At 41.2% G+C, this 288,358-nt stretch overlaps 17 protein-coding genes and 1 long non-coding RNA gene across 21 annotated transcripts; 7 read left to right on the plus strand and 11 right to left on the minus strand.

The window, feature by feature from the left end:
• Window positions 1-39,097: 39,097 nt before the first annotated feature.
• Window positions 39,098-82,127, plus strand: LOC308074550 (C-type lectin lectoxin-Phi2-like). Its single transcript, XM_080414034.1, has 6 exons — window positions 39,098-39,290; window positions 80,479-80,580; window positions 80,735-80,782; window positions 80,899-81,032; window positions 81,276-81,370; window positions 81,659-82,127. Exons 1-6 carry the CDS (start codon window positions 39,146-39,148, stop codon window positions 81,813-81,815), a joined length of 681 nt encoding a protein of 226 aa, XP_080270160.1. The 5' UTR covers window positions 39,098-39,145; the 3' UTR covers window positions 81,816-82,127.
• LOC308075010 (small ribosomal subunit protein eS28-like) lies at window positions 44,105-44,314 on the minus strand (the record flags this gene model as incomplete). The annotated part of the gene is made up of 1 exon (XM_080414583.1): window positions 44,105-44,314. The coding sequence occupies one exon, from the start codon at window positions 44,312-44,314 to the stop codon at window positions 44,105-44,107; it is 210 nt and encodes a 69-aa protein (XP_080270709.1).
• Window positions 46,785-50,845, plus strand: LOC308074122 (CD209 antigen-like protein C; the record flags this gene model as incomplete). The annotated part of the gene is made up of 6 exons (XM_080413454.1): window positions 46,785-47,007; window positions 48,753-48,854; window positions 49,011-49,112; window positions 49,237-49,370; window positions 50,078-50,181; window positions 50,477-50,845. 6 exons carry the CDS (start codon window positions 46,785-46,787, stop codon window positions 50,622-50,624), a joined length of 813 nt encoding a protein of 270 aa, XP_080269580.1. The 3' UTR covers window positions 50,625-50,845.
• LOC308074623 (small ribosomal subunit protein eS28-like) lies at window positions 54,066-54,277 on the minus strand (the record flags this gene model as incomplete). The annotated part of the gene is made up of 1 exon (XM_080414128.1): window positions 54,066-54,277. The coding sequence occupies exon 1, from the start codon at window positions 54,273-54,275 to the stop codon at window positions 54,066-54,068; it is 210 nt and encodes a 69-aa protein (XP_080270254.1). The 5' UTR covers window positions 54,276-54,277.
• LOC308075012 (small ribosomal subunit protein eS28-like) lies at window positions 64,504-64,713 on the minus strand (the record flags this gene model as incomplete). Its single annotated transcript, XM_080414586.1, has 1 exon — window positions 64,504-64,713. One exon carries the CDS (start codon window positions 64,711-64,713, stop codon window positions 64,504-64,506), a length of 210 nt encoding a protein of 69 aa, XP_080270712.1.
• LOC308074123 (mRNA cap guanine-N(7) methyltransferase-like) lies at window positions 65,596-66,615 on the plus strand (the record flags this gene model as incomplete). The annotated part of the gene is made up of 1 exon (XM_080413455.1): window positions 65,596-66,615. The coding sequence occupies one exon, from the start codon at window positions 65,596-65,598 to the stop codon at window positions 66,613-66,615; it is 1,020 nt and encodes a 339-aa protein (XP_080269581.1).
• Window positions 68,299-118,733, minus strand: LOC308074543 (phospholipid-transporting ATPase IA-like). The gene is made up of 35 exons (XM_080414026.1): window positions 118,469-118,733; window positions 115,146-115,269; window positions 114,041-114,140; window positions 113,356-113,454; window positions 111,377-111,422; window positions 110,226-110,266; window positions 109,472-109,545; window positions 108,862-108,931; window positions 108,499-108,626; window positions 107,644-107,921; window positions 105,985-106,112; window positions 105,146-105,223; window positions 104,712-104,800; window positions 103,791-103,863; window positions 96,356-96,461; window positions 94,489-94,571; window positions 93,781-93,830; window positions 93,489-93,558; window positions 92,410-92,494; window positions 90,943-91,082; window positions 90,005-90,143; window positions 87,627-87,691; window positions 86,978-87,150; window positions 86,303-86,486; window positions 85,920-86,030; window positions 85,112-85,186; window positions 84,122-84,244; window positions 83,504-83,582; window positions 76,616-76,677; window positions 75,946-76,002; window positions 75,467-75,574; window positions 74,824-74,912; window positions 74,265-74,357; window positions 72,908-72,999; window positions 68,299-70,776 (listed from the first exon to the last, which is right to left on the minus strand). Exons 1-35 carry the CDS (start codon window positions 118,512-118,514, stop codon window positions 70,691-70,693), a joined length of 3,444 nt encoding a protein of 1,147 aa, XP_080270152.1. The 5' UTR covers window positions 118,515-118,733; the 3' UTR covers window positions 68,299-70,690.
• Window positions 98,761-100,047, plus strand: LOC308074549 (ATP-dependent RNA helicase DDX19A-like; the record flags this gene model as incomplete). Its single annotated transcript, XM_080414033.1, has 1 exon — window positions 98,761-100,047. Exon 1 carries the CDS (start codon window positions 98,929-98,931, stop codon window positions 100,045-100,047), a length of 1,119 nt encoding a protein of 372 aa, XP_080270159.1. The 5' UTR covers window positions 98,761-98,928.
• A 3,316-nt stretch (window positions 118,734-122,049) lies between the features above and the next one.
• Window positions 122,050-132,063, minus strand: LOC308074546 (kelch-like protein 23). 2 transcript variants are annotated; one of them, XM_080414029.1, is made up of 13 exons: window positions 131,926-132,063; window positions 131,438-131,506; window positions 130,689-130,883; window positions 130,399-130,533; window positions 130,113-130,304; window positions 129,695-129,838; window positions 127,909-128,068; window positions 127,316-127,447; window positions 126,686-126,826; window positions 125,450-125,632; window positions 123,817-123,954; window positions 123,002-123,203; window positions 122,050-122,908 (listed from the first exon to the last, which is right to left on the minus strand). In XM_080414029.1, exons 2-13 carry the CDS (start codon window positions 131,471-131,473, stop codon window positions 122,740-122,742), a joined length of 1,827 nt encoding a protein of 608 aa, XP_080270155.1. In that variant the 5' UTR covers window positions 131,474-131,506; window positions 131,926-132,063; the 3' UTR covers window positions 122,050-122,739. The 2 variants fall into 2 exon arrangements, with proteins under 2 accessions (XP_080270155.1, XP_080270156.1); XM_080414030.1 differs by lacking the exon at window positions 126,686-126,826.
• Window positions 132,064-132,855: 792 nt separating this feature from the next.
• Window positions 132,856-139,834, plus strand: fam177a1 (family with sequence similarity 177 member A1). The gene is made up of 5 exons (XM_080414035.1): window positions 132,856-132,978; window positions 135,234-135,425; window positions 136,307-136,373; window positions 136,869-136,966; window positions 137,925-139,834. Exons 1-5 carry the CDS (start codon window positions 132,907-132,909, stop codon window positions 138,132-138,134), a joined length of 639 nt encoding a protein of 212 aa, XP_080270161.1. The 5' UTR covers window positions 132,856-132,906; the 3' UTR covers window positions 138,135-139,834.
• Window positions 139,835-140,477: 643 nt separating this feature from the next.
• On the minus strand, window positions 140,478-147,653 carry ppp2r3c (protein phosphatase 2, regulatory subunit B'', gamma). Its single transcript, XM_080414031.1, has 13 exons — window positions 147,449-147,653; window positions 146,660-146,784; window positions 146,305-146,409; window positions 145,879-145,991; window positions 145,027-145,124; window positions 144,700-144,770; window positions 144,394-144,526; window positions 144,198-144,253; window positions 143,999-144,074; window positions 143,677-143,813; window positions 142,598-142,735; window positions 142,085-142,144; window positions 140,478-141,658 (listed from the first exon to the last, which is right to left on the minus strand). The coding sequence occupies exons 1-13, from the start codon at window positions 147,510-147,512 to the stop codon at window positions 141,464-141,466; spliced, it is 1,371 nt and encodes a 456-aa protein (XP_080270157.1). The 5' UTR covers window positions 147,513-147,653; the 3' UTR covers window positions 140,478-141,463.
• Window positions 147,654-148,323: 670 nt separating this feature from the next.
• On the plus strand, window positions 148,324-168,477 carry prorp (protein only RNase P catalytic subunit). The gene is made up of 10 exons (XM_080414028.1): window positions 148,324-149,232; window positions 150,338-150,476; window positions 151,262-151,496; window positions 152,424-152,734; window positions 153,396-153,443; window positions 153,778-153,910; window positions 161,454-161,561; window positions 165,121-165,269; window positions 167,790-167,988; window positions 168,251-168,477. The coding sequence occupies exons 1-10, from the start codon at window positions 148,857-148,859 to the stop codon at window positions 168,380-168,382; spliced, it is 1,830 nt and encodes a 609-aa protein (XP_080270154.1). The 5' UTR covers window positions 148,324-148,856; the 3' UTR covers window positions 168,383-168,477.
• Window positions 168,478-169,478: 1,001 nt separating this feature from the next.
• LOC308075102 (proteasome subunit alpha type-6-like) lies at window positions 169,479-179,435 on the plus strand. Its single transcript, XM_080414729.1, has 7 exons — window positions 169,479-169,671; window positions 172,014-172,108; window positions 174,495-174,576; window positions 176,184-176,339; window positions 177,359-177,537; window positions 177,758-177,852; window positions 178,166-179,435. Exons 1-7 carry the CDS (start codon window positions 169,596-169,598, stop codon window positions 178,221-178,223), a joined length of 741 nt encoding a protein of 246 aa, XP_080270855.1. The 5' UTR covers window positions 169,479-169,595; the 3' UTR covers window positions 178,224-179,435.
• Window positions 179,436-181,024: 1,589 nt separating this feature from the next.
• Window positions 181,025-185,188, minus strand: LOC308075331 (NF-kappa-B inhibitor alpha-like). The gene is made up of 6 exons (XM_080415146.1): window positions 184,782-185,188; window positions 183,379-183,484; window positions 182,806-183,016; window positions 182,321-182,409; window positions 181,932-182,195; window positions 181,025-181,656 (listed from the first exon to the last, which is right to left on the minus strand). The coding sequence occupies exons 1-6, from the start codon at window positions 185,093-185,095 to the stop codon at window positions 181,621-181,623; spliced, it is 1,020 nt and encodes a 339-aa protein (XP_080271272.1). The 5' UTR covers window positions 185,096-185,188; the 3' UTR covers window positions 181,025-181,620.
• A 9,351-nt stretch (window positions 185,189-194,539) lies between these two features.
• Window positions 194,540-204,194, minus strand: LOC308074483 (uncharacterized protein). The gene is made up of 6 exons (XM_080413933.1): window positions 204,125-204,194; window positions 203,559-203,897; window positions 203,146-203,355; window positions 196,783-196,869; window positions 196,617-196,660; window positions 194,540-195,065 (listed from the first exon to the last, which is right to left on the minus strand). The coding sequence occupies exons 1-6, from the start codon at window positions 204,156-204,158 to the stop codon at window positions 194,724-194,726; spliced, it is 1,056 nt and encodes a 351-aa protein (XP_080270059.1). The 5' UTR covers window positions 204,159-204,194; the 3' UTR covers window positions 194,540-194,723.
• Window positions 204,195-206,491: 2,297 nt separating this feature from the next.
• LOC308074397 lies at window positions 206,492-210,146 on the minus strand. Of its 3 annotated transcripts, none has more exons than XR_013932100.1 (7): window positions 210,094-210,146; window positions 208,556-208,622; window positions 208,356-208,403; window positions 207,975-208,022; window positions 207,733-207,778; window positions 207,303-207,393; window positions 206,492-207,155 (listed from the first exon to the last, which is right to left on the minus strand). It is a non-coding gene; the product is annotated as an uncharacterized lncRNA (long non-coding RNA). The 3 variants fall into 3 exon arrangements; XR_013932101.1 differs by having other exon boundaries at window positions 206,492-207,166; XR_013932102.1 differs by having other exon boundaries at window positions 206,492-207,166; window positions 207,975-208,025.
• Window positions 210,147-212,924: 2,778 nt separating this feature from the next.
• LOC308074817 (uncharacterized protein) lies at window positions 212,925-220,038 on the minus strand (the record flags this gene model as incomplete). The annotated part of the gene is made up of 5 exons (XM_080414316.1): window positions 220,025-220,038; window positions 218,064-218,150; window positions 217,865-217,908; window positions 216,932-217,102; window positions 212,925-212,948 (listed from the first exon to the last, which is right to left on the minus strand). Exons 2-5 carry the CDS (start codon window positions 218,125-218,127, stop codon window positions 212,925-212,927), a joined length of 303 nt encoding a protein of 100 aa, XP_080270442.1. The 5' UTR covers window positions 218,128-218,150; window positions 220,025-220,038.
• Window positions 220,039-262,135: 42,097 nt separating this feature from the next.
• LOC308074484 (uncharacterized protein) lies at window positions 262,136-265,337 on the minus strand. Its single transcript, XM_080413934.1, has 5 exons — window positions 265,120-265,337; window positions 264,366-264,512; window positions 264,016-264,111; window positions 263,778-263,821; window positions 262,136-262,959 (listed from the first exon to the last, which is right to left on the minus strand). Exons 2-5 carry the CDS (start codon window positions 264,490-264,492, stop codon window positions 262,651-262,653), a joined length of 576 nt encoding a protein of 191 aa, XP_080270060.1. The 5' UTR covers window positions 264,493-264,512; window positions 265,120-265,337; the 3' UTR covers window positions 262,136-262,650.
• Between the last annotated feature and the right edge of the window lie 23,021 nt (window positions 265,338-288,358).

The following is a 288,358-nucleotide window of genomic DNA, read 5'->3' on the forward strand; positions in this document are numbered from 1 at the left end:
TGATAGATGCAGTGGAGAGAGAGTAGGGGAGTGACATGCAGCAAATGGTCCGGCCGGACAGGAATTTAATCCCTGGCTCGCTGTAAGGCATTTAACCACTTAAACCCTATATGGTTAACCGGAGTCCCTCTATGCTTGTGTATTTTCTTTCCCCACAATACAGATCCAGGGGTTTAAGTGGTTAAACCCATGTGGTACGCCTAATCACTCATCTATCCGGTCATCCCAGAATTATTCATCCTAATCAAGCTCTTGACCATAACTGTGTTGATCTGACATCATAATGAGCGGTCAATATTTATCTGCCAATATTTAAAAAGAAAGAAATGGAATTATTTATGTAAGGGACAACCCATTATGATCACATACTGTAACTGAAAGCAATCTTTTGATCTGAAACATTGCAATTATTTGACTGACTTTGGAAAGGTTAAACACTAGGTATACTACTGGCCTACTATTAGGCCAGGCCTACTGTATCTGAGATAGGGTTACAATGTGCATCCAATATATTAGGACTATGGACCACATTAGGTTCCATTTGTAAGCTAGAGTTTCAGAGTTACTGAGTGATCTGAAAACGTGTCAGCACATTTTTCCCATCAAACTATTCCTTGGTGATGCCTCATTCATACAGGCTGATGCTTTTATGTCAGAGATAATGGAGACAATGAAAACCACATTCCCATTCACAATGCTGAGTGTACCGTGCTTGAAGGCCAGCAGGGGGGTCAGAAGAGAATGATGGAGTGGAGCAGGCCGTTCAGACAGTGGGCCCCAAACACCTGCACAGAGGGAACACATGCATGGGTTTATCCACATGAACTCTAGCGTCCCTATTCTGAGGGTGAACATCCAGTGAAAATAGCAGATCTACAAGCTCACAATGTGTCAGGTATAGATATAGGATTTAAGTGTTTAATCAAACTAATAGATTTAAAGGTGGAGTATTCATATTCTTTTGGTTAGAATAAGTGTTCAATTGTTCTATTCTGATAGTGATCATTGCTATAGTGTTTATTCAGTAACTGGGGCTCCCCGTCTCCCCAGTAAAAGAGAAAATGTATTTTCAGGCCTGGAATACCAATTTTATCCAATCAGGAGAGAGACAGGATAAACAACTTAAGTGAAATTGGATGTGAAATTGTAAGTGAAATAAATGAAGCTGATAAATGGGTGCTCTCTCCTGATACGAAAATGTCTTTTGTAAAGAGCTGGAGAGACGGGGAGACCCCTGTTACTGAACAAACACTCTATATACAGTAGCAATGATTACTATCAGGATATAGGGTTTTACTCTTTCACAAAGAGTTAATATTTGTAATATTTATTTAGCACATTTCTTCTGAATTAGCAAATGTTTTCGACCCTTCAAAGCAGAAGACAGATTCTACAGTATGTGCAAATGTACTGTAAGAAATACCCTAACAACAACAAGATGCACTAGGTATTTCTAGTAGGCATGGGGTCTTTATCTGTTTGCAAAGCAATGGCTGGGGCTGGGTTTTTTTTTATCCTCAAAGCCTTGCAACTTGCTAGTTGCATAAAACCCTAGGCTGATTTTGCTTCCCACTTCAGGTTAAAAACTACAGCAGATGGCAGGATAACACAGACGTTATAGTATACACAGTGATGTAAGCAACACAGCTGCAGCTAATCAAATTAATAATGGGTGTGTTAGATTTTAGGTGTGTCAATACTAATACTAATCTATCGAGCTTGCACATTGTTGGACACACCTATGAAAATCTAACACACCCATTATTAATTTGTTTGGCACAGCTGTGTGTTGCTTACTAGTCTGCCATGTTTTTAACCTGAACTGGAAAATAAACTACAAAATCAGCCTAGGGTTTCATGGCCCTTTTGTTCAACTGAGTACATTAAGAATTGGTTTCAAGACGTTTGTTCACAAGGTCCAATCGGACATGTTTATTTCCAGTAGTTTGGATAATGGTTATATCAAAATTAATGGGACATTAGGCATGAAGGTATGATGAAATGGCATAATAATGCTTCTGCAGGTGTTGCTGGCTTCCCACAGGCCAGGAGTGGCATCTGTAAGTGCCGCTGGCATCATACTGGCATCATGCAGGCAAGTGTCTGCTGATGCCACTTCTGGCATAATATGCCGCCAGTGTCACCCACCTGCAGTTGCCACTTCTGGTCTATGGGTGTCGGTGGCACCAAAGATCACAGTCTGTTTGGAGGTAGTCCATTTTTGCTCAAAATCGTTACCAATTTGGGCATGTCATTATATTGTCAAGACACAAACGAAGGGAGAAAAAAACGTTTTGTACTATAAGTATATAGCGTGTGTGTCTGTGTGTCTGTGCACGCACATGTGGCACCGTCTCAACTTTAGTCAGATGTGAGAGGGCTTCCTAACCTGCAAGAAAACATAGTCATCATTCACAGTCAGAGTAGCTGCGAATTCACCGAGCTCATTGCCGAGGAAATGCTCACCACAGCCGAGTGGTGAGCATTTCCTGTGACATTTGCTCACAATGTGAGGTTTGCTGCATTATATCTAACCTCCTTAAAGCAGTTAAGGGTGGGCTGTCATGCAGGCACTATATTAGAAATGCCAATCTGTTCAAAATAATTTCTGGGTATTAATATTTTCCATAATAGCATGTGCACACATATGAGCCAACCAGTGCCCAGGCACCTGCCCGATTGCATTCATAGGAGAAAGTGCCCTTTTTATGCCTACATATTTTATCTCTTGCCGAACCACTATACACCCTGCTCTCATTCAATGCAAACACTGTAGGTTAGGTCATTCTGTTTTCCCCTCCTGATAAGTCTGGTTTAAGCAACAAACAAGGGAAATTACATCCTCAATTCAAAAGTTTGATGGATGTCGACCCAAGGCACAACAATAGCAAAAACCTTTAATAATGCACAGCAGCAGAAGGAAACAGTCCAGACCCCTATCAGCGTTTCTGAAACCTGTAGGTGTGAAGTGTAGTTTCAGAGCGTGTTAGTCTTCCTCTTTTGCGACTTCTGTTCTCCAACAATTAATACAACAAATGTAGTTTGATGATGAACAAGAATGAGTGAAGACGTACACGTATACCATACCATACCAGACCTGACAGAGGTGAGATATGGCCGAGGAGAGAGGGAGCAGGACACGGAGGAGAGAGGAGAGATGGAAGACAGGGGAGAGTGGAAGGAGAGGACAGTAGATATCTATGTCAGTGCAGGCGACCTTGTCCCTGACCCTGGGACACAGCAGGATGCTGTACAGAACACAGCACAACAGCAGCGTGGAGGTAAAATAAATTTTACAATGATTAGGTTAACCCATGAAGACCTGAGGCCGATTCTAAAAATCTATCTATACATTCTAAGTTTTCTGAAAAACGTGTGTTGCTATATCAGTGGTTCTAAATCCTTTTCATGTCAAGGACCCCCAAAATGATATGTATTTTACTGAACGAACGTATCGTTGAATTACCAACCAATCAGAAATTCAGAATAGAATTCAGCCATTGTTCACGTAAACACAAACCTCAACATAAAATGGAGGCTCTGTGTGTTTGTCATCTAAAGTCAAGTGAGGAGAGCTGAAAGCAACACTCTGAGTGAGGCGGGGCTGCTACATGTGGGTAAATTAATGTGTGTGTGGCGCATGGGGATTGGGAGCGCCATGGAGAAAGGCTGCTTCCGTACAAGCTCCAGAGCGTAGCAACGTTTTTTCGTCCTTTTAGTATTTTTTAGCCTTCTCTTTTTTCCCTACACCGTCGGGTGTCTAAGGAGTTATGACAGACAAGCACTTATGGACATCAGCACAGCGATTACACGCAGAATTCCGGACTTTTTTGCCGAAAACCTTCCACTCGGCTGGGTGGCGGGAGGGCTTCCCTTTGTTCCGGCTGGAACGAACCCGAGGCGGCGAAGAAGACGGCCAGGTCGACGAGGGAAAAGAGCGGGTCTCCTCGTAAGAACAACAAAACGTGGATATAAACCTGCACTGCCTTCAATCCTGCTAGCGAACGTTAGATCTCTGTGTGAATCAAGAACAGTGACCACTATGGACGACTTACTGGCGCGCGTTAAATACAACGCCGAGACGAGAAGCACGTCCATTGTTGTGCTAACAGAGACGTGGCTAACGGAGTTAGCATCTGATTCTTCCATCACTCCCCCTGGTTTCACCGTGTATAGAAAAGACAGAGACACTGTACTAAGCGGTAAGCAACGTGGGGGGGGAGTTTGTGCCTTGATCAACAACAACTGGTGCAAAGATGTTAAAATCCTAGATAGTCACTGCTCACCAGACCTTGAACTTTTAATCATAGCCTGCCGTCCTTTCTACCTACCACGCGACTTCAGCATTGTGATTGTAGCCGTTGTTTACATTCATCCTGGAGCTAATAAGGACACAGCTATGAGGGAATTACACCAGGCGATCAGTGCACAAGAAAATCGCCACCCGGACTGCGCAGTCATCTGCCTAGGCGACTTCAACCGGACAGACTTAAAAAAGGTCTTTCCCAAATTCCACCAGCATGTCGCCTGCAGCACCCGTGGTGACAATATTCTTGACCACTGCTACACGCCCTTCAAGGATGGATACAAAGCTCTCCGCCGCCCACCGCTAGGAAGCTCTGACCACTACGCCATCCAGCTGCTACCTGCCTACAAACAGAGGCTAAAAAGGGAGCCGGTCATTGAGAAGGAAATCCGAATCTGGTCTGAGGACACAGACGCTATGCTACAATCCTGCTTCTACCAGACTGACTGGGGGATGTTTAAGAACGCCGCTGGGAATAACATCAACGAACTCTCAGACTCAGTCACTGGCTTTATCAGTAAGTGCATAGATGACATAGTCCCAAAAAAGACAGTTCGGATCTATCCCAATCAGAAACCATGGATGGACAGCGGAGTACGTGCACATCTGCATGAACGGGATGCTGGTTTCAAATCTGGCGACGTGGAAACGCGCAACACGACGCGCGCGGCCCTAAACAGCGCCATCAGGAAGGCGAAAAAGGCCTACACAAAAAAGATGCAAGACAAACTCAGCAATGGCGACATCAGGAGCACATGGCAGGCGGTACACACCTTGACAGACTGCAAAACAAGAACCAGAAGCGAGGTGAACCCGCCTGCCTCCCTCCCCAACGAACTGAACACTTTCTACGGCCGGTTTGAGATCAGCCCCAACCGCGGCAGCCAAGCGGGGCCATCAGCAGCACCAGCAGAGGAGAACCCTCTAACCATCTCGGAGAGAGAAGTGCGTACAGCCTTCGCACGGGTCAACATCCACAAGGCAGCCGGACCTGATGGGATTCCAGGCCGGGTCCTTAAGGCATGTGCAGACCAGCTGGCGGGTGTCTTCGCTGACATCTTTAACCTCTCCCTCTCCCAGGCTGTGGTCCCTGCAGGGTTCAAAATGTCAACCATTGTGCCCATTCCCAAAAAGGCCAAAGTGACATGCCTGAACGACTGGAGACCTGTCGCTCTCACCCCGATCGTCAGCAAGTGCTTCGAGAAACTGGTGAGGGAATACATCAGCTCCACGCTACCTGCCTCGCTGGATCCGTGGCAGTATGCATACCGCAAAAACAGATCCACCGACGACGCTATTGCCATGGCTCTCCACACCGTCCTCTCGCACATGGACAACAAGCTGCTGAAGGACAAATATGTACGTATGCTGTTCGTGGACTACAGCTCAGCATTCAACACCATTGTCCCAGCAATACTTGACAAAAAGCTCAGAGACCTAGGGCTACACCCAAGCATGTGCGACTGGATACAGGACTTCTTGTCCAACCGACATCAGGTGGTGAGAATGGGCAGCATCACATCCGACCCCCTGACCCTCAACACCGGAGCACCCCAGGGATGCGTGCTGAGCCCTCTCCTCTACTCCCTGTACACGTATGACTGCACAGCCACACATGTCTCCAACACCATCATAAAGTACGCGGACGACACGACAGTGATAGGCCGAATCGTCAACAACGACGAGTCTGACTATAGAGAGGAGATCAACTCACTGGCACGCTGGTGCCGGGAGAACAACCTCTCTCTTAACGTCGACAAGACCAAAGAACTGATCGTGGACTTCAGGAGGCCGCGGAGAGACCATGCGCCCATCCTCATCGACGGTGCTGCAGTGGAAAGGGTCAGCGAGTTCAAGTTCCTCGGAGTACACATCGAGGAGGACCTCAAATGGGAGACGCACACCACACACGTGAGGAAAAAGGCTCAGCAGCGACTGTACTGGCTCCGCCGCCTGAAGAAGCTCGGAGTAGGACGTCGCATCCTCAGGCTGTATTACAACAGTTCTGTTGAAGGCATCCTAACAGGCTGTGTCACGGCCTGGTACGGGAACTGCACTGCCCGAGAAAAGATCAGCCTACAGCGAGTAGTGCGATCGGCAGAGCGGATAATGGGAATCGAGCTCCCAGCGCTCCAGGAACTGTACAAAAAGCGGTGCGTGGTCAAAGCCAAGCGCATCATCAAGGACAAGCACCACCCAAGTCACAGACTGTTCAAACTCCTACAACGACCACGACCGGGCAAGGGGCTCTACCGCAGTATCAAGAGTTCCACCACCAGGTTCTGGTGTAGTTTTAATCCGGCTGCTGTCAGGATGCTGAATGAGGCATAAGCCTTGTTCAGCAGCCTGACAGCAGGCGGTGCAAAACCTTTCTGGCTCTTCCTGAACACACCTGTGGATTATACCAGGGACAATGACTTGGACTTAGCTCCCCCTCGGACACACCTGTGGACTACACCAGGTACAAATGACTTTTTTGCTGCACTCCCTCATGGAGCTACTTGCGGATTATACTAGGGTCAGTCCACCCTAGGTGGACACGCACTGACCTTTTGCACCTTAATCCCATGTATAACGCACTGACTTTTTTTGTCTTTTTATTGTGCTCTTTTTTCTCTAAGCACCTTAACGTCCATATGTATATCATGCACAGTATAAGTATAACATGCACAGTATACATACATTGCTGCTATGCTCAGGCACCTTAGTTTTTTATTATCTCAGGTACTTTGTAAATATGTAGATAACTTGTCTGGCCTTCTGTTGCTCTCTTGTTTTGATCTCCTTCCCACTTGCCCCCCACCCCCTCTTCTTCCCCCCCCCCCCCCCCCCCTCTTCTTTCTATGGAAATTAACGTTGCGATGGGAACGATGTACAAAAACGAATTTCACCCACTTCTTTACCTTGTAAACCTGTGATGTGACAATAAAACTGATTCTGATTCTGATTCTGATTTAGCAATGTGTCGATGTGTGTCTCTGAGCAAGATTCTTAACCCCAATAGCTCCACCGAGCGTGCTCACTGCTCCTAGTAGTTATAGGATGGGTAAATACAGAGGACAAATTTCACGTATGTGCAAATATACAGTGATAAGAAAAATCACCCCAAGGAGTGGGGACTGGGGACTATTCTATTCTATTAATGTTATGCTCACTAATAGTTAAAATGTTATCTTCACTATTCATTTTTTATTATTATCATTATTATTAATATTATTATTATTATTACTAGGAAGGTGCCCTCTGGGTGAAAAGCCTTGTTCCCAGGCTTTTGTGATCTCACGAGGAGAAAACCCTGCTAATGAGCTAAGGCCTGTCATTTCAATATGTGGGCAAGGTTCTAACCCATCAAGTCAATGGTGCTGAAAACATACATTACTTGTTATCCGTCATCACGCATCATAACTTAAGGTGTAACCTATTTTAAGCTTTAAACTGTCTGAAGTAACCTCATAGGTCTGTTATATGTTTTTCAGGCTCTGATGGGTCAAAGAACAACCTTTACAAAGCTGCTGCAGTGTGTCTGGGGCTGCTGTGTCTTCTCCTATTGGTTGTCATCATTGTCCTGGTCATACACTGTGAGTATCACTCTATAAAACAGTATCTTTACATGTTACAGTATGTACTGATGGTCCATTGTGGAACCTTGGGCCGTCAACCTTTACTTTATAGAGTGCAGTCAGAAGACAGGCCTTGATAGCCACAGCGTTGATATACTGAATGTAATAGATAAGAACTTCAGAATTCTCCAGGCGCTCAACCGAACGCTTGTTTGCATGCAGACTTAGATGTGGAGCGAATTGCCTTCGTGATATATCAGGTCGTATTGTTTTAATATCATTAATTTGCTGTTCTTTTATTCACATAGTATAGAGGGAATCTCCCTTGTTTGTCAATAAAGATGCCTTGCGCATGTAAAAGGTAATTTCTGTGTATGTCGTCTATAAACTGGACTTTAGGGTTTATTGAACCAAGAGTGACAGGTCCGTCACGGCACGCCAGCTGGTGACCCCGACCGTGACCCTGTCCAGTCCAGACGACCGCTGGATCCATAAGATCCAAATAACAATTCGCCCATACACTATGTGCTACAATTCCTTGGGGCCCCAGGAAGGGTACACACGGTGCTATATGTGAATTGTATTATACCAAATTTAGGTCAATTATTAAAGACAATGTGTAAATATGATTGCATACATGTGAAGTCACCACTGAACAGCAGATTGAATGACCTTTGTGTTTAATACTTAGGCTCTGTACTCCCCATACCCCAGTTTGCCCCGTCAGCGTGGCTGGGTGGACCGAGTTGATTCTCACTACACTGTTTCTCTGTATTCTATGATCCTATAGTTTACTGAGACACCACACTGTTTCTCTGTATTCTATGATCCTATAGTTTACTGAGACACTACACTGTCTCTCTGTATTCTATGATCCTATAGTTTACTGAGACACCACACTGTTTCTCTGTAGTCTATGATCCTATAGTTTACTGAGACACTACACTGTCTCTCTGTATTCTATGATCTTATAGTTTACTGAGACACTACACTGTTTCTCTGTATTCTGTGATCCTATAGTTTACTGAGACACTACACTGTTTCTCTGTATTCTATGATCCTATAGTTTACTGAGACACCACACTGTTTCTCTGTATTCTATGATCCTATAGTTTACTGAGACACTACACTGTCTCTCTGTATTCTATGATCCTATAGTTTACTGAGACACCACACTGTTTCTCTGTATTCTATGATCCTATAGTTTACTGAGACACTACACTGTCTCTCTGTATTCTATGATCTTATAGTTTACTGAGACACTACACTGTTTCTCTGTATTCTATGATCCTATAGTTTACTGAGACACTACACTGTCTCTCTGTATTCTATGACCCTATAGTTTACTGACACACTACACTGGTTGAGTTTGCACGGCTCTCTATTCAGCTAACCACGCCGGGTCCATAAGAGAAGATAGCGTGCAGCCTAAGTTGTCTCGTCATATGTCGTTGTTTGTATTTGTTTGTTTGTTTGTTTTGTCTTGTATGTAACGAACAAGGTTTAGACTTAAAGTGGAGTCTTGAAAAAAAAGTACACTGCGACCGAGTGAAGGTTTAGACTTAACGTGGAGTCTTGAAAAAAATGTACACTGCGACCGAGTGAAGGTTTAGACTTAAAGTGGAGTCTTGAAAAAAATGTACACTGCGACCGAGTGAAGGTTTAGACTTAAAGTGGAGTCTTAAAAAAAAAAATATACACTGCGACCGAGTGAAGGTTTAGACTTAACGTGGAGTCTTGAAAAAAATGTACACTGCGACCGAGTGAAGGTTTAGACTTAAAGTGGAGTCTTGAAAAAAAATGTACACTGCGACCGAGTGAAGGTTTAGACTTAACGTGGAGTCTTGAAAAAAATGTACACTGCGACCGAGTGAAGGTTTAGACTTAACGTGGAGTCTTGAAAAAAATGTACACTGCGACCGAGTGAAGGTTTAGACTTAAAGTGGAGTCTTGAAAAAAATGTACACTGCGACCGAGTGAAGGTTTAGACTTAAAGTGGAGTCTTGAAAAAAAAAATATACACTGCGACCGAGTGAAGGTTTAGACTTACAGTGAAGTCTTGAAAAAAATATACACTGCGACCGTTTGTTTGTTTGTTTTGTCTTGTATGTAACAAAGTTGGGATATTGTGTCATTGTTAAGTGTACATGTTTGTATCTACTGTAAGCAGGAGGTGTGCTGCACACAGACTGCTGGTCCGTTCTGTATATGTTCGTTACGCCACCGGACACATCCCCAACTGGTTTTTACACTGAACGCCTGACAAGTGGTGACTGACCGTGTGACTGCTGCAGCTGTATGTGTGTCCCACTTTGGGGTAAGTGTTGGAGGTGAATGCTTTGGAAATTGTGAGCGTATGAATGACAGGCGCACCCATTTTATACATTAGGGCCGTGGTTCAACATATTTCATATGTGCCCCTCGATCGTTGCCGTTCCTGGGTCCATATATGTAATTGGGTTGGGGTGGCCTTGTAGAGTACTACTGATTCTGGTTACTGTGGTGCATTCACAAGTGCATGGCTGCGTACCATTTTGAGTCTGACTCAGTGGGGCACAGTGATTTACTTCTGAGTGAGCGGCGTGAAGGCCTGAGGACTGAGACACTAGGGGAATATTTTCCAGGGGGAGGAGAAAGAGAAAGAAACTCAGATATACCCCACATTCACGTAAGGTGCATCCAAGACACCTACTACTGTTCTTTTTTGCTGGATTAAAAAATTTGAGTTATATTGAAGCCTATACCCCTGAGAATTTACATACTGCAGTGATGAGGTTAGGGGGTAGGCTCCCCAATCCCTTGTCACTAACAGGCGGCAGCGGGGTCGCAAGGCTCCCAGAGCACGTTAAAGACATGTTATAGTGCTGGGGAGAGACTGAAGGGCCCCCGTGTTCTGTCAAGGATGAATGAACATCCTAGCTGTGGAACCGTCTAGTCGGTGTGCCGACTGCCGCTCTCTCCTAGGGTTGGCAGCACATGGTGCGTGGATGACAGTCCACACCTAACCGGACGGGAGCGCGTGACTCACCGGTTACAGGCAAGGCGGGTGAAAACGGTTAATATTCTGGTTCCCGTAGCCAAGCGGGGCCAGGACAAGACCGTCGGTTTCCTGCCTGGGGCGCCAACCACGCCTACGGGTAAGGGATCGCTATCGACTGGGTCACCCGCCGGTCGGATCGCAAAAAGCATTAATTCCATGGCGTGCTCCCCGACAGGAGGCGGGTGTGGTCGCTGCGTTCGGCTCAATGTACAGTCAGGCCATCACAAGCTGAAAGCGACCGCCGGAGTGCTACAGTTACTAAGCGAGTGATGCTCCTGTGATCGGTGGGCTTTGAAAAGAAGACGCCGGGAAGCAGGAGACTTGAACTCTCTATCCAGGGTGACCTGGGTGTAGACCTCAAGTGGAAAGGGGTCTAGCCTGGGACTGCGCCCCGGTGGGGAGGTTCGAAAGACTTAAGTGCACTACTATGCTATGGTCACGGACACATGACCTCTCGTCTCTTCAGCCAATGGAATATACGCAGCCGGGGTTGACCTCTTGCCCACTCTCTGTTGTTGTAGCCTCGACATGTGCAAATACATACATTTCTATCGATCTGGAGAGGACACAACACGATTTACGTTTATAGATACAATAGCGAGGGAGACACACACACCAGAGCTATTAGTGCTTGGTCGTATCGTTATCTAAAACATAATTCGTTCTGTTATGAACTTACACAACAATATGACTAAAACAATTACAGAGTGAACTTTAATAATGTAATAAGTGAGAAAAACAACCCTGTTGAGGGAGGTCCAATGGACTTAATTGACAAGTGACAAACTCTTGGAATTATTGCTAAATAGAATGCCACATTCAAACTATATTTTTCTCAAAGTAATCTAAGTATGCAAGGCCTGTTGTTTTTCAGTTTTTCTAAAGCTGAAACTATGAAGGCACATGTAACGACTAATTAAGTTATAAGTGTGAACATATTATATTCGTTCAAAACCAAAGACAAGACTTAAGTGAAAAATTAAGGGAGGACATTAAGATGATTTTAGTGGCGAGCGGCTCTAATTTTTTCCATATCGACACTGTGCAGTAGATGTCCTTTCTTATCAAGATGTTTACAGTTCAGCTGTTTCACCCAATTCAGTGGCTGTGTCAACAAGACAGGCACAGATGAACGAGACTGAAGTGCACAAGGGAACCTCAGAATTGTGATAATAATTAAGTATAAGTGATTGAAATGAGAATTATTGCCTAGTGATAGCTAAAATAGGGCTTAAATAGAGTTAAGTGTTTTATGTTTTTATGTTACGTGAATAATAACATTATTTAAGCGAAGAGGTTTGCATTCCAACATTAGAAGTGATGAGGTTAGGGGGTAGGCTCCCCAATCCCTTGTCACTAACAGGCGGTAGCGGGGTCGCAAGGCTCCCAGAGCACGTTAAAGACATGTTATAGTGCTGGGGAGAGACTGAAGGGCCCCCGTGTTCTGTCAAGGATGAATGAACATCCTAGCTGTGGAACCGTCTAGTCGGTGTGCCGACTGCCGCTCTCTCCTAGGGTTGGCAGCACATGGTGCGTGGATGACAGTCCACACCTAACCGGACGGGAGTGCGTGACTCACCGGTTACAGGCAAGGCGGGTGAAAACGGTTAATATTCTGGTTCCCGTAGCCAAGCGGGGCCAGGACAAGACCGTCGGTTTCCTGCCTGGGGCGCCAACCACGCCTACGGGTAAGGGATCGCTATCGACTGGGTCACCCGCCGGTCGGATCGCAAAAAGCATTAAATCCATGGCGTGCTCCCCGACAGGAGGCGGGTGTGGTCGCTGCGTTCGGCTCAATGTACAGTCAGGCCATCACAAGCTGAAAGCGACCGCCGGAGTGCTACAGTTACTAAGCGAGTGATGCTCCTGTGATCGGTGGGCTTTGAAAAGAAGACGCCGGGAAGCAGGAGACTTGAACTCTCTATCCAGGGTGACCTGGGTGTAGACCTCAAGTGGAAAGGGGTCTAGCCTGGGACTGCGCCCCGGTGGGGAGGTTCGAAAGACTTAAGTGAGATTTTTTTGGAGCGATAAATTGATCACACTGTGGCAGGGTGGACAGGGTGAACCATAGCAAGATAAGTTTATAGCAGAAACACTAGATATCATACCTACTGGGGACATTTAGGCCCTTACAAGATACCAAAATATCTTATAAGTGTATCTAAATTTGTTACGTGAATTGAAAGGTAGTTGATTTCTGTTGCAGTTGAGTTAAGTGGTGTTGTCAAGAGACTCACGAGCACGTTGGGTGATGCCTAGCAGAACATTTATGACCACGGGGGTAGCTGCACGGTCCATGGCCTCAGAAGGGTGCACACTTCGGGGCTGTGCGCGTGTTGGCTCCTTTTGTGCTCTGGCTTGATTTGATTCACATACAGCGAAGTGAGGTGTTTGTGTGTGCTGCTCAAAATATCTCCCCCTTATGGTAATGGTCAGTGCGTTTGGTGTACATTATGAGAACATGCCGGGTTTTGGGTGCAGAGTGGATGTCAAGTGATTTCATACATTGCTGACATTTGCTTTACAGTTTATTGCCAGTTGCGGTGGGCTGACTGAAACCTACACTAGTGTCAAAAGAATGCATACTTTACATCATCGATTTTGGTGCTAGATGTATCCAATTACCTTGCTCATCATTGACCTAACGTTTATTTCAATTACCATGTGACCACTGATTGACCAAGGTGTGATTAAGGTTATGTAATTTTGCTGTCATTAACCTTCCATTTCTCTGAAACAGGTCATGGGTTGCAGAAGAGAAGTGTACAATTTTGTACAGCCCGAGGATAATGTCAATTGACCTGTGCATAAAGCACAGGAAAGTTGTTTTGTTGTGTTTCCAATTACATTTTGTGTATGGTATGTGTTGTTGTGTATGTCAAAAAGGGTAAAGGAGGGTGGCACCCTGGCCTCTGCACATTCCTATGCTGTGTGCCCTGCCGGGTGTCAGGTCAAGGAGGGAAATAATATAATAGCAGATTGATATTGAGATACATAGTATAATGTTAAGTGACTTGTAGAAACTTTCATGTCGAAGTGTTGTAATGTTGCCGTTAATTTTTGTTAAATGGATATGCTTAGACTTATGGCAGAGTGACCAATACAGAGACACTTAAGTGTAAGGAAGGAGAGACAGTGACACGCACACACTCTCATACACAAGCACGCCACAAATTAGATAGTATAATAGTACAAATACAGTCGATAGTCCAGATAGTATAATTAAAGTCCAAAGCATAATACGGGCCAAAGACCTAAGTGAAAGACTTGCCACTAGACAATATTTACTACACAATTTTTTTTTTATATCAAGGAGGGTGACTACACAATAAATTTGACTAGTACCCATATCACTCTCAGCCAGACAGGAACATACCATTGTTTCATGGGGTTTAATCAGAGTGATTCTTTAGAGACAGATGTAGTATTGAGAGACCAAACAGAGAGATTTTTACAAGGCCCGACATCTATGCTGCCCAAGGCCACTGAACGACCCCAGAATACATAATAAGTTTGATTTTGATTTTGATAGTAATGTTGGGGGATGTAATCTGATCGTAGCGATCTCCCTGGCAGCTTTAGGCACATTAAATATGGGCTATCCCAATACACACCACAGAAACATTATATTGCCACCTGGGCCCCAATGCTGAACTTGACGAAGAACACCCCTGCACGATATCTACGCCCGACCTTTGACCTCAAGGAGGGTACGGATCTGACTGGCGCTTGGGGGTTGGGGCCCCTGTGTATAATACGGGGGGCTCCGGTCTCAGGCCCCAGGAGGGTACGGACCCGGGGGGCTCGGGAGTGGGACCTCCGCCTCTTAGCTCATTCAGTGCCAAGTACATTCGTTAATGGCACTGGATGGGTTGGGGGGGGGGCCTAGTCTTGGGCTCTGTCGGAACCTCCTCCTCCGGGCTCGGAAAAGTGACCACCTCAACCAGAGGAATTGGAGAAGAAACCAAAAATGCACACAGAGAAATAGATAAATGATTTTTTTTTTTAAATATATATATATTACACATGTTAGAATAGTTGCTTGTAAAGGAAAACTCAGTGGGAATGCCCCACTGAGGGACCCTAAGTTTAGCAATGCAATATGGAATCAAATGATGTAATTGTCCCCAATAAGAGCTCATGTCCAGATGGTAGGTTTGGGACTGCCCCAGCCTAGTTCAGAGTTTCCCCTTCAAAGAAAAGGGTTTTCCTCGGCTCACATGACTCAAAAAGAGAATAATGGGACCTGATTTTTTAAACATGAAATATGTTATGCAAGTGGATAATTTCTATAAAGTACTGTTTAAGTGTTTAATCTTGTGTTGTTGTGGGTACTAAATTCGTACCCAAGGAGGGCTTGATGGTCCATTGTGGAACCTTGGGCCGTCAACCTTTACTTTATAGAGTGCAGTCAGAAGACAGGCCTTGATAGCCACAGCGTTGATATACTGAATGTAATAGATAAGAACTTCAGAATTCTCCAGGCGCTCAACCGAACGCTTGTTTGCATGCAGACTTAGATGTGGAGCGAATTGCCTTCGTGATATATCAGGTCGTATTGTTTTAATATCATTAATTTGCTGTTCTTTTATTCACATAGTATAGAGGGAATCTCCCTTGTTTGTCAATAAAGATGCCTTGCGCATGTAAAAGGTAATTTCTGTGTATGTCGTCTATAAACTGGACTTTAGGGTTTATTGAACCAAGAGTGACAGGTCCGTCACGGCACATCAGTACCTGTTTCTCCCAAACAGGATACTTTGTCAAGCTGTCAATTGAAAATGGACTATCAGAACAGCGTTGTACAGTATGTAAAGCTTGTCAGTTTGTTGATTACATTTTTTCCCCAAAGTTTCTGAAGTGATTAAAGAGAAAAACAACCTGGTCAAAGACCTAGACAAGATACAGGCGAGATAAAACAACATGACTGAACAGAAGAACCAGATGCAGTCGAGCAATAACCAAGAAGGATCAGATACAGTCCATATAACACCCCCCCCTCTCCCTCTCTCTCTCTCTCTCTCTCTCTCTCTCTCTCTCTCTCTCCTGTCTTAATGTCTGTTTAGGTAAACATGACATTACCAGATATAACAAACTAACTGAAGAGCACGATATTGATTGGTTGAAGAGGACTATTTTTGGTCAGTGAGACATCACAGTTTTTCTTCATTACGGGGCCAGAGCTCAGCTCTGGACCTGTTTTAATGTTCCCCTCTTTTTTCTTCTCCCACTTTTGGCAGTTCTGGCTGAACCGTGCATACGCTTTTTACGAAACTTGGCCATATGGTAGATGGTCATGAAAAACTATCAAGAAATAATTCTCACAATCTTTCGTCAAAAGGTGGCGCTATAGCAAAATGCCAACTTTGAACAGGTACAACTCATGCCCTGTTTGACCTACAGCCATGAAACTTCAATATACATATGCGTCTACTCATGATCAACAACTTTCACACTCTGACTTTTGACCTCTGACCTTTAGATCTCCCACCATTTTGAATAATATGAAAAACAGTTAAAACCTATCTCCTCCTGGGATTTTTTAGTAATCTGCACGAAACGTTTTACACATGAACTTTGAACCTATGCCGAAAAACATGTGCAAAAGATTTTCCATAAGTGAAAAAATGAAGCTTTAATGAGCCAATGAATATTGCAGTTTTATGACAATTATTCATCTGCCCCTAACACATACATGCAGACTCACATTTCTTTGAAACTTTGCGGTAATGTTGAGGGTCATTTCAAATATCACTGAAACCAATCTTACTCCAATTGGTCAAAGGGGGGCGCTATAGCGATGTTTTGAAAATGCAAACTTTAAACAGGCAAAAGTCATGTCTCGTTTGGCCGACAGCCATTAAACCTGCTTACACATGTGCCTTGACTCATGAGGAACACATGTATCACGTTGAGCAGTAAGCTCCGCCCTTAGATTGTCCGCAATTTTGAGCAGTTTGAAAAACACTTAAACCCAGGATTTTTCAGCTATTTGCGTGAAACTGTATCATCTGAGCGATCTCCTTTTTCACAGGTTTTTGTCTGTTGGTCCAATGGCTTCTCCCTTAAACGTGTGCCTCACAACCTGAAGGTTGCCAGTTCAAGCCTCACATGATGCAGACTCATTTAAGTTAAATTGCAAAAAACATGACTGTATCAATGAATACATGTGCAAACGGTAAAGATAACATGAAATGCTTATTTGAGAGTATGTTTTTTCAATGTATGACGTACTTCATTGTGAAAATAGCCGATCTACAATCTCACAACTTTTCAGATAGCAACGTTTTGTGAGCTTGTAGATCGGCTGCTTTCACTGGTTTCGGTTTCGAGGAGACATACAATTTCTCTATTGGTAAATGGTTTGTGAACGAGTGATCTTAGTGTTAGTGTTAGTGTGAAAGTGTTAGTGTTAGTGTGAACTCTTTTTTCACTGGTTCTGATCTGTTGGTCCAATGGCGTCTCGCTTCAGCATCAGTCTCTGGATCGCAGGGTCGCCGGTTCAAGCATCACCTCTTGCTGGATACTTTTCAATTGTATCGCACAAAACATGACTGTATCAATTAATGCATGTGCAACTGTTAAAGGTAACATGAAATGCTTCTTGGAGAGAGTATGTTTTTACAATGTATGACAAACTTCATTGTGAAAATAGCCGATCTACAATCTCACAACTTTTCAGATTCGTTTTGTGAGCTTGTAGATCGGCTGCTTTCACTGGTTTCGGTTTCGAGGAGACATACAATTTCTCTATTGGTAAATGGTTTGTGAACGAGTGATCTTAGTGTTAGTGAAACAGGGGCTTGGTTCATGACAGAAGGCAAAAGTTTATGATCTTCAACAGACAACTTCAGCCTGGATGAAGCTATAGCACTACAGGTAGTGTCTCAGCCTGTGAGTCTGAAGGTTGAGAGTTTGATTCCTGTCAATGGCAATAGGTTGAGCTGTCTGTTTCGCTCACTTTGTCTGTCTATCTGGCTCTGGTAGGTGGGTCATTCCACTTTACAATTGCATCGTACAAAACATGACTGCATCAAATAATGCATGTGCAATTTTTTAAGATAACATGAAATGCTTATTTGAGAGTATGTTTTTACAATGTGTGACATACTTCATTGTGAAAATAGCCGATCTACAATCAAACAACATCTTGTAGATTGGCTACTTTCACTAGTTCGTTCTAAGGAGACAAAAAAATCTTTATTGCTAAATGGTTTGTGAACCAGTGATCTAGAGTAGTTCGGGACACAGAGGCTTGGTTCATAATGGACGGAAATAATTATAGATGTCAACAGATACTCTCAGGGAGGCCATATATCTAGCTCAATGAGAAGAGAGGCAGCCTGTGAGTCCGTAGGTCACTAGTTCGATCCCTGTCCCCGACAATGTATTGAAGTGATCATGATTTGGCTTTCACATAGTGTTTCTTGAGGATAGACTTAGGCGTTGTTTTACTGAGGTTAGTGAGGGTTTAAAATGCTCATTTGTTAATTTTATGGTATAAGTAATTATAATACTACAATTCATTTGTGTCGTCTAGATGAAATACAAAAATATTTTCATGTGAAATCAACTGGTTGCATTGCATCCATGTTGATAAAAGGTAGTACTTTAGTCAATTAGAACACTACAATCTAATATTTAATTCAGACAATGTGAAACCACATGTTGCTTTTCACTTGGTAGGCCTACAGTAAGTAGCTCAACAAGTTCATGACCCAGTTCAAGTCCTGGGTAATGTGGAATAGAAATCTCAATGCCTACTCAGGCATTGTGTTGTGTGGATTAGAAACACATGATTGAAGAAATGTTTCCATTCTCTTTATAGTTGCCACAATTCACTCTCTATTGTTTTCTCTTTCTCTCTCTTTCTGCCATGTCCTTTGCTGTGTCTGTCCCATGTATGGATCCACTCCAGTGTTGTCCTGTACTCAGCCAAATGATAGAAACTAGCCCTAAATGTAGAAACAGAGCTAGCCCTAAATGTATGTGGTCCTCAAATTGGGTTGAGGGATCTTCAGAGTTCCTTGAAGGTGGTCCAAATGGACCATTACAAGTCTGTAACTCTAAGAGTGTAGAAATAGAACCAAATGGACCAGTAAACTATGAATAAATGCAGTGTTGATGTATTCTTCATGTACTTGACACTGCATTTTTGTTGAATCTCACCACATTTGCATATTTCACAGAATACATTGTAGGTCAGAGAGAATGTAACATTGTTTCTGTGATTATTTTAAAATGTGAATGTATTAGGTCATTATATTATGATACTTTATATTAAGTGATGGTCTCTGTCATGGGGCAACCCGTGCCCTATACATACAGATACTTGGGTTAAGAGCATTGCACGCGCACACGCCACACAGCTGCGTCTGATTCTTAATCAAGACCACCGGCCGGTTTGGAAGCAACTATTGGTGTGGCAGATAGGTCCTAACCAAATGTCAATACTATAATGTCAATACTGTTGAATGCATTCACAAATTCACAAGTAATACACACAAACTTTACAGGGATAAAACATTCAATTTATTGTGTAACATGTGTTAAAAGGAGTTGCTCATTGTTTGTCACCTGTAACTCCTCTGCAGTACTGACACTGTGGGTTGAACTGCCAAACAGAGCATTGACCAAACCATGTAGATTAAGTAGGGGAGGTCCCAGTGGAAGGTGACATGTACTGTAGAGGAGGAGGGGTGTTTCACAATGTGTATGGCAAAGTATTCTATGGTATTCAGAAATGAATTCAAACACAAAATGGTGTTCAGTCTGAAAGTACAATATCTATTTATGTGTTGGGTTATTCATGATATATTTGTCAGCTGGTAGATAGGCTATTTTTGAAGGTTAATTGCTTCCTCTGCTGTGGTAGGATCCTCTCCTATAAAAAGGAGACTGCAGATTCAGAGCTTCAGTTATGCTCGGGCGGGCAGAGAGCTAAGAGCCCAGTCAGAGTTGCCAAGGCCCCAGTGGTGTGTTCTAGATTGTTTTGGAGGGTATAGTATAACAATTCCCCCCCAGTTCCCTGACACACACGACACGCACACGTGTATAATTAATTAATGTGAAAGGATTGCACACACTCCGTGCGTGTTTCCGCCCCACACAAACTCACCCAGGCCCACTCAGGCCCAGTAACAATGAGTACACTTACAATATGCTTTGTAGTATTATTTTTGTTATTCAAATACGTCTGCACTGTATAAAGCTACACTGACTTTGGTGGAGGAGAAGTGGGAAAAATAAAAACCACAAGAGCATTTCTAACTGTTTTTGGAGTCTCGAGCTCAAGTCAACTTTACAGTCTCAATTTGATTTGATGTTTTTTTCCCCCATTTTCTTTAGTAGCTGTGCTTTCTCATTACTATAGTCAAATAAGGCTTAGAATGCTATGCCATATATTGATTGAATACTTTACAAGCAGTTTGTCAAAACAGGAAAGTACAGTTCAATATAAGGCCTGCTAAGAGGATTTTAAATCCAAGAAAGGTCTTTTGTACTGAATTCATAGAAAATGAGAAATTCCTGACTGGGAATTGAACCTGGGCTGTGGTGACGATCTTTTCTTATGTAGGTGTATTCATTCTGTAGGAAATGTTGATACATTGTACAACTATGTGGTATGTTCTTCTGCCAACATATAAAGTGTAGCATTTTATATTTATATAACATTTTAAAGAATGAAAACATTCAATAATCATTGATTTTATTGATTACAAAAATATTAAAATATAACATAAATGTCATTTCACAAACAATATGTAACTACAAAATAAACAACATTATGAAGAAGACAGATTAAACAAAGCGATGAGGCAGAAGACAATCATTTTGTAATTTGTTGTTCTTTTTGTACTATGTTGCATGAGGGGCATCTGTTGGTCTTGTTGAGTTGGAAGTTGTCATTGTATTTATTGCAAAGACTGCATTGTATTTTCATTGTTATGTCGCAAGTTGTGATTTGGGTGATTATAGTACTGCTCAGTGAGGAGTATGGATAGGTGTGATGTATGATGAACCTTCTTGAATTTCTTGTATTTCTGATCCCCATAGATTTCCATCTTGAACTGGGTTCTCAGCATGGATTCTGCAACAGCCTCTTTCTGCTGCTTGATGCTCTCAATCCTTGTCTGGATAGCAAAGCAAATGGCAATAAAATAATAATAGTCACTATAGTACAGGAGTGGGCAACTTTGATGAACCATCCAAACCATGTAATGGATTACACTACCTACCAATTACAAACATCACTTTGAAAATCAGTAGAACAAACAATTAAAAAGCCCATTATCATGATTACAACAACAGACAATAAATGCTTCATCATTGAGCAAACTCACCCTGGTCATCCAATGCTCTCCTACTGGTGGTATCTGTGGAAGATGGCTTTAAATGTTTGGTGAAGCCATGTGTCAAGGACCCAAATGACCCACAATGCAAAGCAAGTTAGTTGCCCTTAGCAAAGCCTGAACAAATAAGCAATCCATGCTGTATGATAATTTACCATAGGCCTATATGAGGTCCAATTCTGTCTATCCAATAGCTCTAGCTCAGTCAATACACTGTCTACCTGCCAGTCTGAAGGTCTCTGGTTCAAACCCCAAATTAACCATTGCATTGCACACAACATGATCATTTCAATTAATGCATGTGCAATTGTTGAAGATAACATGAAATGCTTATTTGAGAGTATGTTTTTTCAATGTATGACATACTTCATTGTGAAAATAGCCGATCTACAATATACTAATGCAATTTTGAGCAGTTTGAAAAACACTTAAACCCAGGATTTTTCAGCTATTTGCCTGAAATGGTATCATATGTCTGACCTCCGTTTTCACTAGTTCAGGTCTGTTGGTCCAATGGCTTCCTGCGTAAGTGTATGCCTCACAACCTCAAGGTCGCCAGGTCAAGCCTCACTTGGTACAGACTTCATTTAAAGTGCATTGCAAACAACAAGACTGTATCAATGAGTACATGTGCAATTGTTAAAGATAACATGAAATGCTTATTTGAGGGTGTGTTTTTTCAATGTATGACATTCTTCATTGTGAAAATAGCCAATCTACAATCTCACAACTTTTCAGATAGCAACGTGTTTCTGAGCTTGTAGATCAGCTACTTTCACCGTTTCAGCCAGGGGCTTGGTTCATGACAGAAGGCAAAAATGTATGATCTTCAACAGACAACTTCAGCCTGGACGAAGCTGTAGCACTACAGGTCGTGTCTCAGCCTGTGAGTCCGAAGGTCGAGCGTTCGATTCCTGTCAATAGCAATAGGTTGAGGTGTCCATGTGTGAGGCTTTTTGTCTGTCTGTCTGTCTGTCTCTCTGTCTCTCTGTGTCTGTCTCTGTCTCTCACTCTGTGTCTGTCTGTCTCTCTGTGTCTGTCTGTCTCTGTGTCTGTCTGTCTCTGTGTCTGTCTGTGTCTGTCTGTGTCTGTGTCTCTGTCTCTCTGTGTCTGTCTCTCTGTGTCTGTCTCTCTGTCTGTCTGTCTGTCTGTCTGTCTGTCTCTCTGTCTCTCTCTGTCTCTCTGTCTGTGTCTCTGTCTCTCTGTCTCTCTGTCTCTCTGTCTGTGTCTCTCTCTGTCTCTCTGTCTGTGTCTCTGTCTCTCTGTGTCTGTCTCTCTGTCTGTGTCTCTGTCTCTCTCTGTCTCTCTGTCTGTGTCTCTGTCTCTCTCTGTCTCTCTGTGTCTGTCTCTCTGTCTGTCTGTCTGTCTCTGTCTCTCTGTCTGTGTCTCTGTCTGTGTCTCTGTCTCTCTGTCTGTGTCTCTGTCTCTCTGTCTGTCTGTCTGTCTGTCTCTCTGTCTGTGTCTCTGTCTCTCTCTGTCTATCTGTCTGTGTCTCTGTCTCTCTGTGTCTGTCTCTCTGTCTGTGTCTCTGTCTCTCTGTCTCTCTGTCTGTCTGTCTCTGTCTCTCTGTGTCTGTCTGCCTGCCTGCCTGCCTGCCTGCCTTTTTTTCTCTGAAGTTGAGTGTTCTATGCTTCTATGGCTTATTCTGCAAATTACTTATAGTTTCTTCTTTCTTTTTTCTCTCTGCAAAACCTGGCCCCGTGTTATCGCTGCTTGCAGCTATATTTGTTATTACATTTTCATCATTAATCATGATGAAAGAAAAAGAAAAGCTAACTTTATTGTTTTGTTCTTAGAATCATCTGGATGGAATATATTTGGCAGAGGTTTTTATTACATCTCTACTGAAACTAAATCCTGGGATGATAGCAGACGATACTGTAGAGACAACCAATCAGACCTGATGATCATAAACAGCAAAGAAAAACAGGTATGGTGTGTGTGTGTGTGTGTGTGTGTGTGTGTGTGTGTATATGTGTGTGTGTGTGTGTGTGTGTGTGTGTGTGTGTGTGTGTGTGTGTGTGTGTGTGTGTGTGTGTGTGTGTGTGTGTGTGTGTGTGTGTGTGTGTGTGTGTGTGTGTATTCGTAATCTATTTATTGTAGTATGTACTTCAGTAACCAGAAGATTTTATTATGTACAGGACTTTGTTAAGAGTATTAACAAGTTGGTGTGGCTGGGTTTGACTGATGGAGAGGAAGAAGGAAACTGGAAATGGATAGATGGAACCCTACTGACCACACCAACGTAAGACTTTACTTTCATTTCTTTCTTCTTCATTTCAACTAACATTTTAATTACATTTTGCATATTTACAACTTTTTTTCTAAATGGTATTAAATGTTATAATAAAATACAAAATACACCGTCACTAAGACAATTATACCTGTTGTCAGGCCCGTTACAGAAATTATTAACTGGGGGGGGCATTAATAAATGCTGGGGGGGCGGCTTCCTCGGCGCCGCGCGAAGCGCGACGACGATTTTTTTTCGTACGGCTGTTTGTGTAATACTGCTTCCTATTGTTCTTTTGGGCTTGTTTTCCTAGGCTTCTTTCTCTCGCAATATCTGGCAACACTGCCCATGGAAAATCAGGGCAGAGGATTATTTGAATTGTGCAATGATACATGATGGAATATGATTAAGGATTATTTTGATTATGGTAAACTCACATTTCATATCATGACATAAATGTAACTTTCACAAGCAGCCCACCCCCCAAAAAAAATAAAAAATAAAAAGAAATGGGGGGGCAGTCAGGGCATTTGGGGGGGCATTGCCCCCCCCCCTTGCCCATGCCTAGATCCGGCCCTGCCTGTTGTCTATTTCAATATCCAGTGGATTCGTATCTAATATCTAGAATATACTGTAATTTTAGGTCATGATATGACATGAAAAATATATTTTATATTGAAAACCCATCCTTGTAAAGATATTGTAATGAATTAAATGCTCCTACTTCTACAGGTACTGGGGCCCTAGTCAGCCTGATGACTATGGAAACCAAGATTGTCTTGCGTTTGCGGTGACTGATGTTTATAGACCTACTCCATGATGGTACGACAGACATTGTTCTGATAGGTATTATTGGATCTGTGAAAGAGTTCTGTAGTGAAATCATATTTTTTTACAATGTAGGCTATTGGTTAACAGGTGTGTTGGCACAGCTACATGATGGGTGTGTTTAGATGTGGTAGTTTATGTGTTTGCTTTGGTTTGTCTGCCTTGTATTTCTACCCAATATGCACAGGGGACATTACATTACAATTTATATTCATACTTTCATTATTTAGTTAAAGGGGAGTCTATATAAAGTCAATAACATCTGTTCAATTTTAAATAAACCATGTTCATAGAGATCATGGGGCCAGATGTGGCCCACAATGTAATGATGTCCAGTGATGTGATGTGGTTATGGGTTGTGTGTTGGTTGTATGCTACTTTGTTGTGGGTACTACTTAAAAAAATGTTTAGGTTTGTTTATTATATATCGTTTGTCTTGTAGTGCATTGGTTCTCAAAGTAGGGTCCGGGGACCCCCAGGGGTCCTTGGGAGGGTTCCAGGGGGTCCCCAGCAAAAGTAGTTAACATAGCATCACAATCATTTTAACCACTTTTATCCATTTATACGTTGGCTATTCAAAAATTTCGGAAATACTAAATTTTCTTTGGGAAACCTTTGAATAATTTTGATTTTTTTAACACAAATCTTCTCTTCTGTGGGTCCCTGCCCTGGCACACAACATTTTCAGATGGGGGTCCCTGACAGGGGTCCCTGACTTAAAGTTTTAGAATCACTGTTGTAGTGAACTTGTTAGGGCTGTATTTCAGTCCACCTAAAGCGAGTCCAAGTCAAGACCAAGGCTGAGGAAAGGCGAGACCAAGTTAAGACCGAGTGTGAGAGGGCAGAGACCGAGGCGAGGCCGTGTAAAGACCGGGTCTTTGAAGTTATGTATTTTTTTAGCCCTTATTTGATAGGTGCAATGGAGAAAGTAGGCGAGTGACATGCAGCAAATGGTCCGGCAGTACAATAATTTAATCCCTGGCTCGCTGTAAGGCATTTAACCACTTAAACCATTGTATGGTTGACCAGAGTCCCTCAGGGCTCTATACTTGTGTATTTTCTGTTTTCTGTTATTGTGGGGAAAGCTTTTGCAGAAAATTGCCGATTGACAAGCTCTCAATAGGGGGTTTACCAATACTTAAAAAGGAAAAAAATACTTATTTATGTAAGAGACAACCCATATGATCACGTACTCTAACGGAAAGCAATCTTTTGAACTGAAGCATTTTTACTGACTTTGGAAAAGCTTAACACTGATCTACTATTAGGCCAGGCCCAGGCTTACTGAATATATGAGATAGGCCTGGCCTACTATATATAGTAACCATATATAGTGACGTCAGATCATTTGGTGATGCCTCATTCATACAGGCCGATTCTTTTATGTCAGAGATAATGGAGACAATGAAAACCACATTCCCATTCACAATGCTGAGTGTACCGTGCTTGAAGGCCAGCAGGGGGAGTCAGAAGAGAATGATGGAGTGGAGCAGGTGTTCAGACAGTGGGCCCCAAACACCTGCACAGAGGAATACATGCATGGGTTTTAACCACATGAAGCCTAGCGTCCCTATTCTGAGGGTGAACATCCAGTGAAAATAGCTACAAGCTCACAATAAGTCCCAAGTGACACATTGTGAGCTTGTAGATCTGCTATTTTCGGTGAACAGATCTAGGTATAGATATAGGCTTTAAGTGGTTAATCAAACTAATCGATTTAAAGGTGCAGTAACTTAGTAAGTCATAATTTGCTGGTTAAAATAAAATAAGTGTTAAATAATTCTATATTCTGATCAAGATCATTGTTATATAGTGTTTATTCAGTAACTGGGGCTCCCCGTCTCTCCAGCTCTTTAGTAAAAATAAAATGCATTTTCAGGCCTGGAATACCAATTTTATCCAATCAGGAGAGAGAACTCATACAGGATACAGGATAAACAACTTAAGTGAAATTGGAAGTGAAATAAATGAGCATACAAAATAGAAACTGGAACACTATCAAATTGAAGCTGATAAATGGGTGCTCTCTCCTGATAAGAAAATTTTTTTTCTAAAGAGCTGGAGAGACGGGGAGACCCCTGTTACTGAACACTCTATATACAGTAGCAATGATTACTATCAGAATATAAGGGAGCTTTAAGGCAAGGGTTGTGTAGTTAGTAAACACCCTGAAGAAGGCAGCTTCTTTTTATCCATCTCTCTGATTCTCAATAAACCTTAGTTACCTTGACATGATGTAACCCCAAATATTGGTGAGATATCTTCAATAGTTGCTCCGTTGATCAGAAATTGATTGTCCAAAAATAGTCATTGACTTACATTTCAGGGTGAAAGAAGTCACTCTTTTAGCACATAAACAAACCCAGACAAAGCAGATTCTGACAATATGTAACATTACCAAACCCAACACAGCTTTTTAATATTATTATTATTATAATTTTTGTAAATATGTCAACTTATCCTCTAGCGTTGCTACTTGCTAGTTGCATGAAACCGTAAGCTGATTTTGTTTTCCACTTCAAGTTAAAAACTACAGCAGGGTAAAAAAAAAATGGCAGGCTGCATAACACTGACCTTTATAGTACACAGTGATGTAAGCAACACTGCAGCTAATCAAATTAATAATGGGTGTGTTAGATATGAGGTGTGTCAATACTAATACTGTATCAATACTACTGTGTCTATCATGTTTGCACATTGGCATGCCTTTGGCTCTGCACACACCTATGAAAATCTAACACACCCATTATTAATTAGGTTGGCACAGCTGTGAGTTGCATACCAGTCTGCCATGTTTTTAATCTGAACTGGAAACTGCCTACATTAAGAATTGGTTTCAAGAAGTTTGCTTTACAAGGTCCAATCTGAAATGTTTATTTCCAGTAGTTTGGATAATGGTTCTATCAAACTTAATGGGACATTAGGCATGAAGGTATCATAAATGTCATAATAATGCTTCTGCAGGTGCTGCTGGCTTCCCACAGGTCAGGAGTGGCATCTGCAAGTGCCACTGGCATCATACTGGCATCATGCAGCCAAGTGTCTGCTGATGCCACTCCTAGCATAATATATGCCACCAGTGTCACCCACCTGCAGTTGCCACTCCTGGTCTATGGGTGTCAGTGGCATCAAAGATCACAGTCTGGTTTGGAGGTAGTCCATTTTTGCACAAAATCATATTACCTATTTTGGGCGTGTCATTATATTGTCAAAAATATTCAAAACATGTAAAAAATAGAAATAAAAATAAACAAATGGAGAAAAAAAAAATACTTGTACTAGAAGTATATAGCGTGTGTCTGTGTGTCTGTGCACGCCGTCTCAGCTTTTATCAGATGTGAAGGAAATCAGACCACATGATGCCTATTGCCTACCAGAGCTGAGTTGTAGTCATGCCAGCCAGGGAAAAACTGCCTTCGGAGGAGAGTGAGAGTTTTGTTTTTGACGGTCAGATGCTGAGTCTGCAGTTCAGACCTGCAGAAACAGAAAGAGGTGACAGAGAGAAATACAGTGACAAACGTGCGAACAGGCTTAAAAAAAGAGGCTGTTCCTCAAATATTTCAAGGAACCCCAGTTTGAAATGCATTAGGCCACAAACACCCACTTTTTTTCCCAGTGGGACCTCAGTGTTAATTTAACTCTTGAGAGCACACACTGAGTTACAGACCCACAAGAGTCCATTTGGTTCCTAACTATCAGTCATTTAGGCGGATCACACAGAGAACCAGTAGGCTAAACATTAAGTGAATCGGACTTCAACTGTCAGCTTGTAGATCGTGAATTTTCGCTGTTTTAGTACGCCACCATACAGGTTTGAGTGGTGATTTAGCCAGGATTTTCTTTTTTTAACAAACATTTGTTTCGGGATTATTCGATTAACCAACACGAGCAAGATGAAGTCGGTCTATTCTTTCAATGTGCTACCCCCATAGAGTTATAATATATCGGCTGCCCAACCTTCACCTTCCTGCGAGACTACTTGGGGCAGACATACATTAAGAGACAGCCCTAATTGCACTAATAAGGAAATTGCTTTGCCGGCCAACTAATTATGATCAATGATATATTGTAACATGAATGACATTTTACAATAATTATAGTTCTGCAATGTTATTATCACCTATTGTTTTGAATATTTTGTCCACACATCACAAATTTGCCGGTTTTTTTTGCCGGTTTGAGATCAGCTCCAACCGCGGCAGCCAAGCGGGGCCATCAGCAGCACCAGCAGAGGAGAACCCTCTAACCATCTCGGAGAGAGAAGTGCGTACAGCCTTCACACGGGTCAACATCCACAAGGCAGCCGGACCTGATGGGATTCCAGGCCGGGTCCTTAAGACATGTGCAGACCAGCTGGCGGGTGTCTTCGCTGACATCTTTAACCTCTCCCTCTCCCTGGCTGTGGTCCCTGCAGGGTTCAAAATGTCAACCATTGTGCCCATTCCCAAAAAGGCCAAAGTGACATGCCTGAACGACTGGAGACCTGTCGCTCTCACCCCGATCGTCAGCAAGTGTTTCGAGAAACTGGTGAGGGAATACATCAGCTCCACGCTACCTGCCTCGCTGGATCCGTGGCAGTATGCATACCGCAAAAACAGATCCACCGACGACGCTATTGCCATGGCTCTCCACACCGTCCTCTCGCACATGGACAACAAGCTGCTGAAGGACAAATATGTACGTATGCTGTTCGTGGACTACAGCTCAGCATTCAACACCATTGTCCCAGCAATACTTGACAAAAAGCTCAGAGACCTAGGGCTACACCCAAGCATGTGCGACTGGATACAGGACTTCTTGTCCAACCGACATCAGGTGGTGAGAATGGGCAGCATCACATCCGACCCCCTGACCCTCAACACCGGAGCACCCCAGGGATGCGTGCTGAGCCCTCTCCTCTACTCCCTGTACACGTATGACTGCATAGCCACACATGTCTCAAACACCATCATAAAGTACGCGGACGACACGACAGTGATAGGCCGAATCGTCAACAACGACGAGTCTGACTACAGAGAGGAGATCAAATCACTGGCACGCTGGTGCCGGGAGAACAACCTCTCTCTTAACGTCGACAAGACCAAAGAACTGATCGTGGACTTCAGGAGGCCGCGGAGAGACCATGCGCCCATCCTCATCGACGGTGCTGCAGTGGAAAGGGTCAGCGAGTTCAAGTTCCTCGGAGTACACATCGAGGAGGACCTCAAATGGGAGACGCACTCCACACACGTGAGGAAAAAGGCTCAGCAGCGACTGTACTGGCTCCGCCGCCTGAAGAAGCTCGGAGTAGGACATCGCATCCTCAGGCTGTACTACAACAGTTCTGTTGAAGGCATCCTAACAGGCTGTGTCACGGCCTGGTACGGGAACTGCACTGCCCGAGAAAAGATCAGCCTACAACGAGTAGTGCGATCGGCAGAGCGGATAATGGGAATCGAGCTCCCAGAGCTCCAGGAACTGTACAAAAAGCGGTGCGTGGTCAAAGCCAAGCGCATCATCAAGGACAAGCACCACCCAAGTCACAGACTGTTCAACCCCCTACAACGACCGCGACCGGGCAAGGGGCTCTACTGCAGTATCAAGAGTTCCACCACCAGGTTCTGGTGTAGTTTCAATCCGGCTGCTGTCAGAATGCTGAATGGGGCATAAGCCTGAATGAGGCATAGGCCTTGTTCAGCAGCCTGACAACAGGCGGCGCAGACTTTTCTGGCTCTTCCTGAACACACCTGTGGATTATACCAGGGACAATGACTTGGACTTTAGCCCCCCCTCGGACACACCTGTGGACTACACCAGGTACAAATGACTTTTTGTTGCACTCCCTCATGGAGCTACTTGCGGATTATACTAGGGTCAGTCCACTCTAGGTGGACACGCACTGACCTTTTGCACCTTAATCCCTTGTATAACGCACTGACTTTTTTTTTCTGTCTTTTTTTATTGTGCTCCTTTTCCTCTAAGCACCTTAACGTCCATTGTCTATCATGCACAGTATAAGTATAACATGCACAGTATACAATACATTGCTGCTATGCTCAGACACCTTAGTTTAGTTTTTAGTTTTTTATTATCTCAGGTAATTTGTAAATATGTAGATAACTTGTCTGGCCTTCTGTTGCTCTCTTGTTTTGATCTCCTTCTCACTTGCCCCCCACCCCCTCTTCTTCTCCCCCCCCCCCCCCTCTTCTTTCTATGGAAACTAACGTTGCGATGGGAACGATGTACAAAAAAGAATTTCACCCACTTTTTTACCTTGTAAACCTGTGATGTGACAATAAAACTGATTCTGATTCTGATTCTGAAATGTGAATTAAACTTTTCCGTTACTTTATTGACAGTGAAATATGCATGGCCGTGAAAGACACACAATTGGACGGCAAACCATGCAACAAATAATGCAGCATTAGAAATTTACACTTGTAAAACTTGTCATTAAAAACAGAACCCAAGACGCCACTGACAGAGAGTTCTAGTCAGTTGGACGATGGAATGCAAAGGGATTTTTGTATTAAAATGCCATTTATCCTGTAAAGTTAACTTTTTTTAAACGGTTAGTACTGCAATGACACCGTAGTGTAAAGTCAAGACATTCGTAAATGGTAAAATACTAGTCTACTACCCATTTAAACTGTTCAAAAACACATTCTTAATAAGCAGCATCACAGGGTCTCAATTTCAAGTAGGAAGCATAGTGGAGGGAAGTGTGATGTGTTGGTTATGTGATAATGTATTGTATGTGCAGTGGTGGACAGTCGAAGTGCATTTAAATGTATCTGTTCTTTACTTGAGCACATAAAGCGTCAACGTGTTGTGAGCTTGTAATGACTCACTCTTAATCATATATATTTTTTAATTATGAAAAAATAATATTTTGGAAAATGTTTATAAATTAAAATTTATACAGCAATGCATTGATACTGTATTAAAAAGAAAGTGTACTTTATGTACTTTTGAATATTTAAGCAATTACTCCAGTACTTTATCTCACGCACAAATTTGACAGCAATTTTCATTTATCTATGCTTTCAATCAAGTACTGGGGTTGAGTACTTTATCCACCACTGGTCATGTGATCTGTGTGGTCATGGTAAGATCAGCAGAGATATAGTCACAAATAATTGAACTTTTAAAGAACCATACCGCCGTCAATACTTCATTGTCTATTCAAAGCTTTGGCCAAATATTGTACAAATATCCCGTTACAGGCTTTATTCTCAGAGTTCAGGTTTGTAAACGTACATTTTCCTCTCTAGTTCTTAAAACGTTATCGACCTTAGAATTTTCTTTGTTTTATTTGCCATAAATGGCACCTTTCTCCAGGGACCATTTCCAGCTAGACTTTAAGCCAACCCTCAATTTAAAATGCATTCAAATGCAACGATACATACTGTAGCTTTGACCACTTAACCACTTAAACCCCAGCACCGTATTGTGGGGGGCTCACAACGAGCTTGTCTATCGGCCATTTTCAGCTAAAGCTTTCCCCACAATGACAGAAAACAGGAAAGACACTAGTATAGAGCCCTGAGGAACTCCGCTCAACCATATGGGGTTAATAGGGACGGTAGGATTCATGTGGTTAAAATGCATTAAAAGCAATGAATAACATAAAAGTAGATTTTCATACCATACTGACATACAACAGCTTCCTCGAAAGTCAAACAAACTACGGTATGCTTTGTAAAATGGTCGGCAGTATTGTCAAGTATACCGTGAGTCGTATGGCTCTTTTTGACTACGAAGGGTAAAACCCAGAACCTTTCATAACCTGAAACTTTCCAGAACCGGTGAAGTTCTGAGATATTTGTTTTGGTTTTGTTTCCATTGTAACCATACCCGGGGGAGATGCGTCATAAAAACAAACAAAAATAAACCAAAGTAAATAGACGATTTACAAGCTCACAAGCTCTACAAGTTCTCAGTTCTTGGTTCCCAAAACTCAGGGTTAAGTCCTGAGCAGGGCCCAAATAAGGTTCTGGGAACCCTATCTGAAACAGAGAAATAAAAAGGGTTTAAAAACATGGCATAGAAACAGCAAAGGCAACCAAACAGCAAAGGCAACCAAACAATTACATGGGACCCCACTAGGCTAAAGGGTCAAATTAAAACTAGGTAAAATCAGGGCATAGAGAAGAAAACAAAAAGGCCCAAGAAAATTAAGAAAACGCTTTGTTAAAAAGGTATAGGTTTTTAGTCCATTTTTAAAAGCATCGGTGGACTACAAGCTCTGCAAGATCTTCCCCAAAGTGGTTGAAGTGGTTAAGACTTCCGTCTTCTGTGGGTTTGTGTTTGTGTGTTTGTGAGCATGTGTAGGCTATTTGTGCTTTCTATTTGTTTCTCCGTGCAATGTGCATCATTTAGTATAGTTTTGCATACAGATTAAGCCATTAAGACCTGAGGCTTCTTTCTACAAAATGCCTTCTAAATCAGTAGTTCTCAAACTTTTTTGTGCCAAGGAACCCTAAATTGATATATATTTGGCCACGGACCCCCCATCTAAAAATGTCTTGTGCCAGGGATACCCAGATTAAAAAGTTATAAATTAGAAGATTAAAAACAAAAAAAACAAAAAATTTACTAAAATTGACATCTGCTATTTTTGAGAACCACGCTCTAAAACACTGTTCTAAATCCTACGAGTTTACTGAAAAAGCATAGGTTGCTATATACATTATATAGCTAAACTCTAGCTAAAATGACACAGATGCTTTCCCGGTTTTAATGGGCTAATTCAAAGTGAGGGAGTATTTAGAGTATTTAGACAGTATTAAGAGTATTCAGTGAGAGAGTATTTAGCTCACACAGAGAAGAGTACGTCCAGTAGCAGAGATGTGATGGGGATGAGGAGCAGAGTCATCCAGAACACGCCACAAGTGTACATGACCCCGGCCTGGAACACAAACCATAAAATAATAAATTAATCCGATTTGACCATTACATTTTTTGTCATTATTTTTATTAAGTTGAAAGTGAGCACCGCCAAATTGATATTATATTTGGCCTCGCACCCTCCATCTGAAAATGTTTTGTGCCAGGGAACCCCCAGAAGAGAAGATTTGTGTTTTAAAAAATCCCAAATGATTCAAAGATTTTCAAACACTTTGAAGATTTTTCAAAAATGCAAAAAAAAATGGCAGATGTACAAGCTCACCGCGCGGCGCGAAGTGACGCGCTGTGAGCTTTTACATCTGCTATTTTTCTGAATAGCTAACATAGCTAAAATATGGATAAAGCGGTTAAAATGACTGTGATGCTGTACATTTTGCTGGGGAACCCCTGGAACCCCCTCAAGGACCCCTGAGAACCACGAAATACACATTATCCATATTAACCATTCATATGAGATACTTCCAAATACATACACAATATCCATACCCTGCCATTTATGTGCGCCGTGGCCTTTTTAATACCCTGTTTATAAAATCCCTGTTTCTGTGTGGTCACATATGAACAGATTTTCCTCCTTGGCATGAAAACGTTTGAGAACTACAGATAGTATTTGGTAGTATTTCACATAGATGGTTGGTATGGATGCTGTGTATTTGGTAGTATTTCATATGGATGGTTGGTTGGTATGGATGGTGTGTACTGTACCTCTCCAGGCATGTCAGGTGCAATAGGGACGGTTGGCCACAGGTTGGAGTAGAGCCAGAAGAAGAGCAGCCAGAGACCCACGCTGCCCCACAGAGAGATGTGGATGCTACTACTTGATATAAGTAGTAGCATTTCAAGTAACACCGACAATGAATAATGTTAGGATAATGAAGCCTAACTCACCACTGTCCATGATGACATCTCCAGGCCAGCTTTCAGACACACAGTAAGTAAGTAAGTAAGTAAGTACATTTTATTTGTAGAGCGCCTTTCACAGACATCAGAGTCACAAAGTGCTTCACAACAATAAAAGCAGAACATAGGCTATCAGTAAAAAATAAAAAGACAAAATACAACAATCAGCATTTAACCACAGTGACCACCACACACTGCAGGGAGGGAAAGAGTCACACCACATGAATCCTGGAGCCACCATTTTGGGCACGTCATTATAGGTGGAAATGATCACATCTTGGCCTATACTGTATATGACCTGAGGCCGATTCGACAAATGCCTTCTAAATCAGTATAGTTCTCACACTTTCAAGATTTTTCAAAAATGTTCAAAAATAGCAGATGTACGAGCTTGTATATCTGCTATTTTTTAATAGCCAAGTAAGCCAACACAAAAATCTAAAATGACATGGATGCTTTCCCGGTTTTAATGGGTTAATTACGGCAGTGTCACGCAGCGAAAATAGCCCATCTACAAGCTCGACAGTGACACTTTGTGAGCTTGTAGGTGGGGTATTTTCACAGAGCGACACTGCGTTACACTACATTAATCAGGCTCAAGTGATTAATCAATGAAATGTGTCTTATTGATCAAAACGTGCAATGTTTAGGCTGAATGCAGGCATTTAACCGTACCACAATTCCACAAAGCCTGCAACATGTTTACCCCAAAATGTTGTTTTTGTATAACATAGTGTACTTACTGTATAAACCATGTTCCCTAGCAGGAGGTAATCTGATGTCCTTCCATTCCATGACACTGTGTCTGCAAACATAGAAATAATTCTCTCAGTTCAGTTTGAGCCAAACATGGTTTGTGTATCAGGCGCGTTTACAGTACATAGACCATAATGCTACATGTGTAATGTTACATTAACAATACACAGCAAAAATGAGTTCAAAGCCAAGAAAATGTGACAAAACTGTAAGATTATTAGAGGGTGGCTAGTGGCTACCCTGTCTCCCTCTCAGCTGTCCTACTGTCTATCTCCCTCTTAGCTGGCCTCCTGTCTGTCTCTCCTACACTGTCTCCCTCTCAGTAATCTCTCAAGAACAGATTCTAATCTACGTATGAGATAGTACAAACAGCAGAGGGCGCTGTTTTTCATTCTCATCTTGGCTCTGGGTTCCCAGATTGCCCTCTCAGAGGCCTACTGTCTGCCTCTCCTACACTGTCTCCCTCTCAGTGGCCTACTGTCTGCCTCTCCTACACTGTCTGTCTGTCTCTCTCTCCTACAGTCTGTTTAGGTAGAAATGATTATTATTGTTTAAATTAAGGATGTGCTGCTTGTACGTCGACAGCCTACTGACAGCCGACAACGGTTAAGGTAAGTGCCTAAGCGGAATACAGGAATTACAGCCCAAGGAAGTTATGTTGATGGAGTGCAGCATCTGTTTACATTCCCAGAGTGCATGAAAACTGTGTTGTGTGATTGTTAAAAAAGGGGGAAAAAAGACAGTACATACAACAACCACTGGTCTGGCCCTACAGACACATTCTGCCTTAGCTCATTACCAGGCTTCTCCTCGTGCCGTGAGTTGAGAAAAGCCTAGGAACGAGGTTAGCTCTGGGTAGCTATCATTCACAGAAATCTCTCCAGAGTACACCTATACTATCTTTCAGATGTTGACGCATGGAAAACGGCTACAGCCTCAGAGATGCTGGCAACAGACTGCTAAAAAGCTTCTTTCCCCGCACAATCAGGCTGCAGGCACATATACGATCTGACAAGAACAAAAACAAACCAGTACAAAAGGAAACGCTACCCCCCAATCCCTCACACCTCCTCCCTCTCCTGTCCTTTTCTTGCACTTTAATATGCTTGAACTGTTCCCATCTAAACTGCTGTATATACTGTAGAAGATACTGTGAAGTTGTTTACATAAAGTAATGTGGCAGCTACTGAAAAAATGCTGTTGTATGTATATAATATACCAAAATCACATGCAGGATACGCTGATGTTCTCTTTATTGACATTTTTTGCACTCTCTCTTTCTTTAAAAAAAGTGTTCTTATGGTTTTATTATTATTATTGTTATTATTATTATTACTTATGCTGCTGCATGGTCTGAAGGAAGCCGAACAAAACTACGTTTTACTCTTATGTACCTGTACACAAGATGTAACAATAAAGCACAACCTTGAACCTTGATCTTTACAATTAGGCCTAATAATGTCCTCTAACCTGCAAGAAAACATGAACAAAAACATAGTCATCATGCACAGTCACAGTCTACTGCATGTATATGTTACAGGTAGATTGGCATTCCAGGTAGAATGGAAAATAAGCGCTTGTTTTCACCGCCCGTCCGCCCCCCAGGCAATTCTGTAGAACCAACGCCAGAGGGCAATGCAAGCCACACATGAGTCCCACACCACACACGCACGCATGCACACGCACACAAACGAGCACGCACACACGCATACGCGCACATGCACGCGCGCGCGCACACACACCCGCGAACAAGGGGGCGAGACTGAGGAGGCGGGGCTGGCGGGCTATGTTAGTGCAGTGAGTGGCAGTTGGGGCAAACCATAGCGGGGCAAACGCAGTCCCCACAACATCATTTACTATTCTGTGCCTATCGGTACATAACTCGGACGGCGCTTAGTCGACTAGGAGACCATCGGCCGGTCGTCGCGGGCACTCGCGCCTGGAGGCGCGAGGGCGCGACTCCTTGGCCTCAAGGTCTCCTTAGTCGGAGCGCCTCCGTCATGGTCCAAAACTATACTTTATCGGCGAAAAAAAAGAGTCCGCGGTTGTTTGAAAAAGTAATGTCCCGAGCGGGAGTCAAACCTAGCCATGGTTCACATGACGCTTGTATACAAGCGTCATGGTGCCGAGTCCCCCTGGTCTAAAGTTGTGTTCTATTTTTTCACATTGCCATCTCTCACATAAACATAAACGTTCAGATTTCAAATATAAAGTGCTTACCACCGAGCCACGGATGTTACAAGGCGATGCGGACGGCGATGAGTACCCGTATCTCCCGTATTGTTCAATAAAAAGCATTTTAATCCCATCGCCGGCCATTTTCTCCAAATTGTCTCCGATACTTTCAACCATGCGACACTAATGATTGGGAGGTGTATTGCACTCTGATACATTACAAAAGAAAAAAAAAAGAAAAAAGAAAATGGCCGGCGATGGGATTAAAATGCTTTTTATTGAACAATACGGGAGATACGGGTACTCATCGCGGTCCGCATCGCCTTGTAACATCCATGGCTTGGTGGTAAGCACTTTATATTTGAAATCTGAACGTTTATGTTTATGTGAGAGATGGCAATGTGAAAAAATCGAACACAACTTTAGACCAGGGGGACTCGGCACCATGACTGTCATGGTATGACAGTCATGTTTCAGGGCTAGAGTCAAACCCAGACTCCCAGTGATAGTGGATGGGGAGTCCAATGATTATCGAAGTGCGCCACTGAAGCCAGTATGTATGTATATTCATGTTGTGATTGTCCTCGCATCGCAGCCCCGTCCCGAGCCTAAAAACAAGCGCTCCACTTCCAATCTAACCTGACTCTGCCAGATGGGGGCGGTATTGAGTAACTAGTTTCTCAATAAGCTGAGAAACAAATGTGACGAAAGCTTCTTTGGATCTGGAAGCGTCAGGTTACTTCCAATCTACCTGGAATGCCAATCTACCTGTGACATATACAGTAGATGTGAATTCACCAAGCTCATTGCGGAGGAAATGCTCACAACAGCCGAGTAGTGAGCATTTCCTGTGACATTTGCTCACAATGTGATATGTGCTCCATTATGTCTAACCTCATTAAAGCAGATAAGGAAAGGCTGTCATGCAGGCACACACTCACCCACACACACACACACACACACACACACGCGCGCGCGCGCACGCACGCACGCACGCACGCACGCACACACACACACACACACACACACACACACACACACACACACACACACACACACACACACACACACACACACACACACACACACACACACACACACACACACACACACACACACACACACACACACACACACACACACACACACGCACGCCAACCAGTGCCCAGGCACCTGCCCGATTGCAATCATTGGAGAAAGTGCCCTTTTTATGCCTACTTATTTTATCTCTTGCCGAACCACTATGCCAGTGGTTCTCAACCTGTGGCTCGGGACCCCCACATGTTCCCCAGATGACAGTGAAGTGACAATTTAAGGACTTTTAAGACCTATAAAAAAAAAATAAACATTGGCCAAATTGTCAGATAATATAAGACTGAGGCAAAACGTTTGAAAATAGCTGATCTACAAGTTGCATGTACAGTAGCATGTAGATCGGCTAATTCCACAATATTTATCTGTGGAACTGAGTCAAACTAAATTGAATGCCTCAACTCCTACATTCTCCCAAGTGCTTATCAGGGTGGGGGGTCCCCAGTTCAAATATGATTATTTTGGGGGGTCACAGCCTGAAAAGATTGAGAAATGAGAACCACTGCATTATACAACCTGCTCTCATTCAATACAAACACTGTAGGTTAGGTCATTCAGTTTTCCCCTCCTGATAAGTCTGGTTTAAGTAACAAACAAGGGAAATTACATCCTCAATTCAAAAGTCTTCAGAGTATGATGGGTGTCGACACAAAGCACAACAATAGCAAAAACTTGTCAGAACTCTCAAATAAGCTTTTAATAAGGCACAGCAGGAGAAGGAAACAGTCTAGACTCTAGAGTATCAGCGTTTCTGAAACCTGTGGGTGTGAAGTGTAGTTTCAAAACACATGTCTGTATACATCTATCTCATGCACATAACGTAACGGGCAAAACATTTACTTATTTGGTTTCGCTTTTAGCGTGTTAGTCCTCCTCTTTTGCGACTGCTGTTCTCCAACAATTAATACAACGAATGTAGTTTGAAGATGAACAACAATGAGTGAGGACGTACACGTATATGCCACACCAGACCTCACAAAGGTGAGATATGGCCGAGGAGAGAGGGAGCAGGACATGGAGGAGAGAGGAGAGATGGAAGACAGGGGAGAGTGGGAGGAGAGGACAGTAGATATCTATGTCACTGCAGGTGACCTTGACCCAGACCCTGGGACACAGCAGGATACTGTACAGAAGAACCCAGCACGAGAGCAGCGTGGAGGTCAAATAAATGTTATTTATTGAGGCAGAGGTGCTCAAACATTTTCATGTTAAGAACCCCCAAAATTATATGTATTTGGCCGCGGACCCCCATCTCAAAATGTTGTTCCAGTAACCCCCAGAAGCAAAGATTTGAGTTAAAAATGTTTGCTTTCTGAAATATGTACTGTACATTCAAAAGATTTGCACACTTTTTCAAGATTTTTCAAAACTAGCAGATCTACAAGCTCATAGCGTGGCAAGAAGTGACGCGCTATGAGCTTGTATATCTGCTATTTTTGAATAGCCAACCAATGTGCTATAGCTAAAATCTAAAATGACACAGATGCTTTCACGGTTTTAATGGGTTAATACATCTATAGATCTTAGGCAAGAGTGTGTCTGGAGAAGTGTCTATCTATACTCTAATTCTAAAAAAAACTATTTCAAGGTGACATGAACTGTGAATGCTGCCAAAGAATTTCATATTTGCAGACAAAAGTAACGTGAGATTATTAAAACAAATTAAATTGTCAACTAGTACTGTATGTAATTGGATATAGTCATGTTCAAATCACTTGACTTGTGCTATCATAATCATTTATCAATTTAAAACATGTTTTTTTAAAAATTGACTATGAAGACGACGAATAGGATAGGATTTGACTTTGGAGTTATCTTTTTTGAACTTGTATAATTGTTCATTTGTTGCTCGTTTTTGTTTTGTTTTGTTTAATTTGTTTTTGTTTAAATTTGCATTTTGTGCAAGTACTGGTTGTATGCACCGATCAAGTATACTTTTTTAAGTTGAATAGTTGCTCCTTTTAGCCCATTAATTATTATCCTCTGATAGGAATTGTATTGTGATACACTACCATGTGCTAAGCAAAATAAAATGAAACTAAATTAAATTAAATGAAATATGAAATAATGCTTCCACACCAAACGGACAGTGGGATTTATTTTTTACTTAAGTTTAATAAATTCCACTGTCCCTTTGGTGTGGAAGCATTATTTAATTTAATTTAATTTAATTTTGCTTAGCACATGGTATTGTATCACAGTACAATACAATTCCTGTCAGAGGATAATATGTGTGTGTGTGTGGCGCATTTAGCAATGTGTCGATGTGTGTCCCTGAGCAAGACTCTTAAGCCCAATAGCTCCCCGAGTGCCGTAGAATGGCGCTCACTGCTCCTAGAAGCTGTATAGGATGGGTAAATGCAGGGGACAAATTTCACATATCTGCACATATACAGTGACAAAAAAAACACCCCAAGTAGTGGGGACTATTCTATTCTATTCTATTAATGTTATGCTCACTAATAGTTAAAATGTTATCTTCACTATTCATTCTTTATTATTATTATTATTATTATTATTATTGTCTCCGCCGTAGGTGGAGAATATGTTTTCGCTTCGTCCCGCCGTGTGTGAGCAAACATTGTTAGCCAAGCTAACATTGGTCAAGCTCCACGTGACACGTGTCAATATGTTGACACCAATGCCTTTGATTGGCTAGAGGGACGCATGACGAAATAAAATTCTATAAATAGGTGTGTCACTTCAAAAAGCTTCTACTTTTTGAAGTGAGGTAAGACAGGATCAATCAGTCTTGATTGGAACGGTACCTTCCAGTCCAAATCACCCGTCCGTGCGTGTGTGTGTCCCTCTGAGAACACCTAACATTGGTCAAGCAAAGGCGCAGAAGGCCAAAGCTAAGAAAGCATACTCATCTACAACAGGGACATCAGGCAGTCTCCTCCACAGTTTCCCCTGTCAGCCTCACAGCTGAAGAGCTGGAGGAGGAACAGCAGAAGGTTCAAGAGCTGCAGAATCGTATCCAGAAGGCTTCCTGTCGTACGTCGCTCGTTCCTCTGGGCAGAGACAGAATCTACAAACAATACTGGCTTTTCCCTTCCACCTGTGCTCTGTTTGTGGAGGATGATTACTTTGGGCTGACGGAGGACATGCTGGAACCCCACCCTGCATCTCTACAGGATGAACAGATGGACCTAACATTACAATAAATATGAAAATTAGTATTATTGTCTGTTCACCTGCCGGAGGTTGTATCTCATTACTTATTGTATCTCATTACTTATTGTTATGATAATATAATTGCTATAATATAGTAACATGTTCTATTTTACGTAAATTAGAACATTCCTAAAGAACTATGGTTAGAGATAAGGTAGGTGATTTCATTTGATTAAAATAGCACGGGTCCGCTGGCGGAGACTTGTGCTCCGAGGAGCACATTTTCTAGTTATTATTATTATTACTACTAGGAAGGTGCCCTCTGGGCGAAAAGCCTCGTTCCCAGGCTTTTCTCATCTCACAAGGAGAAAAGCCTGCTAATGAGCTAAAGCAGAACGTGTCTGTCATTTCAATATGTGGGCAAGGTTTTAACCCTTCAAGTCAATGGTGCTGAAAACATACATTACTTGTTATCTGTCATCACACACATCATAACTTACTAACCTATTTTAAGCTTGAAATGCTCTGAAGTAACCTCATAGGTCTGTTATATGTTTTTCAGGCTCTGATAAGTCAAAGAACAACCTTTACAAAGCTGCTGCAGTGTGTCTGGGGCTGCAGTGTGTAATTGGTAATTGGTTGTCATCATTGTCCTGGCCATACCCTGTGAGTATCACTGTACAGTATGAACCCTATCTTTACATGTTATATACAGTATATCTGTTTCCCCCCAAACAGGATACTTTGTCTAACTGTCAGTGTCAAATGAAAATGTACTATCAGAACAAAGTTGTATGTAAAGCTCATCAATTTGTTGATTCTCCTTTTTGCAGTTTCTGAATCATCATATTTTTTGGGTTGAGAGTTTTTATTCAGTGACTGGGGCTCCCCGTCTCTCCAGCTCTTTAGTAAAAAGAAAATGCTTTTTCAGGCCTGGAATAGCAATTGTATCCAATCAGGAGAGAGAACTCATACAGGATACAGGATAAACAACTTAAGTGAAATTGGAAGTGAAATAAATGAGCAGACAAAATGAAACTGGAACACTATCAAATTGAAGCTGATAACGGGTAGCTGATACGAAAATGTATTTTCTAAAGAGCTGGAGAGATGGGGAGACCCCTGTTACTGAACAAACACTCTATATACAGTAGCAATGATTACAATCAGAGTATAGAGCTTTAACTCTCAAAGAGTTAATATTTGTAATATTTATTTAGCACATTTCTTCTGAATAAGCAAATGTTTTTGACCCTTCAAAGCGGATGACAGATTCTACAGTATGTGCAATTATACTGTAGCAAATACCCTAACAACAAGATGCCCTAGGTATTTCTAGTAGGAGGGGGTCTTCTGTTTGCAAAGCAATGGCTGGGGCTGGGTTTTTTTTTATCCTCAAAGCGTTGCAACTTGCTAGTTGCATAAAACCCTTGGCTGATTTTTTCCACTTCAGGTTAAAAACTACAGCAGGGTAAAACATGGCAGGCTGCATAACACTGAGCTTATTGTACACACAGTGATGTAAGCAACACAGCTGCATCTAATCAAATTAATAATGGGTGTGCACATTGTTGTGCACATTGTTGGGCACATTGTTGGGCACACCTATGAAAATCTAACACAGCCATAATTAATTTGCTTGGCACAGCTGTGTGTTGCTTTCTAGTCTGCCATGTTTTTAACCTGAACTGGAAAATAAACTACAAAATCAGCCTAGGGTTTATGGCCCTTTCGTTCAACTGCCTACATTAAGAATTGGTTTCAAGAAGTTTGCTTCACAAGGTCCAATCGGACATGTTTATTTCCAGTAGTTTGGATAATGGTTCTATCAAAATTAATGGGACATTATGCATGAAGGTATCATGAAATGGCATAATAATGCTTCTGCAGGTGCTTCTGGCTTCCCACAGGCCAGGAGTGGCATCTGCAAGTGCCACTGGCATCATATTGGCTTCATGCAGCCAAGCGGCTGCTGATGCCACCACTCCTGGCATAATATGCCACCAGTGTCACCCACCTGCAGTTGCCACTTCTGGTCTATGGGTGTCGATGGCACCAAAGATCACAGTCTGTTTGGAGGTAGTCCATTTTTGCACAAAATCATATAACCTATTTTGGGCATGTCATTATATTGTCAAAACATGTAAAACAAAGGGAAGAAAAAAATAGTTTTGTACTAGAAGTATATAGCGTGTGTGTCTGTGTGTCTGTGTGTCTGTGCACGCACATGTGGCGCCGTCACGTCTTTTGTCAGATGTGAGGGGGCTTCCGAGGTCAGACCACATGATGCCTATTTCCTACCAGAGCTAAGCTGTAGCAGTCATGCCAGCCAGGGGAGAACTGCCTTGGGAGGAGTGTGAGAGTTTAGTTTTTGACGGTCAGATGCTGAGAGTCTGCAGTTCAGACCTGCAGAGACACACAGGCAACAGGCTTTAAAAAAAAAGGCTGTTCCTCAAATCTTTTTCATTTCAAGGATCTCCAGTTTGAAATGCATTAGGCCACAAACACCCACTTTTTTCCTGTGGGACCTCAGTGTTAATTTAACTCTTGAGAGTACACACTGAGTTACAGACCCACAAGGGCCCATTTGGTTCCTAACTATCAGTCATTAAGGCGGACCAGAGAACCAGTAGGCTAAACAGTAAGTGAATTGGACTTCAACTGTCAGCTTGTACTGTAGATCGGCAATGTTGGCTGTTTTAGCACGCCACCATTTAGGTTTGAGTGGTTACTCATCAATTAAGCCAAGATTTTTTTTTGAACAAACACCTGTTTCGGTATTATTTGATTAACCAACACGGGCAAGATGAAGTCGGTCTATTCTTTCGATATTTCCGGTTCATTGCCCAGCCCCACTTATCGCAGCTTCCTGGCCTCTCTCTCAGACTCCAGGAGAGACAGAACATCCCCCACTCTAACTGGGCCCTTCACGTTCCTGATGATGGAGCAGTTGCTGTCATCCATGAACTCTACTCGGACCTGTGTACACTGTCCCTGGGAACCAGTTCTTCCAGTTATCTTGGTGACTCTTGCAAGCTTGATGGGTTGCACTCGGCTGGCGTCCATGTTGTCAGCTCGGACCAGAAAAGAGGCTCTGGTCTTAACTAGCCTGTGATGTCATGTCATCATGACGTATCTATGACATATGACTCCAAATTTAAACAAGGTTTCTGCCCCTTGTCCAGCCTCTAGCCCGTCCAACTGATGCCACCAGTTCTGTCCCTGTCCAGATAGGCCTGTCACAATTATTACATAATCATCTCATCGCAATTATTTTTGCCTAATCGTCAAAATCTTCATTTATTTTTTTCCATGATGAAAAATACATTTTCAAATATTAAAAAAGTGGAAATAGGCAATAGCTGATCTACAAGCTTACAACGCGTCACAAAGTGAATGTTATACTTTTGAAAGTATAAAATTATGAAATGCCAGTAATTTCTTTGTATATTCAAATTATTTGTCATATCTGCCATGTGTAATCTTGATTACGAAGCCTAAAAGTCAAAAAATCTATATTCATATGCTCCAGTTTTCAACGACAGAAACACAATGAAATCGTTAACCGTGATTATTTGTGTGACAATTAATCGTCAACTTAAATTTTGTAATCACGATAAACAGCTCTGTTCAGCCTCCAGGCCTGTGTCTGCAGCCCTCTTTACTCTGGTCCCTTGCCCCAGGGACCCTCAGGCCAGTTGAGGGGGTTCCAGGGGGTCCCCAGCTAAATGAGTTAACATATATTAATATATAATCTAAATGACTTTAACCATTTTAACCCAGCTACTTGAAAATAGCCTGATCTACGCGTTGTGAGCTTGTAGATCTGCTATTTTCAAAATATCAAGAATAATTTTGAATATTTTTGCTACATTTTAACAACACTGTCTCTCTGTCAACTGTACTACTGTCTGTCTCTCCTACACTATCTCCCTCTCAACTGTACTACTGTCTGTCTCCCTCTCAACTGTACTACTGTCAGTCTCTCCTACTCTGTCTGTCTCTCAACTGTCTTACTGTCTGTCTCTCCTACTCTATCTCCCTCTCAACTGTACTACTGTCTGTCTCCCTCTCACCTGTAATACTGTCTGTCTCTCCTACTCTGTCTTTCTCTCAGCTGTCTTACTGTCTGTCTCTCCTACACTGTCTGTCTCTCAGCTGTCCTACTGTCTGCCTCTCCTACACTGTCTGTCTGTCTGTCTGTCTGTCTCTCTCTCTCTCTCTCTCTCTCTCTCTCTCTCTCTCTCTCTCTCTCTCTCTCTCTCTCTCTCTCTCTCTCTCTCTCTCTCAACTGTCCTACTGTCTGTTTAGGTAGAAATGACAAATTGTTTAAATTAAGGATGTGCTGCTTGTATGTCGACAGCCTGCTGACAGCCGACAACGGTTAAGGTAAGTGCCAAAAGTGGAAGTACAGGAATTACAGCCTAAGGAAGTTATGTTGATGTCGTGCAGATCTGTTTTCATTCCCAGAGTGCGTGTTGTGATTGTTGGAAAAAGACAGCTTCCAGTTCCGGGTGAGGTACGTACAACAAACGCTAGTCCGGCCTATACAGACACGTTCTGCCTTAGCTCATTACCAGGCTTTTCTCCTCGTAAGGTGAACGAGGTTAGCTCTGGGTAGCTATCATTCACAGAAATCCCTCCAGAGTGGAACACCTACTATCTTTCAGATGTTGCCACATGGAAAACGGCTACGCATGCAGTCTCAGAGACGCTGGCAACAGACTGCTAAAAAAACTAAAACGATTCTTTCCCCGTACAATCAGGCACATGAACGATCTGACAAGAACGCAAACAAACCAGTACAAGAGGAAATGCTACCCCCCCATCCCAATCCCTCACACCTCCTCCCTCTCCTGTCCTTTTCTTGCACTTTAATATGCTTTAAACTGCTGTATATAGAAGATACTGTGAAGTTGTTTACATAAAGTAATGTGGCAGCTATTGAAAAAATGCTGTTGGTGTATATAATATACCAAGCTCATATGCACGAGTACATACGCTGATGTTCTCTTTTTTTGCACTCTTTAAAAAAAATAAAAATAATAGCTGATCTACAATCAGTAGAGTTCACAATGCCTCGCAACGCGAGGCATTGTGAGCATGTAGATCGGCTATTTTCACAATATTTATCTGTGGAACCGAGTCAAACTAAATTTAATGCCTCAGGCCCTCAACTCCAACATTCCAAGTGCTTATCAGGGTGGGGGGTCCCCAGTTCAAATATGATTATTTTGGGGGGTACACGGCCTGAAAAGGTTGAGAAATGAGAACCACTGCATTATATAACCTGCTCTCATTCAATACAAACACTGTACTATAGGTTAGATCATTCAGTTTTCCCCTCCTGATAAGTCTGGTTTTAGCAACACACAAGGGAAATTACATCCTCAATTCAAAAGTCTTCAGAGTATGATGGGTGTCGACACAAAAATGTTACTTATTTTGTTCCGGTTTTAGCGTGTTAGTCTTCCTCTTTTGCGACTTCTGTTCTCCAACAATGAATACAACGAATGTAGTTTGAAGAAGACAAAGAATGAGTGAGGACGTACACGTATATGCCACACCAGACCTGACAAAGGTGAGATATGGCCGATCAGAGAGGGAGCAGGACATGGAGGAGAGAGGAGAGATGGAAGACAGGGGAGAATGGAAGGAGGGGACAGTAGATATCTATGTCACTGCAGGCGACCTTGACCCTGACCCTGGGACACAGCAGGATGCTGTACAGAAGAACACAGCACAAGAGCAGCATGGAGGTAAAATAAATGTTACAATGATTAGTTAACCCATTAAGACCTGAGGCCGATTCAAAAAATGTAAATGTAAATCCTAACAGTTTTCTGGAAAACTTATGTTGCTATATCAGTGGTGCTCAAACTTTTTCATGTCGGCGCTCGGGTGGCGCAGTGGTAAAGTCCCTGCCCACCACCACGGAGGTTGAGGGTTCAAATCCACCATGGTGCATCCGGCTTTATCGAGCGTTCGGGGGAGGGAAGCCGGGTGATATTGATCATTGCACGTACTCCTACGGGCTGGGGCGGCACCTGTCAGCGGGGAGTGTTCGACGGGAGGAGTAGGACGAAGGCTCTACGTCCTGGAATGTGTCAGGAATGAGTCTGGCCTGAGAGCTTGTTTGGGCGTTTCACCCCAAAGAGTCCGGGATATTCTATTCTATTAATGTTATGCTCACTATCAGTGGTGGACAGTAACGGAGTAAATGTACTTGAGTATTAGATTATTTTTGATACTTAGTACTCTTACTACATTTCCAAGACAAATATTTTACTTTTACTCGTAAGGAAGGCTGTAAAGTACTGAGTACTTTTAAGCCCACTCCACATCCACACCAATGATTCGCCATGCAACTCCTTGCAACATGCAACTACTTGCAACCACTTGCAACCATTATCCCCAATGGTGGTTGCAAGGAGTTGCATTGGTGCGGTTGACCTTAAAACGGTTTTGTTCCATGGAGTTGCATTGGTGTGGTTGACCTTAAAACGGTTTTGTTCCAAGGAGTTGCATTGGTGCGGTTGACCTTAAAACGGTTTTGTTCCAAGGAGTTGCATTGGTGCGGTTGACCTTAAAACGGTTTTGTTGCAAGGAGTTGCGACTAGTTACATTGGTGCGGTTTTGCCTTTAGGTTGGCAATTTATTTTTCTTCCCTAAAATGCAATTGGCCTAACTTCTGCTTTCACACTAGCCGTGTTTCTGGCTTCCCCCTCCGCTCGCCTCTTTGTTACAGTACAGTACATCTTGTATAGGTGTATAGGAGTAAAAGTATTTAGTTCTGGTTCCTCAGTCATTACTATGTTTTTATAGGTGTTTCTGCAGGCTTTGTATAACGTAGTGGTTCTACAAGCAAGCACATTAGTGCATGCAATGCAGATGGTTTCAGAGAGTTACAGTACTTCTCTCAAACAAGAGTTACAAGGTCCTATGAATTCATTGTGAAAACATTACAGCAATTCGTTGATATAAAAATTAAGAAATGTACATCTACTTTTACTTTTACTTTAATTGTACTTTAAGTATTTTTCAAAGCATGTACTTTTGAATACTTAAGTATATTTAAAAGCAATGACTTTTTTACTCTTACTTGAGTAACATTTTGACTGAGCTACTTTTACTTGTAGTGGAGTAAATTTGACCAAGAGTATCTGTACTCAAGTACTGGGGTCGAGTACTTTGTCCACCTCTGCTCACTATTAGTTAAAATGTTGTCTTCACTATTCATTCTTTATTATTATTATTATTACTATTAGTATTACCAGGAAGGTGCTCTCTGGGCGAAAGGCCTCGTTCCCAGGCTGCCTGGTAATGAGCTAAGGCAGAACGTGTCTGTCATTCATGTGGGCAAGATTTTAACCTGTCAAGTCAATGGTTCTGAAAACATGCATTACTTGTTATCCGTCATAAAGCATCATAACTTGTAGGTGTAACCTATTTTAAGCTTTAAACACTCTGAAGTAACCTCATAGTTTCATTGTCTGTTTTTCAGGCTCTGATGAGTCAAAGAACAACCTTTACAGAGCTGCTGCAATGTGTCTGGGGCTGCTGTGTCTTCTCCTATTGGTTGTCATCATTGTCCTGGTCATACACTGTGAGTATCACTCTATAAACAGTATCTTTACATACTGTATACTGTATACCTGTTTCCCCCCAAACAGGATACTTTGTCCAAATGTCAAATGAAAATGTACTATCAGAACAAAGTTGTATGTAAAGCTCATCAGTTTGTTGATTCTCCTTTTTGCAGTTTCTGAATTGATTGAAAAGAAAAACAACCTGGTCAAAGACCTAGAGTCCAGATATAACAACCTAACTAAAGATCCAGATGAGTTGAAGAGGATTCTTTGTGGTCAGTGAGACATCACAGTTTTTCTTCATTGTTATAACATGTTCATAATTTATTATTAATCTGAGCAAATAAAAAAACATAGAAATAGAAAAAACAGTTGCTAACTTTCTGCTTTTGTTGTTAGAATTATCTGGATGGAAAATAGTTGGCAGAGGTTGTTATTACATCTCTACTGAAAAGAAAACCTGGGACGATAGCAGACAATACTGTAGAGACAATCAATCAGACCTGATGGTCATTAACAACAAAGAACAACAGGTATGGTGTGTGTGTGTGTGTGTGTGTGTGTGTGTGTGTGTGTGTGTGTGTGTGTGTGTGTGTGTGTGTGTGTGTGTGTGTGTGTGTGTGTGTGTGTGTGTGTGTGTGTGTGTGTGTGTGTGTGTGTGTGTGTGTGTGTGTGTGTGTGTGCAGGGCCGCACCAAGGGTAGTGCGAACGGTGCGGCCGCACAGGGCCCCGCGCTCTTTTTTTTTTTTTTTTTTTTTTTTTTTAATAAACAGAATCACATTTATTAAGAGTTATAAAAAGAAATAACCGCAAATAACCACCAAAAACTCGGAAATATCCGGCCAAAACCGCAAAAACCGCGCGCGCGAGGATGGGGGCGCGCACGCGACTTCGCACAGGGCCCCGCATTTCTCCCGCACGGCTCTGTGTGTGTGTGTGTGTGTGTGTGTGTGTGTGTGTGTGTGTGTGTGTGTGTGTGTGTGTGTGTGTGTGTGTGTGTGTGTGTGTGTGTGTGTGTGTGTGTGTGTGTGTGTGTGTGTGTGTGTGTGTGTGTGTGTGTGTGCGTGCGTGCGTGCGTGCGTGCGTGCGTGCGTGCGTGCGTGCGTGCGTGCGTGCGTGCGTGCGTGCGTGCGTATGTCCCCTTATATGTTTGTGTGGTCAGTGTGTGCTTGTGTTTGTGTGTTGTAACATAGCTAATGTAGTTTGTACTCCAGTAACCAGCAGCTTTTATTATGTCCAGGACTTGGTTATCAGTTTTAACAAGTTGGTGTGGCTGGGTTTGACTGATGGAGAGGAAGAAGGAAACTGGACATGGGTAGATGGAACTCCACTGACCACACCAACGTAAATATTTACCCTAATTTCTTTCTTCTTCATTTCAACTAGCATTTTAATTACATTTTACATATTTCATCTTTGCTACTTCTTTTCTAAATGGTATTAAATGTTATAATAAAACACTAGTACACTGTCACTAAGACAATTATACCTGTTGTCTATTTCAATATCCAGTGGAATTGTATCTAATATCTAGAATATACTGTAATTTTACAGTAGGTCATAATTAAAAATACATTTTATATTGAAAACCCATCCTTGTAAGGCTATTGTAATTAATTAAATGCTCCTACTTATACAGGTACTGGGTTCCTGGTGAGCCTAATGACCATGGGAAAGGACAAGATTGTGTTGTGTTAGTAGCTGATGGTTCTAGACCTACTACAGGAGGATGGTACGACAGATATTGTTCTTCCGAGTATCATTGGATCTGTGAAAGAGTTCTGTAGTGAAATCATCATAATTTCCACAACGTATTAGTTAACAGATGTGTTGATACAGCTACATGATGGCTGTGTTTACATGATAGTGTTTAACGTGATAGTTTATATGTTTGCTTTGCTTTGTCTGCCTTGTATTTTTCTACCCAGTATGCACAATTGATATTCATGTTTTGATTATTTAGTTAAAGGGGAGCCTTTAACTACTCGACTCTTCCATTTTAAAACCATGTTCATATAAATCAGGGGGCCAGATGTAATGATGTCCACAGTGATGTGATGTGGTTGTGGGTTGTGTGTTGGTTGTATGCTACTTTGCTGTGGGTACTTAAAGATCCCATGAAATCAAAATAAATATTTAGGTTTGTTTATTACATACTGTATGTCTTGTAGTGCATTGGCTCTCAAAGTGGGGTCCGGGGACCCCCAGGCGTCCTTGGGAGGGTTCCAGGGGTTCCCCAGCAAAAGTAGTTAACATAGCATCACAATCATTTTAACCACTTTATCCATTTATATGTTGCCTATTCAAAAATAGTTAATATAGTCCAAGTCAAGACCAAGGCAATGGAGAGAGAGTAGGGGAGTGACATGCAGCAAATGGTCTGGCCGGACAGGAATCCCTGGTTCGCTGTAAAGCATTTACCCTATATGGTTGACCGGAGTCCCTCAGGGCTCTATACTAGTGTATTTTCTGTTCTCTGTTAATATGGGGTAAGCTTTCGCTGAAAATAGCAGATCGACAAGCTCACAACGCGTCTGCTATTTTCTGCGAAAGCTCTCCCAATACAGATGCTGGGGTTAAAATGGTTAAACCCATTTGGTAAGCCTAACCACTCATCTATCCGGTCATCCCAGAATATTATTTATCCTAATCGAGTTCATGGCCATAACTGTATTGATCTGACATCATAATGAGGGGTCAATATTTATCTGCCAATATTTAAAAAGAAATAAATTGAACTATTTATGTAAGGGACAATTGGAAAGCAATCTTTTGATCTGAAACATTGCACTTATATTTTACTGACTTTGGAAAAGCTAAACACTAGGTATACTACTGGCCTACTATTAGACCAGGCCTACTGTATGAGATAGGGTTACAATGTGCATCCAATATATTAGGACTATGGTTCCATTTGTAGGCTAGAGTCTCAGAGTTAAATTAGCACTCAGGACTTACTGAGTGATCTGAAAACGTGTCAGCAAATTACCTTTGGTGATGCCTCATTCATACAGGCTGATGCGTTTATGTCAGAGATAAAGATAATGTCAGAGATAATGGCAGAGACAATGAAAACCGCATTCCCATTCACAATGATGAGTGTACCGTGCTTGAAGGCCAGCAGGGGAAGCCAGAAGAGAATGATGGAGTGGAGCAGGCCGTTCAGACAGTGGGCCCCAAACACCTGCCCAGAGGGAACACATGCATGGGTTTTAACCACATGAAGCCTAGCGTCCCTATTCTGAGGGTGAACATCCAGTGAAAATAGCAGATCTACAAGCTCACAATGTGTCAGGTATAGATACAGTATAGGCTTTAAGTGTTTAATCAAACTAATCGATTTAAAGGTGCAGTATTCATTTTACTTGGATGTGAAATTGTAAGTGAAATAAATGAGCAGACAAAATAGAAACTGGAACCCTATCAAATTGAAGCTGATAAATGGGTGCTCTCTCCTGATACGAAAATGTATTTTCTAAAGAGCTGGAGAGATGGGGAGACCCCTGTTACTGAACAAACACTCTATACAGTAGCACTGATTACAATAAGAATATAGAGCTTTAACTCTCAGAGTTAATATTTGTAATATACATTTCTTCTGAATTAGCAAATGTTTTCGACCCTTCAAAGTGGATGACAGATTCTATAGTACTTGCAATTGTACTGTAGCAAATACCCTAACAACAACAAGATGCACTAGGTATTTCTAGTAGGCAGGGGGTCTTTTCTTTATCTGTTGCAAAGCAATGGCTGGGGCTGTTTTTTTTTTTATCCTCAAAGCGTTGCAACTTTATAGTTGCATAAAACCCTCGGCTGATTTTGTTTTCCACTTCAGGTTAAAAACTAAACTAAAAACATAACACTGACCTTATAATACATGATGTAAGCAACACAGCTGAAGCTAATCAAATTAATAATGGGTGTGTTAGATTTGAGGTGTGTCAATACTAATAAATACTGGGTCAAGACTAATACTAATCTATTTTGCTTGCACAAAGATCTAACCATTATTAATTTGTTAAGCAAAGCTATGTGTGTGGCTTACTAGTCTGCCATGTTTTTAACCTGAACTGGAAAAGAAACTACAAAATCAGCCCAGGGTTTCATGGCCCTTTCGTTCAACTGCCTACATTAAGAATTGGTTTCAAGAAGTTTGATTCACAAGGTCCAATCGAACATGTTTATTTCCAGTAGTTTAGATAATGGTTCTATCAAACATTAATTAATGGGACATTAGGCATGAAGGTATCATGAAATGGCATAATAATGCTTCTGCAGGTGCTTCTGGCTTCCCACAGGCCAGGAGTGGCATCTGCAAGTGCCATTGGCATCATACTGGCATCATGCAGCCAAGTGTCTGATGATGCCACTCCTGGCATAATATGCCACCAGTGTCACCCACCTGCAGTTGCCACTCCTGGTCTATGGGTGTCGGTAGCATCAAAGATCACAGTCTGTTTGGAGGTAGTCTATTTTTGCACAAAATCATATAACCTATTTTGGGCATGTCATTATATTGTCAAAACATGTAAAATAAAAAAAAGGAAACGAAGGGAGAAAGAAAATTGTACTAGAAGTATATAGCATGTATGTCTGTGTGTCTGTGCACGCACATGTGGCGCCGTCTCAGCTTTTGTCAGATGTGAGGGGGCTTCCGAGGTCAGACCACATGATGCCTATTTCCTACCAGAGCTAAGCTGTAGCAGTCATGCCAGCCAGGGGAGAACTGCCTGAGTGTGAGAGTTTAGTTTTTGACGGTCAGATGCTGAGAGTCTGCAGTTCAGACCTGCAGAAACAGAAAGAGGTGACAGAGAGAAACACAGGCAACAGGCTTAAAAAAAAGGCTGTTCCTCAAATCTTTTTCATTTCAAGGATCCCCAGTTTGATATCCATTAGGCCACAAACACCCACTTTTTTTCCTGTGGGACCTCAGTGTTAATTTAACTCTTGAGAGTCAATTAGACTATCAGTCATTTAGGCGGACCAGAGAACCAGTAGGCTAAACAGTAAGTGAATTGGACTTCAACTGGCAGCTTGTACTATAGATCGGCAATTTTGGCTGTTTTAGCACGCCACCACACAGGTTTGAGTGGTTACTCATCAATTTAGCCAAGAATTATTTTTTGAACAAACACCTGTTTCGGGATTATTTGATTAACCAACACGGACACGGGCAAGATGAAGTCGGTCTATTCTTTCGATATTTCCGGTTCATTGCCCAGCCCCACTTATCGCAGCTTCCTGGCCTCTCTCTCAGACTCCAGGAGAGACAGAACATCCCCCACTCTAACTGGGCCCTTCACGTTCCTGATGATGGAGCGGTTGCTGTCATCCATGAACTCTACTCGGACCTGTGTACACTGTCCCTGGGAACCAGTTCTTCCAATTATCTTGGTGACTCTTGCGAGCTTGATGGGTTGCACTCGGCTGGCGTCCATGTTGTCAGCTTGGACCGGAAAGGGCTCTGGTCTTAACTAGCCTGTGATGTCATGTCATCATGACGTATCTATGACATATGACTCCAAATTTGGACAAGGTTTCTTCCCCTTGTCCGTTCTCTAGCCCATCCAACTGAGGCCACCAGTTCTGTCCCTGTCCAGATAGGCCTGTCACAATTATTACATAATCATCTCATCGCAATTATTTTTGTCATAATCGTCAACATCTTTTTTGATTAATTTATTTTATTGATGAAAAATACATTTTCAAATATTTAAAAAGTGGAAATATGCAATAGCTGATCTACAAGCTTACAACGCGTCACAAAGTGAATGTTATACTTTTGAAAGTATGAAATTATTAAATGCCTGTCATTTCTTTGTATATTCAAATTATTTATCAAATCTGCCTGGTGTAATTTTTTATTACAAAGCCTAAAAGCCAAACATAAATGCCATTTTTCACCTCGTGAGATGAGAAAAGCTTGGGAAACGAGGTTAGTTCTGGGTAGCTATCATTCATGGAAATCCCTCCAGAGTGGAACACCTTCTATCTTTTACAATTAGGCAGGCAGTGGTGGGAAAAGTATTAAGTATCAAGTATCAAGTTATCAAGTATAAGTATAAGTTTTCCAAATTTACTTGAGTAAAAGTACACAAGTATTGGCATCAAAATGTACTGATTGTACCCTGTATTCCTCAGCTGCTCACGAAGGCGGTCGCATTCTCTCCTCCCTCCTCCCATCCTATCCCCCAACTCTCCAGCCTCACCACACTGCACGAGCGAACAGTCTCGGGTGAAAACATGGATTATATTATTAACTGGTCGTTAAACGCAATTGACAAAATTTTCTCAACCCGGCAATCTGGACCGGACGAGCCAATCTGCCCAGATGGGACTTATCTGGCCGGATACATGGGGGATTCTGACTACAAGTGGAGAGTTCTGTGTTTGGAAGTCCTGTCGATCGAGGACATAGAAGATGTCTATCTTTTCGTTTGTATGATAACAGGTTTCTTGCTGATTGGAGCGGGCATTGCACTTGTGTATCGAAAAATTGGCAAGAGAGCTGGCCTGGACGGAGCGGAGTCGAGCAGAGCGCTGGCTACTCAGACAGGTGTGGCCACTGAGCTGAAACGCGACATGAATAACATCACCGAGTGGATCCCCAAACTGGACGTGAAGCTGGGCAACATCACTGAACTAAGGCACGAGATGGATAACACCAACGAGAGGGTCCGGGGGCTGGACACCAAGCTGGACAACATCATGGCACGTGCGGCGGACGAGGCCAGAGGCAACGCTGAGCGAGCCGCTGCTCTGCGCGGCGAGATGACCGCTCTGCGAGGCGATTTGACCATGATCAGAGCGGGCATAGAGAGACTGGATGGCCCACTACAGTATAAATAGTAGACAAATTGTCTGCTTCGGATTATTAGGATCGAATTGGACCCCCCCACACCAGCGAAATACAGTGTGAAGAGAGCAAATTGTACTTAAGTACAGTACTTACAGTACACGTATACATGCACTGACATTTTGCACCTTAATCCCATGTACAACGCACTGACTTGTCTTTTTTGTGTGTTTTTCTAGCACCTTAACTAACATCCATAAGTATATCATGCACAGTATACATCTGCTGCTATGCTTACGCAACTTTATATCTTATCTCAGGTACCATGTGTAATATGTGTATATGTAGATACTGTAACTTGTTTTTTTTGTTCTCTTGTTTTATCTCCCCCCTCCTTCTTCTTCTTCTTCCCTTTCTTTTCTCTATGGAAATAACGATACAATGGGAATTATGTGAAAACGAATTTCACCCTCTTTTATACTTCTGTAAACCTGTGACAATAAAGCTGATTCTGAGTACTTGAATAAATGTACTTAGTTACTTTCCACCACTGCAAATAGGCAGTCCTCTAACCCTGCAAGAAAACATGAACAAAAGTATAGTCATCATTCACAGTCAGTCCTATAGAGTAGCTGTGAATTCACCGAGCTCATTGCTGAGGAAACGCTTACCACAACCGAGTGGTGAGCATTTCCTGTGACATTTGCTCACAATGTGATGTTTGCTGCATTATATCTAACCTCCTTAAAGCAGTTAAGGATGGGCTGTCATGCAGGCACTATAATAGAAATGTTAGAATGCCAATCTGTTTATTTAATTGTATTTGAACAATAGCTCTTTGACTGCAGCTGTCAATCCAACAGCTGACTCCCCCCATGGACTGGACTCATACACTCTGTCAGTAGAATCTGTTTTAGTATACAGTATATACATACATGGACGTTCTTAACTTAACCAGTCAGCATGACCATTTAGGATAACATCTCTGTGTATAAGAGGTGTCCAATATGACACCTCAGGAGGCTTCTGCCCGATGGGGCTGTTGGCCAGGTCCGGAGGCCTGGCCGTTGTGCCGTTGTCATGCTGTTTTTCTGATCAAATGTTCTTCAATAAATTGTCAACACTTCACCCTGACTGGATATTAATATTTTCCATAATAGCACGTGCACACATAGCACGTGCACACATAGCACGTGCTATTATGGAATTGTTTAGCACGTGCCTCCTGATAAGTCTGGTTTAAGCAACAAACAAGGGAAATGACATCCTCAATTCAAAAGTCTTCAGAGTTTGATGGATGTCGACCCAAGGCACAACAATAGCAAAAACCTTTAATAACGCACAGCAGCAGAAGGAAACAGTCCAGACCCCTATCAGCGTCTCTGAAACCTGTGGGTGTGAAGTTTCGCTTTTAGCGTGTTCGTCCTCCTCTTTTGCAACTTCTGTTCTCCAACAATTAATACAACGAATGTAGTTTGATGATGAACAAGAATGAGTGAGGACGTACACGTATACCATACCATACCAGACCTGACAGAGGTGAGATATGGCCGAGGAGAGAGGGAGCAGGACACGGAGGAGAGAGGAGAGATGGAAGACAGGGGAGAGCGGGAGGAGAGGACAGTAGATATCTATGTCAATGCAGGCGACCTTGACCCTGACCCTGGGACACAGCAGGATGCTGTACAGAACACAGCACGAGAGCAGCGTGGAGGTAAAATAAATGTTAGTTAATACATCTATAGATGTTAAGCAAGAGTGGTGTCTGGATAAGTGTCTATACTCTTATTCTGAAAACAATTTCAAGCTGACATGAATTGTGAATGCTGCCAAATATTTTCATATTGGCAGGCAAACGTGATGTGAGAGTTTACACAAAAATGAAAAAAATGTCAACTAGTACTGTACAGTATGTAATTTATATAGTGATGTTCAAATCACTTGACTTGTGCTGCAATTAATGTTTGCTTCATAATGCTCCCACACCAAAGGGACAGTGGGTTTATTATTTATTTTACTGAAGGAATGTATCGTTAAACGACCAACCAATCAGAATAGAATTCAGCCATTGTTCACGTAAACTGTTTGTCATCTAAAGTCAAGTGAGGAGAGCTGAAAGCAACACTGTGAGTGAGGCGGGGCTGCTTCATGTGGGGGGGGGTGTGTGTGTGTGTGTGTGTGTGTGTGTGTGTGTGTGTGTGTGTGTGTGTGTGTGTGTGTGTGTGTGTGTGTGTGTGGCGCATTTAGAAATGTGTCGATGTGTGTCCCTGAGCAAGACTCTTAACCCCAATAGCTCCCCGAGCCGTAGAATGGCCCTCACTGCTCCTGCTCCTATAAGATGGGTAAATGCAGAGGACAAATTGCACGTATGTGCAAATATACAATGAAAAGAAAAAAACACCCCAAAGAGTCGGCAATATTCTATTCTATTAATGTTATGCTCACTATTAGTTAAAATGTTGTCTTCACTATTCATTCATTCTTATTGTCTCCGCCGTAGTTGTCTCCGCCGTAGGTGGAGAATATGTTTTCGCTTCGTCCCGCCGTGTGTGAGCAAACATTGTTAGCCAAGCTAACATTGGGCAAGCTCCACGTGACACGTGTCAATTTGTTGACACCAATGCCTCTGATTGGCTAGAGGGACGCGTGACGAAATAAAATTCTATAAATAGGTGTGTCACTTCAAAAAGTTATTACTTTTTGAAGTGAGGTAAAACAGGATCAATCAGACTTGATTGGAACAGTACCTTCAGTAAGTCCAAATCACCCGTCTGTGCGTGTGTGTGTCCCTCTGAGAACACCTAACATTGGTCAAGCAAAGGCGCAGAAGGCCAAAGCTAAGAAAGCATACTCATCTACAATTGTAACACAGAAGAGGACTAGAGTTGAAATGATCCCACAACAAAGCCGAAGTCTTAATACGTGTCAATATGTTGACATCAATGTCTCTGATTGGCTAGAGGGACGCATGACGAAATAAAATCCTATAAATAGGTGTGTCACTTCAAAAAGCAGTTTACATATCTCTACATATCTTTACTGTATCTCATTAGTTATTGCTATGATAATATAATTGCTATAGTCTGCTGGCGGAGACTTGTGCTCCGAGGAGCACATTTTCTAGTTATTATTATTATTATTATTAGTAGTAGTAGTAGTAGTAGTGGTAGTAGTAGTAGTAGTGGTAGTAGTAGTAGTAGTAGTAGTAGTAGTAGTAGTAGTAGTAGTAGTAGTAGTAGTATTACTATGAAGGTGCCCTCTGGGTGAAAAGCCTTGTTCCCAGGCTTTTCTCATCTCACGAGGAGAAAAGCCTGGTAATGAGCTAAGGCAGAACGTGTCTGTCATTTCCATAACGTGGGCAAGATTTTCACACGTCAAGTCAATGGTGCTGAAAACATGCATTACTTGTTATCTGACATAAAGCATCATAACTTGTTAAAAGGTGTAACCTATTTTAAGCTTTAAAGGAGCTACACCATGAATTTAAAAAAAAGATTTGATATTTAATATGGTGTATGTCCCTCAAACCTTTTTCAAAAGGTTTGAGCCTAAATCATCACTCAGATATACTCATCCCAAGTCAATTGTCTCTGGCTTATACAGCACTTTCAGCTGCAATACCAGAACGTCCTATTGTGCAGGGGGGGGCTACTGAGCAATTCTGTCTGTTAATACAAAAAAATATTTAAAAAAATTATTTAAAAAAAAAAAAAAAAAGGAAAAATTCTGCATAAAAAGAAGCATCTAAGAAAAATACAAAATCGGAAAAAAAACACTTTGAACATTTTTGAACAATTCCACCAAGTGTTTGAGGTGCCTGTTTCACCCACTTCCGGGGGGCGGAGCCAAAATCCGAGCCCGAAGTATTTGTTCGTAGACCCCCACTTAGGGGGGGTAGAAAAAGTTTCGGAGCGATTCGGGCACTTTTCATTTAACATTGGGTTTGCCATCATTAATGTTTGTGACATCATAAACATTTCCATTCTGAGATCGCCTGTTCAGACACGCCCATTCTGGAAATCCATGAAATGAGAAGGAATGACTGAATTTAAAAAAAAAAACATTTTTTTGGGTACAAGAGACACTGGGGACCCCAAAAAATACAAAAAAACAAGAAAAAAGTGATTTTCATGGTGTAGACCCTTTAAACGCTCTGAAGTAACCTCATAGTTTCATCGTCTGTTTTTCAGGCTCTGATAAGTCAAAGAACAACCTTTACAGAGCTGCTGCAATGTGTCTGGGGCTGCTGTGTCTTCTCCTATCGGTTGCCATCATTGTCCTGGTCATACACTGTGAGTATCACTCTACAGTATGAACCGTATCTTTACATGTCATTTACAGTATATCTGTTTCCCCCAAAACAGGATACTTTGTCTAACTGTCAGTGTCAAAGGAAAATGTACTATCAGAGCAAAGTTGTATGTAAAGCTCATCAATTTGTTGATTCTCCTTTTTGCAGTTTCTGAATTGATTAAAAAGAAAAACAACCTGGTCGAAGACATAGAGTCCAGATATAACAACATAACTAAAGATCAAGATGAGTAGAAGAGGATTATTTGTGGTCAGTGAGACATCAGTTTTTTTTTTTCATTGTTATTACACAATTTATTATTAATCTGAGAAAAATTAAGTAAAGAAAAAACAGTTGCTAACTTTATGCTTTTGTTGTTAGAATTATCTGGATGGAAGACATTTGGCAGAGGTTGTTATTATATCTCTACTGAAAAGAAAACCTGGGATGATAGCAGACAATACTGTAGAGGCAAACAATCAGACCTGATGGTCATTAACAGCAAAGAAAAACAGGTATGGTGTGTGTGCTCGCACGCGTGTATGTGTGCTTATATGTTCGTGTGGTCAGTGTATGTTTGCGTTTGTGTGATAGTATTCATACTCGTGCTAGTATTGTAGTTTGTACTCCAGTAACCAGCAGCTTTTATTATGTCCAGGACTTGGTTATCAGTTTTAACAAGTCAGTGTGGCTGGGTTTGAAGAAGGAAGAAGGAAACCTGAAATGGGTAGATGGCACAACACTGACCACACCAACGTAAGACTTTACCTTAATTTTCTTTTCTTCTTAATTTCAAATAACGTTTTAATTACATTTTACATATTTCATCTTCACTACTTTTTTTGTAAATGGTATTACATATTGTAATAAAATACAAACTACACTGTCACTAAGACAATTTAGCCTGTCGTCTATTTAAATATTCAGTGGATTTGTATCTAATATCTAGAATATACTATAATTTGAGGTCATGGTTAAAGATACATTTTATGTTGAAAACACATCCTTGTAAGGCTATTGTAATGAATTAATTGCTCCTACTTCTACAGGTACTGGGGCCCTGGTGAGCCTAATGACACTGGAAATTGTGTTGTGGCTGATGGTTCTATAACACCTACAGGATAGTACGACAGATATTGTTCTGGAGAATTTAATCATTGGATCTGCATGTGAAAGAGTTCTGTAGTGAAACCATCATTTCCACAACGTACAGTATTAGTTAACAGGTGTGTTGGTACAGCTACACGATGGCTGTGTTTACCTGTGATAGCTTATGTGTTTGCTTTTGTTTGTCTGCCTTGTATTTTTCTACCCAGTAGGCACTGTAGACGTTGCATTACAATTGATATTCTTTCATGTTTTCATTATTTAGTTAAAGGGGAGCCTAGTGTATATAGTGTGACTGTGAATAACATGGATCTGATCTGTTCCATTTTAAAAGCATGTTCATATAGTTCAGGGGTCCAGATGTAATGATGTCCACAGTGATGTGATGTGGTTGTGGGATGTGTGTTGGTTGTATGCTACTTTGTTGTGGGTACTTAAAGATCAAATGAAATAAAAATAAATGTTTAGGTTTTTTTATTACATACTGTATGTCTTGTAATGCACTGGTTCTCAAAGTGGGGTCCGGGGACCCCCAGGGGTCCTTGGGAGGGTTCCAGCGGGTCCCCAGAAAAAGTAGTTAACATAGCATCACAATCATTTTAACCACTTTATCCATTTATAATTTGGCTATTCAAAAATAGCAGATCTACAAGGTCACTTGTACATCTGCTATTTTAGATTATTTATTTTTTTATATCAAAAAATGTTTGGAAAATGTTTCATTTTTCGTTTTTTAACCCTTAATCTTCTCTTCTGGGCGTCCCTGCCACAAAACATTTTCAGATGGGGGTCCGAGGCCAAATACATATTAATTTAGGGGTCCTTGACTTTTGAGAACCTGTATTTGATGTCCTGTATTTGAGTCCACCTAAAGTCCACCTATTTTCTGTGAAAGCTCTCCCAATGCAGAACCCATGTGGTATGCCTAACCACTCATCTATCCGGTCATCCAAGAATATAATTTATCCTAATCAAGCTCATGATCATAACTGTGTTGATCTGACATCATAAAGAGCTGTCAATATTTATCTACCAATATTTAAAAAGAAATAAATATAATTATTTATGTAGGGGACAACCCATTATGATCACATACTGTAACGGAAAGCAATCTTTTGATCTGAAACGTTGCACTTATATTTGACTGACTTTAGAAAAGCTAAACACTAGGTATACTACTGGCCTACTATTAGGCCAGGCCAACAGTATGAGATAGGGTCACAATGTGCATCCAATATATTAGGACTAAACCGCATGAAGCCTAGCGTCGTCCCTATTCTGAGGGTGAACTTCCAGTGAAAATAGCAGATCTACAAGCTCACAATGTGTCAGATATAGATATAGGCTTTAAGTGGTTAATCAAACTAATCGATTTAAAGGTGCAGTATTTATATTTTTGGGGTTATAATAAGTGTTAAATAGTTCTATATTCTGATAGTGATCATTGCAATAGAGTTTTTATTCAGTAACTGGGGATCCCCGTCTCTCCAGCTCTTTAGTAAAAAGAAAATGCATTTTCAGGCCTGGAATACCAATTTTATCCAATCAGGAGAGAAAACTCATACAGGATACACGATAAATAACTTCAGTGAAATTGGAAGTGAAATAAATGAGCAGAAAAAATAGAAACTGGAACACTATCAAATTGAAGCTGATAAATGGGTACTCTCTCCTGATCCGAAAATGTATTTTCTAAAGAGCTGGAGAGACGGGGAGACCCCTGTTACTGAACAAACACTCTATACAGTAGCAATGATTACAATCAGAATATAGAGCTTTAACTCTCAAAGAGTTAATATTTGTAATATTTATTTTGCACATTTCTTCTGAATTAGCAAATGTTTTCGACCCTTCAAAGCGGATGACAGATTCTACAGTATGTGCAAATGTGAGAGACGGCAAATGTACTGTAGCAAATACCCTAACAACAAGATGCCCTAGGTATTTCTAGTAGGCAGGGGGTCTTTATCTGTTTGCAAAGCAATGGCTGGGGCTGTTTTTTTTTTTTATCCTCAAAGCTTTGCAACTTGCTAGTTGCATAAAACCCTCTGTTGATTTCATTTTCCACTTCAGGTTAAAAACTACAGCAGATGGCAGGATAACACTGACCTTATAGTACACAGTGATGTAAACAACACAGCTGCAGCTAATGAAATTAATAATGGGTGTGTTCGATTTTAGGTGTGTTGATACTAATACTGGGTCAATACTAATCTATCGTGCTTGCACGTTGTTGGGCACACCTATGAAAATCTAACACACCCATTATTAATTTGTTTGGCGCTGTGTGTTGCTTTCTAGTCTGCCATGTTTTTAATCTGAAATGGAAAATAAACTACAGAATCAGCCTAGGGTTTCATGGCCCTTTCGTTCAACTGTTTACATTATTTGGTTTCAAGACGTTTGCTTCACAAGGTCCAATTGGACATGTTTATTTCCAGTAGTCTGGATAATGGTTCTATCAACATTAATTAATGGGACATTAGGTATGAAGGTATCATGAAATGGCATAATAATGCCTCTGCAGGTGCTGCTGGCTTCCCACAGGCCAGGAGTGGCATCTGCAAGTGCCATTGGCATCATACTGGTATCATGCAGCCAAGTGTCTGCTGATGCCACTCCTGGCATAATATGGCACCAGTGTCACCCACCTGCAGTTGCCACTCCTGGTCTATGGGTGTCGGTGGCACCAAAGAGCACAGTCTGTTTGGAGGTAGTGCATTTTTGCTCAAAATCATTACCTATTTTGGGCATGTCATTATATTGTCAAAAAGGAAACGAAGGGAGAAAAAAAAGTTTTGTACTGCATATAGCGTGTGTGTCTGTGTGTCTGTGCACGCACATGTGGAGCCGTCTCAGCTTTTGTCAGATGTAAGGGGGCTTCCGAGGTCAGACCACATGATGCCTATTGCCTACCAGAGCTAAGCTGTAGCAGTCATGCCAGGCAGGGGAGAACTGCCTTAAGGGAGGAGTGTGAGAGTTTTGTTTTTGACGGTCAGATGCTGAGAGTCTGCAGTGACCTGCAGAAACAGAAAGAGGTGACAGAGAGAAACACAGACAACAGGCTTAAAAAAAAAGGCTGTTCCTCAAATCTTTTTCATTTCAAGGACCCCCAGTTTGATATGCATTAGGCCCCTGTGGGACCTCACTGTTAATTTAACTCTTGAGAGTACACACTGAGTTACATACCCACAAGGGTCCATTTGGTTCCTAACTATCAGTCATTAAAGCGGACCAGAGAACCAGTAGGCTAAACAGTAAGTGAATTGGACTTCAACTGTCAGCTTGTACTGTAGATCGGCAATTTTGGCTGTTTTAGCACACCACCATATAGGTTTGAGTGGTTACTCATCAATTTAGCCAAGAATTCTTTTTTGAACAAACACCTGTTTCGGGATTATTTGATTAACCAAAACGGGCAGGATGAAGTCGGTCTATTCTTTCGATATTTCCGGTCATTTCCCAGCCCCACTTATCGCAGCTTCCTGGCCTCTCTCTCAGACTCCAGGAGAGACAGAACATCTCCCACTCTAACTGGGCCCTTCACGTTCCTGATGATGGAGCGGTTGCTGTCATCCATGAACTCTACTCGGACCTGTGTACACTGTCCCTGGGAACCAGTTCTTCCAATTATCTTAGTAACTCTTGCAAGCTTGATGGGTTGCACTCGGCTGGCGTCCATGTTGTCAGCTTGGACCGGAAAGGGCTCTGGTCTTAACTAGCCTGTGATGTCATGTCATCATGACGTATCTATGACATATGACTCCAAATTTAAACAAGGTTTCTTCCCCGTGTCCAGCCTCTAGCCCGTCCAACTGATGCCACCAGTTCTGTCCCTGTCCAGATAGGCCTGTCACAATTATTACATATCATCTCATCGCAATAATCTTCGTCATAAGCGTCAAATACATTATATGTCAGATGTTTTGGGAAAACTTGTGAAATGGGACATTCTGCATATTGAGTACTTTCTACTTTTGGTACTTTAAGTACATTTTGATGCCAATACTTTTGTACTTTTACTCAAGTAAATCTTGAATTTCTGACTTTTACTTGTCACAGAGTAGTTACAGTATTGATACTTTTACTTAAGTAAAAACATTTAGTACTTTTTCCACCACAGAGCCTATCTACAGTATACCTGATTATGAGACGCTGATCAGCTGCACTTCAGCTCGTTGGGTGTGTAGGTGGGCGTGTCACAACAACGTGTCTTTCGTCACGTAGAGTGGTGATGTACCGCTGTTGACGTCACTCCGCGGTCATGTGACGTTACCATGGTTCTTTTGTTGGCAAGGCCCTTTTGTTGACAAATTTGGCCGGCCGGCCCCATACAAAAGGCAGTGTCACACAAACAGAGAACACAATTCAAAACTTGAGTTACTATATACTAACTAGTATAGTAGTATCAAATCACACAGAGAGAGACACAGAGACAATTAATTGATAGACAAGAGGGAGAGATTGACAAACTCCCCAACCTTACAATTTACAAAAACAACAAACACACAGCAGCTGTACATCCATAATCCCCCCTCATGTTATGAACAGCAACTTCGCTAGAATGGAGCCAGCAACCACAGGACACAGTCTGAAGGTGGCCAGTCATTATAACAGTATACAGGAGAATGGACTGGCAGTTCGTAGCAACAGTAGGATCTTTCACTTGAGAAACTTTAACAACTGGATCAAGAGCGTCCTAATCAGTGACATACTGACAGAAGTGAGAAAGGCCACCAGCCAGGCCCAGAGCATCTCAGTGTTGGACCTGGGCTGTGGGAAAGGTGGTGATCTGCTCAAATGGCAGAAAGGACACATCGAACATCTGGTGTGTGCAGATATCGCAGAGGTTTCGATACAACAATGTGAGAGTCGTTACAAGGAGATGGAGAGGAGGAACCACAAGATCTTCGAAGCAAAGTTCATCCCTGCCGACTGCACCAAGGACATTTTGTCAGACGATGAAAAGTTGCGTGGCAGGCTGTATGACGTGTGCAGCTGTCAGTTTGCGTGCCATTATTCGTTTGAGTCCCATCGCCAGGCCGACACGATGCTGCGGAACGCCTGTGAGTCTCTCAGACCTGGAGGATTCTTTATGGGAACCACTCCGGACGCCTTCGAGCTGGTGAAGCGCTTGGAGTCGTCTGACGGTCTGGAGTTCGGCAACGAGGTGTACAGCGTTAGCTTCGAGCGCAAGGGGGTGTATCCCCTGTTTGGGTGTCAGTATCACTTCAAACTGGAGGGTGTGGTCGACATCCCCGAGTTCCTCGTCTACTTTCCTCATCTGGTAGAGATGGCCAAGAAGTACGGGATGAGTCTGCTCTACAAAAAGACGTTCTCAGAGTTCTTCGAGGAGAAGATCGCGGAGCGACAACACAGAGACCTATTGGTGAGAATGATGGGTCTGGAGTCCTACCCGTGTGAACGGAGCAGGTCTACAAAGACTGATGGACCAGGAGAATACGACCACGCCAAGCAACACTCACACACTGCTGGAGTCAGACTTCCTCTGGGAACGCTGAGCAAATCAGAGTGGGAGGCAACAAGTTTATACATGGTTTTTGCCTTTCAGAAGATGTCCTGACTTGACAGAGAGAGAAGAAAAGAAAGATAGAGAACTCGAGCTATCAACAAGAGAACAGAACTACTGATGGCAATGATGCAGAAGACAAGTTTCCAGCTGAATCAGACAAGACTTATATCACAGTACTGTACTGTACGATCGATTTGCCAGAAGAGCCTCACTACCTACACAGGTTTTATGACATGGAGGAGGTCGAGGTAAGAGAACATCCAGCCAGAGGACCCAAAGCCAGCCAGACAGCTGCCAACTTACAAGGAAGTACCAGTAACAAACAGATAATTAATTCTAAGCCTCCAGTACATCTCAGCCAGCAGCATGAAGAAACCTGATGGCGTGCTTGCCAGACATCAGTGACGTTGACGTAAATCACGTATTCCTTGACAAGGAAAGGCCCAATAAGTCGCCTCTGAAACAGGTGGGACCACAGTTATCTTACCAGGCTCATATTCCTCCACCTGTATGCCTGTACATAATAAAGGCCCAAGGTCAATGTGAAGAAGGCAAGGCAAAAAGAGGGGAGAGAGACAGGTGCAGGGATTCAGGTACAGACACCCACACCAAAGGTCCTTGTGAGGCATCGTGAGCTTGTAGATCGGCTATTTTCACAATATTTATCTACTGTACATATGTGGAACAGTCGCATTAAATGTAATGCCTCAACTCCTACATTCCAAGTGCGTATCAGGGTGGGGGCGTTCAAATATGATCATTTTATTTTGCGGGGTCCCCAGTTAAATTATGATCATTTTATTTTGGGGGGTCCCCAGTTCAAATATGATCATTTTATTTTGGGGGGTCCCCAGTTCAAATACAATTATTTTGGGGGGTCGCGGCCTGAAAAGGTTGAGAACCACTGGTGTAAGTTCAAAGTTGAAATAAAGCATAATTTAAAAATAAACCATACATTGGTAGTCTTGAATAGGAATATTCTTTAGAAAATGCATTTACAACGCTGTGATTCCTGGGATGTTGCGTCTTAATAATTAATATCTTAAAAGCTATGGAAAAGTGTTTCAGTACACATTTGGAAATGGAAGCATATATAGAATAATATTCTATATATGCTTCCATTTCCAAATGTGTATTATGTTGCCAGAACCTTGATAATTTTTTTTTACAAAAAATAAAGAAAATGCATTCACATGTTATGCTTTTCAAAAACATAACAGACATAATGGGAAGGATACATGTTTCCTTTTTCAGTTATGAATGTGCTACCCCCATAGAGTTATAATATATCGGCTGCCCAACCTTCACCTTCCTGCGAGACTACTTGGGGCAGACATGCATTAAGAGACAGCCCTAATTGCACTAATAAGGAAATTGCTTTGCGGGCCAACTAATTATGATCAATGATATATTGAAACATTAATTACATTTGACAATAATTATAGTTCTGCAATGTTATTATCACCTATTGTTTTGAATATTTTGTCCACACATCACAAATGTGAATTAAACTTTTCTGGTACTTTATTGACAGTGATATGCATGGCCGTGAAAGACACACAATTGGACGGCAAACCATGCAACAAATAATGCAGCATTAGAAATTTACACTTGTAAAACTTGTCATTAAAAACAGAACCCAAGACGCCACTGACAGAGTTCAAGTCAGTTGGACGATGGAATGCAAAGGGATTTTTGTATTAAAATGCCATTTATCCTGTAAAGTTAACTTTGTTAAAACGGTTAGTACTGCAATGACACCGTAGTGTAAAGTCAAGACATTCGTAAATGGTAAAATACTAGTCTACTACCCATTTAAACTGTTAGATGTTCAAAAACACATTCTTAATAAGCAGCATCACAGGGTCTCAATTTCAAGTAGGAAGCATAGTGGAGGGAAGTGTGATGTGTTGGTTATGTGATAATGTATTGTATGTGCAGTGGTGGACAGTAGAAGTGCATTTAAATGTATCTGTACTTTTCTTGAGCACATAAAGTGTCAACGTGTTGTGAGCTTGTAATCACTCACTCTTAATCATATATATTTTTTAATTATGAAAAAAAATGTTTTGGGAAAATGTCTAAATATTTATACAGCAATGCGTTGATACTGTATTAAAAAGAAAGTGTACTTTTGAATACTTAAGCAATTACTCCAGTACTTTAACTCACGCACAAATTTGACAGCAATTTTCATTTATCTATGCTTTCAATCAAGTACTGGGGTTGAGTACTTTGTCCACCACTGGTCATGTGATCTGTGTGGTCATGGTAAGATCAGCAGAGAAATAGTCACAAATAGTTGAACTTTTAAAGAACCATACCGCCGTCAATACTTCATTGTCTATTCAGAGCTTTGGCCAAATATTGTACAAATATCCCGTTACAGGCTTTATTCTCAGAGTTCAGGTTTGTAAACGTACATTTTCCTCTCTAGTTCTTAAAACGTTATCGACCTTAGAATTTTCTTTGTTTTATTTGCCATAAATGGCACCTTTCTCCAGGGACCATTTCCAGCTAGACTTTAAGCCAATCCTCAATTTAAAATGCATTCAAATGCAACGATACATAGCTTTGACCACTTAACCACTTAAACCCCAGCACCGTATTGTGGGGAAGGCAGATGGCAGATCGACAAGCTCACAACGAGCTTGTCGATCGGCCATTTTCAGCTAAAGCTTTCCCCACAATGACAGAAAACAGAAAATACACTAGTATAGAGCCCTGAGGAACTCCGCTCAACCATATGGGGTTAATAGGGACGGTAGGATTCATGTGGTTAAAATGCATTAAAAGCAATGAATAACATAAAAGTTGATTTTCATACCATACTGACATGAATGGAATTACAACAGCTTCCTCGAAAGTCAAACAAACTACGGTATGCTTTGTAAAATGGTCGGCAGTAATGTCAAGTATACCGTGAGTCGTATGGCTCTTTTTGACTACGAAGGGTAAAACCCAGAACCTTCCAGAACCGGTCAAGTTCTGAGATATTCTTTTTGGTTTTGTTTTGTTTCCATTGTAACCAGACCCGGGGGAGATGCGTCATATAAAAAAATAAATAATAATAAAGTAAATAGACGATTTACAAGCTCGCAAGTTCTACAAGTTCTCAGTTCTGGGTTCCCAAAACTCAGGGTTAAGTCCTGAGCAGGGCCCAAATTAGGTTCTGGGAGCCTTATCTGAAACAGAGAAATAAATAAATGGCATGGCACGGTTCTTAGTGCTTGTAGTCAAAAAGAGCCAATAGTCAAGAGGATACACATGCCAGATAGTCGTTATGGTCCTTTAAACACTTCCTCAGACATTAAATACATGTTCAATAGTAAAAATTAGTGCATTAAACAAAGACAAAACACTTGTTGTAAATGTACTTTGTCCCTTGTTGCGTAGCAGTGATAGGCAGAAAACACAGTGGCTTTTTTTTCTTCTTCTTTTTCCCCAGCTCAAAATGAATGCACTTAAACCCATGGGAAGGGGGGTGGGAGAGCGTACCTATGTTCCCTCAGTCCTGTGTCACCTCAACCTTAACCCCTATAACCCTAACCCCATCATAAAACCTAAACTCAACCCATATCCTAAAACAGTGGTTCTCAAACTTTTTAATTTCAAGGACCCTCAGTGAGATATGCATGAGGCCAAGTACCCCCCATTCTATACAATTTTCTATCTCTGGGACCCCAATCAACATTATGTATATGCTATGACATCCTAACTCTGAGAGTGTGCTAATGAACCAAATGGACCCGTGAGGGTCCATTTGGTTCCATTTGTACACTCCCAGAGTTACAGAAGCCATAACTCCTCAATGACCCCTGGGGGTCCCCGGACCCCACTTTGAGAACCACTGCCCTAAACCTATAACGTACGAGTGGGAGAGAATAAGAACACAGTGCAGGATTTTGTCTCTTATGTAAAACGTTTAGTCAGGCTACTCTGCCATCATTCAATAAGAAGAACCACTTAAAGGGGGACATGAAACCCTAGGAAAAAGGGTCTTCACTGGGGTTTGGTGGCGTGGTGTGGGACCATGGATTTTCAGGGGGGTTTGGCGAGTGTGGTGTCGGGGACCATGGATTTTCAGGGGGGGTTTGGCGAGTGTGGTGTCGGGGACCATGGATCTTCACGTAGGTTTGGTCGTGTCGTAGGAGCGGATCACATCAGACTGGGAAACGGCTCCATTTTCATCCTGAGAGAAGGCGTATCCGTCTGCACGACAAACAAAGACAGCGTGTTACAAATCATTCCACAACAACGCATATAGAGGCTGACTCCCATTCCAATGAAACCAGCCAATGACAACTATTGAAACACACTGTGTGACACAACGCAGACACTAGATGGACACTGAATTCTCTTTAAAAAAAAACATTACATTTCATCAAGAAACCTGCATAGATTGCCACAACCGTAGATTGACCCAACGTGCCAACAAGGTGGTAGAAGAGATAACTAGTAGTCTGGAATCCACACAACCAGGACCAGGACCAGTTAACAAGGTGGGAGGACAGAAAACTAGTGGATCCACACAACCATAGTTACAGTATAAGGTGAAAGGACAGAACAGTGGTAGTCTGGATCTGCAAGACCAGAGTTAAGAACCGGTCAACAAGATGGTAGAATAGAAAATACAAATGGGAGAGGAGTTGAGAACCACTACTATGACAAATACCAACAGCAGCTGAATCCATGGACTCCTACAGCACACACCATTATTAAACCTAGACACACAGGGGGTCTGTCTACCTACGTCACCATCTAACTGATCTTCACACACATAGGGGTTAAGGCTGCAACATACCCCGATCGAACAAAAACGTTTTTCGGTTTGGCAAGGGCTCAGCAGACGGAGAAGGTTCGGCAATGACAAAAGTGTTTTATACTGCCTCACAAGTGTGTGCTATCTCTCTCTGTTAATTAAATGCCATCTAGGTTGTGTTTGTTGCAATGACACAGACGAGACGAGTGCTACAGTAGACATTTTGACTGGTGTCCGGCTTTGATATTGTTTTCCATAAGATGGTTGGGTAGGCCATTTGACAGATGGCAGGTACGGAGGCTCAATACAAAAAGTGGAGCAACAAGATATAAAAAAGGTCGTGCAGAGAGAGATTATCCACAGCAAACATTTCATAACAGTACTATACTGCACGTATATGTTGCAGGGGAATAAAACAACATAAATCACGAGCGCATCTGTATGAGTATTCTTGTTTTGTTCTTACTGCCTAGTACCCCAGTGGTTCTCAAAGTGGGGTCCAGGGACCCCCAGGGGTCCTTGAAGGGGTTCCAGGGGGTCCCCAGCGAAATGTGTTAATACAGCATCACAATCATTTTAACCACTTTATCCATATTTTATACGTTGGCTATTCAAAAATAGCAGATATACAAGCTCACAGCGCGTCACTTCGTGCTGCGCTGTGAGCTTGGATATCTGCTATTTTTGAACATTTGAAAAAAAAAAAACTCTTCTGGGGGTCTCACTGGCACAAAACCTTTTCAGATGGGGGTCCGCGGCCAAACACATTTCAATTTTGGGGTCCTTGACATGAAGAAGTTTGAGAACCACTGGCCTACCCTATCGGAACAAAAGTTGGGAAGTCGGTTGGAGTATGCTGCAGCCTTAAGTCTACCTACTGTCACCATCTCCTGTAAAAACTGACCTTCAGACTGGGAATGACAGAGTCATACCTTGCATGCCTGTCAGCGGACGGGGAAAATAATGGCATTGTGGGTAAATGCAGTCACACAGTATTCACTTATTGGGCAAAGCAGCTGGGAATGAAGTGCATGTGATGGTTTGATGGTTCTGATAGATTAAAAGCACCATGAATGACCATCACAGCTATGTGTGTGTGTGTGTGTGTGTGTGTGTGTGTGTGTGTGTGTGTGTGTGTGTGTGTGTGTGTGTGTGTGTGTGTGTGTGTGTGTGTGTGTGTGTGTGTGTGTGTGTGCGCGCGCATGCGTGCGTGCGTGTATTGCTATACTTGTAGTATTCTGGTAGAATTTGAGAAATAGACATGTGAGGACAATTAGGAAAATATTCAGGTTGGGTTAGGATTAGGCCTTTAGAGGTTAGGTTTATGGGTTGGGGTTAGAGTTATGCCTGATTTATACGGTACACAACTAAGTACCGTATATCTCAGGCTTTAGGATTAGGGTTAAAATGGCAACAACAAAAAAAAGAAAGTCAAAATTGTTCTAAAAATTCTAAAATGTTGATGTCCTTACTAGTATTGTAATACAAGTGTGTGTGTGTGTGTGTGTGTGTGTGTGTGTGTGTGTGTGTGTGTGTGTGTGTGTGTGTGTGTGTGTGTGTGTGTGTGTGTGTGTGACTCACGCAGCATGTTTTGTTGGATGTTCTCTGTGTGACAGGAAGTGTCAGACGTTCTTCTAAAAGCATTCTTCAGACGCAGTGCTCGTTCCGTCAGGCTGTCAACACGACACAGACAAGACAAGACCAGACGGAGTTAAACTGTCCTAAATGGGACCGCATGACCACACGAGAAATACAGACATATACGGGTGGAAAGAGGAACACAACATCCTGTTTCTTGCCTTAAACATTACTACAGCCCAACCGATGGCAGATATTTGGGTCTGATACCAATCATCTAGACCACTGGTTATTAGGCTACCCATGTTTTGACTTGGGAATTAGTTTCTATTTCAGAACATTTAACTTATAAGCAAAATAATAAATAAACAAATATCTGTTTTGATAGATAAAGAATAAACTGAACTTTATTTAGTTTAACTTCTTTTAAACCATACAAACTCATAACGTATCGCATTGCGACGCCGACATGTTTTGAGATTGTAGATCTGCTAAAATGTTAGAAAACTTTAGACAATGTTTGGCTATCATGACATGTCCAAAATAGGGACGCCAGGATGAAAGTCCTAAAAAATCCGGACACATCGGTTGCATTATTGCCGAAGCCGATACCGATATATACAGTATATGGGTCGGGCTCTACCTGTGTGTGCGCGATCCATTTAGTTTGTCATCAAATAAAATTTTCTGTCTCAAACAGACAAACATTTTTCTGTGATGTGTTTCCAAAACTATGTTATTGCAGTACTTACTACGTTTAGAATGTCCTCAGGTAAAAAAAAACTCTACTAAATTACAGATAACAAGAGCATTCTAAATGAATTACTTGCAGATATCTCTCCTGTGTTCCATAACTTATTGTACTACTTACTTTGTCATGCTCTTTTAGCTTCAACTGTATTGTTGTTTCTGTTTGCTAACTTTGTACCTTTTTAACATTATTTTATTTGCTGTTTTTATCTGAAGCACTTTGGATACATTTTATGTACGAAAGATTCTATTCAAATAAAGTTATTATTATCATTATTACTATTATGATGATTAAATTATTATTATTATTGTTGTTAATATCGTCTCTGTCGGGTGGAAACTTCATTATGTCCCTAAACAATTGCAAAAGTAGCAGAACTACAAGCCCAAAACACGTCGCTTCGCGCCAAGTTTCGAGCTTGCGGATCAGCTACTTTTGATGCTTTAGTGTGACGCTGTAGTATGATCAAGTAGGGTGTTAATTTACAAAAAATATATATGAAAAAATAGAATATGGAGATAAGAGGTTTCTGCCCGACAGCAACGACATAATAAATTAAATCAAACCACAGCTGTGTATTATATGTGCTGGTTTGAGCCTGTAAGTCACCTTTTGCTGAGCACCACAGTTCCTGGGTCCTGAGAGCTGGCCTCCAGTTCCTGTACCTCATCCAGTAGTGTCTTCCACACGGCCCTCCTCACCCTGGTAGGAAGAGAGACCAAAAAAAAACATTCAGCCACCTCGAGACGATAGCAGATCTAATAATAATAATAATACATTTTATTTATAACGCACTTTACATTTTTGCAAATCTCAAAGTGCTACAGGGTTTAAAAACATGGCATAAAAACAACAAAGGCAACCAAACAATTACATGGGACCCAACTAGGCTAAAGAGCCACACTAGGTAAAATCAGGGCATAGAGGAGAAAAGAAAGGCCCAAGATAATTAAGAAAACAATTGTTAAAAAGTTAGGTTTTTAGTCAATTTTTAAAAGCATCGGTGGAGTACAAGCTCTACAAGATTCACACAAAGATTTGGAGACCCCCTTTAGTAACTGAGGACCGCTAGGGGTCCTGAACCCCCTGTTGAAGACCCCTGATTTAGAGTATTTAGACAGTATTGAGAGTATTCAGTGAGAGAGTATTTAGAGAGTATTTAGCTCACACAGAGAAGAGCACGTCCAGTAGCAGAGATGTGATGGGGATGAGGAGCAGAGTCATCCAGAACACGCCACAAGTGTACATCACCCCGGCCTGGAACACAAACCATACAATAATACATTCATCTGATTTGATCATTACATTTTTGACATCGAAAAACCAGTACAACAAATAGTGAACTTGTACATTACTCTATTTGTTTAGTTTTTTAAGTTAAAAGTGAGCAAAGAAAATTTGTTTATATGTGGCCACACAGAAACAGAGATTTTATAAACAGGATATTAAAAAGACGCACATAAATGGCATTGGTATGGATGTTGTGTATTTCAGTGGTTCTCAAAGTGGGGTCCGGGGACCCCCCAGGGGTCCTTGAAGGGGGTTCCAGGGGGACCCCAGCAAAATCTGTTAATACAGCATCATAATCGTTTTAACTCCTTTATTCATATTTATACTCAAAAGATATACAAGCTTGTACATCTTCTCTTCTGCGTGTCCCTGGCACAAAACATCTTCAGATGGGGGTCAGCGGCCAAATATGTATCAATGTGGGCCTGTGGGGGTTCCTTGGCACGAAAAATAACTACGGATGTATTTGGTAGTATCTCATATGGTTGGTATGGATGTTGTGTACAGTGTGTGTACTGTACCTCTCCAGGCATGTCGGGTGCAATAGGGACGGTCGGCCACAGGTTGGAGTAGAGCCAGAAGAAGAGCAGCCAGAGACCCACGCTGCCCCATAGAGAGATGTGGCTGAACTGTGGACACACACACACACACACACACACACACACACACACACACACACACACACACACACACACACACACACACACACACACACACACACACACACACACACACACACACACACACACACACACACACACACACACACACACACACACACACACGTTATACAGTTTGAAATTGGAGTATTCTTGTTTTTATTTGTTTGTTGTAATGGCCCACTTGAAAAAGAGATTGAATCTCAATGTGCTTTTACCCTGGTTAAATAAAGGATAAATACAAAATAATAATAACACACATACTGTACCCAACACACAAACACAGATTTTTTAAGTAACACCGACAATGACTACTTGACCAGGCGGTCATCCTAACTCACCACGGTCCATGATGACATCTCCAGGCCAGCTTTCAGACACACAGTGACCACCACACACTGCAGGGAGGGAAAGAGTCACACAACATGAACCCTGGTGACACTATTTTGGGCATGTCATCATACTGTAGGCGGAAATGATCACGTCTAGGCCTATACTGTATGCTTAATTACGCCAGTGTCACGCATAGGTCTGTCACAATTATGAAATTCTACTTGACAATTAATTGTTAACCAAATAATTGCGATTAATGATTTAATTGTGTTTTGTGTTTGTCGCTGAACATTGGAACATTATGAATAGTAGATCTGTAGATCTGCTATTTTTGAAAATGTTTGAAAATATATGAACATCTTTAACATGGAAATGATGACGATTATTAAAGAAAATGCGATAATCTCTATAACAATAACAATATAAATAATTGCGATTAGGTCATTATGTAATAACCCACCTACAAGCTCTACTGTGACTTTGTGAGCTTGTAGGTGGGCTATTTACACAGAGCATTATACTACAATGTATAAATCAGGCTCAAGTGATTCATTAATGAAACTAGTGTATAATGTCTAGGCTGAATGCATGCATTTAACCGTACCACAATTCCACAAAGCCTGCAAACATATTTACCCCCAAATGTTTTTTTTGTATAACATACTGTAGTGTACTTACTGTATAAACCATGTTCCCTAGCAGGAGGTAATCTGACGTCCTTCCATTCCATGACACTGTGTCTGCAACACAGAAATAATTCTCTCAGTTCAGTTTGACCCAAACATGGTTTATGGCATTCTGTATCAGGTGCTTTTACATAGACCTTAATGCTACATGTGTAATGTTACATTAAGAATGCACAGCAAAACTGAGTTCAAAGCCAAGAAAAGGTGACAAAACTGTAAGATTATTAGAGGGTGGATACCCCGTCTCCCTCTCAACTGTCCTACTGTCTCCCACTCAGCTGTGCTACTGTCTGTCTCTCCTACACTGTCTCCCTCTCAGCTGTCCTACTGTCTGTCTCTCCTACACTGTCTCCCTCTCAGCTGTCCTACTGTCTGTCTCTCCTACACTGTCTCCCTCTCAGCTGCCCTACTGTCTGTCTCTCCTACCCTGTCTCCCTCTCAGCTGTACTACTGTCTGTCTCTCCTACACTGTCTCCCTCTCAGCTGCCGTACTGTCTGTCTCTCACAGCTGTCCTACTGCATGTCTCTCCTACACTGTCTCTCTCTCAGCTGTCCTTCTGTCTGTCTCTCCTACACCGTCTCCCTCTCAGCTGCCCTACTGTCTGTCTCTCCTACCCTGTCTCCCTCTCAGCTGTCCTACTGTCTGTCTCTCCTACACTGTCTCCCTCTTAGCTGTCCTGCTGTCTGTCTCTCACAGCTGTCCTACTGCATGTCTCTCTCATCTGCCCTACTGTCTGCCTCTCCTACATTGTCTGTCTGTCTGTCTGTCTGTCTGTCTGTCTCTCTCTTAACTGTCCTAGACGGCTACAGTCTCAAAGACACTGGCAACAGACTGCTAAAAATCTTCTTTCTCCGTACAATCAGGCACATGAACAATCTGACAAAACAGAACAAAAACAAACCAGGACAAAAGAAAACGTTAAAGCCCCCATCCCTCACACCTCCTCCCTCTCCTGTCCTTTTCTTGCACTTTAATATGCTTGAACTGTTCCTGCCTAAACTGCTGTATATAGAAGATAGTGTGAAGTTGTTTACATAACGTAATGTGGCAGCTACTGAAAAAATGCTGTTGGTGTATATAATATACCAAGTATGAAAAATAATACGTTTTCATTATTATTGTTATTATTATTACTTATGCTGCTGCATTGTCTGAGGGAAGCCGAACAAAAATACCTTTTACTCTTATGTACCTGTACACAAGATGTAACAATAAAGCACAACATTGAACCTTAATCTTTACAATTAGGCCTAATGTCTTATAACTTATATATAATAAAACAGGAACAAAAACATAGTCATCATGCACAGTCAGTCCTATCCATAGAGTGGCTATGAATTCACCGAGCTCATTGCTGAGGAAATGCTCACCACAGCAGAGTGGTGAGCATTTCCTGTGACATTTGCTCACAATGTGATGTTTGCGCCATTATGTCAAACCTCCTTCAAGCAGTTAAGGAGGGGCTGTCATGCAGGCACAAGCACACACACATTGTGCCAACAAGTGCCCAGGCGCCTGCCCGATTGCAGTCACAGGAGAAAGTGCCCTTTTTATGCTACATATTTGATCCACTATACCAGTGGTTCTCAACCTGTGGCTCGGGACCCCCAGGGGGATCCCCACATGATTTTGGGGGGGCCCCAGATGACCGTGAAGTGACAATTTAAGGACTTTTAAGACCTTTTTAATGCATGAAAAAAAAGGGGGGGGGAGAAAGAAAGAAAAGAAAAAAATAACATAACTGCATCAAAAGTAATCAACAAACTATACAATAAAAACAATTGTCAAACATTGGCCAAATTGTCAGTTAATATAAGACAGAGGCAAAAAAATAGCTGATCTACAAGTTGCAGGTAGGTCCCCAGTTCAAATATGATTATTTTGGGGGGTCGCGGCCTGAAAAGGTTGAGAAATGAGAACCACTGCATTATACCACCTGCTCTCATTCAATACAAACACTGTAGGTTAGGTCATTCAGTTTCCCCCTCCTGATAAGTCTGGTTTAAGCAACAAACAAGGGAAATTACATCAATTCAAAAGTCTTCAGAGTATGATGGGTGTCGACACATGCTATCAGAATGTACATCTATGTCATGCACGTCACTCTTGACGTGCATCTATCTCATGCACGGTTTCCGCTTGTAGAGTGTTTAGCCCTCCTCTTTTGCGACTGCTGTTCTCCGACAATTAATACAATGAATGTAGTTTGAAAATGAACAAGAATGAGTGAGGACGTACACGTATACCATACCATACCAGACCTGACAAAGGTGAGATATGGCCGAGGAAAGAGGGAGCAGGACACGGAGGAGAGAGGAGAGAAGGAAGGCAGGGGAGAGTGGAAGGAGAGGACAGTAGATATCTATGTCAGTGCAAGCAACCTTGACCCTGGGACACAGCAGGATGCTGTACAGAATCAAGCACGAGCGCAGCGTGGAGGTAAAATAAATGTTTCAATGATTAGATCAACCCATTAAGACCTGAGGCCGATTCTAAAAATGTCTTGAATCCTAACAGTTTTCTGAAAAACCTATGTTACTAATGCTATATCAGGGGTGCTCAAACTTTTTCATGTCAAGGTCCCCCAAATTTATATGATTTTTGGCCACAGACCCCCATCTCAAAATATGTTATTCCAGGAATCCCCAGAAGCAAAGATTTGATTTTTTAATTTTTCTTTTAAAAAATATGTATATTAAAAGATTTGCACAAAATGTTCAACATTTTTCAAAAACATCAGATCTACAAGCTCATAGCGCGACACGAAGTGACTCGCTGAGCTTGTATATCTGCTATTTTTGAATAGCTAACCAATGTGCTATATATATATAGCTAAAATCTGAAATGACAGGTGATTTTCCGGTTTTAATGGGTTAATAATACATCTATAGATGTTACACAAGAGTGGTGTCTGGAGAAGTGTCTATACTCTAATTCTGAAAAACTATTTCAAGCTGACATGAATTGTGAATGCTGCCAAAAATGTATGTATGTAATTTATACAGTAATGTTCAAATCACTTGACTTGTGCTACAGTTAATGTTGCTTCATAATGCTTCCACACCAAAGGGACAGTGGGATTTATTTTACTGAAGGAACGTATAGTTGAATGACCAACCAATCAGAAATTCAGATTAGAATTCAGCCTTTGTTCACGTAAACACGAACCTCAACACAAAATGTGTTTGTCATCTAAAGTCAAGTGAGGAGAGCTGAAAGCAACACTGTGAGTGAGGCGGGGCTGCTACATGTGGGTAAATGAGTGTGTGTGTGTGTGTGTGTGTGTGTGTGTGTGTGGCGCATTTAGAAATGTGTTGATGTGTGTCCCTGAGCAAGACTCTTAACCCCAATAGCTCCCCGAGCCGTAGAATGGCCCTCACTGCTCCTAGTAGTTATGGGATGGGTAAATGAGGAAAAATTGCACGTATGTGCAAATAAATATACAATGAAAAGAAAAAACATCGGGAATATTCTATTGTATTAATGTTATGCTCACTATTAGTTAAAATGTTGTCTTCACTATTATTATTATTATTATTATTATTATTATTATTATTATTATTATTATTATTAGTAGTAGTAGTAGTATTACTAGGAAGGTGCCCTCTGGGTAAAAAGCCTCTTTCCCAGGCCTTTCTCATCTCACGAGGAGAAAAGCCTGGTAATGAGCTAAAGCAGAACGTGTCTGTCATTTCAATATGTGGGCAAGACTTTAACCCGTCAAGGCAATGGTGCTGAAAACATACATTACTTGTTATCTGACATAAAGCATCATAACTTGTTAAAAGGTGTTAACCTATTTTAAGCTTTAAATGCTCTGAAGTAACCTCATAGTTTCATTGTCTGTTGTTCAGGCTCTGATAAGTCAAAGAACAGGCTTTACAGAGCTGCTGCAATGTGTCTGGGGCTGCTGTGTCTTCTCCTATCGGTTGCTATCATTGTCCTGGTCATACACTGTGAGTATCACTCTATGCACAGCATCTTTACATGTTATATACCTGTTTCCCCCAAAACAGGATACTTTGTCTAACTGTCAAATGAAAATGTACTATCAGAACAAAGTTGTAAAAAAAGTAAAGCTCAACAATTTGTTGATTCTCCTTTTTGCAGTTTCTGACCTAACTAAAGAGCAAGATGAGTTGAAGAGGACTATTTGTGGTCAGTGAGACATCACAGTTTTTCTTCATTGTTATAACATGTTCATAATTTATTATTAATCTGAGCAAATTTAATGAAAGAAAAAACATTTTCTAACTTTATGCTTTTGTTGTTAGAATTATCTGGATGGAAGACATTTGGCAAAGTTTGTTATTACATCTCTACTGAAGAGAAAACCTGGGATGAAAGCAGACAATACTGTAAAGACAAACAATCAGACCTGATGTTCATAAAACGCAAAGAAAAACAGGTATGGTGTGTGTGTGTGTGTGTGTGTGTGTGTGTGTGTGTGTGTGTGTGTGTGTGTGTGTGTGTGTGTGTGTGTGTGTGTGTGTGTGTGTGTGTGTGTGTGTGTGTGTGCGCTCATGTGCGTGTATGTGTCCTTATATGTTCTTGTTGGTCAGTGTATGTTTGTGTTTGTGTATTGTAACCTAGCTATTGTAGTTTGTACTTCAGTAACCAGCAGCTTTTATTATCTTTTTATTATGTCCAGGACTTGGTTATCAGCTTTAACAAGTTGGTTTGGCTGGGTTTGAAGAAGGAAGGAGCAAACTGGAAATGGTTGGATGGAACTCCGACCACACCAACGTAAGACTTTACCTTAATCTTTTTCTTCTTCATTTCAATTAACGTTTTAATTACATTTTACATATTTCATCTTTACTACTTTTTTTCTAAATGGTATTAAATATTATAATAAAACACAAACTACACTGTCACTAAGACAATTATACCTGTCTATTTCAATATCCAGTGGATTTGTATCTAATATCTAGAATATACTGTAATTTGAGGTCATGATTAAAAATACATTTTATATTGAAAACCCATCCTTTTAAAGTTATTGTAATGAATTAAATGTTTCTACTTCTACAGGTACTGGGGCCCTCGTGAGCCTGATGGTAGGCCTAAGGATGGAGAAGATAGTCCCGAATGTGCCGTGTTAGTGGCTGATAATTCTAAAACTACTAAAGGATGGTACGACAGACCTTGTTCTCATAAGTATCATTGGATCTGTGAAAGAGTTCTGTAGTGAAATCATCCTTTCCACAATGTATTAGTTAACAGGCGTGTTGGTACAGCTACATGATGGCTGTGTTTACATGTGATACTTTATGTGTTTGCTTTGCTTTGTCTGCCTTGTATTTTTCTACCCAGTATGCACTGTAAACATTGTATTGTTTAGTTAAAGGTGAGCCTATATAGTGTGACTGTGAATAACATGGATCTGATCTGTTCCATTTTAAAATGTTCATATAGTTCAGGCCAGATGTAATGATGTCCACAGTGATGTGATCTGATTGTGGGTTGTGTGTTGGTTGTATGCTACTTTGCTGTGGGTACTTAAAGATCCCATGAAATCAAAATAAATGTTTAGGTTTGTTTATTTCATACTGTATGTCTTGTAGTGCATTGGTTCTCAAAGTGGACCAGGGGTCGTAATCATTTTAACCACTTTATCCATTTATACGTTGGCTATTTAAAAATAGCAGATCTACAAGCTCACAGTGCGTCACTTCGTGCCATGCTGCGAGCTTGTACATCTACTATTTTTAAAAAAAAGAAAAAAATCTCAAAAAAAGTTATTCATTTTTTAACACAAATCTTCTCTTTCGGGGCGTCCCTGGCACAAACCATTTTCAGATGGGGGTCCGTGGCCAAGTACAGTACATATTAATTTAGGGGTCCTTGACTTGAAAAAGTTTGAGTTGTAGTGAACTTGTTGAATGGCCTGTATTTGAGTCCACCCAAAAGCAAGTCCACGTCAAGACCAAGACAGTGTGGATAGGTGCAGCGGATACAGAGTATGGGAGTGACATGCAGCAAATTTGTCCGGCCAGACAGGAATTTCATCCCCGGCTCGCTGTAAGGCATTTAACCACTTAAACCCTATATGGTTGACCGGAGTCCCTCAGGGCTCTATACTTATGTATTTTCTGTTTTCTGTTAATGTGGGGAAAGCTTTTGCTGAAAATAGCCGATCGACAAGCTCGTGAGCTTATCGGATGCAGGGGTATGAGTGGTTAAACCCATGTGGTGCGCCTAACCACTCATCTATCCGGTCACAATATAATTTATCCTAATCGAGCTCATGATAATGTGCTGATCTGACATCATAATGAACGGTCAATATTTATCTGCCAATATTTTAAAATATGTTTTTTAAATTATTTATGTAAGATACAACCCATTATGATCACATACTGTAACGGAAAGCAATCTGTTACTGTTAGGCCAGGCCTACTGTATATATGAGATAGGCCTGGCCTACTATATAGTATAGTGACCGCAATATAAAGTTGATTATAAATATGGTTCCTTTCTTTTCCTTATGTAAAACGACTTTGGGTACTTATATTATATTATTATTACAATGTGCATCCAATATGTGTATGTATGTATGTATGTATGTATGTATGTATGTATGTATGTATGTATGTATGTATGTATGTATGTATGTATGTATGTATGTATGTATGTGTATACACACATATATATATATACATATATAGGACTACAGTATGGAACCATTTGGTTCCATTTGTAGGCGAGTTAAACTAGCACTCAGGACTTTACTGAGTGATCTGAAAACGTGTCAGCGAATTATTCCCATCAAACTATTCCTTGGTGATGCCTCATTCATACGGGTTGATGCATTTATGTCAGAGATAATGGCAGAGACAATGAAAAACACATTCCCATTCACAATGCTGAGTGTACCGTGCTTGAAGGCCAGCAGGGGGAGCCAGAAGAGAATGATGGAGTGGAGCAGGCCATTCAGACAGTGGGCCCCAAACACCTGCACAGAGGGAACACATGCATGGGTTTTAACCACATGAAGCCCAGTGTCCCTATTCTGAGGGTGAACATTCAGTGAAAAATAGCAGATCTACAAGCTCAGAATGCGTCCCAACATGACACATTGTGAGCTTGCAGATCTACTATTTTCAGTGAAGTAGAAAGCAGGATCCTGGACAATTTAATAAGTATATAGGGTTTAAGTGGTTAATCAAACAAATTGATTTAAAGGTGCATGAAGTGATATTGTCATTGTTAAAATAAGTGTTAAATAGCTCTATATTCTGATAGTGATGATCATTGCTATAGAGTATTTGTTCAGTAACAGGAGTCTCCCACCGGAGTACCCCAGGGGTCTATACTAGGCCCCCTACTTTTTCAATCTACACCAAATATCAGGCAAATAGACAAACAAGCTCACTGCTTTAAGGTCTGCTATTTTCAACAAATTTTGGATGCTAGGTACTGTATCATGAGGTGAATTATTGAGATCCAGTACGTTTCAGATAGATGAACAATGAACATGGAAGGAGTTTGCACCTTAGCGTTGAATCCCTGGGCGGTCTGAGAGGTCTTGTAGAGCTCAGGGTATTTCAACATGGTCTCTTTTTTGCAGCAGCGCTCAAATATACCCAGCGCCAGAGGAGGCATGGCTGTGAACATCTGTCACACAAAACACACATATCATATTTACTTAAGACTAGATAGATGACACTCTGGTAGAGGTTTGGGTTCTATAGTTACCTTGCCATGATGTAACACCAAATATTGGCAAGATTTCTTCAGTAGTTGCTCCATTTATTCGAAATTGATAGTTGAAAACTGTCTTGTTTCATTTTAGCACACAACAACAAACATGAACGAAGATTCTGACAATATGTAACATTACAAAATCTGACGCGGCTTAAAAAAAAGAAAATAATCATCTTACTTTTTGTTGGCTTGATTTTACTATTTGAATTATGATCTGGATCGGGATCTTCCGAAAGTTGCCATTTTTATAAATAATTATCAGTGCATTTGCCAAATTTGATTTGTTTGCATTCATTTATGTGCTACTTTGAGACCGGTTTCACTGTACAATGCAAGTCAATGAGAAGACAATTTTACATTATCCATTTCTAATCAACGGAGCAACTACTGAAGATACAGTATCTCACCAATGTATGGTTACATCATGGCAAGGTAACTACACAAGTTCAGAAGTTGGTTGCGCACATCCAGTTCGTCACTGGTGCTGGACAAAGAATAACGGTTTAAAATAATAAAAGTCTGCACAACAGCATTGCTCCTAAAAGTGTTTCTTTTACCTAACACACAAGTGTTACAATGTTTCGACCAAGCATTATAGCCTTCATCAAAGTTAACTACACAACACAACCCAAACCTCTAAGTGTCATTTTGCTTTAAGAGAATGAATCCTGAACAGCATTTGAAGATTTTACTCCAGAACATTTTACAATGAGTGCAGTCAGTAGGCTAAGCACCAACAGTTAAGGAGTTAAAACAATTAAATAAAAGACGACTTACCACATTGTACAGTCCAATACACCAGCGTTCAAACAAGATCTGTCCAGAGAAACCGTTTACAATGGCAAACCAGATCTGTAAAACAAACAAAACAATTGTTACCTTTGTCACTTTAAAACCAGACCCCTAAGGGTCAATTCCTATATTTTTATATGCAAACCGTGCTGAGAGAGCAAACACAAAACACTGGCTTCATGTCATTACATAACTTTTGTGATGAATGTATAAATCACCAAGAAAAAGAACGTTGATGTATTGTGTTTTACTTTATTTACTGTAATTACATTCAGGTATGCCACATAACTATGTCTCAGATTTTAATAGCCATGAACAAATGACTTGTATGTATTTTGATGATGGAATGTACCTTGGTACAATGTAAACGGAAAAAAATAAAAAGTAAAACTAACGTAAGGCATAAACTAAGGATCATATTGTCTCTGTCGGGTGGAAACCTCATACGTATGTCCAAAACTCGTACTTTTCAGGATTCAAATTCCAATGTATCAAAAGTAGCAGATCTACAAGCGCAAAATGCGTCGCTTCGTGCCTCATTTCGAGCTTGTGGATCTGCTACTTTTGACGCTGTAGTATGATCAAGCAGGGTATTACTTTACGAAAAAACACAAAAAGTTAGAATATGGAGATAAGAGGTTTCTGCCCGACAGCAGATTTGACTAAATTGCTTGACTATGTTGTGCTCTGACCAGCTGTGATGATCTAACTTGAGCAGCTCTGCTGACCACAGTACTATGTTCTATGTTGAAGCAGCACCTCTATGATGTACAGTACTATGTTCTTATAGTACCTCTATGATGTAGAGCACTATGTTCTTGTAGAAGCAGTACAGGATGCACTTGGAGACGCGGTTGTAGTTCCATGCTCCGTGCACCAGCAGAAGGTTCCGCAAATACTTGAACTGAAAGATCACAATTGATTCAAAACAAACATATAGTAACAATGGTTACAAAAAAATAAAGACAGGACTAATAAAACAAGGGCCTCTGGTTTTAGGGTCGGTAAATGTTTATCAGTAGCCCAACTGATGGGTTTGCAAGTTTGGCACAAAGCAGCAGAGCTGGTACAGTACAAACTGCCGTTAACAGACCACACTAGCATGGATATTTTGTAAAACGCATTTTTTTCTCTACGTATGGGCCTCCCATCCACACCACAATCTAGTCCTGTTACCTGAGCGATGGAGTAGTCAGAGGAGTTGGCGGCCTGCAGGCCCTCTTGACCGGAGATGCCCACGCCCACGTGAGCCGTCTGGATCATGCTCACGTCGTTGGCACCGTCGCCGATGGCCAGCGTGATCACCTTCACCTGCTGCTTCACCAGCGCCACCACCTCAGACTTCTGCAGAGGAGACACCCTGCATGGGACGGGAGGAGAATGTCACAGGGCCCGGTGGCGCGTCTAAGGGTGGCACGGGCCACCCCTGGAATCTGACTGACCACCATCACGATTATTTCAAACTTTTGCCTTGATTACAATTCATTGAAAGAAAATGAAAATAGCAGATCCACAAATGTTGTGAGCTTGTACATCGTCTATTTTCATGCGACTATTGTAAAATGAAGTATAAAACGGGGTTAAGTGGTTAAACAGACTAATTGATTTAGTCGATTAGAAAACAAAATATATTCAAATTTCTTTATGTTGATAAGAAAAATAATGATATAAAAAAAAAAACGGTCATAAGTCGGTAATTGGTTCTAGATATTCGATATATTTTCGGTTAATTGCCCAGCACTAGCTCACCCCCCCACCTACCCACCCACACTGCCCGACATAACGGGCCATGCATGGACCATGGGCTCTTCCGAGCTGTTTGTCCCACAGCGAGGCTGGTGTTGTGTGTACCTGCAGCAGATGACAGCCTTGCAGGAGAGGGCCAGGTCCACAAAGTGCTGTCTGGCCTCAGAGCTGAGGGCGTACTTCAGTGTCTGCCCGTCAATCACCAGGGCCAGCTCATTGTCCCTGTGGAGCCCCGACCCCAACACGCTGCAGTTATGAGTCAGGGCCTCCCGTGTTGCCTGTGACGCACGCACGCACGCACGCACGCACGCACGCACGCACGCACGCACGCACGCACGCACGCACGCACGCACGCACGCACGCACGCACGCACGCACGCACGCACGCACGCACGCACGCACGCACGCACGCACGCACGCACGCACACGCGCACACACACACACACACACACACACACACACATTCAATTTATCTGAAAAGTCATCAACAGAATAATCGCAAAGAAAATAATCAATGCACTTATTTGCACAATTATTTGAGATAATCACAATATTTTTTTGCATAGTCGTCGTAAAAATTTCCATGTTTGGTTTACGAAGCCTAAAAGGCCAAACAGAAATGTAGTTTTAATTCATAATGTTCCAATGTTCAACGACAAACGCAATTAAATTGTTAATTGGAATTATTTGAGTGGCTATCAATTGCCAAGTAAAATGTCATAATAGTGACAGCCCTAGCCCTAATTTCTACTTACATCGACAGTATCTTCATTGATGACCAGCAGTCCCATGCTCTTCTTCAGCAGACTGCAGGAATAACCTGAGAATCAACACAGGAACACAGAATAGTGTCAGTGGTCAGACAGTACATGGACAGGACACTCAAATAAAGGGGCTGGCTGATAAGTCATTATTTAAAACAAACCGTCTTCTGTTAAAAAGTTAAAGCTGAAAATTCTGATAGTAATGCTTGTAATAAGAGTGTTTTGTTTAGTAACAGGGGTCTGCCCGTGTCTACAGCTTTTTAGTAAACAGAAAATACACTTTAAGTTTTGGATACCAATTTAATCCGATCAGGAGATAGAACCCCCACAAAGATAATTTATGAGCTTGTGCTCCAGTTTCAATTTCATCACTTCCAATTGGTTTATTCTGTATTCTCTCCTGACTGGAGGAAATTGGTTCATGAATTCAGACCATTTTCCTGGTCCTCACAAGAGAAATTGATGTTTTATTGTAGAAGTTTTGGGGGGGGGGGGGGGGGGCTAGGTTTACAATAAAGAAAAGATTCAGGTTGTGGTTAGGGTTAGGATTAGACTTTTAGAGCAGGGGTCTTCAACGTTTTTCAGGCCAAGGACCCCTTAGCTGACAGAGCGATGAAGCAGGGACCCCCACTGTATATCTACCTTACAATCCGATTGTTGGCTGAAACGACCAAAAAACCCGCTGTTGCCAGATCGTGCGCGAGCAACAAGCAACCTAAGCGAGCAACAAGCAACCTAAAACACAAAGCTGCCCACTGCGCATGCGTCGACGCACTTTCTCTAACCAATTTACACCCACTTCACGCTTACAAAACCTGGACATGGCAACGTCGCTCATCGTTCTGTGATTGACAGCAAAAGCTGGCCAATCAGGTGGCGAGTTCGAGTGAGCCCGAATGGCTCCGAGTGCAGCCGACAAAAAACGAACGGCAGCCATTGTTTTGTGCGAGTCAGGGTGCGAGTGCCTTCATTTATTCGCTGACGGACAGAGAGAGACAGAGAGACATAGAGGGAGAGGGAGAGGGAGAGAGAGAGAGAGGAAGAGAGAGAGAGAGAGGAAGAGAGGGAGGGAGAGAGAGGAAGAGAGGGAGGGAGGGAGAGGAAGAGAGGGAGGGAGGGAGAGGAAGAGAGGGAACGAGGGAGGGAGAGAGAGGAAGACAGGGAGAGAGAGAGGGCCAGAGGGGAGAGAGAGAGAGAGAGACACGGAGATGGAGAGAGAGAAAGGACGGCAGGAGGCGATGCGCTGTTAAAAATTTAAAAACTTTTTTGGGGGAAATTTTTAGCCCACGATTTTTGAACCCCAAAATAAGCGAGCGAGCGAGCGAGCGAGCGAGGGAGGGAGGGAGGGAAAGAGAGAGAGAGGGAACGAGGGAGGGAGAGAGAGGAAGACAGGGAGAGAGAGAGGGCCAGAGGGGAGAGAGAGAGAGAGAGAGACACGGAGATGGAGAGAGAGAAAGGACGGCAGGAGGCGATGCGCTGTTAAAAATTTAAAAACTTTTTTGGGGGAAATTTTTAGCCCACGATTTTTGAACCCCAAAATAAGCGAGCCCTTGCTCATTTTTGCGCGGACGTAATTTGTTTGTCATTGTGGTGAATGTTTGTGTGTGCTGCTGATGTTTGTTGTGTGAAGCTTAATGTCAGAGTGTTTGTGTTGGAGCGCCTCAGTGCGGCTGCAGAATTCATGTGCAACATCTTGCATGCGTGGCTGTGGCTTCACAGTTTTCCTTCGCAGTGTCTGTAGGTCACGGCCTGGAGACCCCAGGGTCTCCAGGGACCCCTAAGGGGGGGGGGGGGGGGGGGGGAGACCCTCTGGGTTTTTTTTTTTTTTATCCCATGATTTTGTACCCCCAAACGACATTTTCTTTGGTGGGGGGTAGGGGGGGGGGTACTAGAATTCTGCCCGCGTAGCGGGCAGAACTTCTAGTTGTATACAATTGTGTTGCAGATTAAACCTTTTCATAGATTTCATAGACTGACAACAATATCATCAGTGTAAGTTTAATATTTTTTGTTTATTCTACACCAAACCTCTTTGCCGAAAACAGACGATCTGCAAGCTCACAAAGCCTCGCCCCTGTCCCCTCAAAATTGGGGTGTTAAGGTTCAAGTGGTTCATGTAAAAAAAAAAAAAAAAGTTCCTATCTCACAAAGATTTGGCGACCCTCCTTTAGTAACTCTTAGGGGTCCCAGACCCTCTGTTGAAGACCCCTGATTTAGAGGTTAGGTTTAGAGGTTGGTGTTGGAGTTATGCCTGATTAGTTGTACGCCTTATTTTCAGCTTTAAGGATTAGGGCAAAAAATCACAGTCGTAAAATGCTGATGTCCTCACAAGCATCGTAATACAGATGTGTGCGTGTGCGATTACTGACCTATATTTATGGCAGTCTCCTGCTTGTCCCCGGTTAGGATCCATATCTTGATGTGTGCTTTAAGTAAGGTGTCGATGGTCTCTGGGACCTGGTCCTGAAGTTTGTCTTCGATGGCCGTGGCCCCCAGCAGCTGTAAGTTCTGTATGGGAAAGAGAAAAACACTGAGTATCACCTAAAGCCTGAGTTATACTTAGCTGCGTGCAGACATCACACATACATGTATACAAAAAGAGTTTGAGAAACACCGTTTTAAATCACACTGTGACAAATGAAGACAATTCTAATCCTGGTGGCTTTTTAGGAAACTTGTTGTTAATGTAAAGAACCCTTCTGCCACCTAGTGGTTCTTCTTTTAACTGCAGTGTGTTCTCTTCACATCAAATAACAGGTGTCATTCAAGCAGTTGATAGCAATTTGACTTAGGTGATTAACGATCAATAATTATAGTTCAATAACATGATATATATGAAATAGGCTGCATAATGAGTTATTTTACTTTTGTTACTAACTAATACTAAGTATATTTTGATGCCTATACTTCTGTACTTTGACTTAAGTACGATTTTGAATACAGGACTTTGAGTCCAAAATGTGTGTATTTCTTCCACCGCGTGGCTGTGACTAACAGGAGCATGCTGGACTGACAGACAATGTTGCCAGATTTAGAAAGAGAAACAAGCAGCCAGGTCTGCGAAAGTATTTGGAATATATTTTTTTTTGTATGGGGGCCCCTGACACAAAATATTTTCAAATGGGGGGTCCTTGACATGAAAATGTTTGAGAAGCACTGGTTTAAACTATTTTAGCAAGGAAGCCCAAATAATCAACTACACTTTAGAAACAATCCCAAAAAACTACCAATATTGACAAGCAACTTCACAGAAAAACAAGCCCAAAGTTGCTTATGATAAGCGGACGTGGCAACACTGTTGACTGACCTTCTCGATGAGCTCGTAGCTCTCCTCCATCTTCAGAGCCCGGTCGCTGAGCGAGGTGGCTGCTCTCTGGTACACCTCACACCATTCTGAGTAGCTCTCCTCTGAGACGTCGGCCACAGCGTAGCACAAAGTCCTTAGGCCTGGAAGACCGAGACACAGAGAAGGAGAATGTGAAGCCTGCAAAAGTGTAAAACGTTGCTGTCGGGCCGAAACCTCTTATCTCCATATTCTAACTTTTTGCATTTTTTCGTAAATGAATGCCCTGCGTGATCATACTAGAGCGTCACACAAAAGCATTAAAAGTAACAGATCCGCAAGACAGTTGAGCTTGTAGATCTGCTACTTTTGCTGCTTTTGAATTTGAATCCTGAAAAGTAACAGTTTTGGACATGAGGTTTCCAAAAGGAGAAAAAAAAAGCAGACGAAAACCATATTGCTTGTATCATAAATGTACATAACTAACTGAGGTCAAAATATTATCGTCGTTGTGGGGCAGAAACCTTGCATCACTATATTTGATCTTTTTTCCCTCCAAAAATAATGCCCTATTTTATACTTCGTCATAATAGTGTCATGCAAAGTTAGCAAAAATAGCCAATCTACATTTTCGATATTTGTGAACATTTTGAAAACTTTTGAAATATGTTTCCTATACATGATATGCCCAAAATAGGGATGCCAGGTTGAAAGTGGTTAAGTGTGTCTGTGGGTAGTGGTACACATCTTTAACCAATGATACTACAGCTTGTGACTAAATAACTACATTGGATCAATAGAGTACAGAAGTCCTGACGTCACTCGTTCATCCCCAGGTTCGTAAAGTAATTTCTCTATGGAGAATAACATTGGGTCATCATAGAATCGTTGTGGTCCAAAAATAAACAAACTGTCTCGGCGATATTGTCAGGGAGGAGGTTCTGTATCGTTTCTGATAGTCAGTCACTTATATTTGATACAGTCTGTTTCTGGCGAAAGTTTAACTAATTCGGCGGAAGTAACATTAGCGTTTTCTCACCGTCAGTTGATGCTTCATATCCATAAGAGTAAAACCGCCGGGGTCATTTGTTTATTTTTGGAACACAGTTATTATTTGACGCAATATTAAATACGTCTATGGGATTCAGAATGGGGGTGGAAAACCGCGAACCAGGTAGACAAACCAAGGATGTGTAAATTACGTCAGACTTCAGTGCTCTATTGGATCATAGGTTATTTTTTCCCCATTTCCATGTCTGACAGTGACAATATGAAATGCAAAAGGAACTTCTAGGATTTTAAAGGAACAAGTCTTGATGAGTGCTAAATAAAATGTATCTGTAGAAGCTGACAGCTTCCTGTTATACTGGATTATTCTAATAATTGGGGAACTTGTGTGGATGCCAGCGTGGTAACTAACTGAAAAAGGATATGTGTGTGACAGCGTTAAACGTGGTCACTGACTGAAAGCTGTGTGTGTGACATGTTTACCTTCAGTGGCAAACATCTCCAGGTGGACAAGCGTCACGTCACTGTACTTGGAGCTGGCTGCCAGTCTCTCGTAGATCACGGAGTCCTTACACACACACACACACACACACACACACACACACACACACACACACACACACACACACACACACACACACACACACACACACACACACACACACACACACACACACACACACACACACACACACACACACACACACACACACACACACACACACACACACACACACACACACACACAGATTTATAGCTAGATGATCTCGGCGAAATGCCCCTTTAAACACCTAACCCCTAGCGTTCCTATTCTGGGGTGAACATTCCACACACACACACACACACACATTACATGAGATTTATAGCTAGATGATCTCGGCGAAATGCCCCTTTAAACACCTAAACCCTAGCGTTCCTATTCTGGGGTGAACATTCGGCATTGCAACCAACTGTGAGCTTGTAGATCCGGTATTTTCAAAAAAAGTAGGGGGCCTACTATAGACCCCTGGGGGACGCCGGTCCGCTTAAGATACAGGGTTTAAGTGGTTAACCTGAAACTCTATTCTAGACATGTAGGACCTCTATCATTGTCCATCAGGAATTGGTGGCCATTGGAACCGTTTGTCTCGTCTTAGAGTCTTGAGGTGTTTATTGAGTTTATCTTGCTGTTCGTAGCTACAGTGGAGTCAGTAGTCAGTAGACCAAGTACAGAGCCAAAGGTCAAGTTATGTCTGAAATACACATTATATGTAATATATAATATAATATATAATACACATCCAACACTGATGGATGAAGCAAGTCTATGAAGCTATCTATGAAATCTTTGAAAAAGTTTAATATGCAACACCATTGTACACCATATGTAGTAGGGGTCCCTGTTTCATCTCTCTTTCAGCTAAGGGGTCCTTGGTCAGAAAAACGTTGAAAACCCCTGGTCTACAATATGTGATATTAATTCTGCCACGTGAAGCCAAAGACAAATTCCCATGTGTGAACAGTAAAGTGTTTATTCTTCAAGGATCATCAAGACTCCAGAAGAATGAGTTTGTAGTACTTACTGCTCCCTTGCAGTAGAGTCGAATTCTCCCGGATGGAGTTCGCATTATCACTGACATCCTTTTCCTGGCACTATGACAACAGGATAAGAGGGCTCACAAAATTATATTTACAGATATTTATTAAACAGTTAAAACAGGTGCAAGACAGTCAAACAGATAAGTGTAACAGAACATGCAACGAGGTAGAGAAAATACAATAAAAAACTCTAGATTCAAAACAGACACTGAATACATACTTACTACCAGAAATTATTATTATCATTATTCTTATTATTATTAATAAATGTGTTACCTTGTGAACTCAAGAACATTCAGCAACTCAAACCTCTGCTCCACTCCAAACTGTAAAAAAAAAAAAAAGAAGAAAAAAAGGAAAGTCAGCAGATTGATCCATTTTGAAGCTGTGAAGTTCTGAGCGTGTTGAACCAAACCTTTACAAATAATACTGCAAAATCTGCTTCGTGTTGAGTCAATTTAACTCAATCAAACCCGGTGCGGTATTATTTTTCAACTTCCAGTTTATTTTACCAGAACCACGGATAAAGGTCTTCTTCCTAATCCAAATAGTGATGAAAACTGACTAAAACTAAATAAATAAAAACTATGCTATGATGACAAAAACTATGACTAAATATTAACAATTTCATCAACAAAAAAAAACCAGACTAAAATGTCTGGGAGGGACTCCCAGACATTTTAGTCATGCTCCAAAATTTGTCGTGCTCCAAAAATATGCGATCTACAAGCTCACAACGCGCCGCGCTGCGACACGTTGTGAGCTTGTAGATCTGATATTTTTGGCATGTAGAATAAATCAGACATTACGACGCCATCACGGCCTGCCAATTTTTTTTTGATTTAGTCGACTAAATCAACTGTAGACGTAGTCGACTAAAATCTTATGATAATTAGTGAACTAAAACTATAACATTTCAGGTGACAAAAATATGACTAAAACTAAGTCAAAATTTGTAGTCAAAAAATTAACACTGCAACTTACAGCTTGGATGATTACAGAGTCTGGGGTTCGACCAGCGAATACAAAACCCAGGCTGCTTGCAGCTCTCACCAGCGCTCCTTCATCTGGGACAAACACAACACAGTCAGTCTGGCCCTGTTGTTAAATGACATCGCTTTTGGGCAGATCATTTGTACCACCATATTTCATCTGTTTGTGTTTTTTTTTTTCATAAATGAATGCCCTATATTTTATACTTCTACATCACACAGAAGTAGCAGAAATAGCAGATTCAAGTTAATGATTAATTGTCATGCAATTAATTGCGATTAACGATTTAATTGTGTTTTTGGCATTGAAAATTGGATTATATGAAGAAAAAAAAATCAGTTTGCCTTTCAGGCTTCGTAAACAAAAATTGCACAGGGCAGATGTGACAAATCACTTAAATAAACAAAGAAATTACTGACATATTTAATAATTTTATGCTTTTAAAAAAAAAATGCTGATCTACAAGCTTACAACGCGTAACTTTGTGACACGTAAGCTTGTAGATCAGCTATTTCTGCTTTTTTAATATTTGAAAATGTATGAACATTGGAACATGGAAAACGATTATGACGATTATGCATATTAACTGCGATTAGCTCAGACAATTGCGATTAGACGACAATGTAATAATTGTGACAGGCCCACATGAGCATCACTGAGTTGTGTGAATTGCCAGTCAGCGCCGTCGCGTTAACCTTCAACGCGACGGCCACGCAACATTCACGCCTTAGTATGGCATTCTTTACCATGCACACACAATATGAGTGGGATTGTGGGCTGTTGGGGTAAACAAATGCATCGTCGGGCTGCTTAGGAACAGCGTTTCTCAAACAATACCAGGTCCATTTGGTTCCATTTGTACACTCTCAAGAAAGAGTTAAATTAACACTGAGGATTTTACAGTGTTTTCCCCAAACTTTTTCAGTGCGAGACCCAAAAGACAAATCTGGTGTCTCCCCGGGACACCAAACTTACAAAAATACATATGAATTAACTACTTTAGCCCAATTTAATAGTGAAAATAGCAGATCTACTGTACAAGTTGTGCTATTTTCAGTATGTACGTTTTTTGTCTAATTCATGGAACGTTTTAGATTTTTTAAATATATATTTCTGAAATTCATTTGAAAAATGCTTGCTTTTTTAAAACCTGAGAAATGTTGATTTCTGTTTTTCATTTTTGAAAATGTTTAGAAATAATGATAAAACATAGTAGGAAAACAAAATAAAAAGGGATATTTACTTGCAAACCATTTTTTTGGAAACTGGTGTGGATTGGGGTCCCAGAGATTTTTTTTTTTCATCAAATGGGGGTCTGGTGCCTAATGCATTGGTTCTCAAAGTGGGTACCAGGGGGTCCCCAGATAAATTAGTTAAAGGGATACTTCACTTTCGGGCCGGGGACACATTTAAAAAAAATATTAAAAATAAATGAAAAAAGTTATGGAAAATTCATGGCCCCCTCACACATTAGTAGGACACTCTAATGCGTGAGGGGGCCATGAATTTTCCATAACTTTTTTCATTTATTTTTAATATTTTTTTTAAATGTGTCCCCGGCCCTAAAGTGAAGTATCCCTTTAATATAGCGTCACAATCCCTTTCCTTTAACTTATTATTTTATACTTTGGCTATTAAAAAATCGTGAAAATGTGTCCAAATCTTTGAATATATATATATATATTTTTTTTTAAACAAAGAAATAGATGGGGTTCAGCAGCCAAATGCATATCATTTTGGGGGCCCTTGACATGAGAACCACTGGCCCAATGCATAATGAAACTGGGGGTTCTTCTTGATATGTAAAAGGCTGAGAATCAGTGGTGAGGAGGCCTGGTAGATGATGGAACTACAGTACCTGGTGAGGAGGCCTGGTAGATGATGGAATCTTCTGTCTTTTCAGGAACGGCAGTGTGACACACTGCCATCATGGTCAAAAACTCCTGGATGACTGATGCTGTGGCCTGGACACGCATGCACGCACACATGCGCACACACACACACACCACACACGCACACATGCGCACACACACACGCACATTATTTGTCTGCAGTAAGGCTGTACAAATACGGACACAAAGCTATATTGACTAATCAATACATGCACCCGCATGTATCGATTATTTTCTTAGCGATTATTCTATCAATTACCTTTTCGATTAATCGAATAACCGTTATATTATATATTTGTTAAATTTTTTACATATCAATAGATAAACCACTTGAGCCCTATTTTATACTTTGTCAACGATAGTGAAAATAGCCGATCTACGATGCATTATGAGCTTGTACATCGTTATCTATATTCACTATTTTGACTTTTTATTATGTTTTGAATGGTTTTACCCAAAATAGGGATAAATATTTTATATATATTATAAAATGACACCATTTCTGTCTACTCACTCTGTTACTCATTGGTGGGCTGTGGACAGTTCAGAAAGCTGCTTACCAGTGATATCATCGATGGGCAGTTTTGGTCATTTCAAACAAGATTTCAAACGTATTATTATGTTTTATTATGAATGCAAGAACAATGGCTTCTATTTCAGCATGCTAACTTTCCAGGAAGAGAAAGGCTGTAGTTTCCATTAGCTTGGAATTCCCATCAATGATGTCATTGGCAGGCAGGTTTCTGAACTGTCCACAGCCCACCGATGAGACGCAGAGTGAGTAGACAGAAATTGTGCAAACTTATTAGGCTAGGGTCTATTAGGCAGTTGCTAAGGTAAAATAAGTAGTTGCTATGGTTTAACAGATGGTTTCTAGGGTAAAACAATCAGTTATTAGGGTATAATAGGTGGTTGCTATGGTAAAACAGTTAGTTGCTATGGTAAAACCATGGTTGCTAGGGTCTAATAGGCAGTTGCTAAGGTAAAATAGGTGGTTACTATGACAAAACAGTGGTTGATATGGTCTAACAGACGGTTGATAGGGTCTAATAGCCGGTTGCTATGGTAAAACAGGCAGTTGCTATGGTAAAAAAGTGGTTGCTAGGGTCAAACAGGCAGTGGCTACGGTAAAAGAGGTGGTTGTTATGATAAAACAGTGGTTGCTATGGTCTAACAGACAGTTGCTAGGGTAAAACAGGTGGTTGCTAGGGTAAAACAGTCAGTTGCTAGGGTCTAACAGCCGGTTGCTATGGTAAACAGGCGGTTGCTATGGTGAAACCATGGTTGCTAAGGTCTAACAGGCGGTTGCTAAGGTAAAATAGATGGTAGCTATGATAAAACAGTGGTTGCTATGGTCTAAAAGACGGTTGCTAGGGTAAAACAGGTGGTTACTAGGGTAAAACAGTCAGTTGCTAGGGTCTAATTGCCAGTTGCTATGGTAAACAGGTGGTTGCTATGGTGAAACAATGGTTGCTATGGTCTAACAGACGGTTGCTAAGGTAAAATAGATGGTTGCTATGATAGAACAGTGGTCGCTAGGGTCTAAAAGACGGTTGCTAGGGTAAAACAGGTGGTTGCTAGGGTAAACAGCCAGTTGCTATGGTCTAACAGACGGTTGCTAAGGTAAAATAGATGGTTGCTATGATAGAACAGTGGTTGCTAGGGTCTAAAAGACGGTTGCTAGGGTAAAACAGGTGGTTGCTAGGGTAAACAGCCAGTTGCTAGGGTCTAATAGGCGGTTGCTATAGTAAAACGGGTGGTTGCTATGGTAAAACCATGGTTGCTAGGGTCTAAATAATATTAATTATTTCCATGGTATTTTACATGGTTGCCATGGTAAATCATTTGTGTATGTACATAGTTGCCATGGTAACTCGTGTGTACTTACATGGCTGTCATGGTAACTCATTTGTGTACATACATGGTTGTAATGTTAACTCATTTGTATACATACATGGTTATTATGGTTGTCATGGTAACTGTGTACAAACAAGGCCTTGTGTGACATCAGAGCCTCTGTGCCTACATAAGCAGCAGCACGTGCAACAGGACATCATTCTTACAGAGCGTGTTGACCTGCCAACATCATCCACTCTGTGAACCATAGTCTCTTACTGCACAGTGCTAACTCTCTGCTAAGGCTCCTAACGTCAGTTATTTACCGCTTCATTCTAACAGAACAGAGAACCCAACACAACAAACAATGTCTTTGGCACTGACGGTGGAGATGGAGGAAGCTGCTGCTCAATTGCTGGGTGGCATGCTGATCAAGGAGGACACACCAGGAGAAGAAAAGGGCGTTTCCACAACCAGAGTGGCGGCGCCAGTGAAGACGGTGGTACAGGAGGACAACACCGTGTCACAGGACAAAGACGACAAGGCGGCCCAGTCCTACTTGAACAAGACGATCCGCAGTAACCTGGTCAATTGCACCAACCAATTGGAGGTCCTTAAACGGGACCCCACTTCTCCGCTGTACTCAGTCAAGTCTTTCGAGGAGCTCCAGCTCAAGCCCCAGCTTCTTCAGGGTGTGTACGCCATGGGCTTCAACCGACCCTCCAAGATCCAGGAGACCGCTCTGCCCATGATGCTGACGCAACCTCCGCACAATCTGATCGCCCAGTCACAGTCAGGGACGGGGAAAACGGCCGCCTTTGTCCTGGCGATGCTCAGCCGCGTCGACCCTGACCAGAAATACCCTCAGTGCATGTGCCTGTCGCCTACCTACGAGCTGGCACTTCAGACCGGCAAGGTGATCGAGCAGATGGGCAAACACTGCCCAGAAGTGAAGCTGGTCTACGCTGTCAGAGGCAACAAGCTGGACAGGGGCACAGCGCTGCGGGAGCAGGTGGTCATCGGTACCCCTGGCACCATGCTGGACTGGTGCCACAAGTTTAAGTTCTTCGACCCCAAGAAGATCAGGGTGTTTGTCCTGGACGAGGCCGACGTCATGATCGCCACGCAGGGCCACCAGGACCAGAGCATCCGCCTTCAGAGGATGATGCCCAGGGGCTGCCAGATGCTGCTGTTCTCGGCCACGTTCGACGAGGGCGTGTGGGACTTCGCCGAGCGCATCGTGCCCGATGCCAACGTCATCAAGCTGAAGCGAGAGGAGGAGATGCTGAACAGTGTCAAGCAGTACTACGTGCTCTGCAACAGCAAGGAGGACAAGCTGGAGGCCATCTGCAACATCTACGGAGCCATCACCATCGCCCAGGCTATGATCTTCTGCAAAACCAGGCAGACGGGATCCTGGCTGAAGGGGGCGCTGAAGAGGGAGGGCCACCAGGTGGAGCTGCTCAGTGGAGAGATGAATATAGAGGAGAGGGCCCGGGTCATCGAGCGTTTCAGGGACGGCAAGGAGAAAGTCCTGGTCACCACGAACGTCCTGGCACGAGGCATCGACATTGAGCAGGTCTCCGTGGTGATCAACTTTGACTTGCCGGTGGACAGGGACGGCACGCCGGACTACGAGACATACCTGCACAGGATCGGACGCACGGGCCGATTCGGCAAGCGAGGGCTAGCTATCAACATGGTGGACAGCAAGGACAGCAAGGACGGCAACGTCCTGAAGAGGATCCAGGAGCATTTCAATTGTGAAATTGAAAAAATGGGCACAGATGATCTGGATGAAATAGAGAAAATCACCAGCTAAAGAGGGGGGACGAACGGTGATGGCATAACTTACTGTACACTGATTCAAACTCAAACCTCTTCAACACTGGCAGCCATAACTATCAAACAAGCAACACGAAAATAAAACACACACAAAGACACCATACACTTTAAAAAACTAAAAAGAACAAAAGACAACACACAAGCAAGCGAGAGCACACTAAAAGGGTGCCAATAGCAGAGAATAAGTTCTGTGAACAGAAGAAAGGACGAAGAGAGGTTTGCCGTCTTTAAAATGGAAAAGACGCAGAGCACAGGAATGTGCTCAGTGATACCCACCAAGGAAGTAAGCAGCATCATACAAGAACATGGAGAACTCTGCTACCAACTGAACAACTTTACTGCACCAGGACAAACAAACATGTCTGCAAATGAGAGGACCTTTTAGAATATCTTCTGTAAATCAAGACATTTTAATCCTGTAGCAATTTGAGATGAGTGTGATGAATGTAAAGTGGTTTTACAAATAAAATGTATTATTATTATTATTATTGTCTCCGCCGAAGGTGGAGAATATGTTTTCGCTTTGTGTGAGCAAACATTGTTAGCCAAGCTAACATTGGGCAAGCTCCACGTGACACGTGTCAATTTGTTGACACCAATGACTCTGATTGGCTAGAGGGACGCGTGACGAAATAAAATTCTATAAATAGGTGTGTCACTTCAAAAAGCCCCTACTTTTTGAAGTGAGGTAAAACAGGATCAATCAGACTTGATTGGAACAGTACCTTCAGTAAGTCCAAGTCACCCGTCTGTGCGTGTGTGTTTCCCTCTGAGAACACCTAACATTGGTCAAGCAAAGGCGCAGAAGGCCAAAGCTAAGAAAGCATACTCATCTACAATTGTAACGTAGAAGAGGACTAGAGTTGAAATGATCCCACAACAAAGCCGAACTCTTAATACGTGTCAATATGTTGACATCAATGTCTCTGATTGGCTAGAGGGACGCATGACGAAATACAATCCTATAATAAAAAGGTGTGTCACTTCAAAAAGCCGTTTACGTTTTTGAAGCGAGGTAAGACCGGATCAATCAGTCTTGATTGGAACAGTATCTTCTAGTCCAAATCACCCGTCCGTGCGTGTGTGTGTCCCTTTGAGAACACCTGACATTGGTCAAGCAAAGGCGCATTGGTCAAGCAAAGGCGCAATGTTAGCCAAGCTAACATTGGGCAAGCTCCACGTGACACGTGTCAATTTGTTGACACCAATGCCTCTGATTGGCTAGAGGGACGCGTGACGAAATACAATTCTATAAATAGGTGTGTCACTTCAAAAAGCTTTCACTTTTTGAAGTGAGGTAAAACAGGATCAATCAGACTTGATTGGAACAGTACCTTCAGTAAGTCCAAGTCACCCGTCTGTGCGTGTGTGTTTCCCTCTGAGAACACCTAACATTGGTCAAGCAAAGGCGCAGAAGGCCAAAGCTAAGAAAGCATACTCATCTACAATTGTAACGTAGAAGAGGACTAGAGTTGAAATGATCCCACAACAAAGCCGAACTCTTAATACGTGTCAATATGTTGACATCAATGTCTCTGATTGGCTAGAGGGACGCATGACGAAATACAATCCTATAATAAAAAGGTGTGTCACTTCAAAAAGCCGTTTACGTTTTTGAAGCGAGGTAAGACAGGATCAATCAGTCTTGATTGGAACAGTATCTTCTAGTCCAAATCACCCGTCCGTGCGTGTGTGTGTCCCTTTGAGAACACCTGACATTGGTCAAGCAAAGGCGCATTGGTCAAGCAAAGGCGCAATGTTAGCCAAGCTAACATTGGGCAAGCTCCACGTGACACGTGTCAATTTGTTGACACCAATGCCTCTGATTGGCTAGAGGGACGCGTGACGAAATACAATTCTATAAATAGGTGTGTCACTTCAAAAAGCTTTCACTTTTTGAAGTGAGGTAAAACAGGATCAATCAGACTTGATTGGAACAGTACCTTCAGTAAGTCCAAGTCACCCGTCTGTGCGTGTGTGTTTCCCTCTGAGAACACCTAACATTGGTCAAGCAAAGGCGCAGAAGGCCAAAGCTAAGAAAGCATACTCATCTACAATTGTAACGTAGAAGAGGACTAGAGTTGAAATGATCCCACAACAAAGCCGAACTCTTAATACGTGTCAATATGTTGACATCAATGTCTCTGATTGGCTAGAGGGACGCATGACGAAATACAATCCTATAATAAAAAGGTGTGTCACTTCAAAAAGCCGTTTACGTTTTTGAAGCGAGGTAAGACAGGATCAATCAGTCTTGATTGGAACAGTATCTTCTAGTCCAAATCACCCGTCCGTGCGTGTGTGTGTCCCTTTGAGAACACCTGACATTGGTCAAGCAAAGGCGCATTGGTCAAGCAAAGGCGCAATGTTAGCCAAGCTAACATTGGGCAAGCTCCACGTGACACGTGTCAATTTGTTGACACCAATGCCTCTGATTGGCTAGAGGGACGCGTGACGAAATACAATTCTATAAATAGGTGTGTCACTTCAAAAAGCTTTCACTTTTTGAAGTGAGGTAAAACAGGATCAATCAGACTTGATTGGAACAGTACCTTCAGTAAGTCCAAGTCACCCGTCTGTGCGTGTGTGTTTCCCTCTGAGAACACCTAACATTGGTCAAGCAAAGGCGCAGAAGGCCAAAGCTAAGAAAGCATACTCATCTACAATTGTAACGTAGAAGAGGACTAGAGTTGAAATGATCCCACAACAAAGCCGAACTCTTAATACGTGTCAATATGTTGACATCAATGTCTCTGATTGGCTAGAGGGACGCATGACGAAATACAATCCTATAATAAAAAGGTGTGTCACTTCAAAAAGCCGTTTACGTTTTTGAAGCGAGGTAAGACAGGATCAATCAGTCTTGATTGGAACAGTATCTTCTAGTCCAAATCACCCGTCCGTGCGTGTGTGTGTCCCTTTGAGAACACCTGACATTGGTCAAGCAAAGGCGCAGAAGGCCAAAGCTAAGAAAGCATACTCATCTACAACAGTAACACAGAAGAGGACTAGAGTTGAATTGATCCCACAACAAGACCGAAATCTTAATACGTATTAATATGTTGACACCAATGCCTTTGATTGGCTAGAGGAATGCATGACGAAATACAATTCTATAAATAGGTGTGTCACTTCAAAAAACCGTTATTTTTAAACATTAGAAGACAAAATATGATTTTTAAATCATTTTTTTTAAAATAAATATTTCTTTAACATACACCTTTTTATTTAACTACAGTATATATCTTTTACTCTACTGTATCTCATTAGTTATTGCTATGATAATATAATTGCTATAGTCTGCTGGCGGAGACTTGTGCTCCGAGGAGCACATTTTCTAGTTATTATTATTATTATTATTATTATTACAAAGATGTCTGTCCATTTTTTTCTCCACATATTTTTTTTATATATTTTTTAAATATACTGTATGAGCTAAATTGTATAAGTACTTTATAGTAGTTATCTCTAGTTTTAGTATAACGTTCATTTCTACATTCACAGTTAAAACAACTTTCAACTTGGTGTCCCTATTTTGGGCATGCCATTATAGGTGAAGGTTCTAATGATTTCTAACAATTAAAGCTGTAATCCATAACTAATAAAACAATTATTTTAACCAATGGAGTTTATGGTAGAATATGTTAATACAGTGTAACTAGTACTCATGTTGTTATGGTAGATAGTTAGCCATGTTTATATACATGGTTGTATACTTACATGGTTGTCATGGAGATTAGAGAGTAAGGTAGGATCATTGAAATGTCCTTCATCAGCTGACTCCATGTTGTGCCTTTAGAAAACAAATGAATATTTATTAATATGTAGCCTAAATATATATAAATAAAACATACACTAGAGGCTCATATCTAGAGTTTGGGCCTTGTAGTGCGACCTATGTCGCACCGCCGATATGCCCATATATGGAGATCACTGTATCTGTCAGTCCATTTCCCTTTTATGCCCATATATGGAGATCACTGATGTATATGCCCATGTTTGGGCATTCCCCCTTTTGTGCCCATATATGGAGCGGACTGATTTGTTTGAGCCTGATGCATTGACAACACATTGAGGTTAGACAGCTCACTGCATATGTGGGCGTAGCTGCATTGGGAACTCCTTGGGAATGTAGCCTTTTATTTTTATCTCTTGCACTAGATGCGCCCAGACTTCTGCTTTATGCTATGGTGTTTCATGTCTGTTGTTGTCCTGTACTGTCTGTATGTTTTAAACCACTACTCTTGCTGTAAACCTAATTGCCCTTTTGGGACATTAATAAAGACCTTGAACCTTGAACTCCTTATACGTGGTATGTATAGCGTTGCTGTCGGGCAGAAACCTCTTATCTCCTAACTCCATTGGATCCTCAAACTGTTGTTCAAGCCACCTAACTCCAACTACATATTAGTTGTTTTGTCCATCATTGATTAAAATGAAGAAGTCAGACGGAAAAAATACCTATCTCCACATTAATGGTCAAACACCTTCTAACTCCATTGAGCTGTATTTGGGTAAAGTGATGATAAGGTCATAATAGGTGTACATTCGGCAGAAATATCAGATCTACAAGTTCACAATGATGAGCTTGTAAGGGGGAAAAAGCACAGCTCATGTCTGTATGGAGGATGAATGTCTCACCCGTATGTGAGCCCAGCGATGGTGCACTTCTTAAACTGCATCACGTTACACGTCAGGGTGCCCGTCTTGTCAGAGAAGATGTGTTTGACCTGAAAGAAGAGCAGCAAATGTTTCTGGTGGGCTAGCATAGACTTGGAACGGTCTAAATCAGGGGTCTTCAACAAGGGGTCTGGGACCCCTAGGGGGTCCTCAGAGTTAATACAGGAGGGAGGCCACAAAATATTTGTGTGATAGGGGGGAACATTTGCTGAAAATAGCAGCTCACAGCTCTACAAGCTAACAACGTGTACAGAGCCAAGGTCAAGTTTACTAAGCATTGAGAGTATAAGTGGTTAAACAACACTGATGAAAGTGCTGTCAAACAAGTCTATGAAGCTATAATCTATGAAATCTTACGTCGCTGGCAACAAGGCAACTGTTTGTGGTTAAATTACCTGTCCAAGTTCCTCATTGAGGCTGGATGTTCTTGCCACGGCGAACGTGTCAGTGGGCTCGTGGTGCATGTCTACATCCTGAAAACACACAAACATTCATCACAAATAAAATGTCTTGCTCTCTGAGATGAAGCTAAAATATTAACCCATTTTGGGCAGGAACCCCTATTTGCGGTTCTTGTTGCAATGTACAGTATATAGCAACATACATTTGTAGTAATTTTGGAATAAATATTTGAAGTTTCTCCGAAAATTTAGGTCAGGATTTAGAAGGCGTTTTTAGAATCGGCCTCAGGTCTAAATGGGTTAAAATGAAAGGTGTCTATAAGAACAGACTGCAGACTGGTACAAAGAATCATTTTGTATTTTAAATGGTTCTAATCTTGTGCACAAATCTCATCTACTGTGATAGTGGCAGGTGTGTGTGTGTGTGTGTGTGTGTGTGTGTGTGTGTGTGTGTGTGTGTGTGTGTGTGTGTGTGTGTGTGTGTGTGTGTGTGTGTGTGACGAGTTCCTCACGGGACCAAAATGCTGCACCAAAAATGCCGTTCTACCAGTACATGCCGGTTATAGACTACTCCATAATGGAATGTAACAATCTCATCTTACAATAAGAGACAATGAAATAAAATTGCATGTCATCACCTCGATGAAGAAGGAATACATGATCGTGCAGGTGCGAGCACCTTTGACCGTATGGAGGCATAGTTTGATGCGGTCTCTCCCAAGTCACTGAACTCAGCTGGCAAGCCTGGCTGGCATGCATGTGCAGCTTAACATTTTTACCCAACATATTGTGTGTGTGTGTGTGTGTGTGTGTGTGTGAGACTGTGTGTGTACCCAGTTGATGAAGAAGGCCTGGATGAACTTGATGACCTCCAGGGTGACCAGGAGACTGATGGGGATCAGGTTGTTGAACAAAATGATGAAGGTCAGAAAGTTCAGACCGAAGTTGGCAGCGCTCCCATCTGTCACACATCAACACAAACCGGTCACAATAACTAGACATACCCAGTGGAGGAGTAATAGTAGTAGTAGTAGTAGTAGTAGTAGTAGTGGAGTAAAAAATTCAATATTTGCCTTTGAGATGTAGTGGAGTAGAAAGTAGAAAAAGCTTGAAATTGTACTCAAGTAAGTACTGGTGTGTTGGTAAAAAACTATACCAACACATAGGGCTGGGCAATTAACCAACATGTTTTAAACAATTATCAACTTACAACTGAATAATTGTTGTAATTTATTTTTTCTTAGCAAAGAATCGAAAAAAAATAATAATTCCAGTAGAATTTTTATAAATCGACTAAATCGATCGTAAGTGGTCGATAGGCTACCTAAAATAGTCTATCTACAAGCTCACAACGTGTCGCATCGTGACACCTTGGGAGCTTGTAGATCTACTATTTTTGTTCATTAGTCGTAATCGAGGAAAAAGTTTGAAACAATCGTGATAATGATTTGAAGTCATATCCCCTCAGTCCTACCAACACAGTATACAGTAGTTCATAGGTAGTAGAAGTTATGACAATAACAGAATAGAAGACTTCCTGAAGACCAAAAGCCTAATATCTCCCCCAGCCAAGGGGGGAGATTCCCTCTTAGCTAGTGGTTAAGATGTTTGGCTTTAGAGTCCAGGGTTCAAATCCCGGGTGTTATAACAGCATGGAAAAACAGATGCAGCAACTTGACCACCAATTCCCCCTAAATGGATTGGTTGGGAATGTTTATTTTTCTAAAATCAGACTCACTGAAAGGGATTCTATCTAACTATCTATCTATTAAACATGTAACTAACACACACACACACACACACACACACACACACACACACACACACACACACACACACACACACACACACACACACACACACACACACACACACACACACACACACACACACACACACACACACACACACACACACACACAGTTCTTCTTCTCCTCACTAAGACCCGGTGTCAATCTTAGAACTAGTCACGACACGACACGGTTCAGTTAAATTCTTGTAGTGAAAAAGAGCCATTAGCAGTTAGGACTTGGTGCAGTGGTAAAGACTAGTTGGTGAAAACGGATCCAGGATGTCTGGGGAATGAAAACACGTCTAAAGCAAGAGGAGGCTATTTTTGTCTATTTGTTTTTACCTGGAGCTGGTGACACAGCAAAGACAGAGAAAACACAAAAACACACATTATACATCACATTAAAGGCTAACAGATAAATATAAACATGACCTGTGTTGTTTTATGGTTGGAAAAAAATAGTTTTAGAGATACGTTTACAATTCGATTTTTTTTTTGGCAGCGTTATTTTTAGTGTTATTTTAAGGCGTTATTTTATGGCTGCCTTGAAAAGACACCTATTCTCCCAGGCTTATGACAAATAGTTGTTCGTTGTTTTGTTTGTGTGGTTGTTGGTTGTTCAGTGTTTTTGACGTAAAGCGTCCTTGGGTTCATGAATGGCCTTACATAAATTCAAGCTATTGTTCTTATTTGCACTCACAGTTGAGGTCCATGTACCAGGCGTAGTCTCCCACATGGTTCTTCCAGAGGGTCTGTCCGGCGGAGCAGGCCAGAGAGATGGCCAGCAGGCAGCCCACCAGGAACAGGATGAGCCAGTTGGTCAGGCGCTCCACGCTGGAGAGCTTGAGCGGAGGCCGCCGGGAGTTCTGCATCAGCTTGGTGTCGTGGCCCGTGTACACCACCAGGCCGTGCACCCACTGGGTGTTCCTGAGCTGGGCGCCGCGCAGCAGGATCTGCTCCGAGCCCACTGGCACGGGACTGGGGCACACAGAGAAGCTGTGTTCATTTTTTTTAAATATATTTTTTGTGGCTTTTCCGCCTTTGAGAACCACAGCTCTAGACCAACTGATGTGGTTAATTTTTCTGAATTACATTGTTACATTCATGTCATATTACAGTATAATAAATATGTAAATATTTCCCGCCAAGATACAGTATGTCACAAGGAAGACTTGAGAGAATATCAGTTTTCATTAGGACAGATTGAAAATAACATTTAGCATCCCTATTCTGGGGGAAACGTTTGCAAAAAATTGCTGATCTACAAGCTCACAACACGTCGCGTGTTGTGAGCTTGTAGATCGGCTATTTTTGGCAAGACGATTTAGAGTACAGTAAATCGAAAAAGAATGCACAAACTACAGTGCAACTCAGGTCCGTTTTACTAAGTATAGAGGGTCTAAAGTGGTTAAACTGAAGTGATATTGATAAATTCCAAATATTATCAAAAGTATCCTGCGGCACCCCCTGGACCCTAGGGTGCCACCACAGCACCCACTTTAAGAAACCCTGCAGTAGAATGAAAGAAAAAAAAAGAAGAAGAATACTCAGTCACCTGTGTCCGTCCAGCTGGATGCGTCCCACAAAGTCATAGAGGTGACGGTTGGGGCTCTCACACTCCAGCTGACCATTGAGCTGCATCAGGCTGTCAGCGTCCTTCAGCCTGGCGGTCACCTGGAGACCCTGTGGAGGACGTCACTGCTGTTACGTCTGAACTCCTCCCAACACCGCGCCCCCCTCCCGCTCCCTCAGGTCGGGCCGGTGATGCCAACCTCCTGGACACCCCCAGGACAAAGAAACCAACCTGGGGTGACAGGACCTTCTCGGCTGGAACTCACTCCTAGCTACTTAGTTCCTTCCCACCACTGAAAACAGATAAACTAAAAGGAATAATGTCGAACAGTTTGAAGTGTCTTGCCTGTCGTATCTTCAGGTTGGTCTCTCCATCCAGGTTGGAAGTCTCGATGTAGCACATGGCATGTGGCTCGCTGTGGGCGACAACCGGACGGCTCTCGTTAGTGACCATATCAACTGGCTCTGTGTATAACTGTAGTCCCAGGTGTTCAGAAGGTGGCATACCCGTTTCCTGTTCCTGTTCATTTTCCCATAGCTTTGTTTGATTGGCTTTGAACCGGAACCTTCCACCTTCTGAAGTGAAAACCCGGGACTACAGTTATGCACAGCCTATAGAGTACCGAAGTCCTGCCGTCACTCCCATTACCCCCCATGGGTCACAGAGTTATTTTTTTGTATTGGAAATCTCATAAACAAATCAGCCCGGTGATTTAGGTATGATATTGAGTTACGTTACGTTTGTGTTTGGAGAAAGAAAATCACCATCAGCTGATGCTTGAGTAAAACTACCGGGTGATTTATTTATTTTTGGAACACAGTTCTTATATGACACGATCTAAGATTTGCCCATGGGATTTCCAATACAAAAAATAACTGTGCACAGCAGTGACTCATAAGGACTTTGATCTCTAGCTGGACATGAGAACGTATATTTGGGTGGGGGGGTTCCTGACCTGGACGACAGCAGGACGAGGTCGGCAGGAAGTGGGTCCCCATCAGCAGCTCTCACTATGTCCCCCACCGTCACCTGCAGAGCCCACAGCACACCACCAGGGGGAGAGAACACACACACAGAGAGGGTGCATGGCGGATTAATTTCATGGACCCCCATAGCTATGAGCGTACAAATGGAACCAAATGGACATGTTTGGTTCCATTTACAAACATGTAAGGGGGGAATAGAGTTTTAACTAGGGCCCGACCCATGCCATATTTTTGGGTTAGATGCTGATCCAGAATTTTGGAGAGTCCTAGACCGCCAATTGCCAATTATGTTTTTTTTGTCAGATATTTTATTTTGTAAAAAAAGAAAAAAAAGGGGAAAAGCATGCAAGCATGATACTTGATCTGCAATTTTTGTTAAAGGGATATTTCACTTTTTTTTTTTAAATGGTAATTTTATCGCCTACTCAGGCTTTTGTGAGCCCCCCAGACAGTTTTTAATTTGCTTGATTCAGTATTTAGATATTTGATATTCATTTTATCAGATAATTTTATAATAATTGGGACCCACAGGCAGCAAAATTGCAGATACCGGTGTTTTCAAGAAAGTCAAATAATGCACAATACATCGGCCAAACCAATATGGGTTAGACTGTAGTCGATTTAAAAAACATTAAAACGTGTCGCGAAACGTGTTTTTGTGCAAATGAAGTATAACTGGGACTTGTTGCACCCCAATTATGAACAGTATTAGATTTGACCTACCTTGGCCCAGTCAACACTCTCCCATGTCCCACTGCGCAGAACTGGAGGAGGGAAGGACATTTTCACATTTAATCATTTTAATATCAGTACTGACATCCTTTTATCAAAATCGGATTTGCTTCGATTGATTGCTAAAATGATCATGCTATGAGCACTGATTGGCTGCCGTGTTAAGTGGTCAGAAGATGGGTGGATTTTCAACTGGCCCCTGATCCAGAAAAGGTTGGGATTGGGAACCACATTACATATTAGCGTCTAATCTATAATGAACAGACATGCATGAGACTTACAACTTCATCCTTATCAGGTGGAAACCTTGAATGTCCCAAAGCAGTTCCCTTTCAATAAATGTTAAAGACAACCTCTTCATTGGTTCAATATTTATAAAAACCAACAGACTTAACCACTTAATGTACAAGGCAGCTCATTGTATGATGAAGTAGGGCATTCATTTATGGAATAAATAAACGTCCAAAGTGAAATGAGATACAAGGTTTCTGCCCGACAGCAATGATGTAGAGCAGGGATCTTCAACATTTTTCAGGCCAAGGACCCCTTAGCTGAGAGAGAGAAGCAGGGACCCCCGTCCCCCACTATATATATTGTATAAAATTGTGTTCCAGATTTAACTTTTTCATAGATTTCATAGATATCTTCATAGACTTGTTTGACTGTACTATCATCAGTGTTGTGTAAATTAATGTTCTTTGTTTATTGATCTTTTTGTTTGATTCAGGTTAATGGTGTGTTTTCAGACATTTAACCACTTAAAGACCCTCAACAAAATTTGTGTTGTATGTTCCATACAGTAATAAACATATATATTCTTATCTTAATACTTTGTAAACTTGTCCGTTGTCTCTGTACTCGTCTGCACTTTTTTTCCTCTGCACCAAACCTTTTTGCCGAAAATAGCCGATCTGCGAGGCGTTGTGAGCTTGTAGATCTGCTATTTTCGGCTAATGTTCCCCTCAGAATAGGGATGCTAGGGTTCAAGTGGTTAATGTGAAGAAGTAGTAAATCTGAGGACTCCCTAGGGGTCCCGGACCCCCTGTTGAAGACTCCTGAGATACAAGGTTCCTGCCCGACGGCAACGATATGGAGATACAAGTTTTCTGGACATTATAAATGTAAAATAAAGTGTGTCTGACCTCTGGCTTCCTTCTGGTTCACCACTCTGTCGGCTTTGTGCCGCTTCTGTACACAAACAAACACATGACCAATTAGAGCTGTAACTAGCCATTATTTATATACCTTGTGTGTGTGTGTATATATATATATATATATATATATATATATATATATATATATATATATATGTGCTGTCGGGCAGAAACCTCTTATCTCCATATTTAAACTTTTTGTGTTTTTTTGTAGATTAAGGCTCTACTTGATCTTACTACAGCATCACACAAAAGAATAAAGATCTGCTATATTTGCCTTTTGCCGTTTTTATTTGAATCCTGGAGGTTTCCACCCGACAGAGACGATATACTGTACTGTAGATATACTGACGTAGAAACAATGATGGAAATAATATGAGATTTATGTTCATTTCATACAGATATGAATGGAAAACGATTCTAATGATTATGCTAAATCAGGCGATTGCAGAGGCTGAGTGAAACCATATATTCATGTAACCATTACAACATATTTAGTAACGTGTAATCCACCAGAAGAATCTCATCCTCTAAACTTTTACAACGTCAATGTATTTCATTTATCAATTTAATCACATGTTATCTGTTTATTGATTCATAATGTTTTACTTTATAGATCAAAGTTGGCAAATGCCAATCCTTCGGCTATGCATGCACGTAAATGCATTTATTTCTATTCTGCTATTTGCTTACAAGTATAATTGAAAGCAAACTACAATAAAAGACTCTGGGCTTGCCGTTTGTCCAAGGCTCTGTCCCAGGAAGTGTGGGCGAATTTAGCATGGTCTAAAAGGCCTACGTCAGCATAGTTCAATACACTTGTTTCCTGTGGACACGTTGTGAAATGACTGTAAGCATGTGTACAGATGTGTGTACCAGACTCCGGACAGTGTCCGGTCAGGGTGCTTTGAGGACAAAGGAGCACTATATGTGTACAGAGCCATGTACAGTATCTGGCCCACAGTCCAACATTAGAAAGGAAGGGGATTCCCAAGTAACTGTATTATGATACTCAGTGGTGGAAAGTAACTAAGCACATTTACTCAAGTACTGTACTTAATTACAATTTTGGGGTATTTTTTACTTTACTGGAGTATTTCCAATTTTCTCTTTTACTCCACTACATCTCAAAAGGCAAATATTGTACTTTTACTCCACTATAATTATGACATTTGAAAACTTGAGTTACTAGTTACTTTGTAGATTTAGATTATTATTAGGAAACCACTTCAGAGCTATGCATAGACTTTGGCCATTTGAAAATAGCCGATCTACAAACTCACAACGCGTTGCTTTTCAAAGGATTTTTATACATTTTAAACTTTTGAAAACTTGTGAAATGGGACCTTCTGCAATGAGTACTTTTACTTTTGGTACATAAAAAGTATATTTTGATGCCAATACTTTTGTGAATCAAGTGAAAACCGGACTTGTACTTGTAACAGACTATTTCTACAATAGGGTAATGATACTTTTACTTAAGTAAAACATGTGACATGTACTTCTTAAATCACTGATGATACTCAAGAATAATAATCGGCAAACTTTGCGCAACCGTCATATCTCTTCCTAATACGTGATGAGTTGTTTGTAAGTTCATCGCACACGGTTTGGTTAGTTAATAGTTCTGGCTGCCAGGAAATCGGCGGGGGGGGGGGGGTTCGGGGTTTGGGGAGACAGCCAGTGTGCCTAACACTCCTGGAGCTGGAGCACTTCCTGAAGAGTTGGCACATTTTTGCAAAAGAATCATATAGGACAATATATACGGTATATCGCATGCATTTTAGGAATAGCCAGTTGACCGTGTATGCTTGTCAACTCCGTTGCAACGCATCTTGTAATAAACCATTCTCATGTTGAGCTGTTCTGACTGTTGTCTTTAAGGTGTTAAGTTCTTGTGTCTTAAATGTTAGGAAATCACTCCGCCTCTACCCAATGACGTTAATAATTGTGACACGGTCACTGACCAGGTCTTCAATGATCTCTTTGAGAGCCGCCACCAGGAGAATGAGCACCAGAGGAACCAGGGTGGTCCATCGCCCTGTCGGAGACACGTCTGGGATTTGCTACCAAGCAGGAACCATGAAAAACCACAACACACAACATGGGGATATGAACATATCTATTAAAATGAGTCTTTTGACGATCTATATGGCAAGAGGCCACCGCATCTTTTATAGGAGTACAACTGTTTCAGGCAGATGTAGGCGGGCTGGCCCCGAACATACGAAGGTGTCAAGGCAAGGCAATTTTATTTGTATAGCACATTTCAATGCAATTCAATGTGCTTTACACAGAACATCAAGTAAAGGAACACAATTATACAATGACATTAGAATGCATAAAACAAAAGAAGTAAAAGAAAAAAGAAAAAAAAGAAAAAAGAAAAGTAACTCAATCAAACCGCGGCAACCAGAAAGGTCTGTAGTTGTTATTTAAAATAAATAAGAGTGGCAGCAGACCTGCAGGTTCCTGGGAGTTTGTTCCAGATATGTGGTGCATAAAAACTAAATGCCGCTGCCGCACGTTTATTTTAGGTCCCCTCTCCCCAACGGTAATACACAGTATCACATTTATTTGCAGAAACAGTGCAATGTGAATTGTGTGGTTATATTGTTATTATTATATATTGTTATCATACTACAGTCCTACCTGCAACAGAGCGATGAACAGGAAGAAGGAGTTGGCGGCTCTCCGGAACTGAGCGAACAGGAATCGAGGCAGGAAGGTGAGGACGTTGTACTTTGCAGTGCTACGTAGGCGTGGAGGAGGACACCACAGCACCACACACAAATCATGTCACTAGGCGTGCAATAGTTCATCAAAGTAATTGATTTGATCAATTATAAAAAGTAATCCATTTTTATAAAATAATCGATTTGGGATTATTTTTTCTCCTCTCTTTTTAATACAGTAAAATACAACATATATGGATGGTGAAGTGCAATAGATAGATAGATAGATAGATTTTTATTATAGTGTCCTGCACCACATGATGCCCTTAACTGGGCAATAGAACTGCAACAGTTCATTTATTCATTTAGTATAATTGTATAATTGTATCATCGTTTCTATCATTTATAAAGATTCTGGGCTTGCTGTAAGGCTCTGTCCCAGGACGTGTGGGCGAAACCAGTATCCTGATAAGCAGAATTTAGCATGGTCTAAAAGGCCTACATCAGCATAGTTCCATACTACTCGTTTCCTGTGGATACATTGTGAAATGGCTGACAGCATGTGTACAGATGTATGGACCAGACACATACTGTATCTAGTCCACTTTCAAACTAGAAGTCTGAATTTCGTAGCCTGGCGTTGGCCATCCTCATCATTTGGTTTCACAAACGTTCCCCACAAGATCAGTCTGGACCCATATCCCATTAAAACCGGGAAAGCATCCGTGTCATTTTAGATTTTAGCTATACAGTATATATTAGCAACATACGTTTTTCATAAAACGAAAGATTTAGAACAGTGGTTCTCAAAAATAGCAGATGTACAAGCTCACACTGCGAGCTTGTACATCTGCTATTTTTGAACATTTTTTTAAAAATCTTGAAAGTGTGATTTTTTTTTACACAAATCTTCTCTTCTGGGGGGGGGGGGGGGGGCTGGCACAAAACATTTTCAGATGGGGAGTCCGCAGCCAAACACATACGGCCTCAGGTCTCAATGGGATACAGGAGACGAGTATCAGAAATCACAACATGACCAGGCCAATCAGGGACAAGCGTTCTAACTGCTGTTGTTTACTTACCTAACTGTATTAGTGCAGAACTTGGTGCATTGAGGCTGACTGATGAGGATGAGCCGGACGTCGTCTTCGTTCTGTGACGGCGAGTCGTCCGTGGACGCCGCCGCGTCCTGTGTCCTCTCATATCCTACAGACAGGTAGGGGGCGACCAAGCAAGGTTATTAGAGTTAGTTACAAAATAACTCAAACTGGAAAAAATAAAAAATAAAACTAACTGAAACTGTATTGTGTGTTTACAAACTAAAGTCAGACAAAATGTCCTTAATTTTAGTCTTTGACAATTTATTCCATATATAAACCTAGTATTTTGGTTGTCTATTAATTCTATCTAGCATTTGTTTAACTGTGGCAGTTTTAACTGTGAATACTTTATGTGTTAATTGTATGTTTTTTTTTATTATTACACAATACCCTTTTCTGATTTTTTTTTATCTCGCCCCTGACAAATACCCCATATTATCACACAAAATTAAAGGAACACTAAAACTAAAAATGTTCACAAAACTTAAAGGAGAATTCCGGACAAATTAAGTGTTATCTTTGATGTCTCGTTACTCACCTACAGATGTGAAAAGTAGCGTTCTTTTTTTTCATATATTCCCCTGTCGTCATTTTTTAAACACCCTCCGTTGTTATAATGGGAGCGTGAGGGTTAGTGAAGTTCGTCTATTATAACCGACGCAATGTTATTTTTTTCTCTACTACGATTCATTGTAGAGTCTCATGATAGTCAAACATGCGCTGAAAATTCCTGCGAGCCTGCCGTTAATGGCGAACGATTTAACACTGGTTGCTTGTTTCCAGAATCTGGCAACACGAGTTGCCAGGTTCTGGAAGAAACAAGCAACCAGTGTTAAATCGTTCGCCATTGACGGCAGCCTCGCAGATAGTTTCAACGCATGTTTGACTATCATGAGACTCTACTATGAATACTAGTAGTGAAAAAAACAACTTTGCGTCGGTTATAATAGACGAATTTCACTAACCCTCACGCTCCCATTATAACAACGGAGGGTGTTTAAAAAATGACGACAGGGGAATATATGAAAAAAAAGAACGCTACTTTTCACATCGGTAGGTGAGTAACGAGACATCAAAGATAACACTTAATTTGTCCGGAATTCTCCTTTAAGTATCAAAGCCGCTTTAAAAAAAAAAAAAAAATCTAACTAAAATCGATAGACACAAAGTCAAAAGAAATAAAAAAACAATGAAAAAATCTAAACTATAATACAGTAACCTTGTGGCGAAGGCTTGTCCATTCAGACAACATGTGGACACTCTCCTTCATACATGATTCTCTATGATCCTAATGGCCTTTACTTCCTTCTGGGCTACGGTCAACACCCTCTTCACTGTCGTCCAGCGATAATACATATATTGATTAAGTGAGTAGCCCTGTATAGACGACAAGTAGGGGTTCATCGAACTAACAGATCAATTATAAAAAATAACCGATAATCGTAAAATAATACATAAATAAAAATAGTGGAAATAATAGCCGATCTACAAGCTTTACAACGCGCCACAACGCAGGGGAAAGCGTGCTACGCTCTTCGTGTAGATCCTGTCAACCGGTCAAGCTAAGGAATCAGTGTTTGAGAGTGTAACAGCTCCTAATCCACTGGCTTGACTGCTTAACTGATTAGCTCAGGGTGTGGTCTGGTGCTTCAAGATCCTCTGGATTACATGAATGGATGAACGGGACAAGTCTATACCTATAGTACTATAAGAGTACAGAGTCTATAGCCACATCCCAATACTCAAACTACTGCCACCTCGCCTCCTCCGTCCTCTGTCCTCTATCCTGCATGGCGATGTCACAGTGAAATTGGTGACCTGACAGAATATGTGACCATCTTGTGGACACATACCGCACATTGAGGTCTTGCAATATGTGGCTTTAATACCACTAAGTGATCTGTTGATAAACAAACAGTTATGTGAAGTCCATAAGAAGGTCACATATTTCAGCAGGTCACCAGATTTCCATTTCATGCTATACTTTTGACTTCTACTCACACTAACACTTCAGAGGGTAATATTGTAATTTTTACTCAATAACATTTATTTCAAACCTTTAGGTATTTTGCAGATTTTGATTATTACCACAAATTATAAATCAACTAATGAATTAGGATGTTAGGCTATCCAGCCGTACATAAAGTCATCAGGCGAGAGAACCCCACAAAGGTAATTTATCAGCTTATTTGTTTTGTATTTGTTTATCCCATACTCTGTATGAGCTGGAAAGCCCCATGTTACTTAGCAATGATTACTATCAGAATATAGGGATATTAAAAACTTATTTTAACAATAAATAAATAAATATCACTTACACAATTAGCACTACACAGGCTCTAAAAGGACACATACTAGGCCTACACATACTGATTACCCTCTGTTTAATAGTTACTTTCACTTCTGACCACTGTGGTTTTAATGATCGGTTTTCTGTCCGTTATATATTATTATTACTACTATTTTAACATCTGTGTTTCAGACGTGGTCAGCGGTCTTCTGTAAATATAGGCCATTTCAGATATATTTTCACATTGAAAAGCCCCATGCATTTTCTGTTCCTTGTGTCTGAAATGGATCAGTATCATATCCATAAACTTTGCCCATCTGTGCAGTTTGGTTTTGAGAGACTTCTACTTTCACTCTCCTTAATGGGGAAGCAGGGGCTCAGCTCAGGATGTATGTTTGTAGTCACTGCATTTGTATGTTGTAATAACAATGTAATGTAGTCTATTCATTGTTATCCAGGGGCTGAGCATTCAAGCCACATATTTTATTGGTATATTAACGATTCATATAATTAAATTGGCAGTGGTGTAAAGTAACTAAGTACATTTACACAAATACTGTACTTAAGTAAAGGTGAGGTATTTTTTACTTTGCTGGAGTATGTAAAATTTTCAGTACTTTTACTTCTACTCCACGACATCTCAGAGGCAAATATTATGCTTTTACTCCACTACAATTATTTGAAAACTTTAGTTACTACTAGTTACTTTGCAACTTTGCAGATATAAATGATTACATTATAAAACATACATTAACCACTTCGGCCCTATATAGGCTACATTTCAGCCATTTGAAAATAGCAAATACAAGCTCACAATACGTCTTGATGTGACGTTGACGCATTGTGAACTTGTAGATCTGCTATTTTCAAAAGATTTTACTTTATACTTTTGGTACTTGGTTAATTTTGATGCCAATACTTTTGTACTTTTACTCAAGTCAATGTTTTATTCTGAACTTTGACTTGTAACAGAGTATTTCTACATTGCAGAATGTATACATTTACTGATCCATACCTTTGAGTCGTGCGCGGAGGTCAGACAGGCTCCTGTCCAGCGGCATCACGGCCCCGTGGAGCCCGGCGAGGGGCTGCTTGTTGCGGGCTTCGCAGCCTCCAGATGCCGCATGTCTGTCTGTCAGCACGGTTCTCCAGCTGTCTGTGTCACCCCTATAGGAAAGTCACACCAAGTGTTCTATAACAGCGACAGACCGGGGGTCGCATCAGGACACCTTATAGAAGCTCATTTGAAGCACCAGGAGGAGGATCACTGTTTTGTTACTGACTGGTTAGGGAGACACAGGCTGATTGCTGTTTATTTGTGTAGCTGTTCAGTGTTGCCATATGTTGTGAGAGAAATAAGCAACCATGTCTAGGAAAACAAGCCCAATGAGCACGTTTAAACATAATTATATCATATGCATCCGCTATTTATTTATTTTAAATAGCAGATCTACAAGCTCACAACGCGTCGTGAGCTTGTAGATCTGCTATTTATTATTTTTAACTTACACAATAAAATGGTGGAATATTTGGAATGTTTTTGAAACATTCTAACAACACAAATGCTCCCTGGGCAGTGGGCACAAAACATGTATGAAAAATCTAAAAAAGCATAAGCAAGTACACTTTAGATTTTTTTTACAAGCAACTTTACAGAAAAACAAGCCAAAGGTCGCTTATAATAAGCCGACATGGCAACGCTGGCTACGTTTTTCTTCTTCTGCCTTTCTTCCAAAGCTCCTTCTTCCTCTTCTTCTTTGCGTTTGATACTGAGAGCAAAAAAAACAAAAACACTACTGCCTCCGTCTGACATAGAGTGAACTGACACTGTCAACATCAGTGGTGTAAAGTAACTAAGTACATTTACTCAAGTACTGTAGGACTACTTAAGTACAATTTTGAGGTATTTTTTACTTTACTGGAGTATTTCCAATTTTCTGTACTTCTACATCTGGTCCACTACATCTCGGAGGCAAATATTATACTTTATACTCCACTACAATTATATGAAAACTTTAGTTACTAATTACATTATAGACACAGTTACATTATTTTGATTATTATCACAAAACATACTTTTACCCATAGATATATATATCTATGCTTTTACCCATAGATATATATAAAGGCTAGATGGCTCAAGGGGACGGCGCAAGCGTAGCTCAACCGCGGCCATCTTGAAACAGTCATTCATAACATTATGTCTATGGAGCATATACTTTCAAATAACCATAGCGTGCTCAATTTTCATCCGATTTTCAAACGGTTTGGTGTGTTGTAAACACCAAAGATGTAGTTATGATACTGCATACTTATAATTATAATCATGTTTTTTTATTATTTTATAATTTTATAATTTTATAATTTTATTACATCTTTGGTGTTTACAAAACACCAAACCGTTTGAAAATCGGATGAAAATTGAGCACGCTATGGTTATTTTAAAGTATATGCTCCATAGACATAATGTTATGAATGACTGTTTCAAGATGGCCGCCATGTGGCAACGTCGTACTCCATTGGCCAGCAGCGCGGGTGAGTCATCTAGCCTTTATATATATCTATGCTTTTACCCACTTCAGCCCTGTAACCAGTAATTGTGTCCCCCTGGCAAGTGGCAACACCACAAGCAGTTCCGGACAGAACCACTTTTATTTTCCTCCTCTTTGGATGAATTAGTACTTTTTCAGCATCAGATGCTTCGTAACTATATAAGTAAAATGTCCAGACTAATTGTCTTATATTAGGTGAAAAGGGGGGGGGGGGACTATTTAGATCACTATTTACAACTAAGCCTATTTACAATTTAGATGACACCACAATATGTTTTTAAAAATCTTTGTATTTATTTATTTTATTTTTATCAGTGCAGCTTTGCATTTAAACAATCTGCACAGGTAGTCTTAACTTGTATATTAAGAGGAGTGAATAGGTTATTCTATACCTGTAGTGGCTGCAGGTAGGATACTTTCTAAGAAAATACACTAGAGTATATTATGTTCAATGTTCAATGCGTGCTAATGAATATATTTTTTTCTCATTCGCCTTTCTCATTCTTAATCCAGCGGTGCAATCACCCTAAGCTGCCATGAAAGTATTATACAATATATTATATCATTATTTACTTAATGTACTGCTTGGCTATAGCTCAACAAATGACTTTAATGACAGGTGTTTGTCAGTTAAAGGAGTAGTTCACCCTAAAAATGACTCTTTGAGCCTCCTACCGGATACATTAGCATCTTTCCGCCGGTAATCAAATTATTGGCTTAAGAATGCGACAAAAACTAAAAAATCTCCATGAATTCAATGCTTCATAGGGTGTGTAATTGATAACGAATAAGTCATTTTTTGGGTGAACCACTCCTTTAATTGAGAGAAACACAGGCAAGAATCTGATCAACATATTTATTAAGAGACTGACAATCAGCATTTTGGTCAATTGTACAACTGCACTGATTACAGTGATGTATACAGTATGACATGGGTAGTTATGAGCTAAGGCTTTATTTGCCTTATTTCAGCGTTCTACCTCTTCACCTTATAAGCCTGAGCAGTAAAGGTGGTGGGTCAGGAAAGCAAGCTCATTTAGATGTTGCATGGAAATGGAATCATGTCCTAAAAATACTGCTCTGGCTGGCCTGTTTTGTGTCGAAAGCAGCATTTTGATTGTTTATCACTAAGGCTATTTTGGCATTGGTACATTATCTTAAGAATATACCACTCTTTGAATTAGTTTGACTGTGTCATCTCCTAAAGGGTTGCTTCTCGTTTAATACCACATTAAAACAGCTTCAGTGGTTTGCTCTTATTCTTCCTTTAAGTTGTATTGTAAGTTTCAGAAGATTTTGTGTCATGCAAGTCTCTTCAGCATTCAATAACAAATCAACCCATTCTCTATTGCAGTTATCATTCAGCACAGTACAGTGTCACACCAGTTCTGTTGTTAAAAATGTTGCTTTCTCTCCATTCTATGCATAGGTGAAAAACAGCTTTTCTCTCTACATGAACTATATTCATTAAATAAGAATACTATGCATTTTTTAAAGATGTATTTTTTCCCCAGGTGCTCATCTTCTTACTCTTACCCCATAGCAATAATCTGTACAAATAAATGATACATAGCAGGACAGTAACTTTAATGTATGATTGGGCTAGAAATAGAGACAGCTCACCAATTCTCTGTAGTATGAAATGACATAGGCTATAGAGACATTTTCCATTAAAAAAAACAGCTGGTGTGCTGGGAACAAGAGGTAAAAAACGAATTTAAGTCCGTTTTCCTTTGTTAAATGATTTGATAAATAATTACTGCCATTGCATATGAATAGACGTTTAGATTTTAGATTGAGATTCCCCATGCTCTGCTATGGGGGAATCAGGGATGTCAGAGTGAACTGAACATTCCCACCCATTCATTTCAATGAAAGTTGCTCATGGGTAGGGGGAAGATTTCCCAGGATGCCCTGGGGTGCATTAACTTCTGGCCCCTGGGCTGCATGTAGGCAGGGATATCAATCAATAATAAGAAAGGAATACATGAAAAAGGCATTAATTGATATACAGTATAGGTCTTTATTGAGCCCTGTATGGAATTCAGGTGTCATCAGCACCGCAGTATGAAACAGGTTTACAACTAAGATTCAAATAAAAATAAGGGCAGAAAGTAAGAGATCACATATAAAAGTAAAAATAAACGTAGTAGTCTGACCTTAGCAATCAGCACTTGCACTGACTGGGATAACAGTGTATAAACAATTTCAAAATAAAATACAGGCATAGCATAAGGCAAAATGTATCATCAGATTATGAACATACTGTATTAATAGCTTAAATAACAAACAAAAAAATACATGCAACTTGTTCCAGTCCAGTCCTAATCCTTCTAGCCTTGCCCTGAGAAAGACCCACGTGGGTCAAAACCGGCTGCCAGCCTTATTTGTTATCATATAAGAAACATTCAAACGCTTTAATACTGTATATCCTCGACTCATTGTGAGTGTGCTTTAAATTAGCCGAAGAGTTTCTCGGTCTTCAAATAACTATGTACAAACGGTCATGTGAGGCTGATATATGTACTGTACCGTGTAAGCCAGCCTACACAGTAGGTATACGGATCATATATTATGTACCGTATAGTCAACCAACAGTGATAATGAGCAATATCTGTTGACAGTGAAACACAACAGTTAACCCAAGTAGGCAACTGTCAAGATACTTTAGTGCAGTGTTTCTCATCCCACATTCTAGTAGAATCTATTGCCCCAGTAGAGCCAGTAGATAATATTAATCTTCATAATCATCATCATCATCATCATATTCATCAACTAGGGCTGCACAGTCTTTCCTCAGCCTGAAAGACATGCAGATGAAACCGTCACGGGCATTGGGCATCTGCCCAACAGTTTCCCAGGTGTCCGTCTCTTCACAGTAGCACTCGATGTTCGGGGTGCACCTACATGAAGAGAGACCAATAGCCATGTGTTAAATATCTGCTGTGGACAAGAAGCCACCTTTCCCAGGCATTCATGGAGCAGCAGTATCTTACCTCCTGAGGCTCTCATCCAGCCCTCCTAGTACGTAGATTTTTCCAGCCACCTCAACCGCGCCATGCTCGGTGCGTCTCACTTGCATGGGAGCACACGTGGTCCATTGGTTGGTCTTGGGGTTGTAACACTCTGTCGTGTTTTCCGGGATTCTGATTCTGATTCTGTTGTTCTCTTCCATAGAAGGTGAGTAACGCTCACCACCTACAGACAAGAATTAAGAGGATAGTGGCTTTTAGTGGGCTCTATTACAGTATGTGCCCAAACTACAAAAGGCTGAAGGGTGTCCATTATTGAACTAAGATCAGTAGTTTAACTACAGTGGAACTACTGTAAAGATACTTACTTATAACTTATTGTCAGTATCAGCGTGTGGGAGTCTATCCCCGTTTTGCAACTTTGATGTACTTTTACTTTACTTGAGTATTCCAATTTACTTCTACTCCACTACATCTCAGAGGCACATTTTTTACTCTTTACTCCACTACAATTATTTGACAGCTTTATTTACTAGTTAGTTTGCAGATTTAGTTCATCAATACAAAACTTACATTAAATGATGAATGATGAAGTAATTACCCCCCCCCGCCCTTTACAACCTACAACATTAACATGAATGCATTACTAATTACAATCCAATAATATGACTGTGAAATGGGCTATTTTCAATACTACTTTAGTACTTTTGTACTCAAGTAACATTTGGAATGCATGACTTTCACTTTTTAGAGTATTTACATTTTGGTACTTTTACACAAAAAAAAGCTGAGTACTTCTTCCACCACTGACTAAGAGCCTTTAAGGACAGGCATGGTACCTATTACGAAGATCTTTCCGTTGAGAGTACAGACAGCTGGATAAGTACGCGGATTCTGAATAGGTGCGACTTCTGTCCATATAGATGTTTCAGGGTTGTACTTGGCCACCTTGTAGATTGAACACCAAGGATTTACACCTACACACACACACACACACACACACAAATAGCAAAGGCAACAGGCAACCATTACTGTTATCCTGGGATATGAAAAATATAACCCAGCTCATCACACAGATGACATGCTACCACACAACTTTGTTAACTCTTTGACTGCGGACGACGCGATAACGCGTCAAGTGCTACTTTGTCCAGTTGGCCGTCGACGCGCTGGACACGCTGGACGCGCGTTCATTGTTTAATCTCTGATTGCGCTATGCTGCTTAATATTCAATGTTATTCTCGAGTTCCACTTACTTCACGGACATCTGCATCCGGTTTCATGGCCTGGATTCCGTTTCCGGTTTTTGATTTTTTTTCCCCAGTCATTTTCGTCCAAAATAGGTAAATAAACGGGTTTTCACACGGTATAACGGACAAACGGACAGCTTCTCTTCTATAATCTATGGTCTGGGTGACGATCAGTCATCGCCGTCGTGTATCACAACGTAATTTTCGCTGATCAAAACAATCTGGGTGACGTCACATCCGTTTTCATGTTTTTCCTTGTCTAATCTATCAAGTAGGGTGAGAGAGACCCAACGACATGATCAAGCTGTCATGTGCTGCGCTCTAGTGGCGGATTTGTGCTGGGTCTTTACATTATGTGTCCTTAAATTATTTTCATGAGAAAAATTCAAAATATAAAAATAAAAAAACACGAAAATTGCTGGCACTGGGGGAGTACTTTATGAAAATACTCTGGCAGTCAAAGAGTTAAAGGCAAAGCTTTCAATAAACTGAAGGACATTGGAGGACTGAAGGAAAATTATAACATCACTTTGGATTATATTTACATTTTTACATTAATTTATTTGAATTATAACAACTATAATTAAATTTTATTATAAGCACTTAAAAAAAAGAATTTCATACTTTTTTTTTATCAGACCCTGTGTGCTCAATTTTGGCTATTTTCTAAGTGTTGCCTTAATTTCAGACTAGTCACTTAAACGGTTACAAAAACATTAATAGTCAGTGAAATTAGTCTCTGTGCACATCCCTAGCATACCCCCCATCCATTCAAACCCCGATTATGCTTTAAAGTTAACTCCCGGGATTCGAACCCTGGTCTCCCGCGTGGAAAGCTTTTCCACTAGCTTAGCCTAAAGGGGAATTCCCGTTTGAAGGAGATATTAGGCTTTTGGTCATCCGCAGAGGCTCTGAGCACCTATTGCTACATAATCTAATCTATATAGGCATGAGTGCTGCCGATGACCCGAGGGTGTATCATGCCAATTGAGAATTTGGTCGCAACCGGAGGGGAATGCGTTCCCAACGGGCACCGGCTGAGGGCGGGAGAGACCCATTACCACAGTAATGGGTACTGCACTGGGTAATCTGACAACGGGTACAGCGATTACTCTTGACAACAAGTTCAATGGTTATTGTATAATTGCATGCATTCCCGACTTGCATCTTTCCCAAGTAGACACATAACTTGTTACATAAAATAAAAAAACCTGTTATGTACCCATCAAATAGAGATGTCCTTCCAGTGCGACCGTCACTGTGGTATCCTGAAGATAATCGCAATGTGCTGCCAGATTGACAGACTCCATGAGCTGCCAGGTGTTGGTTTTGGGGTCATAACGCTCCATTGAGCCAGGGCGATCACCACCCACGGCATACATATATCCATCCAGCATCGCCATGCCTATAGACCATGTGGAGTTGTGCAGGGGAAAAAGAAAAAAAACACTGATCATTAGAAGGCCTTGGCCATATGCACTTCGCCTGGTAAACCACATCCCTTCCGGAAATCTAATTTCCATTTGATTTCAAGAAGGAGTCTGGCATGAGGGCCTGTTGGTCCTTTGGGCTGGAGCTGGGCGGGAGCAACACCGTTGACTGACACCCCCTTCAGCCAAACAGCAGTTTGTTATACCACCACCAGAGCAACTGGGGACTTTTAAAAGAGAGACGAAAACAGCGGACAGAATTTCAATGGCAGCCGTTCCATTTCGGTCGGCTGCACTCGGCTCCATTCGGGTTCACTCGAGATCCACCTGATTGGCCAACGTAAGCTGTCAATCACAGAACAATGAGCGAGGACGCCGATAGGCGAGTCCATTTTGTGGACGAGCAAGAAACGCCCAGATAGGCCCTCAGGCCAGACCCAATTCCTGAAATCAAATGCAAATGAGATTTCCGGAAGGGGGGGGTGGGGGGGGTTACCAGGCATTATGCACTATGCAGGCTCTCCTTGGCTAACCAAAGCAACAACACTTTTGTTGTTTGGGCCCGCCCCGTGTCAAACATTTCCCATACTCAAGGCTGATATTAGGAGTGGAAGTAGTATTACATTGCTACTGCTTGACCGCAACACTCACACACAAATACAGGGACACTTATGTTATCAACATACTATACTTTATATTTAACAGCAGAAAGGCTTCCAGAGCATTGCAAATATAGCTAGTTTTGAATGCTAGATTTTGTCAGGTCTGTGACATTTATGAGACAGAGTTAAATTTGATAACGTCTGTGTTTGGAGAAAAAATATATATTTTCTTACTTGGACAAATGTTTACCTTTTTGCCGGGGTAATTTGTTTATTTCTGGAACACGGTTCTTATATGACGTGATCTAAGATATGGGAAATCCAATACAAAAGAAATAACGCCGTGACCCAGGGGGATAGCGCCCTCTAACGGCAGTGATGTCAGACTTCGATGCTCGATTAAATACCATAGTTTGATAATCTTACTGAAGTAGGAGCGTGGCTTATTCATGGAAGCCATCTTCAACCATGAGTTACTGGGAACGTCATAGCGCCACATCTCCCTAGACCTAAAATCCAACAAAGACGATCCTCCTCTCTCTCCTCCTGCCAAATACAGAGTACAGCCTATGGTGGGAGAAAAGTAGAATGAAAACACTGATTTATGCCTTGATTGTTAAAAAACTAAAGAAGTTGTTTTTCTGTTATTTAGATTTGTTTTTACTTGACCACAAATGTTAGTATGTTGTTTTGGACAGATGCTAGGTTTGATGTACACCTGGTGGTGTACTAATGTCTTTGAAGCACTACATTGTTCTCTTTGCACAATACTTATGTGACCATTTGTTGACTAGGGTTCATGACATTTACTCCCATTTTGCACTGATTGTGCGATGCGATGCTAGAGTGCGGTCAAGCCAACACCAACTCGGGACTCCGAGTTGACTGATTTTAAGTAGCTCTGAAGTGTCTGCTAAAAGCCTAAATAAAAGCCTAAATTGTACCCTTCAAGAATTTCAATTGCTTTTCCAGCGCAACAAATGAAAGTTTCAGAGGCAAAACAGAGTAGTGTCCATTACAGGTCCCAAGTTGATTATCTCGGAAGGTGCTTCTCACCGGTCTTAACCACAGCATGCCCAGATACTTTCCAGGGAAAACGTCCTAGAGTCTTCCATTGATTGGTCAGGCGATCGAAGATTTCAATTTTGTCAAACTTGCTCCCGCCTTCTCCTCCCACTGTCAAAATCACTTTAAAAAAAACAAGGGAGAAGGAGCACGCGAGTCAGAGTAGTTTTAACCCATTAAGACCTGGAACGCATCTGTGTCACTTTTTCATTTGAGTTAAAAAGCATTATTTTACACTTTGGCTATTCAAAAATAGCAGATCTACAAGCTTGTAACGAGCTTGTAGATCTGCTATAATCTCTGAATATACAGTATATATTTTTAAAGCGAACATTTTTAACTCAAATCTTTGCTTCCGGGGGTCCCTGGAACAACACATTTTGAGATGGAGGTCGGTGGCCAAATACATATAAAAGTTGGAGCACCACTGATATAGAAACATACGTTTTTTCAGAATACTGTTGGGATTTAGAAGACATTTTTTGAATCGGCTTCAGGTCTTAATGGGTTAAGCAGGTTTAACTCGAAACTAGAAAAACACTGATGTATTTTTGCAACATTCATTCATGTGTGAGGAAGGGTACCTGTGGTCCTGCGTGGGCGTGCTGCGTTACAGAAGGGCTGGTCTTTGGCCTCAGAGATGAACCTCTGGCAGCCCTGGTATTCTTTCACCACATCCAGAGACTCAACCACAGTGTGGAGGTAGGAGGGGCTTATGAGAGGCAGACGGATTTGCTCTAGTACCTTAAAGAACACAAAGTGACCAACATTATATAATAATCATGCATCGTACCAGCAAGTACCATATGCCAAGCATGTACAGCAGGTGCTGTTCTATAAACAAAAACTAAGAAAAGAAAAAAACAGCTCCATGTGAAGTTCCTTTAAATGTATTGACGTTTCGGCCTGCTGGCCCTCATCAGAATGAATAAGGGCAGGTACACACTGCAGGACCTTAAAGTGGTCGGGGGGTCATCTGATCGTTAAGCATAACACACTGCAGGAGTATATTTCTTGAAATAGTCTCTCACATATCCTTGTGGTTTTCACACTATACGATTGATCACCGACTAGGGATCACACACTGTAGGATAGTTCACTAGGATGCTATCCAGACCCGATACATACATTTGTTTTTATTCCAATTCATTTTAACCGATGTCTCATGAAAACGTGCACAGCTCCCGTGATATGCGCGAGAGACAGGACACTATTGAAATTAAATCTCAACCAGCTTAAAAGTGCGCAATGAAACTCAGTAACAGCGTTGCCATGTCCGCTTATTATAAGCTACTTTGGGCTTGTTTTTCTGTAGAGTTGCTTGTAAATATTGGTTGTTGCGGGGTGTGTTTTTTGGGCTCATTTGTGTAGTTGCTTATTTGGCCTTGTTTCCTAATGTTGTTTAAACCAGTGGTTTAAACAACACATAATATGTATTTGTCCGCAGACCCCCCTTCTGAAAATATGTTGTGCCATCATAGACCCCCATACAAGATTTGTGTGGATTTGGAAAATATTCCACAATTTTCTCAAGATCTTTCTTTGAAAATAGCTGCGACGCGTTGTGAGCTTGTAGATCGGCTATTTTCAAATATCCAATGTATTTGTAAATAGGTTTAAAGTGCTCAAGTGGCCTTTTCTTGGGCTTGTTTTCATAGACCTGGTTGCTTATTTATCTCGCAACATCTGGCAACGCTGTTCAGACACAGCGTGTGTCAAACGCATGCTGCACTCACAGACACACACACACACACACACACACAGAGCTCGCTCTTGCTCTCGCTCTCTGTCTCTGTCTCTCTCTCTCTGTACAATTCCTCTAAAATGAACAGCCCACCAGGCTCGCTCACTCTCTCATTTTGTTTTATAATTTTAACTTAATACAGGACTGGACGGTAATATTGCGGTAGGGACTGTTTGTTGTGGTCAGATCCAGCGACGCTCCCCTAGCCACGGTGGCTGTAATGTGCTCTCATTGGCTGTAGCGTGGATCTCCTCGCAGACCCTTTCATACTGTATGATACTGTCCGATCTCCTGTCTGCGACAGGGCCGAATAACTAACCAGATAGATTTTTGAAAACGTCGCAAAGCCATCCCAGAGCGGATGATCGCGGCCAGATCGTGTCGCTGTGCCCTTCACACACAGCGAGCATTATCTCGCCGATCAAAGGCCGATCTGCGTCAGATCGGGAGGTTTTGTCGGCGAGCGCCAAAAAAGGTCGCGGACAGCATTATCGCGGACCAAATGTCCTGCAGTGTGTACCTGCCTTTAATGTTGCTGTTCTAGCAACTACCTAGATTTAGAACTATCTAGACAGGCAGAGACCTCTGATCGTCTGACAACGTGACAATAAAAACAAATTACTGACCTTTTCAAAGTTCTGCCTGCGGGTAGGACACTTGCCTAACCACAACATGGCAGCTTCAAACACCATGTCCTCCTTTGGCACATTGAGATGGTCACTGGCAAAAATCACTGTCAGTTCTTCCACGGAGAGAGACAGGAACTCTTCCTGTTGGTAGAAAATAAAATACAGTAGATTAGCTGACAGATAAGACCCTGTTCCCTTACTTCATGCTGAAGTGACCGTTTCACCTCTGAAGTCTCACTGTTGGTAGATGGTTTGTTTAGTGAAATGGACTGTAGCTTATTGATATATTAAACCAGTTCATTGAGCAATGACCTGGTGATGACAGGTTGAGTAACAGTCAGTAATAAAGCAAAGTTATTGGAGCAAAAGCCTACAACAAGCAACTTGGGAAATGTATGATCCCTCAATCACTGACCTGCTGGTAGATGTCACTGAAGTGTTCCAGAATATAATCCACGCTGTGTTGCTCCAACATTTTACAGGATTGAGCCTCAGCAAAGCAGTAAATCCCTACACAGTTACTTATATCCATGTGACGCTCCATGAAGTCACAGCAGGCCTCTCGAATAGCCATGACATCAAACAAGTTTGATGCTACTAGCAGGGCCTAGACCAAATTAAAAAAAAACGTTATTAAGCACCAATGTTGTGTAGGACAAACAAGTAGACAATGAATAAGATTTATGATGATAATAAATTACCTGCACATTTACAGTGGAGATAGACACCTCTGAAGTATAGGCATAGTTCACCAACATACCAATCATCTGAGGTTCCACTGCACTGATGGTCACCCTTTCCTGTGTGGACTCCACCATGCCAGACGTAAACATTGCCTGTGCAGGTTAAAAAGGTGAATGGTTGGCTTGGAGTGTTCATGGTTCAGGCCTTTATTTACAATTAACTGGCTGGATATAGCGGTTCACGAGAAAGCCAAGGCAGAACTGAAATGGCATTCCCTTAACAACAGCAGGTCAATAAATGTGTTTACCTCAAAGTATGGGCTGAAGGAGGCCAGTACATAACGATGGCAGGGGAACTCCTGTCCCCCGCAGCACAGAATCACATCACACAGGGCACGCTTGAGCCGCAGCCTGTTTAGACCCTCTAACACCTTGTTGGGATGGGTGCGCTCCACATACACCTCAGTGTGCGGTGAGGATAGCGATACACTGGTGCCGTCCTCCTGAAGTGCAACAACAGCATCCAGGGGGAGATTTATAATCAGACAGATAAACAACTATTAATCTATGAATAATGTTGCTGATCTGGTAATGTGGCTTGAAAACTGTCCGTGTCATATTTTCCCTTGCATATATTAGTTTAATGTGTCAACATATGTTTTTCATCTTGGTTTTCCAGCATGTTGACCTGGCTAGGTAATCTAGTTTCTCATCCATTCCCCTCTCAATCTTCCCCTTACCTACCAATAAGCACCAATGTTCCCCAAACCCCCTCAGTATGCCCCTTGTCCTTCCAATCTGCGCCAACCTTACCTAACAGCCCCAAACCTCCTAATTGGTCTCCTCCTAAAATGTAGGCAAAGGCGGTGAGTGATCACACTGAAATGCTTCACTTCAGGTGCAAATGCTTCATAGAACGCCTTGAAAAGCAGACAGGCATCCACCCAGTATGTACAGTGTTCTGTCCTCCTGTGCTTGGTGTATCAAGTCAACACACTTGAACACAACAATGCAATCCACCAATAGCTCTTTGAACATCACGTGCACACACTCTCACATGGTAAGTGTCCAGTCTCATTCTCTTGGCAGCCATGATGTTCTCTCTGAAGTGAGGTTTGGGTCAAGTCTGCAGAAAGAACACACCTGTTGTTGATAATAGTGATTTAATACAGTTCAGGCTGAGCATAGTGAAATGAGGTTGCATTGTGGTCCGATTCTGTTTCTGAAATATTTACCCACCATAGTAGTTCTAACCGTAGCTAACAAATTGATTCAAGCAGACATTGAGTGTTGGGACCAAACTTTAGTCTGTCTTTGGCTCTTTGCCCCACCTTTGATTCACTCCCTCCATGCAAAACAACTCATTTGTTCTTCATTTTACTGGGGGATTGAATTGGCTTCTCTTTACAACATTCTTACATCAGCCCCAATCCAACAAACACGTGCTCACAATACGCATATAAATGATAGAAACATAACGTAAGCATTCATGTATATAATATTGTACAAACATAAATGTAAGAAACACAGCTCAATTAAACATACCTGGCTGGCTGCATTCAAATCTAAAGGCAGTGAGTCTAGCCAATCAAGTGGCCACAACAGACAGCCGCACACACACTGCAGTGAAGTCCGTCAACAAATGCGCATACAATAAATAATGTCATTAATATTCACTTTCAGACGTCTCTCAAACTTAGAACAAGCAAACCTTGTTTCTCGCGCTTCTCGAAGAAGTGTAACAACTATGTCCTCCTTACAACACACACACGCTACTACCCAAGACAAAAATAGTCAAGACGCGTCTCACATCTCCGGTTTACTTCACATTATCTGCGTGAAGTGGGCGGACGCCTTTTTAGCAGGCCGGAAGTAGGTTGAAGTAAGTCTCGTCGGCAGCGCCACAGCTGGGTGCCAGACGCCTGGCCCCACCCACTTAGGAGACCATTTGTAGGATTTGTGTACAAATTTGCCTCTAGTGGCTACAATTGGGATAGTGTATCTTCATAAATTAACCATCTTTGCTACTATTGCATACGCAGTTCCGGCCAGAAACGTAAACACAGCTGTGTTCAGCTATGAAATATAAGCCATCAGATATATAACTTCCGGTGGACGATCTCTTCAGAATAAGAGTATACTCTCGAGTAAAAAGAAGCCATTGAAAAACTATTATTTTGCACATTCAAACTATACATTAAGCATTTAAACGAAGCTACTTACACCACTTATGTTTCTGTGTAACACAAACAGTTTTAATAAAATTAAGAATTAATTTAAATGGATAAATGCTGCAAACACAACACAGCCCTACTGAACAACGTCTGGTTTTGCTGTTCTTCCTTCAAAAAAAGAGAAGAAGAGAACAGAAAATAATTTATTTATCAATAACAGTTTGCCTTTTTCCCCCTCCACTTCAGATCAATTGTTTTTGCTGAAGTTTATAATAAGAGAGCTTTTATTTGACAGTACCAACCCGGATATACTCATTGCTGATTGTCTCTACATTCAGTGACAAAGAAAGAGATGGCAGATTTATCCTTGTATCTCACTAATGTCAACGTTTCACTGGGACAACAAGCCATGGAAACTGAAAAGGTTTGTTTGATCCTATGGTCTTAAGTTCTGTATGTTTTTGTTCTTCTAGTTGTCATAACAATCAGTAGTGTAATTAATAGAGTCACTTCCTTAGCTCAGTTAGCTAACAGAAACTGTCGCCCACAATCACACAACAAGCTTGTTTGTGCTGTAGGCGAGAAAGTTTAGCAGGATACATTGTGATATCTAAATGTGTTGTTAGCTTGTAGATCTGTTCTTTTTGGCAATTGACACTGAGTAGGAGTATACACATTATTGGAAGAAGTTCTAGATTGACTAGTTCTAGACTTCTTTAGTAGTAGATGTGTAAGAAGAAAGGGAAAAGTAGCATTAACACTAGCTGTAGTATACAACCCTCGTAGACGTATTTATGATTCTGACGTTTTCAATCTACGAGAGTTGTAGGGTGCACTTCCCATAGTGACTTGGACTTTCTGCACTATGCCCCGTAGACACTCCAAACATTGTACAAAATGAAAATAAAGGCTCTTACCGCCGAGCCCCAAATGTTAACTGGGTCTACGGGGTAGTAGTGTAATGTAATAATCCATATCTTTCAATAAAGAAGTGTTTTAATGCCGTCTGTGGCCGAACGCCATTTTTTCACCCTCGTTTACTTCCTGTTTACATTTAGTGTAATTCCGGGTTTCACCGGATGCGCCCCCTCACTTCCCGTCACTACCGCCCATTGGGAACTTCCGACAGAATCGGCCACAGACTGCATTAAAACACTTCTACAATGTAGAAGTACTCTGTTACAAGTCTTGTATTCAAACTTTTATTTGTAGTAAATCTACACAAGCTTGGCATCAAAAGTACCAAACGTAGAACTCATGCAGAACAATAACATTATTGGATTTTAATTAGTAATGCATCTGTGTTCATCACTTTTATGTTGCAGTGTTAATTACTTTGTGCTGCTAGGTGTAACACATTTATCAGTTATGTATGTTTTGTATTAATAAACTACATCTGTAAAGTAACTAGTAACTAAAGCATTCAAAAATTGTTAAGTAAAAATGATACCATCTCTGAGATGTAGTGGAGTACAGTTATAAAGCACTTCACTACTTCACTCACTGCACTGTACTTTTGAATAAAAGCACTTAGTTGTTGGGAGAATAAGATGCATCATGCATTCAGTTGTGATCAGACACTAATGGCACTCTTGCAGCAGGCCTAATGCAAAGTAAATATTTAATCTTGATGTCTTGGTTAACATTTTCCATGAGCAGTTGTTATAGGCTTTTAAGAAGGAGCATATTGTTTTTAAACTCAAGACAATAACATTAGCTGATGATGTCCATGTATTTTAGGATAGTTTTAGACCCTTATGTAGATTAAGTTTGTCTATGATGTACTGCCATTATTATTAAAGAAGACAGTTTTGCCTAAAGCTGCAATCATGCCCTAACCCAGGGGTCTTCAACGTTTTCAGGCCAAGGACCCCCTAGCCGAGAGAGATGAAGCAGGGACCCCCTCTATAGTGTATAAAATTGTGTTTCAGATCAACTTTTGCTGCTCTTTTTTTCCATGTACACCTATGCCTCTTTGCCAAAAATGCCAACAACGAACTTGTAGATCTGCTATTTTTGGCTAAAGTTCTCCTCAGAAAAGGGATGCTAGGGTTTAAGTGGTTAATGTAAAAAGAATCATATCACACAAAGATTTGGTGGACCCCCTATAGTAACTCTGAGGACCCCCTAGGGGTCCCGGACCCCCTGTTGAAGACCCCTGCCCTAACCGGTATATGAGCTTGAGGCAAGGGTCTAAATTGCTCAATGGTGCACCTGGAAACCACCCTCCAATCGCTGCAGATGTGCTATATTGCAGTGGTTCTCAAACCTTTTCAAGGACCTCCAAATTGATGAATATTTGGCCGCAGACCCCCATCTGAAAATATGTTGTGCCAGGGACCCCCAGAAGCAAAGATTTTTGTTAAAAATGTTCCCTAATGTTCAAGATTTTTGAAAAATAGCCAAAGTATAAAAGGTTAAAATGATTATGATGCTACATTAACTACTTTTGCTGGGGACCCCCTAGAACCCGCCCCCCCCCCACTTTGGAAACCAATGCCATATTGTACTAACTCACTCTACCATACAGATTCATTGGTTAGAAATAAACGTTTTGTTCAGTCAAATAAGTCCTGCGTTGCAGCTTGAAAGACAGTTCTGCTGTAGCTTGATGCAGAATTTCTCGCCGTAGATTTGTGTAGATTGGTGACATATGCTGTCGTACTCTGTTCCTGCCAGAACCCCAGCAGGGTGAAGGACTTTGAGAGTGTGGAGCTGGGCGAGCAGGCCGGCGGGCGAGAGAGCGAGAGGGTGAGGGTGCCCCGGAGGACCATCTACTTCGCCAGCGGAGAGACCATGGAGGAGTACAGCACCGACGAGGAGGAGGAAGAGGAGCAGCCGCTCAAGAAGGACATCCTGCCCGTAGACACGGTAGGTTTGGGATTCTCTCTCTCCCGATTTGTCTATCGTGAGATCCAAAAACGTAGACTGTAATCCTGCGTTCACACCAGCGGCGACAAAAGCTACACAACGACCCGAGTGAGCGTAAATGAAAAGGGGTACGGTTAAACCAGTGGTTCTCAAACCTTTTCATGCCAAGGACCCCCACATTTATATATATTTGGCCGCGGTCCCCCATCTGAAAAGGTTGTGTGCCATGGACCCCCAGAAGAGAAGATTTGTGTCGAAATTATTCAACATTTTTCAAACACTTTCAAGATTGTTAAAAAAAGGTAAAATATAGTTAAAAGTGGTTTAAATGATTGTGACGCTATTAACACATTTTGCTGGGGACCCCCTGGAACCACCCCAATGACCCCTGGGGATCCCCGGCCCGGACCCCACTTTGAGAATCAATGGTTAAAACGGCACAGGGAACTGATTAACGGCAAGAAAGAGTTTTTCCCTTCCATTTATAACAAGACGTGTGAGTTTGTCAGGACGGCAGAGGACACAGAGCTTAATTCCAGCCAGGAGCTTCGACATGACTAGTAATAACACAGTCATTAAATCTATTTGTTTCAGGCACATCATCCCTTAATTTCCAAACAGATAATCCAGCTTTCCCCCACGAATGTATGCCTTTTTTTATTGTTATATACCCTCTAGCATAAGAAAAGCATACGTGACCCTTGTTTGCCACACATTTCCGTGTTCATTTGGTACACATGATCATTAGCATTATAAGGTCTTGAACAGGTCTTTCAGTCCATTAACAAGATGTGAGAGTAGTTGTCTTTATCAGTAGAGTATTTATTTGATTCTCACGGTAGCTCTGTGCTCTGATGTGTTTTTCCTCTTGATGGTTTCAGTCCAAGCTGACCTGGGGTCCATATTTCTGGTTCCACATGTGGAGAGCGGCCACCTCCACCATCTCAGGTAGACTACTAGTACTGTGATAATTGTTATTCATGTTTATATCTGTTAGTAGGCCTGTCAGAATTATTACGCAATCGGATAATCGCAATCATTTGAGATAATCGCAATATTTTTTGCATAATCGTTTCCATGTTGAAAAATGTTCATACATTTTCGAATATAAAAAAGTAGAAATAGCAGATCTACAAGCTTACGTGGTTGTAAGCTCGTAGATCAGCTATTTCCGCTATTTTTACATGTATAAAATTATTAAATATGTCAATAGTTTCTTATTATATTTAATTATTTGTCATATCTGCCCTGTGAAATGTTTTATTACGAAGCCTAAAAGCCAAACAGAAATGCATTTTTTATTCATATGTTCCAATGTTCAATGCCAAAAACACAATTAAATCGTTAATTTGTAATCGTGACAGCCCTATCTGTTTAGATGCCTCTGTTATCCCCCCACAACATGAAACTGTGTGTGTGTGTGTGTGTGTGTCCACTGTGCAGTGTGTGACTACATGGGAGAGAGGATGGCTTCTCTGTTTGGCATCACCACTCCTAAATACCAGTACGCTATCGATGAGTACTACCGCTTAAAGAAAGAGGTAGGAGACTTGCACAGAAACATCCTAAGGCCATTATGTTGAAGAGATTCACTGGAAATCTGCTTAGATGCACTGTATTAACGCCAGGCCTTTGTGTTTGAGTGAAGGTAAGCCTGATTTGTACTTCGTCGTACAATGGGCCAAAAATAGCTGATCTACAAGCTCACAACGTGCTGCGTTGTGAGCTTGTAGATCGACTATTTTCGGCACCGGACACAGACATGCAACAAAGTGTAAATGATGCTTTAATGTCCACACACATCAGCTCATACACTGTAGTTAGACATCATTTGCTGTATTTACTATACATTTTAAAGATATATTTTGTGGCTTTATTAATAGTATACAGTACTTAAATGGGGAGAGAGAGACGTAGAGGGACACGCAGCAAAGGTCGTCGGGATCGCGAGGCCAGCGGTCCGGGCCTTTACAATACATTTTAATGTACACTCAAAATGTTGACCGCCGTGACTTTGTAAATTGTATTAGGGTCATTATAATATTATTAAGGGCGCATTATTAAACTTTTAAAACCAATTAGGTATTTCTTTCTGTAGGAGACTGATATTGATTGCTGTCATTATTTCAGCACAACCACAAGCTCTATATTAGAATTAAATATTGCACTCCATTATTACTGAAGAATTTAGCTGGTGGCTGATGTCTGCTGTCAGCCGCCTTCACCCTGGCTCGCTCTCATTAATATGTAATTATTCTTTGAAGAAATTAAATTGAATTTGAAAGGGAAACGTTTTTAAGATTGGCTCAGGTAATAATTTCTTTCTATATTATGAATATTTGATGAATTCTCTGAACGTCTCGCTGGAGTTCTCCTGCAAGTTGAAAAGTGTCTGGACAGTGCGTTTCTTTTAACTTTGCATGTGTGAACAAAGTTTGCACTCACGGCCTGAAACAGCCCATCTCTGTGCATCCCTGACCGTCCTCCTCCTCTCTGCAGGAGGAAGAGGAGGAAGAGGAGAACCGGCTGGCCGAGGATGCGGAGCTCAGGTTCCAGGTCCAACAGAGACGGGAGGAGGACCTCGATCCCGCCACGGAGCAGCCGGAGCGCACCGGAGCCTCCTTCGTCAACGTGAGCTTTGAACTGGACCCCGAACCCCCTCTCAACACCGGCGACACCAACAGGGTCCCCGCTCCTCTATCGTCCTGAAGTGAACACTGACAGCTGCTTCCCTTAAAGAGACTTCTAACACGCATCCATCCGATTTCTGTATCTTTGTTTTTTTTAAGTATGCAGTACTGATATTGCTATTTTTATATTGTTTAATTTCCTAATAGAACTACAATGTATGCAGCAGGTGGGGGGCTAATGTTAAAAAAAGGGCTTTTCAAAGTTGCTGGATTGCCTCTCTCGCTCTCTCTATGAATGTGGTTTTATATGAATAGTGTTGTTAACGGTATATGCATTAAATAGGGACACAGTGAAGCTGGTTAAAAGGCTACGACAGTAAGCAGAGGACTCTTCTGGGATTGTGGGTCAATTCATTTTAAATTCAGAGTGTATATACTGGAAGTAGTTACAGAAATTGAATTTTGAACGATATGTGGTTCCCACATTGAATGAATTGAAAATAAGTTGACGCCTAACTCACCCAACTGTACAGTAATTCATACCAATCCAGATAATGGAGGTGGAATGCATTGAGAAATCCCATGAATCTCTAGACAATGGTCTTTTATTAACAACATTCTGGGATAAAGTATCACAGCTTAGCAATTCAACCCCAATACCCGAGCCTGTACTTCCTGTCTGACGTAACGTCAAGCCCTCGCTTTATTGTCGTAAGTTCCATACAGGAAATAAGGAGAACCTGAACTGAGAGGGTGAACTTATTGCACTAAGAATGCATCATAACTTCAGGTTGAGCCTTTAAAGACAACTAGGTCCTCTCCTCACATTGGAAACCTATCAGTTCCCTATTGTCAGCAATGCTTGTATATGTCCAGTTTCCCCTCCCCTGTGTGTGAATAGGGAGGTGTGTGCTATGACACTCACTGGTGACAGATCCTGAGACAGCCTCATTACCACTGGAGAGCTAAGCCATGGGCTAAACTTAGCTTCTATGACTTTTGTGTGTTCACAACAAAATTGATCACAACCGTGTGGCATTATTTCCTTTCAAAGTTGGTTTGTCAGCTCGGTTGTGACGACACCCATCTGCAGCCATTTTGCGCTCCTCTTTCTAGTCAACTTTCATCTTAAAGCTACACTATGTAACTTTCCTCTTCTACCCCGGATTTGAACCCGGTTTCCTGCGCAAGTGCTGACATTTTTACAATTGAGCTAATAGCCTGCCTGCTTGCTCAGGAGATTAATTGAATCTTGACCATCAGGTCAAAATATGTGTCAGATCAGATCCTGTGTCTAGGTGAGACATGACCTTTGACACAATCTAAATGTCTCAATAGATGAGCAGGGAGACAACAAAAAGTTACATTGTGCTGCTTTAAATCAATGAAGATGCAAAATGAAGTGATGTGACTCTTGACTGTAACCCTACTTGACTCTCCAGTGGAGAGGTTTCTATACTGTGCCAGTGAATGAGCACACCGCTGGTTGTATTAATAATGTTACTAGTGCCTGTAGACCATTAGATTTGAATATTTTCCTTTATGATTTTTATTTCGGTACGCTACAGTGTCTTGTGCCCAGTGCTGTCATTTATATCACAGCACACTTCTGGTGTCATTTGAGGTCTGACCTGGTTCTGCTAAGAATTGAAAGGAAATCAGTTCTCATCAAGTCACTCTGTTGGCTTTGACAGATGTGGGCCCTAACTACCAATAGAGGATCAGCTTGGCATTGCAATTCTTTCACTTTTTTATGACTTCTATTTTATTGAAATGTTCTTTATCTGACAACAAATGTAATCAAAAGTATAACCGTCTTGATCAACAACCAAAAAACAAAACAAAAGGCCAGTACAATGTCAAAAGATCAGGAGGAACTTACACATTATTTATGTGGCATACAGGAGAGAGCTGTCGATCGGTAACCAGGTACAGTGTCATTGCCTTTTAAGTACAACTTGACAAGTGTCCTTGTAGAAACAATCCATGTGAGATGATAGCTAACAAATGTTTTTATTTGTTATGATTAGCCATGAGGTCATATCCACAGGTACTGCTTTCTAACTTGTCTGGAGGGGGCTATGTGCATAAAGATTGTGGCCTGATATTGTTTAACCACTTTAGCTCTATATAGGCCTACCTATGGTACGATGAATAGGGAAAATAGCAGATCTACAGACAGGCAAACATTGTGCCACAATGTGACACAGGAGCTTGTAGAGCCATTTTCACTATTTTTGAAGTTTTTTGGGAATGTTTGCTTCGACTGCCCAATATATGTAGGTATGCCAAGTTAAAAGTGGTGAAGTCACAAGACCTCAAGGTTTCTGTACCTGGTCCATTCCAACTCACTTCATGTTATATATATTTTTTTCAAATGTATTTCAGTTGGTGTTGACATGTGGATTCATCAGTTCCATGATTTGTTTTAGTCAACAGATTGGTTTAAATTAGTATCAAATCTATACATTAACTGGCTCCATCTGTAACAATACCTAACAGGCTCACTTTTCACTTTCTCCCATCTTCTGTACACTTATTTACAGTGCTCCTTATTTCTCATAGCATTTCAGATATACAGTATGACCAAAGGTCAGTGGACACCATCTAATTAGTGCCCTTTGTTCCATTGAATGGAAATCCCCCAACATCAGTGTCTGACCTCAATAATGGTCTTGTGGCTGAATGGAAGTAAATCACAGGCTGTAATTTGCTTCCATTCATCCACAAGAGCATTACAATTTACAAGGTAGACCTTTAGCAAGACGCTCGTATCCAGGGTGACTTACAAGTGCAAGATCGGAGTAAGCAAAGAAGTCATTGACCTCTAGCCAATAAAATAGGTACAGAGGGATTGTCATTCTGAAACAGGAAACAGCCTTGGTTCTGCAAAATATTGCCACAGAATTGGAAGCAAACAATTGTCTAGAATGTAGCTGTAGCATTAAGAATTCCCTTCACTGGAACAAAGGGCACAAATTAGAGGGTGTCTGTTGAATTTTGGTCACAAAATGTGGTTATAAATGTTTTTTATGTGAAGGAGTATATAATTATATATAACTTGTTTTTTTTCATGGAGATTACGTTTATTTTATACTTTATGTAGATTGATTTAATCTAAGCTAAATAAATTTACTCAAGTTTTATTCTATTTTATGTCTGTTGATTGATTCTTGAAGTTTCTTAAGGCCAACTTTATGTCATAAAGTAAACGTAGGATCAGTAGCCAGTAGCCATATTGGATCATTTTTATATTTACTGTACAGCAATAATATTAACAGTGTAGAAACTTTTTTAAATGACAAACACTGGACAGAAATTTGGAGAAGCCTATCTACAAGAAAATAGCCTATCTACAAGGCCACAATGTGGCTATTTTCAAAAATAACTACGCCCCCACACCCATGTTCAGGTGTCGTCCATGTCTCCGGTAATGTTGCTGTCACTGTCGCTGGTGACCAGCACCTCTCTGTTCTCATAGGTCCAGAAACCGTTGAGGTCGATGAGGATGCTGGAGACTGTGTCGCCCTGGCAGCTGTTCACTAGGTCCTGGAGGGTGATCTTGAAGGGGTCCTTGGGCTTCACCATGTCATAGATCTCATCCTGAGACAGACAGTAAAAAAAGAGAATCAGAATTCTAGTCGTTATGCCACTTGATTTCTCCCCACACACATTTCTGTGTCGTCCCACTTCTCCCGCCCAACACTCCCTGCTGACAGGTGCCGCCCCAGCCCGTAGGATTACGTGCAGTGACAATTACCACCCTCCCTGCCCGGCTTCCCTCCCCCCGAACACGGGCCAATTGTGTTCGTGTTGACCCTGGTGAAAGTGGATCACAGTGGATTTGAACCCACAACCTCCGAGGTGGTGTGAAGACACTTAACCACTGTGCCACCAGAGCGCAAGAGAATCATAATCTGATTAGTCAAATCACAGGTTTACAGGTGTAAATCAGTGGGTGAGACGTTTTCGTGCAAGCTCCATCATTTCGTTGTTTTCCAAAAAAAGAATAAATGTGTGTATGTGTACCTTGACATCCTGGAAAGAGACAGGCTCCTGACCGTGGATCTTCATCTGTTCTTGGATGGCCTGAAACATTGACAGCATTAAACAGTGATTAATTACTTAGTATAAACTTTTTGCCATGACAAAGCAAATGGAAAAAATATGATCTCATAAGAGATTCAAACTGAAGATATGTGTGGCTAGTTTTAGTGTTAGTAGAGTAACTACATGAATGCAAACATGTATTGTGTGTCTGTTTGGTTTTGCTCATAATGTACTTTGTTTAACTTCATGTGTTTGTAGAGTAGTGTATGGGTGCTCAGTTCACAATGAGCTTGTATAAACACTATGCATCTGTATATTCCAGTATGATTGTGTGTGTGTTGCCTATGTGCACACACTCATGTTCTGCCCTTGTGTTTCAGTGTGTTTTTGTGACAACTAACTAGCATAGTGGTTGTGTATTTGTATATCTCAGAGAGTATATGAATGTGTGTGTGTGTGTGTGTATACATATAGATATACTGCAGACGGTACCCTGAAGAAGTAGTTAAGAGAGAAGACGTTAAGGTATCCTTGGTTTTCCATGTCCAGCAGTTTGAAGATGTACTGTAACGCTGCGGGCTCCTTCCTGTTCTCCAACGCCAGGACGAAGTCTAGATACGTCTTGTAGTCCTGGAGGAGAAAGAGAAGGGAAATTAGAATATTAAGAATCAGAATCAATCACATTACTAGTAAGGGGAGTGAAATTCTTAATTGTGCAGTCTCGTCAGTGTAGAAGAATTAGAGCATTAAAGATAAAGTTCATTATACAGCTAATTTAAAAACAAGTGGGTTAATAAAACACCACTACATTAGTTAGCTGATATACGGTATATCGGCCAATTAACTTCAAACTCAATATCTGTCTCAGAGTTTTTAAGTTGTTTTTGTTGTCTCTGTTCAGTATTATTTGTGTATCTGTTCTGTTTTAACACTGCTAAATGTATTGTCAATCAAATTGTCACACTTTGAGTGGAAAAAAGGTGTCATTCATTACAAATAATAAGACTTAATGAAAATCGGCAAATATGCACACATTCTTCATCTGTTCCAAAAGTCCCACACCCGTCAGGCTCAATTAAAACGTTGACAGCTTTTTCCATTTCTCCAGTGCCAATACACACGTCCTGTGATAGATATACCGTACAGTAGGGCATGTTCAGACTTGACATTAAAATGCATCCTGGGTGATCTAATCACAAGTGGACAGCTCTAAATACAGGTATGCACGCACCTACATGCCACATCTACTGTATGGCGGAATGTCAGCACTAATGGGATATTTTGCTAGCACCTGCATGTAACTCTGAGAAAACAGTTACAGTAACACTGTGCTGTGCAGCGTAGTTACTGATGGGTGTGCTGCTAGTTTAATGCCGTCTTTCTAGAGGCCTAGGTCCGGACTAGGGATGGGACGATATGAAAATTACATGTCACGATTATTGTGGCAAAAATATGTCACTCTCGTTAAAATCTCTGCGATACAATTATTGTGAGCGTTTTTTTAATCACGATACTAATGATTATCGTCCCATCCCTAGGTCTGGAGAGGGCCATAGAGACGTTATTCATACCATTTCCCCGTCATAGGTGAGGCATTCCTGGAACACTCTGTCCAGGAAGACTGAGGTGAGCGTTCCAGTCCCGTAGCGAGACAGCTCCTCTTTACTCAGCATGCCGTTGTGGTCTTTATCCAGGTTCAGATACTGACCTGGAGACACAGTCACACAAACACACATTTTCTTTAAGGTAAAGTATTTTCCGGTGCTACCAACACCTACTGTATATCTTTACATAGGTTGCATGCAATGGCATACACATTAATATGCATGTATGGACAACATACGTACAAGAAGTTGGAAAGCATAAAAACATTTAGATGTTGTTTTTCTTTACCATAGACTCGGAGAGCTGAAGGCGCTGAGAACCAGTTGGACTCTTGACTCTCTTTGGAAAGCTCCTCGTCTCTCAGCTAGGAAGAGAAAGAGAGAGCGAGAAGTTGGGAGCAACTTAGTCAAGGAAAGAAACATGGCTTCTGTATTCACTTAGGGACCAGGGACCGGTGTGTGGCAAGGCAATTATACCAATAGCCTACCTCCAACAGATCATCCAGAAAACTGCACGCCAAGATGTCCTGAATCTTGATCTTGCCTAAAAGGAAGCGGAGGATTGGTCAAAGTTACAGTTTTTTTCTTTTTGGACGTGTTCTCTGTCTATGCGGCTCAGATACCGGACACTGCAGTCAGTCAGTGTGTTGGAGCACGCTGTAGTTTCCAGGAGTTGTGCCTCACCTGTGCGGAGGGGATCCAGGAAGAAGAAGAACTTGCGGACGGCGGTGCAGACGTAGAAGGAGTAGAAGGACTTCTCCAGACCATCCAACTGCGGCAGAGTGGGTATCAGCTCTAGAATATAGTTCTCCAAGTCCTAGAAACACAGAGAGAGAGAGACAGGGAGGGAGAGAGAGAGAGAGAGAGTGACAGAGAGGAAATATGAACTATGAACATCAACAGACATGACATTAAATCATGGAAAAACTGTTTCTATCTACCCATTTATCTATATCGCTTTTATCTTTATTACTAGGAAGGAATGCTTACCGATTCTCTGAGGTAACCCTGTCCTGCCACATCATACAGACTCAGACCTATCCTGGTCTGATGCAACCACACTAGAGAGAAAGAGACACACACACACACACACACACACACACACACACACACAGATCTAGACTTACATTGCTATTAAAGCAACACCAAGTACACACCTTTACAATGACACATGTATCATCAAGACACACTAATAAGGACTCATATTTACTGTTACTGCTGTTTCTTTAAATGAAATTGTTTGATAACATGTATGGATGAGAGAGGCAAATCCACTTGCAACGATGACGTTTGGACAAAATAAAGAACGACCGGTACCTTTCCTCATGACATAGTTGAAGAACTGCATGATGGAGATTCGGCCGTAGGGATCACTGTGGAACAGTTTGGAGTAGACTTTGGCTGTAAAGAATTGTCTGGAAGAGAGAGGAGAGAGCGGAGAGAACATATGGGGGATGTAAAAAGCTGAGGATAGGCCATGAGGTCACCAAAGTCTGTACGACTCATCCTGGAACATGCCTTGCGTTATAAGACATCTTGTGTGCAAAAGTTGACATTTTGGCCTGAAGGTGGCACTAAAGGATAGGTCATGGGACCACTCAAATATGTAGGGTTCCTAGTCTTAGTTAGCATGAATTAGCTGCAAATAGTCTGGTAGGGGGGGTTTAAACCTTGTAAAAAACACCTTTATTTTGATTTTTTTTTTTGAAATGTCGATTTCACCCCTTTCCAGACATTGAAAAATCCTAAACAATTTTTCCTGGACTCAGCGGCCTCCAAATAGTCTGGTAGAGGGGTTTAAATTTGCCCATTCCATTCCGAGATAAATTGTGTACATGTGGAACGTTTGGCCTAAGGGTGGAGCAACAGGAAAGGCCACTAGGTCACCCAAATCAGTAGGGGCCATCCTCTGGTACAGATCCAGTCAATTTTGAGATAATGGAAGGACGGATGGACGGACTGACAAAGCCATCAACAGAGAGATGAGGTGGAGAAAATAAGTCATAGCCTAATTACCTCCCACTCTCACTGTGCTCGTCATAGTGACATATTAATAATTTCTCATGATTTACCGTTTTGATGGTGTGAGGATCATTGCTGGTTGATTAAGTAATTACCAATATTGATATGATCTTGAGCATGGCAAGGTTTATTTAGATCTATACTCACTTGCATTTGGGCCCAGCCTTCTCCCTTACTTTCAGGAAGGCCTCATAGCTGATCATGGCCTCCTCTCCAGTCAGTGGAGGCACCTGATGCTTATCCAACAGGAACCACAGGTTCTAGACACAGACGGCCAAGCACAAAGAGAAAGACAAAACTAGTTAAGATACCATTACCCAGCCAGCCAACTGGCAGACAGACAGGAGGAGGTGACAATGACAGAAACAAAGAGGGGCAAAGACTAATAGGATTACACGCATATAGTGTATAAACAGTAACTTATTGTGTGATATCTCACTCTGTGTGTGTGTGTGTGTGTGTGTGTGTGTGTGTGTGTGTGTGTGTGTGTGTGTGTGTGTGTGTGTGTGTGTGTGTGTGTGTGTGTGTGTGTGTGTGTGTGTGTGTGTGTGTGTGTGTGTGTGTCTGTTGTACCTGTAGCTCCTCATTGTCCAGCAGCTCTCTACTCTTCCTCTGCAAAAACACAGCTCTCGACTCCTCTCTCAGCTTCTGCAGCACAATCTCATCCTCTGCCGGCAACTACACAGGCAAATCCCCATCATTATCAGCAAAATGACAACAGAATAGAAGACCTCTTCCTTCCTGGTAGCTACTGTAATTTGGCAACAACTCCATATTATAGTAACAACATCGGACGTCATTCAGTAAGTTATCATCTTCGACAATAAAGCACAGCTTAACATGAGATCAACACGGAGATGTTTTGAGCACATATCTATGATGGAACTACATTATTTAGATGACCTATAACATGGTAATAACATGATACCCTGTAGTAGAAGCGAGGGATGTTCTTATAAGAGCTGTCTCTGTTGCTTCCTCCTCTCCATTCAGAGTAGAACTTGGTGAACAGATCCGTCTCTTCTGCTTTCTTCTCCTCTTCGCTTCTCTCATCTGGACACGCGCACACGCACGCACGCACACACACACACACAGAGTTCAAATCACTAGAATATATCAGGTCTATTCCGCACCGAAAGCTACAACTAAGCAGTGGTGTAAAGTAACTAATTACATTTACTCAAGTACTGTACTTAAGTACAATTTTAAGATATTTTTAGTATTTCAATACTTGTATTTCTACTCCTCCACTACATCTCATAGGCAAATGTTGTATTTTTACTTCACTACAGTTATTTGAAAGGTTTAGTTACTTTGTAGATTTTGACTATTATTACAAAACATACATTAACCACTTCAGCCCTATGCCTATATACATTTCAGCCATTTGAAAATAGCAGCTCTACAAGCTCACAAGTAGATCTGCTATTTTCAAAAGATTTGTATACATTTGAAAACTTGTGAAATGGGACATTGTGCGTACTTTCTACTTTTGGTACTAATACTTTTGTACTTTTACTCAAGTAAATGTTTAATTCCGGACTTTTACTTGTAACAGAGTGTTTCCACATGGCAGTATTGATACGTTTACTTGAGTAAACAATGTGAGTACTTTTTCCACCACTGCATGTCCTCTAAAACAGAGGCCAGCTGACGTTAGATTACTTTAGCTTGATAGCTACCAAACTCAAACAGTCAATCTAGTGGTTGTTCTCACCTTTCTTGGAGTTGGCCAATCTCCTTTTTAAAACATCTGACCAGTTGGACGGCTTGTCTTCCATCCTCGCTCTGAACCAGCGTCACTTTGTCATAAATGAGACATTTTTATCGAAGACAAATGATGTAAAAAGCCTCAATGTTGGTCAAATACAAACATTCACACACATATATAAGTATTCACTACCCAGTGTCTACATCCCACAGCCCGAAGGGCAGCGTTGCCAGGTTTTGTGAGAGAAATAAGCAACCGGGTCTATGAAAACAAGCCCAAAAGAAGCGAGCCCTTCGCCCTTTAATAAACTGCACGGTCGCTACTTGAAAATAGCTGATCTACAAGCTCACAACACGTTGCGATGTGACGCGTCGTGAGCTTGTAGATCTGCTATTTTAAAAATATATATTTTTTAAACGTTTTTACAACACAAATCTTGTACGGGGGTCCCTGGCATAAAATGTTTTCAGATGGGGTCCGGGCGCAGACAAATACATGTTCATTTGGGGGTCCTTGGCTTGAAAATGTTTGAGGAACACTGGTTTAAACAACATTAGGAAAACGAGCCCAAATAAGCAACTACACTTTAGAAACAAGCTAAAAAAAACGCAACCCGCGCAACTACCAACATGTACAAGCAACTTTACAGAAAAACAAGCCCAAAGTCGCTTATAATAAGCGGACATGGCAACACTGCCCGATAGTTGATCGTAGTGGAGATAACGTCGTCCAATGACAAGGGGAGAACGCCTTGCTTGGCAAACAACTGGCCAATCACAGTGCGACACATCCCTCGGGCAATGGGATCGTAGGGATCCACAACCGGAACACAAACAGGCGAACACAAACAGGCGAGTGTATATGACGTCACAGTGTGCGACTGAAGTCATGCCTTCTCCAGTGTGTCCCTGAGGTTTGGTTGGAAATAAAGCTAAATGAACTGATCAACTTGATCTATTAAGTGATACGTGAGTCATATTTAAGGGCTGACAACAACTACAACTCTTTCTGTCAATAGCAGGAGAATAGCTTTGCATTCTGGCTAAGATTGAGCATAGCATATTAGCAGCAGCAGATTATTTAGCTGGTTTATTTTTTGAAGGATTTATTATGGACTTTACTCTTCTTTAGTGTTATTTTTGTAAACATACTTTATTGTTGCTGTTTAAAAAAAATATATAAATCAGTAACAAACAGTGTGCCATGAATAAAATGCTCCTCTTCTTTTAGTGTTATTTAGCAAGTAGCTGTGTTGTTATCACACACCTTACCTTAAAGCTCCAAGGGCAGGTCTTTTCAATGCCTGTATCAGACATTTGACATGGTAATTATGCAAACAATGAAGTTAGTACGTTAGAGCTCTTAGTTATTACAAGATAGTGCTCTTAGTTATTACAAGATACTATTACAACACATGATGGTCTCCACCCTGATGTATAAAGCAAAGATATGCCTGCAGCTCGCAAACCCTCTCCTCCATCAGGGAAGCTCGGGTTTCTACACCTTAAAAGCCATAGCAGGGTCCCTGTCTACAACGCGGGCTTTGTGCAGCGATGGAGGGGCCGGTGGACGTGCTGCGAGAGATAGGATCAGTAAGAAGACAGAAAGAAACACCAATGGACCGGACAGAGGAGCTTCCTTCCCGAATTCTGTGTTTGCTGCTGGGACGGCAAAGAGGGCATCAGAGATGATGAGGAGAAAAGAAGCCCTGGCGTCCCTGGGTGATGAGGAGGAGGAGGAGGAGGTGAAGAGGGAGGACCAGGAGGCTGTCGGGAGACGGAGACAAGCAAGTAGGAGAACCGTTAGCCCTAGAATGTCTGTGATCTTACGTACATTTCGTGTGTTCCAAATACACAGCCATAGATCGGTCCCATCCGCGCCCGGTTAGCAGACTGATCTGCACGGCATAAAAGTGCTCCGCGCTGCGTGTGTACTCACCCAATAATTAATTCCTATGTCCATTTGAAAGTTCTGCCAGAAAACGTGTGTTTAGTAAAATATCTCCACTTTTCCACGAGCTGCACAGTGCACATGGACAACTTTCTTTCCGGGCAAGGGGCCAGAAATGAGTGCAGGACTGAATATATCTATACTTCCTTTGGGAAGCTCAAATGTATGGGGCACACAATTGGCAGGTGGTGTGATTCATTACCCCGCACCAATCGCACCTGTCAATTGTGTGCCCCATACGTTTGTGCTTCCCAAACATCGACTGTTTCCAAAGGAAGTTTTCATATGTTCAGTCCAGCAGTCATTTCAGGTCCGGCCTCGTCGCTGGCAGAGAATGTTCTCCGTGTGAATCTCGTGGAAAAGTGGAGATATTTTACTAAATACACGTTTTCTGGCAGAACTTTCAAATGGATATGAAACTAAAAGGACAATATCTGACTCCAAGTCTTAAGAGTTAATTATTGGGTGAGTACACACGCAGCGCTGAGCACTTTTATGCCGCGCAGATCAGCCGTCCGATCTATGGCTGTGTATTTGGAATACATGAAATGTATGTAAGATCACAGACATTCTAGGGCTAACTTAGGCCTACTTACACCTGCACACTGTTCAACACAAGCACAGACTTTTTTGTGACAAGTGACAACTGAAAAATATTTGGGTATTTACTTACTTTTAGTTTTGTGGCAGCGTGCACAAGAAATTTGGTACAGATCGGCCCACGCAGTCGCACACACACGCACAGACCCTCTTCTAGACAGGTCGCCACTTAGGTGCCATGCCGTTAAAAGCCTCAAGCTCTGTTAGGCTCGACTTCTGAGTCTCCTTTCCATTTCCGTATAGATCCTGCCACCTGCCAGGCTGCCACTCTAAACTATTGTTGGCCATGAAAATGTAGAAGAGTTGCATTGAAAGTAAAATTCTCCAACTTGTCTTGTTTGCCAGGGAAAGACGAGCCTCCTGAGCGCCCCCTGTCTGTGGCTGAGTGGAGGCAGATGAAAGAGGCGTCGTACAATCCAAAGCGGTTTGACGTTTACATGATGACATCACTGCACAAGTCCGGAGCAGAGCTGGATATCGCCAAGTGAGCAGAGGAGTGTGTGTGTGTGTGTGTGTGTGTGTGTGTGTGTGTGTGTGTGTGTGTGTGTGTGTGTGTGTGTGTGTGTGTGTGTGTGTGTGTGTGTGTGTGTGTGTGTGTGTGTGTGTGTGTGTGTGTGTGTGTGTGTGTGTGTGTGTGTGTGTGTGTGTGTGTGTGTGTGTGTGTGTGCGCGCGCGCGTGCGTGCGTGTATATTAGAGCCCAACCGATGCCACATTTTTGGGTCTGATGCCGATCCCAATTTCAGAGAATCCAAGACCACCGATTACCAACGTTTTGACAAATAATTTGTCAAAAAGTGCTCATACTTCTAATCAATTAGAAAAACTTAGATTGTATTAAAGTTCTATTGGAGAACATTTAACTTATAAGCAAACTGATAAATAAAAATAAACACAAATAATGTTTTGATAGATTCATATAAGTATATCATTGGGCAAAAACGCTGTATCTCCATATTCTAACTTTTTGAGGGTGTTTACTACAGCGTCACAAAAAAAGCATAAAAAATAGCAGATCACGCAGACACGTTTTGAGCTTGTAGATCTGCTACCTTTGCTTTTTTTTTTTTTTTTATCCTGAAAAGTAACGGGTTTCCACCCGACAGAGATGATATATAGTTAATATACATTTATGAGTATTTTCTTCTCATTTTGCATCCAAACAAACATCCCCCAAAACTATAGAAAAACATTTATTCAGATAATCCTCCCTACTTTCATTTATTGTTTTCCCTGTTTAATCTTCTTCTAACTTGCCCCCTCTGTTTTAGGTCCCTGCTGTCGTCTGTCGCCTTGGAGACGGGGACCCTGCCCTACGAGCTGTTGCTGCATTACCTGACGGTGTGCGTGAAGGGCGGCCACGACGGCGAGGTGGCGGACGTGTACGAGATCATGCGCGCACGATTCCCGCTGCTGGAGACGGCCGCCTGCAGCCTGTTCATCCAGTCCTTCAGCCGGACAGAGAGGTGGAGGGAGACCCTCGACATCCTGCGGGATATTAACAAGGTTATTATCAGTGGTGGACGGTAAACCAAGTACATTTACTTGAGTACTGTACTTAAGTGCATTGAATGTTTGAGTATCTGAACATTACTTTGAGTATTTGTATTTTTGTATGCTTATGACTTTCACGCCACTACATTTGAAAGACAAATATTGTACTTTTGACTCCACTACATTTCTAGGATAGGAAAAAGTACATTATGAATTAACCACTATTTAAAATATAGTGAATATGGCTCGCAACGCATCGTGATGCGACGCGTTTGTAGCGGAGTGCTGCCTGACTGTCTGATTGTATTCACTCCCAATATGGATAAAAGCATAATAAGCATTCTTCAGGTGTGGATAGATACTCTAGTAGCTATACAAGTAAGACGCGCGAACGCTGGAAGCGAACGCAGCTCGAAAATATTGTGTATTTACGGACTTGTAATCCGTGTTATTTCACTGTGATGGGGAGAGAACATTGACTGTGTGTGTGTGTGTGTGTGTGTGTGTGTGTGTGTGTGTGTGTGTGTGTGTGTGTGTGTGTGTGTGTGTGTGTGTGTGTGTGTGTGTGTGTGTGTGTGTGTGTGTGTGTGTGTGTGTGTGTGTGTGTGTGTGTGTGTGTGTGTGTGTGTGTGTGTTGCAGGCTGTCTAAATTCCTGCACTCTGGCGCCCTCTGGCCCTCTACTAGGCAGTGCATGCACACAGACAGACAGAAGCACACACACACACACAACCCAAGCACGGTAACATAGTAAGCTCCACTTGGTCGGAGGCGCGGCGAAATATAGCAAATATAGCAAATATAAATCTATAAATCTGCTAGGCCAGATATTATTGCTGGGGGGCCAATTATGGCCTGCGGGCCGCCCATTGACGAACATTGCCCTAGCTGGACCCCAGTCCATGAAGTACATTAAGTGTGTAATATCAACACTCCCACAGGTCTCCCTCCCCTCGCCTCGCAACTACGGCAAGATCATTGCTGGAGCCGTTATGCACGGCGATTCAGCCACGGCCTGGGCACTCTACGATGAGCTTACCAACAAGGGACTCAGCCCAGACCAGGACACCTGGGAAGTGCTGTTCAGGGGGGGAGGACAGCGGGAGGCGGAACAGGAAGGCAGGGAGCAGCCAGGGAGCGTCTCCCAGTCCGAGCAGCAGGAGAGGCTTCTGGCCATTCTGCACAACATGAGAAACAACCAGGTGTATCCGCAGCAGAGACTAGTCGACGCCATCAAAACCTGGTTTGAAAGGTACGACTATGGGGAAGTAAAGTCTAATTTATACTCTGTATGTAGGAAGTGTCGCTTGCCAAAAAGAACTGACCTACAAGGGCGGTCGGGTGGCGCAGGGGTAGGGCCCTCTATCACAGAGACCAGAGCCTTGTATGTAATTCACAGCTTTTTTATTACTACGGATAAATTCTGTTAATAAACAAACAGCAGTGATTTATTCAGACATCGTGTGTCCACAATATGGTCACATATTTTGGCAGGTCACCGATTTCTCCGTAACACTGTCATGCTGTACAAGGTGAGAATTTTAGTATTGGAATTTGGCTTGGGTTTAAATGCTCTCTGCGGTGCATCCGACTTGGCCGGTTGTCCATACAAACACAATTGACCATGAGGGAAGCCGGGGCGGGAATGGCAATCTCTGTCACTGCACTAGGGCCTACTGCGGGTCGATCAGGGCGCCTGTTCAGTGGGGTGCGTAACTCATGCCAAAAGAGGCACTTAAATGATTATTCCTCTTACACGCATCACTGTTGTAGAGACACTTGAAAGAACGTTTTATGATTTCTCATAAACAACCTTTTCTTTACCTCTTTTGTTTTAATTTTTCTTAACTTTTTTCGAATTAATCGCTTATTTGCTCTCCCCTCCTCTGCTGTCTCTTATTTCCTCTCTCCAGTCTTCCAGGACAGACATGGAAAACAGGTTGGACCACCGTCACCCCCAAGTAAATACATGTTCACTAATTCACTGCACTGTTAGTGTGTGTTATTATCGCAAGGAAATATGTTTATATGTTTACAAAAATCTGTCCAAAAAGATATGCTGAGAATGTTTTTGGAGATTAAGACATATTTAGATATATTTCATATACTGTATATTTTTATATTTCAAAACATATTTGAAGTGTGTGGGTATGCTTGTGTCTGTGTACACTTTTGTGTCTGTCTGTATACAATTTCTCCTGTGTGTGTGTGTGTGTGTGTGTGTGTGTGTGTGTGTGTGTGTGTGTGTGTGTGTGTGTGTGTGTGTGTGTGTGTGCACATTCTGTGTGTATTTAGGGGTGAGTGCAGATGTTGTGGGTCTTCGTTAGAGTCCGTTCAACTCACTACTGAGGAGTACCAACATCTGAAAGACGTAGTAATGACTAGCGTCATCCAAGGAAGAGATGTCTTCAGGAAGACTACACCTGAGGTAGAGACACACACACACACACACACACACACACACACACACACACACACACACACACACACACACACACACACACACACACACACACACACACACACACACACACACACACACAATGAACAACAAAGACATTAAGAAAATGAAATGAAGTGATTCCTTTCCCTTTAGGCATATCCTGCAGCCCCACTCTCACCCCAAATTTCCACTAGATGGTGTCATGTGTACTCATAAAGCAGCCAGTCTATTGAGATTGATAGCAGAACATTAGCGGGCTCTAGTGCTGCTCAGGGCAGCTGCTTTCACTTCACTTCATGACAACGCTTTGGGACAATTGTCAGTGCAAAGTGTCTCTTCTCCTATCAGCAGTCACTGCACATCAGCAGACTGGACGCAATTCAGTACAGTACTCAAACTTTTTCATTTCAAGGACTCCAAATTGATATGTATTAGGCCACGGACCCCCATCTGAAAAGGTTTTGTGCCAGGGACCCCCAGAAGAGAAGATTTATGTAAGAAAATGCAAAATTATTCAAAAGTTTCCAAACAGTTTAGTTATTTTCAAAAATAGCAGATGTACAAGCGACCTCCTGTGAGCTTGTACGTCTGCTATCTTTGAAGAGCCAACATATAAAATATGGATAAAGTGGTTAAAATGATTGTGACGCCCCCTGGAACCCCCCTCAAGGACCCCTTGGGGTCCCCAGACCCCACTTTGAGAAACACTGCAGTATACCACTTCTGCTGTGAGTGACCTGATGGTTTTCCATCCACGTGCCGAGCAGATGTTAAGCACACTTTTCATGTGTCACACACATGACTCTGCAAATTTGATACACTTTCATATACAACAGGCTGCTGTGAATAAATGGATTTACCTGAATGGTACGGCAAACGCACACACTTCAGGGATAAAAACAATTACTTTTATTCATTTATTATCTCCGCCAGGCTGAAGGCAGGGGGCGGAGATTGTGTTTTCGCCCCTGTGTGTGTGTGTCTGTGTCTGTCTGTCTGTCTGTGTGTTTTGTTTTGTTTTATTTGTGTGCGCAGATAATCTTGCACATCACTGGACTGATCAGCGTCAAACATTTTGTACTCGTAGTAGGCAAAGGAAGATACCGTACTCAACTCCAATTGTTTTAAATCAGCCTCATGGTGGCGCAACACCTGCCTGCTTTAAGTTATGGCCTATAACTCTTGAACTCTACGGTGTTTAATCACATTTTGGGCATATTTGTTTGACAGAAAATGTCATATGATGAACGCAACACGCACCCTCAAATTGAAACTGCATATTTAGGGGCCTCTATACAGGGCACCCCCAAAAGCACTTTAACTTATTACCTTAGGCTTAGGGGCTGCCATAAATCGTCCTAGGGTCCTGACGGCTGCAACCCACGACTCACACAGCCCTGGGTAGGCCACCCGGCCAGGCCGAGATATGTGCTCCACGGTGCACCCCTTTCTAGTTGAATTAGTTAGTTGCAGTTCTATCACCAGTTCTTTCTTCGCCCCAAAACGTTTTCATTTTTTGGAATGCGATGCATCATAATTCGCTCTCAGTTGCATTTACATCTCTCTCATTGCCTCCCTAGCCTCACTTATTAGTTAAATGTTTGCTTTGTGGGGGTTTTTTCGTCGTGTTTTATTTCCAGCGGTTGTTTGTAAAAGTCAACATGGCTATAAATATGCAGAATAGAACTTATAAATTAGTTTCAGCACCTGTCCTATGACAGGGAATCTCCAAGCAGGATATGAGTGTATACTTTGATAGGCTGTTCATCCCTCACTTCTCCATATTAAGCCTGGGGTAAAGTTGGTTTGCGCGTCGGTGTCCGTGCACCGGAAATAGCAGATCTACAATCTCGCAATGTGTTGTGCCGCGACGTGCTGTGAGCTTATAGATCGGCTATTTCCACGCAACTAAGTTAATCAGTCACCATCAGCCGCGTCACCCCCTGCACATCCTCTTATCACAGTGGTATCACAGCACATCCTCTTATCACACACTTGTAGATCTGCTATTTTTGAAGAATCGTGAAAATGTTTTGTGCCAAGAGGTCCCCTACAAAATATTTGTGAGATGGGGGTCTGCAGTCAAATACATATCCTTTTGGGGGTCTGTGACATGAAAAGATTTGAGAACTCTATCACATTCTCTGTGCGCTCTCTCTCTCTCTCTCTCTCTCTCTCTCTCTCTCTCTCTCTCTCTCTCTCTCTCTCTCTCTCTCTCTCTCTCTCTCTCTCTCTCTCTCTCTCTCTCTCTCTCTCTCTCTCTCTCTCTCTCTCTCTCTCTCAGTAGTTGTGGGAGTTTGTTGTTTGAACTGTTGAGACTGAGGGGAATTTCCAGCACGTGGAGCTCAATGTGTGTCTGTCTGGACCACAACTACCCCCTGCTGAACACACACACACACACACACACAGGACCGGCAGACACCTCGGGACAGATGTGGGAGACGAGTGGGGGGTGCAGAGGGGCATTTAAGATCAAGCACGAGGGTTTCAGACAGCAGGATGGGGCACACGTCTGCCGGGTAGAGGGGCTTCAAGTCCATGTGTGTGTGTGTGAGTGTGCGTGCGTGCGCATGTGTGAATACCACAGCTGTTAATGGCAGTGCACACTGCACACGCACATGTGCATTGCAAGCACAAATTACATTCAGTCTTTGACGGGGCAGGCAGACAGACAGACAGACAGACGGTTAAATGAAATCGGAAATAGACTAATTAATTTAACCCAGACAGTGTAAGGGGGCCATTCGGTTCCATTTTTACACTCACAGTTAAGATTAACGCAGGATTCCGCTGCACATGACCCGAAAATGCATAACAAACAATGGGCTCAATTCAGACCTGCATCCTGAATTAATTTGATATCCGTTTTCGGAGTTTCTCAGAGTTCATTCCGCCACAGAATCAGAAAAGAAAACCTCAATATAATGACACATATAGGGTTACCAAAATGAATATTGTTGCTGTCGGGCAGAAACCTTGTATCTCCATATTTCAACTTTTTGTATATTCTTTGTAAATTAATGCCCTACTTCGTCATACTACAGTGTCACTCATAAGTAGCAGAATTGGCGATCTACAAGCTCACGAGGTGTCGCGTTGTGAGCTTTTAGATCTACTATTTTTATTTTATTTTTGAAATTATTAACTGAAAGTGGTTAAGTTCGATTTCCTGAAATTCCTGAAACCGTTGTGGACATACAAGGTTTCCACCCGACCGCGACGACACGGCACACAGCTGCACCGGTCTAGGCCAGGGGTTCCCAACAACCGCTGGTCCCTGGGGGGACCGGTATGCATTTCCACATTTTGTCGCGGACACGCGGGTCGGGGATACCACTGTGGGCTATTTAGAGGACAGTTCTGCATGTGATATGCATAATTCAGAAGGACAGTGAGTGATGGCCTTTTTTCCCGCTGCAGACTGTACACAATAATATCCTCAGTGTTAAACCACTTTCAACCTGGGGTCCCTATATTGTCGTTATTATAGGCGATATTTTTTCCTAGATCAGTGGTTCTCAATCTTTTTCAAGTCAAGGACCTCCCAATTGATATGTATTTGGCCGTCTGAAAATGTTTTGTGCCAGGGACCCCCGAAGAGAAGATTTGTGTAAAAAGAATAATCTTGGGTAAATGATAAAAAAAATTATATATATATTTTTGATAATCAAAAAAAAAAACTGTGATAGAAGACAGAAGCTCGCAGCGCTTTATCCATATAAACAGATAACGTGGTTTAAATGATTGTGACTCTGTATTAACTACTTTTGCTGTGGACCCCCTGGAACCCCCACCCCCCCCCAAGGACCCCTGGTGGTCCCCGGACCCAACTTTGAGAACCACTGGCCTAGATGTTCAAGCTAGGAAGTTATTTTCGCTATTCGTCCTATGGCAAAATAGGGCTTCACAGTAAGCGGGTAATTTGGTTACATTTGTATAGAGTTACAAATGGATAAATGATTCGACACTGAGTATTTTACTGTGAATGTTCCGTTTCTAAAGTCAGGCTACGATGCCAAGTGTGTGGTTGTGGCCAATGCAATAAGTAGGCATTATACTACACATTCTTTCACGATATTCCAGTGTGTGTCTATCTGTGCAAGCATCTAGGAGACTGTGTTCTTATGCACGGTCATTATATTAGGACTAATATACTCCAATGTACTGTAACTCTATGGCCGTGATACAGTACTGTATGTGTTTGCAATTGTGTGTGTGTGTGTGTGTGTGTGTGTGTGTGTGTGTGCGTGTGCGTGCGCGTGCGTGTGCATGCAGTCATATAATCCCTAGCAGCACAATGAGCCAGTTTCACATGTCTGCCTCTGGAAAGTCCCTGGATAGTTATACTGGACTCTCTCTGTCTCTCTCTCTCTCTGTGTCTCTCTCTCTCTCTCTCTCTCTCTCTCTCTGCATGTCTGTCTCTCTGTATGTCTCTGTCCCTCAGTGTGTGTCTCTCTGTCTCTCACTCTCTGTCTCTTTCTATTTTGTCTTTTTTATGATATCTCCCTCTCTCTCTTTGACACTCATTGTCTTTTCCCTCACCTTTGCTCTCTTCCTCCTCTTCACACTGTCCTCGCTCCATCACCCATCATCTGTCAATGTCATTTCAGCTCTCTGCTATTCCATCAGTTGCTAATACCCCCCACACCCCAACCCTAAATACATGGCACACACACACCAAACAACCCTCTAATGTGAAACCGTGTGTGTGTGTGTGTGTGTGTGTGTGTGTGTGTGTGTGTGTGTGTGTGTGTGTGTGTGTGTGTGTGTGTGTGTGTGTGTGTGTGTGTGTGTGTGTGTGTGTGTGTGTGTGTGTGTGTGTGTGTGTGTGTGTGTGTGTGTGTGTGCGCGCGTGTGTGTGTGCATGTGTGTGTCTGCGTGTGTGTGAGACTTCGCCCTGAGAGAAAATGATGAAAAATGAGACACTGGAAAACTTTCGCTTTGCGCTGCTGGACTCTGTTCAGCACTTCAGATAACCTTGTTTGGCAGACATTCTATCTAGGACGCAATTCCATGGGAGGAAATTTTGTAGCCTCGAGTACAAGGGATAAAATTGCATGAGGTCATGTTTTTATTAGACTGTTTCCATCTATAGCTCTGTTGTGCTCTGCCACTGCCACGTCCCGTAAGCACATGCTACATAATGGATAATTGACCAAATGTGGTCATGCATGAAGTACCATGTTATTGGCTGAGTGTGTACTAGAATGTGAGAAATAGACATTGTGAGGACCATTTTCCTGGTCCTCATAAGAATTCTTTGTTTTATGGTTGAAAAAAAGATACGTTTACAATTAGAAAAAGATTCAGGTAAGGAGTTATGATCAGGATTAGACATTAGAGGTTAGGTTTAGGGCTTGGAATTAGAGTTAAGTTAACCATGATTTATACTTAGTTGCATGCCAGTGTTGTGCACCGGAAAATAGCCGATCGTTGTGGACTTGTAGATCTGGTGTCTTTAGGCTTACGGTTAAAATGTTGATGTCCTCACAAGTATAGTTATACAATCCTTTGTGTGCGCGTGTGTGTGTGTGTGTGTGTGTGTGTGTGTGTGTGTGTGTGTGTGTGTGTGTCTGTGTGTGTCTGTGTGTGTGTGTGTGTGTGTGCATGCACACATGCATGTGTGCAATCAGTGAGAAGCGCCAGTGCAGGGGAATTCGCAGCCTGTATTTCCATATCGCTGTTAATACTTTCACTTTTAGATATCAGTGTGTTCCTGTACTGAATTTAGCTGTAGTTCTATTTATTGCCGTGCAGCTTTCCTATGAGACTGTGCCCTGGTCACAAAGGTCATCATGGGAATAAATAAAAGCAGGGACCCCCAAGCCTATTCTGGATGAAACATGCGTGGAAAGTCGGTGATTATGTTGGCATCAAAGCATTCTCAAGTACCCACGATGTCAGCTGGGATGACAAATGAGTGCTGAGCGATCTCGCTTAGTCCGAAAGTAGCACACATGTTGTTAGAGTTGCATTGCATTTACATCCACTAGCTTTGCACTCTTATTCAAAACGACTTTTGAGCAATTGCGTCAGGTTGAACCTGTGACTTTATAATATTATGATACAAGTCTTTCTAACCACTCATGCATCCATACCTGCACGAAAAAACAACTATCAGGTGGGTTTGGCAACTAGGAATATTTATCAAATTGTCTCTGCCGGGTGGAAAAGTGTTACTTTTCAGGATTCAAACAAAAACAAATGGCAAAAGCAGCAGATCGACAAGCTCTCGAGCTTGTGGATCTGCTACTTGTATGCTTTCGTGTGACGCTGTAGTATGAGTAGGGCATTCATTTATGAAAAAAACACAAAAAGTTAACCCATTTAGACCTGAGGCTGATTCTAAAAACGCCTTCTAAATCCTGACCTAAGTTTTATGAAAAACTTCAAATATTTATTAAAAAATTACAACAAATGTATGTTGCTATATACTGTACATAGCAACAAGAACTCCAAAAGGGGTTCCCGTCCTGAAAGGTATAGTTACAAATAGGGGTTCCTGCTCAAAATGGGTTAAAATATAGAGATAAGAGGTTTCTGCCCGACAGCAACAAAATTGGCAGAGAGAAAGCCTAGAAGTCTATAAAACAAAACCGCCAACCGTTGTGGCAAAGATCAGTCACCGTAAAGCTGTGATGCGATTATGACACGTGGAGTGAATCTGGTCCTGGGCAGTCTCGGAATACTGCTGGTTTTCATTGTAGCCCATCTCACAGACTCATTTAAGCCTGAGATATATTTAATTGCACATGGGTGTCGCACACTGAAAATGGCAGATCTACAAGCTCACAATGCGTCGCACTGTGAGATTTTCACTACGCGACACCTGCATGAAACCAACTATAAATCAGACATTAGACTTGACACACCAGGTGAAGGCAGTTCAATTTATATTCTGTGTGAATTAAGTTTTTATTGGTTTTCACAATAAAAACTGTTCAAAATAACAGTCTGGAATTGTACAAAATATTGGACAGTAATGTTTAAAAAGCAGACAATTGGCACAATTGTTAGTGTACCGGTGGAGTCTCCGGTAGGAGACTCAAATGCAGGTCAATCGAGTCTCCTACCGGAGACTCCACCGGTCATCAAATTATTGGCTTAGGAATGCGACAAAAACTAAAAAATACTCCTTTAACAAACTGTGTAGAAAACTACTCTGAGATAATATGCTCATAAAATCTTTCCCAGGTTACCATAGTTTTATCACTTCCCTTTCATTTTCATTTTTTTCCCCCATTAGGGGCACATTCACTTCATTCATTGAACCTACCCACATTCTAATTAATGGTTCTGATTCCTTGTAACATCTGAGAATCTGTCGGGCTTCCGTGATCATCTCTGCTGTTACCAGAGAAAGATCATTCTTCAATATCTCACCTTTCTTTACTTTGATTATTGTGTTTATTCATATTGGTTGCTTCTAATGTTGGTGAAGCAGGAATTGCAGCTTGTTCAAGGGTCTCATATGTTGCTCTTAATAGTTTTCACATCCATCGTTCTCCCTCTGTCTGTCTCTATGTAGGAATTAAATACGTTCAAGGAATTTGTGAAGCAGAAGCCGGCGTTTGACGTGGTCGTGGATGGACTGAATGTGGCCAATATCACACGCAATGGCAGGCGTGCAGAGACGGTGAGAACTCATATGAATTCCTATAAATTCCCAGCCTTATCTCATGAGGAGAAATACATATCATGTTGGGGGTCCTTGACATGAAAAAGTTTGAGCACCATTGATATATAGCAACATATGTTTTAAAAAAAAAACTGTTAGGATTTAGAATCTCCAGAAGCAAAGATTCGAGCTTCAAATGTTCGCCTTAAAAAATACATATTCAAAGATTTGCACACATTTTCTCGATTTTTCAAAAATAGCAGATCTACATGCTCGTTCCCGGTCTTAAAGGGTTCATTTCATATCCGGGTTTGGTTCTGAATGGGTAAAACAAAGAATGCAGGTCAGATCATGGGTGTTCATATTAAAGTAATTTCGCGCAAACAAAGTATAGATAAGACTCAACCCTCAGATGACAGGATTCTTGGTCTTCACTCTTCACAAGAATACTTGTACTATAAAGAGTTTCTTTCCCTCCTACAGGTATATGTCTGTTGAACTGAGGGGCTTTTCTGCGTGTTGTACTATGACTAACCATACATTGCGTGTGTGGGGGTAGGATCGCCTGTTTTAGTGGTCACTGGCCTTTTTATTTAAACCAACAACCAGCCCACTTGTCTACCAGCCAACGTCTCTGTCTGTCTGCCTACGTTTTTAATGTTTGAAAACAAACGCCGTTAGTCATTGTGTGAGATTAAGAGACAGAGATAGACCATCAAGTAAACCCACACACCGGTTTCATACTGCGACCTCAAGATTATCGTGGACCTTCAAGTCAGAACCAAATCTACTATGAATTAAATAATACGATGCTTCTCTACTATAGTATTTTTTCTGCAACCTTTGACCTGCACAAACATGCTCCTTATGGTGCATTTATATTTCATCATACAACCGTGTTGCTCGGAAATCAGTTATTCCATTTTCAACTAAACATAGCAACTTTGAATACTTAGAAAAGTGCCATATAAATTTGAGATGATATTATTTAATTTAAAATCAGGCGTACAACAATCTGTAAATTAGGCTTTAAGTTCCTGTAGTATTTCCATGAACAAACCGAGTGTTCCTAAAACTAATACAATCGTGCCATTAATCACTTTCACCCATGCGGCTCTATTTTTGGCATGTCATTATAGGCGAAATCTATCAAAGATTATTTCAAATTTACAAAGAATTTCTAAAATAGCTAATCTATAGAACAACCTGTTAAAATGTGGCAGTTGTGAGTTTGTAGAGTGGCTATTTTTGCAATTGTTTTAACAGGGCTTAAAGGGGAATTTTGGACTAAAGTTTTCTTACCTTTTCTATGACGTTATGATATCTTAGGATGAATGGTACAGTAGAAAATTTTCATAACTCCACCCCTAAGCCGCCACAGCTTAAAAGGTGCGCGGATAGGCCTTAGGTTAGATCACATATTTTAATAGATTTTTTTATTAATTTTTTTGGTGAGATCTGACGTTCATAGTGACAGAACACTGTCCCAAAAAAAAAAAAAAAAAAAAAAAAAACAGAAGTCTCGCTAGACGAGATTGAAATCTCGAGATTTCAATCTTGTCTAGCGAGACTTCTGTTTTTTTTTTTTTTTTTTTTTTTTGGTTGCATAGTGTTCTGTCACTATGAACGTCAGATCTCACCAATTTTTTTTTTTTTAAATCTATTAAAATATGTGATCTAACCTAAGGCCTATCCGCGCACCTTTTAAGCTGTGGCGGCTTAGGGGTGGAGTTATGAAAATTTTCTACTGTACCATTCATCCTAAGATATCATAACGTCATAGAAAAGGTAAGAAAACTTTAGTCCAAAATTCCCCTTTAAGTGGTTCATTTGTTTCACACACACACACACACACACACACACACACACACACACACACACACACACACACACACACACCATAACAAAACATGTCCATTCACACACCTGCAAAGCCCATAGGGAACATTGGTACCCAACCCGCTGATTGACAAACCCATTGCTGACTTGCAAACAGATGAATTTCCCCAGCCCGAGTGGAACGCTGATAGAATTGACCACTGTCCCCACAGCAAGGGAAGTCCCCACCACAGAAACAGGACTTCCTATGTACAGCCTGTCCTGATAAGGAGAGAGATAGATACCCAGAGAGAGAGAGAGAGAGATGATAAGAGGGCTTCCAACAGCTTAAAGGCTGTGTAAACACCGCTATTTAAATGACACAGACATGCGCTTCTTTGAATATTTGGAGGAAACTATAACTAATGGCTAACGTTTGGATGAAAAACTATAACCAATGACTAATGATATCAAACTAGTATTTGAATAAACTAAGATTTGAGAAATGTACTTGAACTAGGCCAATGCCCGTTGGGGACGCATGCCCTTCCGTTTACCTGTTGCTATATCTGCCTGATGAGTGGTGGAAGTTGAGACTCAACAATATTCAGTGTGAATAATTGGGATGACTGTAATAACCCTTATTTTATTGCATTAGATGTCTTTTCTTTTCTTTTTTTTGCATTTTACCTCATTTGATTAAAGATCTTATTTCATAATTGAATGTCTACTTTGGCAATATAACATAAATGTTATAGCAACAACACTTTTATAAAATGTTTATATACTATTGGAGAAGCGTTCCCTCCACCAGCTGGGGCTGTGATCTTGGATCTTGATTGATCCACTAGCTTTGACAAAATAATAGACTCTCTGTGTGCACAAGTCTGACAATCAATGCCTTTGACATTTCAATGTTCACTATCGAACCATTCAAACAGACGAGTAGACAAACAGGCTTTGTGAGTTTCCATTCTCAAAATTACTTGCTCACATTTGACTTTATTTACAGTATTTATTTTACTGTACCTTACATGTGACACTAGTCAGATGCATTTGTTGTAGGACAGCCACAGTACATTGTAATTTGCCGAGGTGACTATCTTTATGTGTGTGTGTGTGTGTGTGTGTGTGTGTGTGTGTGTGTGTGTGTGTGTGTGTGTGTGTGTGTGTGTGTGTGTGTGTGTGTGTGTGTGTGTGTGTGTGTGTGTGTGTGTGTGTGTGTCTAAAAATAGACACGTGTGTGTCTAAAAATAGACACATTTGAGTTAACTGAAAAAATATTAATATGAGGCTTCACAAAACTACGAGAACTAACTGAAACTGTATTGTGTGTTTACAAAACAAACTAATACAAACTAAAATCACAAAAAAATATATAAATTGTTTGCCAGTATCCAATATTTCTATTTATATAACACAGAAAATAGCAGATCTACAAGCTCACAGTTAGTGAGCTTGTTATTTTCATACTTTCTTCAGAGCTTTTTCTTACCCGTGGCAAATACCCCATATTACAATAGCAAACTGAAACTAGCACTAAAAACTAAAGAAAACTAATCTAAAACTGAGGCTTTTTCACAAAATAAAAACGTAACTAAATTCGCAAACCCTGCGTTAAAAACAAAGTACAACTAACTGAAATGGAAAATATGAAGTCCAAACGAAATAAAAATAAATGACAAATTCAAGACGATAATAAACATGTCTGTCTGTCTGTCTGTCTGTCTGTCTGTCTGTCTGTCTGTCTGTCTCCCAGTTGTTAGCGGTGGTGTCGGAGTTGGAGCGCCAGGGTCAGGTTGTGTTGGTTCTGGGCAGGAAACACATGCTTCGGTCCTCCCGGTCCTGGGACGAACAAAGCATGAGGCTCATCCAGAAGAAGGCACACTGCTTCTTCACTGACAACATGTAAGTCCCTCTGAGAATATTGAATAGACTAGTGGTTCTCAACCTTTTGCACGTGAAGGACCCCCAAATTAATATGTACTTGACCACTGACATCCATCTGAAAAGATTTTGTGCCAGGGACCCCATATATAAGATTTGTTTTTAAAATGGTTAAAAGATATTCAAACGTTTTTAAAGATGTTTCAAGATTTATTTTGGGGAAATAGCGCATGTAAATATATACATGTACGGTTAAAGTGGTTACATACATTTATATGCTATATTAACACATTTTGCTGGGGACCCCCTGGAATCCCCTCAAGGACTCCCGCGGGTCCCCGGAACGCACTTTGAGAACCACTGGAACAGACGCATTGTATTCCTCTTGTAAGAGAAGGCAAACTGCTTTTTCATTTAACAGAAACTATAAATACATTTTAAGTCCTTATCAAGGACTTGGGATAATAAACAAAAACAGGCAGAGTTTTAGACACCAGGATGAGACCAGGCAGCCACATGTTAACAGTAGATCTGCAGCCTGGCAATGACACACATTATATCGTCGCTGTCTGGCAGAAACCATTTTTTTCCATCATTGATTAGAATGACGAATTCAGACGGAAATTAATGGTCCACAAAATCCCCATTCATGGTCAAAAACCTCCCAACTCCACTTGAGCTGTATTTGGGTTAAGTGATGATAATATAAGGACACATTCAAGTTGTATAAAGTCGTCATACCAACTTTCATGAGGAAATATTGTGTTGTTTCTTTTTTCCTTATTCCTTATTTCCTGATAAGTTAATATTTTGCACATAACTGGTTTCTGCCCGACAGCAGAGTTATGTAATATATATGTTTCATAGACAATGTGTCTGCATTGGATCATCATCAGCAAAGTGATAAACAAAATGAAAAAAGCAAAAGCCTGTCCTTTACATCACATTCACGTTCTCAAACCTTTTCATGTCAAGGACCCCTAAATTAATGTGCATTTGGCCGTGGACCCTGTCTGAAAAGATATTGTGCCTGTTAGGATCCCATATAATATTTGTAGTATTAAAAATATAACAAATATTCAAACATTTTCAAATATATTTTTTAAAGATTGCTTTGAAAATACCTGATGTATGCTGTACACCCTATCAATCAAGGGTTGGATTGGGGTAAGCCCCTTCAACATACTAGCGTCATGTCCAGGGGGTGTACTTGTACATCTAGCAGCCTCACGCTAAGGAAACAGGAGATAGGCCTCTCAGGGCTCGGCAAGGCTTACTTATATAGGGCCCTGAGGGTCCCCCGACCCCACTTTGAGAACCCCATTAGACCACGGACCACCATAACTCTTGAGAATGTAGTAAATGTACAAATGAAACCAAATGGACCCCTAAGGGTTATTTATCTGGAGACCCCCTTGAACCCCCTCAAGGACCCCTGGGGGTCCCCGGACCCCACTCTGAGAACCAGTGCTTAACATAGTGAAAGTAGTGCTGACGAGGTGCTGACTCAGAGAACAAAGAACATTTAATGATGAGTCGGGTACAAAGCATTACGTGGGAAGTGAAGTTGCACTGAATCATGAAGATAAATGCTTAAGTCCCATGTGCTAAGTGTTTAGAACAGATGACATGCTTACGCAACAGAAGGACTGGATGTGAATCACACAGGATAGTCATTTTCATCCCGACAGTATTCTGCAACATTAAAGTTGGAAACGGACTAGATTCACCATTTCGTTGAGTGCAACGCTACACAAAGCACACACTACTCTTCCTGATTTCAGGTACATTTGTAGCCAAATGCACAACAGAGAAAAGAGCACAGTGGAATACACAAACAGCAGAGAGGACATTGCATTATAACACTTAACGTTTAACGTTTAAGATTCACATGTGATTGTGTATTCACAGCTTCAGCCATATATTGTACATGAACATAGAGTCTAGACCATTTTCTCGTTAATTATGTTAATTTTATATTTCACTTTTGTTTACTCCAACGTCAATGTTGAAAAAACTAAAATAAATGTAAAAAAAATAAGTAATTAAAATGTTACCAAACGTACCTGAATAATTGGCTGAACATCATTGCGCACTTAATAAGTTATGGACATTTGAATTTGTTCGTAAATGTATCTTTGCTCTAAGGACTAGACTTTTCAGATCAACCTGCACTTGAAAATGTATTAAAATGCAATGATAAGATAACTATGACAACTAATAAATGCACAATGATGTGTCTTTGATCTCAAGGAAATGTCAAGTTTTTGCAAGTAGATTGTTATACTGTATTGAAATGAATGGAATCTATAATGGCTTCTTCAAAAAATTATAACAACTGTATGCCTTTTGAAAGTTGTCAGCAGAAATGTGAACTGTAGTCAATGGGCGAAACATGCCAGACCAGTGGTTTGGTCCTTAAACTCTTAGGGAAAGGGAAACTTTTTTGAAACCCCCAGTAGATCTGTCTTCATGTTTACCTAGCCCTCTCTTTCTGGAAGTCTGTTTGTACTTACCTTAACCATCTTTGTCTTTTATCAGTTCAGAGGACGACCCCTTCCTCCTGTATGCCGCGTTGCATTCTGGGAACCACTGTCGGTTTGTGAGTCGCGACCTGATGAGGGACCACAAGGCGTGCATGCCAGACGGAGGCAGCAGACGCCTCTTCTTCAAATGGCAGAGAGGACATCAGCTGGTGGTGCACGGATTCATCACACCTAACAGGAGGGTCCGCTTCGAGGTGAGAGGGGAAGATAGGAGACTGAAGAGGGGAAAATGGAGCTAGTTGACTGTCATTCAAATGGCTTTGAATGGTAATGAGTGAATAGGTCATAGTGGCAGGGAACGTCCAATTTCAGTTAGGGTTAGATTTAGGCCTTTAGAGGTTTGGTTTAGGGGTTGGAATTGTGCCTGATATATACTTAGTTGCATACCAGTGTCTTGCACGAAAATTGTTGATCTACATGCTCACAACGTCCTCACAAGTGTGTGTGTGTTTTCAGAGTATCCCTGGTTATGACACCATAATACAGACGGGAGACAACACTTGGCATATTCCCTATGACGACTCAGTTGAGGAGAGGACAAGCCATGAAGTGCCACTGCGATGGCTGTGTCTCACCAAGACACACTGAACTAACAAAACCCTTCATGTGGGAGGAAATGTGCATTCACTACAGCTGGACTGGGCTATGTCTATGTTGTCATATGGTTTCATTTGTAATTGTCAAACTGCAAATAAAATTGTCTATAAAAAATGCAATGGAAGTTTTCTTTCAAATGTATTTATTTTTGTATCAAAAATGTTTATCATCAGTGTTGAGTTTTTTGTATCTATTATTATTGTTGTTGTTGTTGTGGTCATTAGTGGTGTGGTGTTTTTTAGTGGTGTTTTTTGTGATATTGTTTTTCTATTATATTTGTATATGTTTTCTAAATTTAGGTTATTTTAAACGTATAACACGTTAAATATACATAGTTTGTTAAAACCATGGTTAACTTCATTCGCTGATATGCAGTGAGAGGGGAACCAGAGTTATACATATTGGAGAGAACACATTCTGACAAGAACACAAAATATGTAGTGGTGGTGTAAAGTAAGTAACTAAGTACATTTACTCAAGTACTGCACTTAAGTAAAATGTTGAGGTATTTTTTCTTGAGTGTTTCCAATTTTCAATACTTTTATTTCTACTCCACTACATCTCAGAGGCAAATATTGTACTTTTACTCCATTACAATTATTTGAAAACTTTAGTTATTAGTTACTTTATAGATTCAGCCCTATATACATTTCGGCCATTTGAAAATAGCCGATCTACAAACTCACAATGCGTCATCGCGACGCATTGTGAGCTTGTAGATCGGCTATTTTCTCAAGATTTGTATAAATTTTCTACATTAGACATCTTGTGAAATGGGACATTCTGCATAATGAGTACTTTCTACTTGTCTTTTGGTACCAATAAGTACATGTTGATACCAATACTTCTAAACTTTTACTCAAGTAAATCTTGAATTCCGGACTTTTACTTGAAACAGAGTATTTCTACATTGCAGTATTGATACTTTTACTCAAGTAAAGCGTGTGAGTACTTTTTCCACCGCTGAAAATATGGCAGAACTCCTAAGCATCATGCTGGAGGGGAACCAGAGAGGGAACACATTCTGACGGGGATCATATCTTGGCACAACACCGGAACTTGAACCTCTACCGCTCATCATCACTTCCGGAATCATCCTCCTCATCTCATCCTCCATGGTTGTCTTTTGTTGTTAGCAGCAGACTTTAACTTGTTTCCGTCTTATTTTCACATCAGTAGCCACAGCAGCGGTCTGTCCGGCGTCATGTCGCGGGGTTCCAGTGCGGGGTTCGATCGCCACATCACCATCTTCTCCCCGGAGGGAAGACTTTACCAAGTGGGTCAGTATCAACATGAAGTGAACTAGCCGTGGATCACACGGCGGTCGTCTGTTACGAGAGTCATGGATGAACTTCAACATGGTGTTTGCGCTTTCTCCCCTTTTGGTCCGTGCATCTGCGTAAACGTTCAGATTTCAAATAAAAAGTGCTTACCCCATGGCCATGGATGTTACACTTATGTACGGGCCCTCAGAAGTACCCGTATCTTCCTTATTATTCAATAAAATGCATTTTAATCCGATTGGTGGCCATTTTCTCATAGAGTTATAATGTATCAGAGTGCAGTACACCTCCCAACCGATAGGGTCGCGTAGTTGAAAGCATATGGAGAAAATTGCCACCGATCGGATTAAAATGCTTTTTATTGAACATACGGGTACTTTTGAGGGCCCGTACATAATTTTAACATCTGTGGCCATGGGATAAGCACTATATTTTTTAACTTGAACGTTTATGTTGATGTACGGGCCAAAAAGGGAGAAAGTGCAAACACCATGTTGAAGTTCAGCCATGACAGACATGTATCGGGGCTAGAAGTGAACCTGCTCTGTCATCTCCACAGGCTAACCGTTAGCATCTGCAGCTAGCCCATTCAATCTGAGAAACAACTTATTAGTACATAACAAGAATTACCATATTGTTCTTCATTATTTTCATAGCAGTTACAACATGTTGGTATTAACAAAAAAAACAGTATTTTATTCCTAGGTTAGGTGCTAATAGTGAAGTTGTCCCTTGACGTTTAGTAACTACTGTTTTACGTATTTAGCTATTGTTATGGGCGTCTAGTTCATGCTTATGATTTTTCTCAAAATTTTAAAATATCTGGTCAGGACTGAATATCCCATCACCTGACTTATTATTATATATTATTATTTTTAAATCTAATTATTAGTCATGCTGGCATGATCTGAAGTACATCATGCATCTGCACATGTCTGACTATCATATTAACTGAGGTTTCTGAGTAAAAGTTTACGTCTGTGTGTTGGTAAAAAAAAATATTGAACCAATGAAAAGTATTAAAAAGTAACTTGGATCCTCAAACTTTCTGCTAAACCAGCTAACTCCAGCAAAGGGGGGTGTAGTTAGCTGGTTTTGCTGACTCCAGGCTGACCTCCAACCTCATTGTGAGCTTGGAGGTCCATTCAGCTGTTCTTATCAATGATGAACAAAACTTCTCTTTTTTTTTCATCTTGAAAAATGAACATTTTGGAGTTAGCTGGTTCCTGCCGGACAGCAGAGATAGAGATATATATATATATATATATATATATATATATATATATATATATATATATATATATATATATATATATATATAGAGAGAGGCTACACATGCATAGCAAAGAGAAAGCTCAAAGCAGAATGCCCGCAACATAACACTCCACATTAAATAAGTCTCAAGGTGCACGGCTCAACAATGTCATGAAAAGACAGCCAACACACAATGAATGTCCTTTTCACATTCGTGAAACATACGTTTTATTTACCTCTCCACGGACAGAGCAACGGACGCGTTTCAATCTAATGGGTCTTCAGCACTGAGGAAGACCTGTTGGGTTGAAACGCGTCTGTTGCCACTTTCTACGCATATAAGCATGTACTTGCATCGGTAGGTCCACATAGCAGCAGGTATGTTGTACATGAGGTTAGACATAAGGTGCAACAGGTACCAGCACACCGGCAGGTCCACTTAAGAAGGTAGAAGTTTGCATAAGGCAAAAACGTCACAGGTAACAATCCACATGGTAGATTCCCAAAGGAAAAGTAGTCCTCATTATAAGTGATAAAATACATTTTTATAATAAATTATATGAGTTGTATCATAGGTGAACAATCCACACAAAGGGAGGTAAATCCAACATAGCTTTCTTTTTTTGTTAATTTTTATATGATATTTTATCAACAAATCGACATGAAACATTGCTAATAGTTTTTCTGATAATCGACGAAACCACTTATTTAATAGGTTGTTGTACAACTGTTACAAAAACAGCGGAAATGGACAATCTATGAGCTCTCAACGCGTCATGATGTAATGCATTGTGAGCTTGTAGACCTGCTATTTTCACTATTTACATTTTTACAAATAACTAAATGTCAAATTTCCCCCCCAAAATCGATTATTTTTATGGAGAAAAACTCATTCTTTTTTTATAATTGATTAAATCGATTACTTAGATTAACTGATCTTCGTTTTAACACCCATAGACCTTACTTCTATGGTTACATAGAGGGAAACCGGTGTGTCATCATGTACCAGAAGTGGAGGCCTAATGGAGCCGTAGTAATGTATATGGATTACCTTGCAATACTTTGTTTTGTTTGTTTGTGTCCAGAGTATGCTTTCAAAGCCATCAACCAGGGAGGGATGACCTCTGTAGCTATCAGAGGGAAGGACTGTGCTGTGGTCGTCACACAGAAGAAAGTCCCGGTCAGTGTACACACACACACACACACACACGCACTTTAATAATTAACGTTAATTCAAACATTTTATTAACACAGGTGACACACCTGTCACCACTGGAGGGGTTTGGGATTCAGTTAGGCTAGTTAAATTCTAATAATAATAATTATTACTATTAGTAGAAGTAGTAGTTCTTTGAGTAATTTGGCCTGTAGTAATTGATGTCTGTTACTGACTGCCTCACCAAAGCATGCATGTATTGTATAAGCACTCAGTAATCTAGTGTTAAACAGCCAGAACATTTCCTCATTCTGCTTTTCTGACAAATATTCTATTTAAATCAAGTACATTATCCACAAGTAAGACGCGCGAACGCGATTTTGACTGTAGCTGCTATATTTCTCTCAGAGGAGTGTAATTAGTCACCCAGGGGCAGGCGGATTTCAGCCACACTGTAGTGCACTCTGAGATCTGTCAGCAGCCAATGAGAGCGTGAGTCACATGGGGGCGCGGCTGCACACAGGCAGTGCACACAATACTGCACACAGACACACACACACAGAGCACGGTTTCATAGTAAGCTCCACTTGCGCGGAGGCTCGCCTCCTTCCGCTGCGTTCGCAATCAAGTAACTGGACAGAAAGTTGCCAAGCTTTTGTAACCGACAAACCGGAGACGGGGGTCTTAAATGTGTTAATTTGCTATTTGTTTTAGTCAGAGCCACTTTTCTAACCTGTTGCCTCCATGAATCTATTATTTAACTCAAATTTGTTTCACTTGTGCTCTCGCTCACTCTGCACATAGCTTAAATGAAGATAATTGTACTGACAGAAAGATCAAGTTGAGCTGAAAAGTCCTTTGTTAGTTTATAGTTGGCATTGGCATGATAAACGCATTCACATTGGAAGTTGAGTCATTCTTTCATAAATGAATCAAACATTAGTTTCCCAGTCCTGCTGCCGGAACAGAATGGAACATGGATCACTATTAAGAGGTCAGCTGTATCCAGGGTTTGGTGTTACAATGCACTTACTGTAATTGAACCTGACCGTGGTTTTGCCTGTATTGTAATTATAGCCCCATGTGAACCTTTTTGGATAACATTTTGAAGCAAGTTGAAACTACAGTGTTTTTTGTTCCAATATTTCATTGCCAGCCAAACAAAACCAAAAAACAGAGGCAACTTGGAAATGTAGACTGTCATCATGATGACACAATAAAGAGCAAATAGCTGAAAAGATGTTTATCAAATATTGCCGATGTCTCTGGGTGTCACGATTTTGTATTGCTAAGCCATGCTTGCCGTGTTGTTGCGAATTATCGACCGTTGGCTTCTTAGCAAGAAAGTAATCTGATGACGACACATTTACTAATATACCGTATCATGTGTCCAATTTTATTTCTCTATAAATACCCATTTGTCACCCTTTTCTAAAATAAAAGTCAGTCATTCTCAAAAGCTAAATTGGATTCACATTTATAAGTGGACAGAAATGTTTCACATGATTTGTTTATCTGCTGAACTTTTGGATCGGTCATGGCCCCTTGACACTGGAGAGGTGCGTGTTGATATTTATTCCGATGTTCAACGACAGACACAATTAAATCGTTAATCGCAATTATTTTAGTGACAATTAATCAAATCAGGCTTTATTTATAGAGCACATTTAAAACAATCGAGATTGACCAAGTGCTGTACACAGCTGCTGTAAAATCAAAGCATTAACCCTTTAAGACCTGAGAAGATTCTAGAAATGTCTTCTAAATCCTAAAAAAAATTGGAAAAAAAACCCAAATTTTTTTTCCTCGATTTTTCAAAAATAGCAGATCTACAAGTTCATAGCGCGGCACTCGGTGCCGCGCTATGAACTTGTATATCTGCTATTTTTGAATAGCCTAAAGAAATCTAAAAGTGACACAGATGCGTTCCAGGTATTAATGGGTTAAGCATGTGCACCCACAAAAACAATTAAAATGTGCAATAACCTCAGGTGTGATCAAAGGCCATTGAAAAGGAATTAGTCTTAAGAAGAGATTTAAAAGCCTCAATAGACTGGGCACTTCTAATGGTAAAGGGCAGGATATTCCAGAGCCTAGGGGGCTGCACCAGCGAAGGCACGATCTCCCCTGCATTTTAGCCTAGTTATGGGAACAATCAAGAGCAGCTTGTCGGCAAACCACAAAACAACAGTTCAGATAGATATGAGGGGGCCAGCCCGTGTAGAGATTTATAAACGAATAAAAGTGGGAGCCAATGAAGTGCAGCTAAAATTGGGGTGATATTGTCGCGTTAACCGTCAAGTAAAGTGTCATAATCGTGACAGCCCTAGTCGTGGCCCCTTGACACTGGAGAGGTGTGTGTTCATGACCTGTTAGCGATGTTTACTGTATGTCTCGTGTCATCTGTCAGGACAAGCTGCTGGACGCCGCCACGGTGTCACACCTGTTCAGAATCACAGAGAACATCGGCTGTGTCATGTCTGGGATGACTGGTGAGTACTGCCCTCTTCAGCTGAGGCTAATGTGTGTGATTAGTGTGGTCAGGGCAAAGCACTGTGGATGAGGAAAGAGGGGTTGGTTTTTGGGGCGGAACAGTTAAGCCATTATAAGACCTGATTCTAAGGCCGATTCTACAAATGCCTTCTAAACCAGTAGTTCTTTCAAGATTTTTCAAAAATAGCAGATATACAAGCACACAGCTGAGCTTGTATATGCTATTTTTGAAAAATCTTGAACAGGTAACAAGATATTTTCAAGTATTAGATTACTGTCACCATTGTACATTTTTCCTTTTTAAAATCCAAATATTACAAACGGAACATGCATCTCTTGATGACGACTGTTTATTGTCCCTCTTCTGTTTAGAATAACCAAAATGCCATAGAGTGCTTGAACTTCATGTTATTCTACAAAGTTCATTGTTACCTAGAACTCCTCTCTCTGCATGTTGATTATGTAATGGGTAAAATACGACTAGTTTACAAATATTGTTAAAAACTTGGCAACCAGTACAAGTCAGTAGCCGTGAAACCCCTGCTGTTTTTTGCATTACCTCACCGTGTGGTTTGTTTGTCATGGCCTTAAATTAGGAGCTGGAATTCCGTCCTATTTATAAATAGCTGGCTTTCCTTTCGCAGTCCAAGATAAAATTGAGTCAGTAATATTAGTCTAGCACATAGACTCCTTTCAGCACACACATATCCCGTTACAGTACTTGATACAGTCAGATAGGCTGCGTGGCTATCTGATTTCAAAGCATCATGAAACATGCTACCCGTGTTATGACTGGGAAGTGGCGGTCATCGTGGAATGGATGAAAAGTGAAACACTGCGCCTTGACTCATAGTTTTCCAGCCACTTCAGAGACTATTTTTCATTTCCTTGCCAGAATTTCATTGATGGCTAATGGAGATATTGTGTTGTGGCCACAACAAGTAATCAAAGACAAAGATTTCCTCCAAAATGTAAAATTCTTTAGAAAATAGAAGATCTACAAGTTATGATGCTGCATGTTGAAGCCTAGTGGCCCTATCTTGGTGCAAACATTCACAGAAAATAGCAGATCTGCAAGCTCTCAACACATTGCTACGTGATCCGAGCTACTAGATCGGCTATTTTCAGCAAAGGTATTTAGTGTAGAGGGACAAAAGAAAAGGGCCCTGTATAGACCCCTGGGGGACTCCGGTCAACTGAGTATATATGGTTTAAGTGGTTGATTAGAGTGCAAGACCCTAGGATGCTACAGTTGGCAATTAATTTGGAGCCACGTGAATGCATTGGCTCATTGTCATGTCACATGGTGCTACATTAAAGAGGTCCTCCAGGGGTAGTCCAGGACTCTCGCAAATAGCCCCTGTACAACAGCTCAGTTGTGATGTTGGTCTAATACTCCTGTGCTGGAATAACTCGAGAGGGATTTGTCTTGGTTGCTTGAATGGAATTCTATTCACATTTGTTAGTTAGTGTATAAGCTGCTGTCTCTTTCTGTCATTCCCTCTTCCTCTTTGCTCTCTCCTTTCGTCTGACGGCGAATCCACACAGTGCAGACTGGAGGTACTGGTAAAAGTGTATGTGTCCATTTCCCCTTTCTCTCGTCCAGCTGACAGCAGGTCCCAGGTCCAGAGAGCACGCTACGAGGCAGCCAACTGGAAGTACAAGTATGGCTATGACATTCCCGTGGACATGCTGTGCAAACGTATGGCTGACATCTCCCAAGTCTACACACAGAACGCTGAAATGAGACCGCTAGGATGCTGTAAGTGTGTGTTTGTCGTCAGAGCCACTGTTGAAGGATGTTTGACCAGCTTAATGCAGATAATGTTTTGCCTTTCCACAAAACATGTTCGTTTGACCGCAGCAAATAGATAACTTGTCCTGAGAATTGCACCTTTTTGCTCTTAATTAATATTGGCTAGACTGGAGCTTGGCAATGTGACCTTAAGCGTTTCATAATATTTATGGGCCAAACATTGATCCATGATATGTCCCAATATTACGTAATATACATTTTCCCTAAACTTCTTGAAAATGTACACTATTAAACCATCTTTTATAAGCAGGGTTTTTCCTGCCAAGAGGAATTTTTGGCACCTCCAAAGAAGTTTCAGCCAACCCCAAAGGAAAATCACCACCACCACAATTATAGGAACTGAGAATAAAATATGTATTCTTGGGGCCCAAGTAAGACGAGCTGCTATTTGCCTATCAACGAATCAATCACAAGGAGTGTAGCCAAGTACTTCTCAAATGTATCAAATGGTCAGAAATAACAGGAACATGCATAGATTTCTGTCATACTGTAAGCAAGGTAACATATTAGAGACTAATTTCCTTTTCATATCATCATATCCAGTATTATTGTGTTGTTGCTAGCACAGTTTTACAGATTGCTGTCACACTAAAGGTTTGCTGCTTGTACCTGTATGAGTAGTGACAAATAAACCTTGATTCTTTGCCTTTACTATTGACAAATAAACCTTGATTCTTTGCCTTTACTATTGTGCATAGTCGCACCGCAGATGGATGATGTTTAGTGTCATGCATAGTCACCTCACACAGGCCCATTCTGAGTCATGATTCACGCTGATTTGTTTCCTTTACACCCTTGACTGATATAGTGAAAATAATAGCAATAGCTCAATATTGAAATTGTCATTGTCATATCCATTATATTGGAAAACTCCATATATCGCCTAGCACTTCTTTAAGGTTTCAGCACCGTTAATAACACTTCTCTTGTTTCCTCCCACTATCATACCTGCTTCCTCCCCGCAGGTATGATACTGATAGGCATGGACGAGGAGCTGGGTCCTCAGCTGTATAAGTGCGATCCGGCCGGCTACTACTGTGGTTTCAAGGCCACGGCAGCCGGAGTCAAACAAACTGAAGCCACCAGCTTCCTGGAGAAGAAGGTCAAGAAGAAACTGGACTGGACCTACGAGCAGACCATAGAGGTGAGAGAAAGACAGACCCATATGCAACATGTTTATATACATGCAACAAGTCAGTCAACTCGGAAATGTCAGGTGCATGCATTACTAGAGTAGATGCACAGGCGTCTTCAGTTCACAGAGCACACTTGTGTCAACTTGAACTAAATGCATGTTATAATAGTCTTGCACATGCAGACCCTCTCCGTTGCTCATTGATCTTCTCTTTTACCCCCGCTTACAGACGGCCATCTCCTGTCTGTCTTCGGTTGTGTCCATCGACTTCAAGCCCTCAGATCTGGAGGTTGGACTCATCACTACGAAAGAACCTACATTCAAGTGAGTGTTTGTTTTTGTCTGTCAACACAATGGACTGATTACATTGTAAAGAAATTAGCATAAAGCCAAGTGCATGCAGTGCTTGGCTGATTAAGATCTTTATTATATTTTTTACATTCTGTTGCTATAACATAAGCGTAAATCTGGGTACCTTGGTCGGTAGAGCACTACTCACTTACTAAATTAATGATAAAAAATGCATTGTAAAGAAGAAAAGGGGGTTTAACTTTGTTGTGCATTTACCATGTGTGAATTTAGGTCATGTAGAATGTGTATAAATGAATGAATGTATCATTGTTTCTGTGCGCTCCAGGGTTCTGTCAGAGTCTGAGATCGATGTTCACCTCATGGCTCTATCTGAGAGGGATTGAGGACACGTGGCGGCCATTTTTCTGCCGTCGCCATGACCCAGGATATATGGATGACGAATTATCAACCCAGATACAAAGGCCGCATCTAGGAGGAAGATTAAGCAGGAGTCATTATTTTTTTTATTAGTTCCAAATAGGTTGAAGATGCCACCCCAAATCGCCATCCAACTATTCCCATGACTTGGGTCACTATTTGATATTATGGGCCTCACCTATGACTTTAAATGGAATAATCACTACCCCAAAATGTGGTCATCTTTTTGGACACCACCTGGGTATGGGGCTCTGAACCCTGCTCTGACTTATATCTGATTCTATTCATATTGACCCCTCTCGTTTTTTCATTCTGGTCGCACTCACAGTGCTCTTCATTTGCAAGTGAGCTGCAAGATCTCACAGTCTGGATAAGTGTTTGATACAGGAGTCAGTTCTACGACATGACCTATGACTTTGACATCCTGCTGCCAGGTCAATGACACTGCCTGGATGCTAGAAATGTAAACTACCAGGAATGCTGCCAAGTGTTCATTGATTGGACAATGAATATTTGGCAGCATTGATTGATTTGACAGCGAATCCGAAAAAAGGATGTAAATAAACAATATTGAGCTGAACTGACGTTAGACGAAAAAAATTAAATAATAGTCAAGGAATGGACAAGACATGTCAGTAGATTCAAAGATGGGGGAACAGTAACTTGTTGGTGCATTTTATATACCCGGGGCCAGCGTTTGCATTCCAGCAGCATCTAAGATCATTGCGTCATAGTGAGCTGACAGATTTCAAACAGTGCCTCCCAACTGGTTTACCTCAGGGCTGCTTTAACTGCTAAAAATATCAAGGCTACTCACTCTTCGTCTCGAGTTCTGCGTCACCAATGTTCACTCCCGTTTGTTTTGTGTTCTGCAAAGGCTTTGTGGAACCTCTTCCTCCGGGGTGGGAGGGCTGGAGAGTTACGAACCTCTGGACTAAGATGCTGTTTGTGCTACACTGCGATGTTTATGATAACCCAGGGCAATTCAGTGGAATTCCCCACTGTACCATTCATCATCATCACCACCCCATCTCCCCTGTACTTTGAGCCTGTTCACGTCAACATCCACTGACTTGATTATTTAGCCCTCGTACTGGTCGACTGTGTCCTCCCACTGTGTCCCGCTGTATATAACTGCAGTTCTATTAATAAAACAATGTTTTTGACAAAGGCCAAAACGTCCATGTTGTCTTGTCCTTTGAGTGTCTGTCTGTATGCACGGGGACTGTATCACTTGGATGTGAAATTTTCTACTTAGTTTGATTTACTTTGAAATTCAATCGGGAAGTTAATTTTTAAAATCATTAAAATACTTAATAAAAGCCTTTTTGCACTGTAATGTCGTACAATATTTTAGGAAATTGTTGAGTGAATATTCTCAATAGCAAGTCACGTGAGTTGCAGAAAGGGTAAGTGAATCGACCACATTTGTGGTGGAGGTTGGTTGGCTCCAGGCTTGATTTGTAGAGAAACAAAATATAAATAGTTACCCTTTGTGGCTAAATATACCATATAAAGACTAAATCTAGCTCAGACGAGGTTAAACTATCATTCATGCTACAGTTCTTTTCAGCCCAGCATAATCTAGTAAAGGGTTTCTTGGAAGTTACAGTACGTAGGTCACAACAGCAAATCTAATCTGCAATTGCCCTGGGTCATGGCTATCTAATGGGGGAAATGATTAATGTAGTGTCTGTACCTGTTTAGAAAGCAATGAGAATTGGGTTGAAAGGAGATAGCCAACCCTCCATCTCTGGCCCCCTCATATTTGCACCAACCCTCCATCTCTGGCCCCCTCATATTTGCACTCAAAATACATGGCGCATGCAGCGCATACAGTAGTTCTCCTACTGAAAGAGTTAACTGCACTCACTTTGATGCCAATGCACACATTTTAAAACAATCACTAGTTGAATTTACACCAATCATTAATTTAAAGAAGTCTTATGGTAACCATAATACATGGATGATATATATGGCATGACTGTTTCAACTTTCAAGAAATTAATACTATTGTTTTAATGATTCTTGAAGTTCATGGAATTGGTAGCAGATTTCCCCCATTCCGTTTTCAGAGGAACCACGGGATCAAACCATTGTGCGGAGATTCCCCGAGCTGGCGGATGAGAAGCAGGAATGTCGGGAACAGCTGAGTGTTCTGTTCTGGGAATTTCCTGTCGCTCCGTAGCCCCGCCTTCCAGAACACTTCCTTATTTAGCTGGTTGAATGATTGTTGTCATCAAACACATGCACACAAAATTCCCCATTCTTTTTTCCTTCCTACTGAGAAGTGTGGGACGGGTAAAGGATTTTACAGTGTATATGCACTAGAATCACACTGCATAAATAACTGCCGTCTTGGGCAGATCAGCAGTTCTTCAAACAGTAGCGATGTGTTGTCATTCTGAAGGCTGCATGACATTCATTACATGTGAATAAAGGCCTCTAGTTGGGGGCGAAGCTCTTACTTTCACAGGCTGCATTCATGCCGGTGACTTAATCCTTTGTGGCACACATCTGCTCTCATGCCCAAGTATAGTATATCAAATCAGTCTTTTCCTCCTTGCGGAAAAAGCGAAATAATTTGTAAAAACAGATTGTGGCTACAGCTTAACTTAATGTTTGAATGTAATGTACCTGTGTGAAAAGAGCATACACACACAAATAACTTATGGTTCCGTTCTAACGTTCCCACAACCCAAAGTCAAATTCCAAGCTCTGGCTCGTGGAAAACCTCAGCAGATAAAGCACACAGGAGAAGTAGACGTGGAGTTAAATAGAAGTGTTTTAATTTAACTGGAGTGTGTTGGACTGTTTTGCTGTCTGGACATTTACAAGCCGCTCAACTGTACACATTCACAGATTCCATAAAAAATACATCTTTTGTATACACAGCCATTTACAATATCATACAACTGTCATGTTGTCAGTACACCTATGTGCATGGATGTTTTGTTGAGAAAATGATTTTTTTCACGTCGTCCCTTGGATACAAGCAAACCACTATACAGCAATATGAGACCCTCCCCATTCCCGGTTTATAATTTTGTCACGTTTGTTTGGCTTCCAAAAGTTCCAATCATGTATTCGTGCCTCCTGCGCAAGTCCGGAGCTGTCTCGTTGGTTTCATTGAGCTGTCAAGTCGCTCTTGGGCTAGTTTCATTGACCCATTTAGCTGTCCATCACCCAGACCTTGTCTGTCCGTCTGTCTGACTGACTGTCCCTTTCCACCAGGGGACACACCCATGCTGTGTCATCCATATGACTGAGCTCCTGTGGTGTCGATGCAGGAGGAACTGGACAGGATGCCATGTCACCTTGGTGCCATTTCAGCTTCCCGTCACTGTGATTTCCCATCAGTCCCTAGTGTCCGTTCCACTGAATGTCATCGTAACCCACCTGAAGAGACGGGGAGAGGGAAGATGATGGTTACATGAGGAACTAGTTTTGACAATAGCTCATAAAAAAATATTTGCAGATACAGCATATGTGAGCTGAATTCAAAGGAATGAATGCTTTCTAAAAGTTACTTTGTAAAAAGATTCCACTATTGACTCTGCCCCACTTTACCAAGGTGCATGTATCATTCTCTTTTTCAGCCAATCACAAAATGCTATGAAACTGTAAAGACTATACTTATGTGTGTTTATTTTTGGTCATTTAAACAAACACACCTCTTCATCTGACTGGCCCTCATCATCCTCCTCCTCGCTGTCCTCTGATTCGCTGTCGGGCAGCTCCCTAAGCTCGGGACTTGTCAGCGGGTACAGTTCTTTCCTGATGTTGTCGTCACTGCGACCGTAGGTGAGGTGAAAGGGAGAGTGGCCCCCGTACGTCAGATGGTTCGGGTCGGCACCGGACCTCAGCAGCAGATGAACCAGAGAGGCGTTCTGCTGGTCCACGGCCAGATGTAGCGCGGTGCGACCATTACACTGCTCCTAGAGGACGGGAGGTGAAGATGGGAGTTTTAGTAAAGGGGAGGGAAAGCCTCAGAATGCCATTTCAATGTGATTGTTGAACGCTACCGATGACGATGCATGGTCGCTGTGTGTGTGTTGCGTACCTGTGCGTCTATGTCAGCTCCCAGTGCGACTAGGCTCTCCACCAGGTGGAGGAAACCGTTAATTGAGGCCAGGTGGAGGCAGTTCTGACCTGCAGAAAACAAAACACCAGAGGAACGGGTCAACAACTGGTAGATCCGTGTCAAATACCAGTGTGTGTTTCAACTGGAATAACATAAAATATATATATATATAAAGCGTAAAGCATGCTACCACTGCATTTCTTCGAAGACAGGCTGGGTAAAATAATCACCATAAGGCTAGTAGATTACTGGCACACTAAATATGTCCACACGGAAAACTTTATCTTGTCATTTATAAAAAGTCAATCTCAAAGGGCAGGATAAGTCATCACATGGAGAAAGATCCTTCCAACCTTATAGTGGACATTTTTTTTGTATTTTCCCATTCTTGCCCGTAGCATTTAGAACGAAAAACACAAACGAGGAAAACAGCGAGCAGCCGAGCACCAGTTCCGCCATCTCACCTTGGTAGTTGCAGGCCGCCATGACGCCTTGGAGCTGCTCTGACGGACAGTTCTGTGTGAGGACGCTGAAGCAGTGCAGGTTGCCGCGGCGGCACGCGATGTGCAGCGGCGTGTCGCCGCCGTCGTCCACCAGCGCCGCGTCACAGCCGGACACCAGGAGGCGCTCACACACCTCGGGCTGCTCTGTTATCACCGCTAGGTGTAGAGGAGTCTAGAGGAAAAGAACAGGGAGACAGTGGCCTGTTAAGTTGAGGCTATTTTGTCATGTTATTGCAGTGTCACTTTGATCACACACACATACTAAATCACTGGTTCTTCTCAGGTAAATGATAGTTAGATTGGGATCCCAGATACGAAAAGTATCTCTGTGGGTCTGTGGCCTATTGCATATCAAACTGGGGGTGCTTAGAATTAAAAAGGTTGAGAAATCACTGTCTATATTGCTTACTATGTGCAGGAGCTTATAGAGATGTGGGGGAGGCATTGGGTAAATATCTTAAGGGTTTCTGATACTCAATCTCTCTTTGTCTCTCTCTCACACACACACACACACACACACACACACACACACACCTGTCTCTGGTCGTTCTGTGTGTTGAGGAAGTGTGTGTTTCTAGACAGGTCTATCATGTTTCTGATGCAGTCCTTAGCTTCGTGGATGATGGCCAGGTGAAGAAGTCTGCAGACATAAGAGAAAAGAAAAACATTAGGGAGACTATACACACACACACACACACACAGGACCAGGCCTTCAGATTAGCACGACCCACCCGCCAAACCCCAGCAGATATTAAGTGCTAGGCCTACTCATTCCACTTGCCAAGCGAGTATTTCCCCACTGCCAGTTCAGACTTGCAACAAAATGTGGCAAAATTGCTAATTCAACAAAAGGAACTGTCACAGTCTAAACATGAACTCCCTCCCTGACATTGATAAACATGATTTCACACTGTGCTGGGTATCTATGGCCTTTAGTTTCACAACAATCAAGTACTTAGGCCTAGTACTGATGTAATACTTGATCATACTGATATGTAACCATTGCAGCACTAGGAGAATGTAGGAGAATGTTAGGAAGCAAAGGAAATAAGTACTGGTATCTTAGGATAACAGAGAATACTTAATAGGAGTACATAACGTGCACACAGATACTGTTAAATACTTTTCTACTGTTGCTTTTTTTCCCCCCGTTAATCTCAGCGTTATTTTTTTGTATATTTTTTGGGGTTAGTACATATAGTGTACAGCATATGTATAGAGATAAAGGGGGAAAGGCACAAAAAGGTAATGTAACTGTACACCTGTACTTCTGTAACTAATTATGTACTTAAAGTTTTCCCTAATAAATAAATATATATATATATACATATATATTTTGATATAGATATATATTGATATAGATATATATTTATAAAATGAGTACATAAAGTGGAACAAAACGCAGACCACAGGGGGGAAAAACAGAATGCATAACTTAATTGTTTTGTTTTTAACTACTACTATTTTTTCTCTCTCCCTCTCCCTAGACTCGCGGGCACGCGCGTCGGTCCTCGATCGGCGGCGCGCCTGGGACTTTCCCAGGCAGCTGAGTCTTTGACCCGCGGCCATAGATCCTGATAATAGCCTTTTGTTTACGTCCAACAAAAAAAAAACTCCGCGCCAGACAGACCACAACTACGACGTGCATTTAGCAAAAGAAAAACTGTACAACAAAATAAAAACACATTTAAAATTGCATAAACTAAAACCTTAAACACAGGGCCTGGAGAAAAAAAACCTCTTGAGGCCTAAAAACTAATGGAACCAAATGTTTGGTTCCATTTGCTTTTAGGCCTCAAGACGATCATAGATGTATTTTTGATCGAGTCTGACTTTTATGGTCATAGATATGCAAGTGTCAAAATCGATATAAAAAAAAAATACATCTACGATCGGAATTAATCCAGTCCCTCGTCCAAAAACACCAAAACACTTACGTGTCTCCGTCCTCGGTGATGTGCGTCTTCCAGTCATGGTGGTGATCGTGCTGATCGCGGTGATCGGCGTGCTGTCGGTGGTGGTGCTGCTGCAGCGGGGGACAGCAGTCCCCCGTCCCGGTCCCCGGCCCCACACGGAGCCTCGTCAGCTCGGCCGCCACCGCCTGGTATTCCTCCTCCTTCAGCGAGTCCAGGCCGCTGTCTAGCCGCTCCTGATCGGCGGTGGAGGTCGCCTGGCCCGGCTTTATTCCTCCGTTAGCGTCCTCTCCGCCGTAATCCATTTGGTTCAGTAAACTGGTCCGATGGAGGTCCATTATTGTTGTTATTATTGTAATCGGGGGTCCGTGTTGTACGTTTTAAGACGCGATCGTTCGACGTGGAGTTGTAGCCTAGTTGTGTGAGGCAAGTTTGACTGTAAATGTCCTCCCTGGCCTGCCTGTGGGGATGCATTAGGGGCGGAGCCATAGAGAGGGAGGGGCGGGCCGAGCCCCCATTGAGATTATTAGTGGTGGAAAAAGTACTCTAATTGTTTTACTTGAGTAAAAGTATCAATACTGCAATGTAGAAATACTCAGTTTAAAGTCAAAGTCCGGAATTAAAAATGTACTTGAGTAAACGTACAAAAGTATTGGTATCAAAATGTGCTTAAATTACCAAAAGTAGAAAGTACTAATTATGCAGAATGTCTCATTTCACAACTTTTCAAATGTATAACATCTTTTGAAAATAGCAGATCTACAAGCTACATTGTGAGCTATTTTCAAATGGCCAAAATGGGCTGAAGTGGTTAATATATGTTTTGTTATAATAATCAAAATGTACAAAGTAACTAGTTACTAAAGTTTTCAAATCATTGTTGTGGAGTAACAGTATAATATTTTGTCTCTGAGATGTAGTGGAGTAGAAGTAAAAGTAATGCAAATTGGAAATACTCCAGTAAAGTAAAAATACCTCAAAATTAGTACTTGAGTAAATGTACTTTGTTACTTTATGCCACTGGAGTTTATAGAATGGCTCTGGTGGTGAGGGCGGGGCGTCGGGGCGGAGCCTATGAGAGAGAGAGAGAGAGAGAGAGAGAGAGAGAGAGAGAGAGAGAGAGAGAGAGCGAGAGAGAGAGAAAATCTAGGTGGGGGAATTCCAGCCAAACTGTCACTTATAATAACACACCGTCCGTACATACACACAGATTGCTGGCTCCAACAGGGGATTTCTATTCAGACACTTTATAAATACACTCTGAAAAGGCTACATGCATGCATGCTCTGCCTGTGGAAAGTCACTCTGCAGCGGGTACATTTATTAAAGTGCCATATATATATATATATATATATATATATATATATATATATATATATATATATATATATATATATATATATATATATATATATATATATATATATATATATATATATATATATATATATATATATATATATATATGAAGTGCTTGTACTTTGTTTGCTCTTCTCTGAGAATTGGTTCAAGAACTTAGACATTCCTCCATTGCTATTTTATTTATTGATTTATTTTTGTGGTATACCCATTAGTTTATGTCCGTATCACTGATTGGGCCTTTAATCTGGAGGTTATTTACAATATTAATCTCCAATGGGGTATTTATACTTATGTACTAAAGTTAAAAAACAAAATAACAAAATGCAGCACAGTTCCTATGGCCACATGCCAAGCCACATGTTTGTATTATTTTGTAATACATTGGATAATAGGAAACATGCCAATGTTGCTTCACAGCTGTAGTGGGTAGAGACTGGAGAGACAATCTATGCAAGATTTCCTGCAAAAAATAACATTTTTGTCCTTTGAATCCGATTGGCTTATCATCACAGTTGCTCAACAAACTTTAGTTCCGCAAACACAATAAACTGATAACAATAAAGCATGCACAACAGAGATAACACTATCTAAGTTAATGTTTGTTCCAATGAAGAAGAATGAATCTTTCATTTTCGTTATTAATCATAATGTAATTAATCAACTTGATGAAGACAGTGTTTCTCAACACAGAGTGCTGCCAGTTTCTATTACAACAGAATGTGGATGTGGAACCCCAGGCGAATGCCATTAGGTGTTCTATTAGGTCACTGGTTCTCAAAGTGGGGTCTAGGGACCCCCATGGGTCCTACTGACTCGGGGCTTTCCAGGGGGTCCCCAGCAAAATGAGGAACCGTTTAAACACTTAGTTAAGCCATGTTTTATTTTCCAGTATTCGAAAATAACAAATCTACAAGCTCACAACGTGTTGCATCCCAACACAACACGCCATAGTAGACCAAAGTGAAATTTATGTATTAGATTTTTGGTATAATTTCATTCACTATTCATCAGGAGCTGTGAGCCATTCCATTGAAAAAGCACACGGCCTAGTATGACATTTAGAATAGATTAACATTTGTTGTCACTGTACACACAGTCAGAGTACTGAGACAATGAATTGTAATCAGCCATACCTGTCAAGATGTGTGTCACACCTCAAGTCAAGATGACTAAGTTATATAAAAAACACCTTCTACATACCTTGCTTACTGTCTTACAACATTGTTAACATGTTGTCAGTACTGTGTGACTCACAGAATTGGCTTTCATAATGATCAATGTGCACTGAAGCATTTCAATTCAAAGCTCACAACTCTTGGATAACAAAACCGTTGGCACGGCTGCATTTCGGAGAACTGCAAGTACACAATGCACTGGATCGGCGTCTTAAAATTGTGACCTATGCCTTTAAAAACAAACTTGAATGCAATGTTATGGAGGCCCGGGGGAAACTCCAAGCTTGTTTTACTTTCTATTGTTCAGTCGGTGGGACCAGTTAGACAGGGAAGCCCAGTGTTCTGTCTGAGTGCATTTTCTCTGTCATTTCTTTTTCGGCCAATGTTGAGTAATCTATTAAGTTTATGGTTCAGGAAAACACACAGAGCCAGGGGAGGGGTGGAGAAGAGCTAAGGGATATTGACATTGAATTGAATCATTTGTAAATCTTGTAGAGAGTGTTGCATCTTTGCTGTGGAGATTCAGGTTAGGTTGTTTAATGTCACAAATGACATTGCAATAAGTATATAAATAACTACATCTGTTGCAAAAAGAATACAGAAATAAATAGTGACAGTGAATAAGGACAGGAAAGATAGCATAGGATGACAAAGCATTTCTAATACACCACAACATGCCAACTACAAGGGGTGCAACTTATAGCTCTTAACAAATGGACCAATATAGCCAACCTTAAGTCACAGTGTAAACAATACCTGTGCTTGAACAATCACACGGAAAGGGGAAAGGTAGAGTTCACTGAAGTTGAAGGAAAAGATAAAAGAGCCATTGTCGCAAACTAACACATGCACACGCACACGCACACGCACACACACACACACACACACACACACACACACACACACACACACACACACACACACACACACACACACACACACACACACACACACACACACAGTTCGTGGTCATAGTAGGGAACTGGGTTTCCTTGTCCTTTCCTTGACTGGGAAATGCATCCTGCTCTATGGGTTGTTTCTCGTGACTCCTTGTGAAATTTACGATACTTTCTACAGGTTTATGACAGGTTATATTTATACGGTACTTACTGTAGATTAAAAACTTCTCAGACAATTTTTTTGACTCTCACATATTGCTTTGATGACATACTTTTAATTTAACTTCAACTTTCAACAGTATTGTCAAATCAAGTTTACAGGTGGTTTCAAGTAGTTTCAAGAAACCAGTCATAAGGTGTAAAAAAAGAAGAAGAAAGAAACAAGGGAAACAAAGTCAGATAACAAGATGCACATAATGTCAGATATGGTATACAAATACAAATATACGGTAGCCTACATAGGGTGCATGGTCAAAATATATATATTTCTTACTCAAATGTTCCTCCTTCTTTTATTGGAAAGCACACATTGGAGAATTACAGGAAAGAAGTATAGGAGGAAGAGAAAAGCCAGATTTAAACCTATAACATAGGCTAGGCTGCAAACAGCAGGCCTAGCCTTCTTATTCACAAGGACTCACATACTGTAATACATGTATGTATTAAAGGTATTAGGCAGTGGTGGCTGCACAGTTCCAGTACACTAGAACACACATGATGCAAATAATATGGCAGTGGGTGAAATTCAAGTGGTTTTGGGTCGAGAGCAGTGGATTTTAACCAATACAACTCAGGCTAAACAAAATGTGAGGATATACATGTCCTACATCATTACATCCTGATTCTCCCCACCCATCCCCATAATCGACTGAAAACATTGAACGTACTCGTTCAGAGGGCGATCCGGTGAGAAGTATTTTAACAGTGGTCTAGGCCAGAACAGAGACAGGAAAGTTAGTAGAAAGGCTCGCATTGGCACTGAAAGAGCTGGGATTTGACCCCATATAAAATCTGATTTGTCATGGTTGCCATAAGGAGGGAACTCAAACCCCACATTGCATTTCCTGCCAAGTCAGCCTTGGGAAAGGCCAGAAATGTGTAGCTCTCATGTTCAAAGAAGTTGATGTTCTGTTCCTGTCTGCATCAGTCTTAGTCACCAGGAGTCCCCAGAATTACCTACTGCATCTAAATGGTTTGTGTATTTCAACTGGAAGACTCGGAAGACAGTAAGGCTGGAATCATCACGTGTGTCACAATCTCTTCCTGAAGACTAGATATAAGAATAGCATGAATGTAGACACTATGTTTCCTGTGTTTATTCCCGTTGATGTGGTTCCAGACACCCCTACATTCACAATGTTTCTGATAGAATGGCCATTTGTACCATGTCACTAACCCATTGAATATCACCAGCCTGACGAGAGCTTGAGTCATCGTGCAGCGTGCATTCTTAGATCCAAGATAAGTTTTATATTGGGATGGTCATGAGGACAAAGATCATCAAGTGAACCTGGTTCTGACTTCAATTGGCCTTAACACTAAAGGTCACAGCTGTCCTTAAACATTTCTTATATTCATCTCTGCTTTCATCTCTGCTTTGAAAATGTAACAAGTCGCATTGAGAGATCACAAAGCTTGTTGTCCCTGACAAAGACACAAAGCTGTTTGGATCATTGACATGTCTTATTATTATGTCCATAACACGTAATTTCTCCACATATCAGTACTTTACTTGAGTATTTGTATTTTTGGATACTTCAAAAACAAATATTGTACTTTTTACTCCATTACATTTCTAGGCAGGGAAAAAGTACATTATAAATTAACCACTTAAGCCCTATTTCAAATATAGTCAAAATAGCAGATCAACAAGCTCACAACGCATAGCGATGCAACGTGTGGTGAGCTTATAGATCTGCTATTTTCACTATTAGTTATATATCTTTGGATCATTTCTGGAACATCTTTTGGAAAATGTCAAAATGTAAATACAGTATGTATTAATATTCAAGACAAATTGCACTTTGTAATTTGTACTTTTAAATTCTGAAGCATTAAAAAAGAACCTAGTAGTATGCTTTAACTGAAATACAAATTTGACAGACCAACTTTTACTTGTAGTTGAGTAATATTTTACCAGGAGTATATACTTTGACTCAAGTACTGGGGTTGAGTACTTTGTCCACCACTGTAGATGCTGCATGTTATTTCAACATATCTTTATGTGGAAAGTAGTTTCAGGGGAAACTCAGACTTATCAGTCCATTGTCCTGGGTTCAAGTGGGGTGAAAGGGTAATAAATGAGGTACTGTATGACAACCCATGCAAAGTCATGTGAGTGTTGCATTTGGGATTGGGAATCCCTTTTCTTTCCACAGATTTGAGCAGGCATGTACAGTACAGAGTGACTCATCCCCCAAATTGCTGAGTCAGTGAGCCCAACATTCACTGTAAAGTCCAGTGGCTTTGGGGCGGGGTTAAAGTAAACAATTACTCATCAAATTACATTCTGAACACGTGACTAGGTGAATGTAAAAATGTGATAGGAAATAAAGTGAAATAACAGGTGAAGGACATGACAGGTGAGGAGAGTAGAACAGAATAGACATACACGTCTCTCTGATAACCGACTAGCCCATCACCTCCCACTGTCTCCAAATCCTCACCATATGAGGATTGACCTCTTTCAGACAGTATTTTATTTGTTTAAAGTCTAGGCTGACTCTGCTTGCAGCAAGCTCTGTTTATATACATTTGAGATACTATTATTATTATTATAGCAAATTACCATATACTGTGTAGACTGGTAGCATTCAACCTCATCTGACAATCTCCTTTTGCATTCTTTAGAACTATTAGGATATCATTTTTTAATATTGCTATTCCTATAAACATGGGTTTCTTCACCCTCCCCTGCACACAATCTTAGTGTAACTGTATATTTCTACTAATTCTTAAAACAAATAATACACTAAACTGATAGAATAGAAGGCTGATACTGACATGGGGGGACTGGAGGAGAGAGAGATAAGCTTGTCTTTCAGCCAGAATCGATTGTACAGGAATACAGGCTCACAATGTATGGTTACGTGCATATGTGATTTAATCTTTTACATATAGCTATTATTATTATATTGCAATTGCAACATATGTGCATGTGTTTTCGCTTTTGCTATTTTGCTATTTTTGTAGTTGTGTTGTTGTCACACTGTTGAGGAGTAAGCTCAATCCTTTCACTGCCTACCACAGCTGTTTTAAGCGATGAAACGTGAAGCTTTCCCATGCTGTGCAGATTAATCACTTCCACGGATGATCCACTAGGTGGTGAAAGGGGACCATGTTACCGACCTGGGATACACGACATCCAGGTTTCTGGGTGAATGAAGGAATAGCCTACTGCCACACAATACAGCCATATGACCCCACAAAAAGTGTCATAGGGGAATTGCAGGGCTGAGAACTGCTGAAAGTATTTTGTCTTAGCCTTTTTTTTAACCTTATTTAGTTAACATGCTTTTTCTTATATTAATATTTTGCTGCCCTCTTAATTTCTTTTCTCCATGACCTGCAATAATATTCACAGTTTATTTACTTGTGTATTACCTCCATCAACTTCAGTGTTGATACAACTGAAGTTCAGAAGCCAGACCAAGACTGATGGCAACCAGGCACCACGTCTACACTCAAGCCAGATGGCAACTTTTCACCTCTCATATTTGATACCAATCTGTCACCTGTCTCTTGTGCCAATGACAACCTTGTCTTTGGGTCCAAATTTGTCTTTGGGTTAGTGACAAAATGTGGTTGACAAGATGACAAATTAAAACAACCTTTTAAAATCTTATTTTAAAGGTATGTACCAGGTTTGTTAAAATGTACATTTTGTAGTCATGTTGTTCATTTCATTTGAAAATACATTTGCACAATATTTTATATTTATTTATTTATTTACAATTATTGCATCACAGAATGCGCCTGAAAATAATCAGTAATGATGCAAAATTACAATAAAAACGTTATTATAGAGCATTTATGTTAACAAAGTTACAGAGTGCTTTACATGAAACTGAAGAAAATAAGGACAGAGCAAAAACATTGAGGGTCAACAATGTACTTTCAACTATCTAAATTATGGAAAGGCCCTTTGACCAAAATAAGCAATAATAAGAGATTAACAAAGGAAACCAAACGACACCCACTGCCCTGTCCTTACACCCCACATTACTCATTTGAGCAAGGAAAGCATGCCTTTCACTTTTGTTGCAATTTGTGTGAGGTGAAGTTACTTTATTATTGGATAATTCACAATGTCTGAGATCCACATGGAACCCATAGTCTGTCTGTCTGTTCAAAGCTAATCTAGCAAACTGCTGGATTGATTAGCTCCAAATTTCTTGAGCACAACAACTACTACAAGACTTTTTTGAAATATTTAACTTCAATACATTTTATAATGGAAGTCATAGGGGCTCAGATTGTCCAAATTTGGCTACAGCTGGCCAATATATAATGACGTCATCTATACTGAACCTATAACTGTGTAATCCTCCTATAATTCTAGTAACCTCTGAGACCAACCTCTGAGCCCAAACCTCTGAGCCCAAACCTCTGAGCCCTCTGAGCCCAAAATGTTTCTGCCCGGTTCTCCTCAGTGCCTGGAGCTATTGATCTCAAATTGCGCACAGCCATTGACCATTACCATGTGCATGGAACTGTGAAGCCCGTTTTTCGATTACATCAAATCTCAGCTTATTATTACCGTTTATGTGTCAAACAATGGGAGATCACGCTGCGCAGGGTTGCCAGGTTTCGCGAGACAAACAAGCAGCAAGGTCTATGAAAACAAGGCCAAACGAAGCGAGCCCTACAAGCAACAAGGTCTATGAAAAGAAGGCCAAACGAAGCACCGTCACACATATACATTGCCTCTTGGAAAACAGCCGCTCTACAAGCTCACAACGCGTCCCCACACCCACCTGCACTTTCACAACCAACGCCAAAAACACACTTCCACCAATATTGCCCCTAAACCGCTTACAATAGGCGAACATGGCAACACCAAAGTCTGTCACACCATAGACTCCGCCCACTCTGGGCCGGGGTGGGAGCGGGAGGGGGCGGGCGACTAACATGCCTATGCCAGGGAGTCACATTTCATTCTACATCGTGGCTCCGTGGTGGTGTGTGTGAGATGATCGCACCACAACTTGGGTCCGCGCCCGTGTATGCGTGGACACGCACGTGCGCATGCACGTTGGGGAGGCACGTGTGACATGTCACAATGTACATTATTTGTGTTTGCGCGACGCCCGTGTGTGTGTTCGCGACGGGCCACGGGCCGCAGTACCGTGTGTGTGTGTGTGTGTGTGTGTGTGTGTGTGTGTGTGTGTGAGCGCTCGCAACGGGTCGCGCGCGCGTGTGTGTGTGTTGAACGTGCTTCGCCCAATTTACAATCTCAGCTGTTTATTCGCATTTTTATGTCAAACACAGTCTCAATCAGACAATCTCGCCATGCTTATGATGGCTGGAGAGAGAGAGAGGGGGGAGAGAGAGAGAAAGAGAGGGGGAGAGAGAGAGCTGTGTGTGAGAGTGAGTGAGTGAGAGAGTGAGAGAGAGAGTGTGTGCATGAAATGCAATGCAATGCAATGCAATCTTTTCGTGCAAAGGTGGTAGCACGTCGCGTTTACGTAAATCTCTCCACCAGAGACACAAAAGTTAATCTCATCTAGCCATTACACCATGTCGACTCTCCGAAAATCTGTACAAGCTAACGATACGACCGTTCCACAATCTCGCCCCTAAACACGGTCGCCCAGGCTCGCACCGAACGGTCTGGGGTGAGCAATCTGCGCCTAATTGTCTCGCCCCTAAACACGGTCGCCCCGTATCGCAACGAATGGTGGAGAGCGTTTCTTTGTTAAGGACGCCCATACATTCTCCACTGTTGAATGTGCACCCTTTACGTGCATATCTGCATGCACATAATTATATTGTTGTTGTTAAGTTGAAATAATAGTTGTACAAGTTGTAATAACAGTGTTGTATAATTATTTTTGCTGTAGTAATCAATTCATTCTAATATAAGTACAATGCATGACAGAATATATATGTATGTGTGTGTGTGTGTGTGTGTGTGTGTGTGTGTGTGTGTGTGTGTGTGTGTGTGTGTGTGTGTGTGTGTGTGTGTGTGTGTGTGTGTGTGTGTGTGTATATGCATATATGTATATGTATATATGTATGTATGCACAGTAGGACGTGCAATAACCCCACGTTTGCAACTACTTTTGCCTGCGCACTTCACCGGGTATGGTCTAGTAATAATAACTTAAGTATCACCATAGCAAGCGTTAAGCGCAGTCATACCCAAGGCCTGCATCTTCTGCTCTGCTTTTATTCCAAAGCCAAGCAGTCATGAAGCACATGCATTCCAAGATGTGTTAGATTTAGTGGTGCTAATGTGATCGTGCCAATTGATAATAATAGTCAATACTATTGACAATATTTGCAGTACTCGTTCTGTGGCAATGGCTTCACTGAGGGATTGGAATTGCCTGATCTTTAGGCAGCTGTGCCAGTGAATAAAGATCCTCATCAGGAATCTCATTGACTGAAGGCACCAGTGAAGAGATTTGAGGCATTTTAATATCTGGGTTTGGATGCAAATCAACGTTGAAAGTAACGCTTTCTTCAGAGGTGACTACAGTATCGTAGACAACTGAATCTGAAGGATCCTGGTGGATGTCATCATTAGCATTAGCATAGATGTTGGAGGTTGGGTCAACAGCGGGCATGATGTTGATGGTCGTGTAGACAGGAGACATGGAGAGACCTGTTGATTGGTCTTCACCTCTTGTTTCTTCATTTGTATGAGTCTATGAAATAGGAGGAAGACGTAGTATGTCATAGACCAGGAGTTCACAAACATATTCAGCACGAGACCCAAAAGAGAACTTTGTCTTCCCGGGAACCACATTTACAAAAAATACTTTATGAATTGACCATTAAGAACTATTTCAGCTATAGAAGATTGCAGATCTACAATTTACATTTTAGGCAGTTGTGGTTGAAAAAAACAAAAACAAATCTAAGATACAGGAGTGACCAAGATTGTCTGCATAGTAGACTAGCATCAAGCTCACAACACATGCGATTTCAGATTTTTTTTTATACACATTTTAGAAAAGTTTTGGGGAAATCTTTTGATAATGTGATTTATTTTCTTTATTTATTTGTAGGAAAAGTTAAAAATTGGATATTTACTCATCCCACTAATTAAAAAATGTCAAAGAGTTGCATGCGCTTTCCACAAACCCTCACAACCACGTGGATGTGGCAAGTGTAATTGGGCCCACAGCTTATGTGATACCAATATCACACTTATAGTCCATGAGCCAGAGCCCCAAAAATGATTATCGAAAGAGTGGGCAAAACCAAACCTATATTAAATTGTTCATAGGGTCAATACGAGTAAATAAATATATGATAACCTTTCCACAGGAGCAGCTTTTTCATAGTTATCACACATTTTGTTATTTTCCCCATACGTACATGACAGGTGAAAAAAATGACAAAATTTAAAAAGGAGTTCCCCAGTTGATTACTTACAAGAAGACAATGATTTATCGTATTACAAGTTTTCTGAAATTGTATATTTAGATATGCAAATTAGGCATTTAGTCCATGAACCAGAGCCCCAAAATTGAGCCAGATATTGAATATTCCCTTGTTAAAAACCTTTGACTCCAACATCTTAACAAAATGAAATAAGAATGTTGACTCTGGCTTTGTCCAATGTTCCAAAGTTGTTTCTGGAAAGTTATGCAAATTCAGGCATATTTTCCTAATGCCTAATTTGCATATTTAAATATACAATTTCAGAAAACTTGTAATACGATAAATCATTGTCTTCATGTAAGTAATCAACTCAGGAAGTTTCATTATGATAACTCTTTTTTAAATTTTGTCATTTTTTTCACCTGTCATGTACGTATGGGGAAAATAACAAAATGTGTGATAACCATGAAAAAGCTGCTCCTGTGGAGAGGTTATCATATATTTATTTACTCGTATTGACCCTATGAACAATTTAATATAGGTATGGTTTTGCCCACTCTTTTGATAATGAAATCTTGTCTGGCTCATGGACTATTAGAGCAGTGGAACAGGATGAGGACACCCACCAGAAACAGACTGGTTTAAGACCAGTCAGAGTTTGATTTAATCTGGAAGTCACCTTGAGATCAACCATGTCAAGCATTAAAAGAGAGATTTTGTTAAGAAAGAGCAGCATCAAGCACAAATACATTTCAGATAAAACAGCATAGAAAAACAATGTAGAGTGAAAACAACACATATAGCACAAGTTACTGTACACCAGAGCAAAGAACAATGAAGAATTATAAGAAGTCTGTCATAATATTCACCTCTCTATCATCTTCAGTGGGGTTTCTGGCACTGAGGACGGACACTGAAAAAGAGAAAAAGAGAAATTAGGTTCCTAGGCTACAGGCAGAGCTACCCATATGTGTGTGTGTGTGTGTGTGTGTGTGTGTGTGTGAGTGAGAGAGAGAGAGAGAGAGAGAGACTCACCTTGTGGTTTTCTGGTTCTCTTTATGCAGAACATCAGCAGAGCCACCACTGTCACTGCTAACATGCCAGCTAAACCAACAAGCAAACCTAGAAGTGTGTATAATTTAGTTACATCAGCACCCTCTGGTGGTCAAATTTGCAAACAGCATGACATACATAATACATAAACAAATTTCCAACAGACATCCTCCACCGTACACTATCAAATGCAGACTATCTGGTACATATCCACCTGCTACACTTTTTAGACCACCATAATCTGCTCTCTTCTGTTTTTCCATTCACAGTTTTCACCCACAGACTGTGCTACAGTAAGTAACAAGAAAAAAGGAATAATAAACCAAACAGTGTATAATATGTACAATATACTATAAAGTATCTTATCATGTTTTAGGACCAGTTTATAATATCTGTGTACAGAGATATATATTATAATGTGTGTATATAAGTTCTTTCTTTGATTTGTATTCATTTAATTGAATTCCTGCAATGTATTAATCCAATGTGTAATATGTCTGACAGTCCTTATCAGCTAGTAGAATTCCACTCCACTGTCTCCTCCTTTCTCCTGTCTTTTGATAATAAAGTGCTTGGCAGAGGGGAGGATGCGCCATTGTAAATTTGGGATCGTGTCCAGTGAGATACATGGTCGTTTACAATCCTCGTACGAGTAAAAGAGATCTCGTGTGTCACGTGTCTTTCTTTATCTGTGTGTGATCAAACAGCAAGGGGGTTTAAGATAACGATCAAGAACCTATAATTTCACTGGTCCTTCGTGTCGGATTTCTACGTCGTTTTTGGAAGAGGAGAAGAGGACGCATCGCAAGTCTATCGATAGCCAGAGATCCAAGAGGGTCCTGCAAGCCCTGGGGTGTAAAGTCGCACCAGGCCGGTGTTCACCAGTCCGAAATCTTCTCTTCGACGAACGACTGCCGAAATCTGAACGTGATCACACGCCTATAAGAAACATGTAAGTGGTCCTGGTGTGGACATATTGTTGTTATTACGAAGGTGTAATATTGACAAGTGTGTTGTAGTTGTGCATAGATAAGCAACTACAGTTATAGTTGTGTTGTAGTGGCGAAAGCCACTGCATTTTATTAGCTGCAAGAGTATACTGGTACAAGTTGAGTGTGTGTTTGTCACGGTGGTTGAAAGCCAGTGGGTCTGACAGCCCCCTCCGGGGAAATCTAGTCGTGTAAACTGCTTTGTCTATATTTATTCTATATAGCTAGTATAACCCCCATAACAATCTCAGGGGTGTACGGTGTATGGTTTGGATGTGATAAGTGAGTGATAAGTGCGTGATTCCCTGGGGCACGTCTACACGTGGTGGACGTGGTGAATTTGGGTGTGATACAGTTTTTGGCCAGTATACAGCAGTGCCTAGATAAAGTTTGAAATACTGTACACTTAGTTAGGATAAGAACAAGATCTTTACAGTGAATAAAATAATTTCTACACATTGAACAGAACATTATAATAACCACACATATTTAAGTTCACCCACATAATAGTAATTGACTGCTAATATGGAGAAGGAAAAAGAAGATCCTGGGAAACAAGTGATTGTAGTCGATGTTACCAACGAAGAAGTGAAACCAAAGGGAAGAAAGAGAAGAAGGTAGGAGGCTGTGCGCATTAGAGCGACAGCGAGAGAGAGAGAGTTTTGTAGTAAGAAGAACATGTTTTGTTTTGTCTAAAAGATGTGTAAATGAGAGAGTGGATTGTGCATTTTTCGTGATCTGTATGAATTGCCCCACATAGATGCAGTAATCATTTAAACATTTCAAAATTCCATGTCGTGGTGCACAACGACATGGAAGGAGTGATGTTTAAATGAGAGTAAGAGTGTATGTATGTGTGTGGATGAATGTATTTTTTTTTAGTAACAACATGAGAATCACAGTACATGGCAGTACAGTCCACCTAGAAGTTATTTTTCTGCATGAAAGGAGGAAGAGAGAGAGTGTGCATGTGTGTTCAGGTGTTAGTGTACATGAATTGTAAGTGAATGTGGTGTTTGGGTGTAATACATATGTACTATATGTAAAGTGTGAAGGGTAGCAACAGTAGTGTGAACAAATGGGTTATGACGTGCGTGTGTGCTTGTATACGTGCATGTGTGTAGTTTCATGTACCGAAAAGACTGTGTGTGTTTGAAGCATGTGGAATGACGTCACTTACGTTGGAGAGTGTCAGGAACTGTGTGTGTGAGAGGAGTGAGAAATATTATAGAAGTGATGCATGAGTCTGAACCAAATCTGTAATGTGCAGATTGTATGTGTGTCTGTCTGACTGTCTGCATGTGTGTGTGTGTTCACATGTGTGCGTGAGAGAGAGAGAGACAGAGAGACAGAGACTGATTACTGGAGTGTGTGTGTGCGCTCCAGTGAGCCTGCCTGTGCGTGAGTGTGTGAGTGTGTGTGTGTGTGCGTGTGCGTGTGAAGTCCAGCCAAGAAAGAACAGGAGAAGCCCAAATAATTTTCAGTTTAGAGTATTTTTACTCAGTTTGGGAACTTTAAAGTATCTGTACAAATTTTTTAAGTATTTCTACTCATTTGAGTATTCCACAAGGGCTTGTTAAGTCCAGCCAATTTCTCAAGGGAAATAGCAAATTTTGAGGCCACGTTTCTCAGTTGTCTCACGTTATCTCTTGTGTTGATTTATTTTGGGAGAATCTCCCACACACGTGAGGTATGTGTGGAAAACCACAAGTAAGCTCTTAAAGCACTTGAAGGTCACGGGCAATAAAGCATCTAGCTTCCTAGGCCACTCACTCAGCATGACATGATGCAAAATTATGGGTTTAACTGGTTTGTTAAGATAAAAAAAAAAAGATTAGACGAGCTCCTCTGTGTAGGCCTTGCCTGACCATACTAATCCCTTTGTCCAAACTGAAAGATGTTAAGGCCTCTAGGTTTTTACTCCAAATGTCTCTTAACTAACCCATTAAGACCTGGAACCTGTGTAAATTTTTGATATGTACTGAACCTCATCTCACTAAAGTTCGTTGCCAAGATGCATTTTCTACTTTGTTTATTTTTTTGCTGCACAGTAGACTAGCAGAGGCACTTTTACGCCTGGGAAACGCTTATGTAGATAAGATAGCAAAGGAACCTAGTCGCGCTTCACATTGGGAGTTTTTATTTGTTATGTCTGCCACCAGTGACACAGACCATTTCACACTTAGGATCTGAAGTTGAGTCATGACCATAGGTCATATCTCAAACAGGAGGGATGGTACACATATAATATATAATTAAGCAGCATTTTCACACTTATAATTTTCAAAATTATGCTAAACAGTTTTGTACATGTTTTTAGACAATGAAAAGGTAACGAAAGGCCATATGTAAGACTATTATTTCCACTTCTTGAAAAGTGATGATACTGTAAAACTAGATTGAAGTACAGATGTGTCAAAACGGCCATAGCCATAATGCATCACATTAGTGGAGCCATACATGAAAATAGTCCATACTGGAAACTGGATGTTTACTTTATTTAAAAGCGAATAAAGTCCAAAGTGCAAATTATCTGTCTAGTCTTTTCTCTCTCCCTACAGGGACTGAAGCACTGGTGATCTGCATGCCGTGATAAAGATCATCAAGCGAAAGGACCAGGACCAACTCTGCGCTGAGAGGGTCCGTTCCGAGTCCTGGTCACCAACACAATTGCTGTGAAACGTGTTATTTGGATCCACAAAAGGCCACTGTAAATTGGTGCGAACATTATCAGATATTTAAGTAATAGGAGTGAAAAAGCCAGCAGCGGGTGGGGCCGAGCTGATAGCGCTCAGGTCAGACCCAAACCTGGAGAAGACTCCCATTAGAATATTCCCCATCCCCATTCCTATTACACTTAGAATTGCACCCCTGGTATTTTTGTGAGTTTTATAATTTCTATGAGTGTATTATATATTTGTATTATTAAAGTTACTCGTAAATCGAGGAGTGTTGACGAAAATGTTTCTCACCGTCTAAATCTAAATGCTGGGTATATTTTTACGCTAATCAAATCGCTAAGACTAAAATGTGAATGTTTATGTTTGCACACATATAAATATATCTGCTTCACACAACTGGTCATGAGAAGTGACATGCCTCGAAATCCAATATCGCTGGTGAGCCTTGGGAGAAAATGACTTTGAACTAACAGCAGCTATTTGCCGTGTAAACCGTACCATCAGTTGAAATACGCCCTAAATAGCACTGTTAAGCCTGTATGTCACTCGGAAGCCTAACCTTTGTTATGTCCACGCTGGCTCTGTGAAGAAGGGTCAGATCAACGAACACAATTGTCAACAGACATTAATGCTGACTCCCCCGTGTTTGTTTAGATCAACTAAGAATTGGAGGTTGTAAAAAAAATACAATCTCACTGGTAATCCCGTGCCAATAAGGTTGGTTTGTCTCTCTTTCCCCATCTTGGAGTGGGAAAGCTTATGTTACGTGTAGAGACAATTAACTATAGACTTAGCCTGTTCCTCAATGCTACAATGACAATTGAAGAGGCCCAAAACCGTGAGTTTGAGTCAGCGTCGTTAATGGCCGTCCAGAATAGATGGACTCTTGACCTTTTGACTGCTGCGAGTGGAGGGGTCTGCGTTTCTGATAAAAAGGACATGTGGTGTTTTTTTATTTCAGATGACATTAATTCCAAGAATGTTAGTGACGCAAAGCAAGACCATTAGTGTATGGTCAATGAAAAGGTCGTGCAGACATGCGGCGTTGTCTCAGACTGATGACGATATTTGTGTCCCAAGAGCTCCACTCCACACGAGAGTGTGTATTCTTTTCGAGCCCTATTTGAGAGTGACATAGAAAGTTAGTCCCAAGGCCACTGGAAGCGAAGAGGCAAATGTTTGAGTTGTTGGGTTGATTAATAAAAATCCTGTTATGATGTTCATTTTGAAATGTGAAGGCAAGAAAAATGTGATTGATGTTCAGAAGTATTAATTAAATGAACAACAGGAGGGAATGTTAGGACCAGTTTATAATATCTGTGTACAGAGATATATATTATAATGTGTGTATATAAGTTCTTTCTTTGATTTGTATTCATTTAATTGAATTCCTGCAATGTATTAATCCAATGTGTAATATGTCTGACAGTCCTTATCAGCTAGTAGAATTCCACTCCACTGTCTCCTCCTTTCTCCTGTCTTTTGATAATAAAGTGCTTGGCAGAGGGGAGGATGCGCCATTGTAAATTTGGGATCGTGTCCAGTGAGATACATGGTCGTTTACAATCCTCGTACGAGTAAAAGAGATCTCGTGTGTCACGTGTCTTTCTTTATCTGTGTGTGATCAAACAGCAAGGGGGTTTAAGATAACGATCAAGAACCTATCAATGTATATTTACGATTTTGCTAAATAGACTGAGGAACATTTACATTTGATCTGTTGTACACATAATCTCTTGGGCCTTTTCTGTAAGCACACTTCCTTATTCTTAAATGTATCATTTAACAATTGAACTGCAGTTGCAGGAAGCTTGCACAAAATATTTCCGCAGTTTCCTCTATAACTGATGTAAACTTGTGGAGTGACAATAAAGTTACAGCTGAAGTTGAACACAACACAATACATAAAGAAATTCTGAGTCAAGACAACAAAGTAATACTGAAAGAAAAGACAATCATCTTCATCTTCACACAAGACCACATCCTCAACCACAGACGGGACCAAAGTTTCCTCTTCACTGCATGTCTGACTTAGACAGTCTATAGTATGTGACATTTGAAGCAGTGCAACACTTGATGCAACACTCTTTAAATAAAACCCACCACCCTCTAAAAGATAGAAAATATGGATACATGTAGGACCAGTGGTTGAATACAAAATATAATTTTCACTATGAACCCTATCTACACAATAATATTGTGTAGATAGGTAGATATTGTGTAGATTATAATATCATTATAATTCATTATCAGCGTTCCAACTGAAGTCTCTTGTGTTTCATGTGGTGTCTCCAGTACTGGTATGAATGCTCTACAGTATATGGACTAGACTAAAGAGATGATGTGGATGATCTTCTGACAATCAGATATTGCCCTATCATTCTACTTAATCCAGTCAATTCAGTAGCTCTGGTATATTGATGATGATTCGATGATGATAATAATAATAATAATAACAATAATAATAATATAATAATAATAATAATAATAATAATAATAATAATAATAATAATTATTATTATTATTATAATCTACTTTATGTATAGCAGCTCTAAAAGTACTTCGCAAACATAATAAACAGAAAAATACCATAATAAACAAACTTTCTTTGACTATCTGTATTTCTATTGCAGGACATATTGCACACGAAATATTTGAGTAAACAGATTACATACCAGCCCCTACAGAAGAGGAAGAGGATTTATGAAGCATGGTTGTTGTGGATACGACAGAGATCATTGTAGAAGCATCAGGATGGTGAAGTGTAGACATGGTAATGGTCATCTTAGTCGTTGTAATGGGAGTGGTCATCTTAGTAGTTGTAGCGGGAGTGGTCATCTTGGTAGTTGTAGTTGGAGTGGTCATCTTAGCTGTTGTATTGGGAGCTGGAATCATGTTTGAGAACAACAGAGGGATATATTTGATCAAGTCATGTGTTCATGTTTATGCATTTCTAATAGTATGACACATCAATAATGAAGCCCTTTCAAAATATGAAGGATAAAACATGGGACACATGCAGTGGTTTAACTTACAGTGTAAACATGCTGTACAGATAATCATTGCAGCACAGTAGTCACAGACTTACCATCTTTAACATTAAGGTGCACTTGTATGAATTCATCCGTGGAAAATTTGATATCCAGTCCACATACATATGTTCCAGAATCTGACTTCTTGAGTTCATTGATGGATACAAGTAAGTATTTTCCTGAGTTTGTCAAAGTTATTGTTCTCCATGTTTTAGTTTGTCCAGATTCAGCCTTGACAATGATGTCTTCATCTGTCTTGCATGGATCGTAACAGAGGTACTTTGCATTATCCTCATTGGAGGTAAAGATGACATCCCAGTTTGAGCAGTTAAAAGACACTTTGCCTCCAACGTGGCCAGTTATGCTGAGAGGTGTTGTCTCCACAATACTCAACACTACAGTACAAGAGGTAACCAAGGAAACAGCTTGTCAGTATGACACACAAATTATTAATTCAGAACATGATGTGAGGAGGATTTTAGTTTTGTATAAAGTTTCAAGATGTTCTACACAACAGTGGACAGATAAAGGATGAGACAGAGGCATTGAGAGTATCATACAGACAGATGCTCAGAGACAGAGAACCACACAGGCAGAGAATCAAATGAAAACAAGCACTCACCAGAAAGCAAACAATAAATGTAGACATTTCTCATGATGACAATGAGCTGCAGATGACTTGTCAAGTTCTGGCCAGAGAGGATTTGAAACTTCCTCATGCTTTGAATAGAGGTATAGATGTTTTTAACCAACCAGAAATACAATATGCTCCACCCTCTTCCTCTGACCTCTATTGCACATGCACACGTTTTGAAGCCTTACAAAGTTAGCTTTTACTTTTAGTTGAATAGAGAGAATTCTACATTTACAATATGACTTTTGGCACAAAATGAATACATATGTTGGACTTCACTGACTAATATTAATTACTGGATCCTATGTTTAAAATGCATTGAATGATGAACTTCAGATAACATCAAAGGTTTACACGATAGGCTGGTAACCTGTCTGAGTTTGTTACGCAAACTCAGACATATTTATCACTTCAAAACCACAACAGCCGGTTATGGTGTGTATGTTTGATAGAAGTAATATAAGTGTTAAACCTGGCTACATACAGTATGTAAGCTGATGTTGACAATGACATGAAGTTTGTAGAACTGCTCTCTGACACTGGAGCATTATCCTACATGTCTATACATTCAGGTAATTAAATAAAGGGTCAGTCAGAAAACTCTGTTTGCTTCATTTCATTATTCATGCCAAAAAAACGTTTTCAGCCACCCAACCTTTATCAGTGTTTAGGGCAACAAATAAGCAACAACTTCTGATATTTACATACTAATCCATATCTAGACAATATTAGTTGCTTTTTTATTATAAATAATTACAGGGAAAATACTTAAAATTAGATGTTCTGAAAAGGTGACTGTACAGGAGGCAGATTGGAACTGCACAGTGCACAGTAATGACATCAAGAGTAGAGGAAGTTTTTAGTTGTATACATATTGTATTGATGGTACAATATTGACCTATAAATGTACACTGTAAATATCTAGCATTCAAAAACAGATATATATTTGCACTGTTATGGAAGCTTTTCTTCTGTTAACTGTGAAATTAAATTAAACCACACTGTATAAGTAGTTGGGGCGGGCTTCAAGAACAATAATGATTACAAATAAGATTTCCAACACTACCATGGCTATCATCACATAGGACCTCAGGTTCTTCACCATTCATAAATCATAAATCAGTTTAAAGGGGTTTTAAACATTTAAACATAAGCAAAGGTTTAGTATAACCTATGTGTGTGTGTGTGCGTGCGTGCGTGCGTGCGTGCGTGCGTGCGTGCGTGCGTGCGTGTGTGTGTGTGTGTGTGTGTGTGTGAAGCATCATATTAAAATGTGTTCTTAATGTAATGTATTCTCTCCGCACTCGACTGCTGTCACAGTGTTATATACCCACTGAGCATTTTCCGGGCTATTAGCCGTTTAAATGACGTCTAAACGTCACCTAGCCGTCTAGGCTAAATGCGGTTTATGAGTGGTCTAGAATTGAAAGTTTTTTCAACGTCTAAACCTAGCCTAGACGTTGTTTCAACGTCGTTTGGACGGCTAGATATAAATATATAACCGTTCAAATGACGTTGAAAGAACGTCTAGGCTAAGCCTAGACGTCGAAAAAACTTTCATTTTTAGACCACTCATAAACCGGATTTAGCCTAGACGTTATTTAGACGTCTAATAGCCCAAAAAATGCTCAGTGGGTTAAACCCTATTATAGACTATGAACGTTGTTTAGACGTCATGTAAACGTCTATTTAATAAGGATATTAATATGCTTATAATTAAATAACATCTAAACAACTTGTAGGCATTATATACCTTTAAAATCTATCAAATTATTCACACGAAACCTATATTAATGCATTTAAATGCCTCAGTTTTAATGCAGATCCAGGTTCTCTACAAAAAATACCTGATGGACCAAATTTAACCCGTTTCGCTTACCTTTGTAGTTGTGTAGTCCCATGATGTTCTGATAATTTGTTTACATTATGTTGTTATCTTTCTGGATCTTTTAAATAGGTTGCAGTGTGACACTAATGTCATGCTACTCTTTATTGTACCACTGGATAAAAACATTTTTCTTAATGTTAACGTTGATCTACTCTGAACATAACTATCCTTCAACTGTAATTTCAATCACAATACATATTTCAACAAAAAAACATACCAAAGCTTGTACAATCGTTCTTTAATTTCTGCGCCTCTTAATGCTTTAAGCCATTAAGACCTGTCATGTTAGATTTTAAACACTTTAACACAGGGGTCTTCAACGTTTTCAGGCCAAGGACCCGACTAGCTGAGAGAGAGATGAAGGAGGGACCCCCATATCTATAACATTGTGTTGTAGATTCATCTTTTTTTCTCCCTCTACACCAAACCTCACAGCGCAAGGCGTTGTGAGCTTGTAGATCTGCTATTTTTGGCTAAAGCTCTCCTCAGAAAAAGGATGCTAGGGTTCAAGTGGTTAATGTAAAAAAGATATCACACAAAGATTTGGCGGACCCCATGTAGTAACTCTGAGGACCCCCTAGGGGTCCCGGACCCTCTGTTGAAGACCTCTGCTTTAACACATCTTATACTTGAGCTATTCAAAAATAGCAGATCTACAAGCTCATAGCACGGCACTCTGCTATATTTTTGTTTTAACAATCTTGAACATTTTTTTTATCTTTGAATGTATGTTTTTACGTCAAATCTTTGCTTTGCCTAGACTTGAGTTATAAATGTATATATATATTTATTCAAAGATTTACACTTTTTTTTTTTAATCTTCAAAAAATAGAAGATCTACAAGCTCTTAGCTCGGCACCGAGTTCCGCGCTATGAGCTTGTATATCTGCTATTTTTTGAATAGCCAAAGAAATCTTAAGTGACACAGATGCGTTCCCTGTCTTAATGCGTTAAACAACAAGAAAAGACAAGTTTTAACAAAATGTTTTGACCAAATAATAACATTGGATTTGCTTCAAGGTGTTCCCTCTTCTTCTTGTATCCCTCTCCACCACTTCTACCAGGCGCCTGCTTGAAGTGGTCAGAGATGGCAGCGCTGACCAGGTTCTCCATTGTCTCTCTGAATGTCTTCTGAACGACTTCTGCAGTCAAAACAATGACAAATAACTCTCTGACTGACAGTAGACATTACAGAGGTTATCTAGTATATGTCAGTCACACGTGTACAACGTGAATAAGCAATCAACAAATAACTAGCACTGACAAAGTTATTTTTACCATTGATGACAGATAGAAGGCAGTGCTTTTGAAAGCTCTCTCCTGCTGTCCATGCAAGTAGAAAGGACTCATCAGGCCATTGGTGAAAAGTCTGAAACAAAAAGAAAACGTGAAGCTAAATTGCAAAAAGAAAAACTGCACACTCTGCCAACCTGCAATGAAGACAATTATGTTGATATGAAACAGAAATAATACACTAACACAGTGGAAAGTGATAAATAATACTTCCATTCTTACTTTTCTCCGACATGGGAAACTGAAATAAACAAACCATGTGACAGTCTGCCTGTGATTTAGAATGTGAGGCTATACTTTGGCTGGTGCAGATCTTAATAAACAACATTACTTGTTTTCAAGTTCAACATCATTATCTCTCCCCAATTAAATATTTGCCAGAGTAAGATGACTTCCAAACTTTATCAAAATGTACCTTTTGGAATCCTGTGACTTTCTCCTGGGAGTTCTGATAAGATTTCCTGTTAGTGAAAGACAAGGTAATTAGGCTACATGTCATACTTGCAACATCACCATTGAGGATTACTGTTAAAGTCAATTGAAAGGTGGAGTAGAGTCCAGACATTTTCTTGGCCCAGATTACGGCTTCACTGTTGGGGGAGAGAAAACCCCCATTGCAACCCATTTTGCTCACTGCTACAGTCAATTGAAAGTTACCTTGTGTATTTCTGGATCTGATTTGGACCGGTGTGTAGCTTCAATGTTCTGCTGGGTGTGAAAACGCATTGAAATTACACCTTCTTACACCATCAAGTCATGTATGATATATGCTGTGCTTTATCCACATTTTCATTGTGGAGTCCTAGTTTGTTCTGTTCAGGAGTAAGGCCCCCACAGTAGATGTACTGTTGTTGAAATACATAATATATTTTAATACATTTTTATTTTAATCTTCCGGTTAAACATTCTGTTACACTCATTTCTTCTAGAGGACCTAAAGCATAGTAGTAGTAGTCCCAACGATAATACAGGCGGGTAAACAAACAAACAAAAACTGTCAAAATGTATTTAAAATGTTAATCATTCATGTGCAGTCACCTTGTGCAGTTCTTCCTCTTTTACGGCTGACCGGAGTTTTGTCAAGATCTACAGCAGAAAACGAAATGAAGGAATTAGAAAACTCTTAAGGTTTTGTTTTGACATTAATACTGATACAGGCTGTAATTTCCATCTACAATATATAAATTATATATATTTAACATTGGGCTTAAATCAATTAACATAGCATTTAAATTTACCTGGTGTTGAGGTGTGTAGAGGGGCTGTCAAAACTGTCTTAGCTATGGGCACTGGGCAGTGATTCACCTGGGGAGGATAATTAGGCCAGATGTATATTATTGTAATGAACGAATATGACAATACTCACAAAATAAAAAGGACAAAATAACAAACAAATCTAACAGCACAGCTCCCACCAGCATAGAGTTATCTATAGCTTTAAGTCAGTCATCAGTCACCTGTATCAAAGCAGTAGAAGTAGAGTGACCAGCTCTATAGGCATGTTGAGAATATGTTGCAAGCTTGTTTGGAACAAAATAAGCTTGAATTTGTGAATGCACCAACTTTTCCATGATTTTGCTCAAAACAGGTAAAATACTTATAGGTCTAGGTATAGCCTAGACCTATAGATGGGTTTCCGCGCGACGTCATCACATAGCAGAGTGCGCAATCTGCGCATGCCTGGGGTAGAACGAACCGGAAGCGCCCTTCACTCTGTTGTTTTGTTCGGGATTTAGATAGGCATAATGCTGCTATTATAGGCATAATAGGCATAATGCTGCTATTATATACAAACAGATCCAACTTCCGACAAATAATTTTTATTGAGTAAAGAAGATATTACAAACTGCATAATTTAATCTACTTTCATTAAACCCGGTGAAGACCATTTCTTTTATGAATGTACAATGGCCAGAGCTGCTGCGGGTAATAGCGCCCTCTATAGGCTCACCCCTCCACTGCGTGCGCATCATCCTCATGTTTACAAACAGGAAACCCATCTATAGGAATAACCTTAGCCTCCACCCACATCCAAACATCTCCAAACATCTATTAATAATATGACAAATAGGAGATGCTATATTCTCAGCACTTTACCATCCAGATTATCTAGACCTGCTAACTTACTATCATAAGGAAGAGAGCAGAGTAACTGCTCCACAAATAGTTGCAAGGAGTTGCAGTCATTGGTGTGGAATAGCCTTATATTTAGAGACAGACAGACAGGCAGACTACATTTTCTGGGCCTAAAACAATAACAGAATGTATTTAATAAAATACATATTTAGGGCTTATTTTTCACAAATGACTATAACCACTTAAACCCTCTAATCGTGGTGAAACAAACCTGAGTTGCAACTGTTGGACAGATTTTTCCATCTACACCAAATCTCTTTGCCAAAAATAGGAGATCTAAAAGCTCACAACACGTTGCACCATTCAAGTGGTTAGGAAACAATATAAAATATAACTTTTTAAAACATTTATCGGGCAAAACCAACAAGAAATCTGCCTCTTCCTCATGTGTTCAGACCTGTACACAAGATTGATCAAATGTGACAAAAGTCATCAGTTTGCCACTTCTGGACATCACCCAGAAGAGAGCTGTAAATAAATGTAAATAGGCTACTGATTGATTTAAAAAATATATTCAACATATGGCCCAACTCAAGGAAAGGTGAATAATATTGTCTTACTAGTGGTGAGAAATAGCTACATACATTGTTTTTAAGGCCAGTTACATGTAAAACACACGAAACAATCAATTAACAATTACCTGGGGTGTTTGATCTGACAGCACCATTATTATTGTTCTTTGTCGGTTTTGCTGGTACAGGTAGTCCAAAAAAAAGAAAGAAAAAATACATTAATACATTTATCAAACATTTCACAAGGTTCTGTAAAGTTTTAACTCAAGATTAAACATTACACATATAAACGATTATTCTATTGTTAAAGTATTCAGAAATGTATTTAAACTCAAGTGATTGTACTTCGTTACGGTCCACCACTGATTAAATAAATGCTATTTTAGCGTCTAAGTGGATCGTTCAACATACAACGGTGTAACTTATTTTTGATGTCCAAACATGCGCAACAAATATTGCATTGTTTGAACGAAAATGGCCAATCTACAATGACGTGTCGCATAGCGACCCGTATGACCCAAAATACCAAAATAAAACAGTAAAACATTGAACGCCAGCACTTTGTGTTTGAGCAGAAGCTAGCTGGTAGCTAGTTGGCTAATGCTAACTTGTACCTGACCAACTATGTCAACACAAATAAACATCTCCTTCAAATAAAGTATCCTTTAGCACTCACCTATGCAATGTACTCAGTTCAGAATGAATGTTTTTTGCGATTCTGTTCTTTAAAGTCTCTTCTGTTCAGTTTTCGGCTTGCTTTTAGAACGCGTTGCTGGCTTCAGCTGTGTTCCGTTGTTATGAAACTTTTCCAGTGTTGCCAAGTCTTGTGAGACCGCTAAGCAAACCGACCTCATAAACAAATCTGTGGTTTACTGATGTTGTGAAACCAATGTTGCCAAGTCTCGTGAAAGAAACAAGCAAACCGACCTCCAAAACCAATTTGCGGTTTACTGTAGAAAGTCTAGTGATGCGAGATTAGCAGTTTAAACTGCTTGGCTTTCACTTGTTCCTCAGTATTTTATATTAGCCTATCACCATTAGTGCAAACTGCCGTTATTTGTTATATTTATAAATATTTCAAAAAAATATTTGCATATTATCACCATTATGCAAACTACATTATTTCGCTATAATAGTGTTTCTAAACATATTAGCATCCTAAAATAAACGTTTTCAAACAACATGACAAATAAATTAAATACATTTAATGGTTTAAATATGGTCTAAATCTAAACGTTGATATATAGTTTTGATTTAAACGTCTAGATCAAGGCTAAATCTAAACTATACTGTATATTGATCAATAGTGATACTAGTGAGATATAATCATTTCTAAACCTAATGTTGGCACCCTAAAATAAAGATTTTCAAACAACATGAATAGAAAATGTAATACATTTAATGGTTTAAATATGGTATAAATCTAAACGTTGATATATAGTTTTGATATAAACGTCTAGATCAAGGCTAAATCTAAACTATACTGTATATTGATCAATGGCTATTCAAATTATTTTTGTCCAATATTTGGAGATCAGTTATGCAACTTACAGTTGTTTTTTTAATCAATATTTATGGAATAATTGTTTAAATTCAATCGGCTAGATTTGGTCTAGATTATAGACCAAATCTAGACCATCTAATTTAGGTCTACAAAAAAAACGGACGTCTAAAAAACGACTATGGCTCACTGGGTAGTTTGTGGGTGTTTGCTTTACAGATAACAAGTGTGCAGAGCCTCTGCAGCTGTGAACAGTTTTAAGTGACAAAAGTCAAATGATTGTGCTTCCTCTTTCCATCTATAACTTTTGTTCAGATGGAAATATGTCACATTTGAGGTGAATTAACAAGGAAAGGCTGCTAAATGTAGCACATTTGAACTACTATGATTGATAATGATGAGGATGATATACTGTACTTTTTAACACTGGGCAGCCCCCCTATTCATTTTCATTTTCATTTTCATATGATCTATTTTGATCAAAATTATCATTATTTCAATCCTTTTTTAAATAATGTTATCCTTTATCGTATTCAAAATCGAAATTTGTCATCCCCTCAAAGTATGACTTTGTGGCCTGTTGTTGGAAATAATATTTTCTTCTCCTTAGAGGGGGAAAGGCCTGGCTCTGGGGGCCGTGAGTTACAGACAAAAGTTTTAACAACTAAAATGCAATTGGCCATTGTGTTCTTCAAAGAAGGAAACCATCACAGTACACACTCTCCACTGGGATCTACATCATGGGTATTCAACAGGGGGTCCGTGACCCCTAGGCGGTCCTCGGAGTCACTGCAGGGGGGCAATTTTTTCTTTTCTGATATTTGTTTTTGTTTTGTTTTAAATGTCTGAAAATATGCATGAATCCAACATACTATTAGTAAATAATAATTGTAAGAAAGACTACCGAACTATACCCCCAACCCCCACTGTGTGGAGGAGAGTAGCAATTTAAGCAACAGATAAGTTAAACAATATAGACCCAGTTTAGTAAAAGTGTACATACTTTATATAATTAAAAATTATGAATGACAATGATTCATAGATAAGCCCTAATAAAAAGCCTGTCAACAGAACCTACTGTAGCAAGTTCACACTTTTGAGTGTTACTTGCATAATGTCCTATAATGTAAACCACACTTCACACCCACATATGTCTGAGAAATGTCCTTCTTCTGCTGCGTGTTTTAAAAAGTGTTGCATAGCGAGTGCTGACAACTTCATTAGCTATTTGTGTGCCTTTTATACTCTGGTTTTAACAAGAAACATGGAGACTGCCATGCTCAACTAAAACGCTTTCAGACTTATCAGAATGAGAATACAAAGTGACCTAACCTGCATTGCATTGAATGAGAGCAGGGTGCAGAGCAACTGTGGTTCAGCAAGACCGATATTTAAATAAGAGAAGGGCAATTTCTCCTGTGACAGCAAACAGGCAGGTGCTCAAGCACTGGTTGGCTACTAAGTGTACACCTGATGGAGGCACTGCATGGTACACAGGTCACAGGTTAAACGGCATGCTACACAGGGATTAGGGAGTCACTCGCAACGTTGCCAAAGAAATTAGTGCTGAATTGTCAGATGTCATGAAAGCTGTGAAGCAGCTGTGAAGAACACACTGCTCTACTTCACCACTCTGAGGTCACGCATGTTGAAGTTATGTGTCTAGTCGGAAGTTTTTACTTCTCCAAAACTGCACAGAGCTGGCTGACAATTTCAATGACGATGTCTGAGTTGTGAGCTGAACAGAATTTCAAAGTTCTATGCAAGGCCACAATGCACGCGCAATTCACATTTCTGTATGACAGAATGGAAAGCATTCTAAAAAATCACACCCAGTGTGAAGTGAGCGGTGCTATTTATGAGTTATTAATTTCATCATGCATCTCGGTAGCCAATCACAGCACGTCCTGCGAAGTGACGTGCTTACATTTTTTACATTATTATTAATTTCTTCATGCGTCTCGCTAGCCAATCACAGCGCGTCTGCGAAGTTTGAAGTTAATTTCATCATGTGTCTCGTTAGCCAATCACAGCACGTGATGCAAAGCTTAGCCTATGGGCGTGTTTTCCACAGCATGGCGTCACGGCGAAAGACACATTTTCACGATGGAAAGAAAAACTTTCACCACGGATGGGTCCTAAACCCTCTTATAGGAGCGGTTGCACCGCTCAAAAATAAGAATGTACAGTATGGGGTCCCTCTTCATCTTTCTTTCAGCTAAGGGGTCCTTTGCCTGAAAAACATTGAAGACCCCTGATATACATAAAAGCAGAAATACGTCATCCAGGCGCGCAAACCTATCCATATATCCACCACTTTTTTTTGTTCTTGTTTCAACTCAAAACAAAACAAAACATGGTAATGGCGGCAGCAGGAGAAGAACGAGTCTGATCAGCAGCTGAATCAGCCTGACAAACCTACAAGAACACCCCATTAAAAACAGTCCATGTTATTTGACCATTAGTATCTGTACTTTTACTCAAGTACTGGGGTTGAGTACTTTGTCCAATATTGGTAATGGGTCTGGCATTTAAACTGCCTACTTTTGGTACTTTCAGTTTTGTCAGCAATTGTTGTGTTTACATTAATATTCAATTTTCCCCCATAGGCTATTTTATCCACTGGGTCAGCCAGAGCATTGAAAGAGATAGAAAGAGTTGTGCCATCTCCGTTCACTCCATCCATTTAAACTACATTGCCACATCTATACAATAATACAATAATACAATATAGAAGATCAACATAGATTACATTCAAAGATGATGGGGACAGTAGGGAAGAGTGTCTGTATGGGGCTTTCACATAAAGGAAAAGGGCACTTTTGTTCTGGTACGTGTAATTGAATTAAATATATCCCTAGAATAAATAAATGTGAAACCAGAGCTGAGTAACATTGCAACTTTGCAATCAAGTATAGGTACAAAAACATGTATACATAAGATAACTTTAATATATGAAAATATAAGTAAAAAAGAAAAGCTGCAATATTAAAAAAAAATTATGTCAAAAGTATCTGCTGTCATTTGTATGTACAATAGTTCTATGTGAAAACACAATCTCTGCCTCCAGTCTTTGCAGTATGGCGGAAATATGAGGCTATGTTTTTCTGCAATTCTGTCCACTAGAGGGTGGTGCTGAGCTAAGTATAATTAATTCTTCACTAAAGTACTGTGGAAAATGTTAGGTCAGAAATCCAGTTCCAATGAGCCTGTTCACCAAACCATTTACACCTGTTCCCACTCCAGTACACCTGCTCACATTTAAATGGACTGATTGAATATATACATATTTTTTTGTTAATTCATTTTTCAGCTTCACCCAGCTGATCATGCACGCACGCACGCACACGCACACACACACACACACACACACACACACACACACACACACACACACACACACACACACACACACACACACACACACACACACACACACACACAGTGGCCCACATGGTGCAGTACACCTGCTCACATTTAAATGGACTGATTGAATCGTTTTGGGGGGTGGGGGGGGGGTGTTAATCCCACAGGAGAGATTCCGTTTTCAGTTTCACCCTGGCTGCTCAGATGGTTTCTGATAACCACTTGGGGGACAGTTAGGGGTTAAGTGCCTTGCTCATGGACACCTCGACACATCAAACCTGGCCAGGGGTTATCAACATGCCGGCTTGTGATGGACATTTTCCTAAAAAAAATGTTTGCCACTGACATACAAAATGAGTGGTCAATAATATTAACAGAATCACAGCTCTAAATGTACAATATACTACTCCAGTAGACAGCTGTCGCCAAATAATGTGGTAAATAGAGGCATAACTATACTGCGGGTTACCAGGCCTAGCTGCTTAAAAGAAGTGTGGAAGAGACGTCCGGACCAGGTTCAGAATCATTCAGTGGTTTATTCAGTAAAAAAAAAACAGCATCATAGCAACAGCATAGCAAAGCTTCCAGGGGCAGAGCCCCTGTCCTCCCCCAGCCTCACGGCGTGGTCAGTACTCTCTCCCAAGTCACATTTTACAGTCAACTCTTATACTCTAGGTAGCTCACGTTACAATACAGACGGGTACATTAGGTGTGTGTGGGGGTCAGTGAGAGCCCCCACACCTAGAAGAAGATCAATGTCTCTATTTATCCTGCTCAAGGTGTGATCAGGATGGGGCCATTCTCTGATCAAACAGTCTTCAAGTTAACAATAGAGATGTACTGTAAATCGCCATTCACACCCCTGCGCTCTAGGCTACCAGCCACATGTTCTATAGACATTTTGGTCAAGATTTCTTCTTAACTTTAGTCTGGTTTTGACTTGCATACTGTTCATAAAATAGAAGCAATCAGGGCCAATCTACGACATTTTTAAAGAGAGAGAGTGGTTAGTCCTCATCCATAGTAGTTTATTTCATTTTATTAAGATATTAAGTAGGAAAGATGAGAGGGAAGGCGTAGATGGAGCAATATGTAACCCAATTTCCATTTTAAAGTTAAGTTTATTATTATTATTGCCATGGCCATCTCTGTACTTATGTCTAATTTCTGATTCACTTTCTTCTTTCTACATTGAACTGATGGCTTTCAACCTTTCAAACCATTAAAGACAGCGAGAAGAACTGTCATATTGACATCATCCATTATAATATCTAAGCTTAAAAAACTTTTTTTTTTCCAGGCCCAGTCATTAAGCATGTTCTGTATTTCAGGTCATTCATTGGCATGGAAGAACTTTTTTTGGAATGACGTTACTGGGTGTACTGGCACTCTATGCCAGTGGTTCTCAAAGTGTGGTTTGTGTGTGAGGGGGTTCCGGGGGGTCCCCAGCTAAACTGCTTAATAGCATAAAAATTAGTGTAACCACTTTAAACCTATGTTATACATCACCAGCATACAACAATGGACAGCAGGCATCTTGTCTTGATGGGAGTGCCTGTTGTGAATATGAACAGTGAGGATAATCCAATATCTGGATGATGAGAGACTTGCAATTATATTGATTTGAGTAACGAGTTGTATTTTAAATGTATTGAAGTTACAGTGAAAGTTGTGATGAATAGGTTACAAACTCAAATAAAGTATACAGGTATTGTAAGTACTTGTACTTTGTTACTTTACGTCACTGGTATTTCTGCATTGATTAAATACGTGTCCTATCAATTCTGAAGAAAACCTGGAGACTGGCAAGTCAGCCACTGTATACTGACTCTAGTAATTCCTTTTTTTAATCAAAGATTTGCAGCGGACACGGACAAGTTTTGCCACGGACACATTGATGACCCCTGAACCTGGCCCTTCTCTTTCCCAGGCTGCCTCTCTCTACACATTCAGCTATGGCCACTAGGCAGCTGTGCCATTGAATACAAATCCTCATCAGGAATCTCATTGACTGATGGCACCAGTGAAGAGCTTTCAGATATTTTAGTATCTTGGTTTGGATGCAAATCAACATCGATAGTAACTTCAGAGGTGACTACAGTGCTGTAGACAACTGAATCTGAAGGATCCGCCTGGTGGATGTAATCATTAGCATTAGCATAGATGTTGGAGGTTGTGTCAACAGTGGGAATGATGTTGATGGTCGCGTAGACAGGAGACATAGTGAGACCTGTTGATTGGTCTTCACCTCTCCTTTCTTCATTTGTAGTCTAGAGAAAATAGGAGGAAGAAGGAGTATGTCATAGACCAGGAGTTCACAAACATTTTCAGCTCAAAACCCCAAAGAGAAATTTGGTGTCTTCCCTGGGACCCATTATGAATTAACGATTTCAAAAATAGCAAAAATTGCCGATCTACAAGCTCACAATGCATCAGATTTCTGAAAATGTTTTTACATGCTTTTGGAAACATTTTGAAAAACAAAAGAGAGAACATTTTGAGAATTTGTTTTGATTGTTTCTTTATATTTCTTTTATTTCCCCAAAATGGGTCCGGACCCTATGTTTGAGAAACACTGTCATAGACAAATACATTGCTTAAAAGTTAAAACAAAGACTGTGATAAACACAATAATTTCCCAGACATGTTCTGCTTTGAGTCAAATGTGAAGCAATGATTATGCTGGAAACAGTATGGTCAGGTGACGTGCCTATCCCTGGTCCTTCTCTCATTGAGTGGTCTCACATACCATTTACCTTTATATTCTTTTTTTCTTTCTTGAGCTAAGTATAATAAACAAAGAAGGAGCTACGTATTTTGATCTGTACTAGTTTAGTGTAGTGAGCATGTGTTAAAATTCATGCACGCCTGCTGACACCACATTAAAGTATAAGCAGAAGCTTTCTAGTAGATCCCAAGATGCGGCAAGTATTTTCGGGCCTTAAGAGGGCACAGCTTACGTGATGTAAATATCACACTTAGCCAGAGCAAAGAACCATGAAGAATCATAAGAAAACAATCATAATACTCACCTCTTCATCATCTTCAGTGGGGTTCCTGGCACTGAGGACGGCCACTAGAAAACATATGCAAAACAGGTGTTCATCCAACTGATAATATAAATGTTCTTTTGTTTCTGTCAGTCCCTCTGGCCAAGGGAGATATTTGGGTATTTGGATATTTGTGTGTACACGTGTGCGTATGTACAGCACACATGTATGTATGACTCACCTTGTGGTTTTCTGGTTCTCTTTATGTAGAACATCATCAGAGCCACCACTGTCACTGTTAACATGACAGCTAAACCAACAAGCAAACCTAGAAATGTGCATAATTGAGTTACATTAGCACCGTCTGGTGGAAAATTAGCAAACAGCATGACATAGGCTAGGCTTACATATTAAACCAACAAACCAAACCAACAGACATCCACCTTACATTAAGCTTTGAATCACTTTGTGACTCAAGTAATAGGAAGAATATGAACATCAGACACGTGATACTGCAGTATCAAATGCTAAACAGACTAAGGGACAGTTTCCACAGACAGGCCATCAGGTTGCTGACCTCTATTCTTCTTTATAGATAAACTTTATTTTGCCACGCTACTCCTCCCACAGTTTTTTTTCCCCACAGTCGTGATCCAATTGACCGGCTTCACCGGGAATCGTGTGCATCCATCTATAAAAGTCCCCTTTACGTTTTGGCCTATAACTCTTGAGCCGTAGGTCATAGAATAAAAAATAAAAAAATCCCCTGGATTCCATGGGTCATGACGCAACTCCCTATATAGGCCATGCCCATTTGCGTCTGGATAGATTTTCCGCCATTTTGAATTTTCTTCAAGACACACTTTTAGCTTCTCCTCCCACATATTCTGTCCAAATTGCACAAAAATAGGTAAAGATTATCTCTGGACCCAAGCAATAAACATATCCAAACTGCATTTTGATAGTCCATACCGTTCGTCCGTAATTGGCTTCCAAAGTTAGTGGGAGGGGCCTGTTTTACAAAAAATGCCAAAAATCACGAACGAAAGGTTCAGTCAATCCCAAAATTTAATCACATGTTAAGGGTGGTTTACTCAACAAATCCCCAAAAGCATTTCTACTCTGACGGGCGCCAGAAATGCGCAAAATGTAACCGTTTGATGCAAAAACATGATTTTTGGGGGGATCAGTCCTCTCAAAATGAAATGCAAGTGATCTCAGGAGAGTGAGACGTGAGAATATAATTGTCCCGTTACATTTATGGGAGGGGCCTATTTATTTAGTGGGAGGGTCCTATTTCATAAAATCAAAACGGCACGCATCACAAATGCGGGATCGTTAATAGCAGTTTTGCACATAATGTGCGTATGTGTGTGTGTGTGTGTGTGTGTGTGTGTGTGCGTGTGTATATATGTTACAGGGAAATTGACATTCCAGGGAAATTGAAAAAGGAGCGCTCATTTTCATCCCACCAGGAAATTCTGTTGAACCAACACTAGAAGGCAATGCAAGCCACACTAGACTAGAGCCCCCCTTTTAACTCTATGCCCCCACCACACACACACGCGCACACGCACACATGCACACGCGCACACACGCACGCGCCATGCTTTCAATTTGGTTTATTGAAAGCATGACTGTTAAGATAATTTTATTGTGTTCTGGCTTTTAACATTTGTTTTAGTTTATCCACGACACACGCACGCGTGGATAGTAACCCATGAAAATATCTATTCTCCCCCTATCGGTTTACAACTCGGACGGCGCTGATTCGACTAGCAGACCATTGGCCGGTCGGCGCGGGCACTCGCGCCTGGAGGCGCTCGGGCGCTCCTTCTCGGCCTCAAGCTCTGCTGAGTCGGCGCGCCTCCGTCATGGACAATAACTATTACTATCTATCTACTATCACGTGTGCGTGTGAACTCGTGTTCAGTGTTCCCCTAGCGTAGCTTCCTCCTCCCTCGCGAGGAGGAGCGCCTCGCGTAAAAAACTCTGTCTCGAAAAGCCCCGCCTCGCGCCGAAGCCCCGCGCTAGAGATGCGCGGATGGCTTTTTTTGTCACCCAAATCCGCGTTAACAAGTTCATTATCCATCCGCCATCCACCCGCGGTACTTATATCATCCTATTTATAGATCCGCACCAACCGCACCAAATAATTGTTATTTTCCTGACGTTAGTTTTCTTATAAACAGTGTTACTCACCACTGTCGCGATGCAGTGACTGTATACAATCCACAACCATGGTAACAACAAGCGCACGTCTTCATTAAGTTACTTTCGCTTTCAACCACTTTGTTGCCATGTCGGCTTTTTATAAGCTTTTTATAAGCGACTTTTAAAATAATAAACTTTATTTATATAGCACCTTTCATGACATAAATGCAGCTCAAAGTGCTTTACAGAAAAAGAAAGAAAAAGTGAAAACAAAACACAGAGCAAAAACAATGCTCTGTGTTGCGACTTTTGGGCTTGTTTGGCACTTGTTTTGGGCTTGTTTTCATAGACCTGGCTACTTATATCTCTCGCAACCTGGCAACACTGGCTGCTTGCAAAGCAACATGTCGTGAGCGGCTATTTTTTGCCTGGTGTAAAATGACGTAATATTAAAATACTACAAACGCACACGGTGAAATTTAGTGCTTTTTAAAAGCTATTATAGGCCTATAGATTGTTATCATTAATTTAATTCCCGCATTATTTCACCCGCGGTTTATCCAATATGAATTAATAATTATATTTGATTGACCCAAATCCACCCAAACTGCGGTTAACTGCGGCAACCGCGGCTAAAACCGCGATCCGCGCATCTCTACCCCGCGCCTAAAAACGAGCGCTCCTTTTTCAATTTCCCTGGAATGCCAATTTCCCTGTGACATATATATATATATATATATATATATATATATATATATATATATATATATATATATATATATATATATACCTATATCTAAAAAAAAAAAACATTTTTATTCCCCCCCCCCGTTTTTCACAACCAGGAGATAACGCGATCCAAAGATTTACTGCTCCATTGACTTCCCTGTTAAAATATTAGGGACATATTCTGAATCTCTGCTCCTGTGTTTTACTATGTATTTTTGAGCGAAACTGCTATTTTCAACTGGGTATAACAAACGGGAATCGATTTTTTTTTTCTTTCACGGAAGCACAGTGAACCCGTCCGTGATTAGCAACCATCAGGGGATCGATCATACTGGAGATAAATATTCTGTGACTACTTCAAAAGGTAAGAAAATCGCTAAATCCTGGCACTGGGACAAAACAGCCAGAAATAAGTCTGGCAGTGAATGAACATCAAATAACTATTTGTGTCTGGGTAACTCAGTCGGTAGAGCACTATTATTATTTTTATTTGTTTTAATTTTTATCCCACGATTTTGTAACCCTATTTTTTACACCCAGTGCCAATTGTCTATGTAATCCTGGGCACTACCTTCCCTCTGCCAACCTAGGGAGGCCAGGGCCGAGCTCATGCCTCTTTCAATGCATGAGAGCCGTCTGACCTTCTAGTCACCTGACAAGGGAGAGTTTCCCTGGTTGGACGTAGCGCGTGGAAGGAACACGTTATTCCAACCAGTTCCTTTCCCCTCCATCAGGCGCCCCGGCTGGCCAGGGGGAGGCAGTATAGTGAGGTAGAGCACTATTAACATTATCTACCCATCTCTCTCTAAAAGACTGAAAATATGGATACAATGTAGGACCTGTGGTGGGATGTAAAATTCACTATGATCACTATCTTTACATAATATTGTACTGCCACAACTGTAGCAGCGCTGAAATCAAAGTAACAAAGTGATTTGCAAACAAAAAAGACAATATAAACTAACTTTCTTTCACTATGTCACTGTATTGCTATTGCAGGACATAGTGACACACGGCACACAAAGGATTTGAGTAAACAAACTGCATACCAGTCCCTAAAGATGAGGAGGAAGATGATTCATGACCCATGGTCGTTGTGGATACGACGGCGATCATTGCAGAAGCACCAGGATGTCGAAGTGTAGATGTGGTAATGGTCATCTTAGTAGATGTAGTGGGAGTGGTCATCTTAGTAGTTATCGTGGGAGCTGGAAGTATGTTTGAGAACAACAGAGGAATATATCAAGTCATGTGTTTATGTTTAAGCATTTATAATATTATTTTGATACATCAATAATGTAGTCTTTTCAAGGTATGAAGAATACAATACAGAACACAGGCAGTAGTTTAACTTACAGTGTACACATGATGTAGAGTTCATAATTGAAGCACAGTAGTTACCTGTACAGACTTACCATCTTTAACATCAAGGTGCACTTTTATATATGAATCCTTGACAGATCTATCCAGTCCACAAAAGTATGTTCCAGAATCTGTCTTCTTGAGTTCAGAGATGGATACATGTAGGGATTTTCCTGCGTTTTGTAAAGTTATTCTTTCGTGTGTTTCAGCTGTTCCAGGTTTTGCCTTGGCAATGATGTCTTTATCTCTGCTGCATGGATCTTTACACAGGTACTTTGTATAACTCTCCATGGAGCCCAGAAACCAGATATCTTCTGACCATGAGCATGTGAAGGTCACTTTACCCCCAACATGGCCGGTTTTGTGGACAGGTCTTGTGTCCACAATTCTCAACACTACATTACAAGAGGTAACGAAGGGACACACAAATGATTAATTCAGAACATTATGTGAGGAGTGTATTATTTGCTAAAGGTTTCTTAGATGTTCTACACAGACAATGGATGAGACACAGAGATTACAAACGCTCAGAAACAGAGACAACCACACAGGCAGAGAGACGAAAAGAGATGAAAACAACCAGAGGTCACTCACCAGAAAGCAAACAATAAATGTAGACATTTCTCATGATGACAATGAGCTGCAGATGACTTCTGGCCAGAGAGGATGTGTGACTTTCAGTTTTTATGATAATCAACCAGACATTTGCTCCACCCTCTTCCTCTGATCTCTACCGCACACGCACACACGCACGCGCACACGCACACACACACACACACACACACACACACACACACACACACACACACACAGGATTTTTTTTTTGAAGCCGTCCAAAGTTTCACGTTCATTTGAATAAAGTGAGGCCAATACAAAGTGACAATGATGGTCCGGATCCTCACTGATAGTGTGTATCTTTAGATCTATTAATTACTGGATTGTGTATTTAGAACACATTGAATCTTCAGATAACTTCAAAGTGCTTCACAATAGCCTGGTAACCTGTCTGAGTTTGTGCTGCAAAATGGAGCTTGTACCAACTGTCTATTTGTCACTGCAAAACCACAATGACTGGTTGTGGCTTTGAAGTGTGCCTCTGTTGGAAATGACATTTCCTCATTGTTAAGATGCAACAAGTTTATCAAACATGTCACTTATACAATATATAATACAATTGTTACCTCAAACTTAAAAAAATTGGAAAGCTGATATTGACCATATGACTTTTGTAGGTACTGCACTATGACCTTGGTGCATTATCCGAGATGTCTATATCCATTCAGGTAAAGAAAGAAACAATCAGAAAACTCTGTTTGCTTTCTTTAATTATTCATGCCACAAAACACTTTCGGCCATCTGGCCTTCTTCAGTGTGTACGAGTGATGGTTGGTGTTCCCTATATATAGATAGACACTAATATCATTAGTACTACAATACTACACACTACACTACACATTTGGTGCTCTGGACGAAAGCTGCACTTCCTCTTTCGCCAGAAAACAGTGCTTTTTTACACCCAATGCAGAGAAAGCTACAGGTGTAGCATGGGCATGTCCACCACATAGGCTGAGCTGAGGGATGTTTACCAGGCTGACTGACTGATGCTGAGGGAAGACGTGGGAGGACACTAGAGTAGAGGGGGTATACACACTAGAGGAGAGAGGGGATAGACAGAGTAGAGGGGGTACACACTATAGAGAGGGGATAGACAGAGTAGAGGGGGTACACACTAGAGGAGAGAGGGGATAGACAGAGTAGAGGGGGTACACACTATAGAGAGGGGATAGACAGAGTAGAGGGGGTACACACTATAGAGAGGGGATAGACAGAGTAGATGGGGTACACACTATAGAGAGGGGATAGACAGAGTAGAGGGGGTACACACTATAAAGAGGGGATAGACAGAGTAGAGGGGGTACACACTAGAGGGGGTACACACTAGAGGAGAGAGGGGATAGACAGAGTAGAGGGGGTACAGTACACACTACTGTAGAGTAGAGGGGGTACACACTATAAAGAGGGGATAGACAGAGTAGAGGGGGTACACACTAGAGGAGAGAGGGGATAGACAGAGTAGAGGGGGTACACACTATAGAGACGGGATAGACAGAGTAGAGGGGGTACACACTATAGAGAGGGGATAGACAGAGTAGAGGGGGTACACACTATAGAGAGGGGATAGACAGAGTAGAGGGGGTACACACTATAGAGAGGGGAAAGCCATAGTAGAGGGGGTACACACTAGAGGAGAGAGGGGATAGACAGAGTAGAGGGGGTACACACTATAGAGAGGGGATAGACAGAGTAGAGGGGGTACACACTATAGAGAGGGGATAGACAGAGTAGAGGGGGTAGACACTACTAGGACAATGGGATGAGATACAGGACAAGGATGGACAGTTGTGGTGAGAGAAGACAATTGAGGGAAGGTATTCTGTGAAAGACCGTCAGCTACACTGGTTTCTTTGCTGCATATGTCCAGCTCATCAATCTGATCCTATGTATGAAAAAACACAAACCAGAACCCTCCCACAGCTAGATTTAAAAAAAAGGAAATGAAGATGACAGACTAGAGCCATTATTGGACTAGAAAACTGATGTAATTGCCAGCCCCTCATTAGAGGGGGAAATGGCCTGGCTCTGGGAATTAAGTTTTAACACTATCATTTATTTATTTAAATGTTATTACAATTGTGCACTGTATGATTTTATGCTAGAGTAGAATTGTGACATAACTTGCGGGATTATTCAAGTTTGAGTAACCTTAGCCTATCTTTTGCTGATCCCTTCTGGTGAGCATGTGTGTGTGTCCAGAATGCTTCTCCTACCAGACCAGTTGTCAAATTGCCTCCAAACCTGGCACGGTAATTGGTAATGTGTCTGACCTTTGAACTGCCTACTTTTGGCACTTTCAGTTTTGTCAGCAAGTTCTGTGTGTGAGTTAGATTTAGTGGTGACAATGTAATCATGCCAATTGACAGTAGTCAATACTACTACTTGACAAGTTTGCAATACTTGTTCTGTGGCAGTGGCTTTACTGAGGAATTGGAATTTACTGATCTTTAGGTAACTGTGCCATTGAATAAAAATCCTCATCAGGAAACACATTGACTGATGGCACCAGTGAGATTTGAGACATGTTAGTATCTTGGTTTGGATGCAAATCAACAGTAACTCTAACTTTCTTCAAAGGTGACTACAGTATCTTGAACTGTATCTGAAGGATCCTGGTGGATGTAATCATTATCATTAGCATAGATGTTGAAGGTTGAGTACTTCGTCCACCACTGACCATTACCAATATTGGTAATGGGTCTGGTCTTTGAACTGCATACTTTTGGTACTTTCAGTTTTGTCAGCAATTGTTCAATTTACATTAGTATTACATTTTTGCTCCATATTTTGTCCACTGGGTCAGCCAGAGCATTGAAAGAGTTGTGCCATCTCTGTTCACTCCATCCATTTGTTTTCATAATTAAATAACATTCTGCATTCATACCACATTCTTCTTCTTCACTTCTGCTTTCCAGAAAGAAAACTACATTGCTACATCTATACAATAATACAACATAGAAGATCAACATTACATTCAAAGATGATGGGGACAGTAGGGAAGAGTATCTGTATGGGGGCTTTCACATATAGGAAAAGGGCCCTTTTTTCTGGTACGTGTAATTGAATTAAATATATCCCTAGTACAATAAAGAAATATGAAACCAGAGCTGTGTAACATTGCAACTTTGCAATCAAGTATAGGTACAATCAAGTATAGGTACAATCGTATAGGTACAATGAAGTATAAACATTTATACATAAGATAACCTAATATTTGAAAATATAAGAAAAAAAGAAAAGCTGCAATATTAAAAATGTAATCAAAAGTATCTGCTGTCATTTGTATGTACAATAGTTCTATGTGAAAACACAATCTCTGCCTCCAGTCTTTGCAGTATGGCAGAGATATGAGGCTATGTTTTCTGCAATTCTGTCCACTAGAGGGTGGTGCTGAGCTAAGTATAATTAATTCTTCACTAAAGTACTGTGGAAAATGTTAGGTCAGAAATCCAGTTCCAATGAGCCTGTTCACCAAACCATTTACACCTTTTCCCACTCCAGTACACCTGCTCACATTGAAATGGACTGATTGAATATATATATATATCTTTTTTGTTATTTCATTTTTCAACTTCACCCAGCTGATAGCACACACACACACACACACACACACACACACACACACGCACACACGCACACGCACACGCACACGCACACGCACACACACACACACACACACACACACACACACACACACACACACGCTTCATTTAATCTATCTATATCTATATCTCTTTTATATTACAAGTAAGACGCGCGAACGCGGTAAGCGAACGCAAAAAAAGAAAAAAAAGAATGAAAAAAAATATTAATTTTTTTTTTTTTTTTTTGAAAAAAATCTGCGTTAAAAGGAGCATCTTAGAAAAATACAAATTCACAAAAAAAAAACTTGGAATGTTTTTGAACAATTCAAAACAGTGTTTGAAGTGCCTGTTTCACCCACTTCCGGGGGGCGGAGCCAAAATCCGAGCCCGATGTATTTGTTCGTAGACCCCCACTTAGGGGGGGTAGAAAAAGTTTGGGAGCGATTCGGGCACTTTTCATTTAACATGGGGTTTCAATGGGGAGTTTTTAGGAGCCTTCTCCGGGGCGTGGCTTCCGGGGGAAGGGGCGGGCTTAAACGCAACCTTGACAGGTGTGTTCAGTTTTCAAAGACCTTTCATTTGATGTATGGTACGTCTAAATTGGACATTTACTTATCTCAGAGGAGCTGCACACAGGCAGTGCACACAGAGAGACAGAGAGAGAGAGACACAACCCGAGCACGGTTTCATAGTAAGCTCCACTTGGTCGGAGGCGCGGCTTCGCCGCGCCTCCTCCCGCGTTCGCAATAACTCATTCACAGACTCTTTACACTCAGACTCTAGGAGAAACACATTTTGAAGCCGTACAAAGTTTCACTTTCATTTGAATAGAGTGAGGCCAATACAAAGTGACAATGATGGTCCTCCTCACTGACTGTGACTGATAGTAGCGTATGTATCTTTAGATCTATGAATGACTGGATCCTGTATTTAGAACACATTGAATCTTCAGATAACTTCAAAGTGTTACACAATAGCCTGGTAACCTGTCTGAGTTTGTGCTGCAAAATTGAGCTTGTACCAACTGGTCTATTTTTCACTTCAAAACCACAATGACTGGTTGTGGTTTCGAAGTGTGCCTCTGTTGGAAATGACATTTCCTCATTGTTAAGATGCAAGTTTATCAAACATAATCACTAGTGTATAGAATTGTTACCTCAAACTTGAAAGCTGATATTGACCTTGGTGCAATTATCCTAGACTTCTATATACATTCAGGTAAAAAAAGAAAGAGTCACAGTCAGAAAACTCTGTTTGCTTTGTTTAATTATTCATGGCACAAAACATTTTCGTCCATCTGGCCTTCTTAAGTGTGTACGAGTGATGATTGGTGTAGTGTTCCCTATATTTAATGTACATTAATAGACATTAGGACACTACAATACCACACTACACATATGTGGTGCTCCGGACAAAAGTTGCACTTCCTCTTTCGCCAGAAAACAGTGCTGTATGGAAATATGTCGCACAGCAATTGGGCTGAATTAAGGAAAGACTCCTAACTCAACAAATGTAGCACATTTGTTGTACAGCTTTTGTTTGAACCAATTATATAGTAAAATGATGAGTATAATGATGATGATAAAACATGTCTTAAACACAGCAGCCCCCTGTGATTTTCGTTTATTCATAATAATAACGATAACTAGACTCGAGGAATACGCCTGGAGGAATACCGTCAGAGGCCGTGCAACGTGCGATTCGAATTCGGTGCCGATCGGATCCCGCGTTCATGACACGTGCCGTTTTGATTTGAGGAAATAGGCCCCTCCCACTAAAGAAACAGGCCCCTCCCACAAATGTAGCGGGCCAATGACATCGTCATGTCACTCCTGAGGTCACTTGCTTTTCTTTTTGAGAGAACTGATCCCCCCAAAAATCATGTTTTTGCATCAAACGGTTACATTTTGCGCATTTGTGGCGCCCCCTATGGATCAAAGTGGAAATGCTTTTGGGGATTCGTTGAGTAAACCACCCTCGATTCAAATTTGGGATTTTTGGTAAAACGGGCCCCTCCCACTAACTTTGGAAGCCAATTACGGACGAACGGTAAGGACTATCAAAATGCCGTTTGGATATGTCTATTGCATTGGTCCAGAGATCATGTGTACCATGAGTTGCATCATGACCCAAGGAATCCAGGGAAATCCAGGGAATCCAGGAAACCAAAAGTTATAGGCCAAAAGGTAAAGTGGGCTGTTATAGCGCCACCATGTGGCCTACTGGTGAAATTATTTTTTAAATCATTTGGCAATAAATTATGAACCTCCACTCCAAGTCTTGTAACTCTAGCCCTTACGTTTTCTGAGAAAAAAATAATTGAAAGGGAGTTTTTTCATTTTCCCATTAAAGTGGATGGGGAAATGTAATGCACTAATAAATCTATATAAATTAAGCTATGTAACCAATCTCTTAGCAAAATGCAACTGTACGATTCCCGGTGAAGCCGGTCATTTTGACATATGGCACGAAATTGGGAAAAAAACTGTGGGAGGAGTAGCGTGCCAAAATAAAGTTTATCTAGAAAGAATAAAGTTTATCTATTACTATAGTCTGGTTGCCCTATTCGGGCAACCACATTAATAATAAAAGTAAAATTATGATGATGATGATGATGATTATTTCTCCATGTGGATGTTTCTTTGTTGGTGACAATTTGCATTTCCCTTTTGAGAATTAATAAAGTAATATAAAAAATCATACCTCAATACAACTATACAATACCTTTTTCAGTTATTATAGAGTTATGATTTAAAACTGAACTCATTAGGTGTACTGAGTGTGTGTGTGTGTGTGTGTGTGTGTGTGTGTGTGTGTGTGTGTGTGTGTGTGTGTGTGTGTGTGTATGTGTATGTGTATGTGTGTGTGTGTGTGTGTGTGTGTGTGTGTGGGGGTGTGTGTGTGTGTGTGTGTGTGTGTGTGTGTGTGTGTGTGTGTGTGTGTGTGTGTGTGTGTTCATTGCTATGCTATATATTATATATTTTTGTATTTCTACTATTGTCCGTCCAATATGCTTGAGTGCTGAATGATTAATATACCATAGTGGAAACAAGCCTTTGGCTTCTTTGAGTCTCCTCCATTTGTCGTTTTTAACCCGTTGTACTACTGTACTTCTAAATGTCAATAAAATATTCAATCAATCAATCAATCAATCAATCAATCAATCAATCAATCAATAAATTAATCAATCAATCAATCAATCAATCAATCAATCAATCAATCTCAAAGTGAAGTATCTTGGTTTAGAATGGATGCTAATCTACATTGAAAGTAACACTTTGTTCAGAGGGGACTACTGTACATTAGCATAGATGTCAGAGGTTGGGTTGATGACCTCGTAGACAGGAGACATGGTGAGACAGGGGGTCCCTGTTGATTGGTCTTCACCTCTTGTTGCTTCATTTGTATGGGTCTAGAAAATAGAAGGAAGAAGGAGTATGTCATAGACAACTCTCACAACTGTTTTTGTTCATTATGTTATACATTATGTTGGTAATGAAACTTTAGGCGTAACACCAGGCGTAACTCTGAGATGTAAAGCACTGTGGCCCCTACTAAAAGGTCTCTTAAATCCACGTCTTAGGCGGTAATTAAGTGATAACGCCACCATCTTATGCGCAATGCTATGCAAGTTGCGCTGAAAGCAAACACTTAAGGAATAAGACTCACCAGCATATTTTACACATGGGGGAGTGTTCGTTAATTAAGGGCGCAATGCTATTTTGCACCTTGACTTAAAAAGATCACTAAGATGTGGTCAGACCACATCTTAAGTGCAAAAATAAATGTTAGGTTGTAAGGACACTGGCAGTTTAACTAAGCAGTTCTCAGTAAATTCTAAACCGATTGTTAGAATAAAAAATGTCATTAGTTGTATGGGTTATGATTTTATTGTCTCTCCATCAAACGATATCAAGCAAAAAGCTAATGTCAGCACTCACATTTAAATAAACCACAACTCGGTCGACTGGCACACTATTCTGTTACTACTAGAGCTCTACTGCTGCTAACAGTATGGTCTTCAAGAGAGTGGAGGATTCCCTCCCCAACATCCAACATATTCAGACAGACGGACGGACGGACGGACGGACGGACGGACGGACGGACGGACGGACGGACGGACGGACGGACGGACGGACGGACGGACGGACGGACGGACAGACAGACAGACAGACAGACAGACAGACAGACAGACAGACAGACAGACAGACAGACAGACAGACAGACAGACAGACAGACAGACAGACAGACAGACAGACAGACAGACAGACAGACAGACAGACATATCAATACGACACTTAAAGCGGTGCAATTCTTAACAGAAGTACAATGCGGACACCCACGAGACCTGAATGCTGTACCTGAATTTGATTTAACCTTCAATTAATCTGGAAGTGATCAACCACATCGAACATTTTAAAGAGAGATTTGGCCAAATCGTAAGAGCAGCTTCAACCACAAACCCATTTCAAACAAAACAACATAAAAACAATGTAAAAATATAGCTGCAAGCAGCGATAATACAGGGCCAGGGATTGCAGAGAGAAGAAAGAAATAATTAATGATAAGTAATATGCACAATAGGCCATAGAAACTTAGAAGACTGAACTTGAGAGAAAGAACACCATGCAATTAACAAATGAGCTTTTTAAACCCTCACTAACCCTAACCTCAGTAAAACTATGCCTACCCCTAACCTCAAGAAATACTACGCGTGAGCCAAAGAATGCCAAATCGTGATCGCCCCAACACATCGTCGGGGATAGGGATCGAACCAGTGACCTCCGGACTCATAGGCTGCCTTTCTTCTCATTGAACTAGAGATATGATGGTCCTGGTAGTGTCTGTTGATATATATATGTCTTTCCGTCCCTGACGGACCAGGCCTTTGTTTTGCTAACTACTCTAGATCACTGGTTCCTGAACCATCTAGAAATTGTATGTCTCCTCGGAACAGAAACCAGTGAAAGTAGCCGATCTACAAGCTCAAAAAATGTTGCTATCTGAAAGGTTGTGAGATTGTAGATCAGCTATTTTCAAAATGAAGTATGTCGTACATTGAAAAAACATACTCTCAAATAAGCATTTCATGTTATCTTTAACAATTGCACATGTATTAATTGACACATTCATGTTGTGTGAAATGCAACTTAAATGAAGTTTGCATCAAGTGAGGCTTGAACCGGCAACCTGGGTTTAAGTGTTTTTCAAACTGCTCAAAATTGAGGACAATCTAAGGGCGGAGCTTACTGGTCAAAGTGATAGATGTGTTCCGCATGAGTCAAGGCACAAGTGGAAGCAAGTTTCACGACTTTCGGCCAAACGAGGCATGACTTATGCCTGTTTAAAGTTTGCGTTTTCAAAAAATTGCTATAGCGCCCCCCTTTGGCCAATTGGAGTAAGATTGGTTTCAGTGATATTTGGAATGACCCTCTACATTACTGCAAAGTTTCAAACAAATGTGAGTCTTGCATGTATGTGTTAGGGGCAGATGAATAATTTTCATAAAACTGCAATAGTTAAAATCTATCTCCTCCTGGGATTTTTGACCATCTACCATATGGCCGAGTTTCGTAAAAAGCGACAGCACGGTTCAGCCAGAACTGCAAAAAGTGGCAGAAGAAAAAATAATGCGAATCTTAAAACAGGGCCTGCTGCCTCGCTGGCAGCCTGGCCCCGTAATTAAAACAACACAACACAACACAACACAACACAACACAACACAACACAACACAACACAACACAACACAACACAACACAACACAAGTTACACCAGCAAAGAAAGCAAAGAAAAGTAAGCATCATAAGAAAACAATCATAACACTCACCTCTCCATCATCTTCAGTGGGGTTCCTGGCACTGAGGACGGCCACTGGAAATAATGCAAAACATGTTAATCTAACTGATAATATAAACTCATTTTCGTTCTCAGTCCCCCTGGCCAAGTGAGATATTAGGCTTCTGGGCTACAGGCAGGGCAATTTGTGTGTATGTGAGTGAGTATGCATGCATGCGTGCGTATATACAGTAGCCTACACGTGTGTGTAAGACTCACCTTGTGGTTTTCTGGTTCTCTTTATGCAGAACATCAGCAGAGCCACCACTGTCACTGCAAACTTGACAGCTAAACTGACAAGCAAACCTAGAAGTGTGTATAATTAAAGGTAGGGTAAGTGATATTTTGGGTATTTATTTATTTTTGTTAAAAAGGTTAAAGTACTATATTCTGATAGTAATCATTGCTACAGAGCGTTTGTTTGGTCACAGGGCTCTCTCCAGCTCTTTTAGTAAACAGAATATAATACATTTTCAGGTATAGGTGACAACATTTAAGCCAATCAGGAGAGAGCACTGAAAATGCAGTTTCTGTTTAATAAAGAGCTAAAGAGACATGGGAGACTCCTTTTACTGAACAAACACTCTATAGCAATGAGTACTATCAGAATGAGCTACTTAACACTTATTTTAACAAAAGTAAATCACTTACCCTACCTTAAAGTTACATGAGCATTCTCTGGCGGACAAACAACATGACATGCAGTTATAATTCATGTACAGACAAACCAACAACAGACATCCTCCTCCGTACATAAGTAATAGGAAGAATATGAACATCAGACAGGCGATACCACAGTATCAATTTGCTAAACAGACTAAGGGACAGTTTCCACAGCCAGGCCATCAGGCTGCTGAACAGAGACTGAGCCCTCCTGCACAGTGCACATCTGGGGCCCTACTCCGGGTCGAAGTTGCTAAAGCCACAAATATGGGATATAGGCAAGGGGCGTTCCCCCGCAAAAGTTGCTATTCTGGGACACCTGCTTTACCCGCAAAACACCTGCACTACCCCGTTACATTATGCATAGGTGTGGTTTGGGCGTTACAATGATAAAACCAATCACCGTGCCAGATGCCATTACCTTTAAGAGAAGACTGCGCTACCCATTATCCCCAATCCAATTTTACGCTCTCCTTTATCCCTGTCTGCAGTGTTGCCTGGTCTGATTATTATAAGCCACATTGGGCTTGTTTTTCCTGAAGTTGCTTGTAAATAATGGTAGAACGGTTGTGAGCTTGTAGATCGTCTATTTTCAAATAGCCAACATATATAAATATGCACATTGTTTAATGGACGACATGTAGGTTTGAAGTGCTCATGTGGCCTATTATAGTCGCTTCTTTTTGGGCTTGTTTGCATAGATGCTTATTTCTCGCAAATTCTGGCATCCACTCTGCAACCGCACTGCAGAGTGGTATTTTACATGGAGCACACATACCCAATGTTGGCGTCTAAGCTCTGGACTTTGATTGCCTTTCAATTTTCCTTGAAAGGCAAGGAATTGACACCCTCCCTTCTGCTGATTATAGGTAAATTAGAATCACATAGATTTGTAGACCATAATAGCCTAGTAGAGAGAGAGGTGCGTCCTGGCCATCTCCAGGAATCGATTATGTGCGCTGACTGCGCTCTACAAACCAAGTTGGCACTGCGGGTGGTTTTAGAGTCCGCTGTGCGCTTTCCCAAAGGTGTGTGGGCAGAATAGCAATTTTGGGGATATAGCAACAACACGCCCACGACCACACCTCCACCCGCAAATAACGTAATGGCATAATGGAGAGCGGGTATAGTAGGTGCAGAATAGCACCAGAATAGTGCCAGATCCTTTATCCGTATTTAACGGGTAATGAGTAGAAAATCACGGGTAATGGTTAATGGGTGCGCCTTTAGATTGGTCTGAAATAGAGCAGCTGGTCTTATTCACTCATATCTACCTGCTGCACTTTAGACCATAACCTATTCTCTGCTTTTTTCCATTCACTATTCACCAGTGGTAGAAAGTAACTAAGTATATTTACTCTTTTACATTTACACTTACTCAAGTGCAATTTCGAGTTTTTTTTTTTTTTTTTCTTCTCAATACTTTAGTTCTACGGAGTGCACCACTACAGGGCTCGCTGGTCCTGGGAGGGGTTATTTCCAGGACCAGCCCCCGGCCCCATCAGGATGATCTAGTGGTAGCTGCCTTTAAGGCTTTTAATTTTCTCAGCGGTACATTGTCCATGAGAAGTTCTCAGTGATGTGCACAATGACATACATATACATATATACAGTATATATGATAATACTTTACACAATAGACTGAGGAACATTTTATATTTGACTCGTGAACATGACACAACAAATCAAAGAAATTCAGAGTCGGTAATGCTCCAAAAACATATCAGTATCATCGTCTTCACATCATCAACAACCACCTGACCACAGTTTCCTCTTTACTGCATGTCCTTGACAGCCTATCTTGAAATAGTGCAACACTAGACATTACTCTTTAAATACTGTAATACCCAGCTCTCTCTCTAAAAGATTTAAAACATGGATACAATAACATATAGGACCTGTTGTGGAATTTTAATTTGTAATCTTCACTATGAACACTATCTACATCATATTGTCTGGAGAGTTGATGTGGATGGTCTTCTGACTTTCCTCGGCTTGCCGTATCATTCTACTTAATCAGTCAGTTCAGTAGCTTTAAGTATATTGTTGTCTTAACTCATTGACTGCCAGAGTTAAAACCTCGTTCATAGCAGCCCTTGCCAGCGATTTTCGTGTTTTTTTGTTTCGTTATTTTGTTATTTAATTCACATCTAGAAAGTCTACCTTGACACTTGAATCGTTTCGATCGTTCCACCACTAGAGCGCAGCACATACCAAGCTTGATCGCCTCTCGATCACACTCGCCCCCTCCCAGACCCACTCACACAGTGAAACACATGAACCGGAAGTGAAATGTCTCAGATTCTGTTATCGGCGAAAATTACTTTGTGATACACAACGGGGATGACTGTTCGTCACCCAGACCATAGATTATAGGAGGGGAGGTCTCCGATCGCTTTTCATAGCGTGTGAAAAACCGTTTGTTTCCCTATTATGGTCGAAAATGACTGGGGGGAAAAATGTAAAACCGAAAACGGAACCCAAGTCATGGAACCGGATGCAGTGGTGGTTGAAGTAAGTGGAACCCGAAACTTAGCCTGATTCATAACAGAATAGCGTGATCAGAGCATAAAGATCAATAAAGACGTTAGATCGCATTAATGCGATCCTGGCGGCCAAGCGCGCTATTTATTAGATCGCGTTAATGCGATAATGGCGGCCAATGAGTTAATAATAATGCAAACTAGATTTATGTATAGCAGCTCTGAAAGCAAAGCAACAAAGTGCTTCTCAAACATAAAATGAATCAAACTGAAAAATACAATAATTAAAAAATATATTATTTGACGATTGCTTTTGCAGGACTGCACCAAGGGCCCTGCATCCGCCTTTGAAATTAGGAAGTGACAGTTCATTCCGAATGACGATTATATAAAATGCTGCACTGTTTATTGGATGTGTTACTTTATGATATATGCATGATATATGATATATGCCTTTATGATATATGCCTGTAATTGCCTGTAATCAGCGATTGTGGTGGCATACAAGTGATTGGACCTTGGTGATTGACTTGAAATTTCAGCTGTACGTGAACTCTGACCTTTTGTATAAAGTGAGTTGAATCTATGTGATATGAATGCGCTGATGAAGGCTCATAGCCGAAACGCATAAGCGTTCGTTTATCGGTGTGTGCCAATACAAAAAGTGGAAATGTGAGTACTTTGTCTACCTTTTTTGCTACCTTTTTGGGATTTTTTTAAATTCCTACTTTTGATGTGTATACTGGATTTTGGGTCTAGCACTCCACTTAGAAAACCCATTGTTGATGCGCAACCTCTTTTTCTTATTTAGTTCATATGAATGGCCTGAAGTTTCGCTGTTTTACCCCTGCTGTTGTCAGAAGAAATAACTCGAACTTTAGACTTGATTTTATTACCTTAATAAACATTGTCTCTATGCTTCCAGTCGCTAGTTTATGCATTTTGGTAAATTATGGTCCCATTTATTTCAAAATTGATGATAAAGTAGGGTATGCTTTAGGAGGGGTGGGATGACGCAATATGACACGATATAGAAAGGCGGATTTGAAATAGCTGAAAAATAGGCTTCATTTACGATCTGTAAAGTCTATTGGTGTAACGCTATCCCTTCTTTTTACAGTCTATGTACTGCACACAGATAATTTACATAAACAAATTACATACCAATCTCTAAAGATGAGGAGGAAGATGATTCATGACCCATGGTTGTTGTGGATACGATGGAGATCATTGTAGAAACATCAGCATGTTGAAGCGTAGACGTGGTCAGGATCTTCTTAGCAGTTGCAATGGGAGTGGTCATCATAGTTGTTGTGATGGGAGCTGGAGACATGTTTGAGAACAACAGAGGAACATGTTTTATCAAGTCAAGGGTTTATGTTTAAGTATTTCTAATATTATTTTGACACATCAATAATGTAGTTCTTTCTAGATATAAAGAATAAAATACGGAACACAAGCAGTAGTGTAAACATGATGTACATTCCCCTCATTGAAGCACAGTACAGACTTACCATCTTTGACAGTCAGGTGCACTTGTATATATGAATTATATATGTAGCCGTCCAATCCACATGTATGTTTGAGAATCTGTCTTCTTGAGTTCAGAGATGGATACATACAAGTATTTTCCTGCGTTTTGTAAAGTTATTCTTCCGTGTCTTTCATTTTTTCCAGGTTTTGCCTTGGCAATGATGTCATCTCTGCTGCATGGATCTTTACAGAGGTACTTTGTATAACTCTCTATGGGGCTCAGAGTCCAGAAATCCTTTGACTTTGACCACGAGCATGTGAAGGTCACTTTACCCCCCACATGGCCGGTTTTGTGGAGAGTTGTTGTCTCCACAATACTCAACACTACAGTACAAGAGGTAACAAATGATTAATTCAGAATGATGTGAGGAGTGTATTTAGATGTTCTAAATGTTTCTAGATGTTCTATACAGACAGACAATGGATGAGACACAGAGATTGAGAGCATCATACAAACGCTCAGAAACAGAGACAACCACACAAGCAGAGAGACAGATGAAAATAAGCAGCGGTCACTCACCAGAAAGCAAACAATAAATGTAGACATTTCTCATGATGACAGACAATGAGCTGCAGATGACTTGTCAAGTTCTGTCCAGAGAGGGTGTGTGACTTCCTCAGGCTTTGATCAGAGGTTTAGATGTTTTTTATGATAACCAACGAGACATTTGCTCCACCCTCTTCCTCTGATCTCTACCGTGCACTGCACACACATGTACACACACACACACACACACACACACACACACGCACACACGCACGCACACACGCACGGACGCACACACGGACGCACGCACGGACGCACGCACGGACACGTTAGTTTCATTTATATCTCTTTTGTATTATAACTCATTCTCAGACTCTTTACACCCAGACTCTAGGAAAAACTCATTTTGAAGCCGTACAAAGTTTCACGTTCATTTGAATAGAGTGAGGCTAATACAAAGTGATAATGATGGTCCTCCTCACTAACTGATAGTAGCGTATGTATTAATTACTGGATCCTGTATTTAGAACACATTGAATCTTCAGATAACTTCAAAGTGCTACATATAGGCTGGTAACCTGTCCGAGTTTGTGCTGCAAAATGGAGCTTGTACCAACTGTTTGTGACTTCAAAACCACAATAACTGGTTGTGGTTTCGAAGTGTGCCTCTGTCGGAAATGACATTTCCTCATTGTTAAGATGCAACAACATTATCAAACATATCACTGGTGTATAATGGAATTGTCAAACTTGATACATTTGAAAGCTGATATTGACCATATGACTTTTGTAGGTATACCACTGCACTGACCTTGGTGCATTATCCAGATGTCGATATCCATTCAGGTAAAGAAATAAAGAGTCACAGTCAGAAAACTCTGTTTGCTTTGTTTAATTATTCATGCCACAAAACAATTTCGGCCATCTGGCCTTCTTCAGTGTGTACGAGTGTGTGGTTGGTGTTACCTATTTAATGTACATTAATAGACATTAGGACACTACAATACTACACTACACATATGTGGTGCTCTGGATAAAAGCACTTGCACTTCCTCTTTCGCCAGAAAACTGTGCTATCTTTTCTATGACGTTATGATATCTTAGGATGAATGGTACAGTAGAAACATTTCATAACTCCATCCCGGGTCCACCACAGCTTAAAACGTGCGCCTTGCGCTAGATCGCGTATTTTAATAGCTTTTTTTTGGTTTGTTTTTGGTGAGATCTGACGTTCATAGTGACAAGTCTCGCTAGACGAGATTGAAATCTCAAGGTTTCGATCTTGTCTAGCGAGACTTCTGTTTTTTTTTTTTTACAGTGTTCTATCATTCCTTTAACAAGGAAAGACTCCTACGTAGAGCTTTTGTTTTAACCAAGAGTATAATGATGATGATAAAACATGTTTTAAACACACAGCAGCCCCCTATGATTTTCGTTTATTAATAATAATAACAATAATAATCATTAATATCATTGTCATTATGATGATGATTATGTTGGTTATTATTATTTCTCTATGTGGATGTTTCTTTGTTGGTGACAATTTACATTTCCCTTTTGTGAATTAATAAAGAATATAAAAAATTATTATCAGTTATTATAGAGTTATGATTTATAACTGAACTCATTAGTTGAACTATATCTGTTTGTGTGTGTGTGTGTGTGTGTGTGTTCATTGTATATATCATTGTCTCCGCCAGGCCGAAACACATGGCCAAGACTATGTTTTGCACCCTGTCCGTCCGTCCGTCCATCCGTCCCTCCGTCCGTCAGTCAGTGTGTCCGTCCTTCGGTCTGTGAACAGCGAATCTCCCTCACCGTAGGCCCCATCGCAGCAAAACTGATTCAAAACTGATTTGGCTTCCAAAGTTTGCAGGAGTGCTCCGTTTTGAACAAAATGCCTCAAATCATGAACACAGCGTGCAATTTCCCTGAAATTTTGCACGCACATTCCCACTAGGCCGAGGAAGAAATGCCACTTAAACTTAAATTAGCCTCATGGTGGCGCTTATCATGGAAAATATTATATCCAGTTGGGTGAAGTTTTCATCATTTATAAGGAAGATTCAGGCAGAGAGACAGCATTCACAGCAAACAGAGCTCTGGCCTCCATGGCCAGACCGTGGGCCCCGTGGGGCAGAAGCCTCCTGAAGTGTCATACGCGACACCTTTTATACACAAAGATGCTCTCCCCTAAATGTAGATAAATATAAACAGGCTATACTAAGTAACAGTACCATATAGCTGACTGGATATAATATTTTCCATAATACGCTATAAGAGCCCGATTTGTGTTTTTACCTATAACTGCACTGATCTGTGTAAAACTTTGTATGCACACTCCGTTAGAGGCCAAGGAAAAACCAGGAGACCGACTTAAGTAAAACATTTTTTTTGATATCACTCTTTCAGATGTTATCCAAATTTCACGCAGATCTCTATAGTCATGTGATCAAGACGGATCTGTTTGATTTTTGTCTCCGCCAGGCCGAAAGGCATGGCGAGAGAGTATGTTTTACCCCCTGTCCGTCCGTCCGTGTGTCCGTCCGTGTGTCCGTCCGTGTGTCCGTCATTCTGTCTGTGGACAGCTAATCTCCGGCACCGTTGGCTTGCTCGCCGTGAAACTGTGCACACACACTCCCTGGATGCCACAGCAGAACCTCTGCCCCAAATTTTTCACATGGGTATTTTATAGCGCCATCAGGAGGCCGATTTGTGCAAAACTTTTTGTTTTACAGTACTCCTACAGATTTTGTCCAAAAATCCCGCAAATCGGTACACAGTATCTCTATAGTCATTAAACGAAACGGGTCTTTCACATTTTTCATATTCCATCCTGATTGGCTAAAAATGTCTTCCAAAGTTTGTAGGAGTGCTCCGTTTTGAACAAAATGCCTCAAATCATGAACACAGCATGCAATTTCCTTGAAATTTTCCACGCATATTTCCACTATGCCCAGGAAGAAATGCCACTTGAGCATTTTCAAATCAGCCTCATGGTGGCGCTATAACAGGCGATTCATGTTTTTACCTATAACTGCACCGATCTGTGTAAAACTTTGTAAGCGCACTCCCTAGAGGTCAAGGAAAAACCTTTGCCATGCATTTTTCACATCTGCCTTTTATAGCGCCACCAGGAGGCCGACTTATGTAAAACAATTTTTTTTATATTACTCCTTCCGATTTTATCCAAATTTCACGCACATCGGTACACATGATCTCTATAGTCATGTGATCAAGACGGATGTGTTTGATTTTTCATATTCCATCCTGATTGGCTAAGATTGACATCTAAAGTTTGCAGTAGTGGCTTGTTTTGAACAAAATGCCGCAAATCATGAACGCAGTGCCCGATTGCGGTCAAACTTTGCACGCACATTTTCACTATGTTGAGGAGCAAATGTCACCCTTTTAACATTGGCCTGTTATAGCGCCACCAGCAGGTCTAATTTAGCAAAACACATTTTTTGAACACAATGCCTCAAATCATGAATGCAGTGTCCGATTGCCGTACAAGGCCTAAGAAGAAATGGCACCCTTTTCACATTGGCCTATTATAGCACCACCAGGAGGCCACAATAACCTACCTGACCTGGCGGAGACCTGTGCTCCGAGGAGCACTTTTTCTAGTTCACATTCAATCTTGATTGGCTAAGATTGGCTAAAGTTTGCAGGAGTGAACCGTTTTGAACAAAATGCCGCAAACCATGAACGGCAGTGTCCGATTGTGGTGAAACCTTTCACGCACATTCGCACTACATTGAGGAACAAATGCCAGCCTTTTAACATTTCCCTATTATAGCGCCACCAGGAGGCCGATTTTCGCAAAACATTTCTTTTTTATATTACTCCTACACATTTTGTCTAAACATCATGCAAATCGGTACACATTATCTCTATAGTCAAGTGATCAAGACGGTTCGGTCTGATTACTGATTCCGAATTCCGGACCACAATAACCTACATGACCTGGCGCAGACCTGTGACCCCTAACCCTAACCCTTTTTCTAGTATATGTTTGTATTTGCACTATTGTCTGTCCAATATGCTTGAGTGTTGAATGTTTAATATACCATATGTTTAATATGGACACAAGCCTTTCTCTTCTTCTAGTCTCATCCATTTGTCGTTTTTAACCCGTTGTACTGCTGTACTTCTAAATGTCACTAAAATGTTCAATCAATCAATCAATCAATCAATCAATCAATCAATCAATCAATCAATCAATCAATCAATCAATCAATCAAGGTTGAAGTGAAGAGCTCTGAGAAATGTTAGTATCTTGGTTTAGAATGGATGCTAATCTACATTGAAAGTAACTCTTTCTTCAGAGGGGACTACTGTAGAGTAGTATAGATGTCAGAGGTTGGGTTGATGGTCTCGTAGACAGGAGACATGGTGAGACAGGGGGTCCCTGTTGATCGGTCTTCACCTCTTGTTGCTTCATTTGTATGAGTCTAGAAAATAGAAGGAAGAAGGAGTATGTCATAGACAACTCTCACAACTGTTTTTGTTCATTATGTTACATTATGTTGGTAATGAAACTTTAGGCGTAACACCAGGCATAACTCTGAGATGTAAAGAACTGTGACTGGCACACTATTCTGTTATACCATTAGAGCTCTACTGCTGGTAACAGTATGGTCTTCAAAAGAATGGTGGATTCCCAAAACAACACAACACAACACAACACAACACAACACAACACAACACAACACAACACAACACAACACAACACACAACAGCACACAAGTTACACCAGAGCAAAGAACAATAAAGCATCATAAGACAACAATCATAATAATCACCTCTCCATCATCTTCAGTGGGGTTCCTGGCACTGAGGACGGCCACTGGAAAATATATGCAAAACATGTGTTCATCTAACTGATAATATAAATGTTATTTTGTTTATGTGAACCAAAGGGGAATCCCCCTGGCTATGGAGATATTAGGCTTCTAGGCTACAGGCAGGGCTACCCCTGCACGCGCGCGCACGTGTGTGCGTGTGCGTGCGTGCATGCGTGTGTGCATACGTGCGACTCACCATGTGGTTTTCTGGTTCTCTTTATGCAGAACAGCAGCAGAGCCACCACTGTCACTGCTAACATGACTACACCAACAAGCAAACCTAGAAGTGTGCATAATTCAGTTACATTAACACCCTCTGGTGGAAAAATGCCCACCAGAGGGTTATGACATAATTATGACATACTGTACATTCTATAAACAGACACACATCCTTCTTACATTAAGCTTTGAATCACTTTGTGACTCAAGTAATAGGAAGAATATGAACATCAGGTAGGTGATATTGCAGTATAAAATGCCATCTTAAACACACAGTTTCCACAGACAGGCCATCAGGCTGCTGAACAGGTGTTGCGCCCTGCTGCACATCTCTACTTCCCCCATATATCTACCTGCTGCACTATAGACCATAATCTGTTTTCTTTCCACAGTTTCCTCTTGCATGTCCTTGACAGCCTATAGCACTGTGATGCTTGAAGCAGTGCAACACTTGACATTACTCTTTAAATAAAACCCAACACTCTCTAAATGTTTGAAAAGATGAATACAACACCGTACATGACCTGTGGTGGAATATGAAATATAATCTTCACTATGTACACCTTCTACACCATATTATCATGTATTATCACTAAATGATGTCCCTTGTGTTTCATGTGGCGTCTCCAGGACTGGTAGATGAATGTTCTTCTATGGATTGAAGAGTTGATGTGGATGGTCTTCTGACATTAAGATGGCCTTATCATTCTACTTAATCCAGTCAATTCAGTAGCTCTGGTATTGACTGGTTTTCTTTATGATGATGACGATGATGATGATGATGATGATGATGATGCTGATGATGATGGTGAGGATGATGATGATGATCATAATAATAACAATAATACTAATAATTATTATTATAATTATAAAAATAATAATCTACTTTATGTACTGTATAGCAGCTACGAAAGCAAAGCAACAAAGTACTTAGCAAACCGTAAATTAATCTATTGACTATCTGTATTTCTATTGCAGGACATAAAATATTTGAGTAAACAGACTACATACCAGTCCCTACAGAGAAGGAAGAGGATTTATGAAGCATGGTTGTTGTGGATACGACAGAGATCATTGTAGAAGCATCAGGATGGTGAAGTGTAGACGTGGTTATGGTCATCTCAGTAGTTGTAATTGGAGTGGTCATCTTAGCTGTTGTATTGGGAGCTGGAATCATGTTTGAGAACAACAGAGGGATACATTTGATCAAGTCAATTCATGATTATGCATTTCTAATAGTTTGACACATCAGTTCAGTTCAGTTCAGTTCAGTTCAGTTTATTTCCAGCTCTTTTGTACAACAGAAAGATACATATATACAAGTGCATTTATGAGAATTTGAAAATCATAATGACAAGAAAAGGAGGTCCAGGGCACAAGTTTGTGTACATGAAGTCATCAATAATAAAGTATGAAGAATAACACATGGGACACATGCAGTAGTTTAACTTACAGTGTAAACATGATGTACAGTTAATCATTGCAGCACATTAGTTACAGACTTACCATCTTTAACTTTTATATATGATTCACCAAGGATGCCAATTCTATCCATCCCATTTTGCACAATAGACTGGGGAACATTTACATTTCATCTGTTGTATATTCGAACATGAATAGATAATATCTCTTGGGCCTTCTATAAATATTTTTTTATTCATTTAACTTCTCTCCCCCCCCCCCCCCCACTCTTTTTCTCCCCAATTTAGTCGTCCTGACAATTAATTCCTCTCCAATCACATTTGTGCGTTGTCACTACTGTTGTATCCTACTGACTCACATGGCAACGAGGAGCCCCTACCGGGAGGACCGGGAGGACCGGGAGGACGTAGAGCCTTCGTAGAGCCGTAATATATTTTATAAAGTCATTTGCTCTTGTTTATGCGCATCTAATATTAGTTTGACACATCAATGAGAATAAAATACAGCGCACAGGCAGTATTTTAACTTACAGTGTAAACATAATGTACAGTTAATCTTTGAAAAACAGTTACAGACTTACCATCTTTAACATTAAGGTGCACGTTTATATATGAATCCTTGATCAATCTATCCAGTCCACAAAAGTATGTTCCAGAATCTGACTTCTTGAGGTTATTGATGATTACGTATAAGTATTTTCCTACGTTTCTCAAAGTTATTCTTCCTTGTGTTGTAGTTTCTCCATAATTTGCCTTGACAATGACGTCTTCATCTGTGCTGCATGGATCTTTACAGAGGTACTTTGCATACTCAGTGGAGGTCCAGACACCCCAGTTTGAGCAGTTGAAAGACACTCTACCCCCAACATGGCCGGTTATGTTGAGAGGTGTTGTCTCCACAATACTCAACACTACAGTACAAGAGGTAACCAAGGACACAGCTCGTCAGTATTCACACAAATAATTTAATTCATATCATGATGTGTTTTTGCATAAAGTTTCTAGATGTTCTACACAACAGTGCACAGATAAAAGACAGAGATAGAAATCGTCATACAGACCGATGCTCAGAGACAGAGAACCACACAGGCAGAGAATCAGATGAAAACAAGCAGAGGTCACTCACCACAAAACAAACAATAAATGTAGATATTTCTCATGATGACAATGATCTGCAGATGACTTGTCAAGTTCTGGCCAGAGAGGATTTGAAACTTCCTCATGCCTTTATGCCTCATAAAGGTATAGATATTTTTAACCAACCAGAAATGCAGTATGCTCCACCCTCTTCCTTTGACATCTACTGCACACACGCGCATGTTTTGAAGCCTTACAGAGTTAACTTTTACTTTCATTTGAATAGAGAGAATTCTACGTTTACAATATGACTTTTGGCACAAAATGGATACATATGTTGGACCTCACTGACTAATATTAATTACTAGATCCTATATTTAAAATGCATTGAATGATAAACTTCAGATAACATCAAATGCCTACACAATAGTCTGGTAACCTGTCTGAGTTTGTTCTGCAAACGTAAGCATATCTGTCACATATCTGTCACCAGTTATGGTGTTGAAGTGTGGCTCAGTTGAAAATATCATTTCAACTTTATCAAACATATCACTGGTGTGTAATAGAAGTGTTAAACCTTGCTACAGTACATACAGTATGTAAGCTGATGTTGACAACGATATGAAGATTATAGAACTGCTCTCTGATGCTGGTATAGTCATTAAACGAAACGGGTCTTTCAGATTTTTCATATTCCATCTTGATTGGCTAAGGATGGCTTCCAAAGTTTGCAGGAGTGCTCCATTTTTAACAACATGTCTTAAATCATGAACGCAGCATGCAATTTCCTTGACATTTTGCACGCACATTCCCACTAGGCCGAGGAAGAAATGCCACTTGAATTTCTTTTAATCAGCCTCATGGTGGTGCTATATCAGGACGATTCTTGTTTTTGCCTATAACTGCACCGATCTGTGTAAAACTTTGTATGTGCACTCCCTAGAGGCCAAGGAAAAACCTTTGCCCTGCATTTTTCACATCTGCCTTTTATAGCGCCACCAAGACGACGACTTATGTAAAACACATTTTTGGATATTACACATTTTTGGATATTATCTTATACAAATTTCACGCAAATCGGTACACATGATCTCTAGTCATGTGATCAAGACGGATCTGTTAGCTTTTTCATATTCCAGCCTGATTGGCTAAGATTGATATCTAAAGTTTGCAGGAGTGGCCCGTTTTGAACAAAATGCCACCCTTTCAACATTGCCCTATTATAGCGCCACCAGGAGGCCGATTTTTGCAAAACGTTTTTTATATATTCCTACAAGTGTTGTCCAAACATCACACAAATTGGTACGTATCTCTTTAGTCAATGCCCACACTAACCTACCTGACCTGGCGGAGACCTGTGCTCTTTTTCTAGTTTGTTTTGATTTTGTAAAATATCAGCTGGACAGGGTTTCAGCTGGACAGGCATAACCGTGGACAGGAAACACCTGCAAACTCATGGTCAATATCATGGTCAGTATCATGTCTGTCAGTATCATATCAGTATCATGTCACATGACACTGACATGATACTGACCATGATACTGATATTCCTAGTATATTGTTATCATATGTAGATAGAGTCAAACCTCTTAAAAATCTTATATATCTTATACAGTATTTTAAATATTGAACTTGTGATGACCAGATACCATCTCACTGTTGGTTAATTCAAATGATGTCATAACTGACAATCAACCACTGGTTGTTGCATACAGCAGTCATAACCAGGGGGTGGGCCTTATGTCAGTGAGGAAGACCAGTGATTATTAGCCTAAATCAGTGGTTCTCAAACCTTTTCATACCAAGATATATTTGGCCGCGGACCCCCATCTGAAATTTGTTTTTGCCAGGTACCCCCATTTAAGATTATTGCTGTGAAAATGTTTCTAAATATATTTTGAAAAGATTTTAGGAAAACAGCAGATCTACAAGCTCTTGACCCAACTGTGCACACACACGTACGTACACACACACGCACGCACGCACGCACGCACGCACGCACGCACGCACGCACGCACGCACGCACGCACGCACGCACGCACGCACGCACACACACACACACACACACACACACACACACACACACACACACACACACACACACACACACACACACACACACACACACACACACACACACACACACACATACACACAGAGAGAGAGAGAGAGAGAGAGAGACATGGATAGTCAACCAAAGAGATAGAAAAAGTCAAAGCTGTTGAGCAGTCCCATCCACCTACCACAAAAAAAACATATTGTTGCTGTTGGACAGAAACCTCTTATCTCCATATTCTAACTTTTTGTGTTTTTTCGTACATTAATTCCCTACTTGACCATACTACAGCATCACACAAAAGCATGAGCAAGTAGCAGATCTACAAGCTCTAAACGCGCATTTTGAGATTGTAGATCTGCAACTTTTGAAAAGTAACAGATTTGGGCATATGAGGTTTCCACTAGACAGAGACGATGCGTTGTAGGTCTGGTAGATTATAGAAGTTTTGTTTTCTCTGAATGACCTCTCTTACTGACTTTGTTTCGTCCCCTTAATTTAAGCATTATGTAATAATACAACATGACAATACAAATATTATTTTGTTATATATAGAGCATTTATGGTAACAAAGTTACAACACGCTTTACATGAAACTGAAGAAAATAAGGACAGAGCAAAAACATGTCTACAAAAAGTCCAGTGTGAAAAAATACAAATATTGAGGATCAACAATATACTTTCAACATCTAAATTACAGAAAGGTCCTTTGGCAAAAAGAAGCAACAACAAGAGATTAACAAAGGAAACCAAACGACACCCACTGTCCTGTCCTTACACCCCACATTACTCATTCGGGCAAGGAAAGCATGCCTTTCACTTTTGTTGCAATTTGTGTGAGGTTAAGTTACTTTATTATTGGATAATTCATATTTTCAAGTGATTCTACACTAATGAAAACATACTTAGGGATATTTAAAGCGTTTAAAGCTAATATTGCAAACTTATGGATTGATTAGCTCCAAATGCACAACAACTGCTACTAGGCTAATGTTGAACCCCACTAATTTGTCCTAGACTTTTAAAAATATTTAACTTCAATACATTTTGTAATGGAAGTCAAAGGGGCTCAGATTGTCCATTTGGCTACAGATGGCGTATATATAATGACGTCATCCATACTGAACCTATAACTGTGTGACTGAATAACTTAAGTATCACCTATCAAGCATTAAGTGCAGTCATACCCAAGGCCTGCATCTTCTGTTAGCTTTCATTTCAAAGCCAAGCCGTCATGAAGCACATGCATTCCAAGATGTGTTAGATTTAGTGGCGCTAATGTGATCATGCCAATTGATAATAGTCATGTGTGAACAGGGCCAGTTGTATCACATTTGACTTGCCAATATCTTTTGGATATGGCACACTTTTACTTCCTTATACTTATAAATTATTCGCATCAAATTCACAACAATAAAATATCAATTGCACGGATTAAAGTGCGGGGTGCGTAATTATTGTGAATTCAAATTGAATAGTACTGCTTATGACTACGCCACCTTTCGTAAAGACGAGGGTCCCCTATGTACACACTTTTTCCCTTTTAGGCTATTCACAGGTTCGAGTCAATACTGGTTTAGAATACTTTATCTTGAGAACAACACTTGAAAATCCCATGAGGAACTGGACACAGAAACAGGTTTGTAACAAAGGTAAATCATTATTATTGGGTCCCTAATATGGCATCTTCGCTTTAAAACCAATCAACAAAAACACTAACTAATAAAATACCTATCTACCTCTAACTAACTAAAATACAGCAACTACACAACAACTATAAAATAAATTATAAAGTTGTGCAAATACGCAGGGGTTCAACTTTAGCAAGGGGTTGCAACAATAACTTCAAAAGTAAAGTGCGGTGCCAATAAAGTGCTTAGATACTCAACACGGTTTCAATGTTCAAGAGTTTTTTCTGCATGTCCATATATGGGGGTGTATGGGAAGAGGTTTTAGGCCAGGCTTCTTTGTCTTCTTATCTTCTTATCACCGTTTGCAATTAAAGAAACTTGGACCAGTTCATCTGTGCATTTACAGGGTACAGCGCTGTTTCTAGGGCAGTGGTTATACAAGGATAAACGTTGCGTGTTCAGTTACTTACTCGCCGGCCAGGTTTTTACACCTGGTGCCGAGTTGGTTGCGCGTGCAACGTTATCGCCACTTTCCCGTCTCCTCCCCAACACTCTCATTACACTGGCTTCTTTTCACTAGGAGTAGGCACACCTCGGCTTCCAATTCTCTCCAGGTGGCTGGTGCGTCTACAACTCACTTTGTTCTCCACCCTTGCTCCGTGGTTTCTATGGCGCAACCTTCCCCTTTGCTGTCCTCGTCGTTCTGTCAGCTCCTGCGTTCTCTCTTGGTGCTCTCTTCTTCAACGGACCCGCCTCCACCTTTATACCTCCCAGACCACACCTTTCTCCTCTTTCATTTGTCCCTGGTGACATAATGTCTCGGGTATTGGCCATGACCGTGTCCTTTGGACGTGACCCCCATAGAGCCATTCAGCAGTTCAAGGGCAGATTGACTAAGGGGCCGGGGGGAAAACATTGTACAGCAGTGCAAAAACGTTGTACAGAAAATATTTAAGATGATGGTGGTTAGTGAGAAATATTTATGCATAGGGCACCAATAAAATAAATTGGAAAAAAATAAGAAAACCCCTGTTTCGACACAAATGCTATTGACAATATGTGCAGTTCTCATTCTGTGGCAATGGCTTTACTGAGGAATTGGAATTGTCTGATCTTTAGGTAGCTGTGCCACTGAATAAAAATCCTCATCAGGAATCTCATTGCCTGATGGCACCAGTGAAGAGCTTTGATGCATTTTAATACCTTGGTTTGGATGCAAATCAACGTTGAAAGTAACTCTTTCTTCAGAGGTGAAACAGGATACCACACCCTCCGATGTGGTATCCTCAGAAGTGGCTGTGCGACACAGTGTATATTTGGACAGTTTCTCTCCGGTCGAGCTCTCCGAATTCACTTTAATGATCACATCTTCCAAACCAATGACCTGTCTCTTGGATCCAGTCCCAACTAGATTACTTAAAGAGGTCCTGACCCCGGTTGGTGCATCACTACTCGATATGATCAATATGTCTCTGGTGACGGGCTACGTACCACAGTCCTTTAAGGTAGCTGTCATCAAACCTCTCCTCAAGAAGCCTACTCTCGACTCAGGCATTTTGGCTAACTATAGACCTATATCGAACCTTCCATTTCTCTCTAAAATCCTTGAGAAAGCAGTCGCCAAGCAGTTATGTGACTTTTTACATAACAACAAGCTATTTGAAGCTTTTCAGTCAGGATTCAGAGCACACCATAGCACTGAGACGGCATTGGTGAAGGTCACAAATGACCTCTGTTATAGATAAATTAATAATAATATTCCATTCAGGTGAAGTTTTAGATCATTTATTAGGAAGATGTCAGCAGAGCAAACAGCATACAGATCAGACAGAGCTCTGGCCTCCTGGCCAGAGCTTGGGCCCCGTAGGGCAGAAGCTTCCTCAAGTGTCATATGCGACACCTCTTATACACCAAGATCTCTCCCCTAAATGTAGATAAATATAAACAGGCTATACTAAGTAACAGTACCATAGAGCTGACTGGTTAAATTAGCAATGACCATGTATAGTATCACAGGACAAATTACATGCTGACACAGAGCATAATGTGGAAATAGACCTTTGTATCAATTGTTGAATGACAGGAACAGAAGCTGTGAAAAGAACCCTGCTGAACCCAGATTGATTTAGAACAGGTTGGCATTCTGAAATAGCCATTACAGTCCAGAGTTTTTTGTTTTTGTACATGAATAATCATATTCATGTACATACGACAGGTGATTTATAGAATGCCAAATCAATAGACATTTTCCTACCTACATGTTGATATAGCTATATATTTACTCAACCATTTACTGTATGATCAATCAGACAAAATTATCAGGAGACAGGACGTGCGACTTATAACTGATGCATAATTGCCTGACACAGAAGGCATCACTGACTCTGCCGTTAACCTAATAATAATATCCAAAGTAGATCTACTTGTTTGGGTTTGAGAGCTCTCTCTCTCATAATGTCAAATTTATATCTGTTTGTATGTTAAATCTCTGTTTCTCAAGGCTGAGGGCTCCATACAGATTCATTTACCAATTCGGACCGCCTTTCACGGATTGATTTTGACAGTTTCCTTCTAAGGACTTTGTACAGTTCGTACAGGTATTTACCGTTTAACGGATGGCTCGTCTTTCACGACCTAGTTTGGCTTTCACCAACTTTGTACAGGAGTACAGGTATTTACCGATTTTCACGGATGGCTCGTCTTTCACGACCTAGTTTGGCTTTCACCAACTTTGTACAGGAGTACAGGTATTTACCGATTTTCACGGATGGCTCGCTTTTCACGACCTAGTTTATCTCACCCCAGACGTTGATATGCCAGAGATTAGGCAGTATGAACAAATATTTTCAGTTAGATATTGAATATAGTTTTCCAGTCTTCATGGCTCTTTCCTCCATCTTCACTTGGCGTACGGGTCCATTTGGTTATGTGTCTGACAGCGATCTCCAAACAGGCTAGTGGTTCCAGTGTCCAGTGGCTCTGCCGTGCAGCATGTCTCTCTGTGGCTTCAATGGCTTGGTCCTCCTGCTGTGGCAAAGTCTCTTGGTTGTTGACATGGTGTCGATTTCGTCACCTCTGCTGCTGCATGGTGACATTGTTGGTGCTGCTCTCATGGCTGGTGACCACGCACGCTCTGCTGTGGAAAACACATGCTCTGCTCCTTCCCTCTGGCACTTGATCATTTATTTCCTTGTTGTCATCACAGACAGAATAGATCGGTCTGCGAGGTTCCAATCGTGTAGACCTTGTTGCAGAAGATCATCAAAAGTTGATTCTGCATAGCTTGCTTCTGTAGTGGTCTCCTCTTTGTCCTCCATCGTCTGGATCTGGTCCGGATCTGCTTTGAGAAAATCTTTTTCCCCAAAAGTCCTTCACCCATTACCTGCCATCCACGGTTATACTCGTGAATCAAAATGTACCCCTTTAACTGCCACGGGCCCATCAACGGTTTAAACCGTTGATGGGTTTTTTCACTGATTACTGTATATTACACTGTTGCGCAGCTTGTACGTTAATATTGGACCTGTAGATGAAGGGGTTAACCGAAAAAACACGTGATCAGTCAGCTGATCACAAACAGCTGTTTGCCCAAATGTTTTATAAAGGAGACGGTGGTGCCGCCTCGGCCTGTGCGCCCAAACATTTCAGAGAGACAGAGAGAGAGAGACGGAGATCGGAGTGAAAAGAGTGAGGGTTGGTAACAGCAATTTTTTGAGACAGGTCAGTCAGTGTGTGAGACAGTTTGTGAGTCAGTTAGTGATTGAGTGTGTGTGTGTGAGACTGCATGAGAGTGTGTTAGAAATTGTGAGCGGTTGAGTGTCTTTAGTTTAGTTCAGTTTAGTTTATTTCAGTCGAGTGCGGAGAGGAGAGGAGAGGAGAGGAGAGGATCGAGAGGAGAGGAGAGAGATCTTTTGGTGTAGTGTAGTCGGAGAGAGAGGAGATAAGCTTGTAGAGAAGAGGAGTGTGAAGAGGAGAGATCATTTGGTGTGGTCGGAGAGCGGAGCAGACAGGAGAGGAGAAGTGGTCAGTTATAGTGATCGAGGAGAGGAGAGGAGAGGAGAAAGAAAAAAAAAGAGATCAGATATAGTGTAGTATAAGTCAAGATGAGGGGCAAAAAAAGCTCAAACAGGGGCGCTAAACAAGCGTCCGGTTCGCTACGCCAGCAGACACTGTTGGAGTCGTTGACTCGGGCTACTCGGACACAACCAGCAGTGCCAGTGCAACCAGAGCCGCTTTGTCCACCTCCTGTGGACGACAAGAAACTGTTACGCCAGTTACTGGGATTGGGCCCATCTTCTACTGTGGTGGACGGCGAGGACAAGCAGCAGTTAGTGGGGGCGATCTCTACTACGGCCGCAGCGGGCCCTTCTTCTGCAGTGGACGGCGAGGACAAGCAGCAGTTAGTCGGGGCGAGCTCCACTACGGCCGTAGCGGGCCCATCTACTGCCGCGGTACCGACCGACGGTGTTCGTCGGAGCGGCAGGACCCGTCCGGAGCCCGACAAGCAGCAGTTAGTGGGGGCGATCTCCACTACGGCCGTAGCGGGCCCATCTACTGCCGCGGTACCGACCGACGGTGTTCGTCGGAGCGGCAGGACCCGTCCGGAGCCCGTTCGCAGCCCAGTTGTCACAGACAACGACAGCGACAGCGACAGCTCTTCCTCCAGTAGCAGTGATGAGGGCTCTGGTGATCGCTGGGATCCAAGGAAGAGAAAGCTTTCTACTGCTCACTTCAGCAGTGGTAAGAATATTTTTTTATTGTGTTTTATTGTGTGTTTGGTGGACTAGACACGATAAGTTGTTGCCAGGTCTGCTTATAAGTTATAAGACACACACACACACACACACACACACACACACACACACACACACACACACACACACACACACACACACACACACACACACACACACACACACACACACAGAGCAGCGTAGGGACACACTCTGATTATGATGCCTATATATTTACTGTGCTTATAAAAATAGCAGATCTACAAGTGTGGTGTGAGCTTGTAGATCTGCTATTTTTATTCTTTTTTGGGAGGGGGATGCAGGTGCACACAGCCCCCCCCCCCCTCTGAATGCTTCAAAGTGAATTTGAGGTCAGGTCATGTAAACAACCTTGAAGTAAACGACATTTTGATCCTGTCTTGTCCAGTTCATGTCAACAAACTTCTTGTTGACATGTCAAAAATCCTCTTTGATCTGAATTGGTCTGACAGTAGATTCTCACACAACACTGTAGCACCACCGACACTCTGATTATGAATGATGATAATGTAGCCTATATATTTACTATGTTATATTATGTGATGCCTTGTAAAAATAGCAGATCTACAAGTGTGGTGTGAGCTTGTAGATCTGCTATTTTTATTCTTTTTTTGGAGGGGGATGCAGGTGCACACAGCCCCCCCCCCCTCTGAATGCTTCAAAGTGAATTTGAGGTCAGGTCATGTAAACAACCTTGAAGTAAACAACATTTTGATCCTGTCTTGTCCAGTTCATGTCAACAAACTTTTTGTTGACATGTCAAAAATCCTCTTTGATCTGAATTGGTCTGACAGTAGATTCTCACACAACACTGTAGCACCACCAACACTCTCTGTCTGATTATGAATGATGATAATGTAGCCTATATATTTACTATGTTATATTATGTGATGCCTTATAAAAATAGCAGATCTACAAGCTCGTTGTGAGTTTGTAGATCTGCTATTTTTATTCTTTTTTGGGGGGGGGAGTAGGCAGGTGTGCTTTATTGTAAGTCACTCTCGTCTGGATAAGAGTGTTTGCTAAATACCTAAATTGATTTGATGTTCATAATATTTACCAAGTATTTGATATTTCATTTCAGACTCTGACATGGTTGAGGGTGTAGAGGACGTAGCCCTGGCCGGACCATCTAGCAGAGGTAAGAACTTTTTCTGTATGACACTTGTACACAGGAATACAAAATTGCTAAAACACCACATAACAATGGTACATGTAGCCTATATATTTACCATGCATGTGCGTGGTGCCATAAAAAAATGTCCAGTTCATGTCAACAAACCTTTTCAAAATTCTCTTTGATCTGAATTGGACTGACAGTAGATTCACACACAACACTGTAGCATGGGGACACACTCTGTCTGATTATGAATGATGATAATGTAGCCTATATATTTACTATGTTATATTGTGTGATGCCATAAAAAATAGCAGATCTACAAGCTCGTTGTGAGTTTGTAGATCTGCTATATTTTTTGGGGAGGGGGGGAGTAGGCAGGTGTGCTTTATTGTAAAGTCACTCTTGTCTGGATAAGAGTGTTTGCTAAATACTTAAATTGATTTGATGTTCATAATATTTACCAAGTATTTGATGTTTCATTTCAGACTGTGACATGGTTGAGGGTGTAGAGGACGTAGCCCTGGCCGGACCATCTAGCAGAGGTAAGAACTTTTTCTGTATGACACTTGTACACAGGAATACAAAATTGCTAAAACACCACAGAACAATGGTACATGTAGCCTATATATTTACCATGCATGTGTGTGGTGCCATAAAAAAAATTCCAGTTCATGTCAACAAACCTTTTCAAAATCCTATTTGATCTGAATTGGACTGACAGTAGATTCACACACAACACTGTAGCATGGGGACACACTCTGTCTGATTATGAATGATGATAATGTAGCCTATATATTTACTATGTTATATTGTGTGATGCCATAAAAAATAACAGATCTACAAGCTTGTTGTGAGTTTGTAGATCTGCTATTTTTATTCTTTTTTTGGGGGGGCGGGGGGTAGGTGGGTGGGCTTTATTGTAAGTCGCTCTGTCTGGAAGAGTGTTTGCTACATTCTTATTTCACTTTATTGCAGGCGCAGACATGGTTGAGGAGGAGGTGGCTGTACCCCTGGCTGGATCATCTCGCAAGTCATCTAGCAAGTCATCTCGCAAGTCATCTCGCAAGGGTAAATGTAGCCTATATATTTACTTTGCATGTGTGTGATGCCTTTTATAAAAGTAGCAGATCTACAAACTTGTCGCGAGTTTGTAGATCTGCTCTTTTTATTCTTATTTTGGAGGGGGATGCAGGTGCACACAGCCCCCCCCCTCTGACCATGTCTGTTCTGTCATAATGAAATGCTTCAAAGGGAATTTGAGGTCAGGTCATGTAAACAACCTTGAAGTAAACAACATTTTGATCCTGTCCTGTCCAGTTCATGTCAACAAATTCACACACAACACTGTAGCACCACCAACATCTGCTATTTTTAGTCGCTCTGTCTGGATAAGAGTGTTTGCTAAAAGCCTAAAGTGATATTTTATTTATGTATATTTACAGCTGCAGCTCCTGTGGATGTGTGGTCTGACACAGACTGGCAGCCTAAACTCATCCCCTTTACTGCCGTGAATCCGGGCCCTCAGGGTGCTGCTGCTGAGCTCGACTCCGACTGCCCTGCTGACTATCTAGAGCTACTCCTGCCTGATGTTCTGCTCCAGGAGATATGCAACTATACAAACACATATGCTAAAAACACATATGATAAGCAGAGACTTTCAGAGAAGCCACATGCCAGAGGAAACGTTTGGATAGCATTGACCGTTGCAGAGCTGAAGCGTTTCCTGGGGCTGCTGTTTCTCACTGGGCTTATTTCCAAACCTGAGACTTCACATTACTGGTCAACCGACGAGAACCTCACAACGCCATTCTTCGGCAGGATCATGGGCAGGAACCGCTTCCAGCTGATCTGGAGCAACCTTCATTTCAATGACACTCCTTCTGAAGACCCGATGTGGAAAGTGCGCCCACTCCTGGACTCCCTCCTGGCAAATTTCCAGGAAATGTATACACCAGGCCAGAACATCACCATTGATGAGGGAACACTGTGTTTCAGAGGTCGCCTAAGTTTCAAAGTGTACAACCCGTGTAAGCCCATAAAGTATGGCATCAAATCATATATGCTCTGTGACTCCACAACCGGCTATCTTCACAACATGAAGCCATACTGTGGCATCAAGAATACCATCCCGGAAACCGTCACCTTCCTGCTAGGAGGCCTTGCAGGTCAAGGGTACCGATTGTGGATGGACAACCTCTACAACAGTGTGAAGCACAGTAAAGCCCTCCTCAAGCAGGGCACCCATGTGTGCGGGACCCTCCGCCAAAGTAGAGGGCAGCCACCAGCCATAGCAAATGTGAAAAAGTCCAAGCTGCCAGTTGGGTCCACTTTGATGCGTCATCAGGGGGAGGTGATGGTCGTGGCATGGCGGGCCAAGGAAGCCAAGATTGTGACCATGGTTTCCACCATCCACAAAGATGAGATGACCACTGTGGCTGAAAAGAAGAAACACCACAGCGAGAAGGTGTCCGAGGCGAGGCCAGTGTGCGTTGTAGACTACAATAGTTACATGAATGGTGTGGACATGTGCGATCAGAACCTGGCCTACTATCTCTTCACCCGGAAGACCAAGAAGTGGCCTAAGAAATTTGCAGTGTACCTGATCCAGCTGGCTTTGTACAATAGCTTTGTGCTTTACAAAGTAAAGCACCAGGGGGCAGCAGAGCGTGTAAAAACATTGTTCAAGTTCACCCATGCTGTAGTGAAGTCTTGGACCGGCACTCCGCTTCCTGAGAAGCGGAAGAAGGTGCAGGAAGAGGTGCAGGAAGAGGTGCAGGAAGAGGTGCAGGAGGAGGTGCATGAGGAGGTGCATGAGGAGGTTGCGCAGGAGGAGGAGGTGGAGTGGGCGGAGTGGTCGCCGGATGAGGCCGCGGCGTGGGCGGCGGAGGCGGGCCCAAAGGGCCATGACCCTGAGACCAGACTGGATCGCTCTGCAGGCCATCATCTGGTCACATACCCACCCACTGAGAACAAGTCTGGTCCAACTAGGGCATGCCGAGTCTGTATCCGCCAGGGGCAACGGAAGGAGACAAGGTACGCATGCAAAGTCTGCAAGGTCCCCTTGCATCCTCTTTGCTACACGGTGTATCACTGTAAGAAGAAGTATTTTTGAAAAACATGCACACACACACACACACACACACACACGCTTTCACTCTTTTTGCATTTCATGTAACATGGGCAACTATTGACCAGAGAAGTCAAGGACTGACTGATGATGATGATGATGATGATGATGATGATGGATCAACTCTGTGTTTTCTTGCTTCAGTATGTCCTGTAACAACCCTGTAATAACCCTGTAACAATTGAGCCAACACACACACACACACACACACACACACACACACACACACACACACACACACACACACACACACACACACACACTATTACTTTGAAAAGAAAGACTTGAGTTGAAATGCCATTGAAACGGTGTGATAAAAGTGTGATAAAATGTGTCCAAAAGCTTTTTTTTTTTTTTTTTTTTTGTAAAGTATTGTTTACATGACGGATGTCAATGAAGGCGCAAAATAAACGTGAAAGACTTTTGAAATTATTTTTATGTCTCTAAACGTGTTTATTTTACTAAATTGCTTATAACTCTGAATGTATGAAAAAAAGGTCAGTTTTTGGTCAAACCAAGCTGTATTCAACTACCTCTAGCTAAAAAACGGAACATGCTATAAACTCACTTTTTTTTTTAAATGAAAGAAGAGATTCTAAGCTTTGTTTTGAGATATTCCATGTGTTCATAGTCATAGCACAAACCAATCTGTGAGTCCTCAAATATTAGTCAGAATGGTCAAAATCCTGGCACTGGGGGAACCTTTTCTAAAAAACACCTCTGGCAGGGAATGTGTTAAGTTCTTTTGATCAAGTATCCATAATCATAATTAGTTATGAAATATGAAATATTGATCCCATCCTCGTCGCCAAATGTTATAGATAAATTAATAATAATATTTCATTCAGGTGAAGTTTTAGATCATTTATTAGGAAGATGTCAGCAGAGCAAACAGCATACAGATCAGACAGAGCTCTGGCCTCCTGGCCAGAGCTTGGGCCCCGTAGGGCAGAAGCTTCCTCAAGTGTCATATGCGACACCTCTTATACACCAAGATCTCTCCCCTAAATGTAGATAAATATAAACAGGCTATACTAAGTAACAGTACCATAGAGCTGACTGGTTAAATTAGCAATGACCATGTATAGTATCACAGGACAAATTACATGCTGACACAGAGCATAATGTGGAAATAGACCTTTGTATCAATTGTTGAATGACAGGAACAGAATCTGTGAAAAGAACCCTGCTGTGTGGCTACTATTCTAGGGCCAAAATATAGATAGATACATAGATTGATTTAGAACAGGTTGGCATTCTGAAATAGCCATTACACCTCCTGATTGCATCCGATAACAACCTTCTCTTTGTACTGGTTTTGTTGGACCTCAGTGCTGCATTTGATACTATTGATCACCATATTTTGTTGCAGAGACTAGAGCATTTGTTTGGCATTAAGGGTGCTGCATTGAACTGGTTTGAGTCCTATCTGTCTGACAGATTTCAATTTGTAAGCGTTAACGATACACCCTCATTACACGAAAAGGTTAAATACGGAGCCCCCCACAAGGCTGTACTTGGACCAATACTATTTACTCTATATATGCTTCCTTTAGGTGAGATAATTAGGAAACACTCTATACATTTCCACTGTTATGCAGATGATACACAATTATATCTATCGATGAAGCCAGATGAAACAGATCAACTGGCTAAACTTCAAGCCTGTCTTATAGACATCAAGAGTTGGATGACCCGTAATTACCTACTCCTCAACTCGGACAAAACTGAAGTTATTGTACTTGGCCCTAAGCACCTCAGAGATAAATTAGCCGATAAGAATTTTACCCTAGATGGTATTACCTTGACCTCCAGGGCCACTGTAAAGAATCTGGGAGTCACGTTTGACCAAGATATGTCCTTTCAGTCCCACATAAAACAAATTTCAAGAAATGCCTTTTTTCACCTGCGTAATATTGCAAAAGTTAGGCACATTCTGTCCCAAAATTATGCAGAAAAACTTGTTCACGCATTTGTTACTTCTAGGCTGGACTATTGCAACGCTTTATTATCAGGCTGCCCAAGTAAGTCCCTAAATAGCCTGCAGCTAGTCCAGAATGCCACTGCGCGCATACTGACAGGAACCAGAAGAAGAGATCATATCACTCCTTCACTGGCCTCTTTGCACTGGCTCCCGGTTAAATACAGAATAGAGTTTAAAGTTCTCCTCCTCACATACAAGGCTCTCAATGGACAGGCACCAGTATATCTCAAAGAACTCATCGAGCCCTATAAACCAGCCAGAACACCATTGCGTCCACAGTATGAAAAAATGCTTACGGCTCCAGGAAACCCCAAAAAAGTTAGAACAGGAGGCAGAGCATTTAAGTTTCAGGCACCTCAGCTGTGGAACCTTCTCCCAGTCTCAGTCCGTGAAGCAGACACACTCTGTATATTTAAGACTAGACTAAAAACCTTTCTCTATGATAAAGCCTATAGCCGAAGTGTATAGACTCAGCCACCCTATAGTCATCCTTTCTCCCCTCCCCTCCCCACCTCCCCACCTCCCCCCTTTTCCTCTCTCCTCTCGTCCTCTCTCTTCTCGTCCTCCCTTTGGTTGTGTGGGTTTGTGTCCCATTGGTACAATCGTAATTAACCCTGTACGGATTCACGCTCTAGTAAGGCCTGCCACTAATTCTACAACCGGGGACCCGCTCCCCGGAGTTTATTTTATTTCCCACGTCGCAGGTCCATGGACTGTCACTACGGACCCCCAGCTGCGGCTCAAGACTGTGACTGCGGACCGGGCCTCTCCATGGAGCACGACCGTGGATTTCTACTAGACTATACCACTACACTATACTGTATATTATCTTAACATTCTTATATTATACCATTATATACTGCATACACACTATTGCTGTACTATATTATATTATCATATGCTATCTTACACTATTATATTTGCTACTATTGTTATTGTTACACTGTATCTCTTTCAGTCTCTCCTCTGTCTGTCTCTCCCTCTCTCTCTCTTCTTTCCCCCGACACGGTCGAGGCAGAAGGCCGCCACCCTAGAGCCTAGGGTCTGCCTGACGTTTCTTCCAGTTAAGAGGGAGTTTTTCGTTGCCACTGTCGCAAAATTGCTTGCTCAGGGTGGGATGTCGGGTCTCTTCTCTACATGTAAAGTGTCTTGAGACAACTTGTTGTGATTTGACACTTTAATAAAATTGAATTGAATTGAATTGAATTGAGTATCATAGACAACTAAATCTGAAGGATCCTGGTGGATGTCATCATTAGCATTAGCATAGATGTTGGAGGTTGTGTCAACAGCAATCGGTACACATGATCTCCATAGTCATGTGATCAACATGGATCTGTTTGCTTCTTCATATTCCATCCTGATTGGCTAAGATTGACATCTAAAGTTTGCAGGAGTGCCCTGTTTTGAACAAAATGCCGCAAATCATGAACGCAGCGTCCGATTGTGGTGAAACTTTGCACGCACATTCGCACTACGTTGAGGAACAAATGGCAACCTTTCAACATAGGCCTATTATAACGCCACTAGGAGGCCGATTTTTGCAAAACACATTTTTGGAAGCGACACACAAATTATTAATTCAGATCATGATGTGAGGAGTTTATTTTTGCTGAAGGTTTCTGGTTTGAATGGATGAGACAGAGATTGAGAGCATCATACAAACGCTCAGAAACAGAGACACAGGCAGAGAGACAGATGAAAACAAGCAGAGTTCATTTATATCTCTTTTGTATTATTACTCATTCACAGACTCTTTACACCCAGGTTCTAGGAAAAACTAATTTGGGGGGCTTTTATGCCTTTATTGATAGGACAGTAGGCTGACAGGAAATGGAGAGAGAGATGGGGAGTGACACGCAGCAAAGGCCGTCAGGATCGGGACTCGAACCCATAACTCTGTCAGGATTCATTGAGCCTAGATAGGTGCCTGGACCGCTACACCAGCCACCCAGGCCAGTAGGCCTAAATCCCATTTTAAAGCCATACAAAGTTTCACTTTCATTTGAATAGAATGAGGACAATACAAAGTGACAATGATGGTCCTCCTCAGTCCTCACTGACTGATAGTAGCGTATGTATCTAGATCTATTAATTACTGGATCCTGTATTTAGAACACATTGAATCCTCAGATAACTTCAAAGTGCTGTAGTACAATAAAGTAAAGTAAGTAAAGTACAATAGGCTGGCAACCTGTCTGAGTTTGTGCTGCAAAATGGAGCTTGTACCAACTGTCTATTTGTCACTTCAAAACCACAATGACTGGTTGTGGTTTTGAAGCGTTCCTCTGTTGGAAATGACATTTCCTCATTGTTAAGACGCAACAAGTTGATCAAACATATCACTGGTGTATATAGAATTATTACCTCAAACTTGATAAACTTGAAAGCTGTTATTGACCTTATGCTGCACTGACCTTGGTGCATTAACCTAGATGTCTATATACATTCAGGTAAAGAAAGAAAGAGTCACTGTCAGAAAACTGTTTAATTATTCATGACAAAAAACATTTGTGGCCATCTGACCTTCTTCAGTGTACGAGTGATGGTTGGTGTTCCCTATTTAATAGACATTAATAGACATTAGTACACTACAATACTACACTACACATGTGGTGCTCTGGACAAAAGCTGCACTTCCTCTTTCGCCAGAAAGCAGTGCTTTTGTTTACACCCAATGCAGAGAAAGGCCTGGCTTTGGGGGCTGTGAGTTACAGACTTAAGTTTTAACACTATAATTTATTTTTGTTTAAATGTTATTACAATTGTGCACTGTATGATTTTATAATAGAGTAGAATTGGGACATAACTTGCGGGATTATTCAAGTTTGAGTAACCTTAGCCTATCTTTTGCTGATCCCTTCTGGTGAGTATTTGTGTGTCCAGAATGCTTCTCCTACCAGACCAGTTGTCGAATTGCCTCCAAACCTGGCACAATAATGGATAATGTGTCTGGCCTTTGAACTGCCTACTTTTGGTACTTTCAGTTTTGTCAGCAAGTTCTGTGTGTGAGTTAGATTTGGTGGTGCCAATGTAATCATGGCAATTGACAGTAGTCAATACTACTACTTGACAATACTTGCAATACTTGTTCTGTGGCAGTGGCTTTACTGAGGAATTGGAATTTACTGATCTTTAGGTAACTGTGCCATTGAATAAAAATCCTCATCAGGAAACACATTGACTGATGGCACCAGTGAGATTTGAGACATGTTAGTATCTTGGTTTGGATGCAAATCAACAGTAACTCTTTCTTCATAGGTGACTACAGTATCATGAACTGTATCTGAATGATCCTGGTGGATGTAATCATTATCATTAGCATAGATGTTGAAGGTTGTGTCAGCAGCGGGCAGGTTGATGGTAGAGTAGACAGGAGACATGGTGAGACCTGTTGATTGGTCTTCACCTCTTGTTTCTTCATTTGTATGAGTCTAGCAAATAGGTGGACGAGGGAATATGTTATAGACAAATATATATATTTTATTTGAAATAAACATAGGCTGTAATCATTTCCCAGAAATGTTCTGCGTTGAGACAAATGTGAAGCAATGAAGCTGAACTCACCCAAGAGACAACGGGGGTCATATTAGTTCTCACAACTGTTTTGTATGTATTTTTGCACCTTTTTGTTGTCGTTCTTATGCTATTATGATCATTATGTTGATAATTAAACTTTAGGTTTAACAACATAAACAAATCACTGAGATATAAAGCACTGTGAGTGACACACTTCTCTGTTACCACAATATTTCTGCTGCTGGTAACAGTATAGTTCAAAGCTTGGTGGATTCCCTCGCTAGGTATAAGAGACCCAAATAGAAAGAGAGAGTGAGAAACACTTCTGAACCATTGGTGTATCATTAATGACTGTAATTCCTTGTTAAACACATTTGACAGCTACTGTTTGATCTGCCTTCCGTGTACTTTTGCTCTAAAAGGAGCGGAGCCCAGTTATAGGGCACAACTTGTGTGATTATCACCAATATCACCACTTTCAGCAGTGCAAGTCTGAGGACAATCTTAGTTCTCAGTTCGATTTAACCTTCATTTAATCAGGAAGTGACCTTGAGTTGAGCTATATGTCAACCATTTTCAAGAGAGGTTTGGCCCAAAACAATCAACAGCACACAAACACATTTCAGACAAAACAATATAAAAACTATGTAGAGTGAAAACAACAAAATAACACACAATTTACACCGGAGCAAAGAACAATGAAGAATCATAAGAAAATAATCATAATATTCACCTCTTCATCATCTTCAGTGGGGTTCCTGGCACTGAGGACGGCCACTGAAAAATATATGCAAGATGTGTTCATCTAATTGAGGCTATATAATAATAATATTAGGCTTTTGGGCTACAGGCAGGGCTAGTCCCCCCCCCCCCCCCCCTCCAGCCCATGTGTATGTGTGTGCGTGTGCGTGTGCGTGTGCGCGTGTGCGTGTGCGTGTGCGTGTGCGTGTGCGTGTATTTGTGAAACTCACCATGTGGTTTTCTGGTTCTCTTTACGTAGAACATCAGCAGAGCCACGGTAACCACCACTGTCACTGCTAACATCACAGCTAAACCAACTGGCAAACCTAGAAGGGTGTATAATTGATCCACATCAGCATGACACAACATACCATACACAGACATACCAACATACATCCTCCTAACAAAAGCTTTGAATCAATTTGTGAGAGCGCCCTTTCATGATCATCATCATCATAATATATAAATATCATATATGATTTGTGTATAGCAGCTATGAAAGCTAAACAACAAAGTGCCTCACAAACAAAACAGAAAAAGACAATTATAAACAAAGTATTTGAGTAAATAGACACCATACCAGTCCCTAAAGACGAGGAGGAAAGCATGGTTGTTGTGGATACGACGGTGATGGTTGTAGAAACATCAGGATGTTGAAGCATAGATGTGGTAATGGTCATCTTAGTTGTTATAACGGGAGTGGTCATCTTAGTTGTTGTAATTGGAGCTAGAAGCATGTTTGAGAACAACAGAGGAATATAAAGTCAATTAAGTCTAACATGAACCCTAGTGTCACTATTCTGGGCAAACATTTGGCGAAAGTAGCAGATCTACAAGCTCACATTGCAACGTGTTGCGACATGTTGTGGCGCTTAGATGGGCTATTTATTGGCGATGCGATTTGGTGTTGAGGGAACTACTAGCGGACCTAATATAGAGCGCTTGGGGACCCCTGTCAACAAATTATAAAGGGTTTAAAGATAGAGTAAGTGATATTTTTGTATTAAAACAAAACGTTTATTTTTTTGTTTTATTACGTATTACCATCAGTGTTTATACAATAACAGAGGTCTCTCCACCTTTCCAACCCTTTTATAAAAAGAAAATAATAAATACTAAATGTTCATGTGTGTTGCCAATTTCATCAAATCAGGAGAGAGTACCCATTTATCAGCATCAATTCTATATGTTCAAATTCCAATTTTGTCTGCTTACTTTTGGTTTCATCTCTTTTTGTTTTCAGAGGGATGAATATGCAACACAGGCAGTAGTTTATCTTGCAGTGTAAACATGATGTACAGTTTATAATTGAAGAACAGTAGTTACAGACTTACCAACTTTAACATCAAGGTGCACTTTTATATATGAATCCTTGACAGATCTATCCAGTCCACAAAAGTATGTTCCAGAATCTGACTTCTTGAGGTTATTGATGATTACAAATAAGTATTTTCCTGTGTTTCGCAAAGTTATTCTGTCTTGTGTTGTAGTCTCTCCTTGATTTGCCTTGAAAAGTTTGTCTTCATCTGTGCTGCATTGATTTTTACATAAGTACTTTGTATTACTCCTAGTGGTTGTCCAGACACCCCAGTTTGAGCAGTTGAAAGACGCTCTACCCCCAACATGACCGGTTATGGTGAGAAGTGTTGTCTCCACAATACTCAACACTACAGTACAATAGAGATAACCAAAACAACAGCTTGTCAGTATAACACACAAAATCATTCATTCAGAACATGTTGTGAAGAGTGTATATTTTGCATAAAGTTTCTAGATGTTCTACACAACAGTGGACAGACAAAGGATGTGACAGAGAGATTGAGAGCATCATGCAGACAGATGCTCAGAGACAGAGAACCAGATGAAAACAAGCAGAGGTCACTCACCAGAAAGCAAACAATAAATGTAAACATTTATCATGATGACAATGAGCTGCAGATGACTTGTCAGAGAGGATTTGTGACTTCCTCAGGCTTTGACTAAAGGTTTAGATCTCTTCATGATAATCAGCCTGACATTGCTCCACCCTCTTCCTCTGATCTACCGCACAGACAGCCAGACAGCCAGACAGCCATACAGACACACACACAGACACACACACACACACACACACACACACACACACACACACACACACACACACACACACACACACACACACACACACACACACACACACACACACACACACACACACACACACACACACACACACACACACACACACACTAGCTTCACTTATGTCCCTTTTGTATCATAGCTCTAAGATTCACAGACACTTTACACTCAGACTCTTAGGAAAGACTCATTTTGAAGCTGTACAAAGTTTCTTTAGATCGATTAATTACTGTATCCTATCATGTTCAGAACACATTGAATGATAAACTTCAGATAACTTCAAAGTGCTACCACAATGGGCTGGTAACTTGTCTGAGTTTGTTCTGCAAAATGGAGCTTGTACCAACTGTCTATTTGTGAATTCAAAACCACAACAACCGGCTGTGGTTTTGAAGTGTGCCTCTGCCTCAGATGGAAATTCCATTTCATCATTCTGTTAAGATGCAAAGACTTTATCAAACATATCACTGTGTGTAATAGAAGTGTTACCTCAAACTTTGCTACATATGTAAGCTGATATTGACCATATGACTTTTGTAGGTATACCACTGCTCTCTGATCTTGGTACATTATCCTAGATATTTATATACCGTACATTCTGGTAAAGAAATAAATGGTCACAGTCAGAAACCTCTGTTTGCTTTATTTAATTATTCATGCCACAAAATATTTTCAGCCATCCAGCCTTCAGTGTCCGAGAGATAGTTGGTGTTTCCTATATAATAGACATTAATACAATTGAACCACCCTAGCTGTACACAACAATACTAAGTAAAGTAGCAATGTCAAGCAATGTAAAAAGCAAGGTTAAGATTACATTTATCCCCTGAGCCAGCAGGCTCAATGGTAAAAGTTTCAGCACTTGCACAGGAAACCAGGCTCAGATCTGGGGTAGAAGAGGAAATAGTGCAGCTTTAAAAACCTCTCACATAGAAAGGGGCCAAACGCCCAAAGGGTTCTTTTTTCTAGTATGTATTGAATGAAATCTATATATAGCCCTATTAGAATAAAGAAATGTGAAACCAGAGCTGTGTGTTGCAATTAAGTATAGTAGGTACAAAACCTAAAAACTAACTTAAAATTAAAAGACAATTTTGCTTTTGTTGTTGGAAAATATATATACAATATATTATACATACAGTATAAACAAAATGCTAATCTGCCCACCAGAGGGTGGTGCTGAGCTGAATATGATTAACTCTGCACTAAAGGGTAAAATATGATGACCTACAGTAATGTGGACATGTTAGGCCAGAACTCCAGTTCCCATGAGCCTGTTCACCCAACACATTCCCGGTCCGGGAATCAAACCTGGAACCTTTCTTTCCCTGGCGGCCTCTCTACACATTCAGCTATGGCCAGTAGGCAGCTGTGCCATTGAATAAAAATCCTCATCAGGAATCACATTGACTGGTGGCACCAGTGAAGAGCTTTCAGATATTTTAGTATCTTGGTTTGGATGCAAATCAACATCAAAAGTAACTTCAGAGGTGACTACAGTGCTGTAGACAACTGAGTCTGAAGGATCCTGGTGGATGTCATCATTAGCATTAGCATAGATGATGGAGGTTGGGTCAACAGCGGGCATGATGTTGATGGTTGCGTAGACAGGAGACATGGTGAGACCTGTTGATTGGTCTTCACCTCTCCTTCCTTCATTTGTATGAGTCTAGATTAGAAAATAGGAGGAAGAAGGAGTTTGTCATAGATCAGGGGTTCCGAAACATTTCCCCCAAACACTGTCATAGACAGATACAACTTTTAAAAATTGAAACAAAGACTGACATAAACACACAAGATTTCCCAGACATGTGAGTCAATTGTCAAGTGATGAAGCTGAATTCACCTGAGAGAAAAAGGCGAACAAATTAACTCTCACAACTGTTTTCAGAACATCTGCTGAGTAATCTATCTATATTTGCACCTTTTTGTTGTCGTTCATTATGGTATTATGTTCATTATGTTGGTAATACCTATATGTTTATGTGATGTTATATGATATGTTTGATATGATGTTTACTGTACATATTGTTTTACTTCTACCCATTTACATGATGTTTTTGCATAGTAGTGTGTATTTGTCTGTCATTAAATGTTTCGATGAATTGAGTACAAATGACCCCAATGGAAATAAGCCATATGCTTTCTTGGGTTTAAAATCCTCTTAACATACCTTGTATTGAACTGTACTTCATTGTCTGTGTCTTTGCAAACTGATAATAAAGTATTAAATTCATTCAAGTGACTCTCATCACCACTAAAGTTCTGCTGCTGGTAAAAGTATGGTCAGGTGATGTGCCCATCCCCGTTCCTTCTCTCATTGAGTGGTCTCACATACCATTTCCTACCTTTATATTTTCTTTTTCTTTCTTATTGAGCTAAGTATAAGAAACAAAGAAGAAGCTAAGTATTTTGATCTGTACTGGTATAGTGCAGTGTTGATTTTGACAGCAAATTTTGATTTACTTTTAGTCATAGTCTTTTGAATAAAATTCCATTTAGTTTTAGTCATATTTTAGTCATCTGAAATGCTTTGGTTTTTGTCAAATTTTAGTCGACTAAATATCATAAGATTATAGTCGACTAAATATACAGTTGATTTAATCGACTAAAATGTGTATTGGCCGGCCTTGATGGCTTCGTAATGGCTGATTTTACACTTGGTTGCGTGCTGAAAATAGCTGAGCTCACAACGCACAACACCTACAACCAAACATAAAACGACTTGTCTTTTAGTTTTACTGGATCTCTTCTCCACTAGTCCCTCCCTAACATTTTAGTCTAGTTTTTATTTGTTGACAAAATTGTCAATATATTTAGTCTAGTTTTAGTCATCGTAGCTTATTTAGTTTTCGTCAGTGAAAAAAGGTATTAGAATTTTTGTTGACAAAATCAACACTGGTGTAGTGTAGTGAGCAATATGTCAATATCACTCTTACAGCAGTGCAATTCTTAAAATAAGTGCAACAAGGACAACAAACAGTTTACCTTCATTTAACCAGAAAGTCACCATGATATAAATGGAGAGCATCAAACACATTCCATTCAAAACAACATGAAACAATGCAGAGTGAAAACAACACAATAACACTCAAGTTACACCAGAGCAAAGAACAATGAAGAATCCTAAGAAAAGTATCATAATACTCACCCCTCCATCATCTTCAGTGGGGTTCCTGGCACTGAGGACGGCCACTGGAAATATGCAAAACATGTTCATCTCTAACTGATAATATAAATTAATTTTGTTCTCAGTCCCCCTGGCCAAGTGAGATATTAGGCCTCTGGGCTACAGGCAGGGCTATTTGTGTGTATGTGAGTGAGTATGCATGCATGCGTGTTGCGTGTGTATGTACAGCAGTCTATACATGTGTGTGTAAGACTGACCTTGTGGTTTTCTGGTTCTCTTTATGCAGAACATCAGCAGAGCCACCACTGTCACTGCTAACATGACAGCTAAACTGACAAGCAAACCTAGAAGTGTGTATAATTAAGTTACATGAGCATTCTCTGTTGGACAAATTTGTAAACAGCATGACAGTTAGAAATCATGCACTATAAACAGACAAACCAATGACAAACATCCTCTTCCGTACATAAGTAATAGGAAGAATATGAACATCAGACAGGCGATAACACAGTATCAATTTGCTAAACAGACTAAGGGACAGTTTCCACAGCCAGGCCATCAGGCTGCTGAACAGAGACTGAGCCCTGCTGCACATCTACTTATTCACTCATATATCTACCTTCTGCACTTTAGACCATAACCTATTATCTGCTTGTTTTCATTCACTATTCACCAGTGGTAGAAAGTAACTAAGTACATTTACTCATGCACTGTACTTAAGTACAATTTTGAGGTACTTTTACTTTACTTGAATATTTCATTTTTCAATACTTTATACTTCTACGGAGTGCACCAGTCTCTACAGGGCTCCCTGGTCCTGGGAGGGGTTATTCCCAGGACCAGGGCCCCCCATCAGGATGCTCTGAGTGGTAGCTGTGAGGCTTTTAATTTTCTCAGCAGTTTGATGTAGTACAGGTAGACCTCTTTGCCACACTGTCTGTGTGCGTTATGTGCACATCACTGAGAAGTTCTCAGTGATGTGCACAATGACATATACGTATATACAGTATATATGATAATACTTTGCACAATAGACTGAGGTTTTACATTTGACTTGTGAACATGGCACAACAAATGAAAGAAATTCATAGTCAACACTAAGACTAAGTAATGCTCTAAAAACCGTCTCACACCATCATCAACCGCAGTTTCCTCTTTACTGCTTGTCCTTGACAGCCTAGCTTGCAGTGGCAGAAAAAGTACATTTTTTTTTAACTTTTACTTCTACATTGTAGTAAAAGTACTACAATGTAGAAGTACTCTGTTACAAGTAAAAGTCCGGAATTCAAAATTTACTTGAGTAAAAGTACAAAAGTATTGGTATCAAAATGTATTTAAAGTACCAAAAGTAAAAGTACTCATTATGCAGAATGTCCCATTTCACAAGTTTTCAAATGTATAACATGTATAACAATCTTTTGTAAATAGCAGATCTACAAGCTCACAATTGTGACATTGTGAGCTTGTAGATCGGCTAGCTCATGTTCTTTGTGTTTCAAGTGGTGTCTCTGGGACTGGTACAGTAGCTGAATCCTCTACAATGGGCTCGACAGTTGATGTGGATGGTCTTCTGACAATCGGCTTGCCGTATCATTCTACTTAATCCAGTCAGTTCCGTAGCTTTAAGTATATTGTTGTCTTAATAATAATAGATTTATGTATAGCAGCTCTGAAAGCAAAGCAACAAAGTGCTTCGCAAACATAAAATGAATCAAACTGAAAAATACAATAATACAAAAAGATTATTTGACGTTTGCAGGACTGCACACAAATAATGTATAAACAAATTACATACCAGTCCCTAAAGATGAGGAGGAAGATGATTCATGACCCACGGTTGTTGTGGATACGATGGAGATCATTGTAGAAACATCAGCATGTTGAAGCGTAGACGTGGTCAGGATCTTCTTAGCAGTTGTAATGGGAGTGGTCATCATAGTTGTTGTGATGGGAGCTGGAGACATGTTTGAGAACAACAGAGAAATATGTTTTATCAAGTCAAGTGTTTATGTTTAAGCATTTCTAATATTATTTTGACACATCAATAATGTAGTTCTTTCTAGAAGAAGAAGAATAAAATACGGAACACAAGCAGTAGTGTAAACATGATGTACATTCCCCTCATTGAAGCACAGTACAGACTTACCATCTTTCACAGTCAGGTTCACTTGTATATATGAATCATATACGTAGCCTTCCAATCCGCATATGTATGTTTGAGAATCTGTCTTCTTGAGTTTAGAGATGGATACATATAAGGATTTTCCTGCGTTTTGTAAAGTTAGTCTTTCGTGTCTTTCATTTTTTCCAGGGTTTGCCTTGGCAATGATGTCATCTCTGCTGCATGGATCTTTACAGAGGTACTTTGTATAACTCTCTATGGAGGCCAGAGTCCAGGTTTCCGATGACCATGAGCATGTGAAAGTCACATTACCCCCAACATGGCCGGTTTTGTAGAGAGGTGTTGTCTCCACAATATTCAGCACTGCAGTACAAGAGGTAACCAAGGAAACAGCTCATCAATATAACACACAAATGATTAATTCAGAACAAGATGTTGAAGAGTGTCTTTTTGTAGTAAGTTTCTAGATGTTCTGCACAACAGTGGAGAGACAAATGATGAGACAGAGATTGAGAGATACAGATACTCAGAGGCAGACAACCACACAGGCAGAGAGACAGATGAAAACATTCAGAGGTCACTCACCAGAAAGCAAACAATAAATGTAGATATTTCTCATGATGACAATGAGCTGCAGATGACTTGTCAAGTTCTGTCCAGAGAGGATTTGTGACTTCCTCATGCATTAACCAAAGGTTTTGATGTTTTGCTCCACCTTCTTCCTCTAATCTCTACCGCACGCGCGTGCGCGCTTAAACACACACAGACACACACACGCACACGCACACAGGGGAGCCTGCCTGTAGCCCAGAAGCCTAATATCTCCCTCAGTAAGGGATGATTCTCCTTTGGTTCACATAAACAAAATAATACATATCTTATCTTACTATCTTACTATCTTACTTCTTACTACTATATAATTGACAAAAGCTCCGAAAGTTCGTGCGGGATTCGCAAGCACAGGATCACTCCACATGCCTCCAAGACCCGCCACAGACTGTTGATCAGAGCTATGGCTATGTTTTAGGCATCTTACCCCACCTCGATCAGTGATCGGACCCTCGGTTTGATCGATTCTCTGATTTTCCTATCAGACCCTCAGCCTGATCTGGCAGGTTGCCATAGCAACCAGATACAGGAAGTCTGACCTCTTTATCACATGACCGAGGTTGGGAGGTTGGGACTGGAGGTTAGGGCCGCAAAGCAAAGCGGGGAGGGAGGAGAGGAGAGGAGTGGAGCCGAGAGGAGAGGAGAGGCCAGAGGGGCCGGACTTCGCATGACGTGTGTGCAGAGTGACTAGGCCAGTGCTGTCTGTCTGGAACTAGATGTCAGGGCCGCGAAGCGGCCCTGACATCTAGTTATTTTATATTATCAGTCAGATGACCACTGAAGATGATGGAGAGTATTATGACAGTTTTCTTAGCATTCTTCATTGTTCTTTGCTCTGGTTTAACTTGTGTGCTGTTGTGTTGTCTGAAATGTGTTTGTGCATGATGCTGCTCTTTCGTAGCAAAATCTCTCTTTTAAATGGTTGATCTCAAGGTGACTTCCTGTTTAAATGAAGGTTCACTAGTAAAGACCACACCATCAAACAGAGGAACGATTGGGTTGTATTTATTGAAAATTGATTGGATGGGATGGAGTCAGGGGAATGCATTGTTTGTTTGTGTGTGGTGCCACTGTGGAGAGAATGGTTTGTATTGGATTGATGGAATGAACAGGGGAATGCATGGTTGTGTGTGGTGCCACTGTGGAGAGAAGGTTATTGTGTGGTAACGCTGTGGGAGGAAGATGGGTTTAGAGGGTAGGGGAGTCCCGTTGTTGGGAGCAGGGGGTCCCGTTGTTGGGAATACATTACACACATTGCATTACGTTACATTACATGGGGATGTGCTAGGGAGGAGGGCGTGAGGGGTTGTAGGGGGTCCCATTGTTGGGAGAAGGGGGTCCCGTTGTTGGGAGAAAGGGGGTCCCGTTGTTGGGAGAAAGGGGGTCCCGTTGTTGGGAGAAAGGGGGTCCCGTTGTTGGGAGAAAGGGGGTCCCGTTGTTGGGAGAAGGGGGAAAGGGAGGAGGGGTGGAGGATGGAGGGAGATGAATACGATGGGATGGAGGCGGGTTGATGTTGGAGAGTGAATGAAGGGGAGGAGGGGAGGGATGAGTGGCGGGATGGGTGGCCTGAAGAAGGCGACGGGGAGGATGATGAAAGGGGAAGAGGGGAGGTAGGGAGGATGGATGAAGGGGGAAGAGGGGAGGTAGGGAGGAGGGATGGAGAGGAGCGGGCGGGGGGCCGGGCCGTCTGGTTTTTATGGCTTTGGGGCCCGTGGCCTGTCGGCGACCTGGTCGCGCCGAGACCCCAAAGAATGGTGCAGGTTTTTCAGCGGATGAGTGCGGTGTGGGCTTGGAGGAGGTCGTGGGAGTTGGAGCGGATGTACGTGTGGTACGCTTGTGATGACCACCTACCCAGGATTTGGATTATGTGCTCGGGGACGCCTTTCCGGGAGGCTGTGGAGGCTGCGCCTATACGGAAGGAGTGACCCGAGAAGTGGTTTACGGCGTAGCCGGCTTTGGTGAGAACGGAGCGGAGGTGGTGGTGAAACCAGGTGCGGGTGACTATGGAACCGGTTTCTGAGATAAACAGGGGGTCGGATGGCGAGGCGTTTTGGGACTGTCGGATGGCGAGGTGGCGGACGAGTGGTTCGTATGGGCTGAGGGGTGAGTCTAGTTTGAACAGGTGAATGGGGGTGGATGTTCCGAACTGGTCAGTCTTGCTGTGCTTGAGGGTGTAGATGAGGGTGGATGGGCTGAGTACAGATAGGTCGGACAGACAGGGGTGGCGAGCTGGGTCGAACCTAGTGTTGGCGGATGTAAATTCGGAGCAGCGGAGGAATCCGTAGAACGCCAGGAGGAATAGGGACTCGAGTGTGGAGTTGGTGAGTGGATCTGAGTGACCGGAACGGAGGACGGTGATGCAGTCGGCGAGGATGTTGTCTGTGAGGGGTTGGCGGCTAGGAGGGTGGTGAGGCTCGTGGGGTTTGATGCCTTTGAGCAGCAGTGTGACGTGCGGGTGCGCGTGAAAGGGGTGAGCGGCGCCGGTGAGGAGTTTGACGACAACATTTATGCCGGATAGGTAAACTCGGATGGTGGATGAGTGCATGGACCGGGAGTAGTGGCAGTGGCTGACGTATGAGGTGAGAGTGGCCAGGTCTAGTGACGGGAAGTGCAGGGGGAAGGTGGCGTGGAACAGCTGGAAGTTTTTCCAGGCAGTCCAGTAGGTGGACAGTGAGGATGGGGCGAGAGACTGGAGGATGGCTTGTTGTGCGTGGTGGATGAGATGGCCGAGCGGGTGATTCAGGGGAAGGTCATTTGCGAATATGGAGGTGCCGGAGTGGGATGAGAGTCTGCTTCTGGTGCCAAGTGCCTGAATTTCTGTAAAAGAAAACGAGAAAGTGAGTCAGCGATGGTATTGAGGTGACCGGGGATGTGGGCGGCGCGGATAATAAAATTATGGGTGACGGTGATCCAGGTGAGTCGACGGAGGAGTGCCATGATGGGGAGTGAGGAGGAGCGACCTTTATTGATGATGTTGACGGTGGCTTGGTTGTCGGAATGTATCAGAACGGAGCGGCTGGTCCACTCCGATCCCCAAAGGGAAGCCGCTACCACGATGGGGTAGAGCTCGAACAAGGCGGAGGAATGGCCGGAGTCGCACTGAGGATCTAGCATCTCCTCCGGCCATTCCTCCGCGAACCATCGGCCCTGATAGTACCCCCCATAGCCTACGGAGGGGGCGGCGTCGGTGAATAGTTGGAGGTCCTCTGGTGAGGAGTGGAAATCGTCGTAGAAAAAACTGATTCCGTTCCAGTTCTGCAGTAGGTTGTGCCAGAGGCAGAGCTCCATTTTGCACTCGGGGGAGATGGTGACTAGGTTATGGAGGGCTGGAACGGAGGAGGCTAGTGAGAGGAGGTGAGAGATGATTGAACGGCCTTGGGGGATGATGCGGGTGGCGAAATTAAGGTGACCTAGAAGTGAGAGGAGTTGCTGCTTGGTGCACGAGGGGGTGTCTGCGAAGTTGGCGATGATGAGGGTGATCCTGTGTAATTTTTCGAGGGGGAGTGAGGCTTGGAAGGTGATGGTGTCTAAGTGAATGCCGAGGAACTCGAGGCTAGTGGCGGGGCCCTCCGTTTTGTCCTCGGCAAGGGGAACGCCGAGCGCCGTGAAGGCCGTTCTGATTGCGAGCAGAGTGCGTGCAGGGGGAGATGATGGGAAATCGACGGATAGGAAGTCATCTAGGAGGTGGACGAGGAATGGGATCTTATAATTGTTTAGGAGAATCCAGCAGAGCAGCTCTGACAGGTTGTCAAACAGCTTAGGGCTGCTCTTGCAGCCGAAGGTGAGTCTGACGGCGAAGTAGTACTTCCCCCTCCAGCAGACTCCGAACAGGTGCCAGGAGTCTGGGTGGAGGGGGAGCACTTTAAAAGCCGACCTAATGTCGGCTTTGGCAAGCCAGGCCCCGCGGCCGGCTAGACGGATGAGGGAGATGGCGTGGGCGACTGTGGAGTATTGGAGTGAGAAATCTACGCTGGGGATGAGGCTGTTGATGCTGGGGACTGAGGAACCGTGGGGGGATGAGAGGTCTATGATTAGCCTTTTCTTGCCGGAATATTTACGGGTGGCTATGCCTACGGGGCTGATTCTGTAGGTGGGGAATGGGGGGGAAGTGAAGGGGCCTATCATGAAGCCCTGGTTGATTTCCTTCGTGATTAGTGTGTCGACGGTGTCCGGGTCGGTTATGGCGGATTGGAGGTTATTACAGGTGTGGGATGTGTCTGGGAGTGTGATGAGGCCGGGGGAGAAACCGTGGTTGAGGCCGTCTATGAAGCGCCGGACGAAGGTGGGATCTGGGTGGGAGGCTAGTTCCGAGGCTATGGAGGGGATGTTGATGGGAGTGGCGAGGTGCTCCGTCAGTCAGCTGACTGAGGGCTTGGTGGGATTGTGGGGGCAGGTGGGGCGGGAGTGCGCTCCGCTGCAGAAAGTGCATACATGCAACATTTTGCAGGAGGACATGTTGCAACCCTGGTCATTAAAGTTATTACAGACCATTTTTGATCCTACGAATATCAACTGGTGGCCTCGACGGTCCCTTGTCTGGGAGGAGGCTGGGAAAGTGGTGGGACGGTCGGGTCTTGCCCTGGCTGGACGGACGGCGGAGGACATGAGTGATTGGGGTTGCGGGTTGTAGGTTGGCCGGGGGGGCGGTGCGGAGGTGGTGGGGTGGGAGCTGATGACCAGGGTACAATCGGTGGTGGGGTCGGCGGGGCAGCCGCACAGAGTGCAGGCGATGGCGGTTCTGCCGGCGAAGAGCCGGCAGTACAGCTCGGTGTCCTGCGCTCCCCAGTAGGTTGTCATGTTCCACTGCTGGAGCCGAGCTGCCGCCATCGCCGCAAACTGCCGGTGGTATTGGAAGTAGGTGGTGCCCCCGAAACGGACGGCCATGTCCATGATGATTTGGACATAGTCGTCCAGCTCCTGCCTGCGGGTGGGAAATGATGAACAAATTATATTTCGGAATAATGAGAATGCAAGGACAAATTCAGTGGGTGTGAGAACGCTGTGTAGTGGTGAGGAATGGATGTCTCGGAGTGTAATGGATACCCCCCCGCAATCGACGGTCCTGGGTTGGTGGGAGGCAGCAGAGGGTTTTAGCAGGGAGGCTAAATCTATGTCCATACCCTGGAGGATCTGGTTACGGAGGGAAGCGGAGACCGGAATGGGGTTGGCGGCGATGGCTGTGGGTGGCATGGTTGCCGGCGTGGCTGAGGAGAGGGAGAAATAGGTGGGCTGAGGCCCGCATTTATCCTGTTGTAACTCTTCTGTCCGGACAGTGGCTCTAAGCTTGGAGCTTACACGAACTCAACAAAGTTGCAGGACCCATGCTCAGGTGCCAGTCACACACCTGTGACTGGCACACACCTCTCAGCAGGTGTGTGCTGGCAAGTCGCTCAAAACAAGAGCGATTACAAACAGAAGCATAATCAGAGGATTTGGGCAAATTGTTTGGGGGCGCTACCTACACGTTTAGCTGTGTTACTCATTCCGTGATTGCACGATCCTTACACGTTATACCTCGTTGTAAAGGTGACAAATCAATGATATGATAAGATATAAAATACAAAACCAATTGGTATTATTAAAGGGGAGAAATAATCGACCGAAGTTACGTTTCCGAACTTTTTGTGGGCAGTTTTATATGAATATGTTGTTGATAACATTAATATCATAATTCACCTGGCCTAATATATGAATATATTGTTGATAACATATTAATATCATACCTCACCTGGTAAACCTGCTCGGTCTTCCGGCGGCACTGTGGTTAAAAAATACATGTTTTTATTAATATTTAGGTTTAATGTTTAATGAATGTGTAATAACTAATGTGTAATAATGAATTAAAAACTCACCTCCTTCTTGACAGGCAGCTCTCTGTATTCACCTTCACGAGGCTGCAGGGCCTGAGAACACATTATTATATATTATATAAGTTGGTTCCTTCCTTTTCTCTATGTAAAGAGACTTTTGGTACTTAGAAAAGCGCTATATAAATCTGAGCTATTATTGTAGCCTTATGTAGCCGTGTTGCTTACATCACTGTGTAATAAGGTCAGCCGTATGCAGCCGTGCATATTATACACCAGGGTTTCTCACAGTGGGTGCCGCAAACTTTGGAAGCCAACCTTAGCCAATCAGAATGGAATATGGAAAATCGGACAGATCCGTGTTATTCACATGACTATTATACTGTGTACTGATTTGTGTGATGTTTGGATAAAATCTGTCGGAGTAATATTAAAAAAATGGTTTGCAAAAATCGGCCTCCTGGTGGCGCTATAACAGGCCCATGTGGAAAATGTGGGGCAGATGTTCTGCTCTGGCATCCAGGGAGTGTGTGTGCACAGTTTCGCTGCGATCAAGCCAACGGACACGCGGACACGCGGAAACACGGACACACGCGGACGGACGGACGGACGGACGGACGGGGGGTAAAACATACTCTCGCCATGCCTTCGGCCTGGCGGAGACAATAATAACTTATTTACAGGGGTGATAAATTCAATAATAATGTATTTTCAGGGGTGACCTGAGACAAAGAAATTGAAGAACCACTGGCTTACATCAATTTACAATTTACAGAGGTGAGGTGGAATCTAAAGAGTCTTCAGATTATGTAGTGGGGGGTGCTTATGTAGCACTTGCCCTAGCCTTGACGACCATGCAGTCTTATGCAAAGGTTAAAATGTCATTTAAATAATTATACTGAGGATAGGTTCTTGGTTTACCTAAATTGTAAAATTGTAACTGCAGCATCACTGTGTCAGCCTGACATGGTAAAATACAGTGGCCCTCATTTATCAATGGAGCGTAAAAAAATGCATATTTTTTGCCTTAAATCTGGCCGTAATCTGGCATCTATCAAAGGATCCTATACAGCCAATCCTAGCGTACATTTGGTCGGAGCTTTGATAAATCTGATGGCTGAAACTGAGCATCATTTAAATAACACACCCTTAAATATTCTCGAAACGGCCCAATTTTACGACATGAATAACCGGAATACGACCAAAACATTGCATGGAGAAGAGTTTCCCCGGCCCGCCTCACTGCCTGTCAAGTCACACGCACACGCACACACACACACACACACACACACACACACACACACACACACACACACACACACACACACACACACACACATGCACTTACCTACTTTACAAACCCAACTGTGTCTTTCGTGTATTCCGTAATGGTACAATCATTGTCATATGCCAGATTGTGACATCTCATCGCCATCAATAGAATACGTTTGTATATTAAATTATTTAACCCATAACGAGCAGAGTTACACTAAAATAAAGCAGTCATTCCGTGAGACTCGGGCGGGCTGCAGTCCCGTGCTGCCACATTAATGAGAAATAGCCTGGAGAGGCAAAGGTTTGGAGCGTCGGGTTTATATCCTCAACCCAGGTTCCATAGGACACGCTGGGAGACTTCACTGAATGCTCTCGCATAAGCGCTCGTATATTTTGAAAATAGCAGATCTACAAGCTCACAACGCGTCGCAATGCGACCCGTTGTGAGCTTGTAGATCTGCTATTTTCAAATAGCCAATGCAGCCAGATCTGCAATATTATCTGAATTACTGTTAAAGCAGTTTGTTTAAATTAGTTTATAAAATGTTTTTTTCACAGGGATTATTTATTAGTGTGTTAGATACATTTTGGAGTGGATACATATGTTCAGATGCCTGTCAGACGGTCAGACAATGCTGCTCCGCATGTCTACAATGGAACAAACGGGTGTAGCCAAAGTCAACAACTGCCTCCGACCTGACGTGAGATCTGAGCGAGCCGTACGCTGAACTCAAAGTCAGGATATATTGATACATGCTGAAAGTTGCAGTGATCTCGCCGTATGCCCATTATTTGGTCTACACCGCATTGATAAATGAGGGCCTGTGTGTGTGTGTGTGTGTGTGTGTGTGTGTGTGTGTGTGTGTGTGTGTGTGTGTGTGTGTGTGTGTGTGTGTGTGTGTGTGTGTGTGTGTGTGTGTGTGTTGTAGGATCTGAAGGGTCAGGACACCGCTGGTCAGGAAGGGGGATCCGGAGGCTGGAAAGGTTGTTGTTGTTGTTTATTTATTTATTTCAGTCCATTTGCACTGGAGCTTCTTGGAGCTCTCAGCAGCAGCCTCATGCAGTCATTATAGGCCACTGGGAGTCGTCTGATGCTGTCTGTTACAGCAGTGCAACAGTGTAATGAGGACACCCACCAGAAACAGACCAGTCAGAGTTTGATAACCTTCATTTAACCAGGAACCTTGAGATCAACCTATCAATCATTTAAAAGAGAGGTTTTGCTAAGAAAGAGCAACATCAAGCACAAATACATTTCAGACAAAACTGCATAAAAAACTATGCAGAGTGAAAACAACACATATAGCACAAGTTACACCAGAGGAAAGAACACTGAAGAATCATAGGAACACTGTATACTCACCTCTCCATCATCTTCAGTGGGGTTCCTGGCACTGAGGACGGCCACTGTAAAAGAGATATTAGGTTTCTAGGCAACAGTCAGAGCATTTCTGTCTGTCTGTCTGTCTGTCTGTCTGTCTGTCTGTCTGTCTGTCTGTCTTTATGACCAAGGTCATTAAATACCAACCACTCCTACATACCATCTCAGAGCTAGGTTATAGGTGCAGACTATTTGTTTTTATATTCGGCAGCCTGGGACATACCCACAGACTAGTTGTTAGAGGGCTTCAACAACTTAGGATGCCCAAAAAGGAGGCAAAAAGGCTGGCAAAGTATTGTGCTATCTCTGCTATAATTGGCAGTCGCCATATATGGCAGAGACACTGTTACTTATACCCTTGGAGTACTGACATGCCTATTGTATCATGAAAACATATGCCATGATTTTGTGAATGTAACCCTACTGCACCTATAATATTTGTGTCCCTGTATGTATTATCCTTTATGTGGACATAAATAAATGGTTAAAATGTGTGTGTGTGTGTGTGTGTGTGTGTGTGTGTGTGTGTGTGTGTGTGTGTGTGTGTGTGTGTGTGTGTGTGTGTGTGTGTGTGTGTGTGTGTGTGTGTGTGTGTGTGTGACTCACCTTGTGGTTTTCTGGATCTTTTTCTGTAGAATATCAGGAGGCCCACCACTGTCACTGCTAACATGACAGTTAAACTGATATGCAAACCTAGAAGTGTACAAGTGAGATACATCAGCATCCTCTGGTGGACAAAATAGCAAACAGCATGACAAACTAAATTATAAACAGGCAAACCAACAGACATCCTTCTTCCATACACTTTGAATCACTCTATGACTCAAGTAATAGTAAGAATATGAACAATCATCAGGTGATACCACAGTATCAAATGCCGTTTTAAACAGACAGTTTCCACAACCAGGCCATCAGGCTGCTGAACAGGTACAGAGCCTTGCTGCACATCTGTACTTATTCACCCATATCTACCGGCATAACCTATTCTCTGCCTATTTCCATTCACTATTCACCAGTGGTAAAAGTACATTTATTGTATTTTGTGTATTTTTGTCACAGTTCTCACGGTCCGGATTTAATAAATCCCACCAGTAACTTTTCACCCTCGCCGCCTGGCTTTCCTCCCCCGAACACGGGTGTCAGTGTTCGTATTGACCAGGGGCGTGCTGGCCACTGGGAAATGTGGGACAATTCCAGAAAGGACTCTCCATTCCAGGCCGAGCAGGCCAATCCGTTTTTAAAAAAAGGGCGAAATTAAGTTAAAAAATGCCGAAATTAAGTAAACAATCCGGTGCACAGCCGTTGGTCGCGCACCTTGCGGGCCTCTCTATCTGAGATGCCCAGGCTGAATTAGGGGTCCAGCATGTCCCTGGTATCGACACTCGACAAAGCTGGATGCATGTGGTGGATTCGAACCCCCAGACTCCGCGGGGGTGGGCAGCTACTATTTCATGATCATCATCATAATATATAAATATTATATTTGATTTATGTATAGCAGCTCTGAAAGCTAAACAACAAAGCGTTTCACAAACAAAACAGAAAAAGTCAATTATAAACAAAGTATTTGAGTAAATAGTCACCATACCAGTCCCTAAAGACACGGTGATGGTTGTAGAAACATCAGGATGGTGAAGCATAGATGTGGCAATGGCCATCTTGGTTGTTGTAACAGGAGCTGGAAGCATGAGGAATCATGTGCTTTTGTTTATGCATTTAGTTTCAGCCAATAAAGTACAAAAGTTAAGTTAATTTCACACATCAATAATGTAGTCCTTTCAAGGTGGAGCACAGGAAGTTGTTAATTGATTGCCTAGAACGAGTTAACTCGTTTTTAAAATCCATCACTTGACTGACAAGATCGAGTTAACTCGTTTAAAAAATAAAAATATGATTTTTCGAAGATCTAGACTCCTATACACTTCCTTGTTAACTTAAAACTAAAACATTCTGTATCTCGGCTCCTGAGTACTTTTTTTTTTCAATGTAAAAACCCCTGGCATAAAACTGCAAAAAATCTGAAATAATTCTGGCAGTCAATGTGTATTATATTATATGACCACAATGGAAACAAGTCCCAGGACTTTTTTGTGTTATCCTTTTAGCCTAAATGTCTGACTGTACCTCGTGCTGTTTACATTCCTGACTATTACATTATTCAATCAATCAATGTGTACAGTTCATCATTGCAGCACAGTAGTTACAGACTTACCATATTTAATATTGATGTTCACTTGTACTAATGTATCCGTTCTAAATGTTCTTTTCAGTCCACATATGTATGTTCCAGAATCGGACTCCTTGAGTTTCTCAAAGTTATTCTTCCGCTTGTTTTAGTTTCTCCAGATTCAGCCTTGACAATAATGTCTTCATCTGTGTCGCATGGATAAGAACAGAGGTACTTTGCACTATCCTCAGTGGAGGTTAAGATGACAACCCAGTTTGAGCAGTTGAAAGACACATTACCCCCAACATGTCCGATTATGCTGAGAGGTGTTGTCTCCACAATACTCAACACTACAGTACAAGAGATAAACAAGGAAACAGCTCATCAGTATGACTCACAAATTGTTAATTCAGAACATGATGTGAGGACTATATTTTTCCATAAGTTTTGTACAGAGGACAGACAACAGTGGACAGACAACGGATGAGACAGAGATTGAGAGTATATAGACTCAGAGACAGAGAACCACACACACAGAGACAGATGAAAACAGGGGTCACTCACCAGAAAGCAAACAATAAATGTAGATATTTCTCATGATGACTATGAGCTGCAGATGACTTGTCAAGTTCTGGCCGGAGAGGATTTGTGACTTCCTCATGCTTTGAACAGAGGTTTTGTTGTTTTTTGACATGACATTTCATCAAACTGCTAAGATGCAACAACTGTATCAAACATATCACTGGTGTATAAGAGAATTGTTCCCAAAACGTTGCTACATATGTAAGCTGATATTGACAACCATATGACTCTTGTAGGCATACCACTGCGCTCTAACCCTGGTACATTATCCTAGATGTGTATACATTCTGGTAAAGAAAGAAAATGTCATAGTCAGAAAATATCTGTTTGCTTTGTTTAATTATTCATGCCACAAAACATTTCAGCCATCCGGCCTTCATCAGTGTCTACGAGTGGTTGGTGTTCCCTATCCCATTTAGGCCTGTTACTCCTATACGTTGTTATAACTTTCATTTTAGTTGTTGCTACTGTATATAGATAGCAACATACATTTCTATTTTCAGAAAACTTAGATAAGGATCTAGGAGCCGTTTTTACAACTGGCCTCACATCTAAATTGGCTATTTAATAGACCTTAATATAATTTAACCATCCCAGAAGTACACTACAATACAAAGTAAGTTAAACCGAACACACTCACTTTCTCTCACACACACACACACACACACACACACACACACTCACAATCTCACACACACACACACACACACACACACACACACACACACACACACACACACACACACCGAACACACACACACACACACACACACACACACACACACACACACACACACACACACACACACACACACACACACACACACACACACACACACACACACACACACACACACACACACACACACACACACACACACACACTATCCACAATGAAAAGCCTGTTGTAAATCAAACATGTCCGCTAGATGGCGTCATTCAACACCTACAGTATGGTTGCCTGGAGTTAAATTCATAATCTCGTGCGTGGCTGTGACAAATGCATTTAAACTGTAGCTTTGGATTTCTTACACATACTGAGTTACGGTATGTAATTTGTTGAGGCATTGTCGTCACCCACTTTTTCTTTATTTTTTTGCTTGTAAAAATTGGTAGTTGTGGGTTGCGTTTTAGATTCAAGTTATTTACAGTGATCCCCTAAACTATTATGAGAACCACTGATTTTGTTCATTCAACCCTGTCTGCATATACAGATTTACTTTCCTTCCAAATGATAGTATATCTTATGTATCATGATAGGGAAAACTACTCCAGTAAGACCAACAATAATAGTGAGCAGTTGCAAATGTTAATAGCTGCACCAGTCTCATCGAAACTTGAGTAGGGTTGATACAATATTGTTAAACATACAAAAAGATGATTTCATTTGTGGGAAGGCCAGTACAAGACCAGAACATCTGACAACCATAATGACTTCTTGTACAGGTAAGTACCAGGTTCTTCATGCAGCATCAGAAAGGTTGATGAAGTTGTACATCATCGTCTGCTCTCGTACCTCGTTGTGTATGATGACAAATATCATAAAAGTTGCCTTAAACACATCTCCAAACGAAATATAGCAGCTGCCAGGTGAAAAAAAGGAATCAGAACAGCAGACCAGTATCTATGACAAAGCTTTTATTAAGCTCACTGAAGTCATTGACATTTTTTTTTCTTTCTAAAACATTCATTTGTACAGTAAAAGTATACTTCTACAAACTTTTAGAAGTATAAAATAGGGCATAGTAACTAAAGCTGTCACATTATTGTAGTGGAGTAATACGTACAATGTTGGTACTTGAGTAAATGTTCTTACAGTTAATTTCCACCACTATATGACCCATTTAAATATTTTAGTGGAAATCTATGAAATGCCTATTCCCATAGTAATCATTGCTATAGTGTTTATGTTACAGCATTAGAAGTAGCAAGTAGCCCACAAATGATCATGTATTCATTATTGATTCACATTATAGAAAGGTTTGTTGTTATGTAAAGTAACTTAAGTACATTTACTCAAGTACTAAGTATACAATTTTGAGGTATTTTTTACTTTACTGGAGTATTTCCAGTTTACACTACTTTTACTTCTACTCCACTACATCTCAGAGACAAATATTGTACTTTTACTCCACTACAAATATTTGAAAATTTTAGTTACAAGTTATTTTGTAGATTTTGATTGTTATTACAAAACATACATTAACCACTTCAACCGTATCCATTTTGGCCATTTGTAAATAACAGATCAGGCTCACAATGTAGACATTGTGAGCTTGTAATTTTAAATATTATTGAAATGCTGTACAATTGCTGTTTAATTCAAAAATACAATATAGCTTGTAAATAAATAAAAACACAACTAAATAAATACAAAAATGTATAGTCTTTTTTATTAGTTATTTTAACGTGTGTTTATTTAAAACTTGTTACATGGAAATAATGATTATTTTGAAAGCATTCTAAAAATATATATGGCTAAAAGCAATCTGCCAAACCAACCTCACCTGTGTTTCCCCACCCTGTCCCCAAATGACCCCGCTTCAGGGCATGCATGCACGCACGTGCAGTTGCGCACACACGCGCACGCATGAATACCCGCACACATACCCACACGCGCCCAATTAAGCAGGTGTCACATGGGCTCCTGAGGAGGTTTAAATGTTGGATCCACTTCTTGACCTAATAAATAAGTAGTAAGTTAAACATAGTGATCAAACAAAAAAATAATAAAAATAAGACACGACAAACAAGTACCTTGTGTGCAGTTGAATGTGTGTGTGGGTGCGTGTGTCTGGGGGTAGAGCACATGCGTTCTCACAGGGCTGAAGTGGGTAAAAGTATGTTTTGTGATAATAATCAAAATCTATAATGTAACTAATACCAATTTTTTACATAATAGCCCAAAGCCCCCCAAAAAAAATTCGCTGCGACATGTTGTGAGCTTGTACGTGTGAGCTTGGATCAGCTATTTTTCGGTGCATGACACTGCACTCAAGTATTCCAACCCCTAAACCTGACAATTATATACCCTGGCTATAACCATCTTTTTCTAACACACACACACACACACACACACACACACACACACACACACACACACACACACACACACACACACACACACACACACACACACACACACACACACACACACACACACACACACACACACACACATACTATGGGGCTCCGTTAGTGCCACGTAAGCACACCCCCTGTCCTGTAATCATGTAATTTTTTTTTTGTGTTGCACAGAACCGCATAGACGTGTAGTGTACTTTCCCATTGACTTACAATGGGAACACGTTCACGCGTAACAGTGCAACCACTGCATCTTGACCTACAGGGTAACACGTGTAGATTCATGCGTCTGTAGCAAAGGCACGCGTCAACGCACGCATGATTATTTGGTCACGCGACTAGGCGAGGCGCGGAGAGATGAGTGGGTGCTGTGCCACCTTGGTGCGCGCTGCGTGGAACGCCTCACCTACCCGTGTGACATAACTGAGCTCTGCACAAAACGCATCATGTGCCCCTTTGACATAACTGTGCTCTGCACATAACGCATCATGTGCCCTTGTGACATAACTCTGCCCTGCGCAGAACGCCTCATATGCATGTGTAAGTCTTCATAAAATATTTGTATTAATTAATTCAGTTACCTCTCCTGATATGTGATTCAATTTATGAAGTGGCTTTCTGCAATTACGCACAGCATGTGCGCTGTCCCTCTCCAAGTCTCCATTCTTGAATCCTGTCCTTTGCAATCAATATATGCATTGATTGCAATAAAATTAAATTCCAAGTCATCAGTAACATATAGGCTGTATAATCTTTTATTTCAAGGCAATTATAAACTGTACAGTATGATTCCAACATCGGGTCTGGTTGATCACCGCGCCATGCACTCTTCTCGTCTTTTTTCCGGAGGTTCGAGGCGATTTTTATATTAGCTAATACTCAGTCAGATCATAACCAAAAATAAAAATAAAAAGAACGCCAGAATCCGTGAAATCTAAGCTTTGTATGGTTATCTGACCCATGGCTGGATTCTTTCATTATTTCCTGATATGAATGAATTACGCAAGGAATTACGCAATCACGGCGTGGTCGGTGCCAAAAACTCGGCGGTCGTGGGTGTCTTCTAACACTTAGAGCTCTCTCAAATCAAATCAATTTTAAGTTCTTTGGAACCTTAGCTTTTGTTTCGTGTACAGCTCATCACTGTATATTCTATCAATATCCATTGATAAAGCAAATAAGCAACAGCGGCTTTTAAGCAGAGTGCATGGTGCATGGCATCACCGTACGTGGCTTTGATCTGACACGAATTTGCTTCATTTAGCATCATTGCAAATATATTATCATCAGTAACATGTAGGCCTAGCCCTAGGCTATAGTATTTTCTCTTAAATAATCTTCTATTTCAAGGCAATAAACAGCTGTACAGTATAGCCTATGGTGTCAAATCAATGGTGCCGCTCTGGCTTTCCAACGGGTCCAATTGTGCCCATATTTTCAAATGCCTATATGCTCCCCAAATGCGCCAAGCTCCCTTCCAACAACAATAAACATATGCGTTTATGCCATAGAGGTATTACTTCTGTGTTACTGACTGCAGAGCGCAACAATTATCCTTCTCTCTCAAAAAGGAGAGGGGAAAAACAGAAAGAAAAAAGTAGCGAAACCACATCTCACCTGCTCGCCTAGATAGCGATTTCACACATTTTGATACAATTCAAAGTGTTATAGAATCTGTCTCCCATTGGTGTGTTTTTCATATGCGTTTTACAATGTTAATGTAATAGATAATAAGCTTTAATCTCATTTAGATTGACCTGGTTAAATACGGGGTTTAATTCATCCCAAGAGCAAATCATGGGAATAAATAGATGTAACTGGAAATCAGATTTCCAGTTACATCATTGTTATGCGTTATTATAGATTGGCTTCTATGGATGGGACAGGTTTTAATTTCGACGCCTGTAGTCATTATGAGTTTTAATGTATGCGGCTGTGCGTGCATGCATGTTGATGGGCGTGACCAACAAGGACAAGACAGGAGGGGAATATCCGATTCAGAATATATATATTTAGCTTTTGACTGACAGGGGCGGAGGTTAGGGGTGGCACAGGGTGGCACTGGCCCCCCCTGTAATCTGATTGGCCACCCCGTGTGCCCCCCCATTTCCATTGGCTCTGATTGTCGTCAATCATTGTGTGCTACGTGCTTCAAGTCGTTGCCAAATCTGCTTATTGTAAGCGACTTCTTAGTCACTCTGGGCTTGTGTTGTGTAATGTCGCTTGGGCTAGTTTCCATACCTGGTTGCTTGTTTCTCTCTCGAAATCTGGCAACAGAGTTTCATTAAGACCGGCGGT

This window comes from Gymnoscopelus braueri (genome assembly GCF_963280865.1).
Source record: "Gymnoscopelus braueri genome assembly, chromosome: 19".
Lineage (NCBI taxonomy): Eukaryota > Metazoa > Chordata > Actinopteri > Myctophiformes > Myctophidae > Gymnoscopelus > Gymnoscopelus braueri.

Excerpts from the sequence above, each read along its gene's own strand:
- LOC308074550 (XM_080414034.1), top strand. The coding sequence starts at position 39,146 with ATGGAGGAGAGAGGAGAGATGGAAGACAGGGGAGAGTGGGAGGAGAGG. Across the intron at positions 80,581-80,734 it reads CATTGTCCTGGTCATACACT|TTTCTGACCTAACTAAAGAG; the intron begins GTGAGTATCACT and ends TCCTTTTTGCAG. Across the intron at positions 81,033-81,275 it reads TAAAACGCAAAGAAAAACAG|GACTTGGTTATCAGCTTTAA; the intron begins GTATGGTGTGTG and ends TATTATGTCCAG.
- LOC308074543 (XM_080414026.1), bottom strand. The coding sequence starts at position 118,514 with ATGCCGCTGGACAGGAGCCTGTCTGACCTCCGCGCACGACTCAAAG. Across the intron at positions 113,455-114,040 it reads TGTTCATCGCTCTGTTGCAG|CAAATCCCAGACGTGTCTCC; the intron begins GTAGGACTGTAG and ends CCTGCTTGGTAG. Across the intron at positions 108,932-109,471 it reads CTCGTCCTGCTGTCGTCCAG|CGAGCCACATGCCATGTGCT; the intron begins GTCAGGAACCCC and ends TGTCGCCCACAG.
- LOC308074546 (XM_080414029.1), bottom strand. The coding sequence starts at position 131,473 with ATGGCTGCCAAGAGAATGAGACTGGACACTTACCAT. Across the intron at positions 128,069-129,694 it reads GCAGGCAGAACTTTGAAAAG|GTACTAGAGCAAATCCGTCT; the intron begins GTCAGTAATTTG and ends GTGTTCTTTAAG. Across the intron at positions 123,955-125,449 it reads AGGACATCTCTATTTGATGG|GTGTAAATCCTTGGTGTTCA; the intron begins GTACATAACAGG and ends GTGTGTGTGTAG.
- fam177a1 (XM_080414035.1), top strand. The coding sequence starts at position 132,907 with ATGGCAGATTTATCCTTGTATCTCACTAATGTCAACGTTTCACTGGGA. Across the intron at positions 135,426-136,306 it reads ACATCCTGCCCGTAGACACG|TCCAAGCTGACCTGGGGTCC; the intron begins GTAGGTTTGGGA and ends TGATGGTTTCAG. Across the intron at positions 136,967-137,924 it reads ACTACCGCTTAAAGAAAGAG|GAGGAAGAGGAGGAAGAGGA; the intron begins GTAGGAGACTTG and ends TCCTCTCTGCAG.
- ppp2r3c (XM_080414031.1), bottom strand. The coding sequence starts at position 147,512 with ATGGAAGACAAGCCGTCCAACTGGTCAGATGTTTTAAAAAGGAGATTG. Across the intron at positions 143,814-143,998 it reads TTCAGCTCTCCGAGTCTATG|GTCAGTATCTGAACCTGGAT; the intron begins GTAAAGAAAAAC and ends CTGTGTCTCCAG. Across the intron at positions 142,145-142,597 it reads CTCTTAACTACTTCTTCAGG|GCCATCCAAGAACAGATGAA; the intron begins GTACCGTCTGCA and ends TCAATGTTTCAG.
- prorp (XM_080414028.1), top strand. The coding sequence starts at position 148,857 with ATGATGGTCTCCACCCTGATGTATAAAGCAAAGATATGCCTGCAGCTC. Across the intron at positions 150,477-151,261 it reads GCAGAGCTGGATATCGCCAA|GTCCCTGCTGTCGTCTGTCG; the intron begins GTGAGCAGAGGA and ends CCTCTGTTTTAG. Across the intron at positions 167,989-168,250 it reads ACAGGAGGGTCCGCTTCGAG|AGTATCCCTGGTTATGACAC; the intron begins GTGAGAGGGGAA and ends GTGTGTTTTCAG.
- LOC308075102 (XM_080414729.1), top strand. The coding sequence starts at position 169,596 with ATGTCGCGGGGTTCCAGTGCGGGGTTCGATCGCCACATCACCATCTTC. Across the intron at positions 176,340-177,358 it reads AATGAGACCGCTAGGATGCT|GTATGATACTGATAGGCATG; the intron begins GTAAGTGTGTGT and ends TCCTCCCCGCAG. Across the intron at positions 177,538-177,757 it reads CCTACGAGCAGACCATAGAG|ACGGCCATCTCCTGTCTGTC; the intron begins GTGAGAGAAAGA and ends CCCCGCTTACAG.
- LOC308075331 (XM_080415146.1), bottom strand. The coding sequence starts at position 185,095 with ATGGACCTCCATCGGACCAGTTTACTGAACCAAATGGATTACGGCGGA. Across the intron at positions 183,017-183,378 it reads CACAGAACGACCAGAGACAG|ACTCCTCTACACCTAGCGGT; the intron begins GTGTGTGTGTGT and ends CTTTTCCTCTAG. Across the intron at positions 181,657-181,931 it reads AGGGCCAGTCAGATGAAGAG|GTGGGTTACGATGACATTCA; the intron begins GTGTGTTTGTTT and ends CCGTCTCTTCAG.
- LOC308074483 (XM_080413933.1), bottom strand. The coding sequence starts at position 204,158 with ATGAGAAATGTCTACATTTATTGTTTGCTTTCTG. Across the intron at positions 203,898-204,124 it reads CATTTATTGTTTGCTTTCTG|TGTTGAGTATTGTGGAGACA; the intron begins GTGAGTGCTTGT and ends CTTGTACTGTAG. Across the intron at positions 203,356-203,558 it reads GCACCTTAATGTTAAAGATG|CTCCCAATACAACAGCTAAG; the intron begins GTAAGTCTGTGA and ends ACATGATTCCAG.
- LOC308074484 (XM_080413934.1), bottom strand. The coding sequence starts at position 264,492 with ATGACCACTCCCGTTATAACAACTAAGATGACCATTACCACATCTATG. Across the intron at positions 263,822-264,015 it reads GAGAACCAGAAAACCACATG|TGGCCGTCCTCAGTGCCAGG; the intron begins GTGAGTTTCACA and ends TATATTTTTCAG. Across the intron at positions 262,960-263,777 it reads CCACTGAAGATGATGAAGAG|ACTCATACAAATGAAGAAAC; the intron begins GTGAATATTATG and ends CCTATTTGCTAG.